The sequence below is a fragment of the Psittacula echo genome (assembly GCF_963264785.1).
Source record: "Psittacula echo genome assembly, chromosome: 6".
Taxonomy (NCBI): Eukaryota; Metazoa; Chordata; class Aves; order Psittaciformes; family Psittacidae; genus Psittacula; species Psittacula echo.
This window is the reverse complement of record NC_137743.1, coordinates 18,391,225-18,679,582: the sequence shown is the minus strand read 5'-3', so window position 1 is coordinate 18,679,582 and position 288,358 is coordinate 18,391,225. Positions and strand designations below refer to the sequence as shown.

At 38.4% G+C, this 288,358-nt stretch overlaps 4 protein-coding genes and 1 pseudogene across 6 annotated transcripts; 2 read left to right on the top strand and 3 right to left on the bottom strand.

The window, feature by feature from the left end:
• Positions 1 to 14,212: 14,212 nt before the first annotated feature.
• LOC308223120 (D(1) dopamine receptor pseudogene) lies at positions 14,213 to 15,586 on the bottom strand (annotated as a pseudogene). The gene has a single exon. The product of its transcript is annotated as a D(1) dopamine receptor pseudogene (transcript).
• A 20,210-nt stretch (positions 15,587 to 35,796) lies between these two features.
• On the top strand, positions 35,797 to 82,106 carry TBC1D12 (TBC1 domain family member 12; the record flags this gene model as incomplete). The annotated part of the gene is made up of 13 exons (XM_080621723.1): positions 35,797 to 36,605; positions 54,296 to 54,419; positions 67,479 to 67,594; positions 69,264 to 69,346; positions 70,937 to 71,054; positions 71,621 to 71,727; positions 72,360 to 72,440; positions 75,065 to 75,159; positions 75,917 to 75,988; positions 77,877 to 78,005; positions 78,311 to 78,420; positions 80,069 to 80,327; positions 80,582 to 82,106. 13 exons carry the CDS (start codon positions 35,797 to 35,799, stop codon positions 80,648 to 80,650), a joined length of 2,172 nt encoding a protein of 723 aa, XP_080477849.1. The 3' UTR covers positions 80,651 to 82,106.
• A 620-nt stretch (positions 82,107 to 82,726) lies between these two features.
• Positions 82,727 to 97,796, top strand: NOC3L (NOC3 like DNA replication regulator). Of its 2 annotated transcripts, XR_013957229.1 has the most exons (22): positions 82,727 to 82,764; positions 83,956 to 84,160; positions 84,629 to 84,749; positions 85,852 to 86,009; positions 86,119 to 86,172; positions 86,801 to 86,931; positions 87,581 to 87,742; positions 88,548 to 88,641; positions 88,851 to 89,026; positions 89,245 to 89,373; positions 89,840 to 89,971; positions 90,346 to 90,426; positions 90,995 to 91,095; positions 91,566 to 91,638; positions 91,716 to 91,779; positions 91,866 to 91,937; positions 92,913 to 93,094; positions 93,326 to 93,454; positions 94,086 to 94,183; positions 95,793 to 95,877; positions 96,918 to 97,138; positions 97,777 to 97,796. XR_013957229.1 is itself a non-coding variant. In XM_080621571.1 (21 exons), the coding sequence occupies exons 1-21, from the start codon at positions 82,756 to 82,758 to the stop codon at positions 97,047 to 97,049; spliced, it is 2,388 nt and encodes a 795-aa protein (XP_080477697.1). In that variant the 5' UTR covers positions 82,727 to 82,755; the 3' UTR covers positions 97,050 to 97,442. The 2 variants fall into 2 exon arrangements, 1 of the variants encoding a protein (XP_080477697.1); XM_080621571.1 differs by lacking the exon at positions 97,777 to 97,796 and having other exon boundaries at positions 96,918 to 97,442.
• A 5,259-nt stretch (positions 97,797 to 103,055) lies between these two features.
• Positions 103,056 to 225,314, bottom strand: PLCE1 (phospholipase C epsilon 1). Its single transcript, XM_080621890.1, is given in 33 exon segments — positions 103,056 to 103,241; positions 103,996 to 104,214; positions 104,383 to 104,544; positions 106,329 to 106,538; positions 107,282 to 107,410; positions 108,556 to 108,674; positions 109,581 to 109,842; positions 110,752 to 110,915; positions 113,321 to 113,611; positions 114,782 to 114,913; positions 118,443 to 118,560; positions 119,280 to 119,404; positions 122,123 to 122,246; positions 123,263 to 123,421; positions 123,502 to 123,618; positions 124,059 to 124,166; positions 125,994 to 126,159; positions 126,314 to 126,375; positions 127,399 to 127,637; positions 128,570 to 128,706; positions 128,793 to 128,915; positions 133,852 to 134,011; positions 134,386 to 134,503; positions 134,800 to 134,982; positions 135,478 to 136,144; positions 140,506 to 140,714; positions 141,409 to 141,667; positions 143,144 to 143,289; positions 161,127 to 161,443; positions 183,976 to 184,261; positions 223,466 to 224,605; positions 224,927 to 224,989; positions 224,992 to 225,314. Coding segments are annotated over 33 exon segments (7,047 nt in total). The 5' UTR covers positions 225,145 to 225,314; the 3' UTR covers positions 103,056 to 103,061.
• Positions 225,315 to 271,036: 45,722 nt separating this feature from the next.
• SLC35G1 (solute carrier family 35 member G1) lies at positions 271,037 to 287,990 on the bottom strand (the record flags this gene model as incomplete). Its single annotated transcript, XM_080621722.1, is given in 4 exon segments — positions 271,037 to 272,266; positions 272,767 to 272,947; positions 287,686 to 287,932; positions 287,934 to 287,990. Coding segments are annotated over 4 exon segments (1,245 nt in total). The 3' UTR covers positions 271,037 to 271,506.
• Positions 287,991 to 288,358: the final 368 nt, after the last annotated feature.

Below are 288,358 nucleotides of genomic sequence, written 5' to 3'. Positions count from 1 at the left end.
GAGGGGGAGGCTAAAATGAGTCAGAAAATCAGCTATTAAAATGCTACCAGAGAATGTTTGTATCAGATGGTGTGAGAGTTTTTATTCATGAAGCAGCAGGCATAGCGTGAGGATAGCAGACGGCTGGTAATGTAAAAACCTGGTGCTGCAGCATGAGCTCCCTATTCGCCACGTGTGGGAGGAAACGTATACAGATCACTGACAAAACTCAGACAGGTGGGATTGCTTCTTATTTTTCTTCTTTTTGTGAAATGTGAGGAAATTTCACGTTCTGCAAATGTAAGTTGTGAGGGTTTCATTAACAAAATGTAGGCTTGCATAGCTTTCCATAAAGGAAACAAATTATGATTATTTGACAACCAAGTTGGAAACAGAAGACAGAGTTCTTTAAAATAGGTTAAATGTTTTGTGGTTTGAGTGAAAAACTTCAAAGCTATATGTCGAAATACAAAGGTTTTTAATAAATAAATTATAGAACAAAGGGTCTGAAATACAGGGTTTCAGTCAAAATTTCCAAAAACCTAAATGGCAAATTTGTAACTCATACAATAAACTGACCTGGTATGTTTCATTTTATTTCATAAAACATAATAGAAATAGTCTATTTTTTCTGAAAAGAAACATAATATGGATAGTGCTTTCTGTGTATCATTGCAGTGAAGTGCCTCATCTGAAACTGGAGTGAGTTCAGACATTTAAGCTGTCTGGTCGTTCACTTTATTCAAAGTTTATTTCTCTTGCCAACTGCTTACAAACTGAAGGCTGGAGGTCAGTTTTCCACAGTTTGAGCTGATATGTGGATTATTACAAGGAAGAGAAATGCCAACACAGATAATTATAAAAGATGTCATGTACCTAAAAGGTGGATGTTTTTCTAGGGGCAAAAAATAGGCAGGAGTTATGTTTATATTGTGGTTTTACCTAAAGACCTGAGGTAATGGGGAAAACGCTGGTGTATTAGGCACTAACAAACAATGAAGTTGCCTCTGCCCTGTAAATTAAAGTGATTTTTATGGGACAGAAATGCACAGGCTGTACAAATCCATGTATACTCTGACAACATATGAGATTCATGGCTCTTGTATTGCGTAATTAAAACCAGTTAGATATTGTGGGTTTTAAGTGGAGCTATACTATGCAGAAGTACCAAATAAAAAAGCACACCATGATGAATCAAGGAAAGACACATGATTAAAATCAGAACTAAGAACCTAATATTACTAAAAGCAGCTGAGCAGCATATTCTTGCTCTGTGTGTTTCCCCCGACACTACACAGGCCACTGAGTTTCCAAAAAGGTGTTTTCTGGTTTGATACAAATTGTATCCTATTACCAAGCATTTGCTGCAGCCAGTTTTTTAAGCAGTTCTGGCATTTTTGGGACCGTGTTAGAAAATACAGTATTTTATTCTCATGGTAGAAGATATGGAATAATCTGCCCATAAAAAGAATGAGTAATAGTAAACACTGCACTTGTACATTTCTGCTATCTGTTTTCTTGTAGTTTGCTGTTGCTAACCAGGCGCACCATAGCTTCTGTGAGTTCTGCTGCCAGGCTCTGCCTGTACTCATAGTCCTAACACGTTTATGAAAGGCTTCTGCTACATGGGGAGAGCTTTATGTAGGCAGTTGCGGAAAGGTTGGAAGTGATAACAGAATTTATACCCAAAACATAGTTTTCCCTTTACATGCCATAGCTGCTGCTCTTCCCAAAGAATATAGTTACTTTCCCCATTGCCTTGCTACTCTCAATAGGTACTAAGGGGTTAGCAAAGTGAGACAGGATTGGACAACTGATAAACTGAAGTTCCTTCTCTTATTTCTCAACCATAATAAAAACCACTCTAAGAGATCTTTTTCTCCCCTCAATTTAAAATGAAAAAATAGTCACAAAACTTAGAAACCCTTTTTACACCTGCAGTAGTGCTTCACAGTTGTGGAGGAAGTAGTTAATTCATCCCCTTTGCTCCACAAGGAAGGAAGTAGGTATCATTTTTGTGGCATATACAGCACATGTGTTCCCATCCCTAAACTATGAATGTCAAAAAAAAAAAAAAGGTATCCTGACAGCCAGCAAGACAAGCCTATCCCACTGGAGGTGTGGGCTGGCTCCAGCTGTGTTTTAGTCAAGTCCAAAGGAAGAAAATCACATAAACAAAGTCCGGCCCTGGCTCTCCACTGCTGTCTCCATGCTGCAGCTGATTGTCTCCTCTGCTGTGTGGTGGACTACATCGCTGGGTGATCAGTGGGCCTCCAAGCAGGACCTGGGACTTGCTAAGCCTTGAAAGGATCATTCTTTGGATATACATTTTAATCTTCCTGAAGACCTGATGTCTCTGAAAGAAGTCTTCCCATTGTGGACTGAGTGCAACCAGAAGAAAGTGCATCCAGAAGATGTGTGCAGATCATTGGTTCCATCGCTGCACAAAACACCTCGTGCATGCACTTTTTGTACTCTCTCTACATCCAGCATGGTCAGATATGTGCCTTGTCTGCTGTTAGCAAGTTATACTTGCTTTCTCCTTTCTGCATCCTGGTCTCTCTGTGACTAAAAGTCTCAATTAGAAATGGAAAATATTTTTCCACACCCTGGCTTATTAGGAGAGCATAGTGATGAGGCCTTTATAATTACCAGGTCAGATAGTAACAGAATCACAGCAAATCAGGCAGGAACTGCTTGTACTGTATGGAGGATGCATGCTAGCATGGTGTCGGGCAATACAGAACACTGGTATTGCATGCAGGAAGACTGAAACTGAGGAAAAAACCACCCTATTTTGTGGATACAAAACTGCATGATATTAGATGCTAAGCCTAAAGGCTACGAAAATCACAATGACTCCTGCTCTATACATCCAGTTCTTCCAGGTTAACTCCTTGCGGATGCTGAAATTCTTTATATTTTCTATTGTAACTTGTATCACCACACATGATACCATGCCAAGAGTGATGAGTCTTCTGCCTCTAAACTCCTATAGCCTAAGTTAGAATATAGTGTTAATGAGGAAAATTGTCCCTGAGGCTCTTAGCTGAGGCTAAGAGACAGTGATTAGCATTTCCTGAATGGAAATGTATGATTTTCCTAAGTAATACAGAAAGACTAGTTTCAGTTCTCAGTGGTATTAAACTGTTCTTTCTCCTGTGCTGCTCTTCTGCCTTTAAAGTTATTTCTTTTTTTTTTTTTTTTTTTGGTTACGTATAGATTTCCCTCATCTTCCATCAGTTTGTTTCCCAGGAATGACTCTCTTGACTGGACTTCCAGGCAACAGGAATGTTGAAGCAACACCTAAGGATTAAAAAATAGACTTGGAAGCTTATGGCTTGAGGAACTGTTAGAACCCAACTTGTTCCACCCCACATTTCAGCTTTATAAAGTAAGACATACTAAAGAAAAACTGAAGCTCAGTGGGACATTTGCAAGTTAGATTTTTTGCCTCTGCAGCTAGCTTGTCTCTGAAAGTTAGGCTTAAATTCACAAAGGGGATTATTCAGAAGTGTTTCTACTAAAAAAAAGGAAAAATGCATATTCAGATAAGCATCTATTGTGCATATTTTGCTGGAGGCAAAAGTGACGGTAGTAGTGAGTGCAGTGCTTTAAATAAAATCAGTTTATTTGAATTGTCAGGCATCAGCACAGCACAAAAGGCATCATCCTTTATCTCTGTTCTCTTGTCCCCAGACTAGCCCTAGATGTGCAAAGGTGGTGCCCCTGAGGATCATCACAGCAAATTTTAGCCCATCTCAAGGAAATGCCTTCCACTACAAACATCTTTAAAGCTAATTTACGTACAGCAAAAATCTAGCCCCTTTTTGAAGAAGCCTGCAGTAAGCTGTTGTGCACCCAAAATACTCTGTTGTTGCTAGCAATTGTTGCTCTGTATGTTATGCTTTCTTGTGCCTTGTATACATTTTGTGAAGTCATTAGGTAGCTTTCTTGAGAGCTAGCTATCTTAATACCTATTAAAATTCAGCCTTGAAAGTTTCTTGAAATGCATCAGCGGTGCAGAACTTCTATTGCAGCTCCATTAATAAAAATTATTTTCAAGAAAGTTTCCTATGAGTAAAATGCTGTCAGGCTGGTTTAAAAAGTAGGCTAGGTGGCTGGACTGGCCCTGTTATGACTTATTGTCATAATGTATTTTGGTAGCACTAATATTCTGCTCTAGTCCAAAACATGAGACAAAATGTCTAATTACCAGTTTGCTGTCTTGAAACTCAGCTCTGTTATTCATTTTCTTCCCTCTGCTAACGAATGTGCACCAAGAACATCTACCTCTGATGTTGCCTCTGAGGACTATATTACTGATTAGGCATTAGTAAACACTCCATGCTCTATGTTATTTTATGCATCCAGTTATTTAAACTACTTTAAAACATTGGTAGTTCTTATCACTTTGATGGTTTATATCTTTTTATTTCCTGAAGTATAAATGGCAAGACTTTTCAGACTGACCATCAAACGAAAGAGCAAATCCAGCTCTGCGTACACAGAAAAGATCATTACCTCTTGTCAGGTTTTTAGTATGATCTCTGATTCAGCTTTGTTGCCAACTGCAAAATTTTGCAACTACTGTGCACACTTGATCTTATCATTCCCTGTCTGTTACTATCCCACATCACATCCCACATTCTCAGTGGATAAAGAACTGGCTGGCTGGCCGCAAGCAAACAGTTGTAGTTGATGGCTCGATGTCCGGCTGGAGACCAGTAACGAGTGGTGGCCCTCAGGGATCGGTGTTGGGACCGGTCTTGTTCAACATCTTTGTCGCTGACATGGACAGTGGGATTGAGTGCGCCCTCAGCAAGTTTGCCAATGACACCAAGCTGTGTGGTTCGGTTGATACACTGGAGGGAAGGGATGCCATCCAGAGGGACCTCGACACGCTTGTGAGGTGGGCTGATGCCAGCCTTATGAAGTTTAACCATGCCAAGTGCAAGGTCCTACACCTGTGTCGGAGCAATCCCAGGCACAGCTACAGGTTGGGCAGAGAAGAGATTCAGAGCAGCCCTGCAGAGAAGGACTTGGGAGTGTTGGTCGATGAGAAAATGAACATGAGCCGGCTTCAGTGTGCGCTCGCAGCCCAGAAAGTGAAATGTATCCTGGGCTGCATCAAGAGGAGCGTGACCAGCAGGTCGAAGGAGGTGGTCCTGCCCCTCTACTCTGCTCTCGTGCGACCTCACTTGGGGTATTGTGTGCAGTTCTGGTGTCCTCAACATAAAAAAGACATGGAACTGTTGGAACAAGTGCAGAGGAGGGCCACGAGGATGATCAAGGGGACTGGAGCACCTCCCGTATGGAGACAGGCTGAGAAAGTTGGGGCTGTTCAGGCTGGAGAAGAGAAGGCTGCGTGGAGACCTCATAGCAGCCTTCCAGTACCTGAAGGAGACTACAAGGATGCTGGGGATGGACTCTTCATCAGGGACTGTAGTGACAGGACAAGGGGTAATGGGTTAAAACTTGAAGAGGGGAAGTTCAGATTGGATATAAGGAAGAAGTTCTTTACTGTGAGAGTGGTGAGGCACTGGAATGGGTTGCCCAGGGAGGTTGTGAATGCTTCATCCGTGGCGGTGGTCAAGGGCAGGTTGGACAGAGCCTTGGGTGGCATGGTTTAGTGTGGGGTGTCCCTGCCCATGGCAGAGTGGTTGGAACTAGATGATCTTAAGGTCCTTTCCAACCCTCGCTATTCTATGATTCTACGATCACTGGCTTTTTTTACCCCTTCAGCTAGTTAGAATTTAGGGAGTTGTTCCTCTCACCCTGAAGTAGGTACCTCCATGTCCTGGTTTCAGCTGTAACAGTTTTCTTCCTAGCAGCTGGTGCAGTGTTGTGTTTTGGCTTTAGCCTGAGACCAATGCTGATAACACACCATTGTTTTAGGTGTTGTTAAGTAATGCTACTGTGATCAAGGACTTTCAGTCTCTTGTGCTCTGCCAGTGAGGAGAGGCACAAGAAGAAGGAGGAAGCACAGACAAGACACCTGACCCAAACTAACCAAAGGGATGTTCCATACCACAGCACTTCATGCCCAGTATATAAACTGGGGGCAGTTACCTGGAAGGCCCAGATCACTGCTTGGATCAGACTGGGCATCGGTCAGCAGGTGGTGACAATTGTATTGTGCACCACTTGTGTTTTCTGAGCTTTCATTTCTTCTCTTGTTTTGTTGGTATTAGTATTCTTTCTATTATCACTATTCTTTACTTTATTTTAGTCATTAAACTCTTCCTATCTCAACCTGTGGGGTTTACATTCTTTTGATTCTTCTTCCCATCCCACCCAGAGAGGGGAAGGCAGAGGGTAAGTAAGCGACTGTGTGGTGCGGAGTTACCAGCTGGATCAGCTGGGTCTAAACCAAGACAGTTCACCTGGTCCGATAAAACACTCTGGACATGCTTGACTGTTTGGCTCAAATCTCCACTGACTGCAGTAGAAGCTCACTCAAGTTGCTTATTTGCAAGTTGTAGTTAGTTAGCTTTCATGTGAATGTCATCACAAGATTTGAGCCCATGAAACAGTGTATATAAACTCCATTCAGCTAGTTCAGATTTAAATATGAAAAGAGTGAAATGAAGTGATGTGTTCTCACTGAGGATGGGTGCAAAGATGAATTTACTTAAAAATATATTAAAATGTTGAACTGCAGAAAACTATGAAAATGATCTTTAAAGAAAAAGGGGAACCTAGCAACAGTTTCTGCAGATCTCACAAATGGAAATGTCTTCTCACTACCTAAACTAAAATAAAACTGACTCAAGATTAAATTCTTTCTCTCTTGATAATGATAAACCTGTATTTTACTTAGCATTTTCATTCATTTTATGCTATACATATAAAAATCCTTCATACATGTCCACTCTTCATTTATTACTGCCATTAGTGTCACTGATAGGCAGTTTACATACCATGTAGTAGTTAATCTAGAAAAACATAAAATGCAGGCATAAGCCCTGGATTTTCTAAAATGCCTTGAATGTTTAGACACAGGTAAGGACTAGAGAGGGATAACAAGCTCAGATCAGGATTGCTGTAAGCTTTTCAAGCCAAATATGCTAGAAAAATTCATCACTTTAACATCTTTGTGCCTTTCTTTGATGTAAATGAAAATTCATTCTTAAGAGAACTACAAATCTGAGGAACAGTCCGTCCCCAGGGCGTGCATCCTGCTGTATGTCTCTTCACAGTAGGAAAGGTGAAAGGGTTCGGGAAAGTGAGTTAAATTATAACAATAAGTTAAAGTTTAGAGTTGTGTGATGGGAGTCTGTAACCATGGTGATGAAACCCCTTAAATACATTAGAGTCCAGGGGGATTGGACTGATAGTGCTTAACATCCAGAAAGCCACTTCAGCCTCCCAAGTGATGGGGAAAAACAGTTTACGAAGAATAGTGAATTTTTCCCCGAAAGAATTTTTACTGAAGAATATTCAACTGATCGAAATATACTTAATATGGTGTGTGTAGGTGCATTATCTGAAATCCAGCACAAGAGGCATGATTTTGGCAAAGGCAACACAACAGATGCTGCTGACAACCGAGTTGTGCAACAGATTTCTCTTTTTGCTACCTAGGTCAGCTGTTTCTCACTGCAATTGAAGCTTAACTGAAATGTTAAGGTATCAGCTTAGCATCAGAAAAAAATATATACAGTTAAGGTATGATCTTGTTTTTCTTGATATTTATATTTCCACTGAATTCATCATTTATTAAAGTTACACCTAACTTATGGATGAGGTTGGTTTGGGCTTCTTTAACCTTTATCATAGCAATTATATGTAATAGTTGCTAAATCAGAACCACTTCATTCATTTTTTATTTGTACATATATTTGGATGGAGTTTCTAAGGCCACAGTGTTTTTCAGTCTGTATTCAACTCAGCAAAATGAGTTACAACAATTTTGCAAGAAATAAAAGGATGAGCGAAGACTAATTTTGGAAAAAGAGTATTTTTCTGATGCCCTGAAAATGTTTTGCAACATATAAGGACTAACACCCCTCTGCAATATCTGCGTCTGTGAAAGAGGAAGAAGATGGGAAGGTGGAAGGTTTTCCCTGTGTCCCGGGTTCAGCAGTAGCTTAAACCACGACACCCTGCAGTTTGGATACCTGAGTAGACTTCCAGCCCGAGGGGAGGGAGGGAGTGGAAGGAAATCAAGTCTTTTTAGGTTTTGCTTATTAGGATTTTGCTAATGGGGGGTTTCTTTGAGAACGTATTTTTCTGTTGTTATGGTTTGAATTGCAAAATTGTCCCAAGGCTTTATGTTTCCTCAAGCCAAATGACACATGCTTTTTCAATCCATTCTCATTCCTGGAACTGGCACATGTAAAGGCAGTGCTGTAACTGTAACCAGCTTCTTAAAGTGCATGGCGATCTCTGACAGTAGTGCAAAATTAAACTCTACATAAATGATATGACAAGTAGATAAGCTATGCACAACACAAAAAAATGTAAGCATAATGTCAAGGATGTGCATGTGTTGATCTTTTTAAAATATTGCTTAGGAATAAAGATGAAATTCTGCATCAACCTCGTGTTTAAGTCCATCTTTGCTGTTCTACTGTTGCCTTCTGCTACAGAGATGCTGCATGTAAGTAACTGGTGGCATTACGTTAGTTTTTAGTAACAACACCTGATGGCTGGTTACTGAAATGCCACCTGGCACCTCTGCAACAGGGGAGTGTGGGACCAGCAGTAGTCCTTCACCAGGAAGGAGTTCTTGTCCTTGCCCTGCTCTATCTCCAGTCTCAGGCATCCCTGCCTTGAGGTTTGTTTCCTCTTCCTTGAAGAACGCTTTCTAGCCCAGTTGTGTAAGAAGGCATGCACACATGCATGCACATAGCTGTCTCTGTTTACCCCCATGCTTAACTTTTAAACCCAGTGAAGTTTCAGAGAAATCTGACAATGCAGAAAAGCTCTCAGCTGGATAAGAACCCCTTCAGCCACCCCAGGTTCCTACAGACGCATTATCCCTATTTCTCATGTGTGATATAATAGTGAGAAGGGCTTCCATGGCAGCTCAGCTACATAAGCTTCTATTTGACTACAAGAAGTTTGTAATTTCAGTTGTGTAATAAAGAAATAGGAGCTGTAGCATGTTAAGAACTTGGTAGACTGACAGAAAGAAAGAGAGTGGGAATTATTTGAACAAAGAGGCATTTGGTAAACATTGTAAAGCCCTACCTCTTGTACTTCGCTAAGCTGGAACATGTTTTTATTCGAATGGTTAGATATTGGCTAATAAGAGCGTTTAGATAAGGCATCTGTGAGGCTGAACTCTTTTGACACAAAGGCTATATTAAAGCTATATTTTAGGTCACTGTGACATTAATGGTATTGTATATGTGGAATGACTAGTGAACTGCTAGTTTCTGTGAACTGCTTTTAGTCAGTTAAATACACATATTGTGATGAAATATGTAGATTTGATGATCTTAGTTATAAAAAGCATGTTTGAGGAATAGCCATAGATCTTCCCAAAACTCATTTCACTTTGTTTTGCCAGGCCAAGGAAGTTGTGAACCAGAAATGGACTAGAAAGTGCTGTCAAGTTTTTGCTTTGGAAGGAATTTTCTTTTGGGTAGCTGCAATAGTGCAGATAGGCAACAACTTTGTCTGCTGAAGTAAACCTTTGGATTTTTTGTAACAGTTTGATTGTATCTCATCAGACTTGAACCCAGTGATGCTAATCGAATCTTGTGTGACCTAACACAGCTGCTTACCCTAGAAATCACTAGAGAAGAACTCCTGGGAAAATAAGTCTTGCTTACAGATCTGCGTGGTCTGTGGTAAGTTTAGCAATGAGGAGCCTTCCCAGGCTAGGAAAACAAATATACGTACAGTGTCAATATTCATGTTATTAAATCAGCAACAGCAGAAGATGTATCTTGAAGGGCTATGTGGTGTAGCTTTCATCTGAAGTACCTTCAGTAATGTTACTTATAATAAGCAATTTCTGAAATTTATTGCAGCCTTGAACACGACATTTAGTATAATAGACTTTACAGGTGTAAATTATTGTAGCATGTATCATCAGCACATCAGTAATGACCATTATCAATTAGGTACAAACAACTGTTTCCAGCATTACTTACAAAGAGCGATTTTAAACTGTCCCTTTAAAAAGCTTTAGTAAAGACTAGGGTTTTTATCCTCAGGTAAAAATCCATCTATTTTCAGGTGCAATCTGACCTGTTAATGAACCTTAGTTAAACTATAGCCACAGGCACTGATACAAATAGCTTTTTCCATTCTTAACATAAATACAGTTTCATAAATCAAAGCTACCATGCATTTCTGATTATTCTTAAGAGAAAAGATTATTCAAATATATTCTTTGCCTAATTTCTGTCATTCGCTCTGTCATACACTAAGTTTTCATCACTCACTGCAGTAATTCCAGACTACTTCTCTCATACAGACTACAGTTTTCAAAGGCAGTTCAAACTTTGTGAGAACGTAAACTTTTCCCTTCCATTAATTCTTGACACAACCAGGGGTTCAGTTACTTACAGCATGGGACCCACTTTGGGAAACGTGGTCTGTGGGAGCTGATGGGGGGATCTGTCAGAGAAGGGGAAGAGCATCTTCAGTCATAGACTTGCCAAACTGGTGAAGAGGAATTTAAAGTTACCGGGGTAGGGGAATCTCTATTCATCCCACTCCCTACTAGTTTGATGCCAGTGCTAGCAAGAGGTATCCAGAGCCTGGAGAGGGATCACTTGGTGGGTAAGGAATTGGCTGGATGGTTGCCTCCAGACGGTAGTGGTCACCAGCTCAAGAAATGTCCAAGTGGAGACCAGTGATGAGTGATATTCCTCAGGGACTGGTATTGGGCCTGACAATGTTTAGCATCTTTATTAAGTGACATGGACAGAGAGATCAAGTGCACCCTCGGCAAGTTTGCTGATGACACCAAGCTGTGTGGTGCAGTTACCACGCTAGAGAAAAAGGGATGCCATCCGGAGGGACCTGGGCACACTTGCGAGGTGGGTCTGTGCAAACCTCATGAAGTTCTACAAGGTTAAGTGCAAGGTCCTGCATGTGGGTCAGGGCAATTCCAAGCACAAATACTGGCTGGGTGAAGAATGCATTGAGAGTAGCTCTGAGGAGAAGGACTTGGTGATGTTGGTTGACAAAAAGCTCAACATGAGCCAGAAGCATGCACTTACAGCCCAGAAACCCAACTGTATGCCAGGCTGCATCAACAGAAGTGTGGCCAGCAGGTCAAGGGAGGTGATTCTGCCCCTGTGCTCTTGCTCTGGTGAGAAGCCCCCCTGCAGTCCTGTATCCAGCTCTGGGGCCCCCAACACAAGAGGGATATGGAGCTGTTAGAGCAAGTCCAGAGGAGGCCACAGATGATCACAGGGCTAGAGCACCTCTGCTGTGGAGATAGGCTGAGAGAGCTGGGCTTGTTCAGGCTGGAGAAGGGAAGTCTCCAGGGAGACCTTATAGTAGCTTTTCAGTACCTAAAGGGGGTCTACAAGAAACCTGGAAAGTGACTTTTTACAAGGCCATGTAGTGATAGGATAAGGAAAGAGGAGAGATTTAGATTAGGTGTTAGGAAGAAGTACTTTACTGTGAGGGTGGTGAGACACTGGCACAGGTTGCCCAGAGAAGCTGTGGTTGTCCCATCCCTGGCAGTGTTCAAGGTCAGGTTGGATGGGGCTTTGAGCAACCTGGTCTGGTGGGAAGCCCATGGCACGCTCCTTTCCAACCCAAGTCATTCTATGATTCTAATTAACAGCTTTTATCATTGTACACACACTAAAAGAAACCCACAACAAATTGCTGCTGTGCATGTGTGTCTCTGTGCCAGAGACAGCCTGCCCACGAGAAGAAAGATGTGTGTGGGCAGAGGGAGTCAGCCCTCTGAGGGATGGAGCCAGCTGAAGCTCTTGCAACAGAAAGAGAAGTGTAGCAGGCAGTGAGGGAGTTACACTTCAGGATTGTATCTTATCAAGTATGTCAGTATATCCCCAGGATGGGCTTTAATCTGGAGGGGGTGAGATAAGAAGTCTCTTCCAGCTGTAAGATTTTATTGATTGTTTTTTCAGGAGATAAAAGATGCTGATGCTCTTACAATACGTGTTTCTGGTTTGCGTAAGAAAGAAGAAATATAGCAAGAAATATTGTCTCACAAATTCACTGACCCTTTAGCATCTGAATCCACGTATAGCTCACATACGATCACCTAAAAATAGTCAAGGAGAATCAAACAAAAAAAAAACCCCACCCTATATACAGAGAGGTACATCTTGTACTTCTTTTAAAGAAATATTAGGTTTCTTTCAGGATTTCTTTCCAGATAAGGCTCTAAGCATGCTTGAATGATAGCTGTTAAATGTTAAGAAATATGGGTAATCATTAAGAGAAGAAAGGAAATACACCAATGGGGTCTCAAAGTTCTTATCTTACGCTTTTTTGCCTTCAAGAAAATAGCTAAAGATTGTCGCATGCAAACATAATAAATAACCAAACATCTTAAGCTTAATGCTTAAGGAGTCGTGTTGTCATAGTGAAGCAGGACTAGAACAGATCTCAAGAGATGCTATGCAACTTCCCCAAGACAGGATTAACAATATCAGTGTCATTTCTGACAGACATTTAGCAATGTCATCTTCAAGACTTTTACTGAGAGGTGTCATAACTTCCCTTGGCAATCTACTGCAGTGCTAATTATCCTGCTTCTCAGAAAGTTTTTCTGAAGTCTTGCCTTGGTCTTGCTTCCAGTTAAGCTCATTACCTCTCATCTTGCCACTTTTGGCCATGAAGAACAGATTGCAGTCATGGCCAGCTATCCATCAAGGACACATTCCAGTAAAAAGCAGGTTAGCAGAAGCATTTTTTCCCATAAGAATGAATGCAAGTGGAAAGGTGAGGGGGTGAAATACATGCAGGAACTTAAGGACTACAGACAGTTAAAATTCACTGGGAGAAGGATCACTGGGAGGAGAATGATCAGCAACTGGCTTTTCAGCACTGTTCTGAAAGATACCAGCTGTACCATCTACGAGACTGGAAGTTCAAAACTCTTGAATTGTAAGCATTCTTGATGTCTCTTTCTGGACAGTTGCATCTTCATCTTCCTTAGATGAATCAAGGTCCATGAACTCAATCATAGGCAAAGGCCAAAAAAATGGGTTAATGATGGTCAGTAGCAGAACTCTTCAGTGGTGGACACAGAAGTAGAAGACAGTGAGGTGTCGCTGTATTCCCTTAATGTTTGCTGAGCCCTTTTACACATACAGAAATGACCATCAAGGTTCCCCAGTATTTTCTCTCCTGCAAGCCATTCAATGCCCATTTGCTCTACTCTTTGTTGCTGTTCATGTCTACAAGTAGTGAAATGTGTTCAGAGAGATGATATGTTACTTTTTGTTTTGTGGACCAGCTTGCTTTCTGGAAGGATTAGCTGCCTGAGCTAGCAGGACAAAGGAAGGATTGAAGCTGCCTCAGCTGATAGCTTAGATTTCTCTGGAGTTATAATGCTAGTTCCCAAGCACCATCCCACTGTACTATATTTTCTAACATTTGAGGATAAGGAAGATCCTAGGTCAATATCATTAAGCTGGAATACCAAAGTTGGGCACCTGAAATTGTGTTTGAGGTCTTACATTAAATCAACTTAATTTCCCAGGGTTTTGTGCAGTCTTTTGACTCAACATAAGATAGTGATGTTTTAAGAGAGTAAATTCTGTTTAAGAGCCTAAACACAGATTCAATTTGTAAATCCAGACATAAGGCTTTGAAATAAACACACAGAAATGAAACTAAACACAAACCTTTAAGATCAGAACTATGCACATTGTATGATGTGAAACAGGGAGGCAGAGAATGGGATTTTAACTAAATCTAAGATTAACTTATCTAGTATAGTCTCAAACTATGAGTTGTTTTCATTTTGATCTAATTACCTCACTATTCTTAATAAATAGCAGAGGTTTGATTGAAAAGTGAGGGTGAACAAATGCATGGGAAATGTCTTCTGACTACAAAAGATTAAAAGGTGAAGATGGCCATGGGAAGAGGTTAATATGTGGCTGCTAGATCCTTTTGGAATGGACTTCATACTCCCATCACCCCTCTGGGGTAACAACAACAGTTTTCCATTGCTTTGGGATGGGATTTTTTTTGCTGTAGGATGGTTGTAACTTATATGGAGTCAGAGTGACCTCTCCCTGTGGGATGGCTGTGTGTGTGAGGAACACACAATCTCTTATCCCTCTGGAACAGCGTGATGGGGTCCCTCACACCGACCAAGCCCTGTACAGCGGGTAATAGTTTCCAGAGATAGCTCTGCTTTGCAATCCAACTGCAAAACAGCTGGCACCTGACAACTCTTGGGGCTACTGCCAGGGGCAGCCTGTGACTGGGAGGTCACAGGCCCCTTCTCCACAGACATCTCCTCACTGCTGTCCTCTCCCTGAAGGCTTATGGCATGGGGTGTGGGCTGCACCCAGGCAGTGATGGCAGGAGGGGGTACTGATGATGAGGCAGGTCCTCCCTTCTGGCAGGTGGTGTCATGGTGATAGGAAACCAGCTCATTGCTGAAGTTGACCCTTTCCACGGTGGATCCAGGTGTGCCACAGCAGAAGCACTGGCAGCCTAGAAGATTGCTGAAAGCCCGCCTGAAATCTGCATTGAAAGCATAGATCACTGGGTTCACTGATGAGTTGGCCCAGCCAAACCACACAAAGACATTGAAGGTGGTTTGGCCAACACAGGGTAACTGTCCTTCATGTCCTTTCTTGAGCTCAGGCTGGCAGAAAGGCAGCAGGCAATTGAGCAGGAAGAAGGGCAGCCAGCAGCAAACGAAGACTCCCATTATGATCGAGACAGTCTGCAGCACCTTGGTCTCCTTGCGCAGGGAACTCCGCAGAGAGGAGGTGGGCTCCTTGCCGTGAGCTGGCCACTGCCCTCCTGCTCGCTCGAGGGTAGAGATACGGCGGATCTGGGCCTGGGCAATGCGATAGATCCTGGTATAGGTGATGATCATGATGGCCACAGGAATGTAGAAGCTGATAAGTGAAGAGGTGATGGCATAAGTACGGTTCAGGCTGACATCACAGCGGGGTTTCCCAGGCCGCCAGGAGCCTGGATGTCTTTCCTCCTTAGCTTTATGCCAGTGTAGCTGCACTGGGATGAAGGAGATGAGGATGGAGAGAGCCCAGGCTGTGGCTATCATGGCACAGGCAAGGCCCTGTGTCATCCTGCGCTCATAGCGAAAGGGACTGGCAATGGCCCAATACCTGTCCAGGCTGATGATGCAGAGGTGGAGGATGGAGGCGGTGGAGCACATGATGTCGAAGGCCACCCAGGTGTCACAAAAGCGGCTGCCAAAGAGCCAGGAGCCATCAGCCACTTCAGTTACTGCCTTCCAGGGCATCACCAGGAGGGCCACGCAGAGGTCCGAAACAGCCAGCGACAGCACGAACCAGTTGGTGACCTTGGCACGCAGGTGTCGGAAGCGCAGCACGGCCAGGCACACCAGTGCGTTGCCCACCAGCGTGCTCAGCACCAGGGCGCCCAGGAGGCACCCGGTGAGGACCCGCAGCGCCTGCGGGCCGCCCCCTTCTGCCGCGTTACCCATCAGGGGCGCTCCTCCGGTCGCTGTTGCCGGCGCAACGCTTCCCGAGGGGCCGGCGGGACCCCTGGCAGCCGGCGCCGTCAGCAGCTGGGAGAGCGCCCGCCCGCGGGGGCATCTCCGTCCGCCGCCGCCTGCCTCAGTTCCCCCCACGAGGGCGGCTTACTGCCCCGGCGCTACTCACCGCACCGGTGCGGGGCCTCCCGCCCTCGCCTCGCAGTGGCTCCTTCCGAGGAAGGGACCGTCCCGCTGGGGCGGGAGGGGGGTGGCGGCGTGCTCGGGATCCCGCGGCTCTCTGCCCGCAGTGCCGGGATGGACGAGCAGCAACTTTCTTCGTGCCGCACGCCCGGAGGGAGCAGAGAAGCGAGCCGGCGTTCTGATGGAGCTGGCTGCCAGGGGAGAATGGCGTGGAAAGGCTCGAGCGACCTTCGTAATGGCACGGAGGGAGACTTCCCCGCAGCATCACCCTGGGAAGAGCCTTTTTCCTTCTTCAGTGTGTACTTGCCGAAGTGTTAGGGACGAGGATCTGGCGCTTCCCAAGCATCTCCTTCTTTTGGAGACCACGATCGTATTTCAGGTTTCTTAGAGCAGGATAGCACTTTCCGTCTGCTTACACTGAGAATGATACCAAATCTGGGTATTAGAAGCCGTGTTTTTCACCGAAACAGTATTTTGCTATTCATGTTTTTGTTTTGAATTGAAACCAAAACAGTAGAAACCTAACACATCTCTAGTTCTGCATTTTGGCAGAAGGTTGTTCATGCATTTCCTCAGACACAAGCACTCAAAACCCGCCTCTTTATTTTCAGCTAGAGGTGTTTCCGGATGTATTTCAACAGTCTTCTATTTGCTGTTATAATAACATGCATGTTGTCATAAATGTCTTGCATATATTTGCAACCTACTCTCAAAAAAGTATCCTAATGCAAATAGGGCATAAGCCTTTATTTTGGAAGAATTTATCCAGTAATCCTGTCATGAGAAAAAAGATTGGGATGTGAATAGAAAATATCAGCTCATATCATTAATTAAGACACCAAACAGGTACTTGGTTTTAGATGAGGTATTTAATATTTTCTTTTTGCCTCCTAATTAGAACTACTGTTACAATATTCTTGGTAATTAGAACAGAGACTGAAAATCTTTAAAACAAATTTGAACAGCAGAGCCAGCAGCTCAGCTTGTAAAACTCAGCATATTTACAGAAAAACTAGCTGGGTTGTACACGTTCGTAACAGATTGTTAACATTTGGTCATGTTTTTTAAGATTCTAGTTGCTTTGTGCCTTGGAGACCACAGTCTTCATAATGCAGCCCACTGTGTTATTCCTGCAGTGACACTGAAAATTGGAATATGTTTCTTGTTCATGTGTTTGTCTGTAAGACTAACAACTCAAACAATTCATCTAGAATCTTCTCTAAGATAAAATATGTACTTTGTTAAAACAGTAGTAGCTGACCAAATAGCATAGGCTGTAAGTTAACAGCCAACTCCACACCTTGACTTATTTAGAATCGTTTGTAGTTCCACATACATGAATTTTGCCAACATCTGCAAACCAGAGTAGGTCTCTGATCGCCATTCCAATATTAAGGACTAAATCTTAATTTGCAAGGATTATTTACACACTTGCTAATTTGACTCAATAAATTTACTTTCATTCAATAATTGATCAAATATCCCTGAAGAGCAGAATATAGTTGTGAAGAATTGTAAGGGACAGCAGATGGAATTAAGGCAATATAGCACTGAGGAGGAAAGAGCAATGCTTTTGCATATTCAGCAGATAGTAGTGCTTCAGGGCTCTGCAGTGGAAGGTAGCTAGTATTATTCTTATAAAAACAACTGTTTTCAGTGTCTCTGTGTACCTCCAGTTCCCAGGATCTCATTATACTCTATAAATATCTCTAGCTCCTTTTTAGCATGCATTATAAAGGGGAGTGTATGTGATTGTGCTGGTTTGTGTGCATATTTTTTAGGCAAGTGCCCTACCTCAAATTTTTGTGTCTGTTGGCTGAACTAAAATCTGTCTGAGAGGCAGATATCTTAAAAAATTAATTTCCTACAGTTGTAATCAAAGTAGGCATCTGGGTAGAAGTCAGAAGCCCTACTCATATCCTCACTGACAGGAAGGTTGCAGTGCACACTCAATCCTTATTAAACACATCACAATACACATTGTGAATGCTCTTCTCCTAAATAAAACAACAACAGCCACATTCATCTTCTTAGATACAAGAGGATCCAAGTGCAAGATGCAAATGCTTAAGAAACTATACAGTGAGTCAGTGGCAAAGACAGGAATAGAAACATTTCCCTGCTCTTATTCCTATATTGGGCATGGTGGAGTGAAGTGTAAGCTTATTGGAGAGGGAGGAGAGACATGAGGGAAAACACAAGTCTGTGTGAAAACCAGTGTATGCATTGAACTGAAAATGCTTTGATTTTAAGGCACATAGTTGTTTCTTGAATTAATCTTACTCAGGATTGAACAGGAAAGGTCTGAGTGACCTCTTGTCATTCCAGAAAATTGCAAGCTCATTCCGTTTGTGAAAAAATAAACTTACCCAGAGAATATACATAAAACATACTGCAATGTATATAATGTCTTGATACTGTATGGTTTTAAACACAGTCACTATATTCAAAATCTCCCTCTCCATGAAGAGAAAGAAGGAGGCCTAAATTTCTTACCTATGTAAGAAACGAAAATCAGTTTCCTTCTCCCTCCCCTTTCCTACTCCTTATCTTACTTTCCCCTTGTAAAACTATCTCATCCTAGACTCAGTGCTCACATATTTATAGCAAATGTTATGAATAAGAGAAGATTTGATTCAGAACATAAAATTAAGCCTTTAATGGTTTTCTATGATTGCATTCGGAGCTCATGCCTCTGCCTAGGTCCCTGATGCGCTGGCTGAGCAACTGAAACAGGTTAAAACTCAGTGCTCAACAGGATGGTATTTCAACCCAAGCCTCACGGTGCCTTCTGGAAGGGCACCACAGTTCTCATGTCCTGTGCTGTCATGCTGGAGTTGGCTGAGGAGAGCCTCCAGCAGGTTAATGGTAGGGTCCACACTGTGCTTGCAGCTGTGCGCAGACTAATGCCAAGTCTCACTGACACTACGTGGTCTCATAAAGAGGATGACTGTAGATTTCAGCCACATTTGTTCAATGCAAATCATTACTGTTTTGTCAAACAAATGTAATACCAGCAGTGGTTAGTTAAATAGTTCATTTAATCCTGAAATCTTGTTCAAATGGGGGGGCATTATTATAACCAAGTTCATGAAGTGATATAATTTTATGGAATGGGATCATACTGTGTAAAGATGTGTTGAGGTACTAGTAAAATGATGCTCTGAACAAGCTGCCTTCCTTGCAGTCTGAAAAACCATTGACAGTATGCGAATCAGACTAAACTGGGGTTTGTGACTGCCTTTCCAGCTACTTTTGGGGGCTGATTTTAAATGTCTTGGAACAAAATGTCATTGAAGGTGATAACGTTACATCTGAAACCAATATGATTATCTGTTTATTCATTTCTGTATAGCTAAGGAATCTAACCAATTTTGTACACGTCTGTGTGTGTACACTTATCATCTTGGATTTATATATTGCATTAATGATTACAATGCCATGTGAGTTTTGTGAGCTTGATCGTAGATTGCTAATCAATCTGTATAGTGAATCCAGCGTTTACTGAAAAATAAATGATCTTTTTATTACAGAGATACGGATTTGCTGTATGAGTGAATTGGAAGCCACTAAATAATTAATTGTTTCAGAAACTACCTAGGGAAGTTAAAGAAAGAATAACTAAATCAACAGCTAAGTATCAAAAGCATGTTTAGTGTGTTCAGGCTTAACAGAAATAATTTGAATTTGTGATGTCCAGTACAGAGTCCATTGTAGCTCTTCACATCATTTGAAGTTAATGTTCTTACTATGATTTTACTAGGAGTTGCTTAGTAAATCAACTCCTGAGTTTGGAATATCTTTAAAATTAAATAAGGGAGAATAAAAGTGATGTAATATCCAACTAAATTACTTTTCTCGGAAAAATGCCTGGCCTCTCTCCCGATATGAAGGCCAGAGTTGTCAAATTCACTTTTTGGAAAGGCCTTCCAAGCATAGCTATATGATAGCTTATGAATACCAGTCTGTGGGAATGCTTTGACACTTTCATATGATGTAATTTGGAATACGGTCCCTATTTGCAATTGGGATTTCCTTGTAAAGGCATTAGGAGAATATGAACTACAGATAAATAGCTTTTCTGCAATACTTGCTGGTAACACGGTGCAATGGGTACCCAGCAGTGAAGATCCTACCTCTTGCGTATTCGGACCACTAAGCAGCTAAACAGATTTCCTTAAGAGATAGAGAGGTTTCTTATTTTATCAATCTATCATGAAGGATAATATTTAAGAAATTTTAAATGTCAAAGAACAATTGACATCAATTCTCCTTTCTTGCTGTTTTGGCAAAATCAAGATAATATTTTATACCAGCTCAGTAAGAGATGATGGCTCTTTGCAGAAACATTGTCAATGAGATCCTTTCCTACCATAATCAGTAAGGTAGTTTATTGTAGTGTGGTTGACAAATTGATGGGGTGCAGGGTCTCTGCTTCATGTGTGTATTTGGTTTATATAATCTAAACAGAGTGGTTCTGTGTTCTTCTAGTGACTGCATCACTCAAGCTTTGCCTAAATTGAGCTGTAGGTGTGTGCTGCAGTATGCTCCAACATCATCATCCAGACTGGGAATGTCATTAGAGTACGGCTGTCTTCTTGCTGTTGTACCCAAGTTTCCTTCGTGTGGCTGCCAGCATGCCCAGGGATTGGCAGGACTAGCACACACTGGAGTCTCTCGCTGCAACTCATTCAGGACATATTTAGGCTGCACACACAAGAGTATTTGGATTTAAAAGTCTGGACGTTTTCAGAGCTTCCTCGGCGTAGAGATCATGGGTGTTAATTAAGGACCTGATACTGGCTTCTAGCAGATAGTGAGGCATTTGGTTGAGACTGTACTGAGCTATTCTTTTCAATCCAATGTCTTGAGTAAATCCCTTATTGAGAATGACTGAAGGCAGCACTGTAGAGTTCTAATTTAAACACAAGTGCACTATTTCAACCTGTCAGGTCTCACACAAAAGCTGCATGTTTTTGCTAATGGCCTAACCACTTCATCTGTAGAGTGCTTTCAGAGTTCTTGGGTATGCCACCTGGACATGATGACTCTTACGCTTTTAAAATGATAGGATTGCTCAGATTTATCTTATAGCTACTCTTCAGACTGAGAGAATGCTTCATTTTCACTACTAAAGATTAGGTCAAGGGTAGCTGTCTTCTCATCATGTTCTCCAATTTAGAATTGAAGTAGAGAAGACAACCTTCCCTTCCTAGGACTGCTTAAATACTTTTTTGATTATTCCCTTTAACCTCTGGTGGCACAGAAAATGCATAGATCTATTTAGGGCCATACTAACCCTTCTAACTCCTTTGTTATCCTCTGTCTGCTATAGTTTACTATTCCTGAGGCTGTTTTCAGTAGTTAGTTTTGGAGCTGAACTCCAGAATCCAAAAGGACTACACTTTGGCTTAGCTATCAGTGGACATGAATCATTTAGCTACGTTGTTTTTGTGGCAAATTACTTTCCTGGTATTCAGAGGGATGCATCTCTTTGAATGTCTCTGTGATTTCCTCAAGCAACAGCTAGTGCTAATATAAAGATTCTGCCTCCTTCACTGTTCCCTTATTTGAGTATTTTTATTAATTTTGTCATTTTATAGAAGTCTGCCTTTTCACATATATTTAAAGTGTTAGCACACGACTAAATAATAGCTATGGTAAATATCAAAAGAGTACAAAATATATTTAAGTAATAAACTGTTTAAAAAAATAATAGGTAGATGGAACAATCTTTAAAAAACTATAAATACTGAAAGACTGAAGCAGTATAGGAGGTTCAATCAACTGTCATTTGAATTGCAATTTTAATGTGAATAGCATTAAAGAAAACAACAATTAATTTGAAAGGGTTTGCTTTGCAAAGCAACATTTCATAACTGTACCTTTAACCTGAGCTATCTTACTTCAAATTTCTATTTAATGCTTTCTGTTAAATATAAATAAAAAAAATAAAGAAATTTAACATTTCTGAACTTCTTCCTTCAAATAGTCAAATTAATTCAGTATTGTGCTGAGAAACAAGTGAATTCTTATTACTAATGGAAAAATCATTCTCTCATTTCACCACAGATAATGCTAAAAGGAGTCTTTCTCCTTTATGTTAGTCTACTGTGTAAGGCTTAGTTTAAAGGCAAAATCCATGTTTTGAGCATCCTGCTTTGCATGTTTTTAGTAGACCGCCTTTGGAGATGGGATCTTTCTGATCAACTTCAGTAATTCAGCCTGTTCTCCAGAGAAGTTCTGTGTTGATATCACACTGATAAGATCATCCTATTGTTTTCTTTTATCAAGATATTATTCTCCACAATTAGCATGAGTCTCTTGGGTTTTCCCAGTGGCCCAGCTTTTATCAGGTCCCCTGCTTATCCCTCCCCAGAACAGTTCCAGTTAGGTGCTTCCACCAAAGAGACCATGGCTGACAGTTTTTCCCCTCTGGCTCACTGGTTTTGACTTTCCTGAGAGAGTGCCAGTGACCCAACACTGGTATTTTTCACTCAGCACCTTCAAAGGCAGATACCTTTGAGCAGGCCCCCTTCACAACTCAGGCAGGGATGAAATGCTCACTGTGACATTTAGGTAGAGTGCAAAATACAGGAGGTAAAATCAGAATCTTTAACGCCCAGGCAGCCCTGTGACAGTGCTCTTGACTCCTGATCTTGAGCGCCATGCACTGGCAGTCACAGGGCACCCTGTAACACAAAGCACCTTACAAGGTGACTGCAGGTATGGTGGGGTTGAGTTGGCTCCTGACACAGCCCATAATTTAGGAGGTAGAAAGATGGTTTTAATGCAGTCTTTGTCCTCTTGCACATGAGCTGCATTTTTGAGTTGCACAGCTCCAAAGCCAACAACGTGTCCAGGTGCTTGGGTACGTTGTGACAGTGGCTGCCTTTTCCCAGAGAGGCAGGACACAGTAAAGAGTTTTTACTTTTGTTTTTTAAAAAGAAATGAAAAATGCATTACACTACTATAGTAATCAGTACCTATGTTATTTTAGCAAGTGTTTAATCTAGATTAAAGTCATCAAGTTAATAATAACGTGAAAGACAGTCTATAATGAAATGTTGACTATTTCAAAATGTTACCTCCATGCACTTTGGGATACAAAGGCTTCATTGACTGTCATTGCATTCATAAAACAAGCTTTAAGATTAGGATTAAAAAGTGCAATCCATCATTTCCAATAGAGGGCACACACAGCACTTTGCAGAATGAAAACTGCTTTTACCAACGTGATGTGGCAGAACTATTAACAAATCATATTCAGGCTCCTATAGAAATGAATAATTTGTGCTCCACTTCAGACAAAAAATTATCTGTTAAATTGGGAATTTATTTCTTTGGTTTGCTTCAGAATATGCAGATTGTAATTATTCAGAAGCTCAATGTGAGTTTTCCTTCCTTTTTTGCCCATGCCCCCACAATGTGTAAATATTTTTTTGAGAGATGTCTGATATTTCCAAAGGGTAGACTGCAAATGGATTTTCTGTCTATACAGGACAGTGCTCAGCACTCAGGAAGTGCAATTTAATCTCTATTCAAAATTATTTCAACTTTAAAGAATTTCAGAGAGCCACGCCATTGCTTTTTGGTTTGTTTTGTGTCTACTTTGGCTTGGTTTGTGTCTTCTTATTTTAGAGATATAGTGAAACAGAGGCCTGTCAGGAAGCTGGAAGGCTTTCTAGCACCCAGCAGATGCGACACGATAGCCACTGAATTTTAGTGTTTCACAAGGACCAATTCAATTTTCCATCTTGTTAAAAGTCTGCATGCAGTCACTCAAAACTGGTCTGACTACATAGTCAGACAACACAGGGATGATGTGCAATTGTTTCTGTCCTGAAGAGATGACCACACCATTGCCACTAGTAAGGCTTAGTGCTTGGATAACCTGTGTTTGAGGAATAAAATTCAGTACACAGGACATAAACAAGGCAGCAGTGATGCCAGGAGCCAGATAAAAGACTCTTGAAGACTTCACAACCCTATATTCACTCTTCTTTCTTTGAAGATTCCACATCCCTACAATCAATCCAACATGTATTTTTGAACAATATTTGGATTCCTCTCAAACACTCGTTTGACAACACAAACTTTCTGTTATGGAAGCTAGGCTATCAGCCCATACTGGTAAGCAATAGAAAGCCTAATTTACCCACTTCTTGCAAACTCATGGCTGGACTACAGCATTTAAAGTAATCTGGCATTGATGTTCAAGGGTAGTTAGAGACATGTGGGCACAACAGATAAGGTCTCCACAGCCTACACCAGCTCCTTTGGAAATTGATTCAGATTCAAGTTCTTGTTCTTTATCTTCAAGGTTTTCCCAGACTTCATGCAGGTAAAGGCCACAAAAAATGTTCACATAAAGATCATGGTTAATAACTACTTGGTAACTGTCGCTGGTCAGAAATAAATCCATCCTGCAGGGTGTTTGACTGCAATATTTGTCCCAGAAGTTCCAGCACCTCACACACCTTGCCATCTAGTGCTTCATGCTGCTTCTCTAGCAAAAGTTGAGCAGATTTGTGTTTGAATGCAAAACATAAACAGAAATCCTTGTCTATAGTATATGCCTCTTTCACTATAGTAGAACATGACAAATATTAGTTGCATTGGCTATACTTTGATTGCATGATAAGTATTTTCCCTAAGACACCCCAACCATTTAGATGTGGGACAGATCCCTTTCAGACTTTCCTTGGCTTTCCATCTATGCAAACTGTTTCAGGGAGCAGCATGATGTATGATTAGCTATTAACATCGAGTCAGGATAAAAGAAGATATACTCCTAGAACTGAGAAATGAGAAGTGTTCCACTGTCCCACAGTTCAGACATAGCCATTATGTAACAGCTGTGCCTACAGCCATTACTTAACACAGTGCTGGATTAAGACACCGCAGTGATGAGCAGAGCATAAAAAACTCTGGTGTTGTTGAGTATAGAATCACTCAGCAAATCCAGCTTTCAATGCTGTCTGGAAAATAGTACAGGATATGTGTAGGATGCAACACTGCATAACTAGAAAGTGATTATTTCTGCATAGTAAATATATGCCTCTTCCCCCCGCCTTCCTATCCATCCATGGTGCCAAAATTGCTACATTTTTGTTTTTATAGACAAACATTTCTTAGCAAATATATTCAACAATGGCCTTAATAAATGATAGACTTAAGAAGTTTCTCCCCTTCTGCACTGCCTGTGATTAGCCCGTCATACTGCCTGTGCCTGGCTGGAGCATTTCCTAAGGGACTCTCTGTCAGTTTAATGCAGTTTAAACACAGAGCAGTAAATTAAGCCTTACCCTTTCCAATCATTCCCTGTTATTCTGTTTGCCCAAGATAAGGGAAACCTGTTCTTTTAAGTATAAACTCTTGTTTACTACCATTTAGGACCTGGTTCAGCATTCACAAGCAGCACTTTGTAGACTGAGGCAAGCAAGTCTTGCTTCCAGCTGATTATGTATGTGTATACATCGTCCAGCTTCATGTTCTGTTAAACTAGCAGAACTGCTAGGACTGTAAACTAACATGGCAAAAAAGAACCGAGATGGTGTAACAGCAGGCAGGATTAGAAAGGTGAATGCTTGGCCAGGAGCTGGGACAAAGTAGGGTCTGTTCACATCAACGCTGTCACTGAAAAATTTTTCACTCATTTGCTCTTCTACACCCTGCGACAATTTCTTCAAATTTCTGTGGAAGGTTTGAAAGCTTCTATGCTGGTTATCATAAAACTCAATTAAAAGATTTCATCTTCAGTTCTCACTGAACTCAGGAGGAAAGCCTCTTTCAAGTTCCATCTGTTCTTCTTAATGGAATTCTCTTGCCACTAAATTTAGTGGACAGAATTCCAGAGCACCCAGGGCTTGATGCTTAGTCTGGGCAACTAATTTTATAGTCATGCTGTATATAATACGTTAGGTTCAGGCCAGCATAAAATCAGATCAATTAGATTATTCCTAAATATTTGCTATGAACTTATGAAGCAAAAAGAACATGTTTGGAGGATGCAAAGACAGAGCCCTCTTCTCATAGCCCTCAACTTCCGTTACAACCCTTTTTTTATTCCTATTTGTAATTAAATAATACAAATACAATGTGACTTGGCAAAAAACCCCAAAAAAACTAGCAATATTTTTTTCCCCCTGCTTTTACTTTATCAGCCATAGAAGTGATTTTATCAGTATTAGCAACACAGTGAGCAAACAGAGCACGAGTCTGAGACAGGAATTTTCTGTAATCACCATGGGGGAAGACTAACAAATCTTTATCACCTACATATTGACTTTAGAAAAGTAAACATTCTCATTGCATGTGACCATAAATGTTGGTAGGAAAAGTGCAAAGTAGAGTCCATGAAATTGAATGAGCTCCCACAAAAACATTTTCTGCTGTAAGCTAAGGACCATGTTGATATCCTGCCTGAAAACAGGAAAGGGTTGAGGCAGAATAAAAATGATTTAAAATGGGCCTAATTAGTGGATGAAATAAGGAATAATTGTTGTTGGTCCTAAACAAACCAAACCAAACCCAAGCAAACCCAAAAGGGTTAGGTGGAGAATAACCAGCCAAAACATTCCCAGGGAAAGGAGCAAAGGCCAGATCTCTGCTTCATTACAGTGACTCACCTTTCATTTCATCCCAAAAATATGACTCCACTAACAATGCAGGGTTACTGCTCGAGTGAGTAGGGATCTCAGGCTGAGGACTGTGAGATCCTGTGTTGCTTGTTTTCCCTGGTCTGCTCCTTTTATTCTGCTTCATCTGTGTCTGCTCTCTGCTAGCTTGCACCTATTCCTTCAGTGGATCTCAAAGAGTGGGTTTGAACAAAATGAAAGAGAAAACCTGCAGTCCCTGTGAACCCAGCCTGAGGTTTCTGTCAGGCAGATGGACATAGCCTGTGATCAGGTGACAAATTGATTAGCTTTTCAAGAAAAAGGAAAGTAAAAGCTTTCTGGATCATAGCAGAAACAGATTTTTTTCCTCTCTGTCTCTCTTCTGTTCTGTTAAATTTCTTGTTTGGATGTGGTAATGAAGACTTCTGTTTGCTTATATCATAACCTGGTTTCAGGTAAGGGTGGTTCCTAGGCAACTCTCTGTTCCTATGAGGTTAGTGACATTTAAACCAGGAATATTGGGATATATTAGGAGTCCTTAGCTTTTGAGTATCTTGATGGTGATATCCAGAGGGTAACTGAAATCTCTACATAGGGATGTCATCTACATAGACCAGTCTGGTAGTGGGCAACATTGGAAGTCACATGGAAGGAGAGTCTTCCAGTGATTGTCAATAACCTGTAAAGCAAACAACCTCTGCTAGTCTTTAGCAGAGCAATGGCAAATGTAGCTTACCCCACTGCAGTGTTCAGGGAGGTTTTGACACTGTTTGAACCACAGCAAGAATAAGCATATACCTAAGGAAAGAAACACAAGCTGAATTGTCTTAATACAGATATAGAGCGTGCTTGATCCACAAGCAGTGTAATTTAATTATAGGACTGCAGCATGACTAGGAGTGTGCTAAGGAGAAGCTTGCAGTGTGCAGGAGTCTGCCAAACTTCATGTCTCTGAACATCTTTATTAATTGTTAGTTATATTCTCCGATGAGATCCTGCCTAGAAGGCTTTGTATTAAAAGTGCAAACTGCTATTAGTTGGGTGTAAAGATGTTCTTGCCAAAGTAGCATTTCCAAAGAAACAAGTGAACAGCCAAAGAGCACAACTATACTGCAAATGCAAGAACATCTAAGGTTTTGGGAGCCCTAGGGTACAGTTATTCTTATATATTGATTTGAAGAAGCCATTCCATGTTTTAATTACAGAAGTAATGAAACAGCAGTGGGAAACCACTAAATATATTATTGGTTATGTGTGTAACTATTAAATGTGCATTTCAGTTATTAGCATTGGTTGGTACAAGAGGTAAGCTAATATCTGAGTCCTTACTATGTTGTTCTTTTGAGAAGGAAAACCCAGTGATAGGCATTGGCTATTTTTTTGTACAGGCTGCTTTTGTGGGTTTGTTTTGGTTTTTTAAAAGAGTAGTGCTGTTTCTCAGCACTTATTTCATCAGGAACAAATTGTAAATCAACAGTTTCCTTGTTCACATTTTCCAGAACTACAGAGTGTGCCCGATTTACGAGCTGCAGTTTGGGAACTGCAGATAAGAACTTACGTAGGAACACAAGAAAAGTAATTCCCATCAGACTAAGGATCCATTTAGCCCAGTATCCTGCCTCTAAACCAGAGGCTGGGGCTCTTTGACCTCTGCTAGGAAAATGTCTGAGTCTCCCTTGGAGCATAAGCAGCTCCATTTCAGTGGTCTAAACTTTGAAATGATGGATGAGAGCCCCTGAAACCTCCCTGAGCAGTAGCATGCTGGGACTGACTGTACCCTGCTGGATCTCTCAGCCAAGAAGTGCCCAGTTTCCCCTTTAATCCTTGCAGACGTTTTGCATTCATAGCACCTAGTCCCAAAATCTCCCCTCTCACTCTTTCCTAGGAGAATGTCCCTGGCTTGCATGTTGGCTATGCTCTCTCTCCTGTAGACAGGGCAGATGGGCTTCTGAAATTGATTTCAAGTGAGCTAACTTGCCCCTTAGAAAAGTTCTCTCCTCATTGTCTATAGAGGGGACCTGTAAAAGTGCTTAGAAATAGGGAGGATGTGTCTGAACCTTGGACTTACTCATATGCTTGGGTTCCCTGAAGCCCCTGCACGGTAGCTATAAGAAAACTTAAGTATATCTCACCACTCTAGGAAATTTTTATGACACAGGAACAGATTACCTGTCTCCTCAAATCATTTGCTATTGTTTTCCTTGAAGAAACATAAATACAGGAAAGAGGAAGACTAGCTGGAGCTTAGGCTACTTTATCTACTGTGATAGCTAGCCCTGGGCAAAACAATTGTCATGATTTTGGGATCAATGTAGGGACATTCTCTTTGCTTCTCACCACCAGACCTGTTATACAAGGAAAATGATTTTTAACAATTTCAGGCTTAGCACTTTCACTAGCCATATTGATGTTAAAGTTTACTGGCTTATGAGGTTTTGCGTGCAGGCATTCAAAATGCAAAGCTGCACCATCTTCTTGATAGCAAAGTGCTAGTGATAAGAAAAAGACTTAACTGTTTACTTTCTTAGATCAGTTTTCTCAAGTTATGTTCAATATCACAGCCAGCTGACATTTGCATTGTAATATATTAATGTTAAGGCTAGTCAAAAAAATGTCAGATATATGTCCCCAAAGAGAAAAGATGGTTCATGGTTTATGACAAAGGCATTCTCTTGAAGAGACCTCTACCAGCATTTGATGAGCAGTCTAGGTAAACATACAGTGTTACTGCAAAGTGAGAATGTTTTGGTAATATTAGCCTGCAGGCTTTGCAATGTAAATTCACTGTGCTAAAATGGTCAAGAGAATTGTGGCCACAGCCTCTTTTTTTGGTTTTGTGGTAGAGACCAGTCCTGGCAGAGCTTTTGAACTTAACTACTAAATACCTTTGCTCAAGGTGTTCAACCTCTGAGGTTTTCAAAATGTCACGCTAGACTTGAGCTCCCATGGAGAAATCAGATCACTATATTCTGAATTTCAGCAACAGGCTCTTGTTCCTGAATGAATGCTTTATGATCTTCTCCATACTGACAGTAGCAGTGTGTGACTCCAGTTCTGCGAACACCACACACCAAAGGATGCAGAGTTCACAACCATGTGCTTTTAGCACTGTTCACAGTATACCTTGTCATAAATGCCTGAGTAGATCCTTTGCCTGTGTTCACAGACTCCATGAGACCAACTGCCTGGCTCATGTGATTGCAGCATATTCCTTACACTTTAAACTTGGGAGTAAAAAATGGTATGAATCACCAAAATCCATAACTGGATGGGCCAACACAGATCAAACTGGAAACCAGAGCTGAAACTAATGACCCAGAATTGTGCTAATTATGTAAGAGATGTGTGATATTTCCTGAGTGTTCAGACCTTTGAAAGGATGCAGTTATAGACAGGGGCAATTCTTAATGAGGAACGGTATTGAAAGGTCAGCTGTCAAAAACAGCCAAGGATGCAGACAGGTCTAGTTCTGTGTTGCTGATGTATTTAACAACCAAGAAGGCTGCCTCTCAGGCATCAAGTCTGAGCCACTGCAGCATGCAATAAATCTCTGGAACAAGAGGCAGGGTTGCAGTTCATGCAAACCGTAAGTAAGGAGTACTGAAAAGCCTGATTTGTTCCTTACATGATACTTTAATTGTGAACTCTTTGGAACAAAGTCTACATGTGTTATTTATTTGTACGCTGTCTCAGCAAGGACTTTTTTAGTTGAAAGTTGTAAGCCCTATATCTAATATAAAATAATGAGTCAGTGACGATTGCTTCTGTTCTCTTTCAGTGACTAACAGTGTGAACAAACTAGCCAGATTCCTCTTACTTATCTTTTGTTTTGTATATGTTCTCTTGTTACCACCCCAAAACTGGCATAGCACTCAGAGCTGACAGCCTTCTAAGGTAGAAAAGACACTGTTCTCTTCTTTCTGACATTTAAAATGCCTGGAGTATCTTCTCCATAGCTGAGGTATTTTATAAATTGAGCTAGAGGCTTTGTTACTGCAGAAAAGTTTTAGAAAAAGAACTCATCTTCATGTTTATGTAACGTGACTCACTCTTTCTTTACAGAATCTTATTTGGTAAAGGTGCCTCCTTTGTAAGGGTCACCTTAGAGAGCCAGGAGCACAAAGGATCTTATTACATGCAAATTGCTCTAATCAATTTGAGGACAATACAAAATCACTGCCTAATAAATTATTCACAATATTCAACTAAGCAGCTATTTTCTTTTCACTAATCAATTATGCTACTTCTCATATGAATGTCTAAAACACTGGATACTAAGGATCTTGCTACCAAATCAGAACTACAGTACAAATAATGTCATTTTTAAAAATGTCAGGCAACAGCACAGTTACTGTGTGGCGTGGTTAGGGTAGAATCCCGTGTTGTAATTCCTTCCATATCAAAGTGAAGATAAGAGGTTCCCACTCTGGCCAGTCATTCCTAACCTCCAACTACAGTTTAACTCTCTTTCACTTGTGATGTTTCAATTGTTTGAGGGACCTTGCCCTACCTAAAATGGACCAGTGAAATGATGTGGGATTTTGATTTTCTGAACCAGATTTCACAGATCTGTTGTAATAATTGTAACACAGGACTGCATTCTTGCAAGGCTCAAAATGTGTTCCTTCACTCTCAATCTTTTCAGCAATCCTGCTCTTAAAATTCCTGGATTTTATAACTACTTATCTGATGTTTAGTTCCCATTTCGTCCCTGTGGGTTGCTGACAGCCTTCTACAGAATTCAGATTATCTCCTCATCCTTGCTCATCCAAATCAGAATGACCTTCTAACATGAAACTAGTTTGCTGCAGGAGCATGCACTTTTCTGTGAACTATTGCTTTGACTTTCAGATACTTGGCTCAAAGCTGTTTCATTATGAGTTATGTGCAAACTGTATAATACATGTCTCTGCAAATCACATCTTTAATTGTTTAGTTCATTAAGGTATTCCTCAGGATTGAGCATTTCTGGAAAATGCAATAGAGAGTTTCAAAATCTTCATTCAGCCCTAAACTCCATCCTGCAGGAGTGATTTTAAATTCAAAATATTCTTTAGAAATCTGAGGTGGGAGGTGGTGTTTGGGTTTTTTTGTTGTTTTGTTAAAATATATGTGTATATATATATATATATCTCTGTAAAATTAATCTGCCTGTCTAGCAAGTCTTTGTGCTGCTTGTGGCTGGGATAGTTATTTTACTTCACAGAATCTGATACATGGATTCTGGGTCCTGGATTTGTGCTGAAAACAGTGTTGATAATTCAGGGTGTTTTAATCATTGCTGAGCAGTGCTTACAGAGTCAGGGTCTTTTCTGCCACTCATACCATCCCACAGTGAGTAGGCTGGGGGTGCACAAGAACTTGAGAGGAGACACAAGGGATATTCTAGACCATATGGTTTCTGCTCAGCATAGAAATTTGGGGGAAGTAGGGGGATGTTTGGAGTGATGGCATTTTGTCTTCCAAAGTAACCTTTTCTCATGATGGAACCCTGATTTCCCAGAGATGGCTGAACATCTGCCTGATGATGGGAAGTAGTGAATTAATTCCTTTACTTGTGCATGTGGCTTTTACTTTACCCTATTAAACTGTCTTTATCTCAGGCCAAGAGTTTTCTTGCTTTTATTCTCCTGATTCTCCCCCCACCCCACACTGGGGAATGAGCATGTGGCTGCGCAGTGCTTAGAGGCTGACTGGGGTTAAACCACAACAGTTCTAGTGGTGGAAATAAATGCAAACACAGTGAATCAAGTGGTTTTATTTTGTGCAAAACAACCTGCTATCCTTCAGAATCCCTGACATAATTACCAGCTGCAATGACTAAAGTAAGTCCACCACAAGCCAATCCTGTGTGTTATAATCTCAGTGCCAGTCTTCATTTTGCTTAGCTTACTCAACATCTGGTACTGTTTTGCAGGTTCTGCATTAATAGGAGTCTATTCAAGACTAACATTGCCATACAGCATCCCAGTTAAACAGTGAACACATTGTTGAAAATGAGCACAAACACTGTGGACTTCCGAGTGCTTCCTTAGACCGAAAATCCTCTTAAGTAAAGGCAGTCTCTGTGGCACTCAAGATGTATGTTCACACAGCAGCCACGACAATCAGACCTCATGTGTCTGAGATGACCTGGATCACAGTGGAGAACAGAAAACCTACCATACTAGTTACAGCAAAAAGCTTAATTAAAAAGCTTTAGTTAACCAAAAAGCTTAATTAGTTCATCTTTGCTAATGGTTGCTTTTTACCAAACTAGCCTACAAAAAAATGCTTCCACAAGAAGTTCACCTAGCATATCCAAAGGACGTGTAATCCTAGCAACCTTTACTGGGCACTTTTGTAAGCAGCTGAGGCCAATGGTCCTTTATCTGGCACAGCTGTAGCTGGATGAGGCTGCATGCCTGCTATCAAGATAGGCAAGGCAAAACAAAACAGAATCAGATTTGACTTTTCTCCAGTCTCTGAGATCCCAAGAATTTTCCAGCTAAAGTCCAAAGGGGTGAGATCAGACTTGCTTGTTACATGTGCAACACCCAGTGTCACGCGCCTGACCACAGAAGTACAGTTACAAGATGACAAAGAGGTGAGGCAGAGGAATCACGGACTTCTTTTTTGTTTGCTTGTTTATTTCTTTACTAAAGCAAAACTCCAAAGGCTTTTTGTTGCAAAGTCCTAACAAGAAGTCATAACACAACAAAGTGCATCAACTTCCTATTTAGGTGAATATTCCCAGTTTGTACAAAAAACAATCCCACAAAAACATTTAAAGGATGACCCTTTCTTCTCCATTTCCATGTGATGGGTGGGGTCTCTCTCCCTGGGCATGCCCCACCTGCCTGCCTTTAAAAGCAAGGACCTTCACTATACTGCAGGATCTTGGAAAGTGGGGTTATCAAATGGAGAGCATCTCTGGCCAAGGGTTTCCAAGAGAGTGGCATTTCCTTTGTGACCAGCTGTGAGTATTACTGTAGGAATTCAGGAGTAACATTAGCTTGAGGCATTACCTTTGGTGCTAGTCTAAGATGGGTGGCAACCTACTAGGCTTTGCATGGAGCTTATGTCCTTACTGCTTCTCTGAGGACTTGAAGCCCCTTTGCCTTTTCTTTTTACTGAGACATTTGGCCTGCTTTCTCACTGAACAGAGGGGACTGTAATAACTTGCTTTTACCTCTGAGAGATGTTGTGGGAAACACAAGTGCTAGGACCTGCCTTCCTACATGTCCTCCATCCACCTCCCCAGTGTCAACCTGAGGAATTTTGTGATCCCCTCGTTGCTCTGGAGAGGATTCACCCCATGATTTCTCAATGCCCATCCTATTTTCCTTTTCCCTCTCTCTAGTTCCCCTCAGGAGCTCATGTACATCCTATCTCCTCAAAAAAAGAGCCCCAGACAGTCCCAGAGCTGTCCTGCTCGCCCCGTCCTCGCGGGCACTGGTGCGGCCCGCCGTTCAGGCGGCGGCTGTGCCGTGCCAATACCCTGGCCGACCGGAGGGCTCGCGCTTGAGATGTCCCCGGCTCTCCCCGTCCTCCCCATGCTGCGGGACCGGCTGCTCCATGCCCTGCCCCAGACGGCTCGTCCTGGCTCCGCTCCCCGGCAACACCCTGACGTAGGCCAGGAGTGAGTAACGACACCGAGCGCAATCCCCGCCGCCCCTAGCAAGCAGGTAGCTCCGCCCCAGCGGGGAACCGGGTCCAGGTCTCCATGAGTCCTCCGCAAAGCCCGCCCCGATCAAAGAACGGGGATTACGAATCCCGGAGGCCCGGGCCGCGTCGCCGGCTACCTCCGCGCAGCTCCGTCTATGCGATGCTGCCGCGTTCTCCGTCTTGCCTCACCTCCCGCAAGCACATCTTAACCTACGGTACCAAGTGTCCCTCGCAACACCCTCGCTGCTGTTAAACGTCTTTTTATTATTGTTACTCCATTAGGGGGAAAAAAGGGTTAAAGTGTCAAAACCAAAACTACCGGGCGCACTGCGGGTCCTCTCTTTAAGCACGGGCGTCCTGGGCCACTGACCCAGATCGAGGTGCCCGGCGGTCCGTGGGTGCGCGGGACAGAACCGGAGACCGCGTCCGTACAGAGCCTGTGTCCGGCTGCCGGCTGCGGCCCGCGGGGTGCTGGGAGGTCCCCGCCGACTCGTTCAATCCCAGCACAAGGAGCAGGCAGTGAGGCCGGAGCGGAGGCCCGGGTGGGTGCTAGCTCGGCTCTGCGGGCGGGCACAGGCTGCCGGTCGGCGTGGTGGAGTGGCGCGACACACCAGCGAAGTAAGGCTGAAGGCTGTGCTGCCATTCAGTGGGACCTTGATAGGCTGGAGAATTTTGCACAGAGAAACCTAATGAGGTTCAGAAAGGGCAAGTGTAGGGTACTGCAGCTGGGGAAGAAGAACCCCAAGTACCAGTAGAGGCTGGGGTTGACCTACTAGACAGCAATTTGTCTGAGAAGGACCCTGGAGTATTGGTGGATGGTAAGTTGACTAAGAGTTGGCAGTGTGCCCTTGTGGCCAGGAGCAACAGCAGTATCCTGAGAGGAGTGTGGTCAGCAGGTCGAGGGAGGTGATTTTCTCCTTTCTACTCGACCTTGGTGAGGCTACATCTGGAATACTGTATTCCAGTTCTGGGCTCCTGAGTAGAAGAGAGACAAGGAAAGGGCCCTGCAGAGGGCCATAAGGATCATCAGGGCTCTAGAGCATCTTTCTTGTGAGGAAAGATTGCAAGAGCTGGGCCTGTTTAGTCTAGAAGAGAAGACTAAGAGGGGATCTCATGAATGCATGTAAATATCTTGAAGGATGGTGGCAGGAGAATGGTGCCAGACTCTTTCAGTGGTGCCCAGTGACAGGATGAGGAGCAATGGCCATAAACTAAAACACAAGAAGTTTTGCCTCAACATGAGGAAGAACTTCTTTACTTTGAGGGTGGCAGAGCACTGAAGAGGCTGCCCGGAAGGGTTGTGGAGTCTCCCCTTCTGGAGACGCTCCTATACAACCTGCTCTAGGTGGCCCTACCTTGGCAGGGGGCCGGATGACCGCCAGAGGGTCCTGGTAGTCCCGGCTATTCTGTGCAATACGGTAGCTGCTGCCCGCCTTTAGATGTACTACGGTGGGGGCGGAGGGCGACCTTCGCAGCACCCCTCTGGGGGGGAAGATCCGGTCTAGTTGACATCTCTATGGTTCCGGATGTGGCTGCGCCCTTCCCGCCCTGCCTCTCTATGGTGCCTTTCCGGGGGGAAGGGCCGGCGCCGCGCGCTTGCGTGAGCCGGGGCTGCCGCTGCCCGACCCGGTGAGCGCCGCCGCTGCTGAGGAGGAAGGCGCGCGCCCCGCCCCCCTGGGCCCCCGCCGCGCCGGGGGGGCCGCGCCCCCGCCCCGCTGCGCCGCTGGCACCCCGGGGGCTCCGCGGCGGCAAATGGTGGGGCCGGACGATGCCGGGGCTCCGGGCAGCGCAGCCGTGTTTCCCGCGGGCCGGCAGGAGGCGGCGGAGGAGGAGGCGGCGGAGGAGGAGGAGGACGGGGAGCGGGATGGGAGCCGGGGCTTGAGCCGGAGGAGCGGCGGGCCGGGGCAGGAGCGGCTGCTGCAGCGGTACCTGGCGGCGGGTGGGAAGCGCTGCCCGGAGAAGCCCGCCAACGGGGCCGCCTGCGCTGTGGGCCCCCGCGGGAAGATGACCAACGGGGACGTCGGCTTCCTGCTGTTGCCGCCGCCGGAGGAGTCGTCGCCGACCCCTCGGGCAGGACGGGCCGAGCCGGAGCAGGATGAGCAGGGGCCGGGGGAGGAGGAAGCGAAACTGCAGAACGGGGGCTTCCTCCCCTGCTCGCCCAGCCCGGGGGGCGGTGGCGGCGGCCCCGCGGGAATCGCTTTGGAGGAGCCGCTGAGGAACTGCCGGCTGCGGAGCGAGGAGGAGCACCGCGGAGGAGCCGTCAGCAACTCCCCGCCGCCCCTCACCCTGCTGGACGACGCCGGCAAGCGGGCGCAGGCAGCCCCTGGCGTGCGGACCTCCCGGGGAGCGGCGGAGCTCGCTGCCCTGCCCCTCGGCTTCACGGACGTGAACCTGAACTCCCGCAACACCTACGAGGTGAGCCGCCGTCGCAGCGCCCCGGACCACCTGCCCCACGGAGGGATGGCGCCCGCGGCACCGGCGCTGTCGCAGGAGTCCGCAGAGAGGACCCGGCGGGCTGGCATCGCTAGCGCCGGCAGCAGCTTTGCCGAGTTCTTCACCAGGTAAAGGGGCAGGCGGTGGGGCCTGTACCGGCGCGCCCGACAGCCCCGGCCCGGAGCCGGGACGGGGGTGCCCCTCACGGCGCGGGTTGAGGTGTGCCGGGGTGTTGGGGTTGTCCAAAAGACCAGGTCAGCAGGGTTTGGCTGCCGGGCAGCGGTTCCAACCCCGACGGGCTCTTCTGCCACCAAGAAAATATTGTTACAGTGAGGAAGAGGCTTTGTGTTGAGTGTGAGGGTAAGGTGATAAAGGTACTTTCGCTGCTACAGACTACACGGACTTTAAACCGGAATTTGCTTCCTGTACCAGAGCATTTTACTTTCAGAATGAACACCGTGGTACTGATGAAACTGCTGGTGAAGTGCTGGTATTGGAAGCTCCTTTGGGGCGATTCTGAGAATTGCCATGGAAATTGAAAAGGCTTATAAAGCTTTTGCTACTTATTGATACTGTGGATACAGTTTTTTTATTCCAGTGTGTGATGCAGAAAACTTTAAGGACTAGCCCAAATTAACTGGGCTTCTGTTAAGTTTCTAGTACAACACCAAAAGCTTTAGGACATCCACCTGGGGCACTTGGAGACACTGTAGCATCAGTCACTCTTTAACATACTATACAGGAGATACATCTTCTATGTAATAGTTTCTAGCATACTCTCTGTTACTTCTGTTTGAAGAGGAGAATTTAATTTCTAATTTTCTAACAATTTTATTTTCCAAACCCTATTATAGTTACTGTGTGACAGGCACTCTGATAGAACAGTGAGTTTCTAATAAAGATTGAATCTATTAAGTGAAGAATTGATGTAGGAGAGGAGAGGTTTGATCTGAAAACAGGATCCCAAATTGAGAAATAAGCTCCTTCTGCCAGCCCTCAGGAAAGGCAGAGATGGATTCCCGCCTGAGGATGAGGATAAGGATAGTGGCAGTTGCAGGGTAAGTTTAATGCCTCATCTTTGTTTCAAGGATGGGTTGAGAGATGTCCCTCTATTCCCAATATTTCTTGTTAGTGTTTTTCCCTCTCACCCTTTTTTAGCCCATTGTGTTACGTGGACTGCAGTACTTCTTCCCTTTGCCTCATTACTTGAACACTTTGACATTGGTACTTGTTGCTTTTTGCCCCAGAGCAATAGCTTAATGAAATTCTGGAGGATTTTCCTCATAGAAAATGCTGAACTTGGTCTGCAGTATAAGTTGTCAGTATACATTGATGTTTGCTGTTTTCAGTGAAGGCTTGGGTAATACATGCAAAAAAATTTAATTGCTTCTATCCTGGCAAAAGCTACAGCACTGACACCTCACTGAAAAAAAGGATTTCCCGGAGTCAGTTTCATAGTCCCTGCCTGGCTCAGATGACTGTGCCTCGTGTGCGTTGGCCCTGGTGAGCAATATCGGCTTTAGAGGCTTTACCTTCAGCTCTGCCTGTACATTCATAAAAGTGCCTTACTTACAGCTGATTTCATCTGAACAGCCAAAATAGGATCTTCTAACAAAAAACATCTACCTATTTAGAAAAAAACCAAAACTAACCAACCAGAAAAACAAAACAAAATGAAACTTCTCTTCCTTGATTTGTCCCTAGGTACAGTAATACCATTTTGTAGTCTCCATTGCTTAGAAAAGTGGTAATAAAACTTTCATAATTTTTTTTGGAGTTGTTAGTTCTTGTTTTTGAACTATGTCTGACACTTTAAGAGCTTAGACTTCTCACTTTTTGTTTTTAAACTGCTCAGATTCATTCAGAACTGACAGTTCCCATTTTCCATTTATAAGTGAATTTTTCTCTAGTTCTTAGAGAAATACCTTGGCTCTCAGTAACGAGGACTAAATTGTGTAAAAATTGCCCTGTGATGAAATGTTACAGCAACTATACCTCCTTGCGAAGCTTCTCAGCAGATGGTTGCTTGTATTTTTGAGTAGGCACAGAGCCATAAATGCTGTTTCTCCTTAAAGTTTAAGTAGTACCAGGTGGCTGTGTTCTATCAGCAGTACTTGCTGAGAGAGAACTCACTTGTGTTTTGTCAGGATGTGTACCTGCTTCCACAGTGTATAAGAAAAGATGCTGGATATGTTAAACACAGGTAATTCAGCAGCCTGGGTCTTCTTATGTAGGATGTTTTGCACTTGTAATGCTCTTTGTCTGGTTTACAAACTGTCTAAATTTCTGCAGTTATCTTTGTTTTTCCTAACAATTATAATTATATGGAAGTTCTTTTAAATGGTGGACACTTCTTGCTGTTATTTCAAAAATGAGAGAAGGCAAGTCCTGCTACCTTCATTGTGAAACTTTCAGTGTAATTGCTGTGACCAAACAGTTTGACCACCAGATCTGGGTTAGGAGGCTACTGTTTCCAGCTGCTTGCTCCTAGCTCCTCAGTTCTCAGACTGGCCTGCCATGCAGTTATTGAAATGATCTGTGTTAATTGTCTGTCTGCATTTCACTGAACTGGAGGACAAAGGGATGGGGTGAGGTAGGGGAAAATGCAAGCAGCTGTCAACAGCAGCATCTTACCCGAGCTCTGCGACGGGAAGAGCAGCAGTGCCCTCGACATTGTCAGTAATAACTATTTTAAGTTCATGGGAAAGTTCACATCAATGATTAAAGCTTTCTTTTTCAGGTAAGTACTAGGTGTAATATTTGTTCCTGGGATCTTAAACTGTATCTGTGACAAATTATCAAGCCTGTCAAATCAATGCTAACAACTTCCAACTGAAAAATAATTGTGTTTGCTGTCTTTTTTGTTCTACTTTGTTTCTCCCAACGTGTGAACTGGGATGGCTCAAGTAAATCAGAGGTATGTGGAGAAGAGTGCTGTGGCAAGGAAAATTGCATGACTATGGTCACTTGTCTCCACTGTGCTACTGTTATAGTCAGAGCATTAAGTGGCTTCTTGAAAGTCACCTGTCACTGCTTTGTACTTCTGTGTATGATTCATAATATAATCATATATAGGCACTGTTCTTCTGGTTTGTGTTCTTGCATAGCAGCTTACAATGTTCTGTTCTAGGATTATTGGATCACTTTTGGGTGGTCCCAGCAGATTGCTGTTGAGTACAGAATAGTTCAGTGAGCAAGAATGTTGCATGGACAGTTGAATTAAAACCATGATGATTACCTGCATTGTGCTTTATCCCTCAAAGTGGCATGTACAGAGCAGAACAGTAAACCAAAAAGGGCAAGCAACAGTGAGTATTCCAGGGCTGAGATTAAGCCATGGTGATTCTGAACCTCTTGTAAAAATTAATTATACTTCATAGTTCCACATGTACATACCAGGCACCTTCTCAGCTAATGTAGATATTGTTTCTTTCCAAACCACGTGTTTACTAGATAAATATAGGTATCACAGAATGGTTTGGTTTGGAAGGGACATGAAAGATCATCTAGTTTCAACCCCTCTTCCATGGGCAGGGGCACCTTCCGTTAAACCAGGTTGTTTACAGCCCCATCCAAGCCTTACCTTGGACACTTCCGGTCATGGGGCATCCACAGCTTCTCTGGGCAACCTGTGCCAGTGTCTCACCACCCTCACAGGGAAGAACTTCTTCCTAATACCTAAATCTACCCTCTGTCAGTTTAAAGCTATTCCCCCTTGTCCTGTCACTACATGCCCTTGTAAAAAGCCACAGCTTTCTTGAAGGCCCACCTTCAGGTACTGTAAGGTTGCTATTGACAATAGCAGTGATACTTTTTTGTACTAAAGCACCACTTCCCCAAATACTTGTTTTCCAGAATCCATCTAGCAAGTCTTTCTGATAAAATCGCAAGGATTAATTCATAACTGCCACCTCTCAAAGGACTTCATGTGCTGTGAGCAGTAGATGTAAGGGGTTGTAAGCATGTGTGGTAGTTGACACACAGATGCTTATAAAACATGTGTTTAGTCTCATCCTTCCTTCCTTCTTCATCCAGAATGGTTGTGATTATTGTCTAGAAGTTTTGAAGAATCTTCACTTGGGGAGATGGTGGAAAGTTGAAGGGACTGATGCGTGTAGGAGCAAAGAACTGAGAAATTGATGAGACCCGCATCTTTTTTAACTCACTCATTGTAAACACAGCAAGTAGGTTCAGCAAGAAGGTAGCTCTTCAAAAGCTCCTAATCTAGCCCCTACAGAGATAGCCTTGACTGAGACTGGAGGTTTGCAGAGAGGTTCACATCCCTGAGTATTGTTATTTGTGTACATAGTAATGTCTCTAGATCAGTGGTTTGTATTTCAATTTATTACTAAATAGCACTGGCAGCTTTTTGTGCTATATAAGCATATACCTAGTCTACAGTTGCATCTTGTGCGTGTTTAATACCAGAATTGATGTTTTTCTTTGTATACAGAGCTTTTCTGTTTCATAAATCAATGAAACTTAAGGGGATGTACTGTGCCTGTGTGGGGGAAAAATTCTGTTTCATGGTGTTTTGGTCAGTAATGAGTCAGGAGGAGGGTGAGCTGTCCTAGTTACCACAGATCTTCTAAACCTGGTGTTTGTGTGAAGATCAAAGAACATGTTGATGGGGGTAGTTCACAATGCTTGGTTTCTGTTCCTTTATTAGCTGTGCTTATACTCGGTCAGTTCTTGCTGCAATCCTGAAAGACTTGTGTGTTTGGTTTTGATTTGGGGGTTTTTACCTTGTTCAGATTTACTACAGAAAAAAAATACAGAGTGCTTCTAACAGGTCAAAGAAATAAACTGATTGGGAAGATAATTAAGGGAGTACAACAAAACTTCCCCCTATGGCACCCTTCACTCTTCTGTCTTTGTTAGCTGTAGGTTTTTTGCTTTCTCTAAGCAGTCTTGTAACTTAAGTGAACAAGCTGATACTTATAATTGAATTACAGCTGACTGGAGAAAGTGGGCAAGGGCACCTGGACCCAGATCAGTGACTAACTTGAACAGTATTGGTTTTTTTCCTGTTAGACGTAATTAACTTATTATAAATAGGAAAAAGTTTTCGTATTGTCAAAACAAGAAGCTTCTCTGTAGGCTCTTCATTCACTGTTTGCTAAGAATGATTTATGAGGTTGTGTTGATGTGTTAGCCAGTTTCTGGCTCTCAGTCATATGAATAACAAATATAATGATAGACTAAATCTCCAAAGTAAAACAAACTGGAGCAAACTTAACAAATGCTCAGCATTTTTTTTTTCCCTCCCAACTTTTTAAATAAGTGTGTACACAGAAAACTTTACTCAAACCTGCTGTTCACAAAAAAGGTGAAGGAAATACCCCTGCACATTTGAAGTTTCTCTTGCAATTGCAGATTTCACTGTAGCAAATTAAATGTATATGGTAGCAGCCTCTCCAATTCCAAGCAATCATGAAAATGAGCAAGTCCTCAAGGTCTGTGAGTTGAAAATGCCTGTTTGAGAAAGTTTTACTCCTGGGCCTCATGATGTGTAGCTTTCAAAGAGTTTTGTGTTTCTGAAAAACATTGGTAATGGGTGTTCTGCTGTAAGTATGTGAGATGTTTTTCACTTATGTTATCATTTTGGCTAGGGTGTCTGTTGAATAGCAAACCGAACAGACTTTGTTCCACTACCACGTAACAATCGAATGCTGATTTAACTCTGAATAGGTGCTGGATTGCTATACTGCTCCAACTTCTGCCTGCAGCCTGTCTCCACACTCCCTTCTGAAAACCTGACTAAATAGATGTTGCTTCTAAGACCTTAGAGCATACACATAATAATCAATTTAAACTTCCCTAAGTACTATTAGCAATTTCGCTTCTCTCATTGGTAGACAGTGTAACATTCTGTGTTGGTACTGATATTTGCACTGGGAGCCTTATAATCCTAATAGGATTTTTCCTGAAGTAAATTCTCATTAAGCTAATGCTGTGGGTTTTTGTGGTTTTTTTTTTTGGTTGGTTGGGGTTTCTTTGGTTCTTTTTTTTTTTTTTTTTTTTGGGGGGCGGGGGGGCAGTGGAGGGAGGCTATGTGTTTTCTTCTTTTTTAAGCCAGAGAGCTGAAATTGCTGTTTAGTGTGCAACAAACTGTTGGAGTCATAGCTTGTTTTGCTAAGGACTATTTTACAGAGGCATTTAAACTTAACCTGAAAGATTTCCCCCTCTGCTTCATTTTGCAGAAGGCCTTTTTCATTCCTTCGTCTCTTCTACTTATTTTCTGTTATGGAATTTCTTACAGACTCTACGTTGAGAATAGTGTGACAAAGTGAATGGAATCTCTCTTCTGAATGGGGTATGACTGAAAGGAGAATGTTTTACATGGAAAACAACAACCAAAGGAGGTCGCTTTAACCACAGCTGGCCTCTAAGTAAATGGTAGTTTTATGCTTTTGCTCTTGTGGCTGTTCAATTATTCATTAGGCTATTTTGTCTTGATTATTTAAGAAAAAAAAAAAGTTTAAGGGGTTTGGTTACATTTCATTTACATGGATGCAAAAATTATTATTCTTTCTTTCAGTTTTTGAGAACTGCTGAGATATTTATGATATAAAGCCTGTCCTCTTTTATCTCTTATTGGTCTTGTTTATTGTCGGCTGGGAAGGAACTAGCTTTGTAGGACTGGGCAGTAGGCATTGCTTTAAGCTTCTCAGCCTCAAACTGTGCTACGCTTCTCAGCCTTTTTATCACTGCTTTCTAAGGAAGTAAAGCTTAAGCAGTTACTGCCTGATGTCTCTAATACTGCATAGACTGTTAGCCAGGTTTAGTCAAACCTTTCTGAGATTGAGAAGACTCAAGCAGAAGAATCTTACAAAGTTTTGAATAAACATTGAGCAACAGGAGGGTCTGCAAAGAGAGGCTCTGATAATTCGGCTCTGTATTGCAGAAACCAGTCAGCTGTGTGAACACCTGAAGAGTATGTTGCTTCTGGCTTGGCACTGAGGTAGCAGTGTGAGAGGTGTTTGAATGTTGTGTGGGTGAACTTAGGACTTCAATTAGTAGAAAACTAGTTTTGATGGTCATGGATGAGTTTATTCTTCCAGAACTTCTGAGAGCCAAACACTCAGACTGGTGTTCCTGTAAATTCCTTTCCTGTTTTCTTACCTCCTGACTGAAAATAATACCTGTAGCCTGTAGAAGGAAGCTCTTTTCAGTTTTCCTCCATCCTTCCCCAAGGTACTCCTTTATTAAGATGAAACAGGGTTTGATTTCCATTGTTGTATTTGGAACTTTATTTAATGTGCTCTTGGGTGAGTCAGAGGCTCTCTTGATCATGTAGTATAATAAAAGCTGCCTTGATGGCTCCCCTTACCTAGAACAGTTCTGTTGATCTCAGACTTCCACAATAGGCAAGCTAAGTGTTCTTGGCATCTTTTCTCCTAGACAATCAATGAAACTTCTATAGCCCTTCTGCCTCTGCTGGAACCACAGAAACCCAGACTTGCTGCTGCCTCTGTCACTGAGGTCTGGTTTGATGTGCTGAGGAAGATGCTATGGGAGAAGGGCGTACTTTGTACATCTTGTGCTTCAAGAACAGCAGTTGTTGGCACCAGCTCCTCTGCTTTCTCTAGCAGGGGAGGCTTGGCCTTGGCCAGCCTGTGGGGTCTGAGACCCCACAACGTTCAATCCTATCTGTATTGCTTCAGTTACCTAATGTATCTGTTTAATGTAGGATCTTGTCTGCCTTGCTGCTGGGCGGTAATGAAGCTGTTTGTATGCTGGATGCCAGAAAGCTTTAAAAAATCAAACCAACCATGAACTACCAAAGATATTTGGGCAGCTGATAGCTGTGAACTGGGAAGCAGTGGAGATTCCAGAACACAAAATATCTTTGTTTTGAGTGGCTGAAGGAACTGAGGATGTTTAGTCTGGAGAAAAGGAGGCTGAGGGGAGACCTTATCGTTCTTTATAACTACCTGAAAGGAGGTTGTAGGGAGGTGGGTGTTGGTCTCTTTTCCCAAGTAACAAGTGGCACAATGAGAGGGAACAGCCTCATATTGTGCCAGGGAGGGTTTAGACTGGATATTAGGAAAAAATTCTTCACTGAAAGGATTGTCAAGCATTGGAAAAGGCTGCCCCGGGGAAGAGGTTGAGCCACCATCCCTGCAGGTGCTTAAAAGACTTGTAGATGTGGTGTTTAGGGGCATGGTTTACTGACAAACTTGGCAGTGTTAGGGTAACAACAGGTAACATGATTCTGTGATTAACAGGTAACATGATTCTAACTTTTTGCTGTAAACCTCAGGTGTTTTGCAGGTTGCTTGCTGTTCCTCAAATTCTGCAGACAGCTGTGTGATAGATTGAGAATTTTCTTCCTTACTTTTTACAAAACCATCAGGCAAACCAAAAGGAATTGGGCTCATACATATTAATATCTTCTGTCTTAACAGGTCAGAAGTGGATTCTTGCATTTTGTAATATTTCTGCGAATTTATTGCTGAAGCAGTGACATAAAATATACTGTGAATTGCTAACCACAGCAGAAACCTGATACATGGAGTGGCTACACAAACAGTGCAGTAGTATTTTGTAGAACTACGTTAAATGATTGAGTAGTCAACATACACTCTGTTTAGGACCAGAAAGGAAGAACATTAACTGAGGTTAGCTAGGCAGGTCAGAGTAGTAAGCATCACCAACCCATGGGACTGTCTTCAAAATAAAACTCTGCCTCATCTTTGAGCTTACTGTTCACAGACTTGTAGGCTGTGTCAAAGGCTGGAAATCTGTCTTTCTCATCTTTGTCTTGAAAACGTGTATAGTATAGGAATATGTGGACTATAGGTTTAGCGACTGCTCTGATAAAGATGGTGACTTTTGTCTTAACCAGAAGTGAGTCAGTCATTACTAGAACAGTGTTAAGTAGTTTGCTTCATTAGGTTGTACTTTTGTGAGGTGTCTTAGTGAGCCGATTGGAGAATTTGCTGTTGTCAGGAAACTAAGGGAATGTGTCTTCCCTGCTTCTGGTATTTATTTAATCCTCTGTGAGCTGCTGTAGCTCACTAAGCCAGGGAGTGAAAAAATGTGGGTAGCTTTCTGTGGGATTAGTGAGTTGAATTGACTTGCAAGGTATGGGAAGTCTGAATCGATGCAACAGAAAGGAGTGTAGAACATTAATGGTTTAAAGAAAAGAAATGGGCTTCCCCTTAGTGGAGCTGAAACAACTTGGCCGTTATGTGTGTGTGGGGAGGAGCACTGTTTTCATTAGAGTGAACACTGATTCACTGATTTCATTCACTGTTTTCAAACAAAATTCACTGTTTTCATGTTGCTGGTTAATCAGCTCTGGCTTTGCTGGAGTATATATCCCTGGCCATGCACAAAAGAGCAGAACATCTGTAGTCAACTGGTAGAAATTCTCCACTTCTTGCAGCTGTGATCTAGAATTTTGTTTCGATTCTGTGGGCAAGTGAGATTTGGTTATTACAGATTCACCATAGTGTTAGAGGTAGTGTCAAAATAGCCGCTGAACTGCCTGATTAAATATGAAAATGATAGACTAGTTTGGCATAGAGCGTCATTTTGCTAATTCACTTTGAAAAGTAAAGGTGAGACCACACTGTTTATTTTCCTTTAGTCTTTTCGTATTTGAGCATTCCAAAGTGTAACTGTGTCTGTTACCTTGTGTATGTTTTTGCTTACATATGCTTTTGAATGTTTGTAAAGCTGACCTGTGCAACAGTTCTTTAAGAGTGTAATAGTAGACTGTTAAAAGACTGTTTACCAGTAATTGTTCTGTACAGTATGTTCTGTAATAACGCTAAATGCTTTTAACTCTTAAAGCTTCTCAAGTGTTTGTGTACCTGTATTAAAACCTTTTGTAAAGCCTCTTTGGGACTGGTATCAACTAGGAGCTTGAGCAGTAGGGCTGATTTAATTTAGTCTCTTCAGTGCGGTTCCACAGTAGTTCTCTTAATCTTTGTGTCTTCTCTAAGAGGCCAGAAACCTCCTTCTCTACCTTCAGTCCTTAGCATCTACTCCTTTACAGTTCATAAGCTTTCAGATATACCCAATTGTAGATGAGGGTTTAGTTTGTGAATAATATCAATGAAAATGCCATTAAAAAGAAAAAAAAAAAACTGCAAGCTTGGTTTTGCTGAAGAAGCATGTTCTTCTGATTAGGATTTCTTTTTATTTTCCTTATTTTATTTTAGAGGGAGGAGGGGAAACCCAAAACTTGCTTATATAGCACTTAAGACTGTAGTGTTAGAGTATTATGCGTGCAAACTTCGAAGTCCGTTTGGAGAGGCTGGTTTGGGATATTCTTTGGCTTGTCTTGGTGTGGAGAGGAAGAGTGGATCTTTGTACTGCTAAAATGTGCTAAAACTACAAACATCCCATAACAGGTCTATGTATGGGAGTAACAAAACGTAAGGAGAAGCTTGTGTTTAGCTTCTTGTAGCAAGGTGGTAGAAGAGGTGAACTGTAAAATCCGTCTGGTCACCTCTCCTCCAGTATAGGGCAGAACTTGGAAACTTATCCTTGGAGCAGCATTATAAGTGCATTGAATCAAAACAGACTGATGTTATTCTAAGTTATGGAAACTAAAAATGTAGAATGTGTAATAAATTATAAATGTATTTTATTAGTGTTTTGTTCTAAATCTCCATGTTAAGAATTTTAAACTAAACCTAAATACATTTGCATATTAACTAGCAAATTAAGGTTGAAATGTGAAAGTGAAGGATGAGTTGAAAAGCATATCTGTAAATAGGGGTATTTGCTCTTAACTTTTTTATGTTCATGTCACTTTTCTAGCTATAACTAATAATGTGAGAAGACGTGAAAATCAGCAAATAGCACCTAGGCAATGTCATATAATTCAAATCTAAAATAATGGGGAAGCAGTAATACCCTATCCATTGGTCTAAAATAATTACTGTCTGCACTCTGAACACATTACTTTTGAGATAATTTTTTGTCAATTCCTACAAATTGTGTACTGTATATAAACAGTTTAAAATGTAGAAATAGAATCATACTTTTTGTTGCTCTGCAAGATTTTTAAGTGGCTAACCATAAAGGTTTTATTTCCTTTTAATGATTCATTATTTATGCTTAGAGTTGAGTTACATTTGTTTCTGTATGTAAATTATTGATAAGTCTTGTTTAAAGCAGAGGAGATAATTGTGTATAATCAGGCAATGTGTTTTCTGCTGTAATTTCCAAATTGTTTCATACAAGACCTTAACAGAATGGACAAGACTTGAGTATGATGAAAAAATCTTTTGTGTTCTTAAGTGGCTTTTAAGTTTTGCACATGACAAAAATATGACATGAAAAACATGCCAATGTGAATGTAATAATTCCTGTTATGTGATCACTAATAGTCATGAAGGAATATGGAATCACAGGTTTGCAGGGGTCTTCAGAATTTGTGCAGACTGTTCTGTAAGTATGGGTTTAAGTCAAAATGGTTAATTTTAATGCTATACCAGTAAAAATGTACGTCCCATGGATTATTATAGATGAGTCTTCTAACTCTTCACTGATACAGCTCTTTAGATAAAGATACATAAGTAGTTTCTTTATCAATTTGTCTTTCAGCTAATGCAAATTTCAACAAATTTCAAACATAGACCTGTTATATATGCCTAGGAAGCTTATTTAAAAATTAGCATAGGGATGAAGCAAGACCAGGCTGTGTGCATAAGCAGAACTCTAATCTTTATGGAGATGCAAAATCAGTTGTATTGTAACACATACACAGTTTTAAATGAGTTTTACTTTGTATTCCTGAGGTTTTATTGGAATCAATGGATTTTTTACTGCAGTTTAATTATTGCAGAGAAATGCAGCTACTGGGTTTTTTAAAGTGCATCTTTTAATTATTAAAAAAAAAAAAACCAAAAAAAACCCAAGCAAAAACCTATGCTGCTTTTTGTCCAACTCAGTGCTCATTTGTCACATTAATTCCATGCTGGATTCCCCTTCTAAGCCTTTGTGATTCTGGGAAGAAAAGTTATATGCAATGGAGTAAGGATGCTTTGATGTGATTCTGATTCCTTCCTGTTTGTCTTGCTTGCCTGCAGTTAACATGAGACAGTTGTCTTCAGTGTGGTGTCTAATAACGAGTATCAGATGTTTAATAAAAAGGAAAATATAATCAGACCTCACTTCCTTTGTTGGTTCTTGCGGCTTTCAAATCTTTACTCAGTCCTTTCCTGTTACCATAGGTCTTGAAAGGTAAATGCAATGAGAAGAAATGATTGTTGATTGAAAGTGGCAGTAAACCAGATTATGTGTGTAAATTAAGTCAGAAAAAAAAAAAGTTTTAACAGTAAGGTGGGTTTTTTAAAAAGTAATTTTTAGTAATCTAACTTACTGGTCACTTGTTGGAACTATTTTATTTGTAGATCAGTAAGTAAACATTTTGAGTGGTGCCAAACTTCCAAGTTTTGCAAGGATTGCTTTCCAGGGATGCCCACAATTTTTTGGCTAATTATCTTTGAGGTTGCTATGCCTTTTAAAAATCTGATTGCAATTGCATTGCTAGACTCACTGGCTAAACAGTTAGAATGGCTTTCTAGGCTAAAAAGTACTTTCTAGTCCTAAAAGTACTTTAACAATGCAGAGTCAGCTATATGGATCAGGTCTGCATTTAAGTTTGCCATCTTGCAACTTAGCTGCATTTCACAGATTTCTAAACTACTATTTTATTTTTCCTTTGTAGTTCTAGTGTAATTCATGCTGCTTCTTCTCAACCAGGTTAGAATAGCTGTGCTACCAAATGACTTCTTTTAGTCCTGTGGCGTTCCAAGCTGGGGGTGACGCTCCGCAGTTGTTGCTTAATGCGTGGGTTTAAGTTCTACAAGTTACATTTTGATAGAGGGAGTGGAGATGGTAAGTCAGGATCTAGATCTTGTTTTCAGGCTAGAAGACTAAGGGCAGGTGCAGGCTTATGAATGCTGTTTCAAAGCATTAATAATGCTGGACTCAAATGGGAGTTCTAGGGGAAAAACGGGAAGTAAAAGTTGATTGCTCCCAACAATGCAGTATTATATCTCAACAACATAAGAGCTCTGAATCACTGGAGGTTATTCTTCTGGCAGGCTTCTTTGAGGCTGAAAGTTAAGATTGGAAACCCAAGGATGTGCATTTGGAGTGGGAAGGAAAGCAACTTCAGGTTTTGTTTGGATGCACAAAGCAGCAAAATATTTTTAGCCTGTTCTTAGTGGTGCACAGTGGAGTTGTAGAAAGGGAAGATTCATGTGTGTAAGAAAGAACTGTAGCAAAAGGACACAGCTTGAAACTAGATTTGAGTTTGACATTTTTTGTCAAAAGAAAACTACTGTGAGACTGCGTGATCTTGTGGAGAGGTGAATCAGTTATGCCGGGGAGCAGAGTGCTGGAGTTGTATCTAGCCTGGTGTCTTTCCTACCTGCTGATGTTCATGAGTGCTGCTATTTGAAGCATTGCAGCTTTCTTTGAGTGGCTGATGTACAAATATGGCAGCCCAGTTTCTAATCTGGCGTTGGATGAAATTAAGATCAAGCTTGGAGTAAACGCCTCATATTTTCCAGTGACTTCCTCTAAAACTTGGAAATCTCTCATCCTCTTGTGCTGGCATATAGCTAGCTCAAAAAGTGGAAACAAGTTTTGTGTTCACATTTCTTTGGGGAAACCAAACCCTGAAGTAAACAGAAGAAACCCTGTTAAAATAGCAAGTTTCACCTACCCTCTTCTGAGACTTATTTCTGACTGCATTTAGCCTTCACTAATTTATATTAAACAGCAACAAAAAAGTGTTTTGAAAAGCAAAAGCAGAGTGGAAACAAGCAATTGCATTGCTGGAATATCACATGAATGCCACCTGTGGAAATGGTTAATGTCTTTGAATTACTGTACCATCAGTGTGGTTAAACCTTTGCCCAGAGTACCATGGGCACAGGCAGGAATAGTTGAAGCAATGTTGTTAAATAAAGAAGAAAACTGCCACTTGCAGCTGTTACTACAGCTGCAGTTCTGTGGTCAGAGCCCATAGGTTTTTGTATAACGTAATCCAAACCATGTTAGGTATAGATGTATTGGTATGTGCCAGTAGTGGCTTATTCTGTGTTGCTTCAGTTACTTTTCAAGCTTTTCAGTGCACCTACTGAAACATTTTTGAGTGTCATTTGAGAGTGTTAGTATGTGTTCTAGTGTGGTTATATAAAACTAGCAGGGGAAAAATATCCTTGCAGCTTTTCCACTGGGCTTTTGTAAACTTGAGCTCAATTCAGTGAACTAATTTAATACTGCTATCCCACAGGCCCTTTCAAAAGAAAGTGTTATTCAGTTGTAAAGTGTAGGCTTCTTTTTAAGGAATTCTGAAGTTTTCAAATAGCATTTTGGTACAGAATCCCTAAATCCATTGACTTTTCAGTCCACCTCAATGGATGATTTTTTGTGGGATCAGTGAAACTCATGAATATTCTAAGCAGCAACAAATATATCAAATCTAGTACACTTCCTGCAATTCAGTGAATGCAACTTGTAAGCATTCACAGATGCTGTTCTTTAGCAGGGGTTTTGTAAGGCTTTACTGTTGTCAACAGCACATCAGATGTGATACTGTTAGCTGCCAAAACAATGTATTAAAAGTGTTCTTCCATCTTCAGCAAAGCTTATTTGTAAACCTCCCATTAATTTCTTGTGAATTAGAATGCCTGTGTGAGGTTTATTCTGGCACGATACGAAGTTTGACCAGCTTTCTGCCTTCACAAGAAACAGACTTCAGTGAGTATCTGCTCAATAAAAGTAAAATCGTATGTTTTCATTTGTGCGTTCATAGAAAGTGAAACAAGCCTTTACTTAATTCAGTACACCAAAGAATATTAACACCCCACCTTCCCCCTTCCCTGCCTTTCCCCCCTTACCCCCCCCCCCCCCAAGTTTCATTAGGATGGGGACTATGTTCTGGAAAGTTTTTTTTAAATGTTGTATTTGTTTAAAAAGAATTAAGAATAAGATCTTGTAAGAGCTGTGAGCATGCCTAAATCTATTACACAGAAATCTTAATGAAAACCTTCTGAGTATCTACATGTTTTTTGTTTTAAATCTAACAGCTTCCTGATTGATCATAAACCAGCTTTGACAGTGACAGATTGCTGTCAGTGTTAAGGGCATACATCTTTCAGCTTCCACAAGTGCTTGAAGCAGTGGAGCTGAACTGCCAGGTAATCCTGGTGGTATTCCATAGTATGTGCAGAGACCAGATGGTTATTGCTATCCATGAAGTCAGGATGCATGAGCTATTTTGTACATCAAGAATGAAACTCCAGAATATATCTTCCTGCATATCTGCTTTTGGGGGGAAAAAAAATTGTCCTCCAGTTAAGTTCAAATGCAGCTGCTGCAATAGTTGCTGATTTAAGGACAAGGAGGTAGTGTAGGTTTTTGTTTGGATGGACTTGTTTATTTCACTAATCGTACACAGTTCTGGGTTTTACTGAGGACAGTGCCTTTTAAAGATGTTGGTACCATAGCTTATTCATAAGCCTTCCTTCCAGGTCACATGTCAGAAACCACTAGTTTGATGTTCTGTGTGCTTACTTTGTCTCCATCAGGGAAACTTACAGTATCTTAGTTCATCACTGTGGAAGCAGAGTTGTGGGATGCAAGGATCACAACCTTATATTAATTAAGCTATTATTAATAGCAACAGCTTGATTCCATTAATGATAGGTAACTATTAATACAGTACAAGCAATAATTGCTGTTTTTTGGTGGCTAGATCTTCAACTGTGCACAAGTATCTGTAGAGTCCATTCACACAAACTTGCACAGAAGGGATTTTTGTGACAGGCATTTGCTTGTTTCCTGAACAACAAAAAACATTCTGAGAACTGAAAAGATAGTTTGTATTTGAAAGCTATACAGTGTCTTACAAACACTAACAGTTTATAATTGTAAAACTGTGCTGCCTGGCTAGAAACCCTGACAATGCTGGAATTCAAGAGCAACTTTGTACTTTACAGATCGATTGTGGTTGTTGAAGCATGCTACTTCATCTGCGCAAAGACGAGACACTTTTCTTGTGCACAAACATTACTGCATTCATTTTGAGAAGAAAATGTATTTTAAAATAAAGCAAATGCTTTAAGTGAAGAGTAAACCTGGGGATCTCTCTTTCAGAGGAGGAGTGTGAACATACAAGGTTTGATAGTTAGCACTGCACAAAAATATCTTCGATGAAAATGCTCCATATTCTGTTTGCTCAAAGGTCAGCTTGTAAGCATCTTGAGAAATAACCTTACAGAAGACTGAAGTTTTAAACCCTCTGTGTTACGAAGTTTCTGGAAAGTAAATTTCAATATTTAGAATAAGTGTGCTGCTTTAATTTTCAAAGCTGTCATACATAGCATGCTCTGTGGGAACTTGTGACTGGAGTCAAATAGTACAGCTGTGTATCTAGACAAATGGTTTCTAATATGATCTTGTGATTGTTGGCTTTCTAAGAAGTAATGGAGCAATGCAGTCATCCCATCTGTTTGAGTGTAATTGCTTTAGGCAGTGGCAAAGGTTATCTACTAAACTGAAGCTGTGTGCATGTTCCCTGGTTTTCTAGTCCATGCTTATGGAAGTTGAGGGTGTGAAGAAAATGTGAAGGTTGCAGAAAATGCTAGCAGAAGCAGTAGTTCACTATTTCTTTTTTTTTCTATATATAATTTACACAGTGATTTCCAGCTATTTTCAGTCTCTGAATAGCTTCATAAGATACACTAAAACAAACCACAGACAAAAGTCTGAGAGCTGTTGCATGCTGCTAACTTACATTTAAGAGAATGTCTGGTATTACTAAAAGAGCTTGGATATTGCATAAAGTACCTTATAATGCAGAGGTAAAATTAGAATCATAGAATAGTTAGGGTTGGAAAGGACCTTAAGATCACCTAGTTCCAACCCCCCTGCCATGGGCAGGGACACCTCACACTAAACCATGTCATCCAAGGCTCTGTCCAACCTGACCTTGAACACCACCAGGGATGGAGCATTCACAACCTCCATGGGCAACCCATTCCAGTGCCTCACCACCCTAAGAGTAAAGAATTTCTTCCTTATATCCAGTCTAAACTTCGCCTGTTTAAGTTTTAACCCGTTACCCCTTGTCCTGTCACTACAGTCCCTGATGAATAGTCCCTCCCCAGCATCCTTGTAGGCCCCCTTCAGATACTGGAAGGCTGCTATGAGGTCTCCACGCAGCCTTCTCTTCTCCAGGCTGAACAGCCCCAACTTTCTCAGCCTGTTCCCATATGGGAGGTGCTCCAGTCCCATGATCATCCTCGTGGCCCTCCTCTGGACTTGTTCCAACAGTTCCATGTCCTTTTTATGATGAGGACACCACAACTGCACACAATACTCCAAGTGAGGTCTCCCGAGAGCAGAGCAGAGGGGCAGGATCACCTCCTTCGACCTGCTGGTCACGCTCCTCTTGATGCAGCCCAGGATACAGTTGGCTTTCTGGGCTGTGAGCGCACACTGCAGCCAGCTCATGTTCATTTTCTCATCGACCAACACCTCCAAGTCCTTCTCTGCAGGGCTGCTCTGAATCTCTTTGCCCAACCTGTAGCTGTGCCTGGGATTGCTCCGACCCAGGTGTAGGACCTTGTGTTATGTGTAAATATTAGCATCAAAGCACCTTTAAAAAGCTCCTCCATTTCAAGTTGATAAAGTGTGAGAGAAAGCTAAGGTAGCACACTATGTATTTGCTGAGAGATCTCTGCAGTGGTGATCTTGGTTTGAAGAAACCTATGTGGGTACAAATATAATTTGTTTATATGCTTATAACAAAAAGAAAACTCTCCTCTCTTTTCAGAAATTTTTTCACTAAAAGGACAAAGGAACTCAAACCTGCTGCCCAAAGTGCTCCTGGTTGGAAGTTGTTTGGAAAAGTCCCACCCAGGGAAAACCTTCCAAAAGATTCCAAAATTATTCAGCAGGTGAGTAAATATCACACAACTCTAGATACAAAACTTGTAAAAATTAATGCATAGGTATTGCAGTTCTCTGCTGTTTATCGCCATGTTGTTACTATACAACTGTAGAGTATTCTGGGAAGTATTTGTCTAAAGAATCTTCTTATAAAAAGGTGATACATGTTCAAAAAGTGTTTAAGCTGTTCCAGAAAAAAAAAATCAGAACTTGTATTAATTTCCTGTAAAAACTACCTTATTTAATGTGATATGCTGCTTTATTTTTTTTTTTTTTTTTAATAGTAAAGTGATTGTGAAATACTAATTTTTAATCTAACTCATCTTTGCATAGTCCTTTTTGCCTGGAGGACTTACTATCTGGGTGACTTACTGACTGGGTAACTTAAGCAACAAATTGCTTAGAATTCTGAAACATGTAGTCTTGTTTCATTTAGACTTTCAATCTCACTCAAGATATTTTTGTTTCAAAATAGTAATGTAAGTTGAACTTGTTTTGAAGTTACTGGGGTACTACAGAAAGGTAATTCTGATTTCCTTCCTCTAATACAAAGTAGAACTTAATATATGCATTCCTGGGGAGTCTGTCTTTAATTTGGTAAAATAAAAATGAAACATCATAGTCTTTAAAGATGAGGAATTGGTAATGTATCATTAACGTAATGTTAACATGCAGTTCTTAAGTTTAAAGATTTGTTGACATAAGAGATGTGAATATTCCTTGTGTTGGTTAAAACAGTAACTTGAATCTCTTGAGAGCTGCTTTCTCTGTCTCCTTTCGTACATTCTCTGTAAGCTGATGTATTTGACAAGTGCAAATGGTTGTGAGTGAAGCAGTGTTCAGCCATCTTCTAGAAAGCTTCTTAGTGAAGAGGGCCTTTTGGGAGCAACTAAAGTGAAAAAGGAGGGTTCTTTTTGAAGGACTTCAGTGTAATGGGACTTGTCACACAATAAAATGTAGGCAGTGATGAGATTACAGAAACTGCAATCTTGGGGATTGGACTAGATGATCTTTAAAGGTCCCTTTCAACCTAAACTGTTCTATGATTTGCTGTGAAGTAAATGGAATGCTTTTTCGACATTTTCAAATACAATTTTCCTTATTTAAATGGTTTCCATTTTTGGGTGGGTGAGGATAAGTTTACTTAAGTCTACTACTTTACTTAAGTCTTAGTTTACTTGCAGATGAGTGCTGTTGGCTTTGTGCTATGAAAATACTGTAGTAAAAATCCAGATGTCACTTTCATCCCGAGAAATGGAGAGTATGCACAACACTACCAGTCATAAAATCATAGAATCATAGAATACTTAGGGTTGGAAAGGACCTTAAGATCATCTAGTTCCAACCCCCCTGCCATGGGCAGGGACACCTCACACTTAACCATGTCACCCAAGGCTCTGTGCAACCTGTCCTTGAACACTGCCAGGGATGGAGCATTCACAACTTCCCTGGGCAGCCCACTTCAGTTCCTCACCACCCTTCCAGTCATCTGCTTCCCGTTTTCTAGTAATGAAGATGTTCTGGAGACCAAGTCGTCTGCAGAAATAGTCTTAATTTCTTATCCTGTTGGCTCTCAGTGACAGTTTTTCTTTTAAACTGTAGTGTTAACCATTTTTTTTTAACTTCTCCAAAGTGTTCAAAAAGCAAATACAATAAAACAGTCTTCAAATGTGATCAAGTTGATCCTAGCCACTAGTCATGTGGTTTGTGTTATAATGGTTGCCAGATTATTGGATTTATATAATCTTGAGTAATGTGTCAGTAGTAGCTAATATTTTTAGCTTTTCATTTTATCTAAAGTATGCATAGTCTTTAGATAAAGTATCATGAGCTAAGATAACGCAGTTATCAAAAGGGATCCAGATTAATGTTAACACAGAGTTAGACCTACAATACCTGAGACAATTTGATTCTTAAATTGAGAGGTAACAGTAATGTCCCTATATCTAACGTATGTCAAATGTCTCGCATGTGTGTTTAAAAATTACAATATAGCTCCTTGTACATACACCTTTGAAGAAAATCCAGTGGTTTTCAAGAACGTTCAAATTTGCTAAACCGGCAGTGGGTTAGAATGAATATAGGCCCATATGGTTATTGAAGATCAGTGGAAAATACTATCTTCACTTTCTGAATGGCTGACTGAAGTCTCTAGACTAAATTCCTCACTCTGCAGGAGAATAACTGCATTCTTGCATATGTTCTTTTCATTTATGAGGCCTTTAATCATATTTCTGTCAACTTCTTAAAGTAATTCTGTGAGCCTAGCAAAATACTTAATATCCTACATGGAATGTCTTTAAAACTGCCACTTCGACTTTCTAAATTGAAGTCAAAGGATCAAATTGAAGTCAAAGTTTATGATCTGAAACATAAGCCTGTATATTCCCCCAACATTTTTAGGTATCTATGGTCAGAACAATGGCTGCTCACTGTTTACCAGCTTTTGTAAAATGAGCTTCTAGGCATAAAATGATGCAAGTAGAATAGGCTTAAGCTGTAGGCAGGCTGCCTGCAAGGGAGTTTGTGGTACATTATTATTAGCAACTAATCTTACTGTTCCTGAACAGTTATGGCATTCTTCATGGTTAAACACAGTTCTGTGACTTTACTGATGCCAATAGCCAGCCTTGGGAGGGTGCAAATAACCACTTGATTAAGGAAACTCAGTAATGAGTCAGCATCCTTCAGATGAAGGATGAGGTCTTGAGAAGCCCTTTTAGAGGAAAAATTAACTTCTGACACGAAAAACTTCATAATAAATAGGAGAAGGAAGTCTTTTGGGTAAGGGTAATGCTTATATCAAAGGTTTATAGCAATATTTATTAATAGGACTTTCCTATTAGTAAAACAAGAAAAAAACAATGCATCATTGTAGATTTATAGTCAAAAGGCTGGTAGAGCCCACATGCCCTGTTGTATCCTGGCCAGTGGAACCCTACTTTGTTATCTTCATTTTGGTAAGGATGATTTAGTAAATTGATAATTACATTTAAATGAATGCTTGTGGCTCCTAATCACTGTCAACTGGAAATTGCTATATATGCCTCTCCAGAGAAGTCAGGTGGTGATTCTAATATCTTGAGTAACTGCCAAGAAAATCTGGAAACTGAATTTGGGATACTGTTTCAGACATTTTTCAGACGATGATGGTAGCCAGCTCTGCCTTCAGAGACTATCTAATGAATATTACTGTAAATAATTCCTTTGCAAGTTTCTTAGCATATGTGGAAGATGATAAATGTTTTGTCGAAAAGCCACCTGCAGGGCTTGCCTGTCTAGGGAGGTGGCAGTGTCCCTTGCAGCTGTGCTGCCATCAGCATGCTTTCGGTGAGATGCTCTAGTGCAAACTGGGTCAGAGGTTGAAAGTTCTTGGCAGCTGCATCTCCCTGCTCGCAGCTGCTGGCATGCTTGGCTCTCCTTGGATTTAGAGCTGCCCAAGCAGGATGTGATTGAGGCCAACTCTTTTGCTGGACATCTCCCTCCTCTGGGCTTCCTTCCTTCACTGTTTTTTAAAAAGGGAACTTAGCATCTCCTTAGGACTGCAAATGTCAAATGCATTTGATGTTTTTAGGAAGAGTGCCTTTTTTCATGAACTGCAGCTAATAGAACTGGCTATTATAAGAAGTATGTGGTCATTAATGATCATTCTAGTAAATTCTTTTCAATCTGTACAGAACTCTGCTTTAAATTAGACTGCTGAAACATTTTAATGCTGAAGCATTTAAAGGAGAAACTGACTTGTAGGCTGATTTTGGTGTGTATTGACTGAAGTCCAAGTTATTTTTAAAAATGCAAGCTCGATTTCATTTTTTATGCTTATAGCTAAAAGAAAAGTGCTTTTAATCTATAATTAAAATGATTCCAAAAATCAACTCATTAAGATTAGCTCTAGATTTTATTAAAGCAGTCTTGAATACTTATTAATTTTTTTAAAGCAGTACAGTGATTTTTTTTTTTTTTTCCTAATACAGAATCATAGAATCATAGAATAGTTAGGGTTGGAAAGGACCTCAAGATCACCCAGTTCCAACCCCTCTGCCATGGGCAGGGACATCTCACACTAAGCCATGCCACCCAAGGCTTCATCTAACCTGGCCTTGAACACCGCCAGGGATGGAGAATTCACAACCTCCGTGGGCAACCCATTCCAGTGCCTCACCACCCTAAGAGTAAAGAATTTCTTCCTTATATCCAATCTAAACTTCCCCTGTTTAAGTTTGAACCCATTACCCCTTGTCCTGTCACTACAGTCCCTAATAAAGGGTCCATCCCCAGCATCCCTCTAGCCCCCCTTCAGATACTGAGTCGTGTGAAAACTGATCCAAAATACATCCATTCCTCTGAAGAGAAAACCCCAGTAAGTTGTCCCTGGGAGACCGTGGGAGTTCTGCTGATTCAGTGAATGCAGTTTCTCCATTAGAACTCAGACTGGAGACAATGACATTGGAAAAATATGCAAGTGAAATCATTAAGCTTTTCAATCCTCAAGTACATTTTTTTTTTCCAAATATTCAGAGAGATTCAAAGATAAAAAGATAAAAAGAAGTAAAACATACACTAAATTAACTTTATCAGCTATTTTAGCAAAGTACTGTCAATGGCAGACTTAAATTAGGGGGGAGGGGTGGAGCTTATTTTCTATTTAAATCCGATGCACCATAAAGAGCTTGCAATGTAATAATAACAAATTATTCCTTATTCAGAAGTGATGTGTCTTTCAAAAGCTGTCATGTTGCATACAAAATGTAAGGTATTAATTTTAGACAGTCTGTTAAATACAAATGCTGGTTTTGATGACTGGGTCACTGTCCTATGACCTCTAAAGGTATTTTTGAATCTCTCTGAATATTTGGAAAAAAAAAAAAAATACAGTGCTAGATGCTTTTTCATGGGATTGGTTCTTAAGTAGATTGTTACCTAGATAGGCTGGCTCATCTTGCACTGCTACCAGAGAAAACAGAAAAGCAAGACTTCTGCCTGTTTAGCAGATACGGGGTAGAAATGGTAACATTGGTTAACAATGGTTGGTAAAAAACTGCCTTGAAACCAGGACAATAGGTCAGGGTATTTGGTCTTGCAAGGAACAGTGTAACACCTGAATACCAATTTCTATACTAGCAGCAGTGAGATGCCTGTGATGGTTTTCCTTTGTAGACAGTGTAGCAGTCAGATTTTCAAGAAGTGTCCCTTATCTCTCCAGAGTCACACATGTAGTCAGTAAACTGCTATGCTAAAGATAAACCAAAGACATTCCCCAGTGTTTTAGACTTTTGCAGGATTATCTTGTCAGTAAAATGGTAATGAAGCTGGTTGGACCTCAGTGAGACAAATGCCTACTTTTGTTTGCACAAAGGATAGAAAATACACTTCAGCTCCAAGTAACAGGGCTTACCCAGCTTGGTAAACTTGTCAAAACTTACTAAGTTTTGACAAATTTTTACCAAAGGAAACCTGTCAAGGAGAACTTTTCATGATGGCAGTGCTGTGCTGTGCTGGTGGCACAAATGCATCTTCAGGGGAGTACTCTACAATGAGCATGGGTGGCATTAATGTTTTGAAAACACTGCAGAGGTGTTGACTGCTGATGTGAATTCTTCTGCTTGCTGTTTTTTGGTGTTTTTTTTTTTTTGTTTTTTTTTTTTTTTTTAAAAGTCTTTGAGGTCAAGTACAAGGAGTATTGAAGTGAACTTTCACTTCCTAGAGCTTGAGAAAGAAAGCATAAGTTGTACATAATTTCATTTCTGTCCTGGGAAGTTCCTGGGTTTTTGGGAAACAAAGATAGAAACAAATTGATGTAATAAAAATGATGGAATGTCTTTGATTTGATGGGCCAATAATTTTTTCTTGGTCTTCTGTATCATCTTTTTGATGGGATTCCTCCCTCTCTATTGGGCCTTTGAATTTCATTAGCGAAGGATGGCACAGGTGAAAATAATGTGGTGGGTTTTTTGTTTTTTCTCTTAAGTGAGCTTTTGAGGTTGAGCAGACTTGTGCTGGCGAGCTTGAGGGCTTGTGAGCTAACTAACTTACAGGTAAAGATCTAGTTGGGTGTGAAACGCAATCTAAGATGACCTGAAGGAAAGTGAGGTTTTCAAGATTTGTTTTCGGAGCAAACAAGTTTCTGTTTCATGTCATCCTGTAGACAAGATACAGTTCTTTCTAACAGCTGTCTTATAAGGCTAGTGTTTAAATAAGTATAACTTTTATGGGTGATTGGGACTAGTGAGCAACAGTGTATCATACCTTTTGTTATGTACCTGAGAAGTGCCACAGAAAAAGATTGCCCTTCAGGCAAAGATGCTGGTTGTAGAAAATATAAAATTTAAATTAAAACAGAAAAAACAGTCCAATAGATGTCTATACACATTTTGCACAAGTGGGAAGTCTTTGTATGTGTTTTCATATATTTTGAGGGCTGAAGAACAATGAACAGACACATCTATGTTTCTTCCAACATAGAACATAAATATGTGTGAATTTAAATTTTGGCGTGCATGTTACTATATTGCAATGGTCTTTTTAATTTTATTCACTAAGGCTTTGCTTCTGTTTTTCTCATTAGGATGACAGTACTGGCAGTCTTGCGTCAATATCTGCTCTCAGTCTATTAAACACAGGGGTATGAAATTTAATATATATATTTTCTTTTAGTTGTATGCGATGCCATGCATGGGACTGTGTAGCACTCATTAAAATAGAACAAACATCACATTTTCACAGTAGCATGAATATTTTATGGAACTAACCATCAACTCATTAGATATCATTAGTAAAATAAGCAAACAAACTTCACACGTGAATCTCACTAACAGCTAAAAGTGTTAGAGTATTACTGTTTATATTGCATGTTCTTGAATATCAGGAAATAGGTAATGCTAGAGCTTGATAGTAATTTACTTACGTTTGCTGTGCCTCCTTGCTTAATGATAAAAGTTGTTAAAAGGCCTAATTTGTAATACTTTTGAACACCTCGTGTTAGCTTTGAAAACTGATATCCTACAATCTCTTTTTTTTCCCTGTCACAAAGTCATACAAGCTATTAACACAGAACACACAGTGGCACATCAGAAGTCCAGATGCTTTTAATCACTATTTCTAATATGAAACTGGAAACCTAGAAAAGTGTAGCTTTTGAAACATTTGTTGTATGTTATGCCTTCAGTTTGCTGTGACTGGTATCCTTCTGAAATTAGTCCAGTGCATGTCTGTTACGTTGAAAACTTTTAATGTAATCGCACACTCTTATGTTAAACTGGAATGGTACAAGTTGGCTTTTTAGTTCTGTGGATCCGTTAACTTGGCTTTGTGAAATAGAGCAGTAATGTAACTGCTAGTTGATATTTGATACCTATGGTTCGTGTTACATGGTCTGGCCACTCTCAGCTTTTCTTTATAGTGCCCAAAGCCTGTGGCTTCATGTTCTTTGTAAAGAACAAAAGATAGAACTTGATGCAATTTGTTAAATATCCAGTTAAGGGAAAAATAAACAGTTGAAGATGGATGGCATTACTTTGGAAGGTTGACCTAGAAAAACTCTTTAGTGTCTGGCTGTTCTTTTGCACTGTGTGATTATAAGTATTTTTCCCTCTTTCAGTATAGGTTCTTCTTGTGTCACCTGCAGGTTGCAGAAGAATGTACTGTTCTGTCTGTCCTGATAGCATCTGGCATTTAGTTCTGGGAAAATGTCTAGTTTATGACTCAGAGCTTTTCAGTGACATCTACTCTTGCTATAAGCACTTCTTTTTTTATAATTACCTTGTAGCCAGTGCTAGCTCAGCAATTTTAACATTTAACCTGGGACACATGCAATGGCATAAGAGGGAATCCTTATATGTTAGTAGAAATACTTCTTACATAAATTTTGTATTAGCTTTATTAGGATGATGTAGATGGGTGCTCTCCTAAGCCGTTCTGTTAATGCTTCCATTTGTGGATGATCAACCCTGCTTGAAATGAAGGGAAATAATCTTTCTGATGATATTTCTACTTAACTGTACAACATTGTGGAAGTAATCATATAGATGTTTTTAGAGGCTTACCTGCTCCACAGTTGAACATGTGTGTGAAGGGGAGAGAGGTTTGAAACCACTTGCGGAATATATGGCAATCCCCATTGTTTGCTCAAAAGAAGTAATGACTGATTGAATAAATCCTGTTTCAGTATGAGGCTTCAGGTTTTAGGGGAGTAAAGCATGTCGAAAGAAATTGTCATATGCAGGGTGCATGTTTTGTTTAATTGGAGTATTAGTATGCCTTGACGTTTACTTTACATTGCAGGCAATCCTTAAGGTAGACAATGTGAATTAACTTTCATTATTACTTTCTTCTCTAGCATACCTAAAACATAATTGGATATGTAGGGCTTAATCTGTATAACTGGTACTTTCAGGACTGTGAGAACTTTCACAATCCTTGTAATCCAAGGCTTTTATCACTCATTTCCAGTTCATCTTTTGTTGTTAGATCCTCAGAACTTAGCCCAGCAAGATGCACATTAAATTTCATGGTCAATATGTATTCCTTTAAAGCTCTATAGTTCAGGCATTGTAGATGCAAGCTTGTATTCTAAAACACAATCATCATGTGCACACTTAGTTAAGTACTTTATCCCCATGAGCATACCCTACTTAAGGTCATATCTAATGCTTTTGGAATGCTGCAATGCAGCTGGTTTTCCTTTCTGTAAGGTAGTTTGCTAAGATGCTGGAAGAAGCAGCTATGGGCAATTACACATATGTTCCACAGTGCAATCCAGTACTGTTTAGAGATATCTAAAATAGCTGTCAGTGGTCTAGCTGGCCTATATGGTGGTTCTGAGGAAGGAAAAGACAAGAAACTTTAGTTTTATATAGTTAAAACCAACATTGTTTGGTGTATCTTCTCAAGCACCAAGGCAGGTTATAAGCAAAAGATTTTTTCCCAGCCTCATTTACCTGTTACCTGTCTGTAGGTTAATAGGCTTATCTGTATTTCTGCAGAAATAAATACCAGAAATACAAGTCCCTCTGCATATTGAAGTGCTCTTAAATATATCGTCACAGTGTTTTTCAGGAAAAACACGCTTTTAGCCTGTTAACGGGTTAATTATTGACAGTAGATGAGAGGATGCAGTTCCAGACTTAATAAGGCGATAACTATGGTTGCTTTCTATTAAAGGTGAGATTTATTTTTCTTTGGGCTTGTGAAATGTTCTGCAACTTTCAGTAAGTACCAGATATGCTGCAATATTTTAATGTTTCCTAAGCTACAGAAACCATACATGTGACACTTCCACAATAATTTTTTTTTTTTTTCACAGTCTTGAATCTTAGCTGTCAGTTGTTCTGTCCTCTGTCATATGCCCTGCATGTTAAGCATTTGACAAGACATTTGACTCGAAGTTGTATTTCACCTTGTTATGGAAGAGTATTAGCTCACATCTTTTGAAGTTAAATTCTGTATCAGCTCAAGCTTTTTATGCCATGCCAAGAATTTTAGGTTCTGTATCAAATGTATGTTTAAGGCTTATTGAATTCTCTACATCTAGTCCTATGAAATATTCCAGGAAAAAAAAGATATTTTAGTTGCATAAATTAGTGGGTTCAATGAATGTCTGATGGTTCTGGGATCTAATCTTCAACTAAGTTTCCTAGAGCACAGGCTCCTTGAGAAAGAAGCATCTTCCATTGGATAGTTCTGATGCTTTGGAATGTATTTAGTCTTGGAGAATGTTATGACAGTTTGAGCCTGAAGCTATTTTGGTCTCTGCCTAGACTCTAGTAACAGTTTTCCCTCTCTGTGTGTTCTTTTCTTGGAAAACCCAGCTGTTCATGAAGTTTACTTGCTTTCAGAAACACAGTTGGGTGATGAGTTCTGCTTACGTGAAAATCCCCACTGAAGATTTTTAATTTCCACTTCTCCTCATGCCCCAACCTCTTTCTTTCACTGTTGTTTTGAAATAGTATATCAGTTCTTAGCATGTACAATAGCCAGAAGCACTAGCACCGTTCAAATGTGTTACTTGTAATAAAAAGGTGAGAGTGGCTTCATCCTAATATCCATCTTGCAATGCTTTTATTATTTAGCTTGCATATGAATCAGGTGTGTAGGAGTGTGAAAAAGGTTGGTACTATTTGAGCTTCCTCATCTCTGACCACTAAATGAATTTGATTTTGTGTCTCCTGTTACGAAGTACTAGAAAATATGAAAGTAAATCAGAACTTCTAAGCAAGGATATGAGGGATGGCATTGCTACTCTACTGGAGCCTGGATGTTGATCTCCAGGGTAGTATCACAGGATACATTCCTAAGTTAAGAATGTGCTGGGGTATCCTGAGGTAGAAAGCATGGCAGAAGTGCCTAAAATGTCTCTGGTTTTAAGTGGAATGAAATTTTAGATTTAAGAAGATATATACTAATTACAACAGAACTCTACGAATCCTGTATGTCCAATTTTCTGAGATATTTGTTTGAATGTGCCAAATCATGTTGAATGCATACTATTTTCCAATCAGTAGTTGTCTTGAAATTACCCTTCAGGAGAAAAATATGTTCTAGGGGATTTGTATAACCACTGGTTTTGGCCAAAGATATAGAAATATTTAGAGCAAAGTTGTATTTAAAACAGTTGGCTAGTAACTTATAAGTCATTGTGTTTACAAAGAATAAGGTTTTTAATGTGAATGTATGTATAAATGATAATAGCAAACAGTTGCTTGCTCCTTTTCTTTCCAAGGTGCATATTTGCAGTTTTTGAAGACAGAAAAGCAACAGAGCTTCTCCTCTAGTTGAAGTTGTGGGCTGGTTGCTTTAGATCTGTGTTTGTCTTTCCAGGGCACTAATAAAATGATGTACCAAATAAAATTTTTGGTACACTGTTGCGGGGCAGAGTATGATACAGTGGTAAAAGGGTGGATAGCTGGAAAGAGAGCTGAAGACTTTGGGGTTAGGAGGTTGGAAACCACTTCAGAAAGTACTGAGAACTCCAGACCCATTCTTTGGCTTGTTTTGTGGCAATGCAGTCCCCTTTTCTCATCAGTTGAACTATTGTTCTCTCTCCCACATACTAGAAAACAGAAAGGGGCAAGAAGTCCAAATAACTCGTCAGGGTCTGAAAGGTATTAGTGGCATATAATGCATATGGCCTTACTGCTGTGAACATATCTGATCTCCTCTGATCTCTGAAGCTAACAGGCTGGGCTTGATTAGAGTGTGGATGGGAAACTACTTGGGAATACCAGAGTGGAGTCTCCATCCTTGGTTATATTAAAAAAACTGGCTGAACAAGGCCCTATGCAATTTGCTGTAGCTGACCTTGCTTTGAGCAGGGAGGCTGAACTAGATGATCTCCAGAGGTCACTTCCAATCTCAATGATTCTGTAATAACCCTCTTGAGATGTGATTAACATGACACCATTGAGATTATACTTTTCAGATCATTCAATGTATTATGCCTAGTGTGGAAGAACAGAAATTCTGCTAGAGATCATTAAAATGGATAGAGTAAGGAGGCTGTTGATCAAAAAGCTTTAAGCCACCTTAGTGCTGGGCAAACACTTTGTACCTTCTCCGGAAATCTGACGCTGCATTGTCATGTTTGTGCCCATTTAACTTTATGGGCTTTTAATCTATGTAAAAGCTTTAAAGTTGTCAGCTCTGTTTCTATAATGCTGTCAACAATCACTGAATGTGCAAAGTCCTCTGTTTCTCCCTGGAAGAACTAATGTGTACAAGAAGCTGTTTATTAGGTGTGAGGTTCATTTGGAAACTGTTTTTATGATTAGAAAAATCCATGGAAATACATGGCCTAATTAGTAACTGTTTTTTTTTTTCTTCTTTTAAAATTTTTGGTGACTAAGACATCAGACATTTTGGTTAATCTGAGGCTGAATTTACTTGCACAATTATTAAAGCAACAGATGTAGAACAAACTGTCTTTAGATAAGAAAACACTTATGCAAGTTAGAGCTCACTTGGCTGTGCTTAAGTATACAGCTATGTGATCTGTGAAAGTACATTAGTAAAGTACCTTAATTTTGTTGTCTTAAAAAGAAGATTTCTCAGCTCTTAGTAGACTTGCAGAGAAACTGTTATTTAGCCTTCATGCCTAAGGAGAGTATGAACCCATGAGCTAATTTGATTTAGGGATAAGTTGGAAATCTTCTCACAAATAACCTTTTAAGATTTGCTGGCTTGTAAGAATGGGCTTCCAAGTAACTTGGCAGGAAATTTTTATTTATAGATGCTAAAAAAAAAAAAAAAAAAAGGAACATGAGATTTGACATTTTCATCTGGCTCTGTCTAGCTTCTTTCCTAAAGACTGTCTCATATTTCTGTTTTGTTGAGTTGCTTCTGTGGAAAAAGGAACGGGATTCTTTTGTCTTTAGAATGTGTATTAAGGGCTGTTAAATATTTCTTTCTAAGTAGATTGCATGTGTTAACCTCTGAGAAAGAAATAATATGAAAAAGACTTGTAATGAGAAATAGTGTTATATTTTCACTGACTATAGTGGAGATAGTTTTAGATAGTGTAGGTTTGATGGTCTTCCTAAAGGCTTCAGAAACCTGAGAGTTACCAGATCTTAAGGGTGGCTAGAATCACAATGAAAGAAATGGGAAGAGACATACATTCTTGGTTAGTGGTTTGTAGTGGTGGTGTGGGGTTTTTGTTGGGGGTTTTTGTGTTTTGGTGTGGGTTGTTTGTTTTGATTTTGGGTGTTTTGGTGTTTTGTGGCTTGCTTTTTTGTTATCAGCTTCATGTATTGCTTCAATAGACTTGTGCACTAGCTAGTTTGGCAAGATTATGGAAATTTTATAATTAAGTGATCCTCGAATGCTCAGTAGTCATATTGAACTGGAATAGATCAAAGATTAAGTTGGTATAAGAAAGTGCTTTCTCATTCATCTTAGCAGTCCTGCAAAGCTACACTATTTTACTATAAGCAGTTTCAACTTGTAATGTTAGCTCCTTGTGTCTTAAATTATTTAATATTTTAACATTATTAAATAAGTGTTAGGTAATACGCTTACTAATTAGAAGTGTGGCTGAAAGTTGATATGTAATTATTATCAATAATATTGTTTAGGAATATGAAGCACGGACAGGAAGAATGTATAAACCTCCACCCCCATCAGCAAGACGTAAAAATATTGAATTTGAGCCACTTTCAACTACTGCTTTGATTCTGGAGGATCGACCAGCGTGAGTATGATCCTGCTGTGGATCTGATGATGATTGAATTCATTAGATGTACTTTTGATGAGCTAAACTTCACCAGTCTTCCATGAAAGTATCACTGGATTAGTTCATCTCAGCTAATAGCCTAATGCCTTCAGAAGAACCTTTAAGTACATTACAGCCTACATGAGAAATTCTTTCTTGCTGTGGCTTAAGAATAGAGTCTGGGGCCACCAGTCTGTTGCCTGCTGTATATCATGGCTGCCTGTGGCAGAGTAGTAGGCATCCTTAATCAGGAAAATTCCTGAAGAGTTTTGATGTATTTCTTCACTGCCATTTCAGTGTGCACTCCCTTCTCTTTTCCCCATTCTGGAAACTTAATCTCCTAGGCCAGTCAGGAAGACTTAACAGTAGCAGTTCTCACTTCAGGAGACCTGAGCTTGGCTTAGCAGAGGAGTTTTTTATAAAGGAAAAAAAAGCAAAAGAATTAGGCACGTAACAGCAGGAGTGGGAAGAATTTCCTTTGAAACCTAAAAAATACCTTCCAAATTGCACCTTGAGAAAGCTTGTGATGGCACTGTTAATTGTTTGCTCTAATTAGTTCCAATTAGGAAATGGAAAATAGAACGTGTAGTGTTTCCTTCAGAATTCTCTCTAGTGGTATATAAGCTCATTGCTATGATTACTTTTTTGAAATGCATTTGTTCTTTTGATAGAGTGAGATATGCAGTAACTGTTTTGCTGATGCTTTTCTGTACTTTCAAAATGTCACAATTCACAAACTAACATAAGTATGTTTTTACAAGTGACACTTCCACTTGTTTTAAATTGAAATGTCATCCCAAGTGTTTAATGTGTTGCCACAATCTCATCCTTAAAGATATATTCTGTTCTTGCTGTCACTGGAAATACTAATAAAGGGATCTTTTCTGGGTTTGTTTTTTGGGGGGTTTTTTGATTGTTTTAGGGTGGTTTGGTTTTTTATATTAAAATCACAAAACTGTCTTCTGTTCATTTTGAACCAAAGTAGGCTAGAAGGCTAGAGATTGGGTAAGAGACTGAGACTAAACATTATGTTCTGATTTGTTTTGGAATAACTGCTTGGTCAAAAGGAAGTGTGTGTTTGGCAATTAGGGGATTGCTGTGCAGCCAAAAAACAAACACATTTTAAGATGGTGAACTTGCAGCACTGCAGCAAGCTTTGTTAGCTTTAGCTCTGACATAAATGTGGATCTATCCTTTCTTCTGTTGGTATCTTCTTTTGTGGGAATTTCAAAGGACTATCTGTAATGAATGAAAACATTTACCTTTTATTGAAAATGTCTTCATAGATTTCATATGAACAAATGGAGTATTGTTATACAGTTACATTTAATGATTAAAGTATGCATGTCGAGAAATGCTTTGGAATAAATAACTATGGAATATCAGTATTTTCCATATGTCACTTCTTGCAAACTTCATTTGGACATCACTCCAGATTTTCAACAAATGTAATAATCCTGCTTTGGGGGAAGCTGTATGAGAACTAATAAGCAGCAGCAGTAAACATCTAGTAGTTCTCTACTGCTGTCACTGAAGCACTTGTAGTGTGACAACTCCAAGGCTCAGAGAGAGGCCAAATTAAAACCTGTTTTGAAATGGTTCAGAATGTCATTTGTGTCTGTTGAATTAATGAACAACTTGTTTTCAGAAATCTTCCTGCCAAATCTGTGGAAGAGGCTTTACGTCACCGACAAGAGTATGATGAGATGGTGGCAGAGGCGAAAAAACGAGGTATGTTAACTGCCAATAACCAGTATAATTCTTTTAACTGTGCAGCAAAACCAGAGCAATTTCTGGCTCTATTCTCAGGCTGGTAGGTACAGTAAAGAACAACCTTGTTTAATATCCAGGTTCTTGTCTGGTACACAGGTGCACACAGTTTAGATCAGAACTCAATTTTCAGTTTGTTTTCTTAGTCCACCATAGTAACTTAATGATTTTTTTTTTTTTTTAGAAACTTTTCTGGTTACTTGGACCTCTTTTTTTTTTTTTTTTTTTTTTTTTTTTTTTTCTTTTCCAAGCTGTGTTGTTACAGTTGCCACTGAGATGAGAGCCAACCTATAATAAAGTGACTGCTTAAAGATCTGGCGTTCTTTTCAGGAATTTGACGTTGATTTCAGTGTGAAGACAGATGAAAACTTCCTTGGGACCTTTTTTTTTTAACTGCCAGCTGTAGCTGTGTGAACCTTCCTAGTCCCATTAAATGTGTTTAACTTAAAAACCAGATCTGTAGCATCTGGTACTGTGTCAGTCTATGAGCAGTTGTTGGAAGGACTTCTGTAGTCTTGTGCCTAGTATTCAGGGAATAAGCTATTTCAAGAATCTGTGCTGAATGTTTTACTTGTGCTGTTGTCAGAGTTACAAGCTTCTGAACTGATTGATCCTCTATGGATCTGCGGCAGCTTACTCTGAAAGATGTAATAAGAAATCCAAAGCGTTTGACAATTTGTTTCACTCTTCTCTTGTGGTATGCATCTTGTAAGTTGTGGTTTGTGGTCCATGTTCTCTAACTGCATCTTTGGAGGGTCAGCCATGTGTAGCATTTTAGTATATGTGCCCTAGTATTCCTTAAATTAACTATTGCTACACACACAAAACTTCAGTGAAAGCTTAATGAAGCTGATCAGCCATGTCAGTTTACCAAGGATGGTGTGTTTATGCCATTGATGTTTCTAAGGCATGCATAAACAGAAAATGTCTTGCAATTTCACAGTGGTTCTTAGTGACATTAAGATAACACTGCTCTGTCCCCCTTTTAACCATTTTAATAAGCGGATCTATAAATCCTTCTTTTTAACAGAAGGCAGAACACTCTTCCTCTTGTTCAGCATTGTGGCTTTGTCTTGGATCTTTAGGTCCTCTTTCCAGAAAAGAAAATACATAATCCTTCTAGATGGAAATTTCAGTAAAATCTGAATAATTTCTAAATGGGTGTAGAATTACACTTTTGAGTAATAATTTCATCCATAATTCTTGCTGTTTAGTCTAAGAAATACGTAAGGTTTAGGCAGAATATGGTGTGAAATTCATTACAGGAAAGACAGCTTGATGTGCTTGCTTTTTAGTCATTCTGTGTACAGCAGAAAAGTGCTGTGAGTTTTCTAGCTAGATTTTTCATTGTCTAAATGGCTGTGTATTTGAATAAATTAAAGACAACTTAAATTAAATTTTCCTGAGAAACACACCTACAATCAACAGAAATAATACCAGCAACTGTAATTTACCTTTGATCTTTCAGACATTTAAATAATTAGATAATAGCTAAATTATTTACCTAATAATTTATATACACTAATGTGGAATTATTAATATGCCTAACAGAAATTAAAGAAGCACATAAAAGGAAAAAAATAATGAGAGAGCGTTTCAAGCAAGAAGAGAATATCGCTAGTGCTATGGTGATTTGGGTCAATGAAATACTACCTAACTGGGAAGGCATGTAAGTAAAGTTCTGTTATGTAAATCATCATAGAATGGGTTTGGTTTGAAGGGACCTTGGAGACCATCTCATTCCAACTCCCTGCCACAGGCAAGTACACCTTCCACTAGACTAGGTTGCTCCAAGCCCCATCCAACCCAGCCTTGAACACTTCCAGAGATGGGGCAGCCACAGCTTCTTTGGGCAGCCTGTGCCAGTGCCTCACTACCTGCATAGTGAAGAATTTCTTCCTAATGTCTGAGGCAAATGAGGCAAGGCTGGCTTGTTTCTGTTCTGAAAACAGAGGACCCACATACCTTATTTTCCTTTCTGTTTGGTCAAGAAGTCAGTTTTTGTTGCTATGGTATAGTGAGGGGTCATTACAGCACAACATGAAATGTGCTTTCTGGGAGCTTAATGTTCTGGGGTTTCTTTTAATGAGGCTTTAGCATAAGCAGAGATCCTTGAATATTGATTTTGGAAATAGTATGTATTTTGCTTGTAAGTTGCCCAATGATTTTAGAAAACAAGATGTGCAATATGTGGCCTTTTAACTTGTTTTTTCTTTCCCTGCTTCCCTGTCTTAGGCGTGCTACCCGAAGGGTTCGAGAGCTGTGGTGGCAGGGATTACCCCCACGTGTACGTGGGAAGGTTTGGAGTCTAGCTGTGGGAAACGAGTTAAATATCACTCCTGGTATGTCTTTACAGATCACATTCTAATGCAAAGTTACATTTGTTAAACTTTTGTAAAAAAAAGTAAAAATCAGGGTATATTTGCTTTTTAAAGAACTGTATTTTGCAACCTTAGGAACAGGTCTTTTTACAGTTTAGACATAGTCTGGTAACAAGGATGGAAACAAGGATCAAAACCTGCTTACAGAAGTATTTTTGTTTTAAAAGAGTTAAGGTGGTACTCCTCCAAAAAAATTAATTTTATATCTAAAATGGAGAATTTATAGCTTTGCTTTCTTAAGAGGTGGAAAAGGGAATTGCTTTATTTTATAACTAATGATTTTGATGAACTGGAAGTGTTCTAACCTATTCAGAAAAATAAAAATCTGAATTAAGACATAATTTCCCTCTTTGTAATTGCGTGATCACCACAGAAGAAAGCATAACACAGTGCATCTATAAAACTCTATACAGTGGTACTCCAGTGGTTAGTGGTAACCATCTAAATAGATCTCCCCTTTCCCCTGGTGGCTAAGCTGAAACCAAGCAACAAAACCAAAGGCAAGAATACTTCGTGTGCTTTTGTGTTGGATGGGTGCTTTTCTTACTTATCTCTTCCTTTTTTGTCTTTGGTTTTGTTTTACCTTCTCACAGAACTTTATGAAATCTTCTTGTCAAGAGCTAAGGAAAGATGGAAGAGCTTCAGCGAGACGAGCACTGAGAATGACATTGAAGGTGAGTTCTCCTGAATACTAGACAGCCTCCTATTCACTTTTACAAGCCCAGGAAGTCTCACAAGTTCAGCTGCAATAGCAGCATTAGAAACACTTACTGGAAGTGCTCTCAGTCATTCCCTACTTAAATGTTCGCTTTCTTATAACAAGTCAGTGAGTGAGGAGCTTAACAGTATTTACTGTATCAATAAAAGATGCATTAAAATATTGCATGTGCTAGTTAATTTTCAAATGAATGTGTTTTCTTCTGAATTCCTGAAATACCAGAGCTAAGCTCTCATGAAATTTTTAGGTGAAATACAAAAAGAAGAAATGGGTAACTATAGTATGGTAAATGCTATTGCTTAGTTCTGCTTAGATGTCTCTTAGTTTGGTATCCCTTCCATAATTTGGGGAAAGGAAAAAAATTATCCTCTTTGTTTGTGGAAATGAGTGGTGAAGAATGAAGAAATTACACATTTGTATCCCACTTGGGTTTCCTTGGCCCAGATGGCCTTTCCTTCCAGATCTATTAAGTAGGGAAGTTAGCATACTTACATTATAATGGAGTTTTATCACTGGCATATTGCTGTCTCCTGTGGGTATTCTTTCTGTTAAAAATAGCATTGGTGATGATATATCTTTGTTATAAATGTTAACTCCTTCTGCTGTTAACAGTTACTTTTTTTAAAATGCTGTCTTCTGTGATTCTGTCAGTACCAGCTGCTATGAAGTTACTTTATTTGAGTTGGTGTCTTTTTTGGGGAAAGAAAATGGCATTGTAATGCAAGAAGTACTTTTTATTTGCACTTGCCGTAGCCAGTCCTGACTAACTGGCTACTCTGTAAATTATGTGTGTCTTCCTTACCCTAGCCCTGGGACTCATCTAAAGCTCGTCTTGAGATGAACTGTTTATAAAGAAATTCTGTGTGTACATGACTGAAAATGTGCTTGTGCTTGGAAAACGTGTTTGCAATCCCCCTTGGTTTGTGGGGTGGCTGTTTGTTCTTTTGTTGTGTGGGTGTGGGCTGACTGTGGGGAAAGCTTTGTAATTTGTTTATTTTGGAAAGGTAGTGGTTCTGGATGAGAATGAAAGGGGGAAGGGCCCGTTTTTATTGTGTCAGATGTTCTGGGAAATTTAGTAATGAGGGAAAACTTAATAATAGGATTTTCATTTCTGGTTGAAAAGCAAGCCAACATGCTGTGCTTATTACTAATCCTTAGTAGCAAAGTCTTGGATGATCAGTTATTTTAGCCTCATTTAACATACTTGAGTAGTTCTGAGGGTTTTTCCTGTTCAAATATCTTTAACTCTTTTGGAGTTCTCAGAACTTAATTTCTTGTATAAATCCGGAGCTTCTTGTGCTCCGTATCATAGCCTATCAACTTCTTTGGGAATCACTAAATGGATACTGCCCCAAATGAAATATTCCCAAATTATCCAATATAATGCCTATTCCTTTTGAAAAAGATAGGAAGGATTAAGCAGCAGTTCTTGCACTTTTTATTTAGATTGTGTATGTTCTTTCACTGTAATAGTAATTGCCTTCTTTGTCTCAAAGTCCCACTCACTCCTGAATGCAACTATCGTAGTTTTAGGACATCTGGAAGGAAATGTTGCTTTACAGGCTTCAGCAGAGCAGGTTCTGTTTAGCCAATTCATCAAATCCTGTGATCTTCTGCTTTCCAGAGGGCTCTTGGCTGATTTAAGCCCTCTGAAAGAGCCTTTTCCGCAAGTGCCACATATATTTTTCTCCTTGCTATCGCTAGTATTTGCATCATGTCACTATGTAGAGAATAGAAGAGAGAGAACTCAAGGGCCAGCTGAATTTCTTCTGGAGGTTCTTGAGTGAATGCTGCCTTCTTTCCTACCATTTGAAGAATGGGGACGCAAAACTGCAGATCATAAATGTGTGGTCACTTCTGGAAACTTCAGTGAAGTTTCTCTGTATTTATAATCTGTAGTTACTTTCAGTCTAAATGGGATATGAGAAATGCATGACTTTGGAAGCAATTTGCTTGACTTTGCAGGTGAGGAAGTGCTGGCTTCTTGTGATAATGATGTAATTCATCTTTTTTTCCCCTCTAGTGTACTGTACATAGCATATTTCAGTACTCCTGGCTGAAATGAACCACCAAATGAACTGATCAGGAATTAAAATTTGAAAAGTGAGATCTCACTGTATGGTGTTTAGATCAAGGGCAGTGCTCTCACACTGTGGTCTTGAACAGACTCAGTAACTGAAGTCACAGTAGAAAGAAAGAAAAGATGGTTTTGAGGACTAGTCTGGGCAAAGTTCAAATTCCAGTGAATGCAGGGCTGGATAGAGTGTTATACAGAAGTAAAAGGTAACCTGCTGGTTTTAAGTCTGAAAGGTGCAGAGGTGTATGACTTGAAACAGAGTGAGTAGACAGGTAATAATTACTGATAGTTTCCCTCACTTGTTGGAGTTAATGGCATATATGAAGTATCAGTAGACAGTTTTAGATCTTGAAGTATAGCACTGTAGAAGTGTACTCCAAGAATTGGAACTAGGTAACTTTTTTCCCTTACATGCTAAAAATCTTTATGTGCCTATGGCAGTTTTATTCTGAAGTCTGTAGAATTTATCTATCAGTTTTAATAAATGTTGGTTTTGCTTGCAGATGTAGGTGCATCTGTTGCTGACCGTGAGGCCAGTCTGGAGCTGATTAAGTTGGATATATCACGCACATTTCCATCCCTGTATATTTTCCAGAAGGTAAGATTTCTGTAACTTTAGTTACAACAACTTTAAACATCCGAATAGTTAAACAAGAAAAGAAGCCTAGCTGGGTAAATATGGAATAGTTTCTAGAAGCTGTTTGTATAAAATAACAAAAGTAAGATAAATTCTTATACATACAACATGTTATGAGTTCTGTTGTTTGCTTTTAGTTTCTATTTTAATGAGAATAAAGTAGGGACACTTAATGATGGTCTATGAGTCTTTCTCTCCTGGAAAAAATTGCATGTGATTCCTATTAATGCCTATGAAATTACATGCAAAAATGAGAATATTCTCACTGCTTCTATGGCAATCTTGATGCATTTTAGTACACACTTTCAGGCTTTATGATTTTTATATAGATCCAATATATGCACACACATGTATATAAAATAGCATGCCCTGTTGTAATACAGTAACTTGTATTACTAAGTATTAAAACATCCACTGTCTCTGTAAAGGAAAAAACAACCCTGGATGCATATCAGATATCCTCATTTTTCATTGGGTACTGATTTCCACTGAATTATTTCGTTGGATTATTGGTCTGTTACTTTAACATCTCAAAAACATACATGGTAATGATTAGAGTAAAAACTGATATTAGCCTAGATGTGAGCAAAGCGCTGGCTCAATTGCATCTTGAAAAACTTCACACTGGCTTGCTATCTTCCTATATTAATAAAGTGATTTTGAAAAATCTTTTAAACAATTTTTTTTTTTCCCCTCTTCCTCCCTCCGCTTATATCAGGGTGGTCCTTATCATGATCTCCTGCATAGTGTTTTAGGAGCATATACATGTTACAGACCAGATGTGGGATATGTAAGTATTTGCTGTAAAATGTTTATAACATGGCAAATAAGCTTAAGAAGTCATGTGGTAGAGTATGATAAATAAGTAGGTTATCTAAACTTTATGCTATTAGCACTTAAAAAAAAATCAACTTTGGCACTGACTTAATTTCATAGCAGTTACAATGATGGTAATAAAATAGCTGAAAATGTACTGAATGTTAAGGATGAGTTTGCATGGAAAACTTTGAATGAATGTGTTCACAAGGCATTACAGTTCTGACAGATGCAGAGTGTCCACAGGAAACAAACAAACAAACCCATCCACAAACAAATGCAAGTGGACTTCAAGTGACCACTTAATCTGTTTGTCCTACTGTTGCTCCCACTGCTGTGATTTCCATAGTGATACTATCATCTTCACTACTGCACATCCTAAACACAGGAACTCCTTATTGATGTCTTGTCAAAAACTAATTGCTCAATCTGAGTTGAATGAAGATCAGGTTGTTTGTAGCAAAAAAAACAACCCCAAAATCAACCAAACCCCACCCCCCCAAAAAACCCAACCCATAAAAACCTGCCAAAAAGCCTGCAACCAAACCAACTAAACCAGGCATCTTTCTGAATGTTGTCAGCTTACAGAAGCAGTGAAATAACAGATGCTTTTTTAAATTCTTTTTCTTTTTTTGTTTGTGGGGGTAGGTAGGGACACCTTTCACAAGCTCTAATCACATCTGGACTGAAAAAGAACTTGAGTTTTAAGTCTGACACATACAAAAAAACCATTAATTAGCACAGGGTGTGTTTTCCTGTCTAAATCAGACATGCTTGGGACTCTGCATCAATATCTGGTTGGTTTTTCATGTTCAAATGTTTTTAGCTCTGAATTCTGTCATGTGTGACCTCATTTTTGGAGACCCTCCCATACTCTTTAAGTGAGATTACAAACTCTGCAGGTTCTGAGACTGCTTGGGCCAAGGGTGGAGTTTTAAAAGCCAAATAAGTAATTTTTCATGGATAGGTCTTATCTTTTTGTAATTAGGAACACAGCTAGCCTGGATATTTTTGATAATGGATTTTTTTTTTTTTAAATGTTAATACGGCAGTAAATTTAATGTAATCTATCCCACAAAAATGGAAAGCTGCTGGACTTTTTCTGATGCATATCAATACTCTTTTCCCTAGTTGGTTTAAATGAGTGCATTTTTTTTAAATGAGGAGTAGGCAGCATAAATGCCTAGAAAAGTCAGAATAGTAATCATTGCAGTTGAAATTGGTAAAATTATTTTTAGTATTATGAGAATTCAGATCATCAGTTGACAACTACAAGAATAAATGTTTTTCACTTTTATTGCAGGCTGAAGTATTTTTTGAGACAGTAATCATGGAAAAATGTAAACTTGCATTGTAGCTAACCCCTTAAAGTAATTTTATGTATGTGAATGAATACTGTTTGGCAAGTGGAGAGATATGTATTGACTGTTCTGAAACAGAATTTTGTCTCAATTCCAACATATCTGTCTGGGCCTAAACTGTCCCATATGTGAGGTTTTTCTTCATGTCTGCTTTTCCCTTAGCTTAACAATGAACTTAAGGCCAAGTTCTGTCTCATGAGCCCTGCATCCAGCCTGTGTGGTTTTAACTTTCTTGCATTCCAAGTCCCGAGGACTTGTGAACATGTGACCTTCTGGAACTTCCATGAGGCACCGAAAACCTGCATCTGAAGAAACACTTTCTTGCTGAAATCAGATTGACTGCATGCACAGAATTATTTATCCATGTTTTTTCTGTTCATCTGGAAATGTTATGCAATCGTATTTGATGTATGCAGACTGTAAATATTTGCATTTCTAAAGATATATAAGGTGTGCTGAACCTACTCACCTATATTTGCCCAATGCTTTTCCCACTTGAAGGTACAAGGGATGTCCTTCATTGCTGCTGTGCTCATTCTCAATCTGGAAGAGGCAGATGCTTTCATTGCCTTTGCTAACCTTCTAAACAAGCCATGCCAGCTGGCCTTTTTCCGTGTGGATCACAGCATGGTATGCACAGTTTTCTGGTTTTGAACCCCATAACATGCTTTTGACTTGAAGTATTGATGACTTCCTTTTGTTCTATATAATAATGGAGAACTTTAACCTGTGGTTACAAAATTGAGAACACCCCAGATACTAATCCATAGAACACATCCTACTGTTTTGACTTTTCCTCTAGAAACACTTAATTGTTGTACTTAGCACATTGTGACTTCTTAGGATATGTCGACATCCTCAAATCTTGGTGGGGTTTATGTTACTCTAAACATTCTTTTGATGACTGCGTATGAGATACTTTACTATTTCTACAGATGCTGAAATACTTTGCAGCCTTTGAAGTATTCTTTGAAGAAAACCTTCCCAAATTGTTTCTTCATTTCAAGTCATACAGTCTTACTCCAGACATATATTTGATAGACTGGTGAGTGCAGAAAACATAGCAAACCAACCCTTAGAACTGTTGGAACACCTTCCATTTTGCTATAGGTTTTTCGGGAACGGAAACACACCATACAAAAAGCATTTAGTAGATGCTTACGTACCTTAGCTTTCTAGGTCTTGTGAAATTGTGGTGAACTGTTTTGTGAAACCACATATCCTCTGGCAGGATTCAAACTTTATGAACTGGGATTAGGAGTGACATCTATTCAGATAGAAAATGAGACACGCAGGAGTCCTGTGTGTCTCATTTTCTTGTTGCTGCATGTAAGTCAGCTATGTGTTATGTAAATAGGGGAGAGGATGCTACTACACGGTAGTTGGCTTGTGACTTGATGAAATGAGCATAATCAACTACAGAAAAATGTATGAATATATGAGTATAGACTTTAAAAGCAGGAGGGTGAAGCTTATGATCTGGTTTGGGAAGAAATAAAATTGGAAATACAGCGAACATTTTGAAGTAATGAACGCTCTAAAGCAGAAAGTATCAAACTACATTATGTGCTTGTAACAGAAGGTAGTAATGCAAGCACATGAAGTGTTTGTAGTGCTGCTAGATATGGAATGTATATTCATAACTGTGATAAGTATGTGCTTTAAATAGGTTTATTATATGGGGTAAAAGTTTATAATACATTAAGTTGAATTGGGTTAAATTAATATAAAACAGTCATGTTGTCTGAAATTCAGCTATAAGATGCAGCGGGAGTAAGTCTCAGCAGGAGCAGGTTATACAGTAGCAGCCTTGTGTCAAGAATATGCTGAAGTCCTGAGAGGTTAAGTAGATGGAGAGAGATATATATGTTGCAGAAATAGTGCTGCTGTACAGAGTGTTACAATATTCAGCTTCCAGTTACCTGTGAGAAAGTCTGTGGTAAGGAGTGCTCCAAGGTTCCTGAAGCATTTCGCAATAGGAATAAGGGAGAAACAGAACCACAGTGGGGTTATGGGAGGGCTTCTACAGTACAGTACATACAGCAGACTGAACTATCTGCCCATGTGTAATGAATGCTATTTAAAAATAAACTTCACAGTAAGAAATGCAATTTTGGACTCTTCCCAGTATGAATAGAACAGTGACTGTCTTTAGATTTTGGTGATTTTTAATGTGAATAGAAATTCAAAATGCATTGTGGAAATGTAGTTCTTGAAATCTCAGTAGTATATTAGTGGAATGTAGCCTTCTATTGAGATGATATGTGGCTTGTAGATTTAATTTAGAAATCAAATTATGAACAGAGCTGTTAAACTCTATGGCCTAAGTAATGGGAAGGGTTAAGTTACACAGTTACAAGCTTTGCGCTTAAGTTCTTATTTGTATATTATACTCTGCTTGAGTGTAAAGATGGTTGTAACTTCTCTAGGTAGAGCTTCCTAAAGGAATCCTTTCAAATGGATGATTTCTTGTAGCATAAAAAGAGATGGGTTTCAGAATAGCAGTTCTGACTTCAAAAACTGGAGACTTATGGATCTTTAACATATGGAGAAAATAAGAACATGTGAAGTAACTTATCTGCTCACTCTCAGCTAATGTAACTGAGATTTAAAGGAGGTTGTGTTTTCATATTTCTGAAATAGGTTAAAGTTGTAACTGTACCTTTCTTTTTGGTTTTTGTCCTCAATTGTAGGATTTTTACACTCTACAGCAAGTCATTACCACTTGATCTGGCCTGTCGTGTCTGGGATGTTTTCTGTAGAGATGGAGAAGAATTTTTGTTTAGGACAGGATTAGGAATCCTTCGGTTATATGAAGATATTCTCCTACAGATGGACTTTATTCATATAGCACAGTTTTTGACAAAGCTTCCAGAAGACATTACATCAGAAAAGCTTTTTACTTGTATTGCAGCTATTCAGATGCAGAATAGTAACAAAAAATGGGCACAGGTGAGTTTCTTGGATATGTTTACATATATGTCAAAACAGACATGTCAGCACATGAGTATATGGGGACCTTCTCTTAATGGCTTTTTATGCTGCATGTCTGACTTCTGAGCAATAGGTGTTTCCTTTCTAGTATTTAATTCTAGAAGTTAATCTCCATGCTAATATTGTGGTGGTTAATATTGATCTTTTTTTTATAAGACTGACTTTATAAAACTGTTTTTTTTTTATATTCATTAAATAATTTACTTTTCCAGGTGTTTGCCTCACTGATGAAGGACCACAAAGAAGGAGATAAGAATCATAGCCCAGCACTGAAAAGCTAATCATCATAATGCTGAGATCAATTGAAAATGACGAAAACCACTTGATGACAAAGGAGTTTTCACATGATTTCTAAGTGGAAAAGCACTATAGAAAATGTGAAAATTAGATGGAAAAATGACACAGCTCTCAGTGGAGTAACAAACTGATGAAATCTTCACCCTTTTGCCAGTATTAGCTTTTGTCATGGGAAGATTTGTTTTCACACAGAATACTAAAACCTGTGAAACTGAGAAGTGGGAGAGTTCATATCTAATACTTTAAAAGAATCAGCTCAATGCAATAAACATTTGTAATAACTTCTGTTGGTACTTTAAAAAGAAATTTTGAGGCATAAGTTTTTTTACAAATACCACAAAGGCACTTTTTGGGGGGATGAAGGAAATGCTAAATCGTAAGGCCCCAAAACTGCTATCCAAACCAAATGCTTTGGTACAAATATTACCTCCAAAATTAACAATTTGAAAGTATTGAGGACCAAATAAGGTTGTTTGGTATGTTTATGTGCGAGATGGTTAAGATTTGGGAAGGGGTATTGTCTTTCTTGGTTTTTTTTAAGTTGCAGCTTCGTTCTTCAGTCTGGGCAAATGTAATTAACTCAGGAACTGTGGAAGTATTGTGCCCAAACCTGTTAGAGCAAAAATCATCTGAATTTGAAACAGTGGTAAGATCAGGGCTGCTACTTTCAGAGTGTACAGCTTTCAAAGCGAGCGGTGTTACGCATTTGTTTTGGTGTATTGGTTGTGCAGCTTATTAAAAATGGAGTGGGTATTCTGTGAAAGGGTTTTGCCACCAGAAGTTTCCTTTTGTTCAGCCATTTCCAACCAAGAAATACTTGTATGTAATGGTGAACACTAGAAACTGATGAAGCTATCTGCAGACTTTGTGTTGTCAAAGGAGCAGCCACTTTTAACACTTAAGAATAATGCAGACACAGAATTGGTTTTGAAATGATCTTTTATTAGTGTGCAATACTGAAATCCAAAAAGCATCTGGTTTAGTGATACCTAATTCTTTAACATCTGTTAACTGTGAGACAAAGTCATATTGTATGTGTCACGGTGGATATTTTCAAACATTTCCTGTTGAAGATGCTGTACAACTTGTGTTTTTAGGGGATGGAAATTTAAAATGGATAGCACTGCAGGTGAGGAGCACTTGCACTCTCTTGGTCCATTTTTGCTAATATTTAATGTAAATAAATTCCTTACATGTGGGTTTTTGTAATTGGTCCCTCTGTGGAAATCAATTCCATTATGTGGAAATCAGAATTACTGTTATGTATTTTTAAGTGCAGGAGGCTTTCAGTTGTCTGGTGTTTAAAAGCAAAGTCTACATAACTGGGGTAAAGATTTAGTGTGGTGTAACTTACATTGCTATCTGGTTTTAAAAGTACATATATGCTACTCATAACATTACAATTTGAAAGTGTAAATGTCAGATTTTTCTTAACTTACGTATTCACTACTTTAATTGGATCTAATTTGTCTTATATTTTTGTGTTATCTTGTACAGTTTTCTTACTTTTCAACTATAAATCTGTATATAACTGTAAATAAGAAGGATCAAACCTTCCTCTAAGACCACTAGTAACAATTCCTGTGTAAATAAAACTTACAGGCAGCTGTGCGCTCTGGTTCTTTTTGCTTTCTCTGTGACCTTGCTGCTCCATAGGACAGGAGAATGCCTCAAGGGTAGCGTTACTGATGGAAGCGGAGCTGGTTCCTGCTCTTAAGTGACCACATTTGTGTTACCCGGGTTTCCTGCCTCCCTGAGGAGCTGAGGTGAAGGGCAGTGCAGCACGCCTTAAGGTCATATTTGCTCTATGTGAGGCTCGGGAGCGCTGGATACTCTGCTCCCGGAGGGAGTGTTTCGGTGCCGGGCACAGATTACAGCATTAAAATAGAAGCTGTATTTATTTATGAAGTGGAGCGGGTGCCCCTCTCTCCGCCCTTCTCTCCCTCAGCAATGGCTGCTGCCCCCAGAGCCGGGCCCGGCCGCCGCCGGCAGGGGCCGCTGTGGCCGCGGGAGGTCTGGGCTCAGCTCCGCCCCGACCCCGTGTTTCCGCTGCCCGTCGCCGGCGGTGCACGCGTTCGGAGCCGCCGCCATGAAGCCGGTAGGACGTTGTGGTGGGAGGTGGCGGGCGGAGGGGAGCGGTGCTCGGGCCTCCCGTTGCCACAGGGCGCGCCTGCCGGGGCTCACAAGGGGGGGCCTGGCGCTTCAGCCCGTGCGGGGGCGGCCTCTGGGCCTCTGCCGCGGGCTCCTAGGGAGAGGGTTGTTTCCCCGTGCTGGCTCCGCCTCCCCCCGGACCCGGCAGGGTGTCCCATGCTTCTGCGGCTTCTGGGACTGTAGGAAGCCACAAAAACTCCGGGTGTCGGCGGGCGGACTTTAAATGCGGGCACCAGCCCCCCCGCATCCCCACGCCCGGCCTGCATGCTCTCAGGCTATGAGGTGGCGCCTCGAGAAGAAAGCAGCGGCCGCCCGAGGTGTCTTCTGGGCAGGGGCATTGCTGTCTGTAGCTGTTGTAGCTCAGTGTTGCGTGTATGGCATGGGACAAGTGTTAGTGCTGCTTCTGTCTCGTCAGCCCTTTTGCAGTAGTCAAAACTAAAAAGGGAAGCTAAGGGTGAACTGATAAAAATTCCGCGTTCGAGGAGCCCCACGCTGGACCAGCCACTTGTCCTCTTACTAAAGAGACCCATCTGCCCCTGTCAGTCCTTGCCTTCCATGCCCCCTTCCAAGCTGTGCTACATCCTTTTGCATCCTGAACACCGTTAGGTGTGTTTTGCAGTTTTGGTACAGGGTACCTGTATTGATTGTTCTGAGCCTTGCAGTAGGGCAGCCTCGTCTTGTCCATGCAGCTACTGATCATGGAGACTTTGGGGCAGGAGAGAACCAAGGCTCAGCATGGGAGGAGGACATTTGTCTTAGGCTGTGGTTTTGTACTTTGTACCTTATAGTGTGTGGGGGAAGATAAGCATCCTGAAGAGAGGAGACAGTGGGAGCACAGAGCGATGAACAGTGCCCTGACAATCTGTTTACTGTAGTTTGAGTGTTCGTGTGTCTAAAAGTGATAGATGTAGGGTTTAATAAAAAAGTTGTTGAAGAATGTTGGTGTAAAACATTATTTTCCAGTATTCTCAAAAATGTAACACAGTTAGGTAAATTGGGAGCTAACTGACTGGTCGTGTTTGGAACATACTGTTCAGCCCTGACAGAAACATGGACTTACTGAGATCTGAAACAGTGAAATAAATTTCACAAAGCCATGAACATTTCAGTTACTTGTAGTTTTCTGTTTGTTTCCTAGAGAAAAAACACAAAACGAGTTCCAAGCTTTCGCAAGTTACTGAGAACTAGTAAAATCAAACTTGACAACAAATTAAAGAATAAACAATACAAGCAGCAGAGTGCTGCGAAGAAGTACCGAAAAGAACAAAAGAAGCTAAGGGAGGCTGTCAGAGATGCTATCTCTAAAAAACCTTTTCCATTGGAAGAATGCAGGAAAAATCAAGGTAAGTGTTTGCTCAGAGTTATTTTTATAAGTGAAAAGGTTTATAAGGGTATTTAATAGCACTTACTTAAGCACTTACTGTGCTTAATCTTGTAAAATTGTCGAGGAAACATTGTTTCAGTTTCTGTGTACAAATAATTGCTGGTTTTGTTTGAAGGGAAGAAAGAGACAGTTACAAAAAATATTGTTGCCATTCGGGCAACAAGATCTGACAGTTAGTAGAAACGCATTTGCTGTCACAATTACTGGATTTCACAATTATTGGAAATAATTCACAATTATTGGAATAATTATCAGATTTCACAACAAAGGGACAGTTTTCTGGGATAACACAAAATACATGCATGAAGGTTGATGAGCTCCAGGTTGAAGTAAAGTATAAAATGGTCTCACAAGTATGCAGGGTTAAGCTTTCAAGTCTGAATATACATACGGGATCTTAATCTGGTCACATCATCTTGTAAAATAGCTGAAAAACGGGAAGAAGAAGAAGATGCTCTTCCACTGGACATGATGGATGAAGATGACTTAAAATTAATGGAGGATTTGGCTCTAAAAGCATCCTTTTTAACCAGAGATCTTTCTTCTGAGTGAGTATTGTTGTGATGTCTACTTTTTGTACTAATTCAGCTTTTTATGCTTAATATGTAATTGATATGTAATATAATACATATAGCACTTTCAGTCTGTTTTTTCTTTGTAGTTCCAGTTCAGTGTTTCCTTAGTCTGTCAGTGCATTTGCTATTAATGTATTGATGTGTATCAGTGCATTCACCTGCTTTGCCTGACCTTCAGGATACTGCTTCTGGACAGCGTTCCTTCCTATGAGGTCTCTGGCTGTGAGATGAGTAGCATTCTTCAAACTGAAGGAAATTGTCTTTACAAATACGCTTGTGCAGAGTATTCTGGTTACATGATTGTTTGAAAATCCTAACTTGGCTTTTTTGATGAATGTGAAAAGACTCAGTATGCCTCACTGCTGGAGAGTGGTTTTAATTTTCTCTGTAAACTTCAATTTTCTTCAGTTCTGGAGTGGTTGTTTCAGGCTAAATTTTGAAATGAGCAAAAGCATTTTTTACTGTTTTCAAGAAGAGAGCACGTTTCTTCTAGCCTTATTTTTTTTTTTTCTAATTCAAATACAAATTAATTCGTTAATGCTGATTATGGTTGCTACTTAATAATTTAGTCTAGTTTCAAAAGAAATTGAAATTATGTGATTCTTCATCCCTGGCTTTTAGTTTTTTAATAAGATACACAGATAATGCACTTCACAGCATGCCTGCACTACAGACACTTGCACCATTTAATTTTTTTTGGTAAATTCAAAAATCAGTGCAAGCACTTTACATGTGTGTGTTTGCACTCATATGCCAGTGTTTCAAAATTCACAAAGTTGGCTGACCTGCCAAATTAACTAAATCTCATTTTGTCTTTCTTCATTTCACATTTAGTTTCCTGTAAAAAGGAGATAGGAAACTTTGTATTGTCCTGAATTCAAACATCCTATGCAGATACACATTAACACAGCTTGACTGAATGCTGACTGGTGCTGTCAGTGGTGAACACGCTTAAACATTCCATTTAATAAGATCAGCTATTAAGTGTGGACACTTAATCCAGCTAATGTTCTGTCATGCACAGTTCTTGTCTAATTAGATGGCTAATTCATTTAGTTTGCCTTATGTTTTTCAGTGAACCTGTTCACATCAAAAAACGAAAGCATGAAAGTGTGATTGAAAAATATGAGAAGATGCCAAGACGTATGCAAACTGAGCCAGAAAAAGAACTCATCCATCTGCTTCCAATCAAAGACAAGGGTGGCATTATTCCCCAAACTGTGGAAAAGCCAGGTAAGACACAGATTCTGGAATTGGTATAGTAGCCCAGGTGTAAATAGTTTATTCTTTTTAAATTCTGGTGTTAATTACATGCTTGTCACCAGACACTCTGTTTTTACAGTTCTCAGTGGTGCACAGAGTGAAGAAGAGGACACAGAAATGGAGGATGCAGATGGTAATAAAACATCATGTTTGCTTTTTGGGTTTTTTTGTTTATTTTTCCAAATCATTGACATATCTGAAAAGTATTTTGCTGTTCCCTAAGGAAGTTTGTAATTTAAATGTATTTTGTTTAGAGTGTTTTTGAACGTGTTCATTACCATGTTTCCCCCAAAGCACAACAGTGATTCAGAGCTTGCTTTCTTTTCCTTTCATTATTTTCTAAATATAATCTAAAGTTGAGGTAGGACATACTTATAGCAAAATAATACTCAGAAGACACAAATAAAACAATTGTATTTTTTAAAAAAAGAAGTGAATGCTGAATAATTTGCTTCAAATTGCAGAGCACTATAGTTTCTTGGCATAGTTGGGGTCATATATTATATGTTCCCACTATACTTAGGGAATACTATTTGCAGGTTAAGAAACATTGGGTCCATTTCTTTTTGTAAGCAAAAGATTTTGGAGTCGACCAAAAATTAATCTCCACCATTTACTGTGGAACTGCATATGTTAACTTTTGTGTGGGGTTATCGCAGTCCTCTCTGAAATCTGGTATCTAGAACCGTAGATTGCAATGTGATATTTATTAAGCTGCTTCTCTAGTAACTCTCTTTTCTCTCTCTCACACGTTGTGTTAGACTTTAATGAAGAGCCCCTGCCTGTTCTCACTCCTGAAGAAATGGCAGCTCAAAGGAGGCAAAAGCTGCAGGAAAGGAAGATGCACATAGCTGCCTTAGCGTCTGCCATTCTGTCTGATCCAGATAACAATGTAGGTAGCATTTGCTTGACATGCATCTCTGTGTGTGCAATAAGTCAATAAAGGTCTGAAGTGACCAAATAATAATAAAAGCAGAAAAATATATGTGAAGAATAAAGAAAAAGGTTAGTATTGTATCACTTCTTAGGGAATGGCAGTGAAACTTCTACTATGGTATAAAAGATTTGAATATTTATACCAAATCTGACTGGTATAAAGGATTTGAATTGTGTAAAGATCCAAGTGATTTTGTCTGTACTCTGTTCAGGAGTAATTTGTCCTTCTGAATACTTGTAGTGTTATGAATAATACTGTCTTTGGTATTTCCTATCCAAACTGCCTTGTTCCTTAAGCTTGGCCCTCTGATTTCAGGGTGATATCTGGTAGTTCTCAGTGTTTCAGGATATGCTAATTATTTTCTATAATTCTATGCAAGTATAGTTTGAACATTACTAAGATAAAAATTTTGTTGGTATTCCTTACATTTCTTGCCTCATTATGTAGCTGAGTCTTGAGTGACTGCTGAGTTACTAGCTTTCTCTTTCAAGTATTCAAAACTTGAAACACATTTCTTGTGGCACGCTTTTGCTAAAATGTACATTGTGTTTGCACATTGGTTTGTGAGTGATCTTCAGCTGACTTTGCCTCCTGTGTTAATCAGATTAAGAAGTTGAAGGAGCTGCGTGCCATGTTGATGGAACAGGATCCTAATGTGGCTGTGATTGTTCGGAAGCTGGTCATGGTTTCTTTGATGGAGATATTCAAAGATATTGCGCCTTCTTACAAAATCCGGCCTCTGACTGAAGCGGAAAAGGCTACCAAGGTGAAATACTAGATTTATTCCTAGAGTATTATGAGTAGTTCAGATTTTTTAACGTTATGCCAAATACCAATACTGATTTGCTTAATACGAATTTAAGTTTTGAGCAAAGGGTGACAAATAATTACTTGTGTAAATTTGGAAAATGTGACACTTCTAGGGGCAGAGGTCTTTGTTCTGAACCTTTTATTCTTATGTACTTCCTTCAGTAAGTAGGTAACGTGCTGGTGGTAATGGAGGGAAAAAATGGTATATGAAAGTAATATACCAAACCTGTGGTGAAAGTAGTATACCAAACCTGGGTGACTTTCATCATAAACCTTGGAATAAGACGGTGTTTTGCATCACACTAAAGGGAACTATAAAGAAAGCAAATTCGGCATCATTACCCAACTGGCACAGATTTCTTTGAAATATGCTCAATAATTTGCTGAAGAAATGCAGAGTAACTTGTTTTCTGGAGCTTGTTTTTAACCAATTCATCAGAAGGTTTCTTGGATGTAGATAGTGCAGTTTAGAGGCTTTAAAATAACATCTAGTTGAAAATTGTACTTCAGTCTTCATAAATGAAATAGACCTAGTTGGAAAAGGCCCTCTGAGCACAAGAATGTGTATAGAAATGTGTAGAAATACTGTATTTTTAATATATTTCTATATAGAAGAAAATTTCTTCTATATATTCTATATAGAACAAGAAACTACTGCTTAGATATCTGAGAATTGTTTTAAAATCTGTTTTGTTTTTTGCCACTGGCAAATTTCAGGGTTTAGCTCTCTGAATAAAATCTAATTTGTATTATGTTTACAGGTTAAAAAAGAAACTCAGAAACTGAGAGAATTTGAAGAAGGCCTTGTAAGCCAGTATAAATTTTACTTGGAAAATCTGGAGCAAACAATTAAAGGTACAGTCAGCACTTCCCATTCTTTTTTTGGTAGTAAATACAAAGTTGTTTGTGGCATCACAGTTTACCTCCTCTGATTGAATGCTGCCTCATCTTTGAAGTATTACTTGCATGAACTATGCAGAAGAATGCCTGCAATAACTAAAAATGTAAATATGTAAATTCTCCCCTCCATTCTGAACAGTAATCACTAAAAATGTTTTCTGCAGATTGGAAACAAAGAAAGTTGAAGAAAAGCAATGTCATCTCATTAAAAGCATATAAAGGTCTGGCAGAAATAGCAGTGAAGTGTCTGTGTGAGCTGCTTGTGGCCCTACCCCACTTTAACTTCCACAACAACATTATTGTTCTGATTGTTCCGCTCATGAATGATGCATCAAAAATGGTAAGTAATTTTCTGATTAGGGGAACAGTTCTTGTCTTGGATGAAAAATAATCTATTTCTGAGCTTTATCCACAATATCCAGATATTGTGTGGGCATATCTTTTCACAATTTTAAAGGCTGTGTCCACTTTCTAGTTAGTAAATACCATCACCATTAGCAGTGAGCTGTTGTCATGTACTTGGCTTTACAAAAGAATTTCTTTGAATTCACTTTTCAGATTTCTGAACTGTGCTGTGAGGCAGTTAAGAAGCTCTTTAAACAAGACAAGTTGGGCTGTGCTTCGCTTGGTGTAGTTAAAGTAATTTCTGGCCTTGTGAAAGGTAGAAATTATGATGTCAGACCTGAGGTAAGAGTCTTCCTGTTATGCTACAGAATTTTCTTCTGTCGATGGTTTAAAAAAAATCTGAAAGTTAAAGTTAGTGCAGCTGCTGGCTACAGACTAGCAGAATTTCCTCACTTATCAGAACACAGCCAGGTTAAGAGTGGGCTGAGACAGAGGATTAGCAAAAGATATATGGGGCAGGGGAAGGAGACTGGGAACAGGAGATCAGATCCCTATAGAGGCGTGGGTTAAGTCAGGCAGGGAGACCTGAAGTGAGAGAGGCAAGTGTAGGAATGGGTGGAAATGGACAGTGCTGGGGAACGAACTGGGTGCAGAGATGAGATATGTAGGTATAAAGGAACAGGATGGAAGTAAACAGAAGAACCTTTGACCAGCAGAGCCCAGTAGCTGGAATGGAACTAAGGGTTTCTTACCCTCCATTCCTCCGTTGTGGATCACCTTTCGTTGTATTTATTTTATTTTACAATAGGTGCTAAAAGTATTTCTTCACTTAAGAATTAAGGAAGTAGAATTACAAAAAGATTCCGAAGACATTGCACCAAAGAAAAAGTTCATGACTTACAAAGAGAAAAGGAAAAATCTTTCAAGAATGCAAAGAAAGGTATGACCTGTCCTTTCTCATGCTCTGTGGCATTGACTTTATGTAGCAATTTGTTCAGCAATGATTGCACTTCTGTTGCCATTGTTATCTGTCAGCATCAGTGATTAGTCTTTGCATTGAACATTTATGAGGTTCTATAAGGAATTTAATTATCTTCCTAATTTTTTCTCTTTCTGGTGTTGATAATACCTTTGATTGGTTGCTTCTGATAGGAAGGAATACATCTTAGCTGGTTACCCTGTAGCATTGCAGTGTGACTTAAGGAACTCACCAAGCAGGAAAGATTTGTTTTCTGGGTATCTTTGGAACCTGGATATTCAGGCTGGTTAGAAACATAATAATCTGTTGTCTTAAAATCAATTGTATGTTTTCAGTGGAAGAAAGCAGAAGAGAAGCTGGAACGAGAACTCTTGGAAGCAGAAGCATCAGAAAGTAAAGAAAAAAAACTGAAGCTTGTAAGTAGTTTAGAAATTATTTTCCTATTTTTGCAAAGTAGCAGCCAAGTAACCAAGTGTCTCCCCTCCATCCCAGCCAGCATTCCACACCTCTAGGTAGTGGTGCCAGCTTAGAAACATTTTGCCAGAGGTCTAGGTTTTAGTAAACAAGCCCCTCTCAGTTTACCTATTCCTATTTCCTTCTGTGCTCTGCAAAAAAAAAAAAAAGAAAAAAGGTATTTAAATCCATTGATGTATGTCCTCCAGGTGCCATGTTCTATGTGACACTATGAAATGGCTGTTGTCAGTCTCTCAGGGTGTCCTTTAGGCAAAGGAGGAGTGTGACTAACATGGACTAGGGAGAAGAGAGGCTGTCTAAGAGAGCAGGAGGGGACAAAGTAGCGGGCAGGAGAGCAGGACTTGAGCTTTTCAGCATGCCAAGAGCAGAGATGGCAGTGCCAGGACTGGTTTGGAAGGCCTGAGTGCAGGCTTGGACAGAGAAGCGTTTTCAGTTAAGTTTAAGTGAAGTAGAAAGATCTGGTTTACATGCTTTATCAAATACTTATTTGATTTTGTTTTCTTTCTCCAGCATACAGAGACCTTGAATATTGTATTTGTAACTTACTTTAGAATCTTGAAGAAAGCTCAGAAGTCTCCACTTTTGCCAGCCGTGCTAGAAGGTCTTGCAAAGTAAGAACCGAGTCCACCTTCTTTTGTGTGTGTTAGAAAAGACATGAGGCACCAAAGGGATTTTTGATTTTGAAAGAGATTTATAAGCAGGGACCAAAGATGGTTGCTGACGAATGTGTTGAAATTCTTTTATTTCTCTGCTGAAGTTTTCACTTACTTCTAAGCACATTTCAATGTTAATGATGTTAAATTTGCCATGATAGAACTGATGTGATGCAAGCCCAACAGAATATGATGTGACTCTATTATTTTGTCTGATTACTTCCTGAAGAATACGAGCATGTCTCTAATGCTGTAGGGAAGCTCTGATTAGCACTTGGGCACTGACTCATCCATCTCTGTTAGATAATAGATGTTCAGCATTTGATTTAGCTTTGCTTTTAAGCTGCAGATTTTGGCAATGCAAATATTTTAAACTGAGTTTGCAGATAATGTCTGTAGCTTAAAAGTAAAATTTTCTTTTATTCAAGGTTTGCTCATCTGATAAATGTGGAATTTTTTGATGACCTGTTGATTGTCCTTCATTCGCTTATTGCATCTGGGGTAAGTTGAGCTTGCTTTTATTCCAGTTTTCTTAAAATTACGTTCTTTAGGGTACTTACTCAGTTTTGCATTCTTAGGGTTTAAGCTATCGTGAGAGTCTTCATTGCATTCTCAGTGCTTTTCATATACTCTCTGGTCAAGGTAAGAGATCTTGGGAAACAAACTTTTGTTTAATAATGTTTGATAATTAATGGAGTAAATGTATTTACTTGGGATTATGTTAATAGGTGATGTTCTTAACATCGATCCGATGAAATTCTACACACATCTTTACAAGACACTGTTCAGCCTACATGCAGGTAACTTCAGATTCTTATTTTCAGCGTGTACCTGGATAATGTTTATTCTGTTTGGTATCATAGCCTGAATGCAACGTTAATAAATTACAGTTGTTTTAAGATATCTATCTTCTGAAAATGTTACTATCTGCTTTAATCTACTTTTTTCTGAAGTTGCACGTTGTGCCACTGCAGTGCAAATACTGTAAGTATTATTGCAATGCATGGTAACAGGTTCTAATTATTTCATTAGGGAATGCCAAGTATGTGGTTTTAGATAAGCATTTATCCTGTCGACAGTTTAAGTTGTTTGACTTCCTTATAATTGTTTCTTTCAAAAGCAATTAAGAATTCTCTCTTTTTTCTCAAACTCTTTCCCTAACAGGAAACAATCTCTATTTTTTCTTACATATTTTAAAGAATAATTTCAATTTAACATCAGTTTTCTAAAATATCTGGTTTATATTTCTGATGTTTATAATTCTGATGTTTGAATTTTCAAATCTAAATCTTCTAATAATTCTGAGAAATCAAATAGTTAATGAAAAAAGATACTTACAAAGTTTGAAATTAACATTATGTTCATTAACTTCATCAATGTGTATTCACTGAGAGGAAAGATTGATAAAAGCATTCTACAAGTCTGGAGGGGTAAACGACTAAACCTTTGTACCATTTAACAATTTATAGAAGATGATCTCATGAATGCACTTAGGATTAAAACACTAACTGCTTCTAAAGTGTAGACATTTTTGGTGGAACAAGTATTTTCTTAGAAAGGAGCACAGAAACAATGATACACTTGTTCTGTTGAAAGCTGGACTATTTTTGCCAAAAAAGGGTGGATACTTATGTCTGTATCGCATTAGTGATGTGCTTGAACCTCTTAGCTTTCATGCTGTTTCTCAGGTTTTGGTGTACAGTCAATGACAGAGTATTTAGCTGCATATTCCTCAAAATGGTTACTTATTCTTTGTATGAAATCCTGTTTTTGAGGTGGTACCAATGATGACGTAGGGATTGTGCTCCAGTGCCTGGATGTCATGTTTGCCAAGCGGAGAAAGCAAGTTTCCCAGCAACGCGCTCTTGCTTTCCTAAAGCGACTCTCCACGCTTGCTCTTCATGTACTTCCAAATTCCAGTGTTGGGATCTTGGCAACAAACAGGATATTAATGCAAGTACGTTTTACTTGTTGGAACTTTTAGCTTACTGGTTAAAGTGTATTGGATTTTTTGACGCTGATTTTATGCAAAGTATTTTGAAGCTTCTTAAGCAAGAATGATGAAAACTGAGGATCCTTAAATACTGCTGATACAGAATAACATGGAATGAGCCCTGAACTTGACTTAACCATGTTAGAATTGGATATGTAATGTAAGCAACTTAGTCCTTTTTTTTTTCTGTTGTAGACTTTCCCAAGGATGGACCTATTACTGGACAATGAATCTCAAGGCAGTGGAGTTTATCTTCCAGAACTAGATGAACCAGAACATTGCAATGCTCAGAACACAGCTCTATGGGAGCTGCATTTATTGCAGGTCAGTGAGTAGCTGGGTGATCTGGGAAGTAAAGGTCAGCAGTAAATAGGTGCTAAATGTTTATATGTTTTACTCAAATAGCAAACATGGGTCTACAGGTTTACCAATCAATTCTGGCCCACATGAGCCTATTCTGTACAAAAAGGAAGAGCAGCATGGTGATACAAGGTAAGACTGAGCTCAAAAGGGGATGTTATATAGCTCCCTATGATAGCGCCACACTGGATTTTAGTGCAGGTTGCCTAACAAGACTCTTTTGGAGACTTTTTCAATCTGTTAAATTCTCTTGCATTCCAGCCCTTCTCTGTGGAGCAGCTGACACCTTGATCTGTCATTCCAGCCTGGGTGCAGAGTTTGGGCATGGGAAGGGCTTCTGCTGCCCTTTCTCCTGACTTCTGGGACTAGGAAGTAGATTAACTGTGGAGAGTTACATTTACAGCATGACGTGCTAGCGAATAAATGTATGACTGGGTGTTCTCATTACTTAACCCCAGAAACTTACTGATTTTGTGGTGCTGTTTTTCTATCTAAAACAAAAGCAGAATCTTCTATCTTGCCAAAATGGAAATAAATGCTAGTATCCGTAGATAAATACATTGTCTCTTATCTCTCAGTTTCTTGTTTCTTTCAGAGACACTATCATCCAACAGTGCAGAAATTTGCAGCTCACCTTATTGCTGGAGCTCCAACTGAAGGCTCAGCAGCTCTTTCACTTGATTTGAGCCAAAGGTGAGTTATCAGAGAGTTCTATTTTTAAAAACAGTGCCTGAAAAGAAGCTGTTGCTCATACTTTATTAAAGGAATGCCAAAAAATAACTATCCATAAAATGAAAAGATTTTGTTCTTCAAATTCACTTCCTTTGTTCTTCTGCCACTACAGAATGTTGGCTGCCTTTTTTTTTTTTCCTTTAAGGCTTGTTGCCAGGCTGTGACTAGGATAAAAATTTGAAAGTGCAGTGTGCTTTCTTCCTATGGGAGCAAAATAGCTGCATTTCCTCAGTAGCAGCCGTGATGTGCATATGGATCAGGATCACTGAACTGTGGCTGTCCAGTGTAAACGGGAAACCAAGTTGCAGCATAAAGTCCATAGTATGTTAAAACGAAAGAACAGCCATCCTGGTTCTTGCTCTGGGAGGTGAAATGAACAGTCTGCTCTAATACGCTCTTCCTGTGCCTCACATAACTTGATAGACCTCTATCACAGAATCATAGAATCATAGAATAGTTAGGGTTGGAAAGGACTGTAGGTCCACCCCCCCTGCCATGGGCAGGGACACCTCGCACTAAACCATGCCGCCCTCCATGTACCTTCTCTTCTGGCTGAGGAGATGTGGCCCAGACGGAAGCTGTTTGTACTTTTCATCATTTTTGTTGCCTTTTCCTGAACTTTTACCAATTCAAGTATTTCAAGATGAGGAAATTAGAGACTCAGATGCAATATTTGAGATGTGGATGATCTATGGATTTATACACTGATGTAACTATTTTCTATTCTGTTCTCTGTTTCTTTTCAACTCCAAACAGCATTAAGATCACAAATCCCAGGAAAGTATCTGTCATAACAAGATAACAAGATTTTTTTTCATTAAGTGATAGTGGTCAGCTGTTGTTTTTATGTGAAGCTGAGATTGCTTTTTGTCTGTTTTTTTTTCACACTAAATTTCATTTGCCTTTTTACTGACCACCTCGTACAGACTATCTGCAGTTCTTTACAGGCAGCTCATTCTTACTGCCACAAATAATTTGATACCCTCCAGCTAATGTTTGAGTGTGTTGAAAAGCACATGTCCTGGCACCAGACATTGTGGAAATCCATAGGTCTTCTTGACAGGGTAAAAATTCATCATATCTCCTGTCCCTTGTTTCCTATCTTTTAACCAGTTCTTTTCCCATGTGATGATAGTATTCCTTCTCCCATGGCTGCTTGATTTTCATAAAACCGTTTGGTAAGGAACTGTTGGAAATTGGAACAGATTGGATCAGCTAGGTAATATTCATCCATGTTTTTTTTGTTTTTTTTTTTTTTTGCTTGCTAGTACAGGGCAAGCAGTGACTGCTTGGACCTCTTGCAAGCCAATAGAACAGTTTTCTTGTATCCCATTTCTTCTGTCCTCCAACTCAGTATTTAAACACATTTTACTTGCTTTTGCTTGTATTCTTTCCCAGCTTGTTGACTTTCAGTCTTTTCCAGGTGATGGTCCTTACTCTGAGGAGTTCTCTTAAAGCATGATAGAGGGTATGAATGTGTGTGTGTGTGAAAATCTGCTCTTGATTTGGTGATAGATTATTTGAAAATGTGTCTAACAGCATTTTTCTTTCACTGTGGTTTTTGCTGTAGGCCTGCTACAGAACATTTTGAGGCATACAGTATGAGAGGAATGACCTTTAATCCTCCTGTTGCATCAGTAACACCCAGAAGAAAGGTACTGTCTCATCTCTCTGTGTCCCTTTTTTAACCACAATATGCCAATATAGCTTTGTATCTACCTGCTGGCTCACTATGCAGTGCCCAGGCATTAGCACACTTCTTTTGATTTTCTGGTTTCTGCACTTTCTGTTTCAAGTATTTATTTTTTTTTTAACTGGCATTATATAGCACTGACTATGTAGAAGGAAGAAAAAGCTGTATGCATAGTTTCACCTCCCATAGCAATCATTTAATGTAGCAAGATGAATTTGGTAGCTGTAACTTATCTATCTTATGCACTTTGCAATGGTTCAGTGCAGATTTCTTGTCCATCTTCTGTAATAATGAACTAATGTTTGTTCACAAAGCAGTAATAAAGAGCCAGCATTCTTTTCCCAGTGTGGGTAGCTGGATTTCCAGAGCCTTTGGTTGAGTAGAGGGATACTTATCCCCATTAGTGTCACGTTACAGCTTTAAAGTGTAAATTGGAAGGGAACAAAGACTGAATGTATAAATAGGAGAAATGGCTGAACACTTTTTAGAGCCTCAGCGCTGAATGTGTTCCAGATCCAATCTCCATTAAACGTCCAGTGAGTGGTGTGTCCTTTAAAAAGTGATCATTAATTTTCTTTCTTCCTCGTGAAAACATTGTAACTTATTAACCTTGTTAGTGCCTTCAATTTGTAACTCGGTAATGTCAGCTAAAGCCTTGAGAGCACAGGTTTTTTTCCATTGTAGGGAAGCACTTTCTGAAAATGTATTTCTACTTACTCTGTCCTTTTAGAATGACTTCTTAACGTGTTTGCCCTGCTGGGGTGTTACGTTAGCAGCTCTGACAGAACAAGGCTGAGTACAGCAGATAGGAGAGACATTTGTTTAGTCCTTGATTAAGGAAGTGCACAAGCTCTTTTAGGTAGCAGAAACGAAGAGGAAGATAACAGAAAGAAGAGACTGTCCATAGGTAGCTATAATGGACATAACTGCTAATTTAAGCTATGCATGGAAAACACATACTGGCCTTGTTTATTAATGGAACTGATATTTTGTAATTTTCAGGACACATTCTCACAAATGGATTCATTTATAGATGAAGAGCTAAACAGCCAGCTTCAACAACACCACAGTGGGACTGTTGTTCAAAAGCTCTTGGATTTTGCTAAACACTTGAAGGAATCATCCTTGTTGTAGATATATCTGTCAGTCATGTTCAGTTGGCTTCTTAATTACAGGGAAAGACTGGCTGGAAGAAATTTCCACTCACCATTAAAGGAATTCAGGTGGGTTATTGTGTGAATATAATAGGTATATGTACCACATGAAATAGGTAACAGCAGTTTTTCACACAGTTCCAACCACTGAGCTCATGTTCTCAAAACTTGGGAACTAGAACGAACAGTCGGTCATATTAGTAATTTAAAAAAGATACAAAACCAGGTGATTTTAAAATCGTGTGCAACCATGCATTATAGTATTTTTGTTTATATATTTTCTAATTTTTCTAACAGAATATATGTATGTATTTCTGAGAAATCACTGGGTTGTATTGCTAAATTAATAAATATTTTTGAAATTTTAACATAATTTTGATTCCTTTGATGTTTAAGATACCTTGAGATTTGGCGTATGTATGGTGTTTTTTCTGTTTTCCTTCTGATGTCTCCTAACCGTTTACCTCATCTTGAAATGATTTTGCATTTGGTGGAGTCTTTTTCACCTCTGATGAAAAGGAGGTTATTGAATTCCACTTTTTTAGTTTTTAGTATTATCCAGGCTAGTTCACCAAATTTCAGGTAGCTAAACAAATTCACAAACATTTTTAGAATAGACATCTATCTATAAATAGAATAGAAAATAAGTGGTTTACTGTGTGGATTACAAAACTGCCAATGTAATACATGTGTGTCTGTCTGGTTAGGTTGCCGTTCCCATCACTTCTGAGTGGTTCTTTTCCATTAAGTGTCTGCAAATATGGATGTGATTTAAATTCTGAAAAATTCCAAGGCGACCACTTGCCAGTACTTTTTCATTTCAGGAAGGCAAAAGCAAAGCGTCAGCATCGTAAACCATTAATTTTTTTTTACAACATACACAAATACAAGTTTATTCTTCAAGTCAGCAGAGAGAAAATAGTCCAGGTGGAAAAGTCACTTTTAAAATTGCTCATTTTACATAGTTTCCAAACAATAGAAAGACTGTTGCATTGTCAGAATACTTCGACAGAATGCTTGAAGAGGCAGAGGGAGACAACTGTACAGCTAAGTCATTCTGAAACATCCTATTTGTCTATTGGAGCAACATATATTTACTGCTATTTATTTTTGTGTTTAATGTGCTAACTCTGCCAAATGTCTACCACTATTGAAGTTATTTATCACAGACAGGAAGAAACATCACCATTGTTACATTTAGCAGGCTACTTTAAAAGAAAACTGAGGTTCAGAGTGGAATAGTAACAGCCAGTGATTAAAAACCAAATGTTAATTGAAGTATTTGGAGGCCTAAAGCAGAATGGACAGTTCAGTTTCAGAAGCTGCAGACTCAACCTTTCGGTGACATGTAAAGCTACCAGCAAGTTGTTCTTTTTTAAAGACAAACTATGAATGCAGGAGAATGTATTCTTGAAGAATTCAGATATTTCCATGTTAAAGTCTTTAATTCTTGACACATGATTTCTAGAAGCAGATGGCTTTCTGAAGATGGATATTGAGATACTTCATCTAGTCCTATTTGTAGCAATAAAAATAATGTGCTTAGGTTTCAAAATTAAAACTGACATAGTATTTGCTATTATTCTAATTGCTAAACTTGGGATCAGTAAGAAAGAAACAGGAAAAGCTTCAGGTGGTAGGAAGTACCTCCTGATGTGCCTCAGTTCCTGCAAACCAGTTAATACTGCAGTGTGACCAGGACCTGTGGCTGCCCAGCTTCTATCCCATACAGTCACGTCACTGCATGCAGCAAATGCTACACAAGGAAAAGATAAGAAAGTGGTAGAAAAGCAACAGTGGTTTTAAAATAGCATAGAGTAAAATGCCACTCTATTTTTGCCAATAGGCAACAGAGCATGAGATTTTCACCTGTAAACTGTGCAGCGTGAGGCTCTGCTACTACTTGGAAAATGTATGTTTCTGGAAGGTGTTGGTTATTTACATCAATTTCTTCCAAACTTTATCCTGGAAGTTGCTTCCTGTAAATAATTTGTCACGTAAAAATGAATGTTTTTTTCTAATTAATGTCCATGCCAAGCCAAAAGCACAGAAAGGGACAAAGTTATTTTGTCAGTCTTGCCATAGGAATGTGTGGACAGGTATTCCTGCAGACATAAAGTCTGTGGCTAAGCAGAATAAACTTTCCTATTAGAACAATAATTCAGCACATGAAATCTGTTCAACTGGGTTTTCACAAAAGAAAAAAAAACCCAAATGAACAAAAATGGTTAATGCTTCAGAAGTGTATTTCATTATTAGGATACTTGGAACCAACATAAAGGGAAGGATGCTATTTTCCTTTCCAACTTCACCCCAGAATACATCAAATTTTGCAAACAAAAGTATACTTGAATATTTACCAATATCTAAACTTGAAATTAAGCAGTGTGTGTACATTAATGAAAATTCTGGAACAGTGTAGTTAGCCTTACACAATTCTAGTTGTCTACCTGCCTATGAAGTTGGGTTTTTTTAACAGAAAGACGAATACTTTGCTCTTCTCTTTCACTGTGATAAGCAGCAGCAGAAATAGCTTTAGGCTCTGACTGATGAAGAAGGTACTTACAAACTATTCCCACAGCTACAAATATTCTCACAGCTACAAAATGATTGTTATTAGAAGAAATAGTACAAACCTTCAGGCTGCTGTTTGTTAGACCTGTGTTACACAATGTAACATGGCTACTGTTGTCCTTTGATTGCCCAAAGGTTTTTTTCCTTTTTAGCTCTGTGGCAGAAAACTGTTAGTGCATGGTAACATGGGTGTAAGAACTTTCTATGTTGAATCTAATGAATTAGCAAGTGTGTCTTCTGGACTCCTGTGATACTACAGGTGATGTTAAGAAAAGAAGCCAGTAGGGTCAAACCCTATAGAAAGTATTTTTTCTAAAATGCCATAAAAACATCAAAAGAAAGAACTCTTAGTGATGTGACACTGCTGCTATGTTAAGAGAGAATGAAACTAACATTTAAAAAAGTTGCATTAGTTGAATTGTGCAGTAGATGGATGTAAATATTTCCCAGTAATTCCAAAGTAGTCCAAAGCAAACTGCCTATCAACCTATGGTAAGCTCACTTCTAACAAACATTTTACTCAGTACCAGTCTTGTGTGATGCATGTGCCCTGAGGGTTGGGTGAGAGAGTTGTACCTCATGCTTACAGGAGCTGTGTGGTTAGAACTCATCATTCCTAAGTGAAGAGGCTGAGCTCTAGGGGGTGGGGTGTTTGATTGGATCTTGCTGCTGAGTTGCAAAGCGCTCTTTTGCTACATCAGTGCTGAAGATAAGCAGTGGGGAGCGCATGGCCTCTGGAAGGACAGGCCGTGGGGAAATTTGACTTCTTTTGTGTGCCTGTGGTTATTTTTCCTGGAAGCTGGAAATGACCTCAAGGGGGCACTTTTTTGCCTTGCTAATAGCTACTTTGTAGGAATTCTCTGTAGCATAGTGAAAGACTTCATAGCTTCTGTTGACAGAATGGAGGTTCTGCTGGTTGTTTATATGGCAGTTAATAACTTTGTTTTATTTAATTTTCTAATTGGGGGGGGGGGAAGTTGATTGTCACAGCACTACTGCCTGTAACTTCTTTACTTTTCATCCTTGCAATATCAAAAGTAAACCTCATTTTAGTTACAGCTGCTGTTCTATTCTTTGCCTGATGCAGCCTCTCGCTTAGGAGCAGCAGCATTTTGTGCTGGAGTGCTAAAGTTGATGTGGAATAACTGAGTGCATGAGTCACTCCCTGTATTCTTGGAGTTTTTGACTTAGTTACACCAGGTAACCAAAATGCTTGCTTTAGGGATTGGTCTAGGGAGACAAAACGTGCACAGAGCGAATCTTTCACTACGGATATGCTGCTTGTGGAAAATTAGTGTGATGACTGATTTCAGCAATTGCTTCATTTGTGCCCCTGTAGGTTGGTATGGACTGTTTTAACTAAGCACATTAATAACTCCCATGGAGAAAAAAAAATAGAAAACCACAACTAACGTATCAATGACAAATTCAGCAAACATAAAACTTTACAACAGTGTTTCTATGTAAACAAGAATATCAAGAGTTATAGCATAAGAATTCTTTATACTCTCTGGGTTTAACAGACAAGTATAAAGACACTTCCTGACTGTATGGAAAATGTATTTTGAAATGTTAATTAAATTTATCAATGCATTGATTTGAGTTTGGTCAGTTTTGGGTATTAAACATCTTGTGCTGAAAAGAAACAAGCAGAAGAGTTAAAACATTTTTTTCCTCTAAATCTAGAGAGAGGTAAAAGTTTTGCATTTTCTAAATAGTAGCATATGATAAATATATTATACATGGCATGTACTTTGGAACATGATAATAAATATTCTTTCTTTAAACACAAGCCTGGAAAACGAGAATTTATAAGAAGAAAATGTTGTTGTCAAAGTATCGCTACCTGTTAGGTGTATTTAGCTATTGTACATTATTTTGTTGAAATAGATAAACCATAAATAATTTGAGTGTTTTGTGTATATTCACCAAAGTTAAACAGAAATGCTAAGGAAGTTACAGTATATTTAAATCTCTTTACAATCACTTAACACAGTGTTTAACTGAAATCTTCAGGTAAAAGTGCATTATTTTAATATAATACACATAAAAGAACACTCTGGTTCTCTGCCTTCAGTTTCCTAGTGGCAACTAGCTAAAATTAGTTTAAAAAGGGGAAGGCGACGACACACGTTTGTTTACAGCACACAGTCCAAGAACACTTCGTCATCCGCCTAGCAAGAATCTGCAGATGTGAAGATACGGGAAGAGAAGAATCTTCCAATAGCTGACAGGCATCTTTCCAATCTATGCCTTCCTACTTAGGATTCCCAGGTTCTGGATGCTAATCTAGCAGCAGTGCCTGTATTAAGCATCTGTAGGCCAGGGCACACAATTACTGACCAGGTCAGTCCGCAGCAGGCTCTTTCCAAGGCACTGCAGAAGGATTCAGTGATGTAAATTCCAGTTTTCAAAAATAAAAGAAAAAAATACAGAAGAGGGAATGTGATTTACTTTGCTTTCCTTGAATTCATCTGATTTGATGATTTAGGGGTTTTATAGCAGCCAAGAAATAGGGTATGAAATTTGTCCCTTCATATTTGAAATATTTTGCAAATGAAAATATTACTTGAATTTTGTTAATGACTTGGCAATAGTATGAAAATGAATCTGAAATAATGCTTTAATAATGGGAAAAAAATGTAATCTTAAATTGGCCATATAGGGGATGGGATTATCAACAATGAAAAAGATTCTTCATTTACAGTGAGCTGCAGCTTCTCAGATGATACCTCAATGCTGTAGTAGCACTGTGTAAATGTCTGGCTAGTGTATGCCAGCAGACAAATTAAATGTGCTACAACAGGACAGTATTTTGTATTTCATTTGTTGATTTAAGTCAAGTCAAGCAAGATGGAAGAAACTGAATAGATACAGAAAGGACATTAAAAATATTTAAACATTTCTGTCAAAATTGCCAGAGAGAAATTAACACTATAAACTTGTTTTAGGTAAAAAGGAGATTGTCGATCCTGATGATTTTATTATATGTATGTAATTAATAACAGAAGTTCTGCTGTATACTTCTATTTACTTTGACCCAGGGCAAAAGACTAACAGGCCATCATTATTTAAGCACAGTTAGCTGATTAAAATGCATACTATAAAATCAACCAGGATCCAACATTTTAGTTTTTCATTTTTAAATGGGCAGAGAAAGTGTGTGAAACTCCAGTCTTCACACCATGCTGATTCACTGTAGCAAATGCCACAATAAATAACTGAAGACCATACTGTCTGTGCACACCAAGGGGTAAGCCTTTTCTAGATCTTCCTGTCAGTCCCTTCTACCTCACTATGGTTTAACCAACTCCAACTTTGAAAAAAAACACTCTGTAAATCATATATTAAATGAGTGCTCAGAGTTAGACTCAGTATCTCATACCTGGATCGATCGACCTGTAGGCAGTGGTGGTTGTTATTCCGTAATGTCACTAAAAGTCAAACTGCACGCAGACCTTTCATCTTTGCCCTGTGGACCATCCGGCGAGACCTGCAGGGGTGGTGATATGAATCCCCGATACTGCTTACTTGACTTGGTTAACTTCTTGAGCTCACTGGTAAAGGAAATGCCTTTCCTTTTGTCATCTCGTGCTGCCTGTAGAGAAATAAGTTGCATCACTGAAGTGGTCTAACAGGCTGTTTGTAGCTGTGAAACATGGAATTAATATGAAAACACCTAAAATATTTCTATTCTAAGCAATCCTCCCTTTTGAAATTCCGTGTGGCTGTACTTTCATAGCCAAGCACATTCTGATTGTTCCGAATAAATTAATTGAATATTATGCATTGTCAAAGATATGTTTAGCAGATTTGATATAAACGGATATAAATCTGTGCTTATGGCAGCTATTTAAAAGCAGCAACTGCTGTGGGTTGGTGGCATCTGCTGGAAGGGAGAACTTCTTCTCCCAGCAGGCATGTCCATCATTCCTGCTGTTCTCTAAAGCCTGTGATAAAGCAACAGAACAACTCTTTCACTGGGCAGGAATAAAGGGACTTTATTCCAGCAGTTCTTAAGTTCTTCCCATTTGTTCTGCTTTCCTGTGATGAGGAGCATGGTATGCACAGCCGGAAGATTTTGAAAAACAGAAAGCTGGTAGCAGAAGATAAAGGTTGTCACAGGATTTGCAGGCTGCGAGGGAATCAGGTTGCTGGATGTAACTGATGCAATTTGGCAAAGAAAAAAAGGTAAGGAAGTTGCACAGAAAAGAGGAATCTGCTTTTTGTTGTAGTCTCTTCTCCTTGTCCACCCTCACACCAGTCATGTCTCCCTCCCATTGAAAATAGGTTCCCATTAAGCTGATAGTACACCATCTATAAAACCTGCTGCAAAGTATTTAATCTTTTACCTGAACCTGTTCCTTGAGCTTAAGGATAAATTTTCCTGCTCCCTTCCACTTGCTTTGGGCCTGAAACACACACTCTTGATCAGAGAGAATCCTCTGAGATGGTTTAGACGTGGAGGACTTTTTGTTTGCTGGCTCTTTTGTCACCTCTTCCAACAGCACATAATCACTTGGATTTGGATTGCTCAAAATGCTATAGGAGTATTTGGCTTTGCAAAGAGTCTGTTTAAAAGCAGAAAAAAAGAAGACAAAAAGGAAAGCATTGCCTCAGATTCAGGTTACTAAACCAATTCCTCAGCTAGTGCTGAGAACAAACCCCACCTTATCTTGTGTGAAACCAACCTCCACCGTATGTGTTTCAGTCCTACTACACGGAAACCTGCTGCTTACCTGCTGTATGACATCCTGAGCTGTGCTGAAGCGGGGAGCTTTGATGACAGTGCGTGGTTGCTCTGGGGAAACATCATGTACCTGAACAAAGAAACTGTCATCCTCAGAGCTGATGGCTGCATCTTCCTTTGCTTCTTGGAAGATGTTTCTCTCATTTAAATTCTGTAGAAAAAAGGAGAGACAAATTCGTTTCCTTCGGAAAGGTAACTCAGAGCTGGAGGTCACAAAAGGTTTTTATCACATGAAAATTGGACACTGTGCTGTTGCCCCAGCTTTTATTTCATTAAATGCAAGTCTTCTACACAGAAGTTTTGACAAGCCACTGTTGCTAATAACAAATACCTGTGTTTTTAAAATAAGTTGGTACAGAATGGAGGCGTGCATAGTACTACATTATGCAAAACCAGTCACTTAAATTCTTCACTTCCTCATGTTTGCATCTCCTTACGTATGCAAAATCATGTTTTGTAATGTAATGGCAGCAGTATGATGGGAGATGGTGGAACATGTCCTTTTCTCTGCTTGTCCCTGCACTAAAGCAAAAGAATTTAGACACCAAGAAGTCTGAGTGAACATTGTCATGTGGGGCAAGAAGGCGGCTGCTTCTCTGTCTTTTGTCAGGCTCAATGACTACCGCACATTATAGACAGAATTCCTCCCTGCACCTTCTCTCAGATGATGCATTTCTATTCAACCCCTTGTAAAAGAGCTTGAATTCATACGCTGTAAATATGGGCTGTGTATCACACCCTAGAAGTGGGCCTGCTCCATGTTTCTCCATGTAAATTTGCAGCTTCGTTTCTAGCTCCAAGATCTAAGGCTGCTATCTGCAGAGAGGCTCAAAATTACAGGGAGTGCTTTGAGGTCCCACCATCACAGGACAAAACTGCAGCATGATTTTCACATACACAAAGACAGATTCTAACCCAGGTTTTCTGAAAGAATGGGGTTTGGAAGTGACACACTTGTGGTCACACGCACTTACAAAGTAAACATTGCAGTTAATTAAGTAGGTTACTGTTTCCACAAACAAATTTATACCTAGTGATTTATGCTCCAAATATTAGACATAGAAAACAACACCAAGATTTGCATAACATACTGGTAATCTGAAAAATTGCAGTTTTATCAAAAAGTTGTATAAAAATAATCAGTTAAAATATTTATTTTTTGTTTTAAAGGATCCTAGAGCATCTCTGTCATTTGTGTATGTAAAATGTGTGTGTATAAAACTATGTGTGCATGTATTGCTATGTTCAGACTAAACAAGCTTCAGTACATGCTGAACTGAGCAGTGGAAGTGCCTCTGAAAATGAGATCATTGAGTGTCTTTCTCCTGCTTTTTTTTTTCTCTCACAAGCCTGGGCAATAGCATATTGTCAAGCTTTGGATGTTTTGCTCATAGTTTAAACTGAAGTAATCACTTCATCTTCCTCCTTTAAATTAATAGAAATCACCTATTTAACTATTGTAGTCTATCATTGATAATTTAATCATCCTTTGAGGTTTTTAGACTTCTTTAATATTAAAATCCATTCTAATTTTTCTGAACAGAGAAGTTGCTGGCATCTAAATTGATTGACTGATAATTGTAATCTGGAGTTCTGTTACTATTTTTATATTAATGTCCTATCAGCTCAATGTCTCGATTTGCGTTAAATTAGACCTATCAGGCAAAACAGTAAGCCAGTGGCATTGAACTGCTGACTAAGCAATAATGATTAAACACCATAACTGGTACTAGAGCTGAGTGAAGTCAAGTTAGTGTCACAGAGGTGTATAAAGTCTAATTTCTTTCATTATGTTATGTTTGTTTTTAAATGATGTACACAGCATTGACATTAGTCTCCAAATAGTGAAACAAATACTACACCCTTTTGTTTCCTGGTCCTAACAGCTATTTTTAGCTACTTTTATAAATAACAGTTTAGATAAAACAGACTTACTTCCTCTCGGGTTTTAAAGATAATCCTTCCAACGTATCCTTCTTCTGGGAACCAACTGTTCAAAAGCTGCACTACCCCTTCTTCAGCCCCAATCACTCTCTGGAATGGTGGTTTTTTGCATTCACTCTTTTCTTTAGATATAAAACTTTTCTCTTCCATCAGAAAATAGTCTGCAGCACATGACTCAGTGCCTCTTGTGGCAGCCAAGAGCTAAGACAGACCACAATAAACACACAGCAATTAGCTAAATATAAACACTGCATAATTAGTAGTTACAAATGAGAATGAATAAGGAGTCTTTAATAATCAATAACTATCCTGACAGTGCAGGCAAGATTTCTGGTGTGCTATTTATTATTCAGATATTTTACTCCAGGGTAATGTACTGTTCTCTTTAGCCAAGCAGTTCAACTATTCCAGACAAGGCAGTACTATTTAAGCTTATTTCTGTCCTGTTTGGCTGGCCAGACAATTTATTCACAATCTCAGGACAGTACAGTCTTTTCCCACTGCTAGAATAACAATGCCTGTTGAGCTAACTGGTTTTTCTACTCATGAACTTAGCCCTCTAACTTTTACTCTGTATTCCTATGGTGCTCAAGTTCAAAGAATTACGTAGAAATGTTTGCCCTTGTTGTAAGGACAGCCCACTCCTCCATTGGTCAGAAACATTGTTTTTCTCATCTGCATACATCCAAAGAGTAAAATACAAATAAAGAATATGTTCTAAGATTGTAAAACTCATTCTCTGAAGCCAAGATTGGGAAAATTTTGCTGATGCTCTTCTGTGTTTGCAATGTAATTAATTCCACAGTAATCCTTTGCTACATCACCTCCTTGCTGTGACGAATGAACAACTATCCTCCATGTGAGAAATGCAGGGAGACAAATGTCCAGAGTGATGTTAGTGTGGATTCTCGCAATTAGAGTCTGCAATTCAGAGGGCAGCTTACCTGATGGAGAAGCTGTGCAGCTGTGGTCCCTCCACTTACATTAAACACAGTGAAAGGTTCCGGGCCTGGAATTCCATGAATTGTCACTTTGTGGGTCACAGCAGCTTTCCTTTCTCCCATACTAAACAACTGTTTAGGCAACATTCAACAGGTTACTGAATGGCTTTACATAGGTTTGTTATTTTTAGGCTGCTTAACAGAAACTGTACATACAAGTTGTAAGGAGCTAGACAAAGCAAAGCTATACTGCTAATGCATGGCTCTTACACTACAGATCCAGGTATTAAAAGAAAACCCAACAAACCAGTCTCTCCAAAGGCCCTCTCCTGCCTTGAAGCTGAACAGAAAGAAGAAAAAGTAAGTTTTCCAACAGGAGTACATAAACTGCCACTGGACAAAGGACAGACCTCCACTGCTCATTATCCACACTAGCTGAGCTCAGAGTATTTGGATACAGTTTATGAATTACTGGATGAAAATCTGTGGCTTTGTTTTACCCTCCAAACCATTTATGTTCTTCCCTTTTGCCCTAGTAATTCACCAAGATATGTGTTGGGCATATATTCACAGGAGGGTAACATCTGCAACGTATGTGCTGCACACACAGGCTCAGGATGTTTTATCTAACACTTCAGGGATCAGCAAAATGATAATATACATGCTTAAAGGTACTGAACCTAAAATCAGAGGCTATTTAAAAAAAACAACAAAAAAATCACATCCATCCATGCATGCATACATACATATTTATATATACTATGCACACATTTATATGTGAACATATACATGGTTGTACATATAAACAGGCACATGTATAAGTATGTACATATTTATGGAAATACAGACTCCATCTTTTCCTGTAACAGAATTCAATTTTTCTCTCATTATCCCAAAGTTTTTGGTAATTCGCATCTTCTTTTTTTTTTGGTCCCAAATGCATTGCTTATGATTCATGCATAAAGAAATGCATGGGGCAGCTCTGAACCTTGCTGCTCAGCCATACTCCTCCTCCAGCACTTCTTCTGCTAGTTCTAGTTCTATAGCTAAATACACCAGAAGCCAGATGCTGAAAAGATTTACCCTCCAACAGTCTGAGCCAGGTGGGATAACCTTATTTCCACTGAAGGCCAAAAGAATTAGGCATCAAGGTACTTCAGACACTTGTGCAAGTTTAGGCACTAATGTCTTTGAACAGTCTGGTTCTAGATGTTTCCAGATCATAGTAGTCACCAAGACAATAATACATAGCATTCACAAGAACTTAATTAAAATACCATAGATGCAGGCAAGGTGTTTCCAGAGGGACTTTCTTCCATTCTCCTACTGTTTATGAACAAACTAGAAATTTCTAATGCTTCATTGTGCAGGTTACGGAGCTGGACATGTCTATAGCCTGAAGAGAAAAAAAACCTTCTGTAAGTACTTTGCCACATCCTGGGTTGCAAGTCTCATAAATGAAAATTCAAATTTGCTATATTTATATCTACAACTTGCCACATCTATGGGCTTTAAAGCTAACACTCTTTAACTGTACAACAGCGTAACACAAATGCTGCGAACTGCCGAGTGGCTCATACAGCCTCCTACCTTTGTTTTGCCCTAAATCTGCAATATATTCATACATAAAATAGCTAAATATTAGAATATGAATGAAACAAGAACAAAATCTCACTGGGAAAATAGCTATCTATAACCAGATCTCCTCATATGCTAAGACTTGTGTGATATACAGTGGGGCAAAGCAAATGTAAAAGTATTTTTAATGTTCTGCTGAAGAGCTGCTGGCAATATGAAAACTCCCTCTCCCAGGTGCCACAGAATTAATGATGCTTCCTCATCTCTCTCTCACCTTTTTCCACCCTTCCTTCACCTCTCCCCCAGCCATGGCTGCAATAAGGGTAACTCTCCTCTGCCCAGTGGTCACCAGATAGAGCAGTTTCTTGGGCAAAGGAAAGTGGGGAATGAAACCAATCCCTGCTGCCTAAGGGAGCAGCAGGTCTCAAGGTGAACACAGCCTCACAACCACAGCTCAGGATCGGAGCAACTGCACACAAGATTTCCCGGTCTCTGCATCAGCACAGGATCTGACATTTTACAAGTCAGGGGCAGCCTCCAGCTCTCAGGAAGTCTATTAGATCAGCATCACAGTGCCAGAGCAAAGCATGCTGTCTGAATTTTGCTCTATCTCCTCTAGAAAAATACAGCCAACTGTTTAAACATACCCCCCTCCCAGCAGGATTCAGTCCAGGAACCTGCCGGACCATTCCGGTATAGGGTATCACTACAAACTGCACTGTACCTCTTTTTAGAGCTTTTAGGGGAATTATTCTCTGAGCTGTTACAGCTGAGCTGTTATTTTCAACAACTGCAAACCGAAGAAAGACCAGATCTTCAAAGTGAACCCGGAAAAGGAACTGTTCATTCCACATGGGGTTGAGAGTGTTGCGATGGATGGGCTTCGTCCGGAAATGGCAGCTGTCCAGAGGCATCCCAAGCACATCGATTTCGATGCATGGGCTGCCTGTGCTATTGCTAGGGCAGACGTTCTGTCCAGACACAATCTGAATCCAAGGAGTACACAGAGAAATCAATTAGTGGAGTAATTCTTTTACTATCACGATTCTGAGCTAAATGCTGTTTATCACGCTCCTAAGCACAGTTTATTAACATGCTGATTTAATTACAACACTCCCCTACTTTTGTGATTGCCAGGGCAGGCATTTCAGAAGCAGAGCTGCCTCAGTCCCTGCCCCCCATTGCTATGATATCCTTCCTCTGAAAATGATACACCATACATCATGAGTGTAACCATTCAAGGCATCTGAAAGTTAATCCAGAAAGAATTTAGCGGTAATGTAGTCAAAAAGGATCAAATTTCCCTCTCCATTACTGTGGGGCGATGGCAATGACCTCTGGCTTGCTTTGGCATACAGAACACAAGAATTAGGGGTGCAATTCCAGTCAGTAGGAGAATTTGAATTCTTATGAATCTCACTTTTCTGAAACACTAGCTTAGAATACTTTTTTTTTGCCATAAATCCATGAATTATGTATCTTATTATATAAGTTTTTAAAAAGTATTTTTTTTTTAAGATTCAGTGCAGCTTTTCATAATGTTTTGGGTTTTTTTTTTTGTGTAGCTTCTCAAGTGTTCACAAACGTGTGAAACATCCAGGCACATGTTGTGTAGTCCCAGGGAAAAAGCTTTCAGGATTGGGTCTCGACAAATATTGTGAAGGAAACAGTGAAAGTAGCTATGGATACAAACCAGCCAATAAAATAAAGACAATTCTTTGCTGCTTCCACCTCCAATTTTTGCTAGTTATGCTGATCTTCAGAAGCACAAGTAACAGTTAAAGGCTCAATCTTTTCATACAGAAGCATAATTGTAATGCTGGTTAAAGACTGTAGTTAAACGTTGTCTACTTCTACCTGATTGTCTGCATGAAATTCCCTTTTAATGTACTTACTGTTAAAGAATATATAGCTGGTTCCTTATTATCAAGATCTCTTTCTAATGGACAAAACTGCTGGTACATTGAACAGTTTTTATCCCACAGAACAGGAGGTTTCAAAACATATCCACAGCCACCATTAGCCTCAAACATTGCTGCATTCAGTTGCAGAGGAAGATCTGTGAAAGCAAGACAGCCAAAACTGACGAGGAGCAATGGAAAAACTGACAGTGAAGACATAATGTCTATCATGAACTATCAGTTCATTCTTGATTTTCAGAAACAGCTGTAATTTATGAATCCAATCTATCCAATACTTAATTATACATAACTATAATAAGGGGAAAATGGATGACCCGGGGAATTACAGACCAGTCAGTCTCACCTCTGTGCCTGGCAAATGTTGGAGCAGATTCTCCTGGAAGGCATGCTAAGGCACATGAAAAACAAAAACTGTTGGTGACAGCCAGCATGGCTTGACTAAGGGGAAATCCTGCCTGATCAATTTGGTGGCCTTCTATGATGGGGCTATGAAACTGATGGACAGGGGTAGAGCAGTTGATGTCATCTACCTGGACTACTGCAAAGGGTTCAACACTGTCCCACTTAACATCCTTGTCTCTAAATTGGAGAGACCTCAATTTGATGGGTGGACCACTCAGTGGATAAAGAACTGGCTGGATGGCTGCACACAAAGAGTTGTGGTCAATGGCTCGATGTCCGGCTGGAGACCAGTAACGAGTGGTGTCCCTCAGGGATCAGCGTTGGCACCGGTCTTGTTCAACATCTTTGTCAGTGACATGGACAAGTCTGCAAGTTTGCCGATGACACCAAGCTGTGTGGTTCGGTTGATACACTGGAGGGAAGGGATGCCATCCAGAGGGACCTTGACACGCTTGTGAGGTGGGCTGATGCCAACCTCATGAAGTTTAACCATGCCAAGTGCAAGGTCCTACACCTGGGTCGGAGCAATCCCAGGCACAGCTACAGGTTGGGCAGAGAAGAGATTCAGAGCAGCCCTGCAGAGAAGGACTTGGGGGTGTTGGTCGATGAGAAAATGAACATGAGCTGGCTGCAGTGTGTGCTCCCAGCCCAGAAAGCCAACTGTATCCTGGGCTGCATCAAAAGGAGCGTGACCAGCAGGTCGAAGGAGGTGATCCTGCCTCTCTACTCTGCTCTCGGGAGACCTCACTTGGAGTATTGTGTGCAGTTCTGGTGTCCTCAACATAAAAAGGACATGGAACTGTTGGAACAAGTCCAGAGGAGGGCCACGAGGATGATCAGGGGACTGGAGCACCTCCCGTATGGAGACAGGCTGAGAAAGTTGGGGCTGTTCAGGCTGGAGAAGAGAAGGCTGCGTGGAGACCTCATAGCAGCCTTCCAGTATCTGAAGGAGACTACAAGGATGCTGGGGAGGGACTCTTCATTATGGACTGTAGTGATAGCACAAGGGGTAACGGGTTAAAACTTAAACAGGGGAAGTTTAGATTGGATATAAGGAGGAAGTTCTTTACTGTAAAGGTGGTGAGGCACTGGAATGGGTTGCCCAAGGAAGCTGTGAATGCTCCATCCTTGGCGGTGTTCAAGGCCAGGTTGGATGAGGTCTTGGGTGACATGTTTTAGTGTGGGGTGTCCCTGCCCATGGCAAGGGGGTTGGAACTAGATGATCTTAAGGTCCTTTCCAACCCTAACTATTCTATGATTCTATGCCTTTCCATTGCCTTTATCCAATTGCAGGGCTCGCCTGCATATAGCTATTTGGTTTCTAGGTATTTGCCCTGAACTGCAGAACGAACAAGCATCGACTCCATAGCTTTGTAGATGCCCTAATGGATCCCCCATCAAAAAGGTGCAGGAACACAAGACAAGATAGAAAATGGCCCAAAAATGTTTTGATCAACATTAAACCAGCATCTTAGGTGGAACTTCTAGGTAAAAATCAGTTCAGTAGCTTTTTGTACTTGAAGTTATCCAAAAGAGAAAACAGCTGCTTCAACTGGGGTTAAAAAGGAACCTTCAGCAATAAAATAATAATAAAAATGGAAGGTGTTGCTGTCCAGGAACTTCTGTGCTACCAGGAGATCTGCTGCATTGGCATAAAGCTCCCAAACTCTGGGATCACTACTTTCAAGGACCAGATTGTCACAGAATCATAGGATAGTTTGTGTTGGAAGGGACCTTCAAAGGTCATTTTTCCAATCCCTCTGCAATAATCAGGGACATCTTCAGCAAGATCAGGTTGTTCAGAACCACATCCAGCCTGGCCTTGAATGGCTCCAGGGATGGTGCATCCACCACCAATCTGGGCAATCTGTGCCAGTGTTTTACCACTCTAATTGTAAAAAATTTCTTCCTCACATCCAGCCTGCATCTTTCTTCTTCAAGTTTAAAACCACCACCCCTTGTCCTGTCGCAACAGGCTCCACTGAAGTCTCTCCCCTTTCAAGATCGGAAAAGCTGCAGTCAGGTCTCCCTGGACTCTTCTCGTAATAGTAGGTAAAAACAAACATCAAACACAAATTCACATTTTAAGGACTCATTTCACATTTAAAATGTATTAAAATGTGTGGTTTTGCACCCATACCATCTGTTTGGTAGTTAAGCGCCACGAGCTGCACGCCATGGAGCCAGAAGATCAGTGGATGGGGATTTGAGGAGTCAATGCGTGTGGCAGCAGGGTAGGTCCTCAGGAGCTGGCATGTGGTGTGCTGGATCAGCTTCTGGGAATACCGCCTGCACAGCCGCTTAGCAGCGTTCTCGTTCAGGGAGGAGATATGATAGCACTTGGGCGTCCTTATGATAGCACTGAGAGAAGCTGGAGAGTTGTAAGGAGAGCAAGGATCTTCCCAGGTCTGCCGCATCACATCGAAAGGGCCTAGGAAATAAACAGTACCCTCAAGTTACAGCTGCAGATCCAGAGACTGCAGAAATTCCCTGTTGCGTGGTGAAGGATGTGAGCATGTTTTGGTTATAGAAGGAAAAGTTGATCCTGGAAAATGACAGTACTCCGTGTGCCACATTCCTTCTTATACAGTAAGAACAATCCATGAGAGGAAACGTAATGCTTAAGCATTGAAATGATATAATGATTAGATGTGCTAACAACCATATTAATAAATAAATACTTAATTGGCATTTGCCTGAATGAAATAAAGGTATAAAATTCCATTCTTCTCATTTATACATTTTACATGAGGAAGGGAGGCAAGATTGAAATCCAGCTGCTAAGTCTCCCAACAGGCAGTCTACAGAGGCTGTAAGAACTAGGGGACAAAGCCAACAAAATTCTTACGTTCTTTAGAATTAGACACTAGACCTCTTCATTTTTATGACAGTGGCCTCTAGAGGGGAATCTAACTACCTGCTGCAGCCATGCCCTTGGGCTGAAAGAAATACAATGCTCCTTGAGCCAGAAAATGAGTACAAGAAAGGGTACAACTCTAACTTTCTGTTTATGGCATTCTCTTGAAAGGCAGGCGGTCTGAGTCTTATTCCTGCTCCAGAACCTCTTCTGTACTTTCTTTGTATTTCTTTACATCTGTTCATACACAGAAGTACAATTTCCAAGTTCACAATCTGAATCACCTGCAGAGTCTGAATACCTCCACTGTAGAACACAGGAGTTTGCAAAATTACACGTTTGGACTTGGCTGAATTTTAGTCAAGTAAGTCCTACTTCAGACACTGAAAATGCTTTTCTGGATCCGTCCCAACAGTTCTGCCTTCCATTTGTACTTTGAAAGTATTCACTCACATCTTTTAAAATACTAGCTTGAAAACACATCACTTAAATTATATACTAGTTCTGAATCATTTATGAATTAGGGTCATCATATTCCTGACCAAGTTATCCTATTTTAACATTCTACACTCAACACTTCAGTTATAATAGAGTTACTGAAATACGTGCTGCACTAACAAAAAAACATTCCAAAGTTCAATATCTTACACACTTTGAAGTATTTGATCTTTAACAACTTGGTCTGGTACATGTGTTGGATTACAGTCATTCCACGTGACTGGTGAAAGAAAATGCTAACTTTACCTTTTCCAGATGCTTTAGCAAGGGTAGCTGACTCTCCAGGGCTCAGCCTCCCAGGATTGTTGCCAAAAATGGACTTCCTGCTCTTTCTTTCTTTTCCTCTGCTAGAGCCAGATGGGTTTAGAGTTGACAAGCCTGTTCCCATAAACGTAAATTAAATGAGCCAAAAAACATGACCAAGAGGGCATGACATTTTCCATCATATTTTACATTATTTTTGAAGGCATGAATATGCCTGTCATATAGTACACAGGGCAAGCAGCATATTTTTCTCCATAACTTAATGTTGACATTTTTACATACATATATGTCTTTATATATGTATATATTATGTATGTTTATATATACAATCTATATAGAAACTTACATAAGGCAATATAATACATAGTTATATCTCTGTGATATAACTTTTCTCATTTTACTTTTTGGCTTGAGGAAGGCTGTGGCTCTGTCTCAAATTACCAAGTGGTCCTAACTCATACTAAAAAATAATGCAGTAACAGTCTCAATGTTTTCATCCTTAGAACAATAATAATAATAAAAAAAAGATCCTTTCTACAGAAGCAATAAATCTGCACAGCAGTGAATATCATTGAATTCATCTTGGATACCTACATAATTAAATACATGCAAGAATATGATTTAAAGACCTAATGTAAAGGGAAAAGCTCAAATGCTGTTGGTTAAACAGTTTAACCTCAAGATGTTTTCAGAGTTATATTCTTCTGTTTAGAATATATATTGCAACAAAAGGAAATATGGTAGGTGTGCAAAATCCATTAAGCATTTAATGGCCAATATGTATTAGAAGTGGAGCTGGAAAGCTCTAGAATAGCAATTACTCAAACATACGCATTCTAGCAAAATAATCATTAAAGTAACGACCTAAATTCCAGTGAAGTAAAAACATTTAATACCCCTTAAGGTCAGTTTCTGTCTGGAGAGAGCACACAGAAAACCAAAATTAAAGTAAATCAAAACACACAATAGTAATTCTGACACCCACAGCAGCGAGGTGTGAGATGCTCTCAGAGACCCAAGATGTACTTGTGATACAAAATATAGCAAAAGCAAGTACACTGCTTTTTGCCTAACTGTGCAAAAATGACCCTCCTGAACTCACGTTTGTTCACACCTGTCTAAAGACAGTTCTGGATTTAATATTAATATTGCAACTACAAATGTAGATCACAAAGGATACACTGGGCTCTCTTCTACTGAAACCTGTCCACAGCTGTAAATTTTCAGCTCTCAATCTTTACAGCATGTCTATGTGCACTTAGTAAAATTATGCTAATAGTTTCAATGGAACTGCTTGGGTTAGTAAATTTTAGGATATACGTAATGTTTTCAGTATTGGAGACATACTGTCTCTTTGGGCCAAAGCATACACATAAACCACAGAAGATGGTAGAGGTTGAGATCAAGGAATATGAGCTGACTAGAAGAACGAGGAGTTATGCACTGTGTGCTTCCAGCACTATTTAATCCCAGTTTTCAATGGATCAAATGGATTTGGCAAGCAAGATCCAGGTTTCAAAATCCCGTTGTGGAGACAGTCACCAAGGAAACAGACAAACCTCATAAATCACCAGAGTGCAACACAAAACAGCAGCATTAACTGCAGCCAGCGTGACGGCCACAGGGAAAGCTGCAGCTGGGAGTTTTCTTTCAGTCTTTCCCATGGCCATGCTTTGCATGTGACACACCTCCTCCTAGAGACAAGCCCCATTTTTCACTCCAATTTAAACTTGACTCCATAATATAGCATCATCTATTCATAGAATCATAAATTCATAAAATGATGGATGTTGGCAAGGATATGGAAGCCTCTCCAGTCAATGTAGGACCAACTTAGATGCCATCATACTGCACATAGATCCTATCATACTACCATACTGACATGTGTTTAGTACTTCCCTACAACCCCTATGCTATATCCTTTGAGCTATAGAATTTAGTGCCCATCTCTTGTGTTAGATATAACCACACTGCTTTACCACTGCCAGATTATTAATTCAGAGGATGGCAAACTCCCTTGTCCTTCTCATCTAATCATGATAAAGCAGCATGTTAATTTGTAATTGGCACCCACTCACCATCTATTTCAGATCAAAAGCCAGTTAGTTCATGGTGAGCCACTGACATGAATTCTGCCCTCCCTGTTTCCAAGACACTTGCATTGCCTGAATTGGTTGGGAATCTGGTCAACAGAGCTACAAAGTCTTGGATCAACCACCCTTTTTCTCATATTAAGGAACAGTATCTGTGCTTTCCATTTGAGCAGAGGAATCCAGTCAGTAGCATGGTGCCAATGGAAGTCTACTATCCTGCAGAGAAGGCAGAACTTGTCTCAAAGTCAGAATTTGTTGGAAAACTAATTTCTACAGTTTCATGTGTTTTGTGAAAGAAACCTATTTTCTTAACCCATTTTCATGTCCCCTTTAAAGCAAGAGGAAGAAATACAATAAGGAAAGCAGGTGTTTGTTTTATAACTGAAATTACATTAAAAAACTGAAATACTTTGATTTTTTCTAAGAACATCAGAACTGCTTTGTGTGTCAAAATGCTTGGAATTGCCTTCACTACCTCTGTTTAATCTTGAATATCATTCTTTAAAAGAAAATATTTTATTTGAAAGATATCTCATTGCAGATTTCATTAAAAAAAGTATCAGATTTTAATTTTTAGAAGTTATTTTTTTTACAAGTGATACCTACAATTCTTAAAAAAAAAAAGTTATAGAAGATTAAAAAAGAATGTGTCCCCATTTTTCAGCATGTTTATCTTGCCTATTTGACACTATTTTATGTTTGGTTAGCTTCTCTAATCTGATTATAGTTCTATTTGTATAAGATCATGGTTTGGCAGAATTGCTAACTTTTCCACAGAGAACCATTCCATTAAAAAGCAGCTTTTTCATTCAAAACCTTAAGTACATCAATAAACAATAAATTCTCAATTTAAAATTATTTATGTACACAGTACAAGCCAAAACATACTCAACCTCATGTTTCAACACTGAACAAGTAACTATCAGTGACCTCTTCAGTTACTCCCTCTCATTTTCTTCTGCAAACATTATTCTTCCTACTGTACAAAGGAAGATCCTCCTATTTTCTTAACCCTTTCCATAAAGAGTGTGAATGCGTAAACAGCTGTTCCCACCTACCACATGAAAAGGCTCCTTTACCCCTGCAAATGTCTCCCTTCCTATCTGCTGAGGATAAGAACAGAAGATGCACTGTAGGCAAAGGTGAAACACACGGAACTGAGGTCACTTAGCCATGGACAAGCTCTTCCTGCAAGGTTTTAAGAATATTTTCCTTCCTAATTCAGTAGGTCCTTACATGGAAACTTGGAACTCTTAAGATAAAGCTTTCTGTTATCTGGCATTTGGCAATGAAACAGTTGTCTAAGTTGTGAAGACTGGCAAATTTCACTCTTTTAAACATTTTAATATGACAAACAATATATCTTCACATAATTTATGAATATCGCTTCTCAGCCAGAAGCTATCATTATGTAGACTACCAAATCATCAAGAAGAAAGCTCCTCAAATACTTCAATTTGAAAATGCTTGTAATAATTAATTCAAAACATACACATAATGTTTCCAAGAATTTGAAAGTTTAAAGCAATAAAACAAGGCAGTGTACTTACCAGGGAACTTTACAGCTTGACAGTAAATGACAAGATCTGATAGCTCTGGCGCTATCTGTCTGCTTTCCTTCTTATTTTGGGGAAGGTAGAATTCTTCTCCCAGCTCCATGTCATAAACCTATGTAACAATTCCAAGAACATGGAATAATAAAATTATTGAATATGAAAGTACTCTTGCATATTTTACTTATGTCTTCAAAATCTCTCATTCTTCCTGCATGGTTTGCTGTCTTCACCTAACACATCTCCCTGGGCAGGTTCTATGCATCAATACCTGTTACTGATACCATGGTAGTGTGCAAAGCCCCTTAATAAGAGTCAGTTCTACAAACATTTAAGACAAAAGCCATCTGTGTTCAGGAGAAACTGCAATTTACTACACAGCAATGGAATTATTCAGTTGTCAGGTGATTTAATAAACAGTAACATGGCTATCTGATATCATAGTGTAGTATTTTAATATTATTTCAATACACAAAGATGCTGAAGATGTAGATGAAATCTTCAGTTGCATTGGCATTAATTGAAATTAGATATCTAAATAAATGTCTGGATCTTGCTTCAATGAATTCTTTCATTGAGATCAACGACAGTTAAAATTTTCAGCCAAACAGTCTGTATATACAATAACCTCTGAGGACTTTTCCTGAGCAGTATGTTGAGTGTTTTTTCTATTTAATCTATTTTCTCTGGTGTGTTTCCATGCTTTCTACTATTTGTCTTCAGTAAAACACATTTACCATATGATGTCTCAGTTACCAAAACTGCTCAAATCCTGTTGAAGTTGGTTATATATCAAAGCGTAGCTGAGAAGAAAGGGGTAAAAAGCAGAACTACCTTTCCTTTATTATTGTAAGTAGCACAATCAGCCTTCTTTATTCGTTTGGCAGTCTCTTCATTATATTCAAACTGCAGTTTATCACTTGATAATTTATTCTCAGGTCGGTCTTCAAGAATGTTATCTAAAAATTAATGGTATTTTAATAAACATGAAGCCAAACAATTTAAACTGGAAATTAAATTCGAATTAATATTTATGGACAATGCTGTGAATCTTAATTGAATAACCAGATGCCAAAATTATGCATTTACTGGTGAAAGCATTTTAGTAGCAACTTTCTACTTTAAAAATTTAATGCTCAGCTTTTGTTAATATTTTGCACTTCTTTTAAAGCCCATCCTTTTGTGCTCATGAGATCCTTAAAAGAAAATCACTAAATGAATTAAGCTTGCCATCTGACAACAACTGATATCGCTGAACAGCAAAGAATTGCTTGAGTCCAAACACGATTAACAATATCAAGCACATACATGTCTTTGGACAGCAAGCTTTGGCTTTCCTCTCCTTACATTCACCATGAATAAATATTTTTTATATCTATAGAAATTCTGCTTCAAAGCTACATATTTATCAGAGAATCATGTACCTACTAATTTGGTCTTTCTAGACCAAAATATTGTGACTGTCACAAAAGGAATGGTTTTATTTCATTCCTGATGTTCCTGATGCTTTGACCAAACTGTGTTTATGCATAACCAGTGTCATACATGCAGCCTTCTAACATTTCCTGATCAGTTAACAGTGCCATACAAAAATATCTGATTGCTGATTGCATTTTTAATATGAAGTAGAAACCGTATTTTCACACTGTCACATTTAACAACAGGCTGGAGATGCAGTGCTGATTTCATGCAGTTAAAAAGCTCAAGCAAATGGCCTTTACCTTCCTGGCTGTTAGGAGCAGGAGAAGCATTAAGGACATCAGCTATAGGGAAACAGAGTCAGAGAGGGAATAAGAGTAAAGGAAATTAAGATTTACAGCCAGAGAAATTAAAATTAAGTGTCAGTTGTAAAACTATTAGCCTTACGTAATCCTAATGCATCAGTAAGGAAAATAAAACTGAAAATCTTCTAGAAAGTTTACAGACCATTATTTAGATTAGTTTTGCTAAAATATGAACATAATTAAAGATCTCAGAGAATAATCATAGTCATAAAGCAGTAAAACATGCTGCAGATTCCTTCATATACCGAAAGGTGTGAATCTTTCTTGCTACCTTCATATTTCTCAAACTTTCTCTTAACTCAAACATTGCTCAAACATGACTTACTGCAGTTAGCTCGCAGTATTTTCCTAGCAAGTCTGTAATCAAAGATCTGAGTTTTTCACAGCAATGTACACACACTATCTCCACCCTGCCCCACACAAGGAGTACTCTCAAGTAGCCAGTTAGGCCAACTTCCTAGCAAAATGCAACTGAGGGCAGTGCAGGCACCAACCTCACAAATTTTCATATTAGCATATATTATACTGCTATCCCACAAGCAGTGTCAGGTCCTGAACTGCATGTTAATTTTTTTTAAATCATTAAATACAGATGCAGGTAATGTAAATAAAAGACCAACTGAAAAGAAGTCCTGTGCCACTGGGCATAATGAAAAATTATATCTTATCTGAACACAGTATCTGTTAGGCTTAAAAGTTTTAATGAGCACAGTACTTTACTGTTTACCTAGCAGAACATGCCCAGCTGTGTCAGACCAATGGTCACTCTAGCTCGGCATTCTCTTTCTGACAGAGGCAATGGGAGATGCTGTTTAAAGAGAGCATCCAGCCACTGGTCATGGCCACTTCCCCTTGGTCAGTTTTGTGGCCCATTTATGGAGTTTAACAAGGACGAAGCATTTATTTGACAAATGTCCTTTATTAGAACTTGAGAGGATTAAATGTTCCTGACTCCAGCTATTTGCTCTACCAGAATCTACCAGACTGCAGCAGAAGTTAAAAAATAGGCATGACTTCAGCTCAGCTGCCTCAGTGTGGCACATTCTGTCCTTCACCTGTAGCTGAATCAAATGTGACTGACTGAACTGGAGAGCTAACAAAGTAGTGGAAGTTATTAAGTGCAGCACTTTTTATCACCTCTGGCATGCCAATCATTATAGCCAACCTATAAATTGTTCATAAAGGTGGATTTATCCTCTGCCAGTTCCTGAAAGCTAGGGTAGGTGAAGCATAGACACCACAAGAATCTACAAGGCAAGTCAGTGAGGCATGCCTTGCCATATTTTCATTGAGCAGCTAAAGCTTTAATAAAGCCTTCTTTGTTGAACAAGCCACGGATAAGCCAGTGGCTTCTCTGCCTTTACTCATTAAGTGAACAGCTGATGCCAAAAGTGTAACTCAAGTAAATTCTTCAGGGATCTCTGGGATTAGATAGTAACCAAGGACAAGTTTGGAGAATCTGCATCTTAGGTCAATTTAATGGCAGTCACACAGATGCAAAGTCACACTCAAGCCTGTTGTGAACTTTGGCTTTCAGGTGTCTGGATTCCTCATAAAAGACAATACAGCTGAAGGTAGAGCAGATTATGAACACAATTGTTTTTTAAATAATATAAATAATATAAAATATAATTTATAAAGACTACAGTTTAGCATGTGCTGCACAGTTAAAACATCTCATGGTTGGAGTTAAAGTCGCACTCAAGTCCTCTACATCTACACAGTCAAATTATTTTCACAGTATTATAACTATTCCACTAAGAACTTTTAGCATAGCGCATCTTTCTCTCAAATGGTAAGATCAACTTACCTACATCATTCCTGAACTAGAATATTTACATGCCTTATTGCTAACAACAGCACTGTAATAAATAAGCAAATATATACTGTTACCATCAGAGAGAGATTCATAGTCATAGTCGTATTCATCCTCTTCATCTTCTTCCTCCTCATTGGTAGGTGTGGGGTTGCTAGCACCATTGCTAGCCTGTGCTTGCATATGTGCCAGCTGGTGAGCCTACAGCAACAAAACCCCTTATTATGTTCTTGGTAAGTATTTTTAAGAAGCAGAAGAGTTTACATTGCTGTCTGCATCTTATTTATATGAAAGCACTGAATAAATACAATGAGAAATTAGTAAGACTGCTAGGAACTAAGTAAAATACCATTTTAAAGGTTTGAATACAAAGAAAACTTGTATTGGTGGAAAAACACTCAAAAATGAAGCGTAATTAATTATGGGAAAATGTCCACTTTGCACAGGATTTAGATCAAAACTGCCTTTTTCCAGCCTGAGGAATGCTGTCTCGGAAACAGTTTAAAACTTTTTTAAAAGACAGAGAATGTCCATATACTGGTACAATCAATGTGATTTACTTCTTCTGATACAAGAATTCAATTCTAATTCAATTATGTTTACATTTTGGGTAAAGGCAATTAGTTTTTAAGGATTCAATCTAACTGCTGCCTAACCACAGACATGGTTAAGAGGAGGCTACCAGAGACACAACCCTAATTTTTAGAAACAAGAAAAATTCTCATTTAAGTACAACTTGAATAGCAGAGTCGCCTTGAAAAGGGAGTAAGAAAAAGAGTATTTGCCTGGCTTGAATATAAAAAAAGAGAAAAGCAGAATTCTACTAAAAATTACTGCATGCTCTGTATATACACACATGCTCAATGCATATCACTATTGTTCAACAAACATGAATAGCAAATGTTATAGCCTCAGAGTAAAACTTCATTTATGTTGATCACATAGGATATGTGGTGCTAATTATAATACTATGAAGTATTATAAAACTAAAATTCACTACAATTTTTTTATGCTGTGTCTATGCTTGACTATATGTCTTGTCTACTTATTTGAAAGTATTGCAATCCACTTCAAAGTGTTGCAAATGAGTCTTCCAAGCATGAGTATGCATTAGATTATTCTGCTGTACATATTGGAATGACAAAAACTTCAAACACAAATGAATTATTTCTAACAAAAGCTAGGTCTCATTGCTTGCTGTTAAGGAAGCACTTTACCTTTTGTTTCAATATATCCACTGGTGTTTGATGAGCTTTCAGCTTCTTATTCTTCAGCAGGATTTTTCTTTTGAGTTGGCCAGGTGATGGGAGCATGGGATCATCAGAAAAGTCACTCTCAAATAAAAACTTTGCTACCAGCTTATCTCCGAATACATTCTGAAACATTGAGAACATGTTATTATATTACAGAAAATCCCAAGGCATGTGCTTAGAATAATTTACAATTCATGGCCTACCTTGAAAATTTCAGCCATTTTGCGTTGCTGAGGCAAGGAACAGTGGTTTTCTATTGATATAATAATTGGCATGTCAGAGGTGATAAACGCATTGCGATCAATAGCTTCCACTACCTCCTGTGAGAAAGAAAGGTCATTGAAAGAACATGTGATTACTTTGCAGCATTCAGCTAACTTACAGTTACTTGAAAGGAGAGAAAGGAAGGCATCCTTTTTCTTCTCTAAGAAGAAAGAATCCACAATCTGCTCTCAAAACAAACTCCTCAGATCAACCTAGCATCTTGTTACAACAAAACTGGTAACAGCTACTTATTAGTTATGCTGATAACAAAAAGACAAAATTACAGTACTTATGCTACAAAAACTAATTTGAAAAGCATACGGTTTACAGTAAAGAAGTTCTTGTCTACACAGTCTGTTGTTCATATTCTATTAGGATTTAGCCCATTAGGATTTGTACTTTCCCAATAGGCTAATTTTTTCTTTCATTAGAAAAAAAGTTACTGATTTTCTTCTGATTTTTTTTTTTTTGTTTCTATGTGCAATTACGAGCATACCTTAAAAGAGATCTTGGTAGTAAGGGTGTGCCCATGATAAATGATAGGCATCCCATCATCACCATCCCAGCAGTCTAATTCTACACTTCTGCAGCCTTGTAAAAGAACCTAAAATGCAATTGAACAGTGTAAGCATGTATAAGCCACAGTCTCATGCCCTTAAGTAGAAGGCAGACATTGCAGAGGTAAATGAAAACTGAATGATTTAGTGAAAGTGCTGGGAAGAGTAACCTCTGTGGAGTAAACATAGCCCATAGAAGCTACAGAACCCAGCTAAATGCATTCCCTAGGTTGAGAAAGAGTGGGAAAATTAAGAAACCATTTATGTTCTTAGTATAAGTACCATAAAGCTTTGAAATTCATGGTATCTTACAGGACACAGGGAATCTATTTGCAGAAAGTGATTGGTTCTTAATGTATAGCTTTATTTTCTGAGGGAGAGAAACTTTTCCATATTTCTACATGCAAAAGCTGCTATAAAGCAACACGGCAATTTATTCCAGGTTTCTACTAGGATAAAATATGGGCACAGCATCTTCTGTTTGTTTACCAGTTCTTTTTGTTGGTTTTGTTAGTTTTTTAAGTAGAAAGTGGTCTGAAAGTAATGTGTTACAAACAACCTCCATGAGGATACTTAGAATGTTCCAGGCCATCTTATTTAATGATATTAAGCTAATTTACACTCATCTACCCATCCATCCACCCACCCATTTTTATTTATTCATTTATTTAGTTTATAAAGCCCTACTTGCTAGAAGACCACTGAAGAAAGCAAAGAGGAAGGATGAAGGGAAATATAAGCTAACGCATCTGTTGGCAGCTTATTAAGCCCAGCCTATTGCTATCAATACTTAGCATGCCTAGCATTGAAAGAGTTACCTGGATTACAATTAAATATTTTAATAAAAACAAAGATCTCTACAATCAAAACCATTTCCAGAAAAAACATTCATGAGCAAATGAAAAAATAATTCAAAACCTGAATAATTTTATTTTAGATAGTTGTGTCCATAGTTGGCACATCACCACTTCCATGACAGCCAGACACACTGAGCCAGAGCAAAGAGCCCCTTCTCTTCCAATGACAGCTACTTGAGGGACAGGAAGAAACTTTTCTGCATCATGCAAATTTTGGAGCCAAACGAGCTTTCCATTTATTATCAACACAATACTCACATCACTCTGTGCAGTGTTACTACAGGAACCTTCTTTGCAATTGCATTATTCTGTGCAATCATGTTATTCAGGCTTTCCTAACACAGCCTCACCCCCATGTCTTGTAACTCCAGGCAAAGCAGCACATGGAACACCAGATAAGCTGTTCTCAGTGGTGAATCATTAACATTTAGAGAAATGAAAACACTACTCACAGGAAGTTTGATGCTTTCTCTAGCATTTGGTAAATACACAGACACACAAATATATACACACACACACACATATATACAAACAAACACAGAACCAAAAGCCCTAGGGAAAAATTGCTCTTTTGCTGGTGACCACCAATCAGGCATAAAGTATAAAAAACCGAAGAATATTCCTAGAAGAAATGTTTTCAGAAGTTATAGCTCCATTTGAAATTTGTCTCTGCAGAGCAATGTACAGTATTTCAGTAGTGTTTTTGACATCTGAATGAACTAAAATATTAGATCAGTCTTTCCTGTGGGAAAGTCTAATTTTAGTAGATTGGGTCAGACCGACTGGTGTCTAAATGCTATGAATCTCAAACTAAACCCCTTTTTTTTGTCTAAGAAAAGGCATTTGAGCACAACTGTGCTTACAGGCAGCTTTCCCACACATCATGTTTTCCAACATTTTGTGAGCAGGGTTTTAGGACATTTAGATTTTCAAAGCAAAAAGGTCATGTTTCTGCGACTTGCCAGTTAAACAAACAAGTTCATGTTGAAAACTACATAATGACCCAATCCTGCATACCTGGCTGTAGAGCTCTACCGAGGACTCCCCTTTAAGCTGATGGCCAGTAAGGTAAGTGTTGTGTGAAGACTCTATGTAGTAATACGACAGTGGATAGTGCAAGTCCTCAGCATTCTCTTGTGACTCATCATTTTTGGAGGCGAAGTTGTCTTTATCCATCAAAAATCTAGAGGTGAGATAATGTGAAGAAATTTTATGCTGTGCTGAGTATTTTGTGACTGTCATGCAAACATCAATACACCCAGGTCATCTTTATATATATATATATGTATTTATACATGCATATATATATATATAAAAATTAACACGTAAGTAATTACCTTGCAAATCCTTCAAAAGATAGCAGCCCCTGCTGGCACATGTTCACACTGGGTTCAAATTTCTATAAAAAGGAAAAAATTTAAGAGATACATAATAAAAATTCTTAAAAATAGGTATTTTTTCATATTTTTATAGTGTAGTCTGCTCACCAAACTAACCAGTATGTAAAAGCTGTCTCTTTTTGTGAGTAAAGTAATTAGGGGCTTGCAGTATACTCATGCCTGTTTTGCAAATCACTAAACAAGCATATTAAACTCGTAATTGTGAATCATAGACTCTTTTGGGTTGGAAAAGATGTTGGGAGATAATCTAATCCAACCTCTTTTTCAAAGCACAGTCAGCACTTAAACTGAAATTAAAAAGGATCTATAATCAGGCAACCTTCTCCTATATATTGTGCTTAAACACAACATACCACCATCTCGAAATAGATTTGTGGTATGCTAACTTGAGGTTTCTTTAGAATTTCTGTCTTTTAAAGTTAGCAATTTTGTATTATATGTTGATACCTGAAATATATGGTTTTTAGCCTTTGTTAACTGTTAAGTGGGGGGTTAACTTTGGAGTGCACTAATTATGCATGTTTGGAAGAATTCAAGACTTTCTACATACTTTCTAATCACTTCAGCCATTGTACATAAGTGAATAAAACATTTCCTCTGGAAATTTTTTTATAATAAAATAAAAATCAGTGGAAATGGTTGGGTTTTAGTTACAAATTAGGGTCAAACTCTAGCAAAGGTGGTCACAAGGACACAAGGAGAAAACAATTCATTATCATGAATGCTTTTCCCAAGTGGTGACATCCCTTTCTGGATAAAACACACATAGCCAATAAAACAGCTTATTTACATTTTTTTTTTTTTTTTTTTTATGGACATATTGATGGGCATCTTTTCAATTCCATAGCCCAGAATTAAGATAGTATTAAATTTTAAACTCAAACTGTTGCAACACTATCAGCATGAAAGGAAATATCCACATAGATACGCTATTCTGGCTACAAGTCAAAAAATGTTGGTGTTGAAAACAGAAGTTAACAAGAGTTCAAGTAAAAGGAATTGCAAGATATTTGTCTACAGACCTGGATAATACTGAGGATTTCATCATAGGTGCAGTGTTCTCCTTGGCAGTTAACTAGGAAGTCATTTAGCTGCTGGATTCCCACTCCAAATATTCCCAGTGATGTGCTTTCAACTCCAGTACCGTTGGTAACGATACTGGCAGCAGCAATAGCATCAGATATTTGCCTCTGGTTATCTGATAGTTGCTGCCTGCTCTTAATGAACAAACCAAGGTCTGAAACATTCCTAGTCAACAAATCTTAAAAGAAAAAATAAGGAAATATAAACTATATAATTATGTGTATTATATCTACTGTACAGAACATAATGTAATATACACCACACAAATATCTGACTGAATATTTTAGCAGTGGTACACTAAATTAGAACAAACCCATTTTGTTTCTATTCACTAACAGAAGGAAGAGCATGAAGCAGTATGACAACAGTGGGAGCAGATTATAAATGCTCAATTACTGTAAGTAAAATTCTAAAACTTTTAACATGTATTCACAACCTCTCACACACTGTCACCCAGGACCCTCCTCCTTCCTCTCTACACCATGTACAGCCTCAAAGCCTTTCCTTCACTATGTACAACCTCATACTCTTCCTGTGCAGTCACTGTGTATCTTCTTTCACTCCTATATGCCAATTGTACTGTACCCTTCCCACAGGTTGCTAAGCAGAAAGCCTGTTTTCTTTAAATATGCACAAAGCTCCAGACTTAGATTATGGTAACAGGGGAATGTAAAATGGGACAGAAGTTTCCTTCACCCTTGTTCCACATAAAGCTGATGTACTAGGAAAAAAACAATCAAATGAGACACAGGGCACAGCCTCCTCATTCCTCCTTCCTACTTTTGTTCAGTGTTTTAGCCCTTCCAGAGGTCCTGCAATCAGATAGAGATCCTTGTGTTGGGCCCAGATGTTCAGCAACAAGTTTTATGCCTCTGCTATACTGGTTACAGATATAACTGGCTAATATAGGGCAGGAATACTTTTCCTTCCCTTAATTTCTGAACAAAGAACATATCTTACATCCTGCTAACTAAGTATTAGTGGCGGTAGGGCAGCAATTCTCTACGTAAACTTGTAAGTGATAGTTCTTTATGAGACTGAGACACTTTTTCTTAAGGTCAGTAACTGAAGCTCAGCAACGTAGCAGCTGTATTTTCCTTTTTAACAAACCTAAATCAGGCTGGAATCCGCTGCTATTTTCATCAATCTTCAAATTAGTGTAAAGTGGAGCAGGCTCTAAACCGGATCGATTGCAAGGCACAGCATAGACATCAAACAGGTCTTTCAGATCCTTGCGGCTACGGACACTGTGAAAAGAGGAGAAAAGCTCAAGTTTTAATTTTTTTACAAACTTGGATGAATGAGATCAGTACAGAATAAAAATATATTTTACCTGAAAGATTTGAAGAGCTCTACAAATTCCACAAAAGTCATGTTACTATCAGACACCATGAAGTTCTGAAACCCCTTCATTCCTCCTTTAACACGGCCATGCCAGCTACTGCTGCTCCATGCACTAAACCAGAAAAAGACTGCTGTAGCTTGGTTTATTAAATTCCATTTATTGAAACATTCTGCGTTACTGCATTAACAGTTTATTTGTGCTCTCCTTAATACATTTATAACCAGTATCTGAAAGAAGCAAATAAAGCAGTATCTTATAAGATGCATAACAGTTTGTACCTTCTTGTTTTATAACAGCTTTGCTATTCCCTCAAGACAACTGCAGACTTTGCCAGAATTAATAATGTATATGCATGATATTTAAAATTCCTCCATGTGCAAATGGGGCTGATGCAGATGGCACAAATTAAAGCACTCTCATTTTCTCTTTAAAGAAAACAATGTCAGTATTCCTGTAGCAAGGGCTGCTCATAAGGTTTGTTGAAGATTTGCTAAGGGAAAATTAAAACATATATAGAATTCCTTATGGCTCTGTTCTGTCAAAATAAAACAGTAACATTCTGAATGGCTGTGCAAGAAAAACAGGGGTTTTTTCCTTATGCACCTGGGGTTTCTTACATGTTGGAGCATTAAAGGTGCAGATTTTAAGAAGCATAACCCTTCCCCTTTCCTGGCACTCAACCCTCACTATTTCCTAGCCCATGCATTTCCCAGATTCTCCCCAGAAACACTCAGGACTATCATCAGATAACTCAAAGACAAGTTGAGCTACAGTCCTCCTCTTCTTTTAGGCTTGGACAATAGCTTCTGAAAGCCACTAGAAACAAAGTTCTAATGATTTCCTACTTTCAGCTTTTGGGGCTGATGTAAGGAAAGTAGACTGGAATTTCTTAAGAGCAAAGGCAGAAAATGATCACAGAAACAACTAGGTGTTTGGTGCTAATTATCTTAGTTGACTTGAGTAATAGAGTAATAGCAAGCCCAGCCAATTTCTTTATAACTGAAATTGTTAACTGATGTTGTGCAGCTGAAAAAAATTTTTTTAAGCAGGACCGGTATATTTCCAAAAGCTACATCCCAAAATCCTTAGGCTACTACAGCATTTACACTAGTAAGTGTAGTTAGGCCTAACTTGAACTATCCCTTGAGCAGTGTGAACAAATCCTTAGTGAATTTCATGTACTAATTTGTAATGGCAGGCTGAGCTCTTGAGCCTCTTCCGGGGCCTAAACACCAATGAACACCTACTGCAGGAATGGGATCCACCAGCACCAGCATCTTGAAAAGGGAGGCATCTCAACCCACAGCACAAGTATCAAGAACTGTCTAGTTCGAACCATAACTCCAGAAGTTATAGTATTTGTTTCAAAATACCAGACTAGGTGACCACGTGTCAGACTTTATTGTGACATTTTGTAATGTTCAGATCTACAAATCCATTAATCTGTGAATTCTGCCATCAGACTCAGTACAAATAGTTCCAGTTCAACTGCTGTAATGGAAAAACAGGACCAGCTTGTCCCATGTTCCTAAAGACATCTCCAGTCACCTGCTGCAGGCAGGCAACATTTTACATAAATATGATAGATCAGGTCCTCAATTCCCTCCTGGCCTGGGATAGATGCATGAAATTGAAAGCAGAATGTGATTTAAAAGTACTAAAAAACACCATCTCCTTTAGTTGATAATGTTCAATTTTTTTGATATCACTATGGTAAGTACTGACATAGTGCATATGACTTCTTTCCTAAAACCATTCCTAACATTTTTATCAGACAAGAAAAATAAGCCACGACGAAGAAAATCTCTTGACTCCAGAAAACCGACGGCAACTGCAGAGCACTGAGTGGAAGACTGGCAGCAGCTGGTAACGCTCGGCATTTCACTGGATCTGATTGCTAAAGAGTATTTTCCACATCTTTCCATGGGTAACCAGCACAGGTTGTTAAAAAGAAAAAGGACAAAAACCCTAAGAACCCCACCAACAACCAAAGTAATTAGTAACAGTCTGGATTATACCTGTATACGAGTATAACGTGTGAGGCGGTTTAATTTCCCTTCACAAAAAAGCCCAAATCTCTATTTTTCCATATCCTGTTATCTGTTTCCCAGTGGTGTTACCATGCTTCCCCCTGCTTCTTCCACCTTACACGTGGCACTAGATTGCCAAAGAAATTGGAAATTTGCTGGAGGCTTTTGAAGAATGACAGAAGACACCTACAGGTTACCTGTGTTTGGAAATTATCTGGACTGTGTAAGAAGTTTTCCTCAACCAAAAATATTTGTAAGGACGTCAGGAATATCAAGGTTATGAGTTATGTATGTAAAAACACCATTTTTCAATCTAAGAATTACTGTTATTTCAAACCAAAGACAGCCAGGTCCTCCTCTTTTTAAATTGCTATCATTATATTTAGATTATTTTCATTTTTCACTTGTAGAAATTTTATTTAGTGCTTCTCACTTGTTGGGGACATTGATCTAATTTAGTGGTCGGGCAAAAGTTCATGCACATATTATATGGCAAGAGAAAGAGAAAAAGAACTAGAAATCTTTCTTGCTCTCGTCCTCCTGGCTGCTGCACTGCAGCTAACCATCATTTGTTACCAGCTCAGCTTTCTGTGCTGTGAAGGCTCTGCTTAGCCCGGTGGGACACTATCCACCACCCTTAAGCTCTGGGTTCTGTGAGGGATTGTGCACTCAATGCACAATCAGCTCATGTCCAACACCATATCCAACTATGAAGCCTTGTCAGTGTTTGAGTCTGAATCCAGGTGCTAATCTGAATTAATAACTTCTGTTGGCTGCAATCTGTGCAGAGCCATACAAATGTGCACAAACACTCCCAGTGGATCCTGTATTTCCTAGGTTATTTCATTATCTAGGTCAGTCCAACTTTCTGTTACTTTGGAAAATGGATACTTCATTTTATCTTAATTTATGATGGTACTGACAAATGTGGTCAGTTATAACTGCCCAACAATTGGCTCAGGTCTGTTTTGCTTCACTATAGTGCTTGCCTGTCTCTAAGACATCACTTTTTTTTTTTGGTGTGTGCTCTATCTGAAGTGGCTGAGATAAGTTGTGGCATATACTATTGCCTGACAGATTGCCATTTATTTAATGTAACACTTAGCAATAGGACATGCCATGGCTTGGTGGTTTGCTTGACACTACAATCCTTGCTGGAAACATCCCCTAAAAGACAGTATACTGTAGATGGCTTGAGATTGAATAACCTCTCCATCCATACTACCCAATTACCGAAGTCTCTGGAGGAAATACTCCCAGAATTGCACCTAAATTCCATCTTGCAGGTAACCAGCTGGTTTACTCTAAAGAAGATCCCAGGTGTAAATTAGTACACATATAGCACTTTGCAGCAAATCAGACAGCCAGCTATTTGACAGCTTAAGCTCAGTGATCACAGTGGAGGCACATGTGAAGTCTCCACACACATGAAAACTGGCAAGCACAGTTCAGACTTATCAAGGGTCGAAAGCGCAAATATCAAGACTAAAATTCTCTTCAGTACTCTGAGTCTCTTAATGGCTCATGAAAACTGAGTCAAGGCAATGGATAAAGGATGTAATTCTGTTCTGAGTAATTTCCTCAGGACCGATGAAACAGCCATACAGCTGTATGCTGAGCAAATTCTAACAAGAAGGGTCATATCAAGTTGGGGAAATCTCTACCAAGAAACACTGTGGAGTTTCCACACAGCTTTGCCAGGGAAAATCTGTCATAACTCAGGGAGGCCCATAGTGTTAAGCTGCATAGGGATCTGTACAGGAAAGCAGGACTGAGAGGAATTAAAGGAACATTAGATGTTCTTCCCCAGGGAACGTAAATTCTCCACTGAGCTTTTTAATCTCACTTAGAGAACAACAATTATTTTGGCATAAAGGCAAAAAGCAGATTTGCAAAGTACAGAATTATTTTCCAGAGGTAGTAAAGCAGCATTTCTTCATTTTCATGTAAAAGAAAGCTGTTCCAATCCTTCATAAAAGAGAAATGTTTTACAGAGGTAAATCCTAGTCTGGCATGTTCATCACGTGGTTTTGAACAACAGTGAAGAACAAAAAGTAAGCAACATAGTAATGAGCCTCAGAAAGTTGTCCACAGATGGCTCTACTCCTCATACCTATTGCCAAAGTTTTATGTGTAAAAAAACAAAATTCCCTAAGAAATACACAACATACACCATTACACAAAACACCTCTCTTCAAAAATAACATTCTCCCAGCAGAAATAATCTCTTCTATTGTTTGTCATTGCTCTCCTGGAAACCCAAACTCATAACCGCACCTCAGTGTTCATTCTAACAGAATGGCACTGGACGGCCTCTGTTGAGGTGGTTTTCTTGCATGTCATAAAGTACCACCACATCCCTGACGTATTATCATTGTTATATTATTATTACTACAATTACTACCATCACTTTTTCTAGCATTAATACAATAGTCCACTATGTCACTGCACAACCACAGCATAACCTTCCGCACTGCCTAAATGACACAAAAAAAAACAGGTGTTCAAGGAGGAGAGGCCTGTAAGAGAAAGATTTAACGTCTGTTCCTCCAGTTCCCCAAGGCAGTACTACAATCATCACCAGGAATGTCAGCAAAAGTTAATACTCCCCAAGGTAGAAATTACTTATGCTAAGAAATCTCACACATCTCTAACATTTCTGTTGATTTTCATTATACAGATGACGACTGTAACTATGTTTTGAATCAGATCTGGAGAAAGAGTTAAACTCTGTATCTGTGTAGCTTTGGAACAGCATTCCAATCTGCTTTTGTAATAGACATAAATGGAAACATGCTGCTCAGGGACTTGCTACCAAGCCATCCTCAGATTCATGGTATTTCGGCTTAAATATCCTATGTTGGTCTGCAATGTGTTTTAGATGTCTCTCAAAAGACTAGTGACATTACTGGCATTGTTTTTGTCAGATTTTGTTAGTTTGGCCTGAAACCCACATTTAGTGATAATTAACAGTAACTTGTTTTCTTTTTAAATCAAAGCATTGCTTTTGTCCTTACCTAGACTGACTCTTGCTTGAAGAAATTACAGGAGAGGAGACTGGTCTTGCTGGTGAAGATGCTGTAGCTCCTAAATTAGGAGATCCAGATGCTGTCAGAGAGTGAGCTCTTCTTGATGGCAGGTTGTTAGATGGAGAAACATTAATAGTAATATTTTGATCTATGGAGAAAACAAAAGTTTGCAGCACAATTACAACATCTGGCCCAATAAAAACGTTTTTGTCCAAGAGAGCTATAACCTAATTCATTAAGGTGTAGTAAGACACTAAAGGGATTTTAGATTTGTCCCAGGATAGTAAAAAAAAAAATACATTCTGAACAACACTTATATACCCATTTCATTTGAATGGAAAGGAAATGCTACTGAAACTAAATGAAAGAACAATCGTAAGTAACTTCATAAATTGAAAGTTTATAGCATTTGGAGTTTCAACCACAAAAGTAGTTTCATATCACAGATGTATTTTTAACGCCATAAAAAAAAGGCTTTGTGAAAAACTCTGAGGGATTTTTAAGTACTGAAGTACTATCTACCTGGTTCTTCATGTTCATCAAGATCTTGAGGATCTGAACCACTCCTATTGCGATATTCCTTAGAGGTTTTTGCCTTCCTAGTTGCCATTTCATCATCAGTGGCCTCTCCACTTTCACCCTAGAAATAACAAGCACCATAACACTTTATGCTGAGGTAGCACCCTAAGGTCCCAACAAGATTCTGTTCCCTTTCTGCTAGCCCCAACATGCACACCTCCTGAGAATGCTTCAAGCATGAGAAAAGAACCTGAACTATAGGGAAACAAGCCCAAAACCTGAAATTGTAATAAACTGTTTTTAAATTATTGTCTAACTTTTCTCTGGTTCAGAATACCGTTAGCTGCACAGTAACTTGTAAGAAGGAAACAAATCAGCCAGATAAGCACAAACTACATGAATAACAAGATACTCTACCCTCATGAGTACTTTTTTCTTTTTCTTAGCTGCGCTTAATCCCAGAGTGTTGTTTCTCTGGACACTAGGTTTCTCGGTGCTTTTGGTAAGAGTTCCTGTGGTTGTATTTCTTGCACTCCATCGTCTGCCTCCAAACAGTTCAACAGCCTGAGCCAAGGTTGGGCCTTCAAACCTTCCATCCTCCTACAAAAAAATTCTCAGTGTTAACAAAACAAGAGAAAGAACAGACACATTTTCTTAAGCAATAAAATAGACATCTCTAAGGAATGAATGAAAGACAAAACATCAGGGGGAGGCAATTTTTAATTACTGCATGAATATCAAAGGGCTATTTTGTTTGCTGTTTGGCAGGGGTTTTGGCCCTAACTCTCTTCACTCAGTATTTCAGAACTCCTTTCAAGTGCAGGCATTGCTCTTTCTTTAATAAAATACTTATTCCAAAACTCCAAACATATGAACAGCTTCATAATAAAAAAAAATTAACTTCAGTGTACTGAAAACATGCAAGGTTTAACAGAACATTATGCGGAGAATCAGGTCTTACTGATTTAAGCTGTGTTGCAAAGTTGGAGATTTGGTTCTCATTTTTAATTTTAACTTAGACACAATATACATTACATTTCATTAAGTTGTTGACATTTTTGAACTTTTCTTATACAAAATCACAGCATCTTTTACCTGGTAAAGGCTGACATACTGTTTCCGTAGCCACTGTAGTCTTTGATCAGGGAATCTCCTCATTTTTCTTACAGCTTTAGTCAATTCCAGCAATCCATCATACAGCATTCTGGCAGTGTATTTTGGAGCAACAAAGTGCAGCAACTTATTATCAGTAGTCTGAAGTCCATAAAGTAGTGTTATACCATTTTCTTCAACGGACATATTGCAAAGTTTATTTTGAACACACACAGTGTGCATATCAATGCCAGAGTGTCCCATATACACAGCCTTGGCTGAAAACAAGTCCAAAACACCTTCCACCAGTCCAGTATTACCAAGAATCTGGTATTTACCAAGCTCAGCAGTAGTACCCAGCACACTCAGTTTTGCCTTCGCATTTGCAGGGCAAACTGTTGTTGGTTTTGTCCAAGTCAAAGTACTATTGTCAGGCTGAAGTTGGAGGAAGCAACGTGCTGAGAGATGTGTCTCCTGATCATAATGAATGACAGTTGCCCCTTGTTGCATGAACTGATGGACATCAGCCCTGATAGATAACACATACCAGGGAATGAGTTCTATCCCATGGCAGAAAGCCTTTTGTTGCTCTTCTGTTGAACTAGTGTCCCACTCCTTCAACTGCTCAAATATATCACTTTCAGAATCTGAAAGATCTCCAATTATAAATCTGTATGTGAGTAAAGACGAGAGACATATCTTTAGTGATACATGTGCTTATTTATGCTATGACTGATGAATATATTTCTGCTGTAAATTAAACAAAAAGCATACTGTCATTTTATAATTTGGACTTACAGGAACATCCATAGTTTTTACAGTGTTACAATTTACATTACTGCATTTTCGAATTAATAAGTAGATGCTGCTACCATTAATTATAACTCCTGTAACAATATATTTTCTTTGAACTTCCCAAACATTACTTTATCAATAAAACCCCTCCATTTGGATCTTAAAGCCATGATTCCAGGTTCTAAATCCACAGCATAAGATTGCTTCATTTGAAATATCAAGTACCGTATATGGAAACTGTTAGCAGGATCTAGTGGATTGAAGACAGGACTTCTAATCTCTGCTCTATTATTGATTTAATCTGGCAACTTTTCACATTATATAATTCTCTGATTAACACTTGTAAAAACAGTGGTTCAAATACATATGTTCCTCATAGGAAGGCAGCAAGATTTGATCAGATACTTCCCATTAGAAAATTTAATTTTATTTAAGCAAGAGATTAACATGAAGCTTGCATGCAGCAACCAAAAGTTTTGAAATATTTTGCCATAATTAGAAACAGTAGATATGGAGCAACAATCAATAATACTGAACTAACAAATGAGGTAGTTTAAATACATTTTTTTCCTTGCAGAAGCTTCTAACTTACACGAATGTAAAAATGTTCAATATTTTGGTACTGCTTTAATGAACATAAAAAAAGAGCAAAGTGTTCCATGAAGCAGAACTAATGAATCACAGAATCACAGAATCCCGAGGGTTGGAAGGGACCTCAAAAGATCATCTAGTCCAACCCCCCTGCAAGAGCAGGGTAACCTAGAGTACATCACACAGGAACTTGTCCAGCCGGGCCTTGAATATCTCCAACGTAGGAGACTCCACAACCCCCCTGGGCAACATCTTCCTAAGGCTATCTGGCCAATAAAATCCAAACCAGCTTCCTCTGCATATTCTTCAAGGCATCTTTTCCCAATAGCCTCAGTGTTTCCTCTTCATATCATCACGTACACTCAGCTCCTGCCCATCTCTTACGAGCTGAGCAAAACCAATTAATGTTGTAACTTGTTCCAAGTCACATATACTATCTCCCTAAGCTAAACAGCATGGAGAACCATTAGCTCTTCCTCAATTTCTTTTCTACCCTGGGCACTAACTGATTTTAATTTTTTCCCTTATTCCATATATCAACTCTAATGATTCCTCTATTAATTTATTAAGCAGTGAGATTTCTACTTCTCTCTCCACCAAATTTAGCAAAAAGTGGCCAACAGACTGAGGATTTATTACTTGTGACTGACAAAGGCACAGTAACTGTATCAGTCTTCACTGTAGTTCTATTTCCTTAAGAAATCTTGCTAAAAATAAAGGTCATGCATTACAACTGAGCTGGTATAAACTGTCTTACCAGACACATAAAAATATTTACCTGTGTTATACAAGATTAAGATTTTCAAAGTAAACAAATAACAAAAGCAGTTCTTTCTCCCCCATGACCTCAAAACAATCAAATCTCTGCAAAAATGCTAGGAAATGTATTCTGAGACTAGATGTGTATGGCTGGAGGAGTCTGGTATAGTGGAGACAGATATGGCAGAGCTTTGTTTATGCCTTATTTCACATTTGATAGCACTCACATGCTGCAGATTAAAATGTATAAAAAGCAAGTAAGCCAAGAACACACACAGAATCATATAGAGAAATATATCTTTGACACTAGCTGCCAAAAGCGAAACAGCTATCAATTATTGAGAACACACTTACAGAACTCGGTTTGAATCAGCTTTCTTTACATGTGCTGCACTGAGAGGCAAGGAAATGAAAAGAAAGGATAAAGGAAACATTAAAACAGATTGCAGTTTTAAAAGTGGAAAATTGCAAGGGATATGAAAAGCAAAAAACTCAAGGTTTTCCCCTATTACTTTAGAGGTTATTTACTGTAATTAGGAAAGCTTAAAAGTGAAGATGAGATCAGGCTAATAAAGTGAGGTATCAAAGTTTACAGTATCTTAATAGGTAATTTGATTAACAATTCTATAAAAATGGTATTTCAAACTTTTCTGTCTTTTCCTGTCTACTTATTTGAGAACTGTCAAGACTGAGTTCTAATAGAGATTAAAGTTTGATATTTTTTCTGGCATGTACAAAAATTCAGGTCACTGATTACAGAGCAATAGAATTTATTCGCTAACACAATTGGGAAAGTAATTATACACACTAACACTGACTTTATTAGATGCCTTTCATTTTTTTCAGATCAAACTAATCTATCAGCTTTGGTGGGTTCATGTTCCACAACACTAACTCAAATCAGCAGAAGGCACCTTGCAATTCTAAAGTAATAAGAAATATGTTATAAAGTGTATTTTTCTGCTCTCATGACCAAAATACTACAATTATCATGTAATATGTAATTATTATAGAATTTAGATTTTATAAAACTGTATGCAAATATGACTTTTCTCACCTAAGTTTCTTCCTTAGAACTTTTTAGTCATTCATAGCATTAAAATAAACCAAACATTGCAGCCTCCATACAACAGTGACAATGAACTATGGCCCTTTTGGTTCCGCAGCAATGTGTGCCTGTGCCTCACCCAGCTGTCTGAATGCCCAGGGAAGAGATGGCTGGTGAATAAGGAATTTCCAAAGTCTGGGAGGTATCTGAGCTAAATGAATATTTCCAGAAGTATTTTTCTACAAGTGATTATATTGTTAAAATCAGTTCTATAGATACTAACAACTGAGTAGTTAGTAGCCTGAAACACGAAACACAACTTCAATTATCTATCTTCAGTTTTGTTCATTTGAATCTTAAACTTTCATTTCAGTGTTATATTAGCTTTTATCTTTTTGCATTGAAGTCGTACTTTAAACTGCAACTTGCAAGTTTATATTTAAATAAAAAGCATAATGAATTTACCAAGTACTGATTTCATGGACACATAACAATGAAAACTTTATTTCTTTCCATACTATTCTTTTAAATTTAAATTCGGCTTTGTTCATTTAAGTGAAAAGTTTATTTCCCTATCTTATTCTCCAATTGAACTGTTGTAAGCTGATTTTAAAGCATAATCATTAATAAAAGTAATTCCTGGAAGAAAGTCTTCGAACTGAAGTAAGTCAAGAGACAACATAAATGGACAGAGAAGTGTATCTGTCTTTCTTGGCTTAATCTACTACTCCACTTTCCAGAAGCAACTAAAGCCAGATGTGAATAATTCTATTAGAAACCATCATTTCAGGAAATAATCATTATTTATATGAAATGAAATTTAGAATTGCATGTTAATTAAATAAATGCATTTAAAACAGGAAGATGGTAGTTCCTTCTCAGGCAGTCACTTATTAGATTTTATGTGTAAGTAGCTGAAATACGTTGGATACTTCTGAACATATGGGTATTTCTGATTCACATTATCAATAAAGTAACTCATGCAATGACTTACGCATGCTCTTCTATGCAAGCCCTCATGTAATTTTACAGGTCTTCATCTCTGAACAGTACAGATCCATTAGTTAATTTGAAATTATTCTAACATGGTTACTTAGTTTAAACCCACCTATGTCTATATGGGCTGCAACTTCACCAGACAGCAACATTCTAGACTTAGTGAATCTCTTAAACTTTGCACTTAACATATTTCTTGATGGTGAACAGTACAGAATATACCACATCTTTGAAGCAAAAATCTGAGATTCCTGAACACTAGTTCTTTTTTTACAAAGGGCACAATTAAGAAAACTTTAATGCAAAATAGCAGGACTACAGCAACCTGAAAATTCAAAATGCGTACTGACTTATAACTGTTTTCTGGACATAATTCAAAAGCCTTAAATGAGCATGTCCTTAAAAGAAGAGATCTTCTGAAGGATAACAAATAACCTTTCTTCTGAAGTGAGCAGAATGCTGCCCAAGTATGCGGAATGTAATGTCCTGAGCTCTGATAACAGATATGTCCTGGTGCTATTCCTGTCACCACAGATCAAAATTGTTGTCGTAACTGTGGATTTTTAAAGGTCTATGTGTAAGACGAAAAGGATTTACCCTTATCATGAGAGGAAGTAATTACATCATGAGGGAAAATATAACTATGCAGAGAGTTTCCTAGCATTTGAGTATCAGATACTTAGCATAACTGCAGGGGAAAAAAGTTCTGAATTGGAAGAGGATAAATAAAAGGGAAGATGTTAAAGTTTACCTTATTACTAAAAGTGAGCCTTGGTAAAAGGAAACTAAAGATTAAAACCATGAAATATACAGGTGACGACAGAAAATAAAATGAGACCTACTGGTACCGGTTTTTGTCCTTCAAAGAGTTTTTTCTTGAATTACTGCCTTCATTAAAATTATCTTCACCCTCTTCAGGTTCCAAACTGCGACTGCAGCTCCGAATCGTTTGAAAGATATTGTTTGCTGTTGATTCTTTTTCTGGATTATTTAAACCATCTTGGCCTACTCGTTGCAAGAAATTATCTTGTCCACTGTAATCTGAAACAAACTAGAGATACCTAAAAGATTAGTATAGTAATAAATAGAATGTGTCATCTACTTCTCACTGAAGAAGTTCTTACAAGAATTAATATTTAGCATGTATTTCATATTAGCTTCTTATGGGACTTTGGATCTACTTCCAATCCTAAACAGACCAAATCACTGCATAAATCAAACAACATAAGTTTCAGTAACTCCTGAAAACTCTTTCAGAGCCTCAGTCTTAATCTTTCCATCTAACAGGGGCATTTTTTCTTTTAAACCAGAATTATAAAACTCAAAGGATTTGCTTCTTTTCATAGAGGAAAAGTCTGATCCACTGAGCTGAATTCCATTTTTAAGGAATTGAAAACTTTCCAATTCCCAATTAATTAAATGGAAGGTCAGAGCATTTAACAGAAAGTAGTCAAATCTTTAACGATTTACATACTTATTTTACCCAAAGTATAAACATGATCTTTTGGTCCTAACTTTAATTTCTCATTACTCCAGTACTGAACTAGATATAAACAACCAAATCTAAATTGATACACTAACTATAGGAATTAAATTGAGGTATATTTAACTCAACAATGGTAATAGCCTGGTTTAGAAAAATTTAAGTAGATGATGCTTTTGTATAAAATAATAAACAATATAAAATAATATCAAATAAAGCACTGGATAGCTATGAACATAACCCTTTAGAATATGAATCTCACCTCTAATGTTTCATTCTGGGCATTATATCGTGGACAGAGTCTGATAAGGCTCGATGCCCCGTCCAAAACTTCACAAAGCTCTTTCAAAAATACACCACAGAAAGGAACAACTTTACAGCCTGGAATATTGAGTGCCCGGTTAACCACTTTCCTGTATTCAGATGATGACTCATGTTGTGCCATAGCATCTTTCAGACTTCGCATGGTTTCAATATCAGACTGGTCCATAAATTGCCACATCTTTAAAACTTTTCTTGACCTATTGCAAAAAGAGATTACAACATTTATTAAAAAAAAAAATTAAAATCAATTTACATTCAAGTTCAACATTGACAGCATGTATGTAATTGAGGAAATTATCATCATTATTCAGAAATGAATGCATGAAAGCAAGATTATTTTTATGGGAATTTGGGGTTGTGGACCATTTTGCCCCTTTTGAATTATTAAAGGACAAAACTAAAAAGAAGAATCAAGCAGTCTGATCTACTGGAATCACATTTGACATTTTAATAAAAGCTCAGCTGCATAAGACACAAAAGCAGGCTTTCTAACTTTCTAACTTTCATTATGTTACTGCCTTAAATTTGTAAGTGCTTGGGAAGAAATAAGAAAAGATTAAAGAACTTATAAAGATAAATCAGATCGTTTATTACAAGTTCCTTTAGTTGTATTATGAAAAATCCATAAAGTTAGCAAAAGTTGGGGTTTTTTTTAATTAAATTTATTTAAAATAATTTTTTTTCCTCATTTCATTCACAAAATAAATTACTTATTTTCATGGAAATAAGTAAATCGGGACCATGTTCCAGCTCTCAGGCACCAATGCAATGCTGTAGATGAACAGAACCTTTGATTTCAAACAGAAATAGCTCCTGATGCTCCCTGAGGATAGTGGGTACAGCAGGGAGCATTCCCACATTCTAAGCTGTATGTCTGTGCAATGATATGGCCTTTCCACCTAGTCCTGGCCCCAAACATATCAAAAGGTCTGTAGAAAGGCTAACAGTAGAACATCCTTAACCCCACTTTCTGCCCCTGTCTGGGAAACACTGCTAAGCAGCACTAAACCTTCCTCTCCTTTCTTTCCCTTGTGCTGTGCAGATGCATTAGAGATAAAATTAAGCTTTTAATTGACTTCGTATTTTCTCTCACAACTCGCATGGATTGTTGACTGTGGATGCATTCTGCTCAAAAAGACTCCCCAAGACTATGAGTGTTTCAAATGTGTTTTATATAGCAAAAATTTAAACCAATCGCTCAATGAGAATCCCTACTAATCCACAAAGAGCAACAATATAAACACTTTGAAGCTTTATTACACAAGGATGATATACAAGGAGGGTCAAAGCTAAGAAAGGGGAAATCTGGTCTTAACTCTTCCCTGTTCAGTCCTGTTGATTAGCTTTACTTGATTAGATTAACCACAACTGCTTCCCCATCTTCTTTTCACATTAAAAAATTTCTGCTAAAAAAACCCCAAACAAACAGAAATATATTTTCTAATATAACGTATTTAGCATGCACTAGGAAAACCATCTCAGAGCATTTGTATAAAACAGCTTTTAGCATGCTTCATTTTTCCAAAAGGGCTTACTAGAAAGTCACAGGGTGAGATGGTGTGATTTAGCCATGGATTTCTATTTAGCCCATTGTTCTCCAGAAACATCTGCTTAACAGAAGCTGCAGTGTAATCTGTCACTGAAAACCCATTTAAAAAAAGAGTTGCCAGTACCTCAGCCCTGCCAGAAATTCCATTACAGCATTGTAGTTTCCCATATTCCAGCAGCATTTTGCCACATGTACTAAATATGAGAAGACTTCTCGTTTCTCCTCCATAGAACCTGCAGTCAGGATCAGCCAGGTAACCCATGAGCTCACCTTGTAAAATAAAACAGACAGTACAGTCAATCAAAGCAATGCCACTTGGAGAATTCATGCATACTTGATGGAAAATGAGGGGTTTTGTGGTTTCCTTCTGTCAGCAGGCTATCAGGCAAAATTCTACTTCTACATTCCGGGCCAAATCATATATGCAATGCAAACACACCTTACACAGCCATACTCATATTACAACAGTTAAATCATAAACTACTCTAGAAATACTTAAACAAAAACTTACTGCATCTTAAGATATTCCAAATATGCATTCAGGCCACAAAAGAATATGGACAGATTTCTAAAGCTGCCAGAGAGATCTGCAGTGTAAATTCTTATTAACAGAACTTACAAATCTCAGCTTCACTCTGACTAACCCTTGTTCTTACAACATGGACAGTGAAAGTTGATAAATTAGAATTTTTATTTTTACTTAGCTTCACAAAACTGGTACTTGTATTTAATGTACAAATTTGCTAATTCCTATATGCACCGAACATTTAAAATAATTCATATTATTCAAGATTACAAATTCAGTAAAAAAAACACCCCACCTTCTTAAGTGTGACCATACTGCCAACTTCTGTTCTGATTAATGCCAGAATCAGAAATTAATGTTGTACGTGATTCTGTTTGTATTTAAACAAGTAAAAATCAAACCTTCATTTTATCAGTGTGCAGATTTTCTTTCCAGTTTATGTTCCCACAACATCCATAAAAAGTAGCTATATTTCACATGGAAACCTAATTTAAACCAACTGTTCCTTTTTACAATATGATTCCCTGGGGGCTTGATTTTTATCATTGTGTAAACACTTAGGAAGCAATAAACGTGATTTGTTTACTGACACTGAGTTCCATTCTTTGGTCCTGAAGGTCTCAAGTGTTTACAGACAATACCAGTGTGAGGAGAGGCTTATAAAAATTAGGAAATGTTAGTTGCCCCCTCAGGGGGCATAGACTTTTATTTAAAAAAACAAGCATGTGAAATAAAATGTAAATGCATGAGTACTTACAGGGAAAAAAACCCACAAACTAACCAACACTAAAACTATATCGGGCTTCCATTTATGCAAGTCTATACAGACACAGTGTTCTGAGCCTGTCACTCCTGAGAGAGAGCAGTCAAAGAAAATGAAAAATCTAAGTCACTATCTAATCTTTCTAATGCCCTAAATCAATCAAGAACAATAGAACAATAAATGAGAAATGTGCAGAGAAGAAGACAAGCCATAGCTCAAATATATGCAATGTATATGTGTGTACAAAACCATCACATTTTTTAAGACTGAATTCCTGAAGAAATGAGGCTGCAAAATCATTCCATCTTTCATACAGTGAGGACATACTTGGGAATGCATACCATGGTGATGGGGATGCTCTAATGGGATGTGAGGAACAGGGGACAATGGACCCGTTAAAAAACAGTATTCCATCTGTCCTAGCCCTCATTGGACCACTTGGGTATGGAAAACCAGAGCTGGAAGAAACCTGCTTCAGGTCTAGTGATTAACAAAAGAAAGCAGGTTAACTACTGTTTCAATAATTACTGTATGTTTTATAATTAACATGTAACAAGAAGAAAGATTAGGAATAGATAACAGGTACAGAGCTTTCAACAACGGCAGAACAAGTACCAGAGTCCAATGTTGTACATCCAGAAGAAACTTTTTCAAACACTGTTGCTGTAGAGACCATGATACAAAATAAATAAAAGCTATTAATACTGGCTGCCCTATACAAGACATATCTAATGGCTCTGTCAGCTCTGATTGAGAATGTGAATTCAGTTGAAATTTTATTTGAAGTGCTCAATTGGTTATTCCTAAAACATAAAATCTGAATCAATAAAGAAGTGCATACCTGATGACCATTATGGTATGGAAAAACACAAAAAAATCCAGAGCACTGTATGACACGGGTCAAATGAGGGCAAAGCCAGAATAAAAGGAAACACAATTAATGCATTTAAAAAATCAGAAATTGTGACATAAAACAGTTCAATCTGCAGTTCAAGGTTGGCATAGATTTATTTGTGTATGCTGGAATAAAATTACATATTGTTTTTGGATAATATTGCTGTTTTCCAGAAATGGCTCTTAGGGAATGCAAATGCTAAACATGCAATCTCACCAAAAAAATTAGTATTTGTTTGGTATGAAATACCAAGTGTAGTAATGACAGTTTGATTAATATGTGTTTAAGGTAGTAAAGATGTAATGCTCAGGAGAAAACAGTACCAAAATTGAAAAAGAGTGTCTAAAAATGTAATTGAATTCAGACTCCCAACTAAGAAGCAACCTTGAAACTAGGACAGCCACTTGTGGAAATTTTATTTATAGAGAGTTTAGGACTGCTATAAACAATTATGAATTCTTACAAACACTCAGTAAAAGCAAATAGAAAATGATACAGGTCAGCATGAACAAGGCTTTGTAGTATCGAGATCGTGTATGTATATGCAAGAGCAAAATAAAGGTGCAAAAGGCAGTAGTCTCCCATGAAGTTTATGCTCATTCCTCTTTCAGGACAAGAACAGACTTACAGGAAGAGTAGAAAATATTTTTCAAATCTTTCACTAAACAAGAAGGAAAAAGAAAGTTTCTGAGTTTGTAAATTTTAAAACAGAATGGGCAAAGGCAGATATAATGGCTTGGTCAGAATCAGAGGACAGAAGTGAGCATCTAAAGATACAACCCACTCCTGAAAATTCATCAATTTGATTAATCTGCTTTAGAAATTTCAGTTGTTTTTTTTTTTTTCCTGGAGATCAGGAAAAGTGTGAGGAGCAGGCTGGGATACTTCAGTCACATGCAGATAATGCAAAAATTTCATTCATATCATTTTACGTGCTGATGAATTTAGGAATGAAGCAGAGCTGTTCCTCTACATATGCTACAGACTGTTTTAACCTACAGTTCTTTTGTCATATCTAGCAGTAGCCAGGAGCATAAATCGACTTCTCTGGTGGTTCTGAATAGCATCAGGTCTCCATAAAGTTTTTCTATGAATTATTCAGAGACTGTTGTTTGATCAATCTGAACCCATCATACATTAATCTGAACACATCCCCCGGAAAGGGTGATTATGGGCTTCTCAGAAAAGCTGGTATCCCAAAACTGGTTTCTTGGCAGGTTTTATCAGTCTGAGACTAGAGCAGCAATGATTAAAATAGAACAGTACTGTCAGAAAGGAGGGAGCAGAGGAATGGAGCAGTGGACAAAGGTCATCTCCATTCAGGGAAGTTTCTGCTGAGTGTTGTGCTTAACATCTGCAATGGCTTTTGTACTCCTAGCTTTTTTAGTGAAGACAGCTGGAAAGTGAAGAGAATTCAGCCAAATAACAGAGCTGAGGGGGCATTTCCCCAAAATTAAATGTGGCCCTGGAACTCGGGTAGGAAACAAACACAGAATTAATAAGCAGAAATATCAGTTACCCACTTAAACTGCCATAAGGTATTTTTTCTTAAAGAAGTTTTGAAGGGAGGAGATCTCATTGAACCAATAGGCTTTACAGGAACAGAAAACAGAGCTGAACCTCAGCAAACTCCCTGGATATTTTATTCTGCCCAGGCAGATTAAACTGATGGATTCACAAACTTTATAATTAGGAAAAAATATTCTAAAGCTCTTCAATAAACGCATAATGAAATAGCTTGGGTATAGCATTAAGTTGAGATGATTACTCATTACATCCACAGCTAAAAGGAACAATGTACAAACAACACTGAAATGCAGGTTAAGTTGAAAGGACTGCAATCTTCAGGAAAAATCATGTTTGACAGCTTAGAGGAAACTTAAGTATATTAATCAAAACATACACCCATTAAACAATATGCAGTAAACCCACTCCAAAATTTTGTGATTTATTGATAAACATGTGAGCAGTCCAGTGTATTTCCTCCAAGGTACAGCTCACTAGGAATCACAAAGATTCTCAAATGACTGTCCCGCTGCCACTGGATCCCCAAAACACCTCATAATGTGTATACTAAATTTTCGCTGCCTTAGATGCATAAGCTGCCTCTGCACAGAGGGTATTCAAAAATAACAAACTTTTCAAGATCTTCGTACAAATTAAAGATTCTGTCTGTGTACACCTGAGGTAGATGCACCTCACACAAAAGACAAGCAGAGAATAAATGTTTTTTTCCACTTTGGCAAGCAAGTAGCACAGGCAGTATTTTAGAGTGGCATAGTTTCTCTGTCACTTAAAACCAGGTGTGATTTCTACCTATAGAAATGGTTTTCTAGCAAGCAGGAGACAGCAAAGGGAAGCTCCATCCTGGCAGCCTCTGACTTCTGGACACTTCAGCCAATTGGATACAAACCAGCATCTCTTCTTCCAACAGTTCATTCTTGGTGGGCTTGCAGAGCTATCTCCCCAGCTGCATCACACCTGAGGAGCACCTAATGCAAGGATGAAGAACTGTCTAGGCAGCCAGCTGCCCAGTCATCAGGCTGCCACTACAGCAGCACAAGGGCTTCACATTTCAAGCACTGCCTGAACTAACTAGCTCCGGGACACCACAGAGAGCACATCCCAGCCAAAAGACTGCACAATAGCAGTCTTGCCAAACAGATCAAAATACACTGAGGGTATTCCTCAGAACGACCAGTAATGCTTTTTGGACCAAGTTTTTGTGTTAGGTATCACTTTACTGTCAGACCACAATATACATATTGACATATTAATCATTATTTCCCAGTTTACTTTTTTTTTCCACACTTGACTTACACAGTTCTGTTTACTTAACTCATTTTAAACTCCCTTCAGAACAGAAGTCATCACAGCAAACCTATAATTAGATTTCCGCTGCACTGCTGATGAGTCTGAAAAGTATGAGAAAATGTATCCTGGCTTCATTGCTATAATCCACATGATTGCAAGACACAAGAAAAGTCAGAAGTTAAAATATGGTCCACTTAAGTAAGTTAGTAACAACATCTGTCTTTTCATACAGATAGAAAAAAATTACTTCAGGATTACTGCATACTAATATTAAGTAGTAAACAAGGAAAATCAAATAAAACAGATACTTACAGATTTAAGTATTTTCTGGTCCCCTAATACAGAGCAGCACTGACAACACTGCATCAAATTAATTTCAGATATATTGTAAAGTAGCATCATTTGGAACTCTTCAGAGGTATAGGAGCCTCCTTCACATCTGAGTATGAGCACACAGATCTGAGTCTGATCTACACCAGATGTCCAGGCAATACAGACTGTAGCTGAGCAATGATCTCAAGCACAGTACTACAAGAAGATCTGTACAATTTTAGGGGTTTTACAATTATCTTTTCATATCACTTCTACTATTTTGACTGCACTAAAACCTCTTCTTTTCAACAAACTTTTTTTAAGGTGTTTAGGCTTTTCTTACTTTGATGACAGTTTTCACATAAATTCAAGTTAGATTCTGCAAAAGCATTTGGGAAAGGCATATTATAACTCAACGTTAATCTTCAAACATACTGCGGATTTCTTAGTCAGTGACTGAGTCTTATTCAATGTTTCAACTTACTTGGGATTTTTTACAACTGTAGCAAGACCTTTATTTAGGATAGACAAACCTTCGACCCATTCTCAGAAAGCTCCACAAATTTCTGTTATGATTTTTTGTTTTCCCTTTTCATTCATATTTTAAGACAGAAAAGTTTCTACAGCTCTACTTCCAGAATTAATAGTAGGAATATATTTTTAAAAAACTTACAGCATTTTATTAACAAAAATTAAACAAGCCCATGCTAAACTTTTAAACATGGGAAATCTATCAATCATTCAAAAAATAAAATAAGCCTCTGTTTTTGACTACCTAATCACTAAACTACCACTGTTTTACAGTCAAGTCTATATGCAGGCAAAAATTTCCCAATTTGTCAGTGGCAGGATACAGCTTATTACTGATGCTAAGCTGCTTTTACTAGTAAAATATGAAGGATGTAAAGGAGACACCCATGATGGAACTTGATCCTCAAGGTGTAGAATATAACCTTAAAGTCCTTACAAATGTAAACTACAGGAATGTTTACCATTAACTGTACATGAATCCTGCTCCATATAGAATACAAGACAGAACAATGCTTAATGCAAGTTAAGTATTAAATGTACCCCTAAATTTGCCATGGATTTATTTCACTCCTTTTCTCCTTTTTAGTTTACAAGTGCTCAAGATTATAAAAATTCATATACATATATATTAAAAAAAGAACATATAACTTTTACAGAATGTATTCTATGCTTATTTTATAATGGAAATTGATTTATTATCTTTCATTGGACTGTAAATGCAGCGGTGGTATTGAGTGAGGAAACTGTGAAGATTCTCCACCTGCAAAGCCCAGTGTTTTGTCATTTGTACTGCTCTACACTATTTTCCCCAGCTCTTAAGTTTACAAAGCTTTCACAGTAATTCCCAAGCTACATACTTCAATGGGTGATGCTACACGGAAGAAATGATGTCTTCTATTTTTGTATTACATTTCTTAAGAACTTCATAATACTTGTGAGATGCAGCTTTCAGAGGTGAAATGAGCAAACGCAGCTGTCTACCTGCAGATTAACACTTACCATCACTAGCTTTTAGTATAAAATCTTTTGGCTTACCACAAACTAAGATTACAGTACATACCTTTGCTTGATAAAATAGAGGTATTTAAGTAAAATCTGAAGAACTTGAAAAATCCATGTAAAAAAATAACTCTCAGTAGATATCTATCATGCAGTACTTATAGCAAGAGGGAAAAACAAACATTAACTTGTTTAAAAGCAGAATTCTTAGTATATCAGTGTACTTTGACTTCTCCTTCTTTAGAACAAAAATTAAATTTACCTTTCATAACATTATTAAGTCTTTCCACAAAGTAAAAGTGTTCTTAAGGGATATTATTATTCCAAAACTGTAAGGAGCAGATTAATATTTATGAGGCTTCAAAAACACTAGCAGTGTGCAGCATCATCACTAATCATAGAATCATAGAATAGTTAGGGTTGCAAAGGATCTTAAGATCATCTAGTTCCAACCCTTCCGCCATGGGCAGGGACACCTCACACTAAACCATGTCACCCAAGACCTCATCCAATCTGGCCTTGAACACCACCAGGGATGGAGCATTCACAGCCTCCCTGGGCAACCCATTCCAGTGCCTCACCACCCTAATAGCTGGCTACAGTGAGTTCCTTTGCATTGCTAACTGTGCACAAACCCCTTTCTTAATGATGGATATAAGAAGAACAGTATGCAACACAGAATTGGTTTACTTTATGTGGATTTCACTAAAATTTCATTATTAACATTTTTGGGCTTTTGCTGTAAGATACAAAATATTTTTCAAATGCATTTTTTTAAACCTGAGTATTAAAAATTGCATATTTTATGAACAGATGGTTCACTTTACACGCTTGAGTGGAATTATATAACCTTACAAAGAACATTTACCATTTTAAATCTGATTGAACACTATTCCAAACAAGGACTGGAAACAGTTTGATATTTGAACAAACACAATCTTTAAAAAGTATTATGCAAACCCATTTAGGCATTGCAAAAAAATGCTGAACTAAGAGACAGAGCACAATATTTATTTACATTCCATTATTTCAGTAAAATGATATGTCTCTGTTTTGCTAGTGAAGGTTTAAATTTGTGTTTTGAATGAACAATGAAGAAAACTTACAAATTTAAACCATTAAAAATAAACCTATCATCAATTAGTGTACTAAATGGCCGTATTTTTAATTAATGTTACTGATACGAGAATGACTTAGTGAATAATTAAACCACCTCAGTAGCACTGCTATAATGGAGCAGTTCAAATATTTTTAACTTCTTAGCTTATTTTTTGGCAATACTGAAATTCATATCTTGCATTTTCAGTTCCATAGTGGGAATAACTTCAGACAGCTCTTTGAATGATATTTCAGCCTGGTGCAATTTCAATCACAATTGCTTTGTACACATATCTCAGGGCAGAAAATTAAATGCTTCATTTTGTTTTAAGATTTTATTGCTTTTCTTTTTCTTGAAGCTGTGGCCAGAAATAAATTATTTAAAAAGTTTACATAAATATAAATGTTTACAACACATATACTGAACTTGTGTTTCTGGGGTTGCTTTGCTGGCAAAAGGCAGAAGGTTGGCTGGGAGTAAAATACATGCATTTGGAAGAATCTGGGAGAGTAAAGATACATGAAAAAGAAAAAGGTGCCCAGGAAGACTGTGGCATAACATAAACGTCATCTACCTGGACTTGCGCAAAGCACTCGACACTGTCCCACACGACATCCTTGTCTCTAAATTGGAGAGACATCAATTTGATAGGTGGACCACTCGGTGGATAAAGAACTGGCTGAATGGCCGCACGCAAAGAGTTGTCAACGGCTCGATGTCCGGCTGGAGACCGGTAACGAGTGGTGTCCCTCAGGGATCGGTGTTGGGACCGGTCTTGTTCAACATCTTTGTCAGTGACATGGACAGTGGGATTGAGTGCGCCCTCAGCAAGTTTGCCAATGACACCCAGCTGTGTGGTTCAGTTGATACACTGGAGGGAAGGGATGCCATCCAGAGGGACCTCGACACGCTTGTGAGGTGGGCTGATGCCAACCTTATGAAGTTTAACCATGCCAAGTGCAAAGTCCTGCACCTGGGTTGGAGCAATCCCAGGCACAGCTACAGGTTGGGCAGAGAAGAGATTCAGAGCAGCCCTGCAGAGAAGGACTTGGGGGTGTTGGTTGATGAGAAAATGAACATGAGCCGGCTACAGTGTGCGCTCGCAGGCCAGAAAGCCAACTGTATCCTGGGCTGCATCAAGAGGAGCGTGACCAGCAGGTCGAAGGAGGTGATCCTGCCCCTCTACTCTGCTCTCGTGAGACCTCACTTGGAGCATTGTGTGCAGTTCTGGTGTCCTCAACACAAAAAGGACATGGAACTGTTGGAACAAGTGCAGAGGAGGGCCACAAGGATGATCAGGGGACTGGAGCACCTCCTGTATGAAGAAAGACTGAGAAAGTTGGGGCTGTTCAGCCTGGAGAAGAGAAGGCTGCGTGGAGACCTCATAGCAGCCTTCCAGTATCTGAAGGGGGGCCTACAAGGGTGCTAGGGAGGGACTATTCATCAGGGACCATAGTGACAGGACAAGGGGTAACGGGCTAAAACTTAAACAGGGGAAGTTTAGATTGGATATAAGGAAGAAATTCTTTACTGTAAGGGTGGTGAGGCACTGGAACAGGTTGCCCAGGGAGGCTGTGAATGCTCCATCCCTGGTGGTGTTCAAGGTCAGGTTGGATGAGGCCTTGGGTGACATGGTTTAGTGTGAGGTGTCCCTGCCCATGGCAGGGGGCTGGAACTAGATGATCTTAAGGTCCTTTCCAACCCTAACTATTCTATGATTCTATGATTCTATGATACTGAGTACATGGTACTCAAGGTAAAGAAGCAATGCAAACAAATAGTATCATAACCAGAGAGAAGAACTAAATGAAGAAGAGAAAGGCACAGGAGGCAGCAAGAAGAAATGGAAAAAAGTATGTTTTTACAGTTATCAGGGTCCTAAATCTTACTTTGATACCATTTCCCTAATCACTCCCCAGCTACCAGGGCTCTGCTAACTCTACAGAATCTCCTTAATAGATTCCTCCCACAGTTTTTATATATCCATGAAAACTGGAGTTCTGGTAGTGAGTGCTCTATCAGACCAGAAAAAGATATTAGTACTGTTATTATTTGCACAGTCTTAGAGAATCCAAAAGCCAATAGTTTTGCAAAAATGGATGTTACTATATCTCACTCTCCTCCCACACTACCCAGTAATTCAGAATCAGCTTTTAATTACATTTAGTAACAGGAAAGAATATCTGTCTTTAGCTTGATTCACTGCCTTGCTCTGACATGACTCTATGATCAATTTGATATTATTAGAAGCAAATGAAATACCAGCTGTGTCTCACTGTTGAGTACATGTTGTGCCCAAGTCTCCACTATCATATACCTACTGTTTTAATCAAACTTTTAAAGACTATGGGCCTTATTTATAGCTGATGATACTGAATGTGTGTAGCCCAAAATATTCATAATAAATAAAACGTGAATATAAAATACCTTCTAATTATCTGTGTACATGTGTCACAGGCTACAGTATAGCTTTACATTCTCCTAGCACATTAAAAAATAGCTAAAAATCTGAAACATTTAAGAATATTTGAAACATCTACAGGTGGGTTTGCTTCTTCCACTCCTGTAAATCTGAATTAATTTCTGAAACAAAGTTACATGCTATAAACAGGCATATGTGAGCCACAGTTTTTTCTCAATTACATCTGGCTTAGCAGTATGTTATCCTTATTTATATAGGGATACTATGCATCTTTAAAACATACAGAAAGATTCTTCTTTACCTGAAAAAGCTTTAAAGAGATGTTAATTCCTATACTGCAACACTTCCAAGTTTGGAGCTATACACTTTCTGAAAACACAGAAGTCCATTGTTTTAAAGACGGCTTTCTTTATTATCTTCTGGCAATAAAACCAGAAATGGAACAAACTTAGAACATTCTACTAAACTTATTGCATAAAAATCTTATTTATTCCCCTGCTGTTGAAAATTTGAACCAATTGCAGTCAGACTATCTGAAACAATGTTTTCTTCAAATAATTTATAAAGAAGTAACAGAATTAAAGATTCTAACAGGCAAGGAAACAAATAACCCATAGCAACAAGATGTATAATATACAGGATTTCAGGTCAAATAGGTTAAAGCGACAGACATGTAATTCCCTTTCTCTGAGATCATTTGAAACCTCAGGCTGTTGCAGGAAGAAAATGAGAGAAAAACAATAGGATCTATTCATTGTACTGCCTAATTTTCCTACAATGCATTAAATAAAAACCAAAATTACTGTCCACTTTTTCAGTTTCCCCTTTAAATGTCTTCTGAAATGTTACCAATATTTTTTTGTTTTCTATACAGTACAGAGACAAGGAGCAAAACACAACCTTTATAACAGCTTAGATTACAAACTGCCATCCTAGAAAATTAGGATGAAAACTGGATAAAAGAAAGTGTAGGAATATAGCAGGGATCTAAAATCATAGCAGTTAAGTGTTTTCCTTTTAGTAATGTAACTTCTGTTTTCACTTTGTATATTTGTTAAATCTGATCTAAACTTCAGGATTAAGGAACTGAAAAAAGCTGCATTTTATCATAGTATTGTAAAAGAAAATTTCTGATAAATTTCAATTTCAACAAATTTAGATGTCTAAGGTAGTGCACGCACTGCCTAGAAAAGCTGTAGATGCAGGTGAACACAATACAGTTTTCTCCCCTTTTTTGTAAACCAAACAAAATTCCTGGTTTGGTTTTTCAGTGTTTTGATGCTACACTATTACACTACTCCAAAAAAGCGACTGATTGGATTTGGTCTTTACAAGGGAATTAGCACCTTGCTAATTGCAGAACATTAGGATGCATTTCTTCTTAAGCAAACCTATTTATTTATTTTCATTAGGTCTGAAATATGTGCATTCCAAATCCATTAGGAGCATGGTATCATTTCTCTCAGTTCTCTTCTCCTCCTCATTAGATACCTGAAAATTATTACATAGTAATCTATATTCTTTCTACTGTGTAGTATATAAACATACTGATTCAGTAATATCTTTCATCTGCGTCTCTCATTCTTCTGTAGTTATCAATCATTTTTAACTTTTCCTTTTTCAAAACTACTGCATCTACTCCACATGTTGAAAAGTTCTCTAATTCTTTGATTACTTTTTTTTTAATTTAACTTTAGTTTTATGAGCTATTTCTTAAACAGTAGTGACCAGGCTTTCTATATCAGAGTTATAGAAGTTACTTAAGCTTCAGTGGCAATCTCACCATGACCATCTTCTATAGTACTTCCAGGGAAGCAAAACATGAAAAAAAAATGTTATATATGTAAACATTATGAATCTTTAGTGACTGGGCTATATGTCATACGAACTTCTACCTGTCAGACAGTAAATCCTGCATACAAAAATTAGCAGATTATAAGATTCTTATTTTCTTTTGAATATTTTATTTCCCTGTAAATTTCTGTACAGACCTGAGAGCTAGAATGACCTGAAACTTTCAAAATGCTAATGAAATACAATCCTAGAATGCATCCCATCCATTTGCCGCACGCAAAGAGTTGCTGCACGCAAAGAGTTGTGGTCAATGGCTCGATGTCCGGCTGGAGACCGGTAATGAGTGGTGTCCCTCAGGGATCGGTGTTGGCACCGATCTTCTTCAACATCTTTGTTGGTGACATGGGCAGTGGGATTGAGTGCGCCCTCAGCAAGTTTGCCAATGACACCCAGCTGTGTGGTTCAGTTGATACACTGGAGGGAAGGGATGCCATCCAGAGGGACCTCGACACGCTTGTGAGGTGGGCTGATGCCAACCTTATGAAGTTTAACCATGCCAAGTGCAAAGTCCTACACCTGGGTTGGAGCAATCCCAGGCACAGCTACAGGTTGGGCAGAGAAGAGATTCAGAGCAGCCCTGCAGAGAAGGACTTGGGGGTGTTGGTTGATGAGAAAATGAACATGAGCCGGCTACAGTGTGCGCTCGCAGGCCAGAAAGCCAACTGTATCCTGGGCTGCATCAAGAGGAGCGTGACCAGCAGGTCGAAGGAGGTGATCCTGCCCCTCTACTCTGCTCTCGTGAGACCTCACTTGGAGCATTGTGTGCAGTTCTGGTGTCCTCAACATAAAAAGGACATGGAACTGTTGGAACAAGTGCAGAGGAGGGCCACGAGGATGATCAGGGGACTGGAGCACCTCCTGTATGAAGAGAGGCTGAGAAAGTTGGGGCTGTTCAGCCTGGAGAAGAGAAGGCTGCGTGGAGACCTCATAGCAGCCTTCCAGTATCTGAAGGGGGGCCTACAAGGGTGCTAGGGAGGGACTATTCATCAGGGACCATAGTGACAGGACAAGGGGTAACGGGCTAAAACTTAAACAGGGGAAGTTTAGATTGGATATAAGGAAGAAATTCTTTACTGAGAGGGTGGTGAGGCACTGGAATGGGTTGCCCAGGGAGGTTGTGAATGCTCCATCCTTGGCGGCGTTCAAGGCCAGGTTGGATGAGGCCTTGGATGACATGGTTTAGTGTGAGGTGTCCCTGCCCATGGCAGGGGGGTTGGAACTAGATGATCTTAACGTCCTTTCCAACCCTAGCTATTCTATTCTATGATTCTATGATTTTGTGGGGGTTTGTGTGGCTCTTCAGGCAAGATGTAAGCAGCCTGTGGAAAACTAGCCACAAAGACAGTAAAAAAGGAGCTCTCCAAAACATGTAAGTTGGTCACCTTGCCTTTAAAGCAGGAATAGAGCTCCTATTAAAACAGAAATAAAAATCATGCAAGGCCCACAAAACTAAATTTATACTACCTATTGCTACCTATTTTCTGCATTGTCACTTGGTAACACTAAGGTTAACATCTGGTTGGCCAAAAGCCTATTCAACCTTTGTGAAGGAGCAGCCTAATACATCCCAGTTCAACGCAAAGTCCTTCTGGCTTGAGGCACAACCACAACTTTCCTCCTTGTGTGTTAAGTTATTCTTAATACATATTTCTTACTATATGCTTAACTTGGTTTCTCGATTCTTTTAATCCTTTTCACAATTTTCACTTCCTCTCAGTCTCACAACACTGTGATCTCAGATCAAGGGTATCTGACAAAAATTTATTTCCATTGTCACACTAAGAGACCAAATAATTTTCAGACATCTTGCAAGACTCTCAAGATGTTAAAACAAGGTACAGATAAGGAAATACTGAAACTGGCAAAAGCTCCAGCTACTGTTATCCTGCCTTCTTATAAACAAGAAAATTTAGGAAGTGTTCCTGATGGATTATCAGCATTAATGTGATCACTAAATCATGTCCAGTACTTTAAGTCAAAACACCTTATCCAGGTAATATACCAAAAGAATATGCACGTTAGAGGCCTCATCCAGTGTTAGACAGTATGCTCTCTATTACAGATTTTCACAAATGAGAACTGAGTAGGAAAAATAACAGCAGTTATCTACTGCACATTTGTCCTGGGTTCAGCAGCAGCAGTCATTTTTTCTTCTTCTTAGTAGCTGCTGCAGCACTGTGTTTTTGACTTTCGGCCTGGGAATGGAGCTGATAACACAGATGTTTAGACTGACCAAGGACTTTGAGAGTCTCGTGCTCTGCCAGGGAGGAGGAGAAGCCGGGAGGAAGCAGGGACAGGACACCTGACCCAAACTAGCCAAAGAGGTATTCCATACCACAGCACGTCATGCCCAGGATGTAGAACTGAGAGTTCCCGGAAGGGCTGGATCATGGCAGGGTGGGGGTGAGGTACCGGTTGGTGGGCGGTTGTATTCTCTTCCTTGTTATTTCCTTTATCATTATTACTATTGGTGGTAGCAGTAGTGATTTGTGTTATACCTTAGTTATTAAACTGTTCTTATCTCAACCCGTGGGAGCTGCATTCTTTTGATTCTCCTCCCCGTCCCTCCAGGAGCGGAGGGAAGAAAGGTGGGGGGGGGAGTGGACTTCGTGGTTCTGATTTACAGCCTGGGCTTAAACCACGACAACATTCAGCTATCTTAATTGTCTTCAAACAGCAATTTCACCTACTGCAGAGGGCGACTGTTCTCTGATTCAGTTCTGCAATTCTTCATAGACTATTTCCATGTCAAACACTTACAGCTGACCACTCAATGTAAGTATACATTCTTCTGTGTAAGTCCTTCCTATACCTTTTACACCCCACTGAGGTCTAAATACTGTAATTCATAGTAAGCAATACTAACCAACAGTAAATACAAAGGTTTAAACAAATTACTATAAGATATTCATGTTCTATGTATCTCATCAGTAACTATTTAAATCATTCACATCTAGCAAACAGTTTTAAAAAGTATTTATTTAAAAATATATTTAAAATATAAGGGAACCATATGGTGCTTCCCAATATCTACTGCTCGATCTTGCACCTTGCAGTCAATGGGAGTTTGCAACTTCAGTCATGAACTGGGTTTTTCTGTGAGTTACTGAATTTAAACAGTAAATAATTCTAGTAAAATTTACCTCAATAAGACCAATTTTTTTCCCCCTACTTTTCACTTAAAGTCACTTTTAAAAAGATATTTTCGTAGAATCATAGAATAGTTAGGGTTGGAAAGGACCATAAGCTCATCTAGTTCTAACCCCCCTTGACATGGGCAGGGACACCTCCCACTAAACCATGTCACCCAAGACACCATCCAAACTGGCCTTGAGCACTGACATGAATGGAGCATTTACCACTTCTTTGGGCAACCTGTTCCAGTGCCTCGCCACCCTCTCAGTAAAGAACTTCCTCTTTATATCTAATCTAAACTTCCCCTGTTTAAGTTTGAACCCGTTACCCCTTGTCCTATCACTACCATCCCTAATGAAGAGCCCCTCCCCAGCATCCTTATAGGCCCCCTTCAGATACTGGAAGGCTGCTATGAGGTCTCCACGCAGCCTTCTCTTCTCCAGGCTGAACAGCCCCAACTTTCTCAGCCTGTCCCCATATAGGAGGTGCTCCAGTCCCCTGATCGTCCTCGTGGCCCTCCTCTGGATTTAATAATTTGAAAATATTTTAATTTTCATTATTCATTTATAACACTCCTGCAGCCCTCATTCAACATAAGCTTCCATGAAAATGACAGTATTTCTTCTATTAAATAAGAAAGTTCCTTTTTGTCACAAACCAGCAATTATTGACTGTCATTTTAAACAAGTGTTATTAATATGTAGTAAGTGTCAGAGAAATTACTACAAACCATACTGCTGTATGAAAAAATCCTCTATATAGTACAATTGCTCATTAGCAGAAAAATGGCATGGAATTATTTTTTTCCCACTATGTATCAGAAGCCTATCACCCTAAAAGTCATTCTGGCTCCCACATTATAAATACACTTCAGTATTTCTATAGCCAATGCCAAAAAAATATTAGCAAGTGTTCACTGACTTTTGCCAACAAAAGCATGACTCTTTGCACAAGAATTTTCTTGCCATTTATAAACAAAGACATTTTGAAAGTTCACGCTTGTGATTGGCTATGGTAACTGATATACACCAGAAGATAAAGCAGATAGCAAAATAGTGATTTATTACAAGCAGTAAATATTGTACAATAACTCCATTTAAACATATAACATCTATGTTTAAAAAAAGTTATTCCAGATTATACTTACAGTAATCCACTGCACTAAGCAGCATATAATCTATGTACCAGATAGACAGGAATTAATTTAAATGAAAAATTACCATGTAGCATTACCAAAAAAGTAATGCTAGACTACAATAATTGCAAAGTTACAAAATGCTAACATTAAAAGATAATGTTGACTATTTCACCAAGAGGCAACTTTAATATTAAAATTCCCACTGATATGGAACAACCTCAGTCATTCCTGTTGAGACTTCTTCACCACCTACTTGCTTTTCAATCCTGTGACCGTTCAGTATCAGAACACATGATCAACCTGATTTGTACAGCTAACTGCAGAATGTCCTAACACACTGCTTTGACATTGTACCTCACCAAGTCATACTTGAGCTCAACCTCTTCACCTTTTTCCCACTGCCCCCGCTACGGCAATCACTGTAAGAGAAACACCACAGAAAGGGGGGCCCTGGCTGGGTCAGCAGATAGATTCCTCTCAAACTATGCACCATGCACAGTATTTTCCTAAATACAGTAGCTAAAGCTGATTTAAGTAATATTAGGCTCTGTCTAAAAAACAATTTTTAGTTGCAATTTTTATTTATGTTCCCATAATAGAATTACGTGAGAGAAGTCCACATATTTACACTATTTTAGTTCCTAAATCTAAATAACATGCAAGAAACAGGAATCCTTGAAAACATGCTAAATACTCAGTCACCGATTCTTATCTGCCCAGGAAGCAGAAAGTTCACTGAGGTTTAATACATATTCTGCTATATGTACTTAACTGTGTGCTGTCATTTTGATACTTGCACGAATTTGATCTCTTACTAAAGCATAAGAATGCAGTGGATAACAAACTAAAAGAGCGTAAGTCAAGACTACCTTAACTTTATTCCACTTTTATGAATCTAGGAACTTCTAACATTACGTATGATTCACACAAAAAAAAAGAAAGAAAGAAACTGCTCCAGCCAAAACCTAAGGTTTTATTTAGGGGTGCTTTTGTTTTGTTTTGGGTTGGGCATTTGGGGTGGTTTTTTTTTTTACAGTTTTCTCAAAGCTTGATGGATTTTCTATGAAACTCATCAGAAGATCACCTTACTAAAAATAAAGTAAAATGAAAATGTGTCATGCCAAGTGAAACTTCATTGCGCAACAACATTCAAGACACACTGGGTGATTAAGTAAATAAATAAATAAAGCAGATTAGTTATACAGAAACTTCTAGTTTATACTACTTCTGTGCTGACTCCTAAAATCATGCCTAGTCTACAAAAATCCAAAACAAATAAATAAAACTCCAGCTCCTGAACAAAATAATAAACTGACTGAAAGTATACTCCATACTGTCAGCATAAATACAAAGAACTACAGGTCTGTCATTTTTTTCCCGTTTACTTTACAACGTGCAAGAAAAACTTCAGTTGCAGTTTTCCAAACTCACTGAGTATTAGGGCACAGAACTCCTATTAAATTCAGTGGAAGTTACTTAGCTAAAATCCCCTTGTCATCTTAACATGTTTTAAAAATCTGTCATGACAGCTAAATTCAGCTCTAAGAGACAAAGGAAGTAACTAACCCACAAATCACGTAATAACCTGTATGAAAAGTAATTTCAAAGTTCTGTCTTACCTCATTAAACCTTGTCACCAGATCTTCTACAGCGTTATTTTCACCATTCGGGGAAGAAAGAATAGAAGCAGATATGGAAGCTTTAATAGGTGGCAGCTTGCTTTGACACTCAGTGTTACTCAAATCCCTGGTTAAAAAGCAGAGGTAGTCAATGGGTAAGACTTTACGGTAAAGCTCCTGCTCCTGCTCAGTCAGCATGCTGGCAACCTCTTCCGGGAACTGGATGAGGTGCTGCAGTTCAATCAGCTCTTTGCTGATACCAGCCACGTTGGAGGGAAGGGCGCTGAAGCCAGCCATAGATGCACACGCTTGACGTTCTAAAACAAAACAAACAAAAAATTTACTAGGTTTTTGCCTTAACTCTTGGACTGGGCAGTGCAGAACCAAGATAACTTGTTCTTTTGTTCTGTTAAACTGTTCATTTATTCAGCAGTACACTATATCCCAACTGCTTTATATTTAAACAACCTAAAACGTTCTTTCAGTCAGGGTCTTTCTGCATATCTCTATATTGGATATCAGCTAAGACAGCTGGTAACTGAGGCTTCTGAGATTAAGCTACCTGCCAAAACATGCTTGCTTCCTGACTTTTCCAAATGTTTGCTTCAGACAATGTCAGTCTTGTCAAAGCTTCAAATAAAAGGATCATCTAGGCAGGGTGCAGCTTGGTTTTGCTTCCATATTCAAGTCCACAGTACAAATGGTTTTGAGGCGTTCCCTAGGGCATGGGGACTATACTGCCACAACAAATAATGTATAATAATCACGTAAACCTCATGTCAGTCAGCTTTTTCTTTTCATATTCCTCTTGCTAGAAGATACAATTCATCTGCACTCACTGCATTGTGAAACTAAATGTCCGAAGTTTCAAAGCAGTTTTCATTCCCCAGAGAAAATGCATGTATTTGGGAGTATGCAAGCTTTATCCATTATTACAAAACATTAATGGTAGTTCTACAATATCCTAGCAGTGATGTCCCTTGAAAAATAAAACTTTTCCTAAGAAGGAAGAAGCCAAGCTTTGTAAGACCATGTGAGAAGCCTGAAACGTCAACACCATGATTCCAAAACAGTGAGTATGAGTCTTCTAACTAGATAAGTTTAGACTGAATTATCTGAACAAAAATTTTTCAAGAATTATTTAAATGTACAAACAGCCATAGTAGTATGTTCTGTACTCTTCTTCCTTCCCAGGAAAAGGAGTTTATTTTTTGTACTGGTTCACAAAATATCGTCAGAGAGTTTTTGCACATAATGGAAGTACATTCTGGATCTATCTTTCACTTCATTTTTTTTCTATCAATAAACTCTCCTTTCACAGAGGGAGCAAATATCCTTATTGCTCTCTTAAAAAAAAAAAATTCATAATGACTTATTAAAATTAATTCTTTTATAATAAACATAAAACATACTACATGAGGTTTCCCTTGTTATTCATTTTATGCAAACTATTATCAATCAGTGAGAAGTTAAAAAGACAGAAAACTGTCTTTTCTTTATATATTTTACTAAAAGTAAAAAGATAAATTATAGCAGCCCCAAATAAAGCTTTAGGGCTAACAGAACCTGTTGAGAAATTTTCAAACACATAAAAAGCTTCTGAAAGAGCCAAAGAGTAATTATGTCTGTACCTAGACTAATGAGGGAAAAAGTGATGGACTTAATTTGCAACAAGAGTATCCTGGTTACACAGTGAGGAGCTCCACTTCAAGGATACTGAAGTAGTGCTGTACAGTATCTGCAGATATGAAGAAAACTCTGTCAAGAAAGATTGTGGGATGGGAAAAGACAATTAAGAACACCATGTTGACATGCTGATCCTGGTTTGGTCAGCAGGTGAAGCACAGTGAGCTCCTGGCCTTCCTTTCAGTCTGGTTTGCTTTGATTCTATATGGAGCTCCAATTCTGTTTTCTACTTAAACCTGTGCAGAACAATTCTGAAACATTCCATTAGAAAAAGCTCATTTGGACTGTTTCTGATGTAGCATCAGAACATAAGCTTATGCCAAAATAGAAACAACACAAAATATAATGATTATTTTATATTACAGGGAGTATATATTTGCATAGTGCTTTGCATATACAGACCAAACCACCGTCACCACCAGCATTCTCTCAGAAGGAAGATATGAAAGGCATGACACAAACATCCGCTACCACCCATCTGCTCCCTAAAATTCACAGTGTCTCACTGACCCCCCATGCATGACAGCTCTTCTCACTCAAGAACTTTCCTGTGAAATACAAGGCACCCTGCCAGCCAGAAGGCAGAAAAGTACAGCCTGTACCAGCCTCTCCTGTGCCTCACTGCTGAAAATGAGGGTGTACGGGTCGTGCGTATGTTGTCAATTTATTCTGGATCTCAAACGCACTCTTAAAGTGAACCTCCCAGGCATCCTAACTTACTGTGCTTCAGTTTACAGCCTTGTAGCTCTGTGAGGAGTGCTCAGTCACATAGTTGCTGATGGAAGAGATAACGTGAGTGAAGATGAGCTGTTCCCCAACATAAGGATTGCTGATGAGATTTAGGGGTGCACTTTCAGTAATTCACCTTCTCCAATACAATATCAACTACCAAAACAGCCCACATTGGCACTTTTGAGAGAACTACATTCCACATTGTGTAGGAACTCCATCTTTGCTCAGACCTCGAAACCTGCCAAAGGTGAACACTGAACGTGCAACAGACTAGATCCTATTGCACACTGCCTTGCCTAAGTGTAATCACCCTTCAGACTCCGTTTAATAAAACCTCTCACATCTAACAACAAGGCTCAACACACTGAAATGACAAGAGGTACGAAAGTGGCTTCACAGTGCTCCAGACTGCTGAAAACTACCAGGAATCTCTCATTTGAATCCCTGCTAAAGCAGGGATTTTGAAAGCCATTAATGAAACTACTTCTAATGAAACCATCATCATCCATAACAAAGGCTTCACAAGCCAGCTTCATTCTAACAGAAAAATGAAGCTGTCAGAAAGTTTTTTCATGGAAGCTAAGCCAAGGTGATTCAAGTCACAGGGTAAACAAGATCAGCCACTGGTATTGATGGATTTGGAAAAGGATAAGAAATAAAAACTCTTTCCGATTCAAAAAGCTTAATTTCAAACTAGCAATTCTCAATTCTCCATTAAACTGAAAGAACTCAGTAAGTTCTGCGTCTTTAATGTAAGGGTCCATGGAACAGGCTGCTGCAGCAAGAGTGCAGCTGATATCCAAGGAGAGGTGCACAGGCCAAACAGAATTATAAAGGCTCACAGCCTTTTCATGGCTAAAGTATGAATATAAATGCCAAAGAAGTGGAAATACAACTTATCTCGGTTGACTATTTCTACACCTATAAATATTTCTTCCATGCATAATTCATGTCTTGGTTGTTGATGGATTTCACCTCTCCAGATTCTAATTTTTTTCTTTCTTCATTCCAGACTCCTGTGTTTTAGCACTTAAATCCGGGATCCTAATTCTCAGCTTCACCACCCTCCATGATTTACACTCTGCACAAGTCAACTCCTTTTTCTTTCTCTCTATTTATTTGCCTATATTAAACTAGTCTTTTTTTCTGGACCATTTTTTCATCTTTTTTGTGTCTAAGAATTTTATCATTTATCATGCTAGGAACTGATCCGCACTTCTCTCTTCTAGAAAACTCCTTAACCAGTCTCATCCACAAGTCCTCTAGCTTTGTGTCGTCAGTTTATGTTCTTCAGGAAATAGATCCTGTCTTTCTGTACTTCCAAGAAAGACCAGGTGCTTAGATTAACTTGCAGAATGAAATGGCTTTCAGGCCAATATCACAGTAGATTTTGTCAGAGTTAAGGTAGGATACAGTCCTCACTAAAATTAGCTGCTGCTGCAGTAAATGGTATTATTCCTTGTGCTCTACCACACCAAGTTAATGCTAAAACTAGGAACAGAAAATGAGGACCATGACTATTCATTTGTAAGTTGTCTAAAGCTAGAATTGATAGCTTTGCTTTATTGTTTTGATAAACTGCTGAAGCAGATAAAAGCAGTGCTTGCTATTTAGAAGATTATTAATCAAAACAAGATAACCTCTGCCTTGTTTTAAAAAAAGGACTCATGGGCTGACTTAATCATTGCTGGTACACATGGAAACAAAAAGGTTCATCTTCTCTAACAAAAGACTTATCTATTTAAGAATGGGAGAAAAGTACAAAATGCCTGCTTCAGGATGTTACTCAGCCTAGGCTTGCCATAAACTCTAAAAAAGTCTCAAGAATTACTCATTTTTGTTTTATGTTAAAACTTTCTAAAATGTTCAGTAAGGACCTCTTCTATCAACAGAATAAGCTCAAATTAACTATTACTATAAAACTTAGAATTGACATACATGTTGTATATGTACAGGCTCTATAAAAGCTATACTGAAAAAGTAAATTTCAAGTGTGTGAGTATGTAAAAACAGTTAGTGCATTTTTGTGGATATATACAAAAAAGTTTCAAGACACTCCTCAAAAACTTATTTTTTTCCTAGTGCTTTTCCTCTATGAAACCATATTATGTTTGTGTTAGCTGTATTAGCAAGGGGTTAATTCAGTATTTTTTTAATATGAAAACAAAGGAGTTCACTTTAAAGAAAAATACAAAGTAACTTTTATAAATAAACCCATGAAAAATACTGCTAGAACTCTAGTGTTAATTAGCTGTAATTAGAAATAGATTTTTTCACATTTAAATGTTCTACTAAATGCAGTAGTTATGACATATGATCGGTCCTAACAATAAAAGCAAAATTATCTGTACATTATTTCTTGTAAAGCTAAAATTAAAAGGAGCTTATTTATTAAATTTCATGTTATCATGCACATAGATAATTTATTAATACACAATTTGATATAAACGTTGGGCTGCTACTCTCAATTTTCGCTAAGCAGAAATTTAGGATTGGGTTTGAGCAAAGTAAAAGTGGAATTCATACAAAGACAGAAGGAAAATAAATAGAGCCCCAACTGTAAACACATCAATGTCAAAAGTGCTAATCCTGCGTAAAATTACAATTGCCAACCATGCAATTTGTACTTTGATAAAATCACATCATTTTCCATGTGAATTGTGACCAAGTAAGGACAGTGATGAAGAATTACTTTCATCCCAACTCAAACACAACAGCTCTTACATTTGATACTTGTAGGAATGTGCCAGGGAAAAGCCACTGTATTTTTTTAAATGAGCACAATCTCTAAAGAGTAAACCTGCCAAAAAGATGAAAATTGACTTTAGGGAAAATTCAGTGAATTGACAAATGAGATAACTGTATTTTTGTGTGTGTGTATTTGTATTTATTTTGTATTTGTGTCTGGTTTATTTCTTGTTTGCTTTTCTTTCTACACTTTGACTGTAAAAAAAAAAAAGAGTATTTTCTCCATACATTCAAAACCCAGCAGTTTGAAAGCAGTAAAGTGAAAATAATCCCTAAAAAAGCGCTTACTCTCTAGAAGACTATTGGGGGAAGATCCTGTGATTACAATAAACTGTGTTTCTAAAGCAGAAAACAGATTTCAATAGCAGTAAGAATAAAAATAATTATTCAAGCTATTATGACATCTATAACTCAGCTGCAATTTTGGTAACAGACTGCTTCCATCAAATTACACTACTGTGACTGAAATTACACAAAAAGAGGATTTTCTCTGATGGCTTTAAAAGGTAATCAATGGATTATAATAGAAGCCTTTTTAGCAAGACATGCTACAGACTGCTCGTGTGCTTTAAAGAGAATATATGGATTATGGTGAGAAAATAAAAGAAAACTATGTAAAAAATAAAAAAAGAGACACAGGCGAACAAATGTCAATATTTATAATGCAGAAGAGCTCTGTCCAAGAAAATACAATAAAAACTCTCCCAAACAGAAGACACATATGTAATATATGACAGTTTAATTAAACACCAGCTTCAGATAAAAACCAGTATATCTGGGATAACATTGTTTTGCTGTCCCCTGGATGTGACATATGCTATTACCATAACCTAGCCAACAAGCTTTAGTTAATTTCCTGTTCTTCTTCTGCATAATTAAAAACATTTCTCTCTCTTAATGAACACAAATTCACTGTTATCAATTTTGACTGCAAACAACTCACTCCAGTATCAGAGTGGGAAGCTTGCCACAGAAGAGGATCGAGTTTAATTCCACTGTGGAAACCACTGAAATTAATAGATCTCATTTCTTCTTCAAATTTACTTATGAGTCAAGTAATCAAAGAATCAGAAGACACACCTGGTCTCCCTCCATATCTCTAAATGCAGCAATATGAGCTATTATTAACAGGGGAGCTCTGTAGCTACAGGGTACAGTATGACCTGAGCATCAGTAAGCAGAAGATAATACTCTGAGCAAAGGAAGATTCCCAGGTGATGACTTGAAGAAAAGATGAATTTTGCCTGGGGCCTGTAAAATAATCCTTTATTAGACCACGTAATGTTACGGCCACACTCTTCGGACACAAGATCTTTTTCATGTTTGGAACAGAAACAGCAAACTCCACAGCTAGTTTGAGAATACCTGTTTTGAGTTTAATTTGATCATGGTAATAGCAAGACATTGGAGAAGGTAATCTTCTCTGGTGAAGCAGCAGAAAGTCATCACAATAGACCACGTGAAAAGATAGTTTTCTACAGCACAAAGGAAAAAACAAAAAGGTAGAAATCACCTGTAGAATAGAATTTCGCTGGAAATAGATGACTATGAAACTATAACACACACATATTTCTACTAAGGCTGAGATTTTATTGTTGAGTAGAGTTATGAACCTCTGGAGAAGATTTTTAAAAAAGGCAGCAATCATATTGAGGTATAACTGAATTAAATTAAAATTATACACAACAAAATCCTGACTCATGAACCAACTGACATAGCGGAATTCAGCAAACAAAAGGATATGGAGTGCTTCTAACAACAACCACTTACTCCTAAAATCATTTCTTCCTTTAGGAAATGGCAAAAGGTTCCAGTTTGAAAACCAGACTGAACTGCGGGCTCCTTCTCTCTTTTGCATTTATAGCATCAAATGAAATCCCAGAAAAAACTAGAAAGTACTGAAATAGCAGGAATATAGAAAGAACCTCACAAGAACACTAAGGCCTTTCAAAGTGCTTTTATAGCATGTACCAGAATTTATAAAGCTACTTAACAAAGAGTTAATAAGAACAAAGTGTTAGTAACAACAGTGAATTCTATATTGCTATAAGGAAATAGTTATTTCTTTGTGCAGAAATTCTACCTCCAAGCTCAAAATTCACTATGTAGAGGAAAATATGAAGACTCACTCATACAAGAATAAATGAATGAACCAAGGACACAGATGTTTAAAAAAGATCTGCCAAAAATGGAAAAGAATAATGAACTGGAAATAAATTGATGGGTTTCACAACAGTATGAAGGGCAAAGATAATACTCTTAAATCACAACCACTTAGCACTTGCACTTCATTATTACAGAAATAGCATACAAGTATTTTAAGACATACTATTCACTAGATGTATTTCAAGATGAGTTCACTGGAACTAGTCAAAAAAAAGGGGGAATTTTTAAGATGTGAAAACGAATACATGATTGACAATGACTCAATCAGTAACATGGCTGCAGCTACAATATCCACTGGGAATGCTATGCAACAGATGCATGGCTCTTCCCACATGTGCGCTGTCACAGTGGTCAACTATCTCTACCCCCAAACGCCCAGGGCTGTTCTACTACAGGTTTTGTTTCTGCATGCAAAATATTGTCTATTTAGAGTGCACAAAAACACAGAGGTAAAATCAGAGCCCATGTCCTTGCTGTAACCCTTACATATATTCCTAGATAAACACAGGTACAATCTGTTGAATTTGGATTAAGAGAAATTAAAACTAGCTATTGCACTTAGACTAGATGGGCATTGTAGGTCCCTTCCAACTGAACTACTTTGAACTATACTGTTGTATATATCACCCATCTTTTTTCTTGTAGCTGGAGTTAAATGTGGACTGTCTTCAAAGCTAATAAAACAGTCACATTATGAACTACCATAAAAGCAATGTTGGATTATATAGGCATTTATAGGACTATATAGTCATAGTGTCACTGAGTTAAGCATATATGCTTTAAAAGACTATACTTGTAGCCAATGTAAAAGGTACTTTAGCTTAAAAACGATTTTTAACTACTGATAAATGTCTTCAACATCAACTGGTTGTGATGAAGAGGAAACACAAAAACAACAAAAAGGTATATTAAGTGAAGACAACTACAGTGGGGTTTACTCTTTCTTCGAAAAATACAGTATCACGGGCTAAGTTCTACAAGTGCTCTCAGGTCAAAAAGTTTGTTATTTAACAAATACTTTAAAATAAAAATTGTAAAATATCACAGTAATGTAACACGTTTCTTCCACGTACATTCTGCAGTACCAAAGAAACAAGCAGTTGGAGATGCACACTACCTGACGGGAACCTGTAAGAATGTCTGCCAGTGCAGGTGGCCGAGGACACCTGGAGAGGATCTCAGGTATAAAACTATAATACACAACATGCAAAAAGGATCAGTACAGTAAAAGCACAGGCTTTTCTAATACATGTTTATTGTTTATTTTGTGGTGGATTAGGGTATCTGTTTTTCTTCACCCAGACTAAGAAATTACTAAGAAAATTTGTATTTTTCATGTAGGGTTAAACTATAACTCAGGAAACCAGCCTGAGCAAAGGAAAGCCTGTAACTGTAGAGGAATAAAATGAAATATTTGCTGTAGTGTTTTTTCAGAAGGGAAGTAATTCAGCTCTTTTCTTGTGTAGACTACTTCCCCCTGTAACTTGCAAAACCTATAACCAATCCCTCTGCCTAGAATCACAGCAATCTATTATTTTAGGGGTAATCCTAATTACTTCTAGTTTCACTTTTTTTCCTAAGTACAATTAAAATGCATGTTTCCAGTGTAGTACAACACCTATTTAGTAAAGAGCAATTATCATAGCTAAATTTACTGAGTAAAGAAAAATAATTGCAGAATGATCTTATGAAATTAAATGAAAGAAGCTATTCCCCATTTTAGAATGTCATTTTCAAATATAATTTTAAAAGGTATCTTTTAATGCAAACATCTAATTACACCAATTACCAGAAAGCTTTCAAAAGGGTTCATAGCAGGCATCCTTAAACAAGCTCAGATTTTCCCACGAGGAGGATGATGGGAAACTAAAGGAAATTAATGTATTATTCTTATATAAGGTTAACATGATTTTATAACTCTGTATCATACTGTCATGTTTGTGTTATATTTCAGTATTTCTTTTAAGAAAGTATTGCGACTAGCCAGCTATTTTTAGCAAGGTTTCTGGAATCACAAATGACTGCACCAGGAGCTCAGTTTAAATGATGCTGGGAGGCATTTTAAAAGGAAAAAAATCAGCAACACCCAGGTAGATATGATCGAAGTCCTTTCACTGACACACAGAACACATCAAATGCAGGTGGCTATACCAACGACTGAAGGACCTAGTCATCTTGAGCTACCTCACCACTTCAGTGAGAGCCACTACTGCCGCGCAGCAGAAACAGCCTGTTGAGCTACCAGGTGTCCATGGAATTTACTGAGGGCCACTCAGAATTTACTGGGGTTGTAAAATTGTAAAGTTATATATGAGAAGCAGTTTAGCAGTTTAACATGGAACTCATTGAGCTAGTTACCTCTCGGGTCAAAAGCAAAAGCTGCATACATGTTTTAGCAACAGATTCTCATGTTCAACCTGTCCAACTATGACAGAAAGAGCATTCATCAAAACAAATACTTTTCTTGGCAGTATAGCCAAGAAGTCTACATATGGAAACACAGTAAACATGAAGGAAATATATTATTCTTTGTGATTATATAACTGCTCAAAAGGATTTATCTATTTGTGGAATAATTATTTGCATTCTGTAGACAACTAAAGCTCTTAGCATACATTTAAAACACAAAAAAATAACCTAGTAAGTTGCATGCTGAAATTCACTGATGCCCTCAAAAGCTGTTCTACAGCATGCATCCAATCTCAGTGGAAATGCTGGTATGTTCAATAAAACTGTGAAGTCCAAGAAAGAATCTATAGTCCTGAGACAAGCAAAATATTATGTAGCTTAATGAAAATCACTCAGCACAATAATAAGAACTTCCAAGAAGTCAAAGCTGAAAAGATTTGCTTCCTTTCCTTCAGGTGTATTTAAATTACAGAGTAGAGGAGCCTGCATGATTTAGCCTTCGAACCAAAATCTGTTGAATGACTCAGGAGTTTAAGCCATAGAGAGATTAGTGGAATACAGCAGACTGCAGAGCACAGGGCAAGCACATATGTGGAAACTGAAAGAAACAAAACAACAGACTACACAAACCATTAAATCAACCTTAACTTCATAGCAGAGATTTCAACATCTACAACTTGCCTCAATATCACTTCCTTCTTCCTACCTCAAATATAAATGCTTTAAATACTTATTTATCCATTAAGCTTTTTTACAGCCCGCCTAGTGAACTGCTATAGTTCTGCTAGACTAAATTCTGCTATAAGCAATTATTTTCTGTAATTGTTTTTGTTTAGTTCATTTCATTTGGCAATTTAGCATAAGGTAAAACAAAGGTACAGTTACACAAGATTGTGTTCAAACAAACAGAGCATAGCTACATGTATTATACTGTTGTTACTAGTTATCTATTAAAAATGAAAGTATTTATCCCATTTGGTTCTTACAGGATTAATACACTCACTACACAAAAGCTCTTCTAAACAGTCACAAGACTTTTTAATGAATTGTGTCTTTGTCATTAGCTTTAGCTGATTATACTAGAAAATGTTGGAGGTCCTTTTCTAACATGAAAACTTTCAAACTTAATAATTTTGCTGTCCAAACGCCTCTCAAAATTACTATCTTCTGAGATGTCTTCCTCAGATTTTAAGGTATTTCCTTTAATCTGAAAACTTCAAATGCAACTAATTCCTCCTCTGAAAATACATACTAAAAATTAACAGTTCTCTTTCTTTCCATTCCTTGTGGTGCCACTGCTACCTGTACACTGGTTTGAAGTGTGAAATGGGGTTAGGGCCAACTTTATCAACAATATTGTTCACACAGTGAGAAATCAAAACAAATTGGAAAATAAAACACGCCCGCCTTGCTTTGAACAGAGTTGGGATCAAATGACTGGCACAGCCCCCTTCAAACCAAATGATTCCAGTAATGTTATATGGCAGTTCAGTATTTTACCTTGTAAACCATCAAGTATCACTTTAATAGTAACGCAAAGAGTAGTCAAATTAGTGTATAAAGGTTAGATCTTCTGGAAATAGGAAGCATGCTAGACACGGAGTTCAGATCCTGTGTATGGGATGGAGTTCTGCTTTCCTAACAGCAATGGCTCAGAAAAAGTAAGAAGGGCCACTAAACTCAAATGTTTTGTATGAGTTTATAGGAGGGGGATGTGGCAATAAAGGTCCTCCCACATAAATCACAAATGATACCAACAATCTACTATCTTGTCAATGCTTTTACAGACACAGACTAGTCATAGAGCATGCAGAAGAGAGCTATACAATTGTGCAGGCTTGAATAGTGAGACCCAGAGGAAAAGATTTAGATCAGAAATGCATAAATTCAGTTCAATGAAGTGAGGATTGAGAGGTGACTTGACCATAGTAGGTATGTAAGCATGTTTAACAGGGGTAATAAGCTAGTATTTAAAGACTTTAATCAGTAAGAAAAAAGGCATAACAAGCACAAACAGATGGTTCTTGATGACAAACTCAAACTGGAAATAGGTCACCCACTCTGACTGCAAGCATCACTGACCACTTGGAAAGAGCTCTGCACGTGGATGATAGTTCTAAGGCATCCTCTTAAGGCTTTACATTAGCACTGCTGCCTTTCAACTACTGAGCCTAAAACAGAGACAACCGGGTGGAAGTAAATGACATCTTAAAAGGATGTCAGGCTATAGCTAGAAGTCTCCATTCACATTAGGCTTTGCAATTCTATGAGCTGTTTTACTTTTGCAAACAACACGCTTTTATTGCCCTCCTGTCTTAAAATTTGGTGTAACATCATCCATGCGATCACTTTTTTTTTTTAAATTTCTTTTCTTCTCATGCTTTCCCTTTCCTGTAAGATATTTAAAAAAAAAAAAAAAATTAATTTCCAAACTATGCAAGTATCAGGGGTTTGTTTTGTTTGTGACATGCAACATGCTTGAAGCTCTTTAACTTTCAATCGTATCAGAGAGAGATATGAAGTATGCAGGAACTTAGTCTGTAAAAGTCTGCTCTAAGTCAAATAAAATGTAAATGCAGAACTACCATTTTCATGCTTTTTTACATGGCATGAAAAACACAAGAGAAAGCAATTACGTTCTATAAAAAAAATTGTATACATAAAAAGAATTTTTCTGAAGAGAATACTTTTGCAAAAGTAAGCATGTTAAACACTGAATCTCTGCACAAAATTTTAGATTAAATTATTTCCTATTTGTGTGACTAAAATAGTTATGAATTTACATTGAGCTTATCCAAATATTTTGGCCAATCAGTTGATAGCTTTTGTAAAAATGGCATTATCAAAATAAAAAGGATTAATTCTTTATTCTGAAACTAATCTACATTTGTTCTTTTTAACTCATGTAATCCAACATAAACAAACCAAGACTTTTTTCCTCTTGATGTTCAAAAGCAGTTTGGGGTTGGGGCGTGGAGGCTTGGCTGTTTCTTTTGCTCCCCTGCTGCCCCCCAGGTTACTTGGAAGCAAATACAAATCCTAGTTATAGACACAGTTCCTAACTGTATCCCTGCAGACAAGAATTTTAAATATATTTAGTTTTTCCTTGATGTCTTTTTTAAAGCAATTCATTCTATATATGGTTATTGAAAATTCCTGAAGTTTTTTCCTCCCAAACACTAAACTTGCATGCAAAATCCTATGTCATCTTAAAGACAACCAATACTATTAAACTTAAGTAATAACGAAACTGTTTCATGGTGCTTTAACAAATGACAACATAATTAAGCTCATAAAATATTAATTATATTTTCTCAGTCAAGAAAGTGCCTACCCTGATACAAAACCAGAATTTATTACTGTGATGTAACTCTTCTCAGCAAATACAGCAAAGGCATTCTTTGCTGACCATACTAACCATTTTTATTTTTCCCATCTTTTTGAGTTCAAATTAGTCACTGTACTGGTTTCTTAGCTTGAATTATTATTGCCATAATGGTTTACTGTGTTTTTTGTTAATATTATTTGTGTTTAATTTATTCACTGATAAAAATGATGTTTTAAAGATCTCTAAAATATCAACCAAGTCTTTAACCTACAAATTCTATCATGACCTTGTACAGCTCAGGATAGTTGGGTACATGAAAATAAACTTGGACATTTGGCACATTTTGCCCTTCTGAGATTTGCAGAAGTCTCAGTATGGTTCCAGTGGCTGCGGATCCATAGCTGCAGGCAGTAGGAAATGTTAGTATTACCTACAAATATTCTACAAAACAAAGTGTAGCAGGAAAAAAAAAAAAAAAACAACAACTAAACATGTAGTTCTATGGCTTCAGGTATAGCTGATTTTCCATCCCCTTCCCCTCTGAAAAAAAAACATCTTGGAGGAATTTTTAGAAAAGGTCACACATTTTATGACACTTCAGAAACTACTCCACTTTTACAAGGAAAAACCCATGTTTAAGAAATTTTTGTTCCATTTCTCTGCAGAGCTTTGCAATTTAATTCTGAAAGAGCAAATACAAGTGAACAACTTCAGAACAAATCTTCTCCAAATCCAACAGTAAAAAAAAATGCTTTCAGAAGGCACCATATGGTTAAATCAAAAGGTATGTATCTGTGCTTTACTCCAAAATGTCAGAGGAAAGAGAAATTGAATTGGGGGGGCGGGGGGGGCAGGATAGAAGAACTAATGCAGCAACATCAGATCTATCCCCTTTCTCTAAGAACTGAACGCTTTATAAAGAAAGCAGAAGATGTGCATGAAATCACAAGAAGCAATTAAAGGTACTTTTAGCATCAAACTGTATTTCTAGTTCTTTTATTGTTGGATATTTTGAAGGCAAACTATTTTCAGTTTGCACCTGATAGATCTCACTGGTAACTTCCTTATTTCAGAATTATTAAAATATGCAGCAATGCATTTTATACATAACAACTATTTCCAAAGTGAATACTTAAACATTAGAAAACTATGTCAATGTGAATTGCCTTAAAAAAAATCTAAATAAATTATGCACTAAGAAAAATTCTCATATCAGCTTATTTTCTAGAAAATGCTTGCACCATTTTACCTCAAATCAAAGCTAAATAAAATATCACAAAACAGCCCTGTCAAAGGCAGGGTCTGAGCCGAATTCATAACTTTAATATTTCAGAAATTAACTAAAATAATTTCCCCTCTATTTCTTGTAATCCTATTAGATGTATCTCAGATTGGTTATCACTGTCTGAATAAAAGGATTAAAACCACCATTATTTTGCAATTAATACAGGTACACTTGATATCAGGCCCTTTTTTTTTTCAGTGTTGTCTAAATCATTGAAGTGAAAATACAGGTGCTGACAACCAATACAATCTTCCTGTTGCAATGGGATACTATCTTCTTGAATGGTGAATGTTTGTCATAGTCTTTTGCTAACAGCCAGATTAGGGAAATGGGAGGGTTAGCACATAAAAGACATTCCTTTCACAGGGTAAAATCTTATGGACATTCATTGAAGTTACACATGCCAGTTTTGGGAAAAAAGAAAGTAAATATAGGTGTTTCTTTATGACCAGTTAGTAGCAACACATTGCTTTTACATGCTGCTATGCACTTCAGTCATTCAGAAAGGGAAAAAAAAAATCAACTGCCTTAAGTATCCACAAAACATGAACTGGTTACAAGTTATAAGCTGTGTACTGAAGATCCAAGAATAAAATATTACTCGAGAAAATAGCAGGAGTGTATTTACATTGAAAAGTATGTTACTAAATTGCAACATTTGAGTAATTTTTAAACTCCAGGGGAAAAAATATTTACCTGGTCCTAGTACTTTTTAAAAAGTTCTTTGTATCTCACATTCGTATTTTGTACAGCGTTTTTTATGACAGTCACTTATTTTTGTAGAATAAGAAAAACAGGAATGATCCACATCATAATTTGATATCAAAATAGTTACAATGTGAAATGAATAAATGCAAAGTATACCTAGATTACTTATAGATATTTATATCGCATTCCATTTTGAGCAAGTTGAAATACAAAATACACACTGAAGACAGAGAGGGCTTTTTATTTCTTTTTGTTTATATTTAATCCTTCATTTTCCACCTAACAACAGTTTTAAGCGTCCTTAAAGCACTGTTATCAAATATAGGCATTATAGATCCAACATTAGATTAGAACCCTTACCCTCTCAATCTACTTCTAACTCTGGAAATAAAACTGTTCAGCTACCTACATATAATCAGAACCAAGTACTATGGGCCACAGAAATGCAAATCTTACCAGCAAATGTGTCGTCCATTGAACCTTAGATTCCTCCTGAAATGCCAGAAGAACAGGTACTTCCAATACGACAAAAAGTCTGCAAGCTGCACTTGTCTAAACTAACAGTCAGGCAACAGCTGCTCAGTTTAAAGCTACAAACTGTGGCAAAATGCATAACTGACGTGCCTTGTGTAAGCCATGAAGAAGACATGCATTTGGCCGGCTCACTGAGAGGTCAGGTTACCCCCCTCCCCAGATAAAAGTTGAAACACTGGGATTCGAATGGAAGAAAGTTTAGAAATTAAGAATGAGCATATATCCTGTGAAGACCACAAGCATTTGATTTTGACAGCAGAGTTACAAACTAGAGCAATTTAAATTCTGCTGGAGTTTCGTCTTGAAATGTATTAAGAAATAAGTTAGCCTACACCCAAGCTTTTGTACAAGTTATATTTATATCAGTGTTGTTTAAACAGGCCAAAAGTAATAAACGGATTTAGTTTTGTTTTAGGAAACTTCAGCAAAGAATTACAAAAACCACAACATGGGTTCCTTTATTAGCAAATGCCCTACCTTTACAGCTATTATGCACTCTGCACTAGAGTCGCCAATAAAAGGCAATAGCATTAGCTTTAATGGGACAAAGGGCTATGACCTAGGCAACAATCCAAAAAAGTTTCTTTGAGAGGCAAAGAAGAAGAAAACCTCCCAGAGCCTTCCAGAACTGTGATTAACCATAAAGAAATTACAAACAAGGGGACTTAAGAAGACAGCAGAACCTTTCAGACTGCATCAATGATCACAAACTAAGTAGACACCAAAACTCTGCCTTGATCCCAGCAACCGTTAATATCATACTTCAGCATTTTTATAACTTCTTCATTCTAACCTTAGCCTTGTCTACACACAATTTACATCACTTTTAAAAGCACCAGGACTACATCATGAAAAGTTAGTTATGAAATTTGCTAGAGCACACAAGACTGAAAAACAATACACTGCCACAAGAATCCTTTCTCCATTTCCCCAGGAAGTCTGAAAGAGTGGTCTGTGCAGAACTGGAATGTGAGCAGTACACTCAGAGTCACTTTGTTTATTTGGTGAATATACGTCTTGTCTGAAGATACTCTACTGGAGGAACGATCATGGAACCTGGCCAAAACACCATTATTTTTTCATTGACAGTACCAGCATGTTCTTTCTTAACTGGAAGAATTCAGTGATGCTTCCAGCTCCCACATGAAAACCACTACACTTAGGTGTCTGAAGAATTCATGCTAAGTATGATAATACAAGACCTCCGTGGGAATACAGTACAGAACTTAAAAATTAATTTTATTTATAGATATCAATTTTATTAATACTATCTCCAGGCAAAAATATAAAATAAAGCATCAGATTAAACAATTCTTATTATTATAGGGTCAATACTAAGGAATTTTCCACTAATTATAAAAGCATATATCTAAAAACCTACAGATAAAAACAATCAGAATGTTCTCAATTCTACAAAGAAAACTGTACAGTATATCTGAGAATTTAACAAAAAAAAAGAAGTGTCTGGATATAAATACAACAGCATTATGCTATAAAAGTTGATTTTTCTTCTAATTTGTTTCCTAGAAACAAAACTTCAAGGGAATCTTTCGGGATGACTCTTGAGTCATCTTGAGGTCCTTGGGTTTTTTCTCTATGATTGACGTGCTAACATAAACATACCAAAAAAGTTTCATTCTACACTTTAAAAGTTCCCATGGACACTACTTTTACAAGGCCCATTCAAACAAATGTTCAGACCTTTAAAATAATAAACAATAATAAGTAGCTCAGGGATTAACTATCTGCACTTTGAATCCCATTTGATTTTTTCTGAAGGCTAATTACTCTTCATGAAAAAATAAGAAATTTTATTTTAAAACTAACATAATATTGTACAAACTTCTGCTCTCTCAGCCTTCATCCACAGACATTACTATGTCTTTCATTCCCTTCCTTATTCTTTTTTCTGCTGGTGGAAACACCAGCTATAGACTACCAACAAAAATATTCCTGTAAGCAGAAACTCAGTTACGCAAGTCAAAGGACCATCAAACTGCCATATAATATTACTGGAACCATAATCTATACAAAACCACCCAGAACTCAGTTCTGTTTCTTAACTGCTTAGCTCTCTACACCGGTTAGGATATTCAGATCTGTAAAGTCATGTATGGATCATTCACCTGTACCATGAGTATCATATCTGTTCCATCCAAAAGAGTACTTTTACAGATGAAAATACTATTTTTTCATTTATTTACATTAGTTACACTAGTTTACTTCAATCTAATGCCTAGATAGATTATGTATTCTTTCATCTTGCAGTAATATACCTTACTGAACCCAGAAAGAGGACTGGCTATGCTGGCAGATTAATTCTTTATGCCTACAACATATTAAACATGTCGGATTAAATGAAGTTTTTGTTAAATTAATGTTGGCGACGATCCTCCTTTAAGTCCTTCTCCTATTGCTCTTGCTGCGACCAACCTGGCTGCAACCAGGCCTGACCAGATGGTGACTGGTCCAGGAGACTGACTGCAGTGATCTTTCCCTTCTGCCAGTTTACAGAGATAACCATTGTAGTCAGCTCCAGACAGTTCCAGGTGTTGCTTGGCTACAGTGTCCTCCCAAATCTTTCTCCTTTCTGCCATCTCAGACTTCATTCTGCCATCTCAGACTTCATTCTGCCATGTCACTTTTAATTCTGCCCCTAACCAGGTGACCTGCACTTGCTCTTGATCTTTCTGAGCCATGTCCTGAAGCCAAAAGAGTAGCATGAAATTCTTGGTTTCCTGATTCACACCCTTGCTCCAGGGCAAATTGTCCACTTACTGCCTAACTTATCTCCTAGATTTGACTTCCTCTCCTACATTGTATTGCCTGTCCCATCTTCTTACCTTAGATTCTCAGCCTGAGATATGTTTTGTCACTTCAGGTCTTAATCTCAGCTCAATTGGCCTTTATCCCTCACTTTAGATGGTCTTAACCTTTGGGCCCAAACACAGATCAGCTAAATCATGCTGGCCTTCTTAAATTTGTGTGCATAAAGCCTGTTATCGCCCATGACTCTGACATATAGCTGTCAGACAACTGCCTCAACTTCAGGGATCCTGGAATTTCCCCAGTATTGTAATAACAAGCCTTGTGCAAAGGGTACAAGAAACAGAAGTGGGAAAAGCCACAGCAACTTAGGGCCTGTTTGCTGCCCAATCTTTGCTGATGGTGAAGCCTAGTTACAGAAAAAGGCTGATCTCTGAATCCTGGGCAGTAGGTTTTCTTAAGATAAATGCACTCTGTCTCCATGTTAACGACAAATCAGTTTCCTTCTGTTCTTGGTCCAAAATTGTTGTTGTCTATTTAATAAGTTCCCAGTGAGCTTTCTCTGGAAAATGAGCAACAGCGATCAAGGGTGTAGTCCGATTTATATCACTTAAGAAAGTGGCATCAGACTTGATCAGCTTTGAAAGATGCTAAAGTGAAAAGAATATTGATACAAAACGTTTGCAGTCTGCTCCATCCTCAGACACCTCTTTTTCCTTCCAATTTGTTTTCCTTAGGCTACAAAACTACAGAAGTTACCCCTATAAGGGGTGTAGAACAGGGGGCAGGGGACAGGAAAGGAAGGGTACAAGTTTCTTTCCAACAATAACTCTGATGCAGATGTCAAATACAAAGCACAAATATTTTCACAAGCTCCTTCTTTAGGATTAAAACAGACCCCAAACATTTTTTCACTTTCTGCATGAAAATGACAACACCACGTGAACTGTGACAATAACTGAGCCTTCAACTATGATCCCAGAGAAAGTTCTGGCCCATTCACATCTATGAACAAACTTCTGTAACAATCAATCTGCAAGAAACAGAGCAGGCTGAGAAGCAGGATTTCCTTTCTATGGGAAGAAATCTGGTTTCAATCCAAATCCCGTTGAAAGACACTCTCAAAACTTTTTACTAACCAGAAATTCTGAGTTACATACAGAGAGCTAAAAGAGTGCAGCTGAAATGTGTGCAGTGTTCATACGTGAAAATTATGTCCTCTGTAGTAACAAAGATGCTGACAAGGATGTGAATGTCACTAACCAGCTGTGGGAACTCCAGGCATCTGTAGTTCCCGGGAGTCCATTCTCAGACTGTCTCTGTGCTACCAGGACCAGAGTTGCAGCTCCTCAGTTGGGAGCCTGACAGCTCTGAGAGCCATCCGAGAGCAGGGCTTGCAGGTTCACTGCTCAGACCCCAGAGAAGAGTCTCCTACAGAGCAGGCCCTACACGAGTTTTTAAAGACTCAGTCCCACATCCACGTGACTGGGAATTCTGGCTTCTGAGGTCTGGTATGCTTGGAACCCTACTCCAAACTAACAACACTGGCAGCTGATTTGCCCGCAAGACCATCATAGCCCTGGGGACTGAGAGCACTCAGGGTCCTTAGCTACTGAACAAACCTTGGAACAGTATTTCCTGGAGTTAGACCACTTGTGACTGTATGGTTCATTGCATAGGTCACAAATAACTCCTGAAGGACTGAACATGAAGAATTTTGTGATGTGCTTAGTGCTAGGGAGACATGAAACCAGGAGGGTATGCCAGCATTAGGGACTTTCTGTTTGCAGGATCACTATTTCCAAGGGAAATACTACGCAAAATCCCTAACTACAGAGTATATAAAGATTTTGAGAATTCTTCCTTTTAAATCATAAAGGGCACACCCCATTAAAGTAATGGGCTCCTCTTTAAACAGATTGTGCAAGAGACTGCTGAACTTTATCTCCAGAAATTGCAAACATTTTGAAAGAAAAGTAGTGGAATGATGTCTGGTCCAGACATAAATCCAACAGCCCTTAAGATCTTTTCAAGACTGGCTGATACAAACTGGTTTTAACAAACAAATTCACTTCCACCTTTGAAACTTTTTAAGAACTGTCTTGAAACTCATCCCAAGTGCAGTAATAATTACTCTGCCTAGAGCTGACACTGTCAAGTTGTGCCCACAGTTTCATGTCTGTACTGAAGCTTAACTTATAGCAAAGTTAAGGAATGGGTGTACGTGGTGGAAGATACACATCTACTTGACACAGATCCTGCTTACATATCTTTGGCACAAGACTGGATATACTGCAATCTGTACCTGGGGTGCCCCTTAGAGCAATTCAGAAATCATGAAATGTGGAATTCAGTACTTCACCCACTCTATTTCCCTTGTGCATAAGCTTTCTACTGCTTTCAGACAGAACTTAAGGTACTGGTCTCAGTTATACATTTCTAAATGGCTTGTGATTTTCTTACCAGAAAAAAACCTCATTCTCCTTCATACTGGTGTGCTAGTGATCAACCAAGGTGCACAAACTAGATTTCTTTATTTTTGTAAGAGAAAAAGAAGAGTTCTATCTGAACATGAACCTTCTACATCCAGAAAACTTCAATATCCTAAAGCTTCCTCAACAGAGACCATTACAGTAAATCATACCTAGACCACTACACTAAATCAAATCTCTAGTATCTACACAGGTTGACTATGGAATTGCAAATCACGTTCAAGACCGTGGCCATTTCTTTAAGATTTCACATTCTTGAGCTCAGAATCCAACAACTGAAGTGCAACAAACTAGTGCCAAGTGTGCTGGTACACAGAACACACGTGTAGTCACTAGCTCAGGCTCCATAAAAAGATAGAGCTATATTAGCATGTCAGTGAGCCTGAGCTAGTAATTACTGCTGCTGGTTCCAGTTTCAGAACTCAAGAGCCTGCAGCTCTACAGTGACAGTCACCAGCTGGGCTTTTCAGGCACTGCAGGAACATGCCCCATGGGAGGCTGACATTTGTACTCAGTTGACAGAGCATCCTTGCTCGATCAAGCCTGGAGCATCAAAATCCTGTGCTCCGTCCTCTCACTCTGTAGGAAGAAGGTTCATCACACAGCACCAGCAAATACACAACTCAGTTCTTTTAACCTTGCTTTCCAGAGCTGTCACAGGAATATACATGTTTATTTTTCTAAAGCACTCATCTCCCCAGAACAATTAAAACCCAAACAAAATAAAAAGGAAAAACCCTACCAAAATAGGGCACTGCAATGTACGTATCTCTGTCTCTTACAGATGATGAGGATACGTGAAGCTCAGCGATCTTACTCAACGTACTACTGAAATTCACTCAGATGCTACAGTTTGCCATCTGTACCAGTTCTTACACGATTTTAGTGCCTCTCTCTGCCATTTGATACACCTAAAGAGAGACGAATTAAAACTGAAAAGAGCTACTTTCAGGGATAAAAATAAGACAACCTGATCCAAGCACAAACTACACCATTATTTGTCTGTAAAAATAAGAGGTCAGTAGCTGCACTAGTTAAGGAACTTTCAAGAAGAATTCTGTACTGATTTTGTCATATTCCTGCAAAATTTTGGGCAAACCACAATATTCACATGCTTCAATTCTACAATTGTACAACCGAGATACTACATTTTCTTGTTACAGTATACCAAATGATGATAAATCCAAAAATTCTTGAGTACCTTAGGAAATATTCTAGGCATTTTCATTAAAACAGAATTTAACAAGCAGTTACTATTTTCTACAAAACCCTGGTTTAATGCAGTGAATTTGTACCAAGAATGCTTTTGTCCTATTTAACTTCCAAAACTGACTAAACTAAATCACATAATGGTATTCTTATTGCATATGATGATGATCAGCATGGAAAGTTGGTATATAACATCCATCCTCCAACAGGCATTTTCAACATAAACAATACCTATATAATTTGAAATGATCCAGTACTAGAAAAATGGTGGATCTGGGAAAAGATCAACAATAAATCAGTAATGAATGGTACATACTTACCACACACTGCTATGCTGACAGTTAGCTGTATAATGATAAAAATAACAACCAAGTAGAGTTTCTACTCCCTTCTCAAGTCCTGAACCAAGTCAGCCCATGGGCAGGAGCACTTTGCAAAAGAGAAATATTATACAAAGGAACACCCTAACAGCAATGGCTTAGGCATTTACTTTGGATGCAGAAACGAATGTTTCTAAAGAGAAAAAGAAAAAAAATCTGAAAAGGTGTCTGTTCTGTAATAAGAATCTTTTCAGGTTTGCATGCATTTCTACTTTATTAAAGTAACATAGCTAATCATTATGACACATAATGATGACAAATGAAAATATTTGAACACATCAAAATCTTTTTCATCTGTTGACTTCAGATATAAGTATATAAACTACAGAATATTACGTAGTATTTTATATTTTGCAATACACCCTATACTTGAAGTGGGCAGGGTTTAAAAAATTGTCTTCATTACCTTTAAGCATTGTTCCTCCAGTTGATCCTCCGACGATATTTAAAAGACCACTTCTTGCTCCCAGTGATGTAGCTGCTTCTAGTAAAGCACCAGTTATATAGTTAGAGAGAGCAGTCCTCTGTAAAGTGGCACGGTACTGACAGTAAGCACCTGTTACACATGGTTTTACACAAAAGCCATCACCGTTGCATGTACAGTCTGTATCAAATGTTGGCAGTTTTCGCAGAAGATGAGGAAAATATTCAAAAATGCCTTCTGCTCCTTCTTCTCTCACTGTACTGAAGATCTGTGAAGAATGCAAAAGCATGAAGTGTTAGTTCATGGGCTGAAGATAATAAATTGAACATCAAAAACTTCCAGACAAGTGTGACTTCTTGCAATTTCAGCAGCCTTTGCAAAGAGGGTCTGTGTCAACCACCACATTTATGCATTAAACCTGAAATGTCTATTAATCCAAAACTGTTTTGTAAGGATTTTGAGTTGGGTTCCTAAACAGGCTATTTAAATACGATGGCATTCTGGCTTTCACTCTATGGCTACGAGCATTCTAATGAAAACCAGTTTTAAGGATAAACATTAGACAAAGAGGAAAAAAAAAAAAAAGCCACATCAATACATCCGGCCAACATCTAAATAAATAACACACACAAAGTTATTCATAAGACTATTAAATCTACTGTACTTTCAGTAAAGTCCTACAGACATCAGTAGCAGAAAAACAGATTTCCTCAGGGTTTGCACTTTTTCTTGCTGAGTGGGGTGTGTTTTTGCAAACAGAAATTGTTTTAATCTCTGCGAGCAATCATTCAAAATGTTCTGGTGTCATGCTCATTGCATTACTTCCAGCCTACTCACAGGTCCTCTATCTAATATTGGTTTAGTACTCTTTTTCCGATATTTGTGTTAACACACTAATGAACTTCGCTCTGTGGCTTAGCAACTAAGTAATGTTTGCTTACTTGAAAGAGTTTAATGATCAAAGCAAGAATCTGAAAGAAATCTTTTCATTTAGTATACAAGGACAGACTTGATTCTTGGCATTCTTGTATGCTGACTTACTGATTAACATTAATTTGTTTCAATGATCTGTGCTTTGTAATTATGAAGTGTAAACTACCAAAATAAAAATTAACATAGGGAAAGATCATTATAATTGTGACCAGGACAGGTGCTGAGACAATTTTCATGGGGTTGCTCCATCGGTCCTTAGATGCGCACAAGAAATAAGCTGATGGCATAATGGCAGTTTTTTGTGATTAATGGCTTGTTTCTCAATGCCATCCTTCTCCACACATAAATAAAATACAGGTATCCACCAACTGCAGAAATCTCATCCATTCCTATGATGCAAGCACACATGCACCAAGTCAAATGATAAGAAATTGTTTGCACAGCCTGTGCACATCAACTGTTGGAGACACAAGCACCTCCACAGGACACATACATGCCCAGCCATGTAACCAAGGAGGGAAGTGGCTCCTGACAGTGATCTGCACACACTTCCACTTCTGCCCTAAGACCTGCCTTCCACCCTGCCATGTATGTGAGAGCAGTTCAAATGCCCTCCTTCCACAAGGTACCTGACCCGTTACAAACAGAAGCGGTGAACAATGATGTAGCTCTTTCATCCAGATAAAGAAACTGAGAATAGCTGAAGCTTTGATTCAGCTACTAAATTCAAAATATGGCAAATTTTTATTTATTTTTTTTTTTGCCATAAATGACAAAATTAAATACGATCCAATATTCACTAAAGAATGTATTTCTTAGCTTTTATTTCTGTGTTAACTATTTACTGGGGAAACCAGTCAAATATTATTTAAAATATAATAATTTATTAACTAATAATGTAATTCAGTGATTTGAAAAATAGCACTGATACATTTATTAACATAAAATAAATCTTTCACATGTTGCCTATGACTTTCAGAATTCACTCCCATTAGAAATATGGCTTCTGGGATTCATTATGCTGTGAAATGCTGTAGTATCTATTCTTTTTCCCACTCCCTGCAAATTTTCCAGATTTTCTTTTTTTTTTTTTTTTGGCTTCTAGAAATAGCAAACCTTTACCGAGCATCGTTATCTTCTTTTCTTTGGTATACAACAGTTTAATGGTCTCTTAAACTCTCATTAAGAACCCTGCTCATCTCCACCTTTATTCAGAAAGAAAATGTACTCTTAGAAAGTGTGTTATCTGGGTAGGATACATGCAGACCTTTTAATCAGGTGAGTGTCTGCAAGGAACAGTGGGATGTGCACCTTTCCAAAAGGTGTACTGTAAAACAGTGAACCTGCCTTACACAAGGATTATGAGTGTGTCACACATGACAGACATGATTAGTCTTCTTGGCTTGTTGAAAAAAATATTTAGTTAATGAAAATAATCTAACTTCTCAAAACTGCAGTTACCTTCCAAAATATTTTTAAAATTTGGTTCTGTAACTTATAAAGGCATGTTCTGTTGCCTACACAACCAACGTTTCCTTCAGCTGCCAAAGCAAAGAAACCATTTGTTGACAGAAATAGGCGACAGTGTTTTGCTGGAGAGATTGTACATAGAATAATGGTGTTAATCTCTTTTGTATAAAGTAGACTTCAGGGCACTAGCTGTCTCCAAAGACTCTGTGCTTCACATAACATTTTCAAATACTGTTTGTTCTGATGTGTTAAAGCTCTGAATGTGTTACTGCTGCTGCACACAGATGAGGTTAGGAAAAAATACAGACTTACAATGTGTATACTTAGCCACTGAAGAGACTTGAAGCAATCAGAATAGGAACATATCCCTCAGGTAACTGATAGGGAAAATCACCTTTTGGTGAGATTGCACTAGAGAATTGGGGAAACTTAATCTTGCCTGGTAGACAAAAAAAAGTTGATTCCAAGCCAGGGCTTACAGTTCATTCTGGTTGATGTAGTTACATTGATCTACATCACTAGGAAGGAATGATTACTGCAATTAAAAATTAATATGAACCAAAAAGAGTGAAATGCAGCACTAAACTGACAGTTACCTGTCAAAAAACAATGACACACAAGGGTGTATCACTCCTGATTCACTCTTGCCTTCTATTTCAAATTAAAGATTCAAAGTCATGTGGAATCTGATGCTGTGCTGTCTCACATACTACATATTGAGCTGTAACTCACAAGAAACTGAGGACAGTAGCTGGATCTGAAAGTGTTGCAATATTAGACATATCTCAGATTTCTAAGTACTGCAAAGTACTGACACATAGTAGAAGGAGTTTGGGTTGAACTCTCATATATATCACTGTAGTGAGTACTAAACATGTATATGGTAAAATTTATATGCAATTATAAAACCTCGAGATTTACTTTAGACAAGCATACATTCTAATACTTTTTCTTTTCTCTTTTTTTTTGTTTTTTGCTTTTAAAATAAGAAATTAGCTGAAACAGGTAACTCAATATACTAATACACTGGTATTCCAATGAAAATATACCGCTGCTTTTTTACTCTCTTCCATTGTTTAAGAGATTTTAATGGTAAGTAAAAAGAAAATAAATTGCTAGCAATATAAAATTTTCCAGAATACTAAAGAAGAAAAACAATTAAAATTAGCATTACAATAAAGATCAAATTTAGGCAGAATTCCATCCTGGTAGTTTTACAACAAAGTCCATATTTGGAAAATAAATGGAAAGAAAACATATTTTTCAGGTCTTAGTAACTTATGCAATAAATCATCAAAACTCTACTTTAAAAAATACTCAGTTTTGCTTCTAGTAACTTAAAATGGGTTTCTGCAAGTTAGTTTATTGATAACCTTCAGGCAATAAAACTTTCTTACAGTGACAACAAACATATTTTATTAAGACATTCTCTAAAAATAACTATAAGAACAAGCAACTCATGCTGGCCCTGAAACTATTCCACATTTTTCTCTCATAATCTTTTCTTCTGTTTAATCATCACTACAATTGCAAACTCTATTATGTCCTTTTCTCCACAGACATTACTGTAGGTTTCCTATGTAAAAGTGGCAGAAACCTAAACACTACAGCCATTCTTAGTTCTACAGTTTAAGACAGATGTTCCCCCAAAATGAAGCTGGAGTTTACAGGTTCTGCTGTACTGGAAATACTGGGTATTGCAGCTTGCTAAAATAATTGTTCTAATTTCTTACTTAAACTTACACATATCTCTTCCTATTTACTGTAATCTTTTATTTGTTTCTCTCTTCATGTTTTCCCTCTCTCAGGTATTTAGCTTAGAACCTGGGGGCAAGTTATCATTTTGCCAAACAACTAGCAGCTGATTGGCACATATAAAACCCAAAAACTGGAATTAAAAACAGACTGAAAATTCTTATTATTAGGAAGGAGACTTAATTTCTCTAACTTTATATAAAGAATATGTGTACCCAGAAATTTCATTTTAAAGAACAGACACGAAAAATTATGCTTAGTGCTACTATGCTACAGAAACAACAGAAAATAGACTCTAATGGGGCTTTAATAATTCACTACATTGTTTCTGATCGGCATCTGTCCAACCTCGATTAATATAACCTGAATAATCAAAATGAAACACAGAAATGGGGGAGGAAGGAGTGTGTGTGTTTGTGTGTGTTTAGCTACAGAGCATTTCTATTAGAAAGGGCTGCCAACAGCTCATGTGCAGCATTCCTGCAACACAAAGCCTGCATTTGTTGCATGTTTTTAAAGTAATTTTGAACGCCTGAAACCAGAATGGTATATTAACAAGTAATAACTCTCAGGACAGTACGTCTTGAAGATCACTTAAATATCTACTTTGAAAACACAAAGATTTTACAGAATATATGAGCTTGAACACAATTATTAACATCACAGGAAACACTGCTCTTTCCAAATATGCTCTGTTCCAAGAAAAAATCCTTAAAATGAGCAAATTCTGATGGCTCTCTTTCTTTTACTGCAGGTTTTTCAGAAGAAGCTCCTCATTAATATTGACCAAATGAAGCTAATAGTGATCGCTTGGAAGTCATGACCAAGGATTGTTCCAATCACTTTCACATGTATTTACTCCACAACAGTTTAATTCAAATACTTGTAGCTTGATTTTCAAAGACATTGGAACAAACAACTGTCAATTGGGATTTGCAGAAATGCTGAAAATCAGACAGACCAATATGAATAAAGGTTTGCCACTGCTCTGGGATTTAAAGTCAGGTCATACGAACTCTTAGATTTCTAAACCAATACAGAATAATTACAGAGATTGCTTTTCATCTGTCTCATATTTTCAAAAATAATTCTTGTTGTGCAAAAATAGGAATGAATCCCAATATTTTGTACAGTCCATTCTCCACTTTTCCTTTACAACTATATAGTCTACATAAACATTACAGGTACAAAGACACTTGGGATAGGGCTCTGAAGGTCAACTCCGAAAAAGCACTGCAAGCTTTCTGTCCTAAGCTACCCATTTCTCAGCAGTGTGTTTGCCAGAGATCCCATTTCTGAGAAGGCTTACTCGATTGGGCATGCTTATTGCTTACAGCACTACAGAATCTAGTTACGGTGCTTCCTTCATCAACTTCCTCTCTGTGCTCTCATAAGGCTCAGGCATCTCTGAAGAGAAATTCATTACAAAATTTGGCTAAGACGACAGGAAGAAATCAGATTCTGCTTGGATGGATGTTTGCAATGTTAACAGGAAAAAACCTTTTAATAAAAGAGAACTTCAAAAGCTACAGCAAAAATGTTTTATTTTCTATTGCTACTGGTGGGGTCACCAAGTAAAAATTTTGAAAAATGTTTTACTTAAATTGCAATAAAATGTAGACTAAAGACATTCCTAAAAGAAACAGATCTTTAATACAGAACAGCAAGTTAACAAGCATCTGTATGCAGCTTCATTATGACTCAAACTTCCCCTGCAGAAAGCCAAACCTTTGGCAAAATTGCAAATATATACAAACACTTTGGGGTTTTTAAAACAAATTTGTAAATTCACTGTGTTTTATTTACAGAACATTATTCTGTTTCAGGACAGAAGCTTTGCATTATGCACTAAGCATGGATTCCAAGGGTTCCATCTACAGAAGTACGTTTTTTAAAAATTGAGAGAATAACAGCATTAGAGACTGGAGGTGACCATTAGGTTCAAATGTGTATCACTGCAAATGTTCTGCACCTAAAAACATCGAAGACTGACCATCTCTACAAGACCTTCCTCGAAGAAAATGAAGAGGGTGCCACAAGTTTAGTATGCATACTTTTCTGATTTTCAGGAAAAACGAAATGTTTAACTCATGGATTTTCTAAAACTGGAATCTGTCGTAACAATTTTTGATTACATATCAATGATGAGAACTGAATACATTTCTATTACATCTAGAATAGTTTATATACCTGTCTTTCTTTCTCTCATGTACTTAAGATTCTCAAGAAGACATGCCAGAGCTCTGTATCTCAGTTATGCAGGTTGCTCAAAGCTGAAGGATATTATGACTGACAGAGATGGTATTGTGAACAGCAGAAAGGTCTGTTGTGTCAAGACTGTTTCTCAGCTCTGTTCACCAATATGTCTTGTTCACGTCAGCAAACAAATAGGTGAGGCCTTCAAAAACCCTTTTGAGAAATTTTTTGTAAGTCTTTTCCAGTATCTGGAGTACAAAAGATAGACATTTATTCTTGGTGGTCCTCTGCGGCCTGTGACCAAATAAGCACACACCAGAACAACTGATCAAATTTTTGGCTAAGTGTCTTACTAAGTTCCGGTATTTTAAAAGACAAGTAGGGCAAGCGATAAAATCTGTGGTCAATTAAATTCCATTCCTACTTACTATTCAAGATCAAGCAGATGATGACAAATGGTCATCCACAAGCTTTAACAAATTGTACTGCCACTCAAATTTGCATGAGGTTCACCACCTATCTCAAGCTTCTCCGATTTCTGTCTTCCTGCGACACTCCATTGCACAGTTTCTCCCTGGTTGCACAGTGGCAAATGTGAGAACAGCTATCTGGAAGGAACCACAGCTTTACAAGTTGGGGTCAAACTCAAAAATTCCCACAAATCCTCTTCCAGCATCTCATGATTCATCTTTTTTGGCTAACAAGCAACATTCTTAAATATTAACAACCATCCCAGATTAAAAAGAAATAAAATAAAGGGTTACATATCATGATGGCCTTCTTCACACTCAACAGTTTTTGGAGATGTATTTGAATGTCACCCTTCAGCGGGCTCTGCAAGCCAACGATTGTTCTGCAAAGCAGAACTCATTTCAGTTTCACCAATAGCACTTGTCATCTAGCTTGCCTGCAGCTTTACCAACAGGAAAAAAAGAACTGTCATCACCTGAAGAAACTTCTCCTGGAATAGCCATGTGGTGCAGGTTTGCATTTATGTTTAAGAAATAGCAGTAAAGGACTGTTTTGGCACAGTGTGATATGGTCACCATCCACCACAGCATGTCAGGATGACAAATAGCCTCAGGCGATCTGTATGCAGGTAATCTCAGAGCTGCAGCAGCAATTCACTAGCAAGAAAGCTGGATCTATAAATACATACTTGCAGTGAAATGCATTAATTGTGCAAAGACTGCTCGGAACGTCAGGAGTTAACAGCACCCTCTAGAACTTAATATGCTCCTATCTTGTTCTATGTATTTTCACATGGTGCCTAAACAGAGTATCTTGAATGCTGAAATAATACTGTCGTAATGGAAAAATTCCTTAAAATATCCCTAGACTGCTGAAATGCTGTTTTGTATTTGAAAAAAATGCCTAGAAAATAGGAGAATACAGTGCCATGGAACAATCTGAAGTGTACCTCACAGCATACTGGGATTACTGTTGCTTTTGGGGGGCACAGATAGGGAGAATACCTTGCTCAAAATACATACACACAGTAACTATTACCACTACAATTTTGCCCAGTGACAAATGCACTCTTTACTATAGGGTAGTTCAGGCATATTCAGGGTGGTGTGGCTCAGAGGTGGTGATCAACACTACAAAGTATGAAACCAGGAGCAACTTTGAGAATGCAAGAAATGGAAACGTTTGTTTACGGCAGCAGCCCACCAGCATAGAAGCATTAGGAAAAAAAAAGGGGAAGAGGTTCTGAGTAGATAGCTGAGGTAGAAAGACCTTAAGTATCACTGTATTGAGGATGCTTTGAATGTAGTCATCAGGAGAAAGGAAATATAGCAAAATGAAATAAGAGGGTTTTGTTGGTTGGTTTTTGTTTGGGGGCTTTTTTTGCTTGCATTGTGTGTATTTTTTCAATGCATCTAACAAGACTGTGATTTAAAAAAAAATTATCTGCTTGCATAATTTGCAATTGTAAGCAGTAAGTGAAAGCAAACACCATACGTATGCCCTCACTGCCCTGGAATAAATCTACTGAGTCAAAAGTAAGGTGACCTCCCTAGGGCAGGGCATCTGTGGCATGACAGAGCATGCGGCAGAGTCTGCCCAGTCACCTTGCACATTCGAAGGAAAGAACACATCACAGGAAAGGAATATGGTCTTCAGGCATCTCGTCATCACAGGAGTCAATGCTTGTTCCAGCATACTCAAAACAAACTCTCATTCATGGCTTTTCTAATAAGGTCTAGTGTTACAGCCACTGTGGGAGGCCCAGATGTTTTCCTTTGCTTTTCTGTAAATGAGCTTCAGGTTCTAACAATTTAAATAAAACACTGCAGCAAGCAATTGTCTTGTCAGTATCCTCATTGCAGTGCCTGTTCTCAAAGGCTTTTCAAACTTTTGCTCTCTCTTCAATTATTAGGAAGAAGCGGGTCCTCCAGTGCCAGGGCAGAGCACAATACAGAGTACCATGCTTCATAGCAATAATGCTCACTTATGCAACAGCGATTTTTGCTGTGTATCAAATTCTTCAGAGTAAGTTGTAACTGGGCAACATGGCACAGAAGAATAGAGGACACAGGAAAACAGACAAGTTCACCCTGGTAACACAGGCAGCAGTATTGACAGCAACTGGAAGGTTGCCATAAGAGTGAACAAGCACAGATGTGTCCAAATATTAATATTCATTAACTGGTGTTCTGTCAGCTCTCTACAGCTTCAATTGCAATTACAGAATGTGTATTACCTCACCAGCCAATATTTCTTATGAATCACATCCTGTTAAGGATGAGATCATTTCAAGGAGCAGAAACTGAATTTAATGAGGATCAAATCATCTTGCAGAGGCAATCCTTAAACATAACTCATCATTCTTCAGAAATAATATCAGCCATCTCCATTCAGTTCTGGTATATGATCAATGTCTTTAGTAAGAAAATTGTTTCATTCACGATAAGAAGGAAATAATTATACAGTTTTAAGAAACCAAATATATTTGAGAGTTGTTTTTACTTACGACCAGAAATTGTAACAGCAGGCCCAAAAGTCTGATGAGTCATCATTTTCACTTTTGGTAAAATCTGGTTGCTATTACTTACTAATTTTCCTTTTTTGTAAGGTAACAGTACTAATTATTTTAAAAGCCATTACCAAAGGAAAGATGGACTTCACAAATTTGAAAGACAGAAAAAGAAATCTAATATACACGGGGCACAGATTACCACAGCATCCCCACACCCAGAAAGTCCTACTATTAAAGAATCATCAATCCTGTGAAGAAGAAATTGTGTTTGTTCTCATAACAAGTAAAATGCTTTAGATCCAAATAAGTACTAAGAAGAATCAATTTAAGATATAAAATAGAAGCTGACAAAAGACATCAATTAACTGTCATTTGGAAACTTGCTCATAAGTATTTGAAATTTCAATTTGATTAAGAAGAAAATGAAAGGATGACACCAAACACAACACAGGAGCTGTTCACATCACTTACAGCAACGTCAAACAATGTCCTTGAAAGTGAGAATTCCATTATCTTACACGGAAAAGGCCAAAAATACCTCTTTCTGTTCAGCCAAGCCAGCTATTTATATTTCTGCTGACACCAAATTATATGTAAAAAAAAAATAAAAAAATAAAAAAAAAATCTTTCTTAATAGTTATTATTTGATTACTGAATTTTCTTACTAATTTCTTCAGTTTATATCATAATTTTTATAGTATATTCAACTTGGTATACGCTGAGCTAAATTTCTGATAACTGTTCTACTTCTGTCAACTTTTTGTGCAGCTGGCATGTTTTTTATTTTCTGAATGAGTGCTTATTTACTTCCTCCAAATTTTATCAACAAATTTGCTGGTTTAATAACTAAATAAAATAAATATACTCTATTCAAACATCTGCGTTATTTCAACTTTATTCTAAAAGTAACCACCTATTCTAAACATTACTACTAAGCTAATGCACACCTTCATTTAGTGAGAAGATGAGAGTTTGATCTTTGAACATCTTATCACATGGACTGGAATTACTTAACAGCTTTCAAAACTGTTTACGAAGTTTTAAACATAAAAATATTTTTCATTCTAAAATCATATATTTTTAAAATATTTTAATAATGACTTTTGAGACTTCTTACTAATAAAAAATCAAAGATATTCCATTCATATAAAACTTGTCAGGTGTATTATAAAAAGCATTCAAACCAAGAAAAAGACTAGCAGTTTGATTTTTCAATAGAGAACAGAAGTTTCACTGTAGCTAAGCAATAATCTAAAATAAAAAGTAATTAGGATTAAAATTCCATGTCAGAAAGCACACTGAAATAACTCACAGTCAAACCGCTTCATGTTAGAATATTAAGCATGCCGCAACCAAATAATTCCAAATCAAGAGAGATGCATATTTTCATTGTAGACTCCACCTTTAGAGGTACATCCTGGAATATCAAACTGTAATGGGATGCTACTATTACAATGGATTTCTAAGCTTCCTAGATGAAAGTAAAAAATAGTAAGAGAAACAACAGAAGCTACTGAAAACTCTATTTAATACATCCTTAAAGGCTTACTGTCTTCAAAGGTAGACATAAATGAATAATTTTAATATTCAAACAGGCATCATGTTCATCTTTTTCCTTTCTGAAACACTGACAGCATGAGAGGTGCATTGAAACCAGGTGAATGCCGAGCATTCAGTGCTGAGGAACCCAACAGCTCCCTGCCCACCTGTCTATTTATTTCAACCATTATTCTATATGTAGAGCAATAGGGAGTCTAGATTTTCTCTAAGAAACAAACAACCCCCACACACATCAGATACAGGCAGAAATCGGTGTGATTTTGTACCTTATAACAACTGTAACATTTCCATTTGAGGAAAGGCTTCTGCAAAGCTCACACATTTAAAAGTAACTGCATCTCCATGCACATTAACTGATTTTTTAAACAACTTTGAAAGATGAGCTTAGTTACATTTTTCTGAACTACAGAATTGACAGTAAGCTTGAAGGGCAACTCACAGTGTGTATGAAGAGATCTCTGTTCAACAGGACCATGTAAAAAACAAAGCACAAAACAGAAAATCTAAAAATAATGGCTGTCAAAGACTGTGTCTTACCAGCCCTTAAATATTTTGCTATCATCCTCTTTCTACAATCTTACGTATTTGATGAAGACAGGTGTACCTACTTTTGCAAAACTCTGGCTTTACCTGTTCTTATGAAACATTATTTTAAGACATATACTTACATAACTGATTCACAAAGCATACAGTCTATTTCATTCCTGTGTCTGTGATATTAAAATTCAAAAGATATTTAATGATAGGAGTTAAAGTTCACAGCACTGGCTAATTTAGTTTTCACATGGTGTGATGTTGCACCTCTCTGACTAAAGGAACTGCTTCGAATTGCTTACAAAGGTCTCAAGCTCAGAGTAAATGTGACAAAGCTAAAAGTCAAAGTACATGCAATAAAACTTTGTATTTATTTAATCACTATTATTATTTGTATCAGACTGATACTAGGATTTTATTGTACTGTACATTGTAGATTTATGTTGAAAGGCAGATCTTTCCAAATCTATCAGAAAGAGTCTACAGCTTAGATCTACACTCAGAAATGTATTACATATACATAAACTGCCACAGAAGTTTTGTGTATCTCTAATTTTTTTCATTTAAAACCTATAGTAATTGATAATGTTGTAAAAGATCAGTAGGACTGTTACTCCAGTTGTAAAATTTATGCATAAAAGAGCAACTTGGAGCATTTTCCTTAGCACATGAAACCTATTTCTCATTTTTTAATTTTGTAGACACTGAATCCATGCCTTATTTGTTTGCTTATACTTCAGCTGTTGGGTTCATAGGGTCACATGAATAATTATAAGATTATTCTGGATAGTACTTAGGGGCCAAGAAATTCTCAGAGTTTTCATGACTGAATTGTTTAATAGACTTTTAGGTCAGGCTACAAAACATGATTTCATGAAACAATACAACTCTGTTCTATAAAGAGGCATTTTCTGCTTTGAAGAGTTTTTTTTTAGTTACCTAGAGATAGGGAAAGCACCATTCCTTGCCCAAAGTAACAACAGAATATTGATACTCTGAACTTCATTTTTAAATTATATTTAACCTTCATTTGCTGATAAAAAGTGAATCTTTATTCACCACTGCCCACAATGAATATATATCAATAGGAAGTATCAAAAGTTTAGGAAAGTTTAAGGCAAGGCAGTGTGAACAGGTAATACACAATGCAGTGACCTAAAGAAATCAAGTCTTCTTTTCCTTGTTTCTAGCCAGTGTATTCAGATGCTGCCTTAAACTAAATAAGTGTCCTGCAGAACACAGTACATTCAATTTTCACATCTTGGTTTTATTTTATGATGTAACTTTGATGATAGATACCTAATACACACTAATGGCCATACTTATATTAAGACAACTGTATACTAGAATAAAATTATATTTACCAAAGTAATTGTTACTGAAGGAGTTATTAAGTTTCATCAGAATCTGCTAAAAAGATGAAATGATGGTATTCATTTACATTAAAATTTACAAGTTTATTTTACTTTCTCTAAATGGAGTTTTGGAAGCCAATTCCAAGATCTGAACATGGGACAATGACTCATTAATTTTATTTCCAGTTCAGTTCTACTTGCCTGAAATGCACAAGATAGATAATCTAATGTTCTGCAATTTCTAAAAGTTTCTATTCCTACATCGCTGTTGGAAGATGTTTTTTAAAGTAAATATGCTCGCTTTAAGAGGAAGAGAATGAAAGTGACTGAGAAAGAGTGACCGAACAAGGGAATGGGAATGACAGAACAGTAGTTCAGTATTTAAATTACATGTTTTAATTGTTAATGAAGTAAATATGATTCTGCAGGATCAAAATATATGTTCTCCTTTCCTTTCCCACTGGAGTGGAATGTCACTTAAGGCTTGATTTTCAGAATTTAAGGCATCTGGCTTAAGACCAGAAGAACAAAAATATTTCAAATTAACTTTCTTGTTCTCTGGGGATTGTTTTAGACCCAGGGACTACAGTTTAGTCATCCATGAGATTTATTTTGCTTTAGCGTTAGCTTCAACTAAACTCTGTATAAACAACAGCTTCCTTACCGAAAGTCATAGTCACTCTTTTCAGTGCAATCATTTTTATGAATTGCAATTATATTACATTATATGCCTAAGTGACCTATGTATATGCTCAACCTCTCAAAATGAAGGATAAAACTTAGATCCCTATTATAAGCTTCTCTTTTCACCATCACACCAGTTTAAAGAAAAATTTTGACTCATTTATTTATAATTACACATGCCCAATTTTGGATTTTTTTTAACTTTTTCAAAGCTTCATCTTAGTGAAAAATAGTGCCCTTCAATAGCTTTGGGAGAGCTGAGCGTAGATTTGTTTTGAATTAACTGCACCAAGTTTTCATGTACATAATAAAGCATTCATGTACTCGAGGGAGGAAAATTTCTAGTGGATTTTTCAGTTAACTCCCAAGCAAAAATGGTTACTCTCTCATTTTAAGGAATTACCATAGGATTAAAAAAAAAAACCAAACAAACAAACAAACAAAAAACCAAAAAACAACCAAAAAAAAAACCCTACCGTAAAAGCACTGCATTTTTCCTTAAAATTCTAGTAGCAGCATAACATTTTACTGAAGTCTAAATTACACTAAACAAGTATGCTGTTCAGATCTTTAGAGGTCATTTTTGTCACAGTAGTGTCATTTCGAGAATAAGCAGGAAACCTTTTTTGTTCAAATAGTGCTACAATAAGAACTTGAGGTGGCAGCAGGGACAAAACACAGAAGAAGTACTTTAGAAAGCTAGTATAGATCTAATGGATCTTTACTGTAGTAGAGAATAAACAAGACCCTTATAATTTACAGTCCCTGATTTTCTCAGTAGTGTAGCAAGGACAATTGAAGGTAATGTTTTCATATGCTTTTAATAACAGAGGTCTTATCAAAATCCAAATCTATATAAAATATATAAACCTATTCAATACTAGCATAGAAAAGGGCAATCCTGTGGTAAAAAGAGGTGGTTTCTGTCTGAGACATGTAAGTTTAAAATCTATTTTAAAATTGAGCCTCTATATTCATAAAGTTACTGTACTAATACATTCTTCTACAATGAAACCTGCCTATAAAGATTTATCTGTCAAAGACCATATAAAACAGAAAATGAAGCAATGATAGAAGCTTAGTTACTTATGGATGGAAAATAAAAGATGGAAAATTTGAGCACATAGTTTAGTATTATTAAAATAACTGATACAAAAATGATAGTTCTTAAGAGTCACAAGATTAATAGAGAAGCAAGAAGGAATAAAGACAGCAACAAATGCTATTCCATAAACTAAGATGGTTTTGATGATGCTGCAGCATCAATCAGTACTTGACTGTAATTTTACATTTTAGTCAAGTTATTATTTTTTCATCTCCTGACTGGCAACCTGTGCATTTACTCTCTTCATGGGGCATAACTCTTCTGAACTTACTAACACATCAGCAAACGCCCATATTCACATACATGCTACTTAGCAATATGGTCAGTTAATAATGTTATATCTGTATACCCCACAATCACCTTTTTTATCACTTTGTCCACACTTTAAAAGAGGAATTTTATTATTTTATGCGTTTATTTGTCTTCTTGGAAAATAAGTCCCACGGCCTAATGCTGACATATATTATCATAGTATACATAACTTTTAACACTATTCATACTGTATCAACCTTCAGTTACCTTTTATCACTTCACACAAAGAACAAAGCAGATATGTGGGCCTTTTACTGAAGACCTCAAAGCTTTGCCATAATGCTTCCAGCCTATTTGCTTTTAATATAGTAAAGCTACAACACTAAACTACAAAAGCATCAGAAAGGTAAAACTCCTCCTGCTACACAAGTGAAAATTAGACAAGTTGTCACAGTGATAGAGTTTGTGTTCATTAAAGATAACATCACAACTTGCTCTTACTAACCATTAGAGCTTATGTACAAAAAAGAACATTATTAAGTTATTTTTACAAGTAGGTACTTGGCTTCCTCATTAACCAGCCTACACAATAAATTGCTTGGGCCAAGTCAAAAACACTGTTCATAGTTTAAATTCCTGAAACATAGCACTTTATTGGAAGACTAGTACAGAAGTTGAACATTACACAATTTTGAAGTTTTTTCCACTATTTAAAAGTACAACATATATTTGAGAAAAGGAAACAATTCTTTCACTATCATCACTAGCATGTAGTGAGTTGTCTGTAATTTTAGTTTCACCTGCATACAATGTGAGAGTAAGACAAAACAGGATTTTTAGTCTTTATAAATGCAGACATAATAATCAAATGTCATCCTGATTGTATTTCTACCAAACATTTTTCTTTTAATTACACTGTGTGAAGTGATAGGTACAGAATTTGCTTTCATTTATATTCTTACTGAATATTGAAAAAACCCAAATCTTATATAACCGGTTTATTTCACCATAATTCACTAAAAAATAGCAAGTGTTTTCTATAAATTCCTGCTGTACATGCAATATTTCTTCATCAATTTACAGTAACAGTGAGGTATTCATTGGGGGTTTTAATGCTGACTTCATTAATTGTGTCTAAGTATGTTACCAAACAACAAAGTAAGAAAAAGAAAAGCTTGTACTTCTATTACTTTATTTATATCTATCTATATATCTAAAACTAAGCAAATAACTAGACAGAAGTTCAACCAAGTTTTATAACTTTAAGTACTAAAATTCTGTAAGTGGCTTTACAGTCAATTAAACACAATAAGCTAGTAAACATTCACATGCAATATGCCTAATTTAAACAAAAAAAGGAAACAAAACCCAGACTTTTAGAAATTGCTAATTGTTTACATCTGCAGGGCAAGTACTGGCTGAAAAAGAAGCATGTTCCAGTAGGAAATATCCTGTTTAATATAACAAGAATATATTTTTCTGCAGCTCTACATTCTTCTTTCTGAAGAAGGAAAATCTTCCTGTTACTCCTGCAGTAAGAAAACATTTTTATATTTTAGATTACATGAACCATACCTTTTCCCCTTGTGTTTCACCATATCCATATCCATGTCACATCAACTGGTAAGAAAAATAGAACTGTATAGAATTTGAACAAGCAAACACGAGCAGAAACTGCAAGCTAGCTTTCAGCAATACAGGATGACAGTGTTCTCATCTACAGACTGCCGAAGAGCCTGGAGAGAAAAGAAGTTCATTGCCAAATCTTAATCCCGTTGCTGCATTTCACATGGTACTGCCTCACCTCTGCAGCTCCTACAAGTTTACTTTTCCAACAGTCAGTGGAAATCTGTTCTCTGTAAAAACTCCATAAGCATTTTAGTTTAACCACAGATACACAGATAACAAAATCTGACATGTTTAATATTTAATTTTGCTGATGTACTGGAGATTGTGTTTACATTAGTGCAAATGAAATTATGCAATGCTAAATTTATCTGAAAGGAATGAGACTCCTGGTATTGTATGAATTTATAGAAAAAAAAATTTACAATGTTAGCCATTAAGTAATTTCTAAAATGTACTTATAAATACAGAAAATAATGTCACCAGCATGATGCAAACTCATTGTAAGTAAAAACAAAAGAATTCTTCCCACATTAGATTTATCATCTCTAAGTTACTAACACAATTATATTATTGCAGAAAATACATAGATTAATTGGTAAATAAAACTTTGAGCCAAATTATATAAACACAAGAAAATTATTTCTAATGGCTGTCCTCTTGAAAACGTTCCCAAGCATACTGCTGAGGTTTGCTGCACACTGCTCTACTCTAACTCTGCAGATGTCCTTTCTACGGACTCACCATATTTCTTCACAAGGGGGCACAATTCAGACATGAAAGGACTGATTCACAAATTATTTTTTGCAATCCTAAAAATTCCAAGGGTGGCTTTATGCTACTTTAAGAGGGTCACAGAGGAACACAAAGTAGATGAAAAAGAATTTTTCCTAGTGCAGGAACTGAAATAAGGAGCCTTACAAATGCTTTTTTTTTTTTTTTTTTTTTTTTTTTTTTTTTGGATTAAAGTATAGATGAGTGAGCCCACATGGAAGAGCTACAGCACACTGGCTATATCGTGAGTGCATGGCCTTACATTCCTCAGGAAGAATCCTTAAAGTGGATCACACTTCAAATTAACTTGAATAAACCCGTATGTTGTAACTTGGGTAACTCTCTGAGAAGTGAGCCTTGTTACTATTTAGTTTACCCTCAAATACTGCTCTTGAAATCTGTGGACAAACACTGATTGAAAAGCAATGACAGCTGAGAATACTAAGTCATGGAAAGCCACCGAGCAGAAAAAACTGTGAAATAAATGGAATAGCTGCATATCTTCTGAAAATATACTCTAAATAACATGACTCATCCCTTACTGTCTCTAAAATACCTTCCGTTAACAGTTATGGAAAAACTTACACAGAAGAAAAACCATGAAAATATAGGGTACGGTTGCATCCTAGAGCATCAGCAAAGTAAACAACATGAAAGACATCCAACAATCAATAAAAATCAATAGCTTCCTTCAGTGTTCTCTTACAATAATTAACAGACAGCAACAAATACAATAAAAAGGTACATGGCAGGGACCATTGTTCATTACTTCTCCTGTCTAAAGAAAACACATACAATGACTTTTGGAAAAAAAAAAAAAAAAGCACAAATGTTTAAATATTATTGCACTAACAGTACTTATCAGGATGATCATTATTAAATATAACATCATCTAGCAAGTAATGTAAAAATACCAGGAAAAAGCTGAGTTCTATAAATAATTTACAAAACTGCATAAAACTTTGTTATTAAAGGCTCCAAAGATCAGTACACTATGACCATTTTAAGTACTGTAGGCTCTGGCATTACAACACAGTTTTCTAGAACTGAATCAAAGACAATTTCACATGCAGGGTTTTTTTGAATAAGACTTTCTGGAACACATTGCATCTATTTTTCTACAGAATCTTTAGATTTACAAAAATAGTGAAATATCATAGAATTACCTGTGGAGAAGTGTTCCTTAGAAAAAAATTATTTGTCTATCTCTAATCACTGATCTTCTGGTATTGCCTTGATATCTTAACAACTGCTTTGGTACCCAAAATTCCCTAATAGCAACTTGTGGTTGATTTCCTCCAGTGCTGGAAGCTGGAAGAAATTTCTTATCTGTTACTGTCAGGGCAAATGTACTTTTGCTTTAAAGGCGTAACTACAGGATATTCTAAAATTTGGCTCTTTTTGCCAAGGATTTGTGTCTAGAAAACAATCCCTTTTTATGGTATCAATACTGACAGAAGTCTTTACATGGAATACCCAAGCATGAAAAGACAGGGTAAACACCTCTTCCACATACATCAATTTCATTCAATTTTTGGAAATAGGGATCAGTCAATGATATTTGAGCAAAAGAGCAACAGAAAAAGCATGCTGGAAGGAGAGTCAGCGTTGGTAATCAGTGAGAGGGATAGCTCTAGCCTCTTCTTTGTCTACTTTATGCCCAGTGATGACTGCATTTCTATGTAGAATGACAATCTAAGTAGGTACATAGACACTGCTTTATGCTCTCTAGCTACTGATTAACTCTGTTGAAGAGTATCTGTCAAAACTGAGACTCTTTGATAGAGAAATATCATATAAATATTTAAAGATACCTCTCCCACAGAAAACATGTTGAATCCACTTCCGACCACGCTGAGGTCTGCAGCACAGATTAGCTTCGCAGGGAAACCCCTACCATTATACACATCTTGCAACTAAACTTTACGAAAACCAGCTATTCTTCCTTAGCTGGTCTGCCAAATGTTTTACTGGAAACAGACAGAAACATCTACAGATGTTCCACCTGCTGCCTGTCACCTGCTACCTGCGTGACAAACCTGTTCCTTCATTTCTTTGAAACCATAATCTGCCTTCATAATGGGTAGCCCCACTTTTACATGGGAGATTAATGAAGAGATGTCCATCTTTCCTATAATCCCTCGTCCCAGTGGCAGCTTCTATATCACTGCAAAGTAGGGGAACAACAATCACTTTGAATTAAGCGAAGCAGGGAATCTAATAAAGTTCAGGTAAGTATTTTTAATTGCTTTTCTTAACTACAAGGGAATTTATTCCAAGATAAATTTGTAGTGTGTTAGCAAACATCTATGGGCATTTAGTTCATAATGTATTGACACTTTCAAATCTATGGACATTTTAAAGGATACATTAACAATTTTTACTAAAATGGTTTTGAAAAAAGGTAACTGATAAGAAACATGACTACAGTAAAAAATAATGACTTAAAAGTATGCAATACATTTAGGTAAGCAGCTCTAGAATCTCTAGTTTTACCTATAAAATATACACTGCTAAAGTTCACATTTTTCTTAGCTATTACTTTACAATCACTACAAAAGTGTTCTTTGAGAATTGAGAACAAAGCACCTAAACAAAAGATATAATTTGAACTGAAAATTCAAAACTCCTGGAGTCCGTAATAAAATCTTCACTTTAAGTGCCTATGACCATGTTATTATCCAAATAGTGTGAACCCTGATACCATCTAGTACAGAAACTGCTTTACTCTCTCAAGCTTCTTTAATGTGCAGCATGATCCACTATGCAAAGAAATACTTCAAGACAGCCAATCTGTTCTTGGCAGTCCCAACAAAACAAGAATCTAACTGATTTGTTCAAACACAACTTCTGGCAGATAAACAATGAAATTCTCTTTCCTCTTTGGGGGCTTAGGGTTTGTGCAGAAGAACAAAACACTATCTAAATTCCATGTACAGGTTGATAATGCTCTCTAACCTTTGAATTTAAGATCATCACGTCCCCATAGTCCTGAACATACTCCTTTCCACAGAAACAGGTTTATCGAGCTAACTAAATTCTCAGCACCCTAAAGTGCCTCCCTACACAAGAGACTGGGAGAAGCAGGCTTACAATCTACATCCAAGATTTCAGGCCTGAGCTGTTTCCGAGATCTCATTAGACACTTCCAATATCACATGTAGGACATGCAACAAGTGTTGACATGCCTAAACCAGTCAGGAGTAAGGCATCCGTAAGACATCCTTACTCTTTCTCCTTACTCTTTCTGTCTTAGCACAGGGTTAGCAAGAAAACCAAATGCTTTTCCTGTCAAATACGGTTTTCATGAATTTTTCAGTGCCACAACATATGGACCTGATAGCATGAGAACATTTACGAGAGACTCCACTTATCTGTGGAATCCAACAGATGAAGAATATTGTTCCCTCCAACCCACATCAACAGCTTTTTTGTTATTTGTTGTTCTTACAGTCCAAGAAAGAAAAGCTGTGCTTTCCCAGTAATGCCAAGGAATTTTAGGTAAACAAACCACTGCAAAATGCCTAAGGGATGACAGTTTAGAGTTTATTGTGCCAGCACATGAGGGATAAATGGTGCAACCTGCTTTAGCAAAAGATGGCATTCTCCCCACATGCAGGATTTTCATGACAGAAAGGTGAAGTTGCCCTGTGACTCAGCTTTGTTCTCCTTCCAAAGCAAACAAACCAACAAACCATCTCTGTAGAAGACTGACTATATGACCTCTTAATTAAGAGCCTGTCAATTCCAAAACAGCTTTAATTTCACAGTGACCTTCTTTGACACTGCAAAGAGATGAAAATTTATGCTATAGCATGGAAGTAAACTCTGTATTTCCTACAAATCATTAAATACGTATCTTGTTAGCTTTCTACTTCTCTGTATCAATGGAACAGGAAAGAGCACGTATCTGGCAAGGAACTGTATTACAGTATACAGCCTGGGGGAGGAGGGAGGAAGGAGAAAAAGGGGAGGAAAATGAAGACAACATCCTACATATCCTCTTTGATCTGCTTGCCAGATCTGTCCCAAAGCAGAAAAACCCAGATGCAGAACCCTCATGCTACAACTTCTCCCACACAACTTTCAGTAAATTTCCCTGTATAGGTTTGTCCCAAAGGGCTTTAGCTTCATAGACATTTTGGAAGCTCTGTACCAAGACATGCATTTGTAAAACATTAAGTACTCTTAGTCCTTTCACTGAGAAAGTGAGAGCTGTTTCAAGCTCCAGAAACTTATGCTTTTCATCACAAATATTCTGTATGATTTGATCCAAACCATCCCTGGAAAGCTTCTTCTTGGTGAAAGGAGAAAAACATCCTCATGAAAAATTATTTTCTCCAAAAATATAAATGGGAACTCTCCAGCTCATAAAATTACTGGTAAGAAGGAAGGAAGACAAAAATTCAGGAGACCATTTCAAAGGAATTCAGAAAAACAGACCGAAGCCTAGTTTTCCACTTTTTATACCTGACAAAAAACAAGTGGAAAGTCTGTGTTAAAACCTTGCCAGAATGTCCATCACTAAGTACCTGAACATATTCTTTCCTGTATATTTCCTAATTTCTAAAGTTCATTGAAAAGTTTTACTAGTCATGGGTCTGTGAATTTTCCCTCTTACTTTCCAAAATAAGGAAAATTATACCCCAAAATCAGTACATAATACTACTATTGTGTCACAAACACAGAAGAAGTGGAGAAAATAAGTATATAAATAACATCTCCAAAATAAGAACTATTCAGAGAAAGAGTCTGCAGGTAAGCCTGTAACTACTAACTTCCAGTATTTAACTCTTCTCTGAACAACTCTCCTTCAACTGCCACAATTATAAGGCTAGACAAACCTTTGTATATTGCTTGACCTTTCCAAAGAATTACATACCCCTTTCAATGAGTTGGGTAAAGATAAACTGGTGTATGGCTCACTCACTCTTGGATATTAACAAACAACAGGATATTCTTTAACTCAAGACATGCAAAAATACCAGGACATGACTATAAGATGGCATCCAGGAGAAAGCCTTACCTTCTGACAGTACTAAACTTCAATAATCATAGAACATTTTTAACCCATCTACAAGTACTCTCCAAAAGTGCACGTAGGCAACCAGTATCAAAGCCATTCTATTGTTAAAAATAAAGGCTAACTTTCTATCAACCCCATTTCTATTCTTCTGAGCTAACTTGTTTTCAGAAAGCTGCTATTATTTGTGAACTTCAAAACTGGAGCTACTCATTATCTGTTTTGGCCAGATCAGAAAACACAGCTACACACTGTGTTTAATAGTTAAGATTTACATCTGATTCCATCTACTGGTAGGAAAATTGTTTTCAATAGCCAATTGAAAACAATTGAATTGTCTGTACAAGGATATGGACAAGCAAAAAGCTTTGCCCAAAATCTTACTCATTTAGTAGAAAGTAAAATGGATAATCAGGTTCTTCCAACAAGGAATCTGGCATCCAACATTTAAAAATCTGCTAGTGATGACTTTAAGGAATGATACTCCAATGTTTTTTGAAATTCACAGGCTGTATTGTAAACACCTTGACTTTAAAGCCTAACCTTGTTTGAAATGCATATCAGTGAAGATTGAAGAAAAAAAAAATCATTTTAAATTTCTTTCATACAATTTTTTTTAGTGTTTGCATTGTTCTGTACATGAAAAAATGTTTCTTTTCATCATTTTGCCAAGAGTAACTTTTTCATAAATCCAGATTTTTACATGTTTTTCAAATACGTATGCAAACACAGAGGACATTTTAAGCAATGACACAAAGCAAATTGAATAAAACTTTATATTCAGATAATTTTCTCAAAATAAATCTTCTTTTTGTTTATATTTATATAAACATAACTGTCATGACATAAGATATCCAAGAGAAAATACCATCTCTGTTCAAGCCATATAAGCACAAAAAGACAGGGAGGTTGGCTCCATGATGGGCAAGTTCACCTCGGGGAAAGATTATTCTGTCTTTTTTGTAGAAGAGAGCCAGCAAAACACCAAACCCCAACTTTAAACCATTTAAAGTTTAGAGGGGAGGAAATCTCAGAAAAGTAAGGTTTGACATATATATCAGGACCTTATTCTTCAGAATAAAAAGTGAGATCAAGACTAATTCACCTACATGTCATTAGAAAGCCTACGAAAAGACCTAACTCTTCTGCTTCGTCACATAGGGTAGAAAAAGACCTGCCTCCCTAACCATGCTCTTAAGTTGGAAATGAAAACATGAACATTTCTGCCCAGCTTTTCAATGTAAGTGGAGGAGGGTTTACCATGAATTGCCTGAAGGAATAATTTTTTTATTTCTTAGCCTCTTCTGGACACAATTCACTTACATTTCTCCTTTGGCTGACCATAATTCAAGCAGCTTGGGAAAAAAATACTTTTCTTTTTTTTCTTTTTTTTTTAATGTAATATGGTAGGAGTCATTCGCATTTCATGGGAAGACAACTGCAGTATGTGGAAAATGCTTAAAAGAAATGATGGGAAAGGATCTTTTTGAAGCAACTTTAGACACCAGTGTTTGTTGAATCTTTTGAAGTGCTGGGTAAATAATGATATGAAACAGTAAATTCATAGCACAAACCAGATAATTTACTCCCAATGTAGCATACATATGTTTCTGAAAGAACAGAGGACTGTGAGAAGAAGTATAAACCTGTAGCTATTTTAGCAACACTCCATTGAACATGTGCTTTCTGACCAGTGAAACAGTTAAAATGGGGGTAAGTTTGTACATGCTGTTCCTTCATGAAATATTTGACACAGAAAAGTGCCAAAGCAGCTTAGTGCAGAAAGCGGCTCTGTTATAATACAGTGCAAAAACATTTCAACTGTAATTTTTGCAAATACCATGAACACATGTTCTTCTGGATTTTTAAATGTTATTTATCTTTGAATGTTAAGAAATAAATTAGTTACAAGAAGAATAACAGAACCATGAAGTTTGGAGTCAAATGTAATAAGTCTGTTCAGTCTACTGTAAGTAAATTTACTGTCAAGAAGAATCTTTTTAAATACTTCTAAAGTAGCCAGTTACTTCCCATAATTAAACAAACCCTGATTGTTTCCATGTGCAATTAAATCTCCATCTAGTTTGCGCACCATGACTGAACTAATAAACCTTCAGAGCTGGGAAAGCGGTGCAGCACAGTACAGACACCTGAGCTAGGTCTGTAAAATTCGGAGCATGTGGAAGTAATAGCATTACCTGTTTTTTCCACTGTGTTGTATTTCGGCTCTCTCCTTGCCATTACATTAGCTAATGGAATGATGACATAACACGGTGATGACAATTCCATTTCACACATGCATTGATTACAATGTATTTGAATTATTCATTCACTTTCAGACTATAACCATAAACTTGCTTTTATTTGATCCGACCTGTAGTAGACCACAGTATAAAAGGCACTATGAAGTACTTTTTCAATAATTTTCTAATATGCTAAGAAAAAATTTAGAAAAAATAAAATTATTATTTTTGACCAGTCTAAAGAAAAATATCATTCGTCCAGTAGATAACAGGACATTAGATCCCCTCATGTCTACTAAAAGAGTGAAGAATAAAAACTATCCACCAACATAACAGAAATTCTCTATCTGAATCAATATGCATTGACTGCCCCACTTGTTATCCCACGTTATGTCTACTCTGTAAGATATCCTGAGATGCATATCATGAAGTCACACATCCATGCACCATCGGGTGAAAACAAAAATATTTAATACTGGCCATACTCTTTACTGTATCTGCCTAATCTAGTTTTTAAAATACCCAAGTCAGCTCTGCACTCACATCTACTAGCAGTCTAATACTTTTAAAAGCACAGCTTTCTGTACAATGCTTGATGAAACTGTGGCCCAAATGGCTGGCAAAAAAAAGCAATTCTGACCTGCAGGCAAAGGAACACCAAAGCTGCTGTATTATTTGAGCCTATGGGCTCTGAAAGACCACTCCAGTCTCCCCTGCCATGTCAGTGCAGATGTAGAGCACTATTCAGTCTTTCTGCAGAGACTATGTCAGACAGATCATAATTTGCAATAACGCAAGGACTTGAGAAAGGTGTATCAGAGAAGACCTTCGACTAACTGGCACACATTTTTACACCTTTAGAATTAATATTTGAAGTGGAGGAAAATGGTTACATCTCCATTTGGGCTTTGTGGCTTTCCTTCCAAGCATTCAGTTTACTAATCATACACCAAAACCAAGCATGGAATTTCATTTTGTCTTGAATTCAGTTTTCAGATTTTCTTCTTTTGCCCTTTACTTTTGACTAAAGAAATATCTACCAATGCCAATTAAAAGTGATAATGCAGCATAAAACAGACATTAATTTAAAGCATTAACAGAAGCTGCTTGTTAAATGTTACTAATAAAACTGTATGCGTAATTCTATCCACCAGATGGCGTATGCCTCACATTTTGTTTCAGATATAGTCAGACTTCAATGACATGTTGAAGATCAGACTTTTCCTGTTTCTTTTTATTTTAATGTACAAATTTCAATAATAGTTTTGAATTTATACAAATGAATAGATATGTGCTGTAATCAAGGTACAGAAAAAAATTAATTTCCACATTACAATAAATGCAGCCATCCATGAGCTGTTTTGAAACCTTAGCTTTTTCTCTCCCAGAAAGAAGATGCTAATACAATTCCATCAAGAGAGTTGCAGAGATTTGAGTCATGTGAATGTAGTGTAAGGATTCTGCTACCACTATAGTTTGTCTAGGCTCTCTAATCAAGTTGTCTTGCTGCAGTCCTTTTGGCAATACAAAGATTTTATCATTATGGGTATTGTATCAGATAATTCACAGTTACTAATGATCTGAATATATATGTATGTGTGTATGCAAATATGTATGTATGGTCTAAGTGGAAATGAGTGATGACAGTTATGCAGACAGCGTAGTTAAACAGAAAGAAACCTCATCAACACATTCAGGGAATGTTTCAGTGGAATTTAGGTCCCAATTTTCAAATTGGACTCCTATAATCAAACTTGTAAATCCCTAATCCTAATGTTGCTGATCTGAGTATAAGAAATACAAGGCAATTCTTTGACTGATGTCAGTCAGATCGTTTGCATCTGTCCATGGTATTTGGCTAAGACAAAGGAACCGCGTTGGACATCATGTCAACAGCTGGTTGGATAGTAACAACTTGAAATAATTAGCAAACAGGCCAGCCTTTGAACAGTTCTCTACAGTGTCATGGTTCTAGAGCAGTTTGATCTGAGCAAGTCCTATGGTCCAACTTGATTCAAGCAGCAAACACAAAATAGATTTTCTTTTGCATCCTTCATTCTTATTCAAGTTTGTATTAATACCTGCAAAGGATCAACAGCTGGACCACATTTGTTAATAGACATACTAGTAAGAAGATCCTCTAACTACAGAAGACCAAATGAGAGAGAAGATCAGGTAATGTTCTTTAATAAGCAGATGTGCTACAGAAAAAAAAAACCAGTATCGGTGACTTTCTCAGTGTTTGCTTGCTTATACAATATATGTTAAAAATTAAATTAAATTTAAATTAAAGTACATTAAATTAAACTTAAATTAAAGTACAGAAATTAAAAATGCGGAATGTTCAGCAGCAACAACACTGCTGTCTTACAAAAACAGTGGAGTTTCAAATTTCCAGCTATTAATTTGTCAGTGCCTTATCTATTTTTAAGCTCATGGACCTGTCTTCTTGGAAAAAAAAAAAAAAAAATCATAATGAGGCAAATATCCAGAAGGAAAAAGAACATGGTTTTCAATGTTACACAATAATGATTTATCTGTTCTAGACAAATACACCCCAAATTACTTATTTTACTTCAATGGTAACCTTGACAATTCATTAAGAAGTTGTTACCCAGTCTTACGGTGTCTGGAAGACTTTAATGTCTTAACATTTGGGCCTAACAACTTTCCAGATACTCAAAAACAAGTGTCTGGAAAACCTGAACCTGTTTTACCATCCTGCAGGCTCACTGTGCCATCCAGCCCATGCTCACCTGGCATTTGCTCCTGATTACAGAAACAGTTGTGGGATTCCCTTCCAGGCAGCTGGAGCTAGCACAGACACAGAAGCCTCAGACTGAACTCTAGGATGTGATTCAGGACAAGCATAAGAGAAGCTGCTCAGGTATGCCAATAGGAAGAATAGCTTTTCCCCTCTAAATTTGGACATGAAATGGTGGATATGGAGGGGGTGTGCCCCCCTGCACTATTCTCTGCCCAGGTCTGCAAGCTTTCAGCAAACCATAGTTTTAGTGGGGTTGCACCCAGGGCTTCAATACCCTCAAGTCCACTCACAGTGTTGAAAGAAATCACCATGCCTGACAAGAGGGTCACAGCAAAGAAGGCAGCAATGTAAAATCTCAAGTTGAAAGTTATCTACATTGCAGGATGTAAAGCAGAGGTAGGCAACGAAACAGGACAATATCAACATGGCTGAGGCAGAGCCGTAAGTCTGATTACAGGATGACGATACAACACTTATGGGACTTTTCACTTTAATTTCTCATTTAAAATTACAGTTAATGTCAACTTTTCTTCTGCTCTCCACAGGGGAAAAAAAAAAAAAAAAAAAGAAAAAAGAAAAAGTTATGGTCTAGATTTTCTTAGATATGGGCCAATATAGTATTTATGGACAGAATATGAAGCAAATAATCTCATTTCAGTCAAAAACTACAAAAATTTATCCAGCCAAATCATGGAGTCAGTAATAGGCTTCCAAGCTGTGGTGCATGTACTATTAATGATACACAAATGTCACCTAAGCAACCAGACAACTCTTCTTGCATATGCACGTTAAGTTCTGCTGCTACCATGATAATGGTATCATAAGAGCAAGAAAAATTTGGGAGCTCTGTCCCTCCTCTCTGAGAGAGAGGTGGACTCAAGATCTATAGCAGTGTCAAATTTTGATACGCCTCATCTTAAAGGAAACTTTGTTATTCTAAGCTTTCCAAAATGAAGTTTCATTCTATTTCTTTCATCATTTATTTTTATTTGTTGCTCAAAGATTTTGAAATTTATTTTTATCAAACCTGACACTCAGTAACTCTGTTTGCAGATTTGAAGTTTTTAAACTAACAGCTATTTTTTAAAAGCATGTTATTTTCATCAGATACTTTCCATTGCAGAAAATATTCCTGGAAAAAAACCCAAAACTATAAAACATAATCTAATTAAAAACCCAAGAAGCTAGCAGAATAGCCCAGCTACTGAGCCTTGCCACACCATGCCTCGCCAGTGTGCTTCAGTGCATAATGGTTTAGAAATCAAATGATGACTAACAATCTCTCTCCAAATTCTATCAATTTTCTTTTTATTTCTACTTGAAAGTGCAATCAAATACAACTTTACATCTAACCATTATACTACTAGCACTAGCTTACATATGCCTTAGGTCCAAAGAAAAACAGCAAAACCCTAAGTTCCAGTTAGGTTAGGAAATAAGATTTTGTTGATTTTTGCTCTCTCTATTTTTAAAGTCCCCAAACTCAAAGGACTCTCTGTCAACTCTCTCTTTTATTTTCCTTCCAAGTTCTTCATAGAACACTGGCTCCTTTTCATTAGTTCTTTCAGTTAACTACCTTTCATATCGTATTAGCAAATTCTACCCAGTACTGTTAAATCAATTTCCGCTTCTTTTACTTAACTAAAAAGGTTTTCCTGGGTTTTGTTCTCTTGGATCCAGTGAGTCACAACCATATGGATATGTCCTGTGAATCTGCTTTCATTTTGTCTGTTGTTTTCCTTGTGTTTCTTTGCAGACTGGAGAAATTTAAATTAAGCAAGAATCAGAGGAATCTGGTCAGTAATGCCTAATATAAGTATTAATTATAACCGACTTCTATTTTCCTGATGAGTACAATAGGGAAAAAAGTTACCAATCTACTATTTGCTATGATAGTTTGATGAAATGTGTATTTAACTCCAGCCAAAAATACCAACTCTCTTGGAAAGCCAATTGCAGTCTAAAAGTGTAATACTACAGCCAGGTGCAATCAGCTGTCCAATGTGAAGTTTAAATGCTGTTTACTAACCTTCACCAGGAAAAATAAAAATCCCCAGAAAGAACATGGAAAGGAAGAAGGCCAAAAAAAAGCTAAAAATTACACATAATAGCTATAAATGGTACAGATGTCTCATGTAAACTTGTATGAACTCAACAAAGATGGATGTAAGGATAATAGAAGCAGGAGTGCCCATTAAGACCACACAACTGCATGAAGAAGGAACTTCAGCCTTAACTATTAGACTTGGCTGAAGAAAAAAAATACTATCTAGTAGTAGAGAGCTAAAAAGAAATATACGGGGAAGTCTTCTGTGTAAAAGATTGTAGGATAAAGGAGGCTCCATGAAGACCACCATGTAGGGAATAATAAGCAAGCTGAAGGTAAGTTCAAAAATGGCACTTAAGTAAAAAGAGCAAACCTAGTTAGGAGTTATAAAAAAAATTAGTTTTCAAGAGGGAAGAGGAACTCTCCTCCCTTCCCATCACAGAATTTAATGAGAAACCCCATGTAGACTTCTGAGATCAGGAAGCCTAGAAAATAAGAGCAGATCTTGGAGGCATCCACCAAAAGGAACATGAGGAGAAGAAGCCTGGAAAAGCCTCAGAGAAAAGGACCCAGTGCAAGCAGCAGGGGAAGCCTTTTTCAAATGGCAACAGTGGGACGACACCCTGAGGTAAATGCTATTAAGGCTGGCATTTGTAGAAGTCTGCAGGGCCCTAAAAATGGTGGGGGCTGAGGCCTATAAATGGGTAAAGATAAAAAAATAGCTGATGGATACAGCACCTTCTCTAGGGGAGCAAATACATATTCTAAGGTTCTGCACCTGGGACCATCACCACAGACCAAGTTACAGCTCTTCCTCTACTACTGCCTGTTAAGAAACTCAGTGACCTAACAAGTAAGGAACATTTAAAGCCCTCAGTCAAGGGAGAATCCCTGGCCATGGGAGTCAACATGCTGTCAGCTGTCTCCGTGTGATTTTCTATCATGCCAGAGGGTGCAGACTAAATAAGATCTGACCACTTAGGTCACGGAGAGAACTAAAGAAGAGCAAAGGACAGGTGATGCTAGATGCCATAGGACAGCCTGCTACGCTAGCACCAAAAAAGGAGGGTCGACAACTGATCCTTCCACAATCCTACAGAGACAACCTCAGTTCTGAAAACAGAGGGCAATATTTTCATTACTCTCTACATAAACACCTTTTAAATTAGTAAATACCGCATTTAAAAGCCCTGAAGAAAGATGTCTGAAGCCAGGACAAAACACAGCTGTTATCTATGCGGATGTGGATTAAATTCACTGCAAACAAAAAGAAATGGTGTACTGCACAAGCCACTACACTACTAAGACTGGTCAAATATACCAATTCTTCCCCAGTAAACCTGCCCTCCTTTAGTCTGCAAAAATACATGTACAAACTCAGTTCTAGAATTCCAAAACAGTCTGCATGATTACAAAAATTATCATATGCTCTATCCAAATCAGTCCAAAAACCAGAGAGGGAAGGTTGAACAGAACAAATATGACTTAATGGTCAGGTCATTATGCAGACCACAGATCAATCAAAATATTATCTCACAAACATAAATATCTGGAACTGCCCAAAAAATTCCATCACATTCACCCAAATTCCCCACACAAAGCTTCATCCTGGTGTTTCCGATGCTGGAGTAATTTTCCTGTGCTAAATGAGCTCCCTGAGTAGCAAAAGCATTGTAATCCATAAAACATCTAGGTACAGCAAACAATACTTCATCTTCAGAATTCCACTATAACTTTATTTGTAATGATGTCCAACTTATTTGTTTTATTCTTCCACCATTTTATAAAGGTAATTTTAATTCTGAAACAAACCAGTGATGCATTTATCTCCTTGTCAGCTGAACCACTGGAAGGAAAAACAGGAAACAGCTGGTCAAAGCTAAAGTGTGAAAAGAAATGTGTTCAAAATTAAAAAATTAAAAATTACTCAAAATGAACATTGCTTTCAAAGGCTGGATTTGCAGGTTTTGCAAACCAATGACAAAGAAACACTGCAAGCTAAACTAAATATGCAATGATTCAGAAATTTCTGCTCAAAAGAAGCATTCAGATTATTATAAAAGTCCATCTCCAATCTGTTGGTTAAAGGAAGAAAAAAAAAGAAACAAAGCGAAAAGACCTCTATTTCTGGACTGCCAGAGAACAAGAAAATTAATACACTGCTGGTTTAAATATGACCCATGCTATATTTTGTACTTGTTGAAAACCTCTCCCTATCTTTTCTACAGCCTCAACCTGTTGAGTGAGTTGGTGCTAATAGACCAAAGCCTCCTTTATTCTGATGGCAAATCCCTGGATGACAATAAAATGTTCATGTAGCAGAAGATTTTGCACTCCTGTAGTTCTCCCTGTATTTCAAGTAAGGTAAGTTAGAAAAGGACACATAGGTAAGCCAGAATACTAGTTAATATCATAAAAGGGAAATATTTTGAAGGTTCATAATAATATTTTTTCCCTTTAAAATACACACATTTGCACAGACAAGCTACCTACTGCAGTTCCAAGATTGTAAACAATAGACAGGAAATGAAATGTTACGGTTCCAAAGGCAACCATAATGTGCTTATATAAGTAAAACATCTCTCATATGCACAGGGTCAGAACTGTAACCGCCTCAAGTTTGTAGCATGATGCTCCAGGTCTGCAAAGTTATTCAAGATTAATTCCTAATTTAAAACAGAGAAGACTGACGACAGTTTTGTCTCAGGAATCGGCTGATTGATCCAACCCACAACTACATTTGAAAAATTCTCCATGGCTCAGATACACTTACATTTCTTCTGAAGGATAAGATATTCAGAATTATCATTCAGACATTTATTCAGCCTAGAAGTATTTCAGTGTTGACTGGCTACATATATTAAAAAATAAACAAACAAAAAAAACCCAAAACAACCAACTTGTTCTTATGCATGTAACTCTAAAATTACCAAATATTAACAGCTGAAGCAGTTGGAAAATATGGGGGGTTTTCACCCACTGGTAATTGACGGTATGTCTCTTCTGCAGACTACAGTGCAGCACAGAGCTACTAAGCCTGCTGAGATAAAAGAAAAAATTTAGCCACAGTATATGGAGAATGTTTGGAAGAAGTTTATCTTCTCCAAAACCTAAGCGAGCTCACTAACAACTGACTGTCTCTAAGTCTATAAAACAGATGAGATCATCACTTGTTTGTAAAACAGCTAGGACAACAGATTCAAATCCAGAAGTAGAGCTTACACGAACAGTAAATAATAGCATATGCAACTGAGGAGCACTGAAGTTCTACTTATCAAGTTTTAAGGATTCCACCTGAATTATTTTATAATGCATTATACGTATTTATATAGACAATATTTCTAGTTTAAAATTACAGTTTTCAAGCTGCTTAAAGTAAGTTTTAATGTAAATTTGCCATACTAAAACTCTTTTAAAATGTTTGACGTAAACTTATGCTTCCCATAAAGCAAATAGCTCCATTTTGCACATGCTTCTTTTTCTCCCTCCAATTAACCTTTTCCCAATAGGGGATTTTCAATAGATCACAACATGACCAGGATTTCACCCATTCTCTAATACTTGAAGGGAATTCCTAAATACTGTAAGAATTAAGATTGCTGCAACATGAAACCAGAGCAGCTAATAATACATCCTTTGTTTTGCCCACACTTTATTAATGAAGGTCTGTGTGTGTTGTGGTTTCTTGAAAACAATATTTACAGTGTCAGGAGAATAAAATAAAAATAATCATTAAGAGTACGCAAGAATCACTTTTAATCATCATAAAAGAAGCTCACGTTATTGTATTCAAAGTACAAACGGTGGCAATGGTCAACAGGCTGTTTCCAGTTACTGACAAAGCTGTTGCACGTTTCCATACTATGACTGTCATACTCAGCTAGAGGATTGATGAGTGCATCTTTAAAGTGAGCCTTCAATCCCAGTTCAAAAATTATTATATCTGGTTAGAGCTCAAAATATTCAAAAAATGGATACTTTGACACAACTTGCAGGACAATATGAGCACTGTCTGATACATGTGATTTGCGGGTAAGGAACAGCTTTTAACTAGGTAATTTTCTAGTGAAATTACTAGGTGAATAAAAAAAAAAAAAAAAAAGAACAGAAAAAAAAGAAAAAAGAAGTGGTTGAACTTTCATATTTCCAGCACCATCCCACTTCCGACATTCCTCATGAAAGCTGTATGCTGTCACACTGCCCTGAGTCACTCTGGTTCCAACTGCTGCACTGATGTAATTAGCTTTGGTTGGTGTGGAAGCACTCCCAGAGCTCTCCTGTCTCTAGATACTCCAGTTCATATGCACTTGGACAGTATCTAACAGCTGTATTAGGTTCAATTGTTATTCCTTTTTTTAAGCTGTCACCAGTCTGTTCATTCAAGCAAAATTCTTTGTGAGCAGAGGCTCATAACAACACTATATCAAATCACTTTTCACAGAGAAATCAAACAGCCTCATATCTTATGGAGGATGCCTTAGATATTGTGGCAAGTACAATTTTACAGTAGAGATTTTTTCTGTAAGCCCTTCTTGAAAGTTCATACTGATAAGATACATGACTACCAATGACTGTTGACCCAACTTTTTTTAAAAAGACTTGAAAGGCTGCAGAAAAGCAAGATTAATTAAACTGTGTATGACATCTCATAAATTCATGTTTTAATTATTCACTCACCAACAGAGAGATCTTTATATGGCACTGATTTTATTCACTCATACCAGAGTAAACAACCCAAACTTTTCAACAGTTCATATAGGTAATGGAGATAACTTAGTTTCAACTGAGAAAGAATTTAGAAGAGTGTCCAACTTTAACACTCTAAAATGAACTCTTAAATGTGCTGCAGGGAGATTTTCTAAAACAGATCTTCATGTTTCTTTACAGTTAATGAACAGTCACTAGAAGGAAAGTCAGAAAATGTGGAAAAACTGAAGGCATAATATATTGCTCCTGCCAAGACTCCCACACTATTGGCTCTAAATACCTAAGTGTGCTCACAGCTAAAACTTATTGTTCATAATTTGGCCCAAAATTGTTAAAGCTATAAGGCAACTACAAAATAACACAAAATATTAAGATATTTATCTCTAACTCTATCACACATTATTGTAATAAAACTGACTAGTTCTACAAACATAGGGTAAATCTGGTTTTAAAGCTAGCCTTTAAAACTGGGGTAACTCAACCCAGAGCAAATATAAGTACAGTGCTTCATTTAGCAAAGTTCAATTTATTTTTACAGCACTTACTGAAGGGAAAACATAATTTCATGCCTATTTGGCTTTTCTTCTGCTTCCCTAAATTTTTTCCAAATAGTCAATTTCACTCAGGAACTTTTTTCTTTAAAAAAAAGACTGCAACTCTTTTGCATACGAAAATAGAAGCACAGGGTCCAGGTAAAACAAAAACCATCAACCATCTCATCCAAACCTACTAACTACTTTAACACATGAATATAAACCTTTATGTCCAAGAACATGATAATGTTAGCAACAGGCAAACTACTCATGCCCAGTCAGATTAAAAATTACTCTTAGAGTGTAGAACACCAACCACTTACAGATTATTTGCTTTTTTATTATTTTCTAGATGTATATTTTCCCTGTAAATTCTTTTCAGTGTGCTGGAGTAGAAATTTTATTTCAAATTGTAAACCCAAAAAAATCTTAAACCCCAAAGTGATCTTTTTAAATATGCAGCAAGAAGCAAAAACCTGTGGCAAGACTATGTAATCCTAACAGAAAGATGATATCACAGCAGATCTAGACCTGAAATTCCTACAGAAACAATCAAAAATCACCAAGAAGTGAAAGCCTCTAAGTATTTAATTTTTTTAGGCTGCTTTGTGGGTTGTGAATCTCATGGAGTTTGGCAGGATAACTTCGCTAACAAGACTCCTATTGCCAGGTGATTTCATGTAGCCTCTCCAGCAAGTCTTGTGTCTGCTCTAACTAAATCAGATCCTCTTAGTGAAACAGTATATACACACACAAGGACTCTTATGCTTATTATTATCATTAGCACAGAGGGTAAGTCAGATGCTTTCAAGTTTTTGTTTCACTTCTTCAGAATAAACATAGGCTTCTTCATTATATAAAATCTGTTTTGAATATACTGGAAAAGTACCTTCCAAGATACTGTTAGATGAAAAATTATACTATTCATTTTGACAAAATATTTACAATTAAAGGTTACAATTAACCAGACATCTGAGAAAAGCTACCAAAACTTGTTCTTCTGAACATACAGCAGTACTAACATTTTCTTTGTTCATAAACACGTTAGCATTTGATGGAAAGTGCTCTGTAGTTAGTTATTTAGTGTAACTGGTTGTCAAAACAGTCAAAGCAGATGCTATTTCCATGACAGACAGTGGAAATAACATCTGCTCAATCTATCCATATTTTCAGAAATGCCAGAAAAGCATGCAACATAAAGATACATTGACTAGTGTTGCTGATACAACTCTGCCAGGGGGTGGTTGCAGGAGGAGGATATTGAGCTCTCTATAGTTTCAGAATTGCAATTAGATTTATATTAATTATATAATATTCATTTTAATTCTAAATACATTCAGAATTGGTAATCAATTAAAAAAAAAAAATTCAATTCTCTATTAAACAGAAAACTACTTCTGCCTGGCTCTGTTTCCTTAAAAATATTATCTAAGATGACTATTTTAGATACCACATTAATAAAACAGGATAGCAAATATTTTTTTACCTCCAAATCTTTTTTCTATTCTTAACTCTTTGTTAACAGATGCCACCATCTGACTATAGCTCAACTTCATGGAAATAAAGAAGTTCTACTACAAACTCCTTACATTATCCATGCATAATCAAACCCCCTTGCATTACATTGATTTTACACATGAATCATAAAAACACTATGGACACTATATGGAAAAAAATACCTAATGCTAACAAATGCTGAACCACTATACCAAATCGTTAAATTAACTATAAAACACACCTACGTGACAAATCTCTCAAATCTAACGAAACCATTATTCTATCTGGAAACAGATGAGGGGGCAATTAAGTTTTTTAAACTGTTGCCTTATTAGTATTTGGCATTTCAGTAGCACCTTAGCACCTATGAAGAGTAGAAGATATATTACTGTACTAACTTCTATCAGAGCAGAGTTAAGCAAGCCAGCAGAATTCTTGCTTCTTAAAGCTCAACTACTAGCATCAGGAATGTAATGACACAGCAAAGATGGAACTGATGCCTACAAAATAAGCTTAACTAAAGAATTCAGCTATTACGCATTGTAACTATGTTATTGCAGCTGTCATCTGGAGATACTGAGGTCACTTACCCTGTTTAAGAGAATCACCCTGCAGTAGCCTATTGAGCTGCTCAAATTTATTATCTTAAGTCAATATTACACTAGCAGCACCACAGAAACACCGTATCAGGAAAAAAAAAGAAATGTGCATTATCACTGTGAACCTAACATCTCACAGAGACAGACTCTGGAAACTCTGACTTTTGTAATTAGTCAGATTGCTAATATGATGCACCTGAGATGAGCCCAAGTAGCAGACACATTGTGCCAGGCCAAGCAAAACCAACACCAAAGCTTGCACTCTTATTATTTCTTTCTATGTCAAATTCTTTCCATTTGCAACATCTTTAATATGTACTAATGTGAGGGGCTTGTACTGTTCCAACATGGACAAGCAAATTTCTCATTAACAGATACAACAGCCATCTTACACACATTCATCTGATAAGGGCAAGTACTACACTGTATATAGCCACAAAAACTATACGCAAAATTAGAAAAAAATATTCAGCATAAAGATCTTCTTTCTTCATACAACACATACATTAAGTCCAAAGCACAGGAGTCTAAATCTGCGTATACAATATCTATAAACCATAATCATATGCTACATTAAAATATATAATATTTAATGCATTTTCTATATAATGCAAAGCCTCAGTCCCATCTTCTTGTGTAGGGAAATTAAAAAGAAAAACTTGTTCAGCAAGACAACAGTTCTGTGCCTTTCCTTTATTAGCATTAGAATTTTTATGTAAGGGATACGCACAAATGAGACCCACATTTTCCTACTTTAAACATAAAGGTCTCTATTGTTCCATGTTACACCAGTACTGCTATGAAAACTTAATTTTTCCAACTTTTTTTCTCCTTGAAGAACAGAACTACTGTTCGCTTAGCTGTTCCAAATAGAATGCATGCTCAAAGGGTGAGATAAGGGGAAAGAAAGAACAAATTACCACATTCATTTCCTACTTTCTCCTTCTTCCTTTGATTATCAGAATGAAAGCTTCCTACAAAGGCTCATAATTCATTAAATTATTTTAACCCAGTGCATATGTTCGACAGATCCACATATTTGTCAAATCTACTGTGAGTTAATGTCTATGTCTGTGTAAAACCATCTATAATGTTAATACAAACCATAAACACATAGTAATATTATTGAAGAAATAATATTTGACACTAAAATAACAGAAAAATAATGCTAAGAATGCTTGATGCACATCATACATAAAGAGATTAAATACAGAGGTTGATAAGAAAAATATCTGTAGTCACCACTACAGAAGGACTTAGAATCATCTGGTTTTAAACCTTTTCTGAACATGAGAAAACATTCTGTGTACTGTAATTACACTACGTGCTTTACTGTGCCTGTTAAACTTTCGTTCATTTGTAGTCAGAATTTTTCCTAGTTAGATAGTTATTCAGTGAGTACCTACTACATTTATTTCTGGGATTTCTACATGTACTACAAAAAAATCTTTAAATTAAAGCCCTTACCCCCAAATGCTGTACTTTCAGTGTTATGCAGCAGCGGCGGAAAGTGGTAAAACAAATATTCATGTTAAAAACTAAAGCACTCAAGTCAAATTGGAAACACCCAATGAAGAAATCTAAACACATCCTTCCCTTTTCATACCTATATAAATAAAAATTACAGTAGACTTCAGCTACAAAACACTCTCCCTTCTCTCCCAAACAAGGTTGTAATGATAAAACAAATGTACTGAACAGATATCATGTTAGGTAAATACATGGCTCATATTCATCCCTTAATGGGAGCATGACCTTGCACCATGCAGCATGTGCTGTACCAGCAAGTTTGTACTTGAATATCTCAATAATGAACAGCACTACAAAGCTTTGCAACCTAGTACAAACTTAAAACCTAGTACAAACACCTGACAAATACATGTTCATAAAACTCTTCAATCAACTGGTTAAATGGAAAATATACTAAGTTCTAGAAGGGGATGGGGAGGGTCACAATTATCATGGAGCCCCTGAGCCACCAAGTCCAGTCTTATGTTATCACTGATGAAATTTCATATAATCCTTTTCATTAATTCTAGGGTTAGATTTGATGATCTTAAAGGTCTTTTCCAACCTTTCCCTCGTATAACCTAAATGATTTTATGATGCTATACAAGTCAGTTTTCCTCCATTTTAGTCCTACTGAACGTTGTTGCAGAGTCTGAGCACTAACTGCAATAAATTTCTTCCAGTTTTCAACCCACATTTATCAGGGATGTGCTATGTCATTTTTACAATAATAATCCATGCATTCAGGATTTCATTCTAAACTTAAAATGCTTTGTATTATATAATTTAAGATAATACAAATCAGGGTGCTATAGGCACATTAATACGTGTTATTCAACTATTACATTTTTTTTAATTATTTGCAAGTGTTGAAGTATTGTAAATATCTGCAACTTGGGGAAAATATTATGCTTTCTTGCAAAAAAAAATTTTCACTGTAATCTAATACTTCCAGTTATCATTTAATACAATTTATTTAATGGAAATATTATACCATTAATATATCCATCAAAGCTATACTTTATATGAATATATATGTATATACACACATGTATAAATTTCATACAGATATAAAATTTTACATTTTTCCCCATATCTATTTTAAAGAGAATTAATTTTAAAGGATGACAACGTATTCTTCTAAAAAACACTTGTCAACATAAGGTTCAACACAGTTAAGTGAAATATCCTGTTCAGTGTTACTGTTTACTAGCTAAAGGGGTTTTGGTTGGGTTTTTCTGAATCAAAAGGTCATCAGGTTATCAAAACATTAACAAAACAAAACCCAAAACAACAAAAACAACACTGTGAAAAGCTTACCTCATACCATAAAGACTTCTCAAGAATGGAATTAAATTCCCATTTTATTAAGGTCTGAATTACAGTTAGCTGTTCTGTTGTAATCCTAGAAAGTTTCAAGACACTATTGTTTCTTCTTTGCTCAACATAATTCCAAGCAACAGTTCCTATGTGCCCTGAAGGTAAAGTCCTAACAATTGCTCTTGTTCCAGTATAAACTGATTTTTTAACTTCTCTATCATTTTTACAGAATCGCCTTATCAACAATGTAGAACGTTCCTTTTTGTTTCTGAAAAAATCCTCTTCCAAATCTTCTTCACAGTTTTCGTTACAGTCTTCAAAATGGCTCAGGAACGGCTTTGAGGGCATTCTTCCAGTGAAGTTATTTCCACAGAAGTTGTGACCTGAGCACGCCACTTTAACCTTCCGTGGTGCTCTTTCTAGGCATAAATACTTATTCCTTAAAGTGTCTTCATACAGCTGCTGCTCATTTCCATTCTCACAATTACTTGTCAACTCCATTAATCTGCAAGTGCAGGCCGGGGAACCAGTGGTGTTACCAACACCAACACTTACTGGCTGCAAGCAGTTATCCAAAATGAAGCTGCTATGTAAACTGCACAGAGCTCTTGATATATTCCTTTCACTAGCACAGTGAAAGTGAAAAAAGGCCACTTTATCAGTATCATTGCTGTCATTCTTATTTACTGCTGTCTGGCTTCTCAATGAAGGTCCATTCATTTTCAACTGAATTTCAGCAAGCATGGCTCTTTCCAGTGAAGCAGGAATTCCAGTTTCCAGGCATGCCTCTCCCCCTGCTAAAGGATCACAGGATTTATACAGCTGGCTGCACAGGATATTGCTCTTGTAGTTTTTTTGTACAACGTTACAGTTAATGTTAAGAAATTCCACTGAATCAGGGATGGAGCTGTTCCTCTCCCAGAAGTTTTCATTACTATTGTCATTAGTCAGTTTTTCTTTCGCCAGAGAGAATATTTTGGGCACTGAGCCCTGAAGACTTTCTTCTTCAAGTCTGTTTAAGTATGAGAAAGCGTGTGTGGTTTGCCTTCCCGGACTGGCAGCATGTCTTTTTATAACACTGGTGTCCAAAGCATTTTGAGTATTTTCATCTCCAGCTGACTGAGCAGGTATCGCTTTACCCTGTACCACAGAGACAAGAACAGACGCTGTCATCTCCTCAGAGGTCATCTTGACACAGTCTTTAATTCCTAGATGTGTGTTGGGGATGCAGAAGGGGGAAGAAGGGGTGCGCTGTCTACCAATCGTCACAGCATGATTTCAGTGTAATAAAAGGTTCAGTGCTAAGTAATCAGGGAACACATGGTAAAATACACATTGACTTCTCATTCTTCTTGAGCTGAATTTTAGAAGAACATGTATTTCTTCACTGTTGGGCTATTAGGCTTTGCCAACCTTGGATTACTGGCAGGAAATACAAACATTTTTAAAGCAGCTTTTTATTGTGACATGGCCATTCAGCTTGTCTCTTCCAACAACTACTTCGTCTATCATATGCAGCACACACACTGTTGCCTCAGGTTGTATAAGATGACCAAACACATAATCCATGTCAAAGATACTTCTCTCCATAAGACATCCAAAAAGTTGGTTTTCTGTGAAAAAAAAATAAAAGAAAGAAAAAAAATATTGACCAGAATCCACAGCACAAAATCCATCATCACAATTACAGCAGGAAGTTTGGGGTTTTTTAATGCAAAGAGAAAGAACACAAAACAACCCAAGTTAATTATACTGAGACCTAGAGAATCCCAAAATACACATTTAAATTTGTCTTAAAGTCTCACTTTACAATTTGGGGAAATCACAGTAATGATTTATATATTTAAATAGCCGCATTCACGTTACTATGGAAAGCTACATGACTGCAAAAAACTAATTTTACTGAAGCTGTAACACTGACATTGAAAATACAGGATATACACAAAGAGAAAAAAGGAAATGTCTTTTCTATAATTTTTTTGACCTATATGCAGGATAGGTTAAAATATTTTGAAGAATAAACTTATTTTTAAACCTACACTGTCTTTTAAAAGTAATTATTTTCCTGTTCAGAACTAAATTCTATGACAAATATAAGTGTTTTGGTATTATGTGGTTTCTGTTTTCATTAAATATTCATGAAGTTTAATGTTCATGTTGTTACCATGAAATCATGAAGAAACTACAGTATTTTTGACAGAACTTTATGACTGCAAAAGCATGAATGTAGAATAGGGTAAAAGATATTATCTTTTTAACCCCTTTACTTGTGTGCTTTAAGCTAAAATTTAACCTGCCTTTCAACACTTGCCATTAACTCTCAGATTCTTTCCTGCAAATAGTATGGTAGAAGTAAATCTTGGAATCAGAAAATAAGAGGTGATAGTTCAACAAAGGAAACAGAAAAATATGAGCTAAATCATGGGGAATTAAAATTAAACATATATACGCTTTTATTTCAATTTACCATATTTAATGTTAAAACTATTGCATGTTATTAAAAATGTGGAAAATGCAAAAAGTTATATTAAGGCCTAAGTTTACTAAAGCAGTCTAAATTCACTAAAAATAAGCAAAAAACATGACTTTGAAACTTGAGTAGCAAAACATACCACAGAACTGAGGCAAATCACTGGCTAGGTACAACAACTTGATTACTGAACTGATCAAACAAATGTTGACCCAAGCACTATTTACATAAGCAGAAGGGGCTCCTTCCTTCAATTCAGTTCATGCAGTTTAGCTAAGCACAATAATTAAATTTTCTGTAGTTGATGAAACAACAAGGAATGATGGGAAGGATAACATCAGGAAAGCCTAATAATGAAAGCAATTTCATAGAATCATAGAATAGTTAGGGTTGGAAAGGACCTTAAGATCATCTAGTTCCAACCCCCCTGCCATGGGCAGGGACACCCCACACTAAACCATGTCACCCAAGGCCTCATCCAACCTGACCTTGAACACCGCCAAGGCTGGAGCACTCACAACCTCCATGGGCAACCCATTCCAGTGCCTCACCACCCTAACAGTAAAGAATTTCTTCCTTATATCCAATCTAAACTTCCCCTGTTTAAGTTTGAACCCGTTACCCCTTGTCCTATCACTACAGTCCTTGATGAATAGTCCATCCCCAGCATCCCTGTAGGCCCCCTTCAGATACTGGAAGGCTGCTATGAGGTCTCCACGCAGCCTTCTCTTCTCCAGGCTGAACAGCCCCAACTTTCTCAGCCTGTCTCCATACGGGAGGTGCTCCAGTCCCCTGATCATCCTCGTGGCCCTCCTCTGGACTTGTTCCAACAGTTCCATGTCTTTTTTATGTTGAGGACACCAGAACTGCACACAATACTCCAAGTGAGGGCTCACAAGAGCAATTTAAAGTGTGAAATCTATTTTATTACTCTTCTCAGTAATTATAATTAACAATCTTATTTTAAACCACTTTAGTGTCAGCTTCCATTTTTATTTATTACTGATCTTCATCCAAAAGTAGTTTGGCAAAAAATCAAAATGTAAAATGTACTCTTTGATTAATAGGATATTTGATATGCTATTTTTCTCATATAATAAAATACACAAGTGTAACTGAGTGCATCATTTTTCGGGGGGGTGTGAGGAGATAAGGGGGCAGGAGGAGGGGTGAGGGAGTGGTGTGTGTGCCTGTAATAAAAAAAGGAAACTAATATTTAACAAAAGTTACATTTTGCTACAAATCCATGGCTTATCAGTTTGCCAGCCAGTGAACAGCATTCATTCTTCAGAGAGTAGCTACCATAAATGCATGGCAAATCTCAACCTTCAACAGAGATTTCAATTTTATTGGTTTAACAACAGAAGAGAGGTCAGAGGAGGTCACAAAGGAGAGTGACAGAGACAGAACAAAGAGCCACGAGTTTTACATTCTCCATTCATTACAAAATGCTTGTGCATGCCAGATCAGCCAAAGGAGAAGCAAGAAGGGAAACTCAGATCCTGTACAAGGGCGAGATTTAGCACCAGAAAGGAAAATAAAAGCTACAGTTCATTAAAAAGTCATGTAGAAGGAGATCGCAGTAGTTGGAGAGAGTGGCAGGGACAGGACTTAAACTGGAACCATGTTACCAACACAGTTCACAGAGCACCCTATAAAATACTGCGACAGCGCAACTGTAGAGGAGATACAGTGGGAAACCAACACCCAAGCAATTCTTTAAGTCTATATTCCCCAACAAGTGCCTATATCATTAAATTGTACCCTGAAATTCATTTTAGTTCACTTTCTTCAATCTTGCCTATTTCACTTTCAAAAACAAACAAAAACCCAAACACATAAGCACACACACACAAAAAGGAAGGTACTTCTGCAATTACCTTATTCTACCATTTCCTATCCCTTTTCCCTATCCTCCTTCCCCTTCAAATCCCCAGATAACAACTTACACAACTTTTTACCACTACACGCTTGAAGAAAGCTGCAAGTAATCCATCTAGAAATTCCCATCTTACTTCTGGCAACCATTCTGTGCCTTTGAGTCCAAATCTATATATGACGATGCTGATCAAATGAGAAAGATCTAGGAGGAGTTATAAGAGAAGCAGCTGTTTTCTTCTTGATCTCTTAAGTTTCTTTCTTGCTATATCAAGTAACAATACTACTCTGTAAAGGGTACACAAAATGTATATATATTTATATATATTATTGTATATATAAGTAATAGTCTTCAGTACTGATTTTTAAGTATTTCTTTCATCTATCAAAACATGTCAGTCTACTGATTCACCTTTCCTGTTTGCATCAGAAAAATTCCAGCTAATCAAATGAAAATACAAGCCATGAAAATATATTTATTAATGTACTCTCTGTAATATTGCTAAGCTAGGAATAAAAATTAATGGAATAGATTGACACTGAAAATATACCTCTTATTACACCAGTGAGCAAACAAAATTCTTACAAAACCACACCATTCTAGAAGGCAAAAAAGACAATATCACTATGCAAATTTAACATCACACAATAAACCTGAGATCACAAAACTGACCATGCATGTTAACTTTTTTTGCACCTTTATAGAGAAGTTTAAAAAAAAAAAACACCACAAAACAAAAAAATCCCAAACTAATCATGTCACTGATTCACCAGTTTGCTTCTGTAAAAAGAAACCTGCAAGAAAAGAGATACATTTATATCCCCAAATGTCCAAAAAGCTCCATACAGAGGCCAGGATTGGTCTTCCACAGTCTCCTTCCTTCAACATCATTCTCCCACCTGTCTCTTATGCCAAAGTCTCTCCACACGTGTCCTCCCCAAACTGCTTTTCTTGGATCTTTTTCTCTACAAACTTCATGTCATATCTTCCCCAACAGTGGTTTTGTTGGTCACCCTTCTCCTCAGCTCCAGAGGATACACTCCTGCCCAAGTCTCTCTACCAGCATCACTTTTTTATCCATGCCTATGTTTGAAATCCAAGAACAATGTCTGCCTAAGAAGATCCCCGTCTATGTCCAGCTGTTCCCACCCTCTCATGACCACTGCAATGTGATAGGGCACTGATCCATCTCAAGAATTTTTTGCTCAAATTACTTGACAGCTAGATCATTTTCCCAATCCAGTTCATATATGGTTGTACTAACATGTGTGCTACAACAGCACAGGGGAGAAAATGAGCAGCATGGGGAGGGGGGGAAAATGCCACTTAAGTTGGTTTACACCTTTCTGCAATCTGCAAATGTAATTTGATGTTTCAGCTATGTCAATCTAGCAGGTAGCTGACATTAAAGCTGGCAAACTTACTCCTCCCCTCACTCTTGACCTTTGGTCCCCATTTCTCCCATCTCATGAAGCTAGACATCAAGAGTCCAGAGAGTTAAGTTGATTCAGTTGGCTGATTTTTCAGGAAACTATTCTTTCCATCCAAATGAATTGACCCACCTTGTGGCCACATGATCACTATACTCCATGAAAAGGAAATAATAGGAATGCCTGGTAGGGACCACACGTCTCAGTAGTAGCTTAAGTTTAGATCAAGTTTGCTATGATGTCCACATGCACCATGAACATAGCAGACTAAGGGAAAAGTTTTCTTGTGTATGAGTATGTTAAAATTTCATGAAATAGCAAATAAAAGCCATTATGGGAAAGCCTCTCATCTACAGACAACTGTAAAACTATCTGAAGCTGCGGCTTTGCTGAACAGATGACAAGGGTTTCAAGTGTCCCTCATCACACTTTTCTCAGCCTCTGCTTCTTACTTTAATCAACAGGTTTCAATTCACTATGCCCAGCAAATTCCTTAAACTGCTGGAATTCATTAGACATGTGATGAAGCACATTAATACAGTGTTATAAATGCTATTAAGTGTAAAACTCACCAGCTCAACCAATAAAACAGTATTTTGTAGCTTACTGTAAAACTGCAGAGAAAGAGGTAGAAGGGAAGCCACTCCCTGTGGCTTACTTGCCTAGCTGCATATGGGTGGCCAAAGCCTAGATCTTCATATAAAATCCTCACACAAACATATACATATATTTGCATATAAAACAATGGTGAAATTATTGAAAATCATATTCTTTATCTTGCACGTTCAATTCAAACCACACCTATTTCAATGTTAAATCTGAATATAAAAGTACATGAAGAAGACATCTAAGCCTGCACTGTATTCAACACATACTGACATTTTCTAAAGCCACTAGATTAGCCAAAGGAATCCATTAATAACTACACTGGTTCATTTTACAAGGTTTAAGTTATGTCAGAAATGTAATGTGCTCCTTCTATCAGTAGAGTAAAAATATAAGAAACTAGATCCAGCATTAGTGAATCATCCTGGATGTAGAGGTCAGCCAATAAAGACAAATGAATAACGAAAATAAACAACCTGGCAACCTTTCAGCACACACATACACAAAATGTATTAAGTCTGAAAACATGCGACATAAAACTAATTTGTCTACTTTTTTTTTTTAACACTGCTACATACACTGTTGTGGTTTAAGTCCAGTCAGCAGCCACTCACTCACTTCCAGCCCAACCTGATACCCAGCCCAACCCGAGCAGTGATCTAGCCCTTCTGGGTAACTGCCCCCAGTTCTACATCCTGGGCATGACGTGCTGTGGTATGGAATACCTCTTTGGCTAGTTTGGGTCAGGTGTCCTTTCCCTGCTTCCCCCCAGCTTTCCCTCCTCCCTGGCAGAGCATGAGACTTAGAAAGTCCTTGGTCAGAGTAAACATTACTGAGCAACAACTAAAAACATCGGTGTTATCAGCGCTGCTCCCAGGCTGAAAGTCAAAAACACAGCACTGCATCAGCTACTAAAAAGGAGAAAAATGGCTGCTACTGCTGAACCCAGAACATACACTTTTAGACTTAAAGTGTAAGATTTAAATTAGTATTAATAATATTTAATAACAATCTGGAATTGAAGTCTACAATAGTCTATGTAAAATATCCAACATCATCAAAAACTATAAAATTTATTATCAGTTAAACCTAAAACCCATGACTCAATTAACTGCCTTTTGAAGTCAGCAGGAATTCTGCTTCAGAAGGAATAAATCACCAACAAAACAGAGCACATTAAGACTTAAGACACACTATTATTTAGTCTAAGGAAAGGCATGTGAAGGATCAGAGACATCGCACAATGCAGTAAGTTGAAAGCCTTTCAACTCTAGGCTGTCAAGGAAAAGATGATTAGATAAATATTTGAGGATGTTGTTTGTACTGTGGGAAGAAGCAGCAACTGCATGAGGGGCAAGTACTGGATGGGTTTCATGGTAAAGATGGGGATTGTTTAGAGAAGCTGCATGCTGCCAGATTCCAAATGCAATCCCGTATGTAGGATGCTGTGAGAACTTCACAGGGAACTCAGTGAATGCCCAGCAGGGGCCAAGATTATGGGTGCAGAGGATGAAGGGAACTGATAAACAAGCACATGATGTTACAAAACACGTGCTGGTGGTTGCTATACAGTAGAACAGCAAACTGTTATTGAATTGGGTTGGAAGGTAATTTAAGACACCTAAAGGGCAAACTGAGGCAACCTGACAATCCTCCCTTCTTCCCTGGCTACACTGGGACATCTATAGCTATTTCTCCAACTTTTATCCTACATGCTACGTATAGATGGTGACTACCTAAACAAAAGACATTTCAGCACACAAAAAAAACCCCAACAACAACCAAATAATTATATTAATTAATTCAATTTACTAAATATTTACACAGCATCTAAGGCATAAGCAATCAGTGAGTAAAATTCTTGGGAAGCAGTAAACTACAAATAATTTGGCACAGTAATTGGATACAAAACTATTGATCATCTCACAAGACCCCAACAACTTAAACAATATTATCCCAGTTCAAGTTCTTAAAGAAACTGATTCATAAGGAAAGTTATTCGTAAACTACAAACATCCATTTAAATTTTTTTTTTAGTAATTAAGCTGCAGTTTGTTCCAGACCAATTCCTTGGAGAGAATAGGAAACCCACATTTATTAACTCCTCTTTAACTTATCTTGTATCATGTACAGTATTAGTTTATCATTACAGTGCCTTATCTCAGAAACAAGCTGAAGATACCACTACAAAAGCAGGGCACCACGGCAATGTCATCAGTTTTCTAAACCTTTCTTGTGCCTGGGGAACCATGGGCAAACAGTAAGGAGGAAATAGCCAGACACTTAAAAATCACTCAAGATTTGCACAAACCCTGTTTGAACAGTTGGAAGCAAGTTATGACAACATTTTATTTGGCACAGAGCATCATGCAGAACCTCAGACTTACCACCGTGTCCATGTTTCAACAACAAAAAAAAGACTCTAAGAACTACAGTATTCATATATCCTGTCAAGTTAGAGTCTTTTTTCTAATTTCTAGAATACTTATCCAAACATTATCAAGGATTAGATGTCTCAAACTATGCAAATATCTACTAGATGGTGAACCTTCTCAACTGCCTCATCAATCATTGCTGCATCAGGCAGAATCTGAAGCTACTGCCAGATACCAGCTCCACTCTTCATTTCTGTGTAGGAATTCCTTTTCTGTATAAGGAGACACATTGAGAGAACCCAAGACTGAATTTATCTCACTGTCAGGGTCAGTTCTTTAGTTCTTTCTAGATGTGATCTGCAATAAGTTGTTTAAATAAACTTCCTGATTGGTGGTTACTTGAATTTCATGCTAAATGACCTTATCTGAAAGCTGTAATTTCGTAATCAACACTCACATGAACTAGTCCTCCTATCCAATGCATGACAATTCTAATTATTAAAGGCAAGATTATCCTTCTCCATCTTTGAACAAGTACTCCTGGAATAATTCCCTTAACTTTTTGAAGAACTGTGAAAACAGTCTCACATGAGTGGGAAAGATTTTGGAGAAGAGACTTGCACTCATAGGAAAAGAGAGTGCCGCAGAATTTAAAACAAAAATCTTCAAAGAATAGAATTCAAAGAACTTGACTCTGGTAAGTAGAATCTCTTGGAAAGATTAAATAAAACTATAAGGAAACACAAAACAATGGAAAATTAATAAAAGATACTATATGAAAGACAAGGACAAATCATGCTAATGCAGCAGAAAAGTAGGAAATACAGTAAGAAATAAACATTAAAAAAAAAAGAAAAAAAAAAGTCAGCTACAAAACCAGTGAGCCAGTGCACCAGGATGTATTTTAAGACCTAAGAATTCAAACAGGAATCATACAAACAATGCAAAAGTGGACAAAATTAAAAATAAGGTTTGGGGTTAGAGCCAGCCTACTGGCAGGCTGCAGCCAAAGTAGCTGATCCTTCCTTCCCTGTCACTTCCAGTGAGGCATTTTCACTGTCTCCTGAACAGGAACTCCTGCAAGGAGGGGAATCAACTGATCCAGAGGAAAACTAACTGAGGGTAAAGGAAAGACTGGTCTTCAAGCAGAATTATCTGATGCCACTTACAGCACGATCACTTGACAGAAAACAGAGCAAGCACAAAGCAGGCTGGAGACTAGAGGGAGAATCCAAGACAGAGCAGAAACATAGCTACAGCATCTCACATTGAAACAGCTTTAATGTTTTTAAACTTTAATGTTTTTAAAATACATTCTAAAAATTCATCTATAGGAACATAGACATGTAACTATAAAAACTTGAGAAGTTAAAGCGATACAACTTACAACTAACAAGAAGGTTAAACACAATAAAGCAAAGACCATAAGGAAAGTTCCATTACTTAAAGGTAGTAAGAATCAGTAAGATTGATACAAGATGAAATGTTCAACCATTTTTCAGAATTCAGATGTTATCCTGTGCTTCACTGGAATTACTCACAAAATTTATTACTGTTTCAACACAGCCAGAAAATCATCTCTCTCTGAAGGAGATTTGGAAACTCCACTACCAAAAACAAATATGTACCATTGTGATCTTAAAAACCAAGAGCATCAACTCAATTCTCCAGATTTGTATTCTTCAGAGTGAATAACCATATTTATTAAGCAAATCAATTTTTTTGCTGCCTCTTATCAGATCATCATCAAATTAGAGCTAGATCTGTTTAAAGCTAATACAATTATATATCTTAACCATGCTCTCTCAATTTTTAATGATCAAAATTTCCTACAGTTTCACAAACACATTTTCATTTAGTCAGCTTGCAAGACTTCTTCAGAAAAGCTTTGGTTACCCCCTCCATCATCCTCAATATCTTTGGATCACTATATTCATCAGGTTTAAATATCACTGTACTAAAATAGTATTTTCTTCCATCCGTGTAGTCCACTGAAAATCTTTCACCTTGAGGTCAAATGTGAGATCAAGCAACTAAACAGAGGTGAAACCTGCCTCAGACATTCAGAAATAAAAAACAAGATGCAAGGGGACATGGTTTAATTGGGCACAAAGTGTATGATATTTTTCACCTGACAACAATGGGCAGTAATTTGTACTATGCAGATGGTGCTTTGTTCTTCATCAGTTCCACATGGTGGTCTGCCATCAGTTCTCCACAGCTGAATCCTACACTAATTGTAGGGTCCTCATTACTCCTATTCTTTGCACTAATGCTCACCTAAGACAAAGGGGATGTCGTTCCAATGTGAAAACACTGGAAACCTCAACACTCATTTCCAGCTCCTCTACAAACTACCTTTTTCTAATTTTATTCTAACTTCAGTTCAGCCCTGAGCCAAACTGCTCTAAAGGAATATATGCACTGGACACAACATGAAAAGACAAGGACAAGTAACAGGTTTGTGTCTTTCAGCCCTAAGCAAGTGCCCAGCTAGTTAGCTCAGTATTTAATGTGAAGATTAACTGAGCCTAGTAATGCACTCTTGCCACAAGGTCAGAACTGCCTCACTCAGGCCCACTGAGGATCTTTTACAGATGTGAAATGAAGAGCAAGTAGCCTATTCACAGCATGGCCTATATGTTCTGTATTTGAGTACAAACAATCAATCATTCAGATCCTTTGAAACACCTACAGCTTCAAACTGAGAAATAATTTAGCCATCATCTCATTTCAAGGCTTTGTCCACCTTCGAAGATTTTGTGGTTCCCCTGGATTCAATGCCATCAGTAATATCTTCGTTTTAACCCTTCACAAGTTCTCAAGTTCTACACATACACATCTTCATTCACATGGTTTCTCCTTAATCAATTTATGCTGTTTCTCCTCAGTTGATAAAGTACAGTATGTTCCTTCACTACGGCCACCCAGTGTTTAATATGTTGGAAAATAACTGTGGGAGCTTCTACTGATCAGGACTCTAAGTAAAATCCCACAAACAGAAGCAAAGAAGCAGAAGTGGAGAGGTTTTGTGCACAAAGAACCTCAATTACAAATTCTTTTTAAAGCATTGCAGATGCTTTTTCTGTTAAAATATGAATGAAAATCATTTGTGTCATCAAATACTAATAATCAAATAATAACATGAGGAAAACTATTTTTCTGTATTTCCTGTCATTTGTCAATCACTTCTGTGGCCTTAAAATATTAATACAAAATGGAATGCTTGGATACAAACATTACTGTTCTGAGAACTTAGTTATCACATTCAAAATCTGCCACTTCAAAACATGAACTGTTTATAACTCTAAAAAGTCAACAGTAACCTGGGACTATATACTAATGTAATTTGTAAATATGGTATACTCCCTCCATTCTAGTTTCTATCGAACTCTCTATTCAAAGAATCAGTATCACATTTAAATTCAGTGTGTGAGCAGGAAAAATTACATTATTTGATAGCCAGACAAGTTCCTGAAATGGAATGGAAAGTAAGCAGGAAAATGATTACAGGCCTTCACTTGCAAAAAAAAACATCCAACCACAGATTCACAACGGCAGACCAGTGACAGAATTGGGTGTTTCACACTTTAATCCCAGTTCTCTTCCTACTAAACTCTGCAAAAGATGCTTTTAGAGATGCTGCCTTGGCCAAAGGATACTGTTTGTCTCAGTCACTTGCTTCAAGCCTTTAGAAGTCAATGCCTTGGTCAGCCAGCCACTCACTCAGCTCTACAGTAAGTTGACCCTTTCAGACTACTGGACAGGGTTGACATCACAGTACATCAACCACACATCATGCCCTCCCTGGAGCACCACCTGTGCCTCCCAGGAAGGCTTCTCTCCCTGCACTGAAATCCAAACATCCGCAGCAATAGAAACCAGTACATCAGTTTCCACAAAAGTAGGTTTATTTACCTGAATGCTGCAATAACAAGTACTAATTCAGAGGATCTACAAGCCTCAGCTCAGCAGCTGAGTGACAGTTCAGCCTTGAGGTAAAGAACCACTTCCCAAATATCCTAACAGCATTATCACTCATCTTCCCTTTTTGTAAATATCAGAGATGTTAGCATCACAAGGAAGAAATCCATGCCCCTCCAGCAGGAATCTCCAGCCCTGGAGATTCTTACCTAGATTTCTTACCTAGTTCTAGTTTAACAGTAAAGCACCACTGGTAAGTAGACTTCCCATCTGAGCTCATCCAGCATTTCTGCCCCATGTGAAACCACGCCTGTAAGTGACTTAAAGAGGCAGACTGACATACTTCAGCACACTGCAACTGCACCTTGCCATAAAAAGATGCCACCCTGACAAATCTTCAAAATTACTCCAAACAAGGTCACTCTATAAGCAACAAGAACACCTCAGGTTCCTCATCCTTTTCATTCTTCCTCACAGCATTTTTCCTGTGTGAGCACCCAAGCCTTCTCTCATTTCCCTCTCTCTCACTGTCCTGCATTAGCTGTAATTCTACCCACACTCATGAGAACAGAACAAACCTGTAATAAAAATATTTCCACTAAAATGTCTGATGGTATGCTAGAGGCGCATAGATCACTACAGTTTATCTTCTGTAAACCAAAGCTAACACTTTTATTCACAGTATGCTAAGCCACAGTAGTCCTATTAAAAACATTACTTCAGTCATAACTCACATATTATTGCTCAGCTGTCATAACTGCAACAAGAGTAAGTCTGAAACACCACTATATCTTTCAAATAAAAATGAAAAGCAAATCTGTATGTGAACAAGAGTTCAGTCATTTCTCAATCTATGCATTTACACTTTAGTTCTAGAAAAGCAAAGAGAAATATTTCAAAAGCTGAAGACTAACATTATTAAACTGCTGCACCACTCTTGCAATTTCCCAAAACACATTTTCTTTGAACACCATTCCTGACCTAGTCATACCATTCATTCAGGAATCATAATATTTAATCTTTTATTATTTTTACTCTCTCTTTGAACAACTGCTATTTCATTTGCATACTAACACCATGCCTAATACAAAATGCAAGAGAAAAAAACAAGGGGCTTTGCTTAGAGAGTAAGAGAAAGACATCTTAAGAAAAATGTCATTTTCAGAAGACTATTGATAAAGCACCCCTGAAAATACATGAAAACTTCTATACTACTACTACTACTTTTCTAACTTTTCCAGATACTAAGCACTGTGATACTGAGAACAGCACTACTCAAATACAGCAAACAATATTTGCTCAGCAGATCAACCCTATATACATTTTTTGCCTATGATGGCTTTACCAATCACATCATTCTTTGGGAGAAAGTCCACCCTGACATCTGCCTCTTTCAAGCCATGAAGTAATATCTAAGATGCTGGCTCTTGCCAGAATTAAATGTGCAAGCAGCAAGTCACCACATGACTGCAAATTATTTTTTCACATATTATATTTACTACGTTAACATGCAAGATCTTTACCAACATAATCAATTCTAAGTGAACATTTTAAAATAAATGTTTTAACATTTTAAAACTCTTGTAGGCATCACTGTAATTCACATTATAAATACTACTTACTCAATCTTACTGATTAAATAGATAGGACAGAAATACACACAGGGTCAAAATTAAGAAGTTTCTTTTATAATATACTGTCACATTTTCTAAGATAAGCTTAACCAGACACAGAGAAACCTGTATGTTTGGGGTAATATCCATAATCCTTAAGCTTCACTCACACTTCTTTAACAACTTAGCCTATTTGAAGGAGAACCATGCCTGAAGATCAACACAGCATGTCTCCACATATGATTATGACACATTTAGGCAATCCTTTATTTAAGGATCTTTTCAATTACTGCAATGAATGTCTACATCCTTGCTGAGCAAATACGGATTTATTTGCTTTTCTTCATTACCTTTCAGGGCCTCTATCAAAGTATGGATTTATTTGCTTTTCTTCATTATCTTTCAGGGCCTCTATCAAAGTACTCCATTAAGTATTTCTGATAACTTGTGAGATTCTTGTTTAGAATCTGTGTCTTACAATTGTACATTTTACTCTTTCTTAAATGCAGACATCATAAACCAGCTCACTCTTAGGTAGCAGGCTTCAAGAATAGTAAGAATTTGGAATCCTAATAATAATAATAAGATAGGACTTTATCCCAGATTTTTAGTCTACTTCAGTCTTCACAATATTGTTAATTGGGATAAGAATGTGTGGCAAAAGCTAATTCTATACTTCTCTAATGCAAACATCACTTGTTCATAGTTTGTCATGTTTCTTGGAAGTTCTCATACTTTCAGCTGAATAGACAGAATACAGTTTTAACACAGTGAAGTTCTTGGGATAATTAATGGAAAAGTATTTCAGAGGATATTTAATGTCCATGTAGAGTATTCAGTAGCTAAAGGTACACTGTAAAATAACAGAACACACAATAACCAAGCATTAAATAACTTAGTTACTTCTAGAAGTAATGAATTCTGAATAATCATATCTAAGGAGATGCCAGTTCCAACCAAAGTTTTTCTTATAGCTGGTGTATTAATAAGGACTTTCTCCTTCATAGACCCTCTCCCAAGGTGTGAACTCCATGAGCAACTTCTTCACAGCCAGAACGATTTACAGAACTTCCGCACCTGAGTAACATCTGCACGATACTTGCTGAGTCTTCAGAATTTTTGAGATCTGCACTTTTGTAATAACCTTGATTGCGACAAGACAAGTTAAAAAGTTGGAAGAAAAGGCACACAGACACACAGTGTAACTTTGCGAAGTCTTTTCCATAAGAAACTAGGACGAAAAACAGTCATAATTTGGAGAAAGATGCTTCCTTCTCTGTAACACCCTTTATTATTTTGACATAAGCAGTAATATGTGCCAGAGGCTCTGCTAGTATCCAAACAACACTGCTTTGTTAAAATCTGAAAATGCTACTAGGAAATCTTGGGTTTTGGGTGTTTTTTCTTTTACCCTAGATACACATACGCTCATGTTTTCATATGCCTCAGTAATAACATATTCTGTAAAAATTAGTGTTACATATATAGGCTACAGTTTCTCAGTCAAGCAGAAGGACTAGTTTGCATCCATTTGATTGTGTATTCCTGCTGCTAACACATTATTTAAGATCCTTACACTTAGCTGAAAAAGGGAGAAGCATATACATATGCCTGATGTATACCCTAAGATTGAGCAGAGAAAAAGGGAAAGTACCAGAGAGAAAACAGTGCCACAGTTAAACAAGCTTGAAGAACCCAGCCATGAAGGGTCTGTAAAAGATAATGAACTGGCAAATGCATGCTGAATTGCTCAAGGTTATTTTTGCTGTAACAGTTAAAGAAGATAAAACTACTCCATTTTCTGTAACGCACTTGGGCATGATAACAACAAACCAATGCTGCAACTAGCTCAACAATACGCAATGTTAACCCAGGACAGGGTCATCACAGATATCTGTCAGAGGGACTGTCAAGACCCCAAGGCCACCAGGTTCTTAAAGCCATAACTGGCCGAACTTGCGACCCCTACCAACAGGCTCAGGAATCATTTCAGCTCACAACTGTGACCCCAGTCCTGGGCTGAGCTATGTTGTTGGCAGCTCTGGGACAAGGTCCTGTCCTCTGCTGCTCCTGACATTTCAGCCAGACTTGTCAGACCGACATCAGGACCAGATGCATGTGCTGGTGGTGCTTGATACAAGCAGTGGATGCCAAGAGCAGGGATGAGGAGGTTACTCAGAAACACTGAATCAAGCACTATCAGGCCAGTACTGAAGCAACGAACTGAAATATAAGGAGCAAACCAAGGCCTTGTAATCAGGCTTGCCTTGGACATGATGACAACACAGACTTCATCCCACTGAGGGAAAAAACCTGTAGATCAGATGCGGGAGGCTCACCTGAAGGACTGACAGCTCAAACCGACCATTGCTGGCAGCTGAATGTGTTATGAAGTAACAACTGGCATGAGAAAAGATCCCTGAGGGGAGGCAAAGCAGCAACAAAAACAAATTTTCTGTGCAATCCTCATAGTTTTGAACAAAACAACAGCTGGTGCTAGCAACCATGCTCTGCGTACAGCAAAAACCTATGTGATGTTTCAAAACAGTGTAAAAACAAAATACTGTTTCAAGATAGCTTGTAAGGCTATGTATATCAGTGGCTTGCCACAACTGGTCAAGTTCATTGACTATATCTAGAGAAAGTGTTTTTAAACAGTAACCCAGCAAGGGTATCATCACCTGTACCAGTACTCACAAGGTGCAGTATGCAGTCTGAAGCTCTCCATCTCCCCAACATCTTGCATATTATATGGAGCTTTTTCTTTAAATAATAACAGTTTCTAATGTGGATGGTATTGTTTTCCCTTTTGTCCCTTTCTGGTTGTGAGGAAGCCAACAAAGGAGAAGCAAATCATGTGTGAGAGCTGAGGTGAGCAGAAAAAAACCAGTACCTATACATCTAGAATAAAGTTCATGGATAAGAGTAGATAACCTATGAAGAAACAACATATAAAACCAGTATACATAAGCGAAAGCAGACTAACCTGTCCTTTGAGATTTCAAATTAAACATTGTTCATTTGTCTTCTTAGGCATGCTACTGCAACACCTCAAAACAGTCACCTGCTCCTGCAGATCTTTTCATTTCTGTCCTTTCCAAATCAATTCACACGCCTTCAATTCTAGGGCTTTTTTTTTTTTTTTTTTCCCCATCATAGTCCTCTTATTTTATTATGAAATTATCTTGCAAACTGTTAAATGCCTCCTTAAACCTCCTCCTGTTAATTCAGCGGGGACTATGACAGACTCAGACCCCCTAGATAGCCAAGACATCTTTTTATTGACTTCCAAAGCAATCGAAAATTATTTATTGAATACTGCTTTCCCTTTTTACCAACCCTTAAGAAGACTAAAATCAGTAGACTGAAATTTAGTTTAGGAAAGACAAACTTTACCTTCAAACCCCAAATTTACTGTAGACCTCTCAAAGTTTTTGACAAACTTAGCACAGTTCCTGACAGTAATCTGAGAACAGGTTAAATAAGAAACAGACAGCACACTCCTCACACTGAGGACTTAGTGGATTCTGTATGGGTTCTGGCTTATTAGCTTATTCATTAATGCTGGCAGGTTTTATTTAAGCATTCTAATGCTGTTATAAAAGCAGAAACAGCTACAGAAGTAATAACACTAATAGTACTGTAACATTTCAACAAGTTTCTTGAAAATACAATGTATGCATTTCATCACTTCTTATTTTACATATGAGCTCTTCTACAGAAAATACAGTGTAACTATAGAGAAAAAAGCAACAGTGAGGTGTACTTTATTTATACAACTTTGTAATAGTTGTACATAAATCAGGTGTGCATAATTATCTTCTATAATAACCATAAAAACCAAAACACTTGGTTGGTTTTCATTATTAACTCACCGGAAAAAAAAACATAGCAACCTCTATATAGTCTTAGGTACAGTTATGGTAAAAAGAATGTGCAAGAGGTGTTATTACTGTACAACTTTTAAACTCAATAGTCTGATTTTTAATGCTTTATACTCAGATATGACAGTAATGAATATTTTAAAATTGTACCAGTATGTATTAAAAATAAGCCTCAATTTTATGAATAATTGCCTTCATAACTTAATATTTTTTCCCTATTTTACACAGTCACACATTGCTCAATGGATTGCCAGATTATCTGAATACTGAAAGTTTTAAAGCCCAGTATGAAAAAGGACCATGTAGTGGAAGCGCCTGCACCCAAACACACAATAAATAGATACTAGATAACACCACCACCTATGCTTTTTTAGTTATACACTCATATGTACATCAAATATTAAAAAAATTAAGCAAGCAGGTCTTCATATTTAGTAGAAAGAATAACAGAAACAAGCCATATGCATAAGAACCATATTACTGTACAGATAGGATGTTTTTGTTCATATTTAAGACTAACTGGAGGGGAAAAAAATGTGCAGTCAAACTGATAATCAGAGGATAAAGCCCAGGTTGACTTATACAAGTTCACAGTAGATCAGAGGTCTTTTCCTGGGAGTTTTGGTCCATGTCTAGTGAGCAAGAAACAGACAAGTCCTACCAAGAATAGGTCGGGGACTCAATACTTGCAAAAATCTGTATGCAGAAAGATCACAGCTTCCCTTTTTCTTTGACAGAGGAAGGGCCCCAGCTTTCATGCTTTTCTGGCAAGTACAGGGAACATGGCCAACTTCCTTTGCATTCGCTGGCCAAGAGCTGAGACAGTCTCTGTCTCAATTCAAAACCCTTATTGGGATGCATATTGTTGGTAGCAGCATAGAACTTTACTGTAAGCAAGACGGATAAGGCAGAAAAACCAGGAGACAGAGGCCATCAGGATTTTAAATCATGCATTGATTTCACTGAGTTAAATGCATTGGGAGAGTTTTGATAAGTTCAAATTCCAGCAAGAACAGCTAATGAAAGATTTGTTGGGGTTTTTTGTTGTCTGAGTCTTTCTGCCCCAAACAGTTCCCTCAGAGCTCAAGGAAACAGAGAAAAGCTGATAAAAGACTGAAAAGGGCACTACAAAGAGAAAGAAAAAAAATCAGAGCACCATGCCAAGTCAGAGTAAGGCACATGAGTTTAGAGCAATGACTCATGTACAGATTAGATACTTTATAGACCATCATAGCTCCAATGGTGTTATATCAAGCAATTTTCCCTTGCTTTAAATCTGCACACACACCTTCCTCAAATATTTTTACAGCTCTCCCACTAAATCATAAGTCAACTTTTTGCAGATTTCTATAAAGCACATAGTTGAGATGAAGTTCAGGGTGGCACAGAAGCTCTTATACAGGGTAATAATGGGCTGTACTGTTGCAATGGTGGTACATTATCTTTTGTCCTCAGAAGTTTTAGTCTCAGTAACAGCTTTTTGTACCTAGCCAAAAGGACAACTGACTGTTAGAGATAAGTATTTTCATTATCAACTTGCATAATAGAATAAAGTGTTGATGGAACAAAATGAGGGGATGACACAAACACAGAGGCAAGTTTTTGGCAAACTAGAATGACATTTGCAAATTTCGAGAGAACACACAAACTTGCCTCTTCTGGAGGGGTGTCAGGAAGACCTCCTGAAAACTCTTTACACATCTCTACTATTCCTATTTCTATCAGGTAACAAAACTCCAAACAGATGTTATGAGCTGAATCTTGAAAGACAACTCAAGCTGGCATAGTAGTCTAATGTTATACAGACATTTGAAAGATGTTACTGCATATTTTAACACTGACCTGTTTTATAGCCTGCTGTCTAGGGAACTGTTTATTTCTACAAACCACTACTGAACCTGGCTTGCAAATCTGGAATCACAGCTCAAATAGTATGGAGAATTAATTTCTAAGCAGACTTCACAGTATTGCTGACTTTTACAGTCAGGTACTCAGAAAAGGCAGCAGTTTTGTAGAAGTCCCTATACCACTATATAATCACTCATAATCTCAGCTTTAAAAACAGACCATTTAGTTACAAAAACAAGAGGCAAATGGGAACAATAAAGGCTTAAGAATTTTAAGACAAAAAGATTCTACATTTACTAATTTTGAGCCAAACTAACCTTAGAAAGGGAAGGATAATGAGGATTTGGAACCTGATGCACGGAACAGTTGGTGCTGACTACACAGTTTTCATAATAAAATCAGTTTGTTGACATACCCCTAGTGCTCTGAGGTGCCAGGAAACTTATGAAAATAGATTTCAATTGTACATATTATCCATTTATCAGTATCAAAAATTACACGGTCCCGGCCCGTCCCGTCCCCCCCCCATTCTCTCAAAGATACCTAAAATTTTAGTATTCTCTCATCTTGGAAAAGTAGAAAGGACCATTTATGTCCCAAATGTTGCTGATTTTGAAGAAATTCCTATACCTTTATACAAATGAATCTACAAAACTTTAATGAAGACTTCATATTTTCCCTGATCTCAAGTCATTAAATCACTTCTATCACACACAATAAAAGTTTGAAGACAGAGTTCCAGAATTTGCTGCATGAAAATAATCACAATAAAAAAAAAAAATTCTTCCAAAAAAATGTTCATAATTGGAGGACACAGAAATTCAGTTAAAAATAAAGTATTTGCCATAACTCAGAATTTGTTGGAACAAGAAAAAATTTCAGCTGACCACTAAAATGTAATAATTTAAGAGACTCATAAACCTGCTTACTCAAGGCCCTAAACTAATATTTTAAAAGAATATTCTTTCCTTATAGCAAATCCAAGATATCTCCATAACCAAACAAATTTAATCTGTGCAACTAGATTGGTAGTTGACGATATATGCTTAACACAAACAAGAACGAACAGTGTTAACACTATACTCTTCCTGGCAAAATTGCCCACTAAAGTTCAAGTTTAATGACCACAACATTTTAATACCAGTATATATAAATATATACTATATATATACACACATATACTATATGTATATACTATATATAAATATATACTATGTACATACTTAACTCTCATTTCAGGAAAGCTGGATGAGAATGGAAACGACTGAATAGAGCATTTTGGGATTCAACTCTATTCCCAAACAAGTTCAAAACCTAGATCTACATCTACAACTGTTTACTGGTTAAGTACCAGAACAATTTCTCCTTCAAATTCACACATCTAAACAAACAAACAAACATACATACATACAAACAAACAAACATTTCTGTTTCATACTACAAGCTAGTTCAACCACGTAGTGGAACCTAGTATTGCAGTCTCTGAAATCTGTTTTAATAGAGGCCTAAAAGGCAACTGGATAGCAAAACCTGTATTTTTAGACTCATCATATTTCTGCCAGCATGGAATAAGTAACACAATAAAACCAACAGCATCCAATGTTACATGGATTTGGGCTAAGCAAGAAAAATCTATCCAGATCCAAGGTTTACTGTTCCTTAGAGGAGAAGAATTGTACAAAGTCAACATCATGATTTTTGAAAAGTTAAGAAACTTCTCAACCTTTCAAACACGATGTAACAGTATACATGCAGCTGGCATTTAAAATCTTTGCTTAATTAGTTGCATGATAACATCTTTAGGTTAAGTACTCCATAATTTCATCCGTAACAGAGGCATATTACATAAAATATATATACAAAACATAGGAAGGGTATATAGGTTTCTGTGACATGGCAGACTTAGAAGAGCCCATACTTTCAAAGATACAGAAGGCAAAGAACTGCTTTTAGATATAAGTCAGGGGTACAGACAGAGCAGTTTTAATGCTAAGGAAAGAAAAAGCTATGTATTTTTCCCTTCTCAGCAAATTGCAGTAACTCTCCTTTTCCAGAAACACTGCAGACTTCATGTAACACTGAGAAGAAGACACAACTAAGGGGTTCTGTTAGGTACCAGCTCACCAACAGGTCTTGTGGGAAGAAAGGGAACAGTGGTGTTAAGCAATATGAGTAGACTTTGCTATGGGTAAACACAGTCAAGCTTTTTTTGAGCCTTTCAGCTGATACATATCTTCTGCAGGTGTCCAGTCTGCAGCAACACAACGGTATTCTCACTGAGACGAGTACCTCTGATAGAAACACACCCTGAAAATAGAGATAATTCTTGCTTCCATGCACATAAACTCACGCTGCAGGGAACTGAATGTATGCAACCATTTTCTTTTGCGGAAAACAACCTGTAGCCCACATACCACAGTATCAGGTGACAATTGGCAATATACTAATACCACATCATGGCTATGTCAAACTAAAAGCACCAAAGACGTAGAAGAACTGAATGGTATCCTCCCCAAGTATCAACCACTCTCTCTTACAACCGAACTCTGGGTAACAGCACATGATACTCGGCACTACAGAGAAAGAGGAGAAAACAGGAAAACATCCAGAGCAAGAGCAAAATTTGGAACTGGATGAATTACTGGTGGGCAGGGAGTACTGAGCAGTAATTACCACCCTCCAACACTGCCCTCCAAATAGCCTTATCTTTCAAGAAGAAAAGATCATTTTGAAAACAAGCAAAACAAAATCAAACACACAGAACTGGACAATTTAGTGTACCTATTACATATTGGCATGTATATCAAGACTATCCAAAGGAACAGTGTATTTAATTTGACTATATTTTGGTTATAATTTGTTATAACTTATTGGAATTGTCATACAGTGACAGATGATGAAATAGTGACAGCTACTTTCTAAATCTTTCCTACAAAAATAAAATAAAGAATAAAGCCCTATAATTAGACCTACATATTTAAATTACTCAGGCTAATGGTATTGGGAATGCCTCTAAATGAGAGTGCCATGGAGGTTTTAGTTAATGACACATAGGAAACCATGTATTTTTATTAGTTTCTTCATATTACATTTCTATATATACTGAGCGAACACCACCACTGACGTGGAATTCCTTGTTTATACTTTGCTGAATTAAAAGCGCAGAATATGAGCAGATGTATATTCAAATCAATAACAACATTTTGGTTACTGAGAGTAAAATATTTCCAATATGAGCAGCTGTCCAACTGCTTGATTATATTGTTTCTATTTTTGTTGTCTCTCTCACACAAACACACTATTAAGAAAAGGCGAACAAAAAAGGTGCCGTCACAACAAAGCAAAGGTAATTATGCAAAATTCTCCCCTTTTTGTATGCCCACTTTGTTCTTTGGGGGAAAAAGGCAAACAACAGAGTGTTCACAGAAGTAACAGCTACACTGAAAAATTTCAAGGGCCTATAAAAGAGACCCATTTTCATATAAAAACTGCAGTACCACCACAATAATGCAGAAGTACCACAATAAAAAAGACTCCAAGAAGCATTATCTGCCTGATACTCTTTGATACCTTTGCCACTCAAGATGTTACAGAAAAGCAGCCCACAATGGAGCTAAATGTGAATTACAGAACCAAACAGGAAGGCAGCCTGTTTGTCAGCCAGTCCTGCAGTCAGAAATCCAGGGGGTTGCAGGCTTGGATATTCATCTATGGATATAGATATTCTTACCCATATAGATATTCCTCTACTTTCACCGCTTCCCATAAGCTTGCTGAACTAACACAGGTGCACACAGAGTAAGCAGAAACTTGAAGCTTTCACAAGAAATACCTGCAAGTTAGGTTATTTTCCTACAACTTTCAGTGGAAACAGTGCATATGATCACAGAACATCCAATATTTTTTAAAATTACTAAAAGTGACTTTTTCTAGTAAAAGTTAGAAAAAAACTATCCAATTCTTACAAATCTCTGCCCACCAACGTAACAATCTGGTTATAAATGCAGTTTTACGCACTTCTCTGAACTGAATAATAACTAACTGGTTGAAAATACATCTTTGAAAAATGTCAGAGTATGAAATTAAAATTAGAACAAAGTACTGTCTTCAGAAGGCAATTCAACCTCCGTATTAAACCACTTGATTTTCTTTTTCCCTTGCAATTAGGTACATAGTTGTAACCCAAAACAATCATAGCAACCCTAAACGAATTAAAAAGGATTTATTCTCATCAAGAAAGTTCCTCAAGAGGAAATCCACAGGTTGTTCTTTAACGTGAACTGTTGGTAGTGCACAAAGTAGTAGCTACTCTGCTCATGACCCATTTTTCTCTTGCTGAATTCCAAAGGGAAACTTAGTTGAGTTTCCTCAAATACAGCTGAAAGGTGTTGGCACCGCCACAGAAAGAAATTAACCTAATCCAAGCAAGAGTTTTGTGCTTGGAGTAAAGGAATGCATTATGAAAATGTTCAAAAGAAGATTTAGTGTAACAAAAACCTCAAATACCAGAGATCACTGCAGCAGCATTCTTGCTGAATGCTGTAGCACAGACAGAGAAAAAAAACTGTGGGAGGAGAGATCTCACATCACAGCATTGTCTGAAACAGCAGACAGCAAGGTCCTACTACACAAGGCAAGGTCAATGCAACTGGAGAGTCATCTGTTTAAGAAAACACACTATTATTAGATGCAAGTTATGCAGCACTTGTGCATACTAATAGAATAAAACCATTACCCCCAAAATAAATGTTTTCAAATGACAGCTTTGACTTTGCACTCAATCTTTCAATTTTTTGTCTCATGTAAAACATTCAAAACAGTAACATAAAGAATATTGAAAATACCGAAGTATTAAATTTTTAATTACTTATGAAATGTTACAACAATTGAAAAACACAGGGTTTTTTTTTTTTTAAGGAGGTGGCTCCATTGAAAATGTTGAAACAAAGTATTCAACATTACATACTGATAACAATGTAGACTAAAAGTATCTCAGGGGTGACAGCCTCTTTAAACTATTATGATATGTCTCAGGCTACTTTGAGTAAAGTATTTTCAGTAAAATATTTGAGTAAAAAAAAGTGTATTTTACAGAATACACATCCCTATACAAGACTCAAGCCTGCACTGTCTCCATACTCGAAAGTTATGCTGGAGTACATACAAGTTTCGGATGTAAAGAATGCAGAAGACAGCTTCCTGGGGCACGTCACATATTTCTCAAGGTGCGTGTCCCTGCTACTTTAAATCATTCACTGAAAGAACTAGTATTACCAGTGACACCATCACTGACACTCAATAAATTGGAGAAATATAGCATGCTCTGGAAGAAGGTGGGGAGTGGGGCTCATTCCTTCTAGTAGGAATTCCTCTTGTAGTTTACCAGTTTCCAGGAACTGATGGCATACCTAGCTTTTGTTTGAAATGCTAGATAATTTATGAACGACTGCACAGTTAAGAAAAGAGCATTGTGGATGGCCTAATTTAAAATCAGTGACATTTAATTAAGTCTTGCAGAGAGATGTCAGCATGACAGAATATGTGAAATCACCAAGGACAAGACTTTGATCCCACAGTGACATATTTACAAAATAACTGCATTGTTTCAAGTAAGATCAAAATTCTGTGCCTCAAAAGCAGAAGCAAAAGAATAGAGAGCTCCCAATAAAGAAATGCAAAGAAAAACTGTTGCCACTTTATCCTCAGTTCTTAAACACAAGTCTGATTTCAGTAGATGGACATTTTGCTCAAAAAAATATCATAGACTGAAATATGACCAATATCTGGCAGCACCATGACTGTGGTAACCCCACCCACAAGCAGATATACGTTTAGGTTTGCCAAGACAAATAAAGCAGTATGCAGAGTAAGCTGGACTGCTTGCACATAATATGTACTCAGTCATGTAGGCCCTCAGGTACACGTGCAACAACTCTCTTCTAAAGGAGATGAAGAAGGCTCAAGAACAGACAGAATTAACCTAAGGAAAACATGGATTTCACGTTAGGATGCTAACAGCTTAAAACAGAGCCATGATGAAATATATTATTTACAAATTAATCAGACCACACACTAAAGGTACAGCCAGCCAGCCGCTAACCTGCTGTCTGCATAATCAAGTGACAGCCATTACTCAAATGAAACCATCAGTGGCTGCATTGTGCACAGGCATGAGAGTAAGTCAGTTCACTCTGGAGCTGTGTGATTTGTTCCAATGTTACTAATACTTTCGGAAAGCATATAAAACAAAAAAAGATGTGAATTATTGCTAATAACACTATCATTGTCATTTATAAATTTTAGAGCTCAGCCACAAGCCAATATCCATTTTGGGGTAGGTGATGTACAAAAAGAAAAAAAAAATGACAACCCTGTTCCAAAGTGCAGTCTCCAGTCTTTTAAAAGAAAATCTTAAAAAAACACTTCTGTAAGTATGCAGATAGGGTAAGCTGATGGCTAAAACCCCCTTAGTTTTAACGTCTAATGAAAAAACCTAGTGCAATTATGTAGTTCTAATGAAATAATGGATTAATTGCTTTTTGCCTCCTTTATAACTCAAGTCTTCTTTTAACTAATTTTTGTTTCAGTTCCAAGAACTACTGCTAAATTACAGCTACTCTTCTCCAAAAAAGAAGAGCTGCTAACTTGAGCTAAATGTTTCCAGCCATTATAAATCTACCACAGTCCTTCCTGAACAGCTACAACTGTCACTCTTCGGTATGTGCCTTGCTGCTATACTGGATTGTGGTGCAGGTTTTAGTCACTAGATCTTAACATTCACATTTCACTTAAATAAAACAGCCCTTTGATACAAGAAATACTCTCTTCTATGGGTATTTACAAACAGTGCTCAGGCTCGTTTAAAACATTCTCTTGGATAACCTAGAGAATTTTTCTCATCTTGTAAATCTCCCAAACATCAAATTACCTTATCAATCCTTTCATGAACTTGTTCTATGGTTTCCAGCAAATACTGTTTCAGATTTTTTATTCTGCAGGAGGGTGTTCATGTTTCTTGAACTTAAAGATTTACTTAAGGTTGTTTTTTTCCTTTCCTTATTAAACTGTTGGAACTCCAGCTTAAACACCACACTTCAAATGGATAAGATGCACCCCATTAAATCTATGTGAATTGAGGGGGCAGGAACTGCACTGCCTGGTCTGCAGTCACAAAGTGTTAATAACAAACTTCCTACCATGTGTGAAAATAGGAATGAATTCATTACAATTCATTACAGTATCCTAGATAAATACCTCAAAATGTCAGAACATGAATGAATTCTATTTAGATGACTAAAGAAGAAAGATTTTAATAATCCTTTGCAAATTTATGCACAGACTGGACACGCTCTTTTATGACTTGGGCATTTCTCTCTGAAGCACTTCCTAAACCACAAAATGTTGCGTCTGTTTCTGGTTTCACCTCATTTGTTTCATTGCTCCCACATTTGTTTAGGTGTTTTTCATTTTGTTTGCCACTGACTTTTCACAGGAGGGGAAACCACAGATCAAAGACTGTAGTTGGAAATGCATGACTTCTTAAACTACATAATAGTCACTGCTTTGCAGTAATTGCTAAATGGCTTTTGTGTAATTGGCAGGTTCTCTGATCCCCTTTCAAACATTCAAATAAGTAAAACATACAGGATTGAAATATTTAGCAAACTTTTGTCATGTAAATACAACAGCAAACCCAATTCTGCTCCTCACCCAAGAGCCTTACTATGAAACACAAAACATTTCCTTGAAGTACAGCTGACTCTTTATGCATTTCTCTATCATTCTACCCAGCTTTTACACTTCCTTTATCAGAAGCCTAGTTCACAGCCACCTGTGTAGGCTCTTCTCCATATCACCTGTGCTGGTGGCATCCCAAGAGCGTGCAGCAGAACTGATAAGCATCACACCCAGCCACTTCGGTCCTGATCCTATGAACACTTCAGTGAAACTACTTCTCTAAGTGTTTGCAGAATTAGTCTTTGTAACTCAACCGTACTTCACTGAGAGGGCCAAAGAGAAGTCTGGAGTTGGAAAGAATGCATTCGCCCCTCGTGCCTGCAGCACCCACAAAGAGTACTTGGAGACCATGAGAGAGGCTCCCCGAGACCTATACCAAGTTGTGGAAAAGACAGACATCATTCCGGCCAGTCACAACCAGAGGCTTCTCCCGCAACCAAAAACAACCCACAAACCAAGCAAGTGTTTGTACACTCACAAAGGGCAGAAGAAAAGAGAACAGGGAAAGTGAGGGATGAATTTATAACAATTTACAGAATGTGGTATAAGGGAACCCACCCCAACTTGCTTTTACATTTGGGATCTTCTTGAACCCTCCCTGAGGAAGAGGGGGAGCCCTGACGCCGAAGACCAGAAGAGGGTGCGGGCAGCGAGGGCCACCGAGGTCCTGCCACCGGCAGCCCGGGGCCGCCGAATATGGCCGAAAGCGAAGCCCCCGCCCGCCCCGGGCACGGCCGCAGCGCTCAGACCCCCGGGGCCCCTGAGGGAAGCGCCTGCCTCGTTCGGGAGCCAGGGAAGCACCCAGCGAGCGCAGGCGGGGTGAGCAAGGGACGCACCTTTCACCGTCCCTCCGGCATCTTCCTCCTGCTGCTCGGATCGGTGGGTGACTCCAGCAGCGAAGGGCCTCGCGGCGGAGCGGTCTGCGGAACGGGGCTGACCCCGCCTCACCAGCGCTCCACGGCCGCCGCAGCGCGGGCCGGCGGAGCGAGCGAGCCAGCCGCCTACCCTGGAGGGCCGGGGGCGGGGGCTGCGGGCGGGTGCGCACCGCCCCGCCGGGCCTGCCCGGAGTAGGGAGGTGCCGCGGGACAGCGCCTCCGGCTGACTCAGCCGCGGGGCCTCGGGGGTGTCCCCTGGGACTGCCCCTCCTGGGCGGTGAGAAAGGGAATCCTCCCTCAGAACATCCCGCGCACACGAGTCAGGCGGGATGCGGTGAGCCCGCCGAGAGCAGCAGCAGCTGTCCTGCCCCGAGCCAGCCCCGGTACCGCGGCGAGGGGGCGCGGGCTCTGCAGCTCGCGCTGCCGTTGCAGCTCTCCTCAGATCCGCCCGAGCCCCGGACACTGCGTGGTCGGCGGCTGCAGCCCAGTGTTGCTCCGCTCTCGCCGGGAGGTGTTTGAACCACTCCACGTCCTACAAGTTTAGCGGTAACCCCGCCAGCAGCCGTGCCCCTCTGCTACAAACCCGACTGCTTCCCCCCTCCGTGCGTGTGTGACTGCTCATAAAGGATCAGACGGCGCCCGCAGAGGGCATCCCCGAAGACAGAGAGCGCGCCCGGGGTCTGTCCCACCAGGGTCGCCCGCCCGCCCGCTGGAGCTCCCCGAGGAAGACCTTCCTCCTACCTCCCGCAGACGGGCCGCTTCTCCCCAGCTCCCCGGCCTCGCGCTTCCACGCCTCTGAGGAACGGAGCCGCCCCCCCACTGCAGGAGCCGGTTCAGCACCATCTCCGTGCGCTCCCGCAGAGCGAGCGGGGCCGGGTCGCGGCTGCCTCACCGCATCGGAATGTCGGCGCGGCCCCCGCGCGCAGCTCCTAGACCCCGCGCCCCACGCGGTGCAGGGCAGGAGGTGCCGGCTCCCCCCGCAGCACCGGTGCCGCTCACGGGATGCTGCCGTGCACACAACGGCGCGATTGAAGAGCGCGGCTCGCGACCTCTGCCCTGTACTCCGCTGCCAACCCCTGTCTCCGGGAATAGGGAGGGGAGCCTGTGAAAGGCGAGGGGGAAATGTTGCCCTGCTGCCTTGGAAGCCACGGAAACATGCGGTTTCGGTGAACCCGGCTGTGCATCTTTGCATGCGATCTTTTCCGTGCGCAGTACAAGAAGAAAAAGTCTCGTAAACTTTCAGTTTAAAGGAAACACTCTCATCTTTAAACAGGCGAAAGTTAGTCATAGATAACACGAGTTTATTTAGGACGGTTTTATGTGAAGGGCACCGATTCTCATAACTAAGGTATGCGGAGATTGCGCCCTGCTACAGGGCTGTAAAACTTACAGATCATTCACTTCAGTCTCTTCCAATGTAAGGAACTCACCGTACTGTTTTCTAAGGGAAGAACAAATCCAAACACTTGAAAGACAGATTTATTACTGTGTATTCTACTCTGTTACCTCAGCAAAAAGTCTGCACTCACCTCATTGCAATAATTGTCTTGTGGGGGTAATACAAGTACAGTGATATTGATGCCCTGGAGATAGCAATCAGGAGAAAGTCTATCAGCAGTTATGTCTTTTTCAAAAAGTTTGTACTGGGGGGGGGTGGGGGGTGGGGAATTAAGAAATTAGGTCAGATGTAGTGTTATATGCATTACATTCATTTACTTAGTATTTCCTGACTTTCCATTTATTATCTACTCTGACTCATTCAGTGGCTTACAGGTTCTGATTATTACAATAGTGAGAGAAAATACATTTGCTGCAGTAAAGCACTTTGATATTTTAGCAGTGTAACATCAAAGTAATTCATTGCTTAGGAGATGTGAGGCATGGCCAGTCTGAACCAAATCAGCTACTTAAGTCACAATAGTGATCGTTCTATACTGAAACACAGTACATATTGGATGAAGTCCAGGTCCTACAGAAAATGTGATATTCCCTTTGCCTCCAGCATGGCCTGGATTTCATTCACTGCATGTAGTACCCCCCCAAAATGGCCATAATACGATATGTTGCAAAAAGTAAAATTTGAGTAGCCTATCTTTTCATTTTCAATTAATGTTCTGTTTCATCTCTGTATTTCTCAGTACTTCCGTATATTCATGTATTGAATATTGACCCAAAAGATATTCAATTAATAATACTTCAGTGTACTTTACATTTTTTTTAGTGTCAGAGGCATTGTAACTATTTCATGACAAATCATGCAACAGGTTTTTCAGCACTACAATAGTGGCAATGAATTATCTTCTAAACACACAGACAACAGGAACCCTTCCATGGAAGCTTTTTCCAGTTTCTCTCTGCTTTTCCAGTTGTTTTAAAGAGTGCAGGAAAGTTATTATCACATTATTCCAGTGGAAAATATTCCTTTACAATGTGTTCATGCTTTTTTTCGGCTTGGAAAACCCCAACAATAAAAGGTATCCCATACTGAAAAAAACCCCCACATTTTACAAAATGGAAAATTTGAAGTAATCATCCTATCCTTGACTCAACAAAACACTAAGGCATCTGTCTAGCTTCAGCGCAGTGCCAATGGGCTAACTTAGCATGCCAGGAATCAATAACGTGTTCAAGCAATTTGTTAACGATCTCTTCTTGAGATCCAGTTCCTCACTAATAAATTGAAGATTTCCATGTTTCACAAGCACATAGGAAGATTACTTATTAATGGTAAGATTTTTTAACTCTACCATAATGGAAGATGCCAAAAAAATTATAACAATGTTAAAGTCAGATAAAATGGTAACAGGAGCTTGCTACAAAATAATGAGATGCCCATTTCCCCTGGGATGACATTCACTTCTCTGAATACCATAGGAAAGAAGACATGACCAGAATTACAAAGCTGCAGGACTGCTTATGCATCTGCAGTCTTTCTAAAACGTAGTCATGCAATTGATAGTTCAGAAATTGCATTCCCCGAAAAGTGTTTCAGAATGAGTAAAATTTAAATATGATGGAATGATGTGCCTAGGTATATCTAACAAAGGAAGTTGCTACTTAATATTTTATATGTGATTTCCTTCTTTACAAACAGGTCAAAAGCTATACGCAGATTGTGAGAAAGAAGAAATTGCATCCCAATTACACATGGTGGAGACAAGCTATCTTCTTTCCATTCCAATGGAAGTGCATGATCCTCTGAGATGCTGCAAGCATATTTACTTGGGAAGAACCTCATCTCCTTGCTGACACATTGGAAATCTGCCTGTTAGAATACCTACCTGGATGATCTGTTTGTGTCTGTTACAGGGAGGTTCATCAATTTTGGGCCTCTCTTCCTGGCTGTGCACATGACGGAAGTAACTCCTCAGAATTCTACTTTCCAGGATTCTACATATAGTATTTACAGGTAGAGAAAAATAATAGGACTTTCAGAAAATACTCATGTGTCTTTCAGCTCTGACAAACCAACAGTCTTCTACTGACTGTGTATTTTGGAGTTTGGGTTACAAAATTGACTCACAAATGAACTTCAAAGTGATGCATAAATATTAAATTCCACACATTCCTGTGAGATGGTAAGTATTATTCACATTATACGGAAGGGGAAACTAAAGCAATGTGAGTTTATTTGGGCAATTTTCCCAACATCAGGAGGAATACCTGGTCTTTTTTCTGCACTCAGCCTGAACTATACATCACTCACTTAAACCCTGCAGTATAATGTATGAAGGAATATTTTGTCTTTAATAGTGTATTCTGTAGCAGTATTTTTAAACAATTTATTTAACAAATTACATGAAACACTGGAAATATGCTTTTAATTTAAAAAAAATTGCCCAAAGCTTTTTCCTTGGGCTTTGCTCCAAAATTCACCCTTCAGCTAGGACTAAAGAAAAGCACGCATGCTTGTGTACATGCAAACAGAAATTCTGGAAGAAAATTAGAAACACATGAAAATAAGGACTGAGAGTGTTTTCTTAACTGCACTCTGGTTTCAGTACAGCAAAAGTTTTATTTATTTACTAATGCATGGCAATTTTTCTTGTGAAGGAACACATAGGCTTTATCCGCAATTCCTCCCTTCCATTAGACCAATTATAATTCTACAAAAGTACAGCCCATGGATGGAGGGTAGCAACTGCTCTGTCAGGGCAGCTCAGCTCTCTCTGTAAAGCACAAATCTATTTCAATCATAAGGTTGTTCTTCCTTATGAGAAGAGTTCTACGGAAAGAAAGTTTTAGTTATGACAACTATTAATTTAGTAAAAGCCTGATTTTTAGACTACTGTGATTATTATTGTTAGATAGTCAAAATTTCTATACAAATTTCTGTACAATTTCTATACTCATTCAAAATAATAAACATACAGAAGACAAACTACTTGAATTTCAGAAATTGTTTGTAAACTATTAACTCTGGACTGAAGGTTTCTTATCAAGTCTGCTATTCTATGAATGTTCCCAGGACTTTGTAATTATTTTGCTGATTTAATGTTACTTCATACTTCACACTTCACATAATGCAAAGTCTGGTTTGCCCATTTGACTATTATAAACACTAGCAGTCATGGAGGCAATTCTGAAAGCCTTAGGAATATGCTCAAAGACTTTCTGACATTTCAATTTGGAAGAAAAAATTAAAACTAGACAAAATAATTGTTAAAACATTTGGTTGGTTTTTGGTTTTGTCTTGGTTTTTGGTTTTTTGGGGTTTTTTTTTTTGAGTAAACTCAAAACTCCCTACACATTATTTTCAAATATAAGGTAAAACATTTCTGATAAGGGTAATTAATTATAAATATAGATTCATTGCTCTATCACTTTTTGGCTATACAAGTTTTAGTCTGTCAAATTTCGTATTTCAGTGGAGTAACTCCTCATACAGGTCAAATTAAAGGAAGCCTTTAATGCCTCAACTGTATTCCGTTTCATAGAATCACAGAATGGTTTGCGTTGGAAGGGACCTTAAAGCTCATCCAGTTCCAACCCTTGGCCACAGGCAGGGACACCTTCCACTAGACCAGGTTGCTCCAAGTACTGTCCAACCTGGTCCTGAACACTACCACAACTTCTCCAGGCAACCTGCTCCAGTGTCTCACCACCCTTACGGAAAGAACATCTTCCCTTGTCAAAAGTCCCTCTCCAGATTTCCTGGAGGCTGCTATAAGGTCTCTCTGGAGCGTTCTCTTCTCCAGGCTGAACAACCTCACCTCTCCCAGCCTGTCTCCATAGAAGAGGTGCTCCAGTCTCATCTTCGTGGCCTCCTCTGAACTCGCTCCAACAGGTCCACCCCTTTTTTATGTTGTGGTCCCCAGAGCTGAACACAGTACTGCAGGGGGGTCCTCATGACAGCATAGGGGCAGAACCACCTCCTTCAACCTGCTAGTCATGCTCCTTTTTAATTCAGTCCATCATACACTGGCTTTCTGGGCTGCGAGCACACATTGCCGGGTCATGTTGAGCTTCTCATTGACCAACACCCCCAAGTCCTCCTCAGGGCTGCTCTCAATCCAGTCTGCCCCAGCCTGTGTTTGTGCTTGGGATTGCTCCAACCCAAGTGCAAGACCTTGCATCTGGCAATGTTGAACTTCATGAGCTTTGCGCAGACCCAGCTCTCAAGAGTGCCAAGATCCTTCTGGATGGCATCCCCTTCCTTCTAGCATGTCGATCACACAACACAGCTTGGTGTCATCAGCCAAGGTTTTGAGGGTGCGCTTGATCCCACGGACCATGTCGCTGACAAAGATGTTGACCAGCGCTGGTCCAAATACTGATCCCTAAGGAACACCACTCGTCACTGATCTCCACTTAGACATCAAGTTATTGACCACAAGAATTTGAGTTTGACCATTCAGCCAATTTCATGGCAGTTTTTTTAAAGTTAGAGACTATATTAGAACACAGGTCTTCAAAACATTGGAGGAATAATTCTTGGTTAGTTATTATTACAGTTCAGGGACAATAAGAGTCAAAGTATTAGTACTAATAATTGAATAAAGATAATAAATTGAATAAAATTGAATACTATACCATAGTCTGTTAGTTGTCCCTAAAACACCCAGAAGATGAAAAATATGTATCTATTAATGGATGAATTTATGAAAATTACAGGTCATGAATGGTACATAAATATTAGTGATGTTAAAGTGGCAAGCAATAAGCACTGACATTCCAGATCAAATCATACAGCCATAATGAAAATGTATTGAGAAGCCTGCTTTATTACTTTCCCCATGTAGTCTGAGATTTAAAGTTCCTCAAATACACAGTGAAGTCTTTAATACATTTATAATGATAAAGTGTGTTGTTTCTTGAATTAAATCACATGGTCCAATCAGGATAGAGTATTGTCCTCAGTGCCTAAACAATAAAGTCTGATTTATCTAAGCTCATTAGATGTATCTATCTTTGTATAATGACATTAACTGTTCGTGTTCACCTGATCAATTCTGTTGAACAGTTTTTTAGTTCTAGGCTTGCTTCTCCTGACCAACATTTTCAAGGAAGCTTCACCAAAAGGCAGTTTTTCTATTGAATACCCCTCTACTCTGCTCTCATGAGACCTCACTTGGATTACTGTGTACAGTTCTAGTATCCTCAACATAAGAATGACATGAAACTGTTGGAACAAGTCCAGAGGAAGCCCATGAGGATGATCAGGGGGCTGGAGCACCTCCCGTATGAAGACAGGCCAAGAAAGTTGGAGCTGTTCAGCCTGGAGAAGAGAAGGCTGCGTGGAGACCTCATAGCAGCCTTCCAGTATCTGAAGGGGGCCTACAGGGATGCTGGGGATGGACTATTCATCAAGGACTGTAGTGATAGGACAAGGGGTAACGGGTTCAAACTTAAACAGGGGAAGTTTAGGTTAGATATAAGGAAGAAGTTCTTTACTAGGAGGGTGGCTGGGGACTGGAATGGGCTGCCCAAAGAAGTGGTGTTAGTGTTAGTGTTAAAGTTACTGTTAGTGTTAAAGGCCAGGCTGGAGAGAGTCTAGGGTGAGACATCCCTGCCCATGGCATGGGGGTTGGATCTTAAGGTCCTTTCCAACCCTAACTATTCTATGATTCTGTGAATACCAAATTATTATTGTAATCAGGGATTCACTTCACCCGCAAACCAAAAAATGACCTGACTTGCCCATAATCTGCCATCCCATTAAACAAGCAGCCAGGACAATGTGTTATTCATGTAATAAATGATAAAACCTGTATTGTCCCTAATGCCCATGTCTAAATAACAACCAGTCTTACAGAGTCAATTTAACATTCAGTTCCTTTACTGGCAACCTGCCACAGTACACATTTGACCAAATTCTAGAACCAACACAGGAATTTGTTTAGGTAACCAACCAGAACGGTTAAAGCCATAAGACATTTCAAACATTTATTTTCCTTCTAATAGCCGATATATAATACCCATGCACATCAAGAGATTTAACTACAAAAAATGTGGAGGATATGGGGAGGGAATTGCATAAAGCTGCCAAGAATTTTGCTGTCTTTTTTCAATAGGCTGCTCTTCTTTTAGGACTTAATTCTGCTACTTGTTATTTGTAGAATTTGTCTTTTGTGCTATACAAAATATGTATTCTTACTACAGCCAAGTATACTGCCATTTTATGTACTATTTATTGCACATGTACACAAAGTTTAATGTCCACAGCCATTTTCTTTACTGCTGCTTCTCTAGGTATATGCCTGAAGGATTTCTAAAGGAGCCTGAAGGATTCACTTTTGGGAAATGGATGTGTTAAGGAATAAAGGCATTAAAAAATCAGCATGGAAACTTCAATAATTGTTTTGGGGAACTAATATCTAGAAAAAGAGGTAATACACAAAGAATTGTATGATTGTTAACAAAACAGTGTTTACACAGGGCAAAGAAAGTACATTGCCAAGGTGAGTAGTAAGTGATTGAATTTAAAGAAGACTTGAGAGTACCATTCATAGGGCTAGATTAATCTCCAGTTTTCACTGGGCAATTTATGAACTATGTGTTATGAGGAGTTAACTTACGCTTGAAGTCTAGTCCCGTGTCACACACACAGAGGCAATTTCATCCTTATCACTCTTGCATTTTGGGGTCTCTCATTTCTACTGCTGAAGGTTGGCTTACAAATAGAGAGCATAATTCAGTCAATCCAGGAAACCAAGGTGGTTTTGGTTATAAAACACAGTGTGTAAAAGAGCCTGGCCTCTCATATGTCTTTTTCAAATTTAATTCTTCAGTGGTGTTTTTGTCATTTAAAGCTGTTGAATTGAAGTAGATTCCAACATGTATTTAAACTGTTAGTTTATTGAATCTGGCAAAAATAAAACTGAATCAATTTTGTAAAAAAAACCATGCAGTTGGACTATTCAGATATTCCAGTGTGTAACCAATTACTTTTTTTTTCCTTTGTCAGCTTTGATTCACATTTCCTAGCACACGTGAATTCTGGACATGGAACAAAAGGTCTGGCTTTGCTCACTGTTTTGACATTTGATATTATAAAAAAGAAAAAAAGCTCAAGAATAAGCATCTGTCAGTTAATAAGTTGAAGGATCCAACTTTTCCAGCAATAATAGAAGACTACATGCTGTAAATTCACATTTGAAAGCAATCCACTTTTTAGGTTAAATTCCTGTTTACAGGAATTATGAGGAGTTGTAAATTCCTGTTTACAGGAATTTACAGCCTGTTAATGTATTGGCTTTTGCTGTCACTGTGCTTGTGTACATACTGTTTGTCATAGCAACATATAGTTACACTACCAGCAGCATTTGATTAATACATAAATTCAACATAATTTCTTTGATACTTAGGGACATAAAAGATGCATGTGGTTCTGCCACAGCCTCTTTTCTTTTTAGAAGTGCTAACAATAGAACGAAAAATAATAAGCATACTGTTTTAAACAGTAGGTTTATGAAAAGAAAGTCCATTATCTGCCCAAATTCTTGTGAAAGCTTATGATAGTATTTCATACTGGATGTAATTCAGTGCGATTCTAATGTAGCATTACACTAACAAATCAATTGGAAAAGAAAATTAAGTGAGAAAAATCTTTTAGCACTATTATAGTTCCCATGTTTCAACGGGTAGGCATGTCAGTGCTTTACTGAAGTCTGTAAAAGGTAAGTAAATAATAATCTACTGTTTTCAACAAGGTCAGACTGGCTGATTAGGTGTTGAAAATGTGAGAGTATGGGAATACTTGTGGTTAATCTTAACAGTTGTTCAGAAATGAGTATATGACCAGGACTTTCCATGAAAGAAGCCAGACAATCAGACTGCAAAAAAGGCAGTCACTATTTCGCTCTTTGCTCATGAAATTAAAAAAAGGACATGAACTTTGCAGTTTCTATTACAGCCTTCTCCCCCCAAAAGTAACATCATTAAATTTACTGTAATTTCTAAAACTACATATGTTACAATCAACATCTAGAGTTCTAGTACAAAATATTTAAAGAAAAAAAAAATTTGCCTCATTCCATTAATTGTCACATCAGTGCGCGTAGTTCCACAGCTAATCCTCAGCAACTCAATTTTGTGTAACCTTGAATAAAACAAAACCTTAGTAATGTGTTCTTTCTTTTATAATACAAACAAAATAAAGTTCAGCTTCTGTTTTATATGCCAGTTGAGATTCTTTGCAGTAATTCCTTCCACATCTGCTCTGCAGATTTCAGGTTTATAAAAGCACCATCTTCCAATTTCCTTTCATCAAAATATCCATATGCTGTGTTTTATAGACATGTTAGTACACTTTAACACTGAGGCACTAATTACAACTTGGAATCATATGTTAAGGCCAAGAAAATAAATACATGTGGTTATGAGGCATCTAATACTGAAAATCACGAACTAAAATTACTCGAAGAGTGATAACATAGCAATAAAAGTACACCTGAAATTACCACAATTGTAGAACTAAAATGGAAAGGTAAAAAAGAAAAGTAAAAAAAAAAGCCTAAACAAAACCACCACCAAATTCTAAGCAAATGACCTAAGATCATGTGCAGAAAAGTTGCTATCCAGATTATGAGAGTAAAACTGTTGTTAAAGAACTAAATTGTTCAGGAAAGGGGCTGATGAGGGAAGAGCATTTCTCCAAAACATAAATTTCTAGTATTTCTGAACCTGGTGTTGGTATCTCATCCTGATTTCAAGTTTCTAAGTTAACAGTGTGTTGCAAATGTCATTGGCTTTCCAGTGAACAGTCCATTGATGGGAGCATTTCAGGGGACAGAGAGTGTAAGACGAATGATCTTCAAGTCACATTAATCTTCACTGTATGCAGGATTTGGAGTTTTGCATTGTCCTGACCAATCTGTAATGCTGTATTTCCTTTCCTGTGTGCCGTCACCGCATACCCAATACTCCCGTCCTCCTGAGGGTACAAGCATAGCAGCCACTCCCCTTCCATATCTGATAGATGAGAGTATAAGCGCAACTGAGGAACTGAAGGTAGCCACAGTTCTTTACAGCAAATTGTATGTAAGCGTGGTATGATCTATATAAAAATCAGGGGGCCAAAAAATACCCATTAACCTCAAGACAAAGAGAACTAATCCCTCATGCTTCTGTCTAGAAGTACCTAATGCATTAAAAATGTTTCAATGGGAGAAATTAAATGTAAATATCAAAAAATTGATTAAATTTCTCATCAGTTACCTACCTGGAACATATTTATAAGCATGCATTTGAAAAAGGAGGCCTGTTTTCTCATAAAAGTGGATCAGTAAAGGCTGCAAATAAATGTTTTCAGTCCTGCAAGGACGCTCTAAATATCCAATAAAAGCAGACAAAAGGCAAATTGGAAAAACATGCTGTAAAGTACCTGTGAACATCAAATCTTGAAAAGACCAAAGAGTCCTCTAGAAAATTTAGAAGAGCTGAAACAAACTGGCAAGTATATTCCTCTTGAAAACAGTATAATAGTTTGTTGATCAAAACTCTGGCATCTAGAGAGCTACAAGTCAAAATAAAGTAGCATCCATCACCTCAAAATCAAGGTTTCTAGGTTTCAACAAAGGCATACTAAACAAACAAAATTGTGGGTCTAACACTAGTTTTCCTGTTTTCTTCCATGCTAACCCTGGGATACATGCTGTAATCTAAAGCAAACAACACATTGTCAAGGGTATTCTTAAATAATCAACAGAGAATAAACTGTTCCTACTCTTCCTTAAATCTGTACCAAATCACACAGGCAGGGTTCATGTTTTGCAAGTGAGAGAACAAAGATTTTCGCCCACACTTTGCCTTTCCTCTCCCCTCCGCTTCCAAGTGAACATGAAATACAGAAGGCTGTTCTCTAAAGCTGGGTCAAGATGCTTGAAACGCTACCTTGCCATATGAAGTCCTCCCATAGAAGATTTCAGATAGTGGTATTTCTCTATCACTCTCCGTTTTTAATAATGAAGAAAACGTTTTGCCATACGGCAAGAATAAAGAATGTCAGCTAAGTGTTTTCATATGGACTACCTACATATGTTACTACAAATAGTAGAACATAGGGCCTTATTCATATTACACAAAGATGATGTTTAATGAAAAAAATGAACACATCTACTACATGGCATTGGTTGGCATGAGTATTTCTGGTAAAGTGATATAACCTACCAGGATTACTTTAAAAGCATACAGCTTTTTCCTTCACTTCCTGATCAAATCTCAATAGTGACTGAACAACTGTTATAGGAATATAAAGGAATATTTGTTTTAAGAAATAAATTACAAATGGGAAAGTAAAAAGTAAATATTAATATCTGATACTCAGTGCACCCTACATGAAATAAAAGGCATTTGCCACATAGCCTTTCCAAGTAATATTAAAAAGGTTTTTCTCTCCTTTAGCATTGCTTAGCTTCCCCAGAACTCTCTAGTACTTCCTATAAAATAGAACACCACCTACCAGTGCCAGCTAACACCAGCAAAAAAACCTCCAGCCAGCCTTTCAATGAAAAACAAGTTAACAAGTATTTTTCCTTGCTCACTGTAGTAGTTATATGTGTCACTTCCTCCCTTTCTAGTATTTCCCTCCCCTAAATTGACCTGAAGTTGGACCAATCATTCCCACCTCTATCGGGCTTCAAGCATTGTGTGTCTATGCTAAAAAGCCTGCATGAACTTTCCCACTTAACTGGCTGGTCTGAAGGAAGAGGCTCTTCCAGCCCACCTGGTCCTGTCCATACCCCTGTGCTGTGATGACCAGAGCAACACAGCTCCTGGGAAACCCTGGCATTAGAAATATTTGGCAGTAGAACCCTGGTGATGAGGTGCTAGAAGATGTATAGGGTCTCCCTGCCTCAGTACCTGCACCAAGAACCTGCTCAAGAGCAATGTAGGGTCTCACCCCAGCCCCAAAATCAGAGTGGATCAGAAAATACTTCTGTAAATCCCCCAGTAAAACAGGAGAAAAATAAGGGGCAGTAGTTACAACCTGCCGATCAACTGCTCAGACAGCATATGTACTCCATTTCTATGCAAAATCAGAACTAGTAGATCAAATTCATCCTAACTCATCACAAATTATCCCAAAGTATTTAATAGCAAGAATGTACTTTTTATCACCACACAAAGCGCCCCCTTCTTTTCTCTTTAAGAATGCTTAGGTCATACACTAGATATACAGACTGTATCACATCTAGTAACATCGTTACAGATGAGGTGCCTAATTTCATTACAACATGCCTGCCAGTTCACTGACGTTCACATGAAAGTGGCAGGCCCACTCTCCCATTGCTCCCTAGAATTTCAGAGTGTTGCCAAAGTTCTTCTACACCCGCTAGAGTGTTTTGCTCTGAGAGGTGGTGCAGGATGCAGTTTAAAACATCAAAGAAACGAGTTTAAGAGGTTACCCTGGGGTCTGCAGAGCAGCATTCTGTACAGTTATTTAAGTGCTTCAGTAGCATTTGGCCTCCTATTTAAATTCAGATATATACATTGTGTACACCACATTGTACTGAAACTTGTACTGTCCAAAACTGTGGATTTGGATTTTTAACAGGGTTTAGTTTAGTCTTGCGCATTAAGGAATGAATTAAGAAAGATAGCCCCACCTGCTGACAGAGCAGTCACAATACAGGGTGAAAATTAAAGAACTTCATACTCACTGACCAGAAAATATTTGGTTTCTTTCCAGCTCTTTTTCACTCAGACCCCAGAAACACTTTATACCAGCAGGGCAAGAACTCAAATCTCTCATTTTCCCTTTACTCAGTACATAAGCTCAGATGACAAAGTAGTTCATCGTTACCTTTTTCAGACTCTACTGTTACTTGATAGGGTAACATAGGAGCTTCATTCAGGAATGTCAGAAAATAGAAGTTCAACACTAAGCTAAGTGAAGAATCAAAAGAATTAAGTGAAACCCATTTGAAAGGTTCATCTGTATATTGTATCGCAGGTGCTGCTTCCTGTGCTCAGGACTGTCAGAACACTATCAAGTCAGTAAGGGGATAACTCACACTGCTCATTAGCACATTGTAACTTCAGAAAAGTTTGTTTTCCAAGTAATAATGGGAATGCTTTATCCTTTGAAATCCTTTGATCCCATTTCCCTTTGGTTTTTTTTTTTTTTTAGTTTTGTTTGGGGTTTTGGTGGGAGGATTTTTGTTTTGGGTTTGTTGCTGTTGTTTGGGGTTTTTTGGGTTGGGTTTTGGTTTTTTTTTGGTTCTGAGTGGGTAGCTCTAATTCTAGAATTTTATTTCAAGAGTCTTAGTATTTATCAATAGCTCTCATCTTTTCATGCGTTATGTCACTATCCATTCGTAAATAATGAAGATTTTAATGTTGCCTATTCAAAAAGCTTTTTCCACCCTGCCTTAAAGCTTAGATTTCTATACATTATACATTTATAGTTTTTCCAAAGATCCCACAGAGCTGCCAAGAAAAAGCTGCAAACTTTCTCCACAGAATTCTTTCTCAATTAGCCTTCTCCTGCCTCTGATTGGCACAGTAAGCTCTCTTGGAAGTACCTCAGTTTCCCTTTACTTTAGAGCCTGAGAAACAGATGATTTCAAGTCATCTACAGTGAGTTAACCTTTGAGCACGTAAGGTGGAGAAGAGGGTGCTGGCTAGACAGGCTAACTAGTAATTCCCTGCTGTGTGTTCCCTCATCTGTATTTTTTAGTTCTGTAATGCTAAGACAAGCCACGCCCAGAAAAAAAAATGTATTACCTGCACAAAGCTGTCAAACAGACTAATACCCTTGCTCTGTTCTGTTATCTTCTGCTCTTACAAAACCAGACAGCACTGCAGGAAGAAGCACAGTTACAAGGATAATTTTTTAATATTTAGCAATGGTGGTGGCTTAGCAAATGAGATTTTTTTTTTTCTGCTTTTTCCTCTTTGGTGAAAAGTTTATTTAATTACTGAAATACCAGATAATGGGAAGCACTAGGATGAATTAAGCATCACCTTGTGATAGAAGGGACATGACTTAAATTAAAATCATGATGTATAAAAATAAAAAGCAATCAACCAAACAAAAACCACACAAAACCAAATTGCCACTTGGACACTGGAAAATTTACCTTTACTGACCTGACAATGCCACAGTGTTTCCAGTTAAGAAATTGCTGCATGGAAGCTAATGGAGCTTCTTTTCTCCTCTAGCTTGTTGCAAGGCATAAGAAGTGATGCAGCATGCTAACAATTGCAGAATGTGACATATATGTTCATATTTAACAGGGACTGTTTGATTAACAGTGCTTTCATAAACCTTTTACAATCACTTCATTCAAATGTGTTCTAATAACCAATGCAAAACCAGAGATTAATTCTTCAGGTTCATTTTATTAGCAGTGATGAATACAAATCTCTTATGAAAATATTCTTAACATTTCAATATATAAGAATTGTCTATAAAAATATACTACTACATAACAAAGCCAGTAACTTCTACAAAACATACCATTCAACATATATTTAGCAATATATAGGACATAGTAAAAATCATTTAATTACTTTAAGGTATTTTTACACCCTTTTTGTCAAACAATAACTCACACAACATAGGAAACTACTCATTCTGATATACAGAAGTGTTATCATCATAGAAGTCTATGTATGTTCCACCTGAAGTTACCTGCGTCTGCAGGAACATAAAGCCATAACGTTTCTTTGGCTGGACAGGCAGTTACGACCACAACAACATTCTGCCAGTAACTGCAATGTCCTGCTGATGTCAGTGTTGTACATCTGTTGTCAAAATTGCCAATCCTGAATTCATGCAGGGACAGAGGTTGTGGTTCTACTACCCTTGTGGGACTGATGTCACAGATGAGCCTACTACCACGGTTAGAGAACTGGAAAACAGACTCTTCCTGGTTAACTACTGCTAGTTAGCAAGGAATTGATTTTTCTAAGAGGCTGCCTCTCCAGAAAGAAACTTTCTTCTCACAGACAGCTCTTGAACAAAAGCTCAAGGAAGACAAAAAACTGGGAGGAAGTGTTCATACTGAACAATGATCAAGGGTAGTATTATCCATTTTGTCATTATCAATTACAGGAACTGACATCGTAGAACAGTTTTTGGAGCTGGGAGAGACCCTAGTTTCAGGCTTCAGAAGAAAAATGACACACTAAACTAGTTACTTCACCAGTGCTGTTACGCTGAGGTTACTTCACGCCTGTTGTTAGACAAACACAGGAAATCCATTTTAATTAGGCAGACTGCTCTTGTCTACACAATGGGCTTGTCAAATTCTTAGTGTAGATGTATTTAAAGAGCTTTTGGAGCATATTTTGACAACCAGCTTAACCTGAAGAAATTGGCTGCTGCACAGTGACAGTACATAGCTTTTTCAGCCATTAGCTTTCTATAGAAGAGTTGGGTATGTAAGGCTTTAAGGCTTCAAAGTCTCACTGAGGACACCAGATGAACAGTGTTTTGCATAGTAAAGAACATAAGAAATACACTTGCTGTTACTGATGCATCACTAAATCTTTTTACCCTGTGTTTATGTGTAAAACAACCAATAATTAATCACTACTCTTTCTATTCAGGATCCACTGAAATCAGTACATTGAATTAATACACTGAAACTCAAGAGAAACAACTTTATAGCATAGTAGTTGCAATGCAACAATATTCCATCATATTACTAAGGAAGGACTTCCTATTAGAAAAGTACATTTACAGAACTTAAAAATACTGTAAAGATCACAACAGGATACTACAGGAGACAAACAATAATGTTTCTGACGCAAAGCTAAGAAAAGTAACATTTGACCCTGAGAAACTTGCTGTACTGAAACTTAAAGCTAAAAAAACAATTTCAGAAGTAGAAACAGTCAAGAAAAAAGACACACCAGAATCTGAAAGACTCCAGGCTCAACCAGTTTCATTTCAGATTCTCTTAAAAACCCACAACATTTTAGGGTATCCATACTTTTGTATCATTTCATTCTCCTTCATGGCTTCCGACTAAAATTTTGGTTTTCAGTCTACATTTGAGTGGAAGAAAACAATTAAAAATTGAGGTGGTTGAGAAGATATAAGCTTAAATGTCTTCCATTCCCAATATCACCTAGAAAAACTAGTTACAGAAGCTAGCTTGTCACACGTTATGACTAGAGAAGCCCTAGTCAAGTTCTTCATTCTCATACAATTTCAGTAATTCTATAAAACATTGATCAAAATCAAAATAATTTTTTTAAAAAACAGTGCTCTCCAACACAGGATCTTGTGTAGACTGTTACTCAAATTACTTAAATATTTAGGAAGGTTTAGGCACAGCAACAGGAAACAAGTGGAGCCATAAGGCGACCCTATAGGTTTGGATAAAGTAAAAAATCAGGGAGGTTTGGAACTACAGATAGAACTACAGATATAGAAATATAATGACAGTTTTTCTGCAAGAACTTGAGAGAAAAATTACCAATCACTGTATCAGGTTGGTGGTTTCAGGTCGGCTTATTTTCTACACTTACTTACATTAAGGGCAAGAAAGCAGTCCTTTCTTCAGTTGCCTGTTCTTCTCCACTAACTGTAAACAAGTTTCATTGAAATCATATGACCTAAACATTTTTTTGATGTAAGCTTCCACATTATTTTTATTCTGTACTGACAAAGTAGTATTCATAAGCTGTAATTTAAACTACTAATTACCCTTCCTAATGTTTTCATACTGTCATCAAGTTCAGGCTACTCTGGTTTTGCCTTCTCCAACCACCTTACTAAAAACTTACACAGCTGGATCAGCTCCCAGGGCTAGCTCACCACATAACCACATAAGCATAAGCACTGAGCCAATGGGAGGGAGCAGGACTAGCTGACAAACCAAGTTTACGTGAGTCTGAACTGCTTTGGAACCACACCTTTGTTGTGTCAATTCAAACACATGCTATTAAACATGAAGTGAAGCAGTAAAAAATGCAGTCTATTTTCCTTCCCTCCCTGAAAGCAGTTGTTCAATGACACTGACGGCTGAGCAGCAGAAGAAACAATTCCAGTTTACAATTTCAAGTATGAAGTAATAATTCCAAACTGGAATTTTATTATTACATCAGGCCTTAAAGAGATGTGAAAGCAGTTTCATACTACTCCTGACCTTGTCAGCAGTAGCTGAACTTCTGAACTTCTCATGAACTTCATGAGAAGCAACGAATGCATGCTATAAGCATGATCTGATTCTATCACTCAAGTGAAATCTGCTTATGTCCATAAACATATACGGATTCAGGGTGTTGGTTACATACAGACATTTACATACAGAATCTTGCACAAAGACAGCTCCTCACTTCCAGGCACATCTCAAAGTACTATGCACATTCCAGTCCTTCAGGATTTAAGTTGCAGGATCTGCCCTGCTAGGATGCAATGCTTATTGGCAAAAGATATGTGACATCAGTAAATCAAAATAAGAAAACATCCACCAGCATTCTCTTTTAGAAAAACACTAGAATGAGTAAATAACTGAAAAACACCTCATGATACAAAGGACCAAATAAAGATCCAAGTTAAAATTTTCTCTGCGTACTACTGAGACAGGACCTCAAAGTACATAAGACTCCATTTGGGAAAATCCCCTTATCTGATACTAAACATACATTCCTCCTCAAACATTAAGGATGCTAACATAAATAACACAAGCCTTTTTTCTTAGTATTTGTAGCTATCAAGTTAAAGCCCATAGAAGTGAGAAGATGTGTAAGAGAAGCAACTAAATGCAGATTTAAAAAGACCAGCTGGAAAAATGGGGCTGAAGCTGCCCACTAGCACTGCCTGATGTGGTGCGGATGCCTCCATGTCACGAGATGTTTATGCGTAACTCCACTCTCCCATCAAGCTCTCCCCAAACCTGTTCTGTAGAACCTCTGCTATTACCTTGGCCAACCTGCATTTTCTATGAAACTGTAATTACTTTGCACTCTTGTAAATTCTTAGGAAAAAGGCAAAAGCTTTGCTGTAAATCCTCCTAACCTTATGAAGGCCAAAACTTAAACTTGGTCTCATAAAGAATTTTCGTACAGAAGAATTTAAACAAAAGGGTCATAAGCAGCATTTAAAATAACCTGTATTAAATACCTAAAAAATATAATCTTTTGCATAGAATAAAGAAAGTGCAGCTACAGCATAACATTCCATACCACAAGAAATGGTGAATTTACGAGTAGTACACAATTAACTGTTGTCTCTCATCACTGAGACTGCAGCAACTAAAGACATGCTTATTGGGAAAGTCATGTTAAAAAAAAGAGGGATTAAGTTATTTCATTATGTCTGTAAAGCAAGTGCAAATATTAAAAATTCTTTTAAAAAGAAAGTAAAGCTGAAGATAATTTTCACAAGTTAATTTTCTCTTTATATAATTTGGAAAGATGAAATAGCTTTTGTTCTCCCAGAATCCAAATTAAAAATAAATCCCCATTTGGCATCTGTTTTGTGGAAAAAAAAATAGAAAGCTTATAAAAGTGCAAGCTTTATCTGTTCTAGAAAAGCTGGATGTTTATAGGATCATAACTCTTTTTTCACTTCCAACTTTTGTACTGCAATCCCTGTGCTAATCAAGCACAAAATAGTATTAAATAAGCCTGGGAGACTGATTTCCACTGCTCAGAAGAACGGAGAAACACAGAAAGGGTCTAAGAAGTGGAGAATCAGGAATTTTAGGAAAATAAAAGCCAAAAACTTATTGCCCACTTTTGATAGAAGGCAAGCAACTTTCAAATTTTTTTCTACTTCTTGTATTTGCATGCCTAAATATGAGAAAGAAAAGTATATACCTAATCAGTTGTAAACGCATATTCGATTTTGTTAAAAAAAAAAAGAAAAAATCAACTTATTGCCCATAATTTGGTACTACTATTTGGTAAAAGAGATATTTAAAATAAATAAAAACAAATATTGTGTATATATATATTTCAAGATTGTTTGTGTCTGTAATGAATTAGTGTCTGCACTGTCAGATTTCATTTTCTTTAGCTTTCTTCAAGGTTTGTCGCCACTTACGAATAGCAGTTCCAGAACTACTCGCTACTACACAAAGGGCACCACCTACAGTCCACCAAGTTGGCAGATGATTGAGAAAAAGAATTTGCAAAATAAAAGCAAACACCACATCCATTGTTTTCATTATGGCTACAGGTCCTGCTTTCTCTATCTGTAATGCTTTTGTGAGAAATATCTGACCCCCTAACCCTAACAAGCCTATTAATATTAGAAAAACCCTATCTTTACCACAGTGTGGTAAACGCCATTCATTCATAACAAACAATGCTATAACACATCCAATTAAACCAATGACTGCGTAATACCAAATTGACAAAAAATAATGCACAGATTTTCCCACCTTCTTTAGTATAACAAAAGTCGAAGCCGCAGATACTGTGCTTGTAATTGCTGCTATAGTTCCTTTAAGGTGCTCTGTATAACTTCCTTCAATCCCTGTAACGTTTGACCCAAACAGAAATGGTGGTCTGGCAATCAGAATCACTCCAGTGATGGCAAAGAGGGTAAACAGAAGATCCCAAATACTGTACTTCTCTTTGAGAAAGATCCATGCCAGCAATGATGTAAAAACAGGACTGCTAAAAGTTATAACAGTGGCATCAGCTAGTGGCATGACTTGGTAAGCATAGTAGAGAAGAATCATTGCACTAGAGCCAAGGAATCCTCTGAAGAAAAGAAAAATTCTTTTACCTTTTGGTCCCAAAAACCCTGTTCTGAAAAACAGAAACATCACATTAATATTGCTGGCTTGCTTATTTCATGACCAGCATTCAATCACATTTAAACGTACACACCCTTCTAGACTTTACACACCTTTCTAGATGAAGGTCTTATCTCAAATATCAAAATATTTTTAACTCTCTGACCACAGATGAATTTATTCCCATCACCACTCCCAATCACATTCAGAGTCCAGAACCTGTTCTTCTAGCTATTAATTTTTCTGCTTGCAAAATAACCCAAGCGTATCTACAACTTACCTGCTATTTTTTAAGAACACCATTTCATGGAAGATCAACACATTTGATATAATCCCTGCAGAAACCTCTACAACTCAGGGAGTCAAAGATTTTCAGTTTCTGAATTGTATACAGAAACTATTAACTAATCCAAAACAATGCAGTTATGCAACTGAATTAAAATAATCTTGCAATCTGATTTAAGCAAGTGATAATTCTACATCTATGTTTCAGAAATAACTTTAACTACTTACTTGTAGTATATTAAACCAGGAAGAACAAATGCCATTTGGAAAATACATCGAAATGCACTCACTTCCACTGAATGTACATCTTCTATTTTTTTAAAAAATAAAGAGGCCACTGAGAAAAGGAAGGCAGACAGTACGGTATAAAACAGACCAAGTCCTGGACACACAGCTTTCTTCTTTGTTCCTGCAACAGATAAACTCAAGTTAATAATGACCCACTGGAAGATTTCTCAAGTTAATCAGCTCTACATACTGCAGTGCTTTATACATTTGTAGCTATTCTTGGGGAAGCAAGAGAAACAAACGCAAATACTACATGTATTTATGAGACCTGCCTTGAAAATATATTTCACTGACCACCACAGGTCTTCATTTTTTTTCTTAAAATAGGAGATAAGAGATGAACTCTTAACACTTTGGATACAAAACTTCTCACATTTCCACGAGTCAGTGGGCTTTACAACTTGGATACATCAGCCTAGTTTGGGTGATTCACTGTAGAACTAGTACGATTGACCACCGCAAGGACCAACAAATACAACAGACTACAAAACTGTCCATGGTCAGATTCTGAAACACTGAAACTTATAGAATCATAGAATAGTTAGGGTTGGAAAGGACCTTAAGATCACTTGTTCCAACCCCCCTGCCATGGGCAGGGACACCTCACGCTAAACCATGTCACCCAAGGCTCTGTACAGCCTGGACTTGAACTCTGCCAGAGACGGAGCATTTACAACTTCCCTGGGCAACCCATTCCAGTGCCTCACCACCCTCACAGTAAAGAACTTCCTCCTTATATCCAATCTAAACTTCCCCTGTTTAAGTTTTAACCTGTTACCCCTTGTCCTATCACTACAGTCCCTAATGAAGAGTCCATCCCCAGCATCCTTATAAGCCCCCTTCAGATACTGGAAGGCTGCTATGAGGTCTCCATGCAGCCTTCTCTTCCCCAGGCTGAACAGCCCCAACTTTCTCAGTCTGTCTCCATACAGGAGGAGCTCCAGTCCCCTCATCACACCCTCGTGGCCCTCCTCTGGACTTGTTCCAACAGTTCCATGTCCTTTTTATGTTGAGGACACCAGAACTACATACAATACTCCAAGTGAGGTCTCAGAAGAGCAGAGTAGAGGGGCAGGATCACCTCCTTCAACCTGCTGGTCACGCTCCTCTTGATGCACCCCAAGATATGGTTGGCTTTCTGGGCTGCGAGCACACACTGCCAGATCATGTTCATTTTCTCATTAACCAACACCTCCAAGTCTTTCTTCACAGGGCTGCTCTGAATCTCTTCTTTGCCCAACCTGTAGCTGTGCCTGGGATTGCTCCGACCCAGGTGTAGGACCTTGCACTTGGCATGGTTAAATTTCATAAGGTTGGCATCAGCCCACCTCACAAGCGTGTCGAGGTCCCTCTGGATGGCATCCCTTCCCTCCAGTGTTATCAACCGAACCACACAGCTTGATGTCATTGGCAAACTTGCTGAGGGCACACTCAATCCCACTGTCCGTGTCACCGACAAAGATGTTGAACAAGACCGGTCCCAACACCGATCCCTGAGGGACACCACTCATTACCGGTCTCCAGCTGGATATAGAGCCATTGACCACAACCCTTTGCGTGCAGCCATCCAGCCAGTTCTTTATCCACCGAGTGGTCCACCCATTAAATTGATGTCTCTCCAATTTAGAGACAAGGATGTCATGTGGGACAGTGTCGAACGCTTTGCACAAGTCCAGGTAGATGACGTCAACTGCTCTACCCCTCTCCATCAGTTCCATAGCCCCATCATAGAAGGCCACCAAATTGGTCAGGCAGGATTTCCCCTTAGTGAAGCCATGCTGGCTGTCACCAGCCACCTCCTTGTTTTTCATGTGCCTTAGCATGCCTTCCAGGAGAATCTGCTCCAACATTTGCCAGGCACAGAGGTGAGACTGACTGGTCTGTAATTCCCTGGGTCATCCATTTTCGCCTTCTTGAAAATGGGGGTTATATTTCCCTTTTTCCAGTTGTCAGGAACTTCACCTGACTGCCATGATTTTTCAAATATGATGGCCAGTGGCTTAGCAACTTCATTCACCAGCTCCTTCAGGACCCGCGGATGGATTTCATCAGGTCCCATGGACTTGTGTACGTTTAAGTTTTTAAGATGGTCTCGACCCAGATCCTCTCCTACAGTGGGCCTAGGGTCTTCATTCTCACAGTCCCTGCGTCCACCTTCCAAGACTTGGGTGGTGCAGTCAGAGCTTTTGCCAGTGAAGATTGAGACAAAGAAGTCATTAAGAACCTCAGCCTTCTCCAAATCCAGGGTAGCCAGTTCTCTTGATAGCTTCCGGAGGGGGCCTACGTTGTCCCTAGTCTGTCTTTTATTCGCTATGTACCTATAGAATCCCTTCCTGTTATCCTTAACATCCCTAGCCAAGTTTAATTCTAACTGGGTCTTAGCTTTCCTAACCTGGTCCCTAGCTTCCCGAACAACATCCCTGTATTCTTCCCAGGCCGCCTGTCCTTGCTTCCACCTTTTATAAGCCTCTTTTTTCCTTTGAATTTTCCTGATCAGCCACTTATCCATCCAAGGAGGTCTCCTGGCCCTCCTGCTGCACTTCCTTCTAGTTGGGATGCAACACTCCTGAGCTTGTAGCAGGTGATCCTTGAATAACAACCAACAGTCTTGGGCCCCCCTGCCCTCTAGGGCTATATCCCATGGAACCTTACTAAGCAGGTTCCTGAAGAGGCCAAAGTCTGCTCTCTTGAAGTCCAGGGCAGTGAGCTTGCTGCACGCTCTTCTCACTGTCCCGAGGATCTCGAATTCGACCATCTCGTGATCGCTGCATCCAAGGCTGCCCTGGAATGTCACATTTCCAACAAGCCCTTCCCTGTTGGTGAGCACGAGGTCAAGCATGGCACCTCCCCTTGTTGGCTCCTCTATTACTTGCAGAAGGAAGTTGTCTTCCACACAATCGAGGGACCTCCTGGATTGCTCGTGCCGGGCCATACTGTCACTCCAACAGATGTCAGGGTGGCTGAAGTCTCCCATGAGAACAAGGGCATGCGAGCGTGAGGCATTTCCCATCTGTCTGTAGAGCGCTTCATCCACAGATTCCTCTTGATCAGGCGGTCTGTAACAGATCCCCACAGTAATGTCCCCCATTGCTGTTCTCCATTTAACCCTGGCCCACAAACTCTCTGTCGACTGCTCACCCGTTCCCAGACAGAGTTCCATACTCTCCAGCCTATCCCTAACACAAATAGCAACTCCCCTTCCCCGCCTGCCAGGCCTGTCTTTTCCAAAAAGCCTGTAACCTTTCTGAAGAGCCTGAAACATTACCTTGGGAACCATCTGATTATCGATTAAGTTACTCAGGTTTCATAAGCAACAATTTCCTTTCTCACAAATACACACATAAAACTTGTGTACAGAACCTCACTTCTGTTATATTTCATATTTATTTTGCAGCTAAATCACCCTAACTTTGACCTAGACCTACAAAAATTTTACATAACATTTTTATTTTACTGTAAAAATCCAAGCAGTATCATTATTACATCACCATTAAGTATACATTTTTAAGCAGAAGAAATTTAAGTGACTTTAATTTTAAAACATCATACCTGCTTAAAGTACTGATAAAGTTCCATGAAGACCTTAGTTATCACCTTAGTTTACACTTATTTAGCAGATTTTCTGAAGTAGTTTCCCAAGTCTAATAGCCTCTATTCAAGCTTTCCCACTGCCTCGGGCTCTCTTCAGGGACATACTCTTCCTTGTTCCACTCATCTTCTCCACCCTCAACTATTCAAATAATAATTTAAAAAACAAAAGAAAAAGGGCGGCAAATGGAGAGGATGAACTGCTGCTGACCTCAGCAGCGTCCCCAAAGAAACCAGCCTATTTTGCTATCGCTTTGCTGCATAGGAACAGTCTTTCCACTGAACCTAAAGGTGAACAGTGAGGAAGAGAACCAATCTAAAAGTCTGAGTGGGATGTTACCTCACTCTTTTCTTTCTGTCTGAACAAAACATTGGGAGTTACCTTTTCTTATACAACACCCTCTAAAGCTAACAGCAAGAACTCCATGCCCCTGAGGCAGTGTTTTGACAAAAGGGTACCTCATCTCACATTACTGTGGAAGCCTGTGGACCTTATGGATCCTCTAAAAACCCAATCAGCAGGGCACTGCTGTAAGTTGCTTAGCAACTAAAATATGGGTATGAGGGGCTTTTTGTTTTGTTTCGGGTGTGTGGTTTTTTTAAACTAACAAAACTTGTCACAAACCATTTTGATCCTCCTTGAGATCAGCACTCAAGGATGAGAAACTGCACTTACTACACAATAGCTAAGACTGGACCAATACAGTGTGTTCTGTTAGTTAACATTGGTTCTGGCTTCAACAGTTCTAGAGACCCAGGCTTAACAACCACTATCAAAATTTGAAGCATGCAGAAGGCCTGCTTTTCAAGGAATCCAGCCACACTGCAGCTGAAAATGAATGACAGTTTCTACTAGAAATACTTCTATTAAGCAACAGTCTCTTACATAAAAGTGACTATAAAAGCTATCACCAACCAACACTGGACCAGGACATCTACCAGCTATGAAGCAGAGTGCATTTAAAAAAATGTTCATGAACTACATAATGTCCCAATCCACATGGTCACACAACAGAACTACAAAATCAACAATGTCTCTAATATTAAAGCAAGAGGAATCAGACTGGCCTGTACTGAAATGGGAAATCCAAACCCAGGCTGGCTTATGGATGAACACAGCACAAACAGAACTATTATTTCAGGCATGATAACTTGTCTATTACTACAGAACAAAGCCAATCTAAATAACGGGAGTGTTGAAATGGAAAACCAGTCAAATTAAAGTAAGCTGAAAAGATCTTATACCCAGAATTAAGGGTGGGATTTGAAAAAACAGAAGGAACTCATTTTTGCAAGCTAGCCAATAAACCAAACCTATCAGAAACAGTACCTTGTAATTCTAAAATTTAAACCATCAACATCTCATATTGCCAAAGCACATATTCGGTGCCATGAGAAAGTGTTTTATTTCCTTTTAAAAAAACAGTGGTCCAAGTTCTTCTACCAAAAACAAGAACTGCAGTTCTGAAGAGTACTCATTTCAAGGCATATTGTAAAGATGTTAAGATAACATTCCCACCCCACAAAATATTACGCCTCCAAGCAAAAGCCCCATGCCATCAAAATACTCAAGCACACATGTTTTTCTAAAACAGTGCAGCAGTCTGAAAATGACAAAGTTTGAAGTAGCACCCAAACCCTCTTTTCTGAGTGGCTGCAGGTTTGAGGTTTTTCACTTTTATTCCCTGACCATCTCCAAATGTAAGGCTTTCCAAGAATCTTTCATTCCTGTTTTAAGTACTAGTCAAATGCCTCCCACTGCACACCATTTTCTGTGTAAATTCTTGATGCCCGTATTTTAATGCCATGCTTTCTTGAAACCAGCTCTTATACTTGCAAAATCCAGAGAAGAAAATCACACTTTTCACATACATGCATCTTGAGTATAGTAGCAGAGGCAGAAGAGTACTGGCTGTGGAGAAGTTGGTCAGTGAGAAGATGATTCTCCCAGACCTTCTGTAAAGCCAGAAGAGGGTGATCCATTCTTCACACTGTAAGAAGCAGGTGAACGGCTCTCCCACAGACTTCAGGAAAGTGCCATGAGCACAACAGCCTGCGCAAGAGCTCACCATGGTCATGCAGACAAGATCTAGGAATGATTCATAAAGTTCAGCCATTGACTCAGTTAACAATTTTGCTAGACAGACTAAAAAAAGAAAAAAGTAAGTTTGATGAATAAATACAAGTTTCTCAGGATTACAAATGTTATTGACGAGTGAGCCAATCTCGTTTTAAAATATAAATTTATTAATTTGAGCAAGCGATAGCAGATAAAAAACAGCGCTGGGTGCGCCGGGAGGCTCCGCTCCGCCCCCCTCTAAAACGCACACCGGGTCTTTTTGGAGGCTGTCCCTTATACCTTTTCGGCTCGAGACTTCAGCCAATCCTGTGGTCCCCCCCACCCGGACATCCTGACGTGGCTCTTTTCCACTGGTTCTCCCCACCACTGGGGTCTCGCCGTTGAGAAACTTCGAGATGTTTCCAGAAGCCTCGCGAAGCTCCCAGAAGTTTCGAGAAGTCTGCTGGAAGTTTCAAGGAGCTCCCGCCCCCAGCTCAGTTGTCATAGCAACCTCCATCCCCCATATGCTGTAACAAGACACTACCTCAAACTACTCACTCCCCCCCCTTTTTCCCTCTCACAATCCCCTGCAGTAACACAACCGACTTCTCCCTCCCAATACAGAGGTCATAATGCAGAAATACAACAGCTACAAAAGAAAATATGTTTCTACACAAAGTGACAGTCACAGAGAGCTTCCCAAAATGTAACAAACAATATCCTCCTTTAAAACTTTTGATGAACAAACTCTACACATTACAATTTCCCCCTTTTTCTTTTTCATCATTTTTGTTCATCAAATCGTCGCAACATATCTTGGCTTAACAGCAATGAACGCTCTTGTTCCATAGGTTCACATTCAGCTCCCATCAGCATTAGGCGAGCTGCTTCAAGTCCATTTCACACAATTTCCAATACTTTACCAAAGATACATGGTCCAAATGTTAATCCCAACATGACCAACATCAGGGCACGTATAGAACCCCAGATACTTCCAACATCGGGGTCTCTGGACAAACTGACATGGAGTCGCATTAAAGCTTGGTCCTTCCAGTGTTATTTGGGTTGTGATAACCTGTCGATCTTCAAATTGAAGTAGGGTCCACTTAAAGGGTTGATGGAGTTGGTGATTTATCCCCTTAGCCCACATTTGAGGTAGATATAAGTAGAATAAACAGTTCGTCTAGGATGTGCCGAAAAGGGTGGAATCTTTTCCATTTCCCTGTTGTTAATAATTTTGGATTAATTGTACTTAATATTACCCCTCCAATTAGAACTTCTGGTATGTTTTCTATAAGGGGCTTTCAAGTCCCTTTGAGCTTTGAGGCAGTTCTTCCAGTACTCCCGTGTAGCTCCAATGACAGGAGTCAGTTCTCCACAGTATTTTACCTCTCTACCTCGCTCGTCGACTCGGTTGCCTCGAGCCACGAGGGATAACATCTTCTCGGTAGCAGGGGTAGTCTTCAGGAGAGGGAGTGCTGTTTCGGGTGTTTGCCTCTGATTATATAGCTCTCTTGCCCAGCTCCCTTTTTGGAGCAACAATTTAATTTATATATATAATCCGATGTAGTCTATTACCACCGTTCTCGGCACTCCTGTAGATAGCTGATTTCAATATCAAAATGTTAGTGTTATTATTACATATCCTAGTCCCCTTTATGTCCATTTAAACCTTCTTGAGAGTGACTTTCAGGTCTCCAGGTGGGCTCACAACTTCTCAAGACTGTTCTGAATCTCTGATAGGTCCTTTCACACGGCTTGCGTGAGTCCAACCCTTCTCTGCTGTCCGGATGGCAGTTTCTGTAGTGAGTAAAATAAGATAGGGTCCCTCCCAACAAGGGGTTAATGAGGATTCCCTCCAAGTTTTAATTAACACTGTATCTCCTGGTTTTATCGAATGAATATGCATATTTAAAGGAGGTCGTTGAGATATCATACCTCGTTTATGTAACTCCTCCCTTTGTTTGGTTAGATGAATTAGGTACGGTTTCAACATTACATCTTCAACTACTGGATGTTCAACTGGCATTTCCATATTGTAAGGCATACCATATAACATCTCAAAGGGAGAGAATCCCAAGTCAAACCTGGGTTGTGTCCTGATATTTAACAAAGCTAATGGTAGACATTTAATCCAAGAGAGTTTTGTTTCTATCATGATTTTAGTTAACTGTTTCTTAATTTCTCCATTCATTCTTTCCACCCGTCCCGAGCTTTGGGGATGCCACGGAGTGTGATACTCCCATTTTATGCCCAATTGATTGTTTCCTTAATTATTTTTGAAGTAAAATGTGGTCCTTTATCTGAGTCTATGACTTCAACAATTCTGTATCTTGAATTTATTAGTTCTAAAAGAATTTTTACCACAGTTCGTGTCATTGCCCGGGAGGTGGGAAATGCCTCTACAAAATGGGTTAAATGATCTACCATCATTAAGAGGTATTTATAGCTACCAATCTTAAGCATTTCAGTAAAATCAATCTGTATTCGTGAAAAGGGTCTTACAGCTAATTCGCGACCTCCTGGGATTGTTTTTCGTTGATGTTATTTTTTCATCCTTTGACAAGTTGAACAAGATCTTATCATTTCCTTTGCTATATCATATATTCCTATACACATATATTGTAGGGTAAATTGGTTGACAAGGGCTTGCGTTCCCCAATGTGGTTTTTTTTTTTTATGTATTCTCATCATAGTTTGGCGGGCTAAGGTTTTTGGGACAACTTGTCTCCCATCTTCCAATTTCCATTTTCCTTGTTGTTCCTTTAGACCCATTTTAGCCAATTTTTGTTTTTCTACTTGAGTAAACTTACATGTATCATTTATTTTTTCAGACTCCATAAAAGAGTTTTGCATTATTTTTATGACCCCCAGAGCTGCCCGTTTTGCCTCTGTGTCTGCTAAATTGTTTCCTCTTATTTCAAACGTTGTTCCCTTTTGATGTCCTTTTATATGAACTACTGCAATGCTTTCAGGTTCTCTCAGGGCCTGGAGGATTTGAATTACTAGCTCTGCATGGATTAGGCCTTTTCCTTGAGAATTTATCAATCCTCTTTCCTCCCAAATTTTTCCAAAAGTATGTATTACACCATATGCATATTTGGAGTCTGTATATATTGTGCCCCATCTATTCTTTAATAGTTTCAAGGCCTGTAATATTGCATATAGCTCACATGCCTGCGCAGACCAACTGGGATTAAGGGGTCCCGACTGCACAGCGCTAAAGCTTTTCCCATCTGTAATGGCATATCCTATCACAGTATCACAGTATGTTAGAGATTGGAAGGGACCTCAAAAGATCATCTAGTCCAATCCCCCTGCCAGAGCAGGAACACCTAGGTAAGGTTACACAGGAATGTGTCCAGGCGGGTTTTGAATGTCTCCAGAGAAGGAGACTCCACAACCTCCCTGGGCAGCCTGTTCCAGTGTTCTGTCACCCTCACTGAGAAGAAGTTTCTTCTCAAGTTTAAGTGGAACCTCTTGTGTTCCAGTTTATACTCATTACCCCTTGTCTTATCATTGTTTGCCATTGAGAAGAGCCTGGCTCCATCCTCATGACACTCCCCCTTTATATATTTATATACACTAATAAGGTCCCCCTGCAGTCTCCTCTTCTCCAAACTATAGAGACCCAGCTCCCTCAGCCTTTCCTCATAAGGGAGATGCTCCACTCCCTGAATCATCTTTGTCGCCCTGCGCTGGACTCTCTCCAGCAGGTCCCTGTCCTTCTTGAACTGAGGGGCCCAGAACTGGACACAATATTCCAGATGCGGTCTCACCAGGGCAGAGTAGAGGGGAAGGAGGACCTCTCTCGACCTACTGACCACCCCCCTTCTAATACACCCCAGGATGCCATTGGCCTTCTTGGCCACAAGGGCACAGCGTTGGCTCATGGTCATCCTGCCGTCCACTAGGACCCCCAAGTCCCTCTCCCCTACACTACTCTCTAACAGGTCGTTCCCCAACCTATATTGGAACGTGACTTCCTTCTCCCTTCTATCACTCTTGAAGAACCATGTACAAAGAGTTTTTCACCCCCTATTAATTCCTCTTCCTCCAAATCTGGGAGTATTTTTACTTGTTCCTCTGTATTATGTATACAATCGTGATAATTCTTGAGTCTGTTTCCCATATAAAAATTGGGCAGGGTTTTGAAGGCTCGTACTTTCTAATTCCAATTTAGGAGAAGAAATTAGAATTCCTTCATGTTTGAGGAGCCTAGCATCGGTAATCCATTTGTCAGCTTTCTGCTGTAATATTCCCCAGATGTTGTGGGGCAATAGCACTTTCAATTCCCCCCCAAAGTAATTTTTCTTGCTTCTTCTACCAGAAGTGCAGTAGCCACCACGGCTTTTAAGCAGGTCGGCCACCCTCTACTGACTGGATCTAACAATTTTGATAGATATCCTACAGGTTATTTCCGTCCTGCCCAATCCTGTGCTGAAACCCCATATCCTGTACCCTCATCTACATTTACAAACAAATAAAAAGGTCTTTTCAGATGACGTAAACTTAGAACAGGCGCATTAACTAAATCCTCTTTCAGCTCCTATAACTGAGTCTCATCTGATTCAGTCCATTTTAACAGGCCATCTTTGGTTAATTTTTCATATAAAAACTTAACCTTTTTACTATAATCTTCTATCCATTGTCTACAATAGCCAAGTAAGCCGAGTAGTTGCCGCACCTGTCTCTTAGTAGTTGGAGCTTTCAGAGATAATATATCAGTGACTCTTTCTGGATCTAGCTTTTTTGTTCCCTTGCTGAGCCAGTATCCCAGATATTTTACTTCCTCCTCCACAAACTGTAACTTCGATTCAGACACTTTTAATCCCTGTAAACTTAAAAAATTTAATAATCTAATACTTTCTTGCCGAACATCCTCCTCTTGTGCTCCTGCTAATAACAAATCATCAACATATTGTACTAATGTCACATTACTCCCCTTTTCATATTTTTGTAATATCTGCTCTAAAGCTTGTCCAAATAGATTAGGGGATTCTGTGAAGCCCTGAAGAAGAACTGTCCACCTTAATTGCTGCTTTTGATGTGTCTCAGGGTCTTCCCATTCAAAAGCAAAGAAATCTCTAAAATCCTCTTGTAAGGGACAAACCCAAAACACATCTTTTAAATCTATTACACTATACCAACAATCTTTGGGATTTATTTTGCTCAGACTTGTATATGGATTTGCTACTACAGGAAACCTAGAAACAGTTCTTTTATTTATTTCTCTCAGGTCATGGACCAACCTGTATTTTCCATCTGCCATTTTTACAGGTAATATTGGAGTTATTAAAAGGGGATAATACAGGGTTCCAACAGTCCCTTTTTAAGTAAACGATCTATTTCAGGTTTAAATCCCCACCAGCCCTCTTCTGAGAGAGGGTGGTGTTTGATCCTGACAGGTTTATCTGGGTCTCTAATTGTTATTGAAAAGGGTTCGATGTCCAATTTTCCTATTGTGTCAGGATTATACCATAGTTCCGAATTTATCTTTTCTTGGTCCACTAATCAAAGGGAACATAATTTTACTTGTAGTTCCTCATCTTGAATTTCTAAACTAATTCCTAATCCTATCATTAGATCTCTTCCCAAAAGATTATAGTCTGCCTCAGGTACAAGCAGCAGCGACTCTACCCCAATTTTAGAACCTGTTTCAAATATTGTGTCTCTAATTACAGGTACCCCAAAGGGTTCCCCTTTCGCCCCTATAACTTGTACGATTTCTGAAGATTTCTTTTATAGTCCCAAGGAAGTCTTTGAACAGTTGATCTTTCCGCCCGAGTCCACAAGGAACTCAATTTCTTGTTGCCAGGGACCCACTTTACATTTTATCAAGGGCTCTTTAGTCTCTTGGGTCCCCAGCAAATAGAGCCCTGACCTCTTCAGCCCTCCTTCCACATTTTCTCATCAGCTATACGCTTCCTACATTCACAATTGTTAAAATGACACAAGTTGGACGAACCTTCGCCCTCAAGCGTAAGAGATGGGTTTGCTTATGCAGCCTGCATAAAACTGCAAGTGCCATACAATTATATCTAGAGATACAGATGCAGATATATCTATAGATATTTATGTCTTGTGCAGAACATCCTCCTCTGTGCTAGAAATTAAATGCTAGCACATGCCTCCATATTTGATCTTGCACCTGTTGACAGCAATGTACCATAAAGGGAGTACAGTACCTGGACTATGAAAGGCAAGAAAAGAAAGACACGTTGCTGCTGACAGTTGTGACAGTCAGCAGCAGGCAGTATTCTAGCAGCTGCCTGGAAAACCTGTGAAGACCACTTAGCATACATTGTGTATTCCCAAGTACTTCTTGCAGGCACTGTGTGTGAAGGCACAGCCAAAAAAGACATCAGCAAAACCAAGCTGGAATATAAAGGCATGAATTCAACTGCAAAAAGTGTGACTATGCCTCAAAAAGCAGAAAACTGACACATCCTGACATTAAAGGCTGAGATGCAATGTTTTCTTTTAAGCCCACATAGGCTAAAAACACAATGGTGCAAGTCCGCTCTGCTTAAGCAGTTCTTAGATTTTAAAGACCACCACAGTCAGGCTGTATCTCCAGACTTGCTTGTCACAGGCTATTAAATAGAAGCAAATGAACACAGCAGGTTGCAATCAGCATGTTTCAGGGCTACCAAATGCTTTCTACTACAGTTCAGGCTGGGTTTTATTTTTTTTTTTTGTTTTTTGTTTTTAAAAAAAAGGAACCCAGAAGACAAAAAACGAAACACAAAACAAAAAGCCCATGCATTCCCTGTTAGGATGCTTGTCTGCTATGGAAAGCTGTAATGAGCATATATATTCACAGCCCCACAGAGTTCTTAGGTGGGTCTGTTTCTCACGTTTACTTGTGTGACCGGCCTCTCGGTCTCAAGGGTATCAGGGGGTGCCTCCGGGTACCTCGGAGCACTTGGCACGTTAGAGGGATTCTCCGGTGGAGGCAGAGGCTGAGGTAGAGGAGGGGGACGTATATACAGTGGGGGCGACATAGGAACATTTTTCTCTGCCCTAGTCTTTTTTCATCCCCCTTTTTCTTTTAAAGGATATAGATTGACCCTAGTCTCTGATCCTATCCACAATTGGGCATATTCATTTTCTTCCAAATCAAAAAGCTCTTTCAAATTGACGTATATTCAAGGCCTGACATACCCGATTTTCAAAAGACCCATATACTGGCCAACATAGGTGATCGGCTCTGTTTACCTCCCCATACTTCCATACAATAATTATCATTTTTTTTGCCCTATGCCTCCCTTTCCTGGAGAGAGAATCATTCCAATGCTTAATCATTAAACCTAAAGGACTATCTGGAGATATCTAAGGTACTCTAACATCTCCTTAGAACCTCCCATGGGACCAGAAACCTTGCTCTTTTTTTTCTGTCCCATCTTCCGGTGTGGCTTGTTTCACTCAGTCTTTCATATGCCCTCTCCTCGTGGCCCAGTCCCTCGCAGGAGATGGAAACCGCACTACTAAGAGGTCCGCACTCGCTTCGTCCGTACCTGGACGTCTCACTCATGCACACACCAGGATTCCCAACCCCAACCGAACGGATCCCAGTTTCGCAATATACTCACATGTCCTCATGTCTGTCCTCTTCGTTCGGGCTTCGTGCACAAAGATTAAGGGGTTTGCCGGCTTTACCTTTTATCTGCTACCGAATTTAGGTTCGTCGGTGGAGAAAGGACTGAATCACAAACAGGAGGCCACTCCTGGGAGTGAGGCGCCCCCTCCTGGGATGTGAATCCCGTCAGAATTTCTCCATCCGAGTCACGGCACCAATTTGTTATTGACGAGTGAGCCAATCTCGTTTTAAAATATAAATTTATTAATTTGAGCAAGCGATAGCAGATAAAAAACAGCGCTGGGTGCGCCGGAAGGCTCCGCTCCGCCCCCCTCTAAAACGCACACCGGGTCTTTTTGGAGGCTGTCCCTTATACCTTTTCGGCTCGAGACTTCAGCCAATCCTGTGGTCCCCCCCACCCGGACATCCTGACGTGGCTCTTTTCCACTGGTTCTCCCCACCACTGGGGTCTCGCCGTTGAGAAACTTCGAGATGTTTCCAGAAGCCTCGCGAAGCTCCCAGAAGTTTCGAGAAGTCTGCTGGAAGTTTCAAGGAGCTCCCGCCCCCAGCTCAGTTGTCATAGCAAACAAACTCTACACATTACAACAAACGTGGGGTTTTTTTCTCTCAAGCTTTGTCTCAGAACTGATGTGAATTTCACTAGTGAAGCATGTCATCTCCTCTGGCCTCTCCACAGCTCACCAGCTAACAAAGACTGCTATTCAATCCATTTTCTGCTGGAAAGTCAATTATAGTCCATATTTAACAAGAAACACATTTTTAGTGAAGTTGTTTAAAAATTACACATGCCAAACTACTTCAGATATCACCTTCAAACACTATTTTAAGATGGTATTTGGGTTTAAGAGGAAGCTACGTTAAACTAACAAAAACCGTGTATTTCGCACTAAGTTTGTAGCTTTAGCAATTCAAAATGACCAAGAAGTGAAGCACAGATTAAGACAAAACAAAGAGGAACCTCACGCTAAAGCAAGGTAAGAATTACCAAGGAAGTCACAGTCGCAAGTACATGGAGTTGTTGAACAGCACTCATGCCCCTTCTCAAAGTTCACGCTGCTAGAATGCACCTTGATTTACTCAAACCTTTCTTAAAACTTTGGCAACAAGAAGGTCTGTTTTCCCGAGGGATAATCGCTACCAAAGCGACGAGCAACAGCTCCCCCCTGAGGACTGGGAGTCAGCGAGGAGCGGCCCCGAGCGCTCGTCCCGCTCTCGGAGGGGCACCAGGGTCCTGGCCCTAGCCGATCCCGGAGTGCAAACACAGGCGCTAGCACCACGGAGGAGATCGTGCCTGCCGCTAGGATGAGGAGGAGGGAAAGAGGCCGCACACGCTCGCAGCGTCCCGGTGCCCCCGCAGGGCACGAGGTGTGGGCCGCCACAGTCAAGTCGCCTCGGCTGCCGCCTGCCTGTCCCTGCCCCAGGGCTGCCGGCGGAGCAGCGGGCTCAGGTGCCGGATGCCCTCTGCGGCCGCCCCAGGTCGCTCAGCGCCCCGCCGCCGCGCGCGGTGAGCCCCGGTGCCCTCGGGGCCGCTTCCTCTTCCTCCGCTCCTCTGGCAATGTCACCCCGAGAGCGGGCAGCGATGCCAGGAGGGCGCTACCCTCCCTCCCACCCTGCCTGCCAGACTCCCCCTCCTCACCAGGTGCCATGCAGCAGCGCGGCCAGGACAAACCCGAGCAGCAGCCACAGCCGCGGTGCTCTTCGGCGCCCGCTGCCTCCACGCCGGGCGCCGGGCAGAGGCAAGGCTGCCCCGTACTCGCATCGTCCTCCCGGCTCAGCGGCACCTCCGGCTCCTTCCCTCCCGCTGCCGGAACAGCGGCGGCCTCGCCGCTCTGACACAGCACCATGAGGACGTTGGGCTAAACGGCGGTGATACCGGCACAGCACAAGCCGGCAGGCACCTGGCCTCCTGCGCATGCGGTGCCACCGCCCAGCACCGCCCGGCTCCCTCCCTCCCTCCCTCCCTGCGCCCGCCCCGCGGGTGTACGGCGCTTCGGGGCGGGGGGTGTTATGCCAGGTTGCGGCTTAACCAGCCCCCAAGCCAGCTCCCCGCCTGGAGATAGCCAGGCTGCCAGTCATCCTTCCAGGGCAGAGACCTGCCTGGGAGCCCGGAGGGAGACAAACGCCCCTCCCGGGACAGGAGGCAATGCTCTGCCCTGGCGTCCCCTCAGCCCACGGTGGCCCACTGAGAGAAGTACGGGAGCTGTGCCCGGGCGAGGGGCCTGGGCGGGGAGGAGCGAAGCCGCGGTGCTTCGGGAGGGTGAGCTCTCACCCTGCCGGAGAGC

Excerpts from the sequence above, each read along its gene's own strand:
- NOC3L (XM_080621571.1), top strand. Across the intron at positions 87,743-88,547 it reads AAGCGGAAAAGGCTACCAAG|GTTAAAAAAGAAACTCAGAA; the intron begins GTGAAATACTAG and ends TTATGTTTACAG. Across the intron at positions 89,972-90,345 it reads TTTCAAGAATGCAAAGAAAG|TGGAAGAAAGCAGAAGAGAA; the intron begins GTATGACCTGTC and ends GTATGTTTTCAG.